Genomic DNA, 273,753 nt, shown 5'->3' with positions numbered 1-273,753 from the left:
TGCAAAACATTGCCTGATCTACTGCAGACGTTTCGTCTGTACCTCATATTGATGAAACCATTGACAAACTAACCCGGCTAATTCAACGAGTTTACAAACAGGCATCACTCACCACCTCCTAACTTATGGCTTATCATGAAGATCTCTTTCAACTCATCCAAGATTTGAAAACTTTCAAGGATAGGGTCAGGTGTTGCTGGCAGTAGTATCACAGCCCAGGAGATCAGAGAGAGATGAAGTGCCTCTCACGTGAACTTCACTGCTGAGCCTTAGCACACCTTACTGAGATGTAGAAAGATAAAATGTCCACCTTCTTGCTCAAATTTGAGTCTTCTGCACACCATACAGTATCCATAAACACTGAGCCAACGAAAGAGTTGGATGAGCAACGCCGAAACTACCAACTTGGTTCAAAAGATCAGTAAATTCACTAGACATTTTCATTATAATATTTATACCAAGTGCGACTGGTTATCCCGTAAAGGTGACTTAAATGCGGTGTTTTGCTGGCACTGTCTGTTGTTTCTAAAGGATAGAAATAATGGATGGACCAAAACTGGGTACATAAATTTGGGAAATTTAATGAAATCGATAACCGAGCACCTACTGTCTGTTAACTATCTCTGGTCGCCTGTAGCTACAGCTGCTTTTGGGGAAAGCAGAACAGAAACTGCTTTTAACAACCAACTTAAAAATGAAATAACTCTACACAATAAAAAGGTAAGACTGAACAGGAACATCCTTAAGAGGCATATTAATGCAGTGTGTTTTCTAGAACAATTCCATTAATCGGGGAAGTTATGTGGAATTGTTGAAGTACAAATGGTTCAAATGGCTCTGAGCACTATGGGACTCAACTGCTGAGGTCATTAGTCCCCTAGAACTTAGAACTAGTTAAACCTAACTAACCTAAGGACATCACAAACATCCATGCCCGAGGCAGGATTCGAACCTGCGACCGTAGCGGTCTTGCGGTTCCAGACTGCAGCGCCTTTAACCGCACGGCCACTTCGGCCGGCTTGTTGAAGTACACTGCAGGGTATGATCCCCTTTTGACCAAAACACACAGAAACCTTTACTGTGTTTAAAGGAATTTCTAATCAAATCCAAAATGATCTAGTACAAGCCGCTGTTTCAACCGCTTTAGGAGGTTTAAAACGGAAAATTGTGCATGCCCCTTTTGTAGCCATGCCACATCTGAAGTTCCGTCAACCATGACGTGGCAAATAAAGCTCAGCTCTCTGTTGTCCTCAGTTACGTATACGAAGGAGTTCTGTGCCATTATAGAACTTATCTGTCGTGTCTTATCGAAATTCGAATGAAATGAAACATTGATTGCACAAACGTTTGATGGTGCGGTGACTACGGAGGGAAATATGAATGGGATTCAAAGCATTAATAAAAGTCACATATACTGAAGCCATATTTTTTAGGTGTTATGTGCATGTACCAAACTTCACTTTGTCTCAAAGCCCCAGCCAAAAAACGAAGCGTAAAATATTTTTTAAATTTTTTGATACTTTTTGCAACGTCCTCTTCCGCACGTCTGTCCAACGCGATGGAATTAATCATCAAGATTGGTGAATACTGTGTCCATGGACAGAAATAAACTTTGTGATGTGTTTAGCGCCACGCTAGAACATCCTCAATGAATTGATTCAGATATTTTAGCACCAATTAATGACTTTTTGGCAGTTTTAGAAGGCTCAAAATTTTTTTTTCTTGAGCATTTTTCGACAAAATGTTTACTTCAACGATGTGTTGTAAAACGTCCTGCAGAACCCAAATGTGATATTTTGTACTATGAACAGAAGATCCAAGAAACTCGCCGCTCCATAGTTCTGCTACGTGACGACAGGGAACAAGTTTTTCAAGAATGGTGTCTCAAGTAGTAAACGTTCGAAGAGGAAAAATATCAACTATAAACGCATAAACGCATATATTGCTAAGTGTTCGATAACACTTATAGCCACTTGAATTTAAGATTTGAAAATTATTCTAAATTGAATTTTTTTAAATTTGTCACATGAGATCTATGGACAAAACACTAACCAGGCCCCCGTAAGCAGCTTCCGAAGTCCCTTAGATGTGTATGGAAAGTTTTTTGGCTCCATTCGACTGAAAAATGAGCTGAGTGTAGTGTACAGTACTGAAAACGCTAAAAATAAAACCACGAATTAACCTGCAAAAGTACTGAGAACTGATCAATGCTAAACAGAAGTTTTCAGCAATTTAATATGTTGGTATCATTACTGTATACAATTCCTGTGAGTATGTCTTCAACAGAAAGGTCGTTTTCAGCGGTGGAGAGAATCAAAAGCTACTCTCGAAATTCTACTGGAGAAGAGCGTCTGTCTCATCTTGGAATTATTTCAATTAAAGTTCGCCTGTTGGGAGAACTCAGAAATAAGGAACAAACCTTTGAGGAAGTTGTTATTAAATTTGCTTAAAAGGAGAGCAAAATGGGATTTCAATACTGTTGATCTTGCAGAAGTGATCTACCGAAGTGTCAGCGGCGAGTTTAAAGCCAGAAACTACTGTATTTATTTCCTATAAAAGATGCTGACTCACTGAGTGCTGGGCAACTAAAGAAACATGGACTCTACACAACTTCGTCACAACGTTGCGACACTAATGGGAGTGGCAAGCGTTCGAATACATTTATAATTAGAATTTCCTTTTAGCTGTCGATTTTCCCCGTTTTCTATGAAGAAGTGTGCGCGGTTTACCTAAGAGTCATCAAGTGTCACCACAGTGGCTGAATGTGATCATGTATAACGAAAATTAAAGTGATAATCAAATACCGAATGTTATTGAAGGTCATTGTTTTAGCTATGGAACGGTAAATTTGCGTGAAAGAACAGCTGATGAAATAATGCTCACATTCAATCTGCTGCTAAAACCGCACTGACGGTGAGACAGGATTATTTTAGACAGAAGAGATTAAAAAGATTCATGTGGAGGAGCGTGATAGACTATAATTGTCAATTTTGTTTGTAATTAACAAAAAAAAACTTCAATACAGTTACACTATATGATTTCGCGAGTAAATCGAGAAAATGAACCAATAGCATTCATTACAGTTGATAATGTGAACTGCAATGAACGGAAGGTGAAAGGAAGCGTAAGTTGTAGAGGTGAGCAGTAGTGGGATTATTCGAATAAATAAATAATTCAAACAAATTTATTCACGAATTAATTATTTGTAACCCGATTTCTAACAACCTGGAATACCACTGCATTTTTTTACTTCTTGCAATGAGTTTTTTGTTCCCTTGTCTCGCAACAGTCAGATTTTTGCTTTTTTTTTCTTGTATTTATGATACGTGAAGCTCAGAACTGAAATGTACTTCTCCCAAAGCATTTTGATGCTACTCTAAAAAATTTTCGAGAAAACTGAATTTGGAGCTTTCCGACCATGTTTAATATGCTAAAATAAGGTGGATTTATTTCGACAAGTCTGACAAGCAGTGCGTCACTGTGATAGAGTGTGTGAGAGGAGTGGGTTCAGTTTGAAATGGCTGGCTGGCTCTGAGCACTATGGGACTTAACATCTATGGTCATCAGTCCCCTGTTTGAAATGGATTCAAGTGTTTAAACAAGAGTAGAATACATAAAGTGCACGAGACTGGTGATTGATAGATCAAGTCTCGTTTCGGTCATTATTTTTTTTTTTCGTTTCTTTCGTTCAGTTCGAATACCTACATCATTAATTAATTATAAAATTCATGAAATATATGATAATTAACACACTGCAAACAAAAATTCTTACCGAGGTGGCGCAATGGTTAGCACACTGGACTCGCATTCGTGAGGACGACGGTTCAATTCCGCGTCAGGCCATCCTGATTTGGGTTTTCCATGATTTCCCTAAATCGCTGTAGGCAAATGCCGGAATGGTTGCTTTGAAAGGGCACGGCCGACTTCCTTCCCCGTCCTTCCCTAATCCGATTAGACCGGAAACCTAGCAGTTTGGTCTCTTCCCCTAAACAACCCAACACTGTATAATTTAAGAAAACTACAAATTATTTTTTTCTGTCCTTTTGTATTTTAAACTTCATGTAAATGTTAATAGACATCCACTTTTTCTTTTTTTAAACTGTGGATCCACATGGAATCGAACCTAGCGAACACACACCTACCAAGCACTCTGCCACAGAATCACGTTGCTTGTATATATATAAAAAAAACTTCCTTATTTTAGAATATATTGAAAACTTCGAAGTAGATTTTCTTGTGAACTTCTTAGAGTTGCATCGAACTGCTTTGGGAGAAGTATATTTAAGTTTTGAACTTCACATGCCATAAATACAAAAAATTACAAAAATTCGATAGCCGTCTGGTCCCCTTGTCAGTGCAGTTTTTCACATGCCATAAATACAAAAAATTACAAAAATTCGATAGCCGTCTGGTCCCCTTGTCAGTGCAGTTTTTATCTGATAAATAACTTATCAATGGATTATACGTAAATGTGCCTCAGTCGGTTAATCCGCACAGGAATTATGACGAAAAATGACGAAGAAACAGACAGACAAAATGACGAAAAGAAAGTGTGATAAGTTCCATTCTAGACCACACATTGGTCCTACGATGTTTTCTGTTACTTATCACTGCTTTCATCTCTGACAATGAGAAAACCGTCAAATTAAGTTGCACCACATTTCGGAGTAAATGTTGAACTGTAGACACCTTTCTAACTGGTTGTATAAGTCGGTTCAGAGATGGGAGAAAGTCAAGGGCACATCACCTACGACTAATAAAGCACTGCAGAGTTCAAACCAACTTTCGGATTGAGCACAGCTTTATTTGCATTGCAGTGAAACAAATGTTACACAAAAATACTTCATCGGCGGACAGCCTTAGCAGTTACACTACCGACGGGACTCAATTCAACTGACTGTGCACTTGTCTGTACTTCTCCCCTCCCTCTGCTAACATGCGTAAGTACTCTACATAAGTAGCCAAAGTTTATAATGTAACCAACAAAAAGCCTGCAACACCATTCTACATTGTACAACGATTGCTAACACTATCAGATGTCTTTAATGTTTGAAAAATGAATTGTTCTTAAAACTAATTTAAAAGAAACAAAAAGTACATTCATTTAATAAATGACAAAAATGGCTCTGAGCACTATGGGACTTAACATCTGTGGTCATCAGTCCCCTAGAACTTAGAACTACTTAAACCTAACTAACCTAAGGACAGCACACACATCCATGTCCGAGGCAGGATTCGAACCTGCGACCGTAGCAGTCGCGCGGTTCCGGACTGAGCGCCTAGAACCGCTAGACCACCGCGGCCGGCAAATGACAAAAAATTGGAACAATAAATAGTATTGGATTTCATATTTATCTATTATTCATAACACTTTTTATTCACAGGTGGCGAATAATTGTTTTTATTCGAGTATGTGAATAACGTTTCGAATAATATTTGTTGTTCTCGAATAATAATTTATATTTTTATTCTTAATCGTCATTCTCATAAATTTTGCACAACTCTGGTGATTAGCGAAGCACATCGCACATGTGCACACCGTAAATTCGCAGCCTGTGTGCAAGTGAATCCAGGCACTTGAAATCCGCATGGCTCTGAACAAGCACTGATTTACCAGCGCTCACGCAGCTGTCATTAGCATCGGTAATCTTCGGTAACTTGGGCCAAAGTTTACGATTTGTATTCGTGCTCCCTCTCCCATGCAGCAGGCGCGTGCGGGCAATACGGGTAGGCCAACCGTTTGCAGGGCTCCAATGGTCATCATATGCCAATGCAGGATACAGCTTCTTTTCAAAACTTACTGCAAGAACTGAGTTGTGATCAGGGACCAAATGATCCCAATCAAAGAAGGGAAGAAGTTGTGCGTTCTTGGAATGAAGAGCAAGATCAGAGAGATAGGAAGCCGAGCTTTGCACTGAATCAAAATTTTAATCATTGATGTAGGAGTAGAGATCACAGACCGTGGGGACACCATCCTCCTGACTATTATAGGTGAGGTTTTTATGGAAACAGACTATGGACGGACAATCGCTCTCTGCCGCACGTAGCTTTCTAAGGTCAGCTGACCCACACCACAATATTAGAAGTCAAGAGGAAATGGTGGGGAGGAGATGACTAAGTGAAGTGAACACTGAATCTAAGTATAGTGGAGACAAAAGAAAGATGTGGTCCACGGGTTATGGAGCAATGAGAGAGATATTACTCGAAAAAACTGAAGAGGTGGAATCCCTAAGGTATCAATTAACAATGTAACTGTTCCTTATGTTTTGGACTGTGGAGAGTCAGGCATCTGTGATAAGGGAAAATGTTTTTATTTGTTGCACTTCATTAAATAATTGGCCAATGTTGTCTTTAGAAAATACAGAAGTCAGATAAGCTGTTCGGGGAATGAGCATTGACGTTGTACAGCAAAGTCAGGTCAATTTCATGTGTCAATGACGTTATTCATTGTAGTTTTCTTGATTGTTTCCAAATTAACCACGGAGACTACCCTTAGGCTTGACTTTCTGCTTCAGTATCAGGCTAATTTCAATTTTCAGAATGGATTTGCGCCTTAATTATCAATGAAGGGGAGGTAACTTTAACTTTTGATGAGTCAGTGAGTGGAGTAAGTCCAGTGATTGAATCACTTGCGTTGACAGTAGACTCAGGAGAGTGTTTTGATGAGGATTACGAAGTAAACATCGAATAATGAAGGAAGATTAAGGAGATGAGAGCGCATGCAAAGGAGTTCATCGATCAGAAGTTTGAGCATACAGGACAGATGAAGTATGCGAAGAGTTAAGGTGAAAATTGCAGAGGAGTAGGAGAGTATTTTCCAGTTGCATTGGAACCGTACGTAATTTTACTTATAAGTTTCAGGTCAAACCACATAAACCCTTTTTGTGTGACCATTGGTAGTATCACTCGTTAACAGAGAGAAGGTGTTGAAGGAAATAGAGTTAATTTTAGAGCAAGTTGTTATCGAAGTAGGAGTAAGTTCTTATAGTGAGAGCCAGGAAGAAAATGTTAGGTGAATTAGTACAGAAATTACATGGTATTAAAGCTTATTAGATACGAGGATGAGCTACTGGCACGTGGAGCTGGAGCCGTCTTGTAGCAACTGCATCGCTTTTCTGTGGAGTGGAAGCTGTTATGTATTTAAAAACTCAGTGTTTCGTATGCAGTATTCATTCAAACCATAATACCAGAATCCTTACGAAACAGTACCATTCTTTATGCTAATGACATTTTAATAGCCAAAAAATCTTGGGCAAACTTAATGACATATGAAATCGGGTATAGCAATCATTTGACAGCCATGATGCAACTATTAACCTTGGCAAATCCGAACTCGGGAGAAGTGCAATTTTAAGTCATACTGTGAGTCCAAGGGGAATTCGGCCTGATCCTGAAAAACTAGAGGCAGTCAGAGAGTATCCCAAACCTAAGACAAAAACACATTTACTTGCATATCTAGGATTAGTAAATTTCTACAAAAGGTTCAGCAGGATGGAAGGCCTAACTACCCCCCAATTTTGAGTATGATAAAGTCCAGATTACAAAATGTGAAGGAAGTGCAATTAGAGAATTTCTATTCAGTAAGGGGTAGTGTTCTGTTCTATAGGCAACACCTGGATAAGTCTAGCTGGGTAGTATGCATTCTGAAGAAAACAGTTAATGAATTGATTTGGTATTATTATCTTAGTAATGGAAATTTTTGAGATAGAAAGTGCTACCAGAAGTAATCCGATGTCTGTGTATTTCAACGGCGCGGAGAGGTGAGTGAAGCAAGTGCTTCATACTTGCGTAGTTTGTCAGATGGCTAAGTCCTCTTCCACCTCTCGTAAGGCCAATTTATACCCACTCGTTCCGGCTCGTTTGAAAGAATTCGCGGTAACTGACCTGCTTGGCCCCTGTGCAGAATGATGAGTGCTTATAAGTATGTGTTTATCGTTGTAGAATAGATGTCAAAGTAAGTGACTTTTGTACTCCTGCAGAAAGCAACCACGAGAAATGTGTCCGCAGCTTTTGTGAAGCATTTCCTTAAAGAAGTAGGTCATGTTGAAAGAATTATTACTGATAATGGATCGCAATGCAAACCGAAGCTGTGGCAAGCCATTCGGGGTGAAATAGGTTTAAAGCTGCACTCGAAATTTCACCTGGCCTCAAACCTGGGGCCTAACGAGTAATTAAAGAACTGGGTAGGTAAGCTATGTCTCATTTACTGTAGCTGCTATCATTGAAGTTGGAATTTGTTCAAGATTTTCAAGGTGAGATCAACGAAAAGCCACATGGAGCTACCGGTATATGTCTGATAGCAGTGTTTAATTACCAGGCACCTCCTTATAAAGTAAGGGAGTTAGTAGACTTTCTACTGAGTGAAAACAACGGCATTCAGAGAAAATCAGCATGGCATTCAGTCAAATGAAGAAGGAATCATAAAGTACGCAACAGAGACAGAGCGGTCGTGTATGTCAACTGGTCTTGAAGGAGAGTGACGAAATTCTTTTCAAGAGGCATTGGTTATCGAAGGAGTATTGATTTTTGACTAGAAAATTTTTCATTGTGTATGTAGAGAGATACACTCGAACACAGTAAAGTCGAAATGACTAGAGGAAAGATATTCAGAGAGTGAAGAATAACAGAACAAGGGAGAGTCTTTTTTTTAATGTTTTAGTAGGAATTATGTGCGCAGGTCCAGTAGAATTAGTTGGTGTTCGGTGGCAAGAGATAGAGAAGGATGCGTTGATTGATCTTTAGGAAATACCGACACTGAGAAGTTGTGCACTTGAGAATACTTGATGAGTAGTTTAAAGAGAAGTCTGTTGAACTGTTGAAGGAATTTATGATTTAACTGCGCCATTGGAGCACAGTGATGTTTTACATGGTTTTCTTCACTTATAGTTATACCCATGGAAGAATGATGCCCATAGAGATCGTTTTGTTGTGCAGTGGGAGCGCTGGATGGAGGATGAGTCGGTTCAAGAGAACCATGAGAGCAGAGGATGCTTTAGCGTGTTATGTTTCGGAAAAGGTAGTGTGTATCACAGCCATTGTAAAGAAAAGGAATGAATGATAACGAAATGAAGAAAATATGACGATTAAACAGCGTTTTAGTGGAGCTAGAAGTAGTGTGAAGACCAAACAGTGAATGGAAGGAAACATAAATATGTGACGTCACCTGAAGTATGATAGTTGCTAAGGACGTCCTAAGGTTGCATTTAATTTTAGATCTGGAGATAGTGATTATTTTATCTTGTTGTGGTGAAAGGACGTGTTGCAATTAATGATGCGTGTGTCAGTTCACAGTCGGCAGTCCAATGCAGGTGCTACGTATCAGATATTAAGTTGGAATAAATGTTACACAGCTGCACATGCGAGGTGTGACCCACTAGTAAATTTTTAAAAAGGAGGATGTATGAATTGAGAGCTCCAATGCTCACCCTTGCCGGCCATGGTGGCCGAGCGGTTCTAGGCGCTTCAGTCCGGAACCGCGTGACTGCTACGGTCGCAGGTTCGAATCCTGCCTCGGGCATGGATGTGTGTGATATCCTTAGGTTATTTAGGTTTAAGTAGTTCTAAATGCTAGGGGACTGATGACCTCAGATGTTAAGTCCCATAGTGCTCAGAGCCATTTGAACCATTTTTTGCTCACCCTTAAGCACACAATAATAGAGGAGCAGTGTATCTTCTGGCCATAATCGCTGACAGCATCGGTATTCCTGGAATTGCTGTCGTCAGCTTCAGCTTTTCCCGGCATCACTGACACCAACATCCGGTTTTTGGGCAAAGAAATTATTCCTGGAAACGCCCCTCAACCTCTCCCCCTGTAGCCAACGGCGTTATGCGCTCTTGCAAAAACCTGGGGTGGCCAATGGCACACAAGCTCAGTCGTCCATCCTTCGAGCAAATTTAGTTTTTATAGTTCAACTGCGTGAGCACTGTCATTTACCATCGGTATATTCACCCAGCATAAAGCACCGCCAGCAGCAGCAGCGGTAAGCTGGGGAGAAGAATACAATCAGTAAGTATATGTGAATTTTCTTTTTTGCTCTAATAATGTGGTTACTTTGTGTGCGCTTATGACAGCACTTCAACATTATACTGCTTCCATGCACAGACGTCTTGACCTATTGTAATAAATTAATAACTTTATGGTTTTTGTTGTTATTATTAGAAATGAGGACACACAGAAGATCCTGTCTAATCGAAAAGTATTTGAACTATCTGATCGAACCACGGTGACGTCATGTTGACTTCACGATGGTGTCACACTGGCGTTGCATCGGCGTCTGGCGTCTCGTTGGCGTCGTGATGGCGTCGCATAGGATCACGCCAGTGTCACACTGACACCGCATCGGAGTCTGGTGTTATGTGGACGTTGCAGTCGCATCACCTTGGCGTTACACTGATGCAACATTGCATCAATGCCCATAATTAATTTAGTGCTCAGAAGGACATGGATTATTTATCGGTCACGCACTGTTGCTCGCCATTCGAGACCTGTGCTCTGTGTTGAGGGGATCGGGTGCTGAGAAATGTGCTTACAGCTTTCTGCATCAAGAATGGGAAAGGCATGATAATGGAGGAGCATATGGCTGTAGGCAAGGGGAATATTGTTCCCACAACCAGTCTTCTGTGGTGGTGGTAAGTGTCAACATGGATTTCTCCAAAGTTCTAAACATCCCTCAGCTATTAGAGAGGAAGATGAGGCCAACCAAAAGTTTTAGATAGGTATTTTTGCAAGCCCCCAGCTTGTCAGAATAAACATTCTGTCTGCTTGTCGAATTGGATGTTGTGTATGAAACATCTACGTATATGACGATGCTACGCCACTGTATACACCGCATTCACACTACATACAGCTGTACCTCACGATGTCGGGTCATTGCTCCCTACTTTGCCTTTGAGACGTCCTGCTAAGCGACGAACTTCTCCACTGCTATGCTTCTTACAGATAAGGGCATGGATGTCTCTGTCTTGACCTGCTGTCGTTCGACTGTGTCATAGCACAGTCACAGCCGCAACCGCCTGCAACCTAAAGAGCCACTAATTTAGTGCTGGATTGGCACTTAGAGGTGTTCCACGAGCCACAGTAGCAGCCTCCTACATCAAAATGGTTCAAATGGCTCTGAGCACTATGGGACTCAACTGCTGAGGTCATTAGTCCCCTAGAACTTAGAACTAGTTAAACCTAACTAACCTAAGGACATCACACACATCCATGCCCGAGGCAGGATTCGAACCTGCGACTGTAGCGGTCTCGCGGTTCGAGACTGCAGCGCCAGAACCGCGCGGCCACTTCGTCCGGCTTCTCCTACATCGAGTTTGTTTGGACTGACAAGTAAACGGGAGGAATATATCATAACAATGAGTGACTGTGACTGTCAGTTGTAAATTGATAATGTATGAGAGGGAGCCAAATTAAATCCTTAAATATTATTTAAACTTTTTTTAAATTAAACAAAAGTGAAACACAAGTGTATCATTTTTTGACATAGTTCCCCTATAGATCGACACACTACCTACAGCACAAAGCAATGCACACAGAAAAAAATGTTCTGGTCGTGTGCACAACCACTCGTGCACCCCCGTGCTTCACCTCTTCGTTGGAACGAAATTTCTTTCCTCCCACTGCCTCTTTGAGTCATCCAAGCATGTAGTAATCACTCGGTGCGACATCTGGTGAGTATGGCAGATGTGGCGCAGTACCAAAGTGCATGTCATCAATGGTTGCAAGTGTTGCACAGGCAATATGACATCGGGCAGTGTCATGTTGCAAAATGACACATGTAGTCACATGTGTCGCTTCGATCTTATTGCGGGTCGAAGCATACCTTTCCTGCAGTCAGCTGTGTCCGGAACTTCTAAGGTTTTGGTGATGAGGAATGCTTTCTCTCTTCGTTTGCGGTTGGTGACCAGGTTTCGTCTGCTGTAACGATTCGCATGAAAAAGCCATCACCTTCTGCTTCAAAGAGCCGCAATAGTTGTTCACAAACGGCAATGCGTCGCTCTTTCAGTTCTGGAGTGAACTGCCGGGGGCACCCACCTTGCAGACACTTTGCGAAACTTAGGCATTTCATAAACGATGTGAGGTGCTGGGTCATGATTAATGTTCATATTTACTGCTATTTAATACAGCATCACATGGCGGTTTTCCTTCAAAATGGGTTCAGCTGCGGCAGTAGACTCTGGTGTCACAATGCGGTGTGCCTGACCCGGATGCTGAGAGTCTGTCACAGAGGACACGCAATTTCCTTACTTTCTACGCAATTCATACAGTTCCTGCAGTGATAGAGATGCATCATCATTCTGGAACTTCATTTGCCGATGGATTTCAGCAGGTTTCGAACCTTTAATGCTCAGAAAATGTGCGACAGAACGCTGTTCTTCATTAGTGTGTGCCGCAAGTGGGGCAGCCATTTTGAGCTGATACTGTGGCCGTGTTTTCCTTGTGTGTAATATGCTGCTGCCTGTAGGATATTCACTAGTTCACTGGTAAAATAATTGCCAACTTACAGAAGAATGAAGCGAAATATCGATTTTTAATTATACTTTAAGGTTTTTGTTTGACTCCTCCTAAATAAAAATTCCCTAGAATTTCTTTTTATTTTTTCAACCCTATCAACCATTAACAGTCCACATACAATGCTGGCACATACACCTCAATAAAGCGATACCTACTTTACAATATAAAATAATAATGACGTCCTAGCATAGTCTGCAAAATGATAGTCAAGTGGTGCAAATCCCGAAATTGGCGTGATTCGCCTAAATGCAGCTGTACCGATCTACCTACTGTGTAAATATAGAAAAAGAAGTGTACAATGTAAATAATTAGCTGCTTGACGTTAAGTGTTAGGTCTTCATCCAAAACAACACTCGATCAAGAGGTAATCACAGTGTCATAAAATAGCATGTACTCAAAAATATCTGAATATCAATCACGTGCTGTTGCTCCATAGCTCTATAGCAATTTGCGCTCCATTCTAGGTCTGTGTTCTGTGGAAAGAGGATTAGAGTGTAGGCATCGAGGGAACACGTCTTGCAGTGTCCTCTGTGCACATTAAATATTCGACTTAACTCGCGTTTCTACAGATCTCAGCCTGTACTTAAATACATAAATTTTTCTACTGAGTCAGTGATTGCTAAAAAGGTGTTGTGTCGAGATGACGAAATTACGTATGTAGGAAAGGCAGTACCGTCGGAATAACACTGCTTATAGATATTGTGGTAAAAAGAATATGTTACTCCTGCTTTAGCCCTTAACTCACGAGGTGACTTTTCTGTAACGTATATTAAGGGGTGTGGTCTCCGGGATCCCTAACTTTAAACCAAGATTTAAGCTGTAAATCATTTGAAAATTTAATCTATGTTATATAACATATATGGTTACAACTATATAAGTGTTGTTTAAATATTCTTTGTTGGTTTTATTGCACTAAATGAAACCAAGATCACATACTTTGGTGAAGCTTTTTCAATACTACACAAAACGAACTGTTACACAACTGAATTTTACGTTCTGAAAAATTACGGTATCTCTGTAGAAAACAAATTTTCTCATAAAACTAATTTCCAGGGTTTATACTTGCATATATGGTTCAAATGGCTCTGAGCACTATGGGACTTAACTTCTGAGGTCATCAGTCCCCTAGAACTTAGAACTACTTAAACCTAACTAACCTAAGGACATCATCCACATCCATGCCCGAGGCAGGATTCGAACCTGCGACCGTAGCGGTCGCGCGGTTCCAGACTGTAGCGCCTAGAACCGCTCGGCCACTTCGGCCGGCGCTTGCATATAAAAACTGAACTCGATAGCCAGAAAAAGAAAGGCTGCAAAATTAATATTCCATACTGACATCTACATCTTTCTTTCCACCACTCAGAACACATTTAACTTTAACTAACACTAAGTATTTTGTTGGAGAAACAGGAAGGTTCTTATCACCATTGTCCTGAAGTTCCTCCTATGAATGGTCATGTTGTTCGCTAGCAGAATTGTGACCACTGGCTATTGAAAAATCATTATCTACTTCGTCTACTTCTTGTTCTATATCATTGACATCATTCTCCATCCACTGACTAAATTTCATCGTGCGTAAAATTGTTATATTCCTGCTAACACATTTTGTAATGAACTGACGAAAGTAGGTGCGTAGTTCACGAGGTGCGGTCTAGGAGACCCCATCACATGTCAACAACGTATGACAACAAAAATCAGATAAGGCGATAACGCAACTGACAATAATAATTTGTAGGGTTGGTGATTAGAAGAGGGCAGGTGGTGTATAAAAACGTGCCGCCATAATTGACCTACGCGTGCGACTCGGAAAATTCTGGCGCGGTCTGAGAGACCACACATCGTGAGTTAATGGTTAATATAGCGCTTCTGTGCCGTATTTGTTGGAGTCTGTGTAGTTTCTAAGGCTGTATGCAGAAAGAATATAGTTAATAATAAAATGACGTTAGCATGACCACAAGCCATTCTTGTTAAATGTAACCAGCAGTAAAAAAGGGACGGAATACAAGTAAATTGTTAGAATTAGGTGCCTGATATAAAGGTAAAGCGATTAGGGGCACTGACTCCACTAGAAAGAAAGACGAATGTTTACAACCCACCAAAGAGTCGATGCTTAAAGAGTTTAAAAAAATTGTGTGGTGAGATGCTTTGACGCTGTTGTGTTTTTGACGTCATAGCATATTCCGCAAAAATGATGGCAAATATTAACGTAAGATACATTGACATTACAGTGTGCGTTAATTCTACAAGACACGTCAATCCTCTAGGCGAATTGTGTGTGTGACTGAAACTAAAAATGTAGCTAATATTAGCACAAATAACGCCTTTTGTGTCAAGCAGCAAAGCACTGGAGATTTTCTGTAAGCACTTCACAAATATCGAGACCATGTAATGCATTTACATGAAGTATTCGGATGCTGTGAATATGGGTTAGCGATAGCGTATGTTAGAGTGTTTGTTCGAAACACATGTTGATTAGGCAGGCAGCTTGTATTTCAATTCAAGTCCCAGCTTGTCGGGTCGAGCATTCCGTCTACTACAGTGTGTATACCGGCGCCATTACGCTCCTAGCCTCACACCCCTGCAAGTATAATTTACCACAGCTAGTTCGCCCACTCCTCTAGGCGAATTGTGTGCGACTGCTTAAAAATAGTCGACGTTATTTATTTATTAACATTAAAGACTGATCCACGACCATGGTTACTATAGTGGGGCTTAGCTGCTACAGACTAGGCAATTTTCAGAATTACAGTACTTTTCCTGGTTTTTGTATAGTTAAATCGTTAATTAAAAAAGAAAAACAAAGCAAAAAACAAAAGTTATAAAGTACAATTGCGAAAAAATATTACTGTATTCTTAAGAAGAAAATGATAAACGAAATGAAAGATTTAGATAGGAAAATAGGTCCCTTTAAGTAGCTATTTCAAGTGGGAGGGATTTAGTAAACACTTCGAGGCTATCTCACCTGAATTAGCATATTCTATTCTGCTATAGCTACTCCTATATGTGTGTATATTGTGATACTAACTCTACGTGATCGTGATTTGTTTGTAAGGTAAGAGAGAGAGAGAGGGGGGGGGGGGGAGGAAACTGTGTTGCCTAATACAAATTCAGCATGCAGCCAAGTTTCAGAATCGATTTGCAGTGATATTCCATACTACTCAGCATCTAGCACGGACATGTTCGTATCACTGAGTGCACAGACAGCTGTATTTTCCTCAGCTCCCTTTGCAAGTGGAATACGAAATTGAATTACTATCAAATAAAGAACTCATTATTTCTATAAGTGCACAAACACATCACCCACTGCTTAGCACACAAAACAAGCAGTCTACATGCCAATGCATGTCCTCTATCATCATACATTGGATCTAGCATGACGATTAATCATCGGTATTTTTTATGGAAATTCCACAAGAATTTGCAGCAGAAGGGCTGGCAGCATACTCCCAGACAGATGTGGAGTGTTACAACAAGTATTATGCTTGGAAATAAGAGGTAAAATTAAACTCTCCAAATGCTCTCGACCAGATTTACAAGAAGAAACGGAACTAATTATTAAAGCCATAAAAGAGGTAGTTTGCAAGGAAAAATGATATACTTTGTAATTTGAGCAAAGAAAACTACTGAATTGGTAGTACTTTTTGCCAGCCATAGTAACTGCAAAGAGCCATATGTCAGAGTAGATAGTCCCCTGATGTTAAGACAACATTATTAGGGGCACAGATTCCACTATATCTTGAGCAGATGCACTGATTTTTATAACACAGGCAGGCACACAGCGAACTTTGTACATGTGTCAAGAAGTCTTTATGTTAGCAAGGTATGCACCTATGAGCAATATCACAATTTAATCTTAGTTTAATTCAACAATGATAAAATAAATTTGTATGATACAAGTTACATCACTGTTTAACTGAACAATAACAACATAAAGTTTCATTATATAATTCTGTCGCCACATACAGGTGTCACCCCACACTAATGAATCACTTGAACCATTAAACTGTACAGTTGCGTGCTGAAGTTCAGTATTCATGGTACAAGTGTAACTATATTTGTGGTACAATGGAATACACAGAGAGGAATATGGCGACAAGTACGATGCATCTCTTACTCTGACTGACATTCACATGCTTGATTGTAAGGTGTCTACAAAAGAAGTGTATGGTGAGGCAATGCTGGAATTAAATTCATTGGACATGACATATAACTAAAAAATTCAGCTTTTGTTAAACTTAAAGACCTGTGTAGTTCATTGTCAGCTGCAATGGTTAGATTGTGCCATTTGCAGTCATACGTGAGTTGGGAGCACTATGAATTTGTTGAGTATTTGCACAACAACAATGTAAATATGGACCAACTGGAGCAATGCATCAGTACCTGTATCCCCCTCCCCCCAGTACCAAAGTGTACACAAAGTACGGAACCCTTCAAGTCCATAGGGCTTAAGTTCACAAATGGTATTCCAATGTATGTAGCAAGGCACAAAGGAATCAGTGACATTCGCTCAAAGGGTGATGGTCCGAACTTGCATGCCATTGGCCATCCTATGTTTTCACAAAAATGCATAGCATTATTGGCTGTAGGGCGAGAGGGGAAGAGGGAATTCTGGGAATAATGTCATTGGTCTGGATGCTGGAATCAGCAAGTCTAGGAAGAAGCTGATGCTGATTTCAGCAATTTAAGGAATGCTGATGCTAATGTCAGCGAAATTCGTGCCCCTATGCCCCCTGATCCTCTACTCACAATCACATGGAAAATAAGTGAAGAGTAGTGGTAAAGAAGCTAAAGGATTTAAGTGGAGTATGGTGAGTGTTTCTATGGTAAACATTGGTTGGAATGTTTCCAATGAATCTTGTATAAGGTTACTGATGCAGCGTATTTTGTCTTGCTGATTTGTCAATGGCCCTCATGTGGAATCCAAAGTGGATATACCCACATGGGTCAATCGGCCTAGTTCATTCACACTTGTGGATTATTTTTTCATTTGTTTGATTCAAATGGCTCTGAGCACTATGCGACTTAACTTCTGAGGTCATCAGTCGCCTAGAACTTAGAACTAATTAAACATAACTAACCTAAGGACATCACACACATCCATGCCCGAGGCACAATTCGAACCTGCGACCATAGCGGTCTCTCGGTTCCAGACCATAGCGCCTAGAACGGCACAGCCACTCCAGTCGGCCTTTCATTTGTTTATTAGGCTTCATGGCACTTGTGGGGATGATTTGGTAACTTGTCATTGTGTGAACTGTTTGCAAGTTGTCTGCCTGATTTTTGCATGCTATTCCGATGCAAAAGAAAAGTAAAGGATAATTGCTAATGTTTGAGCCATACTAACTAAGGGATAAGTAGGTTGATTGGAAGAGGAGGTTTGGTAGAAGGAAAACAGTAACTCCAACATAAGCCATTACTAGCGAGTTGGTGTTGGGTAATCCCTTTGATAGTGACTGAGTATTCCCAGTTCTTATATCCAAAGAAAAAAGAAATGGTGACCTGTAGTGATTCACTCCTTTTTCTCTACTGCACATAATCATGCTGGAATGTGTGTCATAATCATGATATGTTTGTAAATAAGTCTATTTCAAACAAGACAGGCAGTGCATACTTGCTGCAGGTGTCACTCTCAGGCTTAAGCAGATTATGAGCGATTGAGCAATGGACCTCCTTTCGCAAATGTTTTGATTTTTGGATGATGTATATGTTTGTGCCAATATGGTGCTTTTAGGATACTTATTATGCTCACTGTATGTAATTAAAGGGACCCCCATTTGTAAAGTTAACTATGAGGGAGACTTTATAGATATTTTGCACTTAGTTTAATGTCTTTTTTTTTGTTGAAATGAGGAACACCAAGTGTAAATAAATATGGATAAGAGGTTGTTAGTTACTGCCGTTAAAGATTTCACTTTACATGTTGTTGAAGTCTTTTAACATATAGATAAACACTGATCCAACTTGTCTGAAATGAGGTATGATTAAATAACCATTTGTAAATCATTGTCGACAATGTAGGACGTATTAGAAGCGTTAAAGACACAGAGTGTAACATTAATTTCCCTGTATATGGATGCTGCAAGTACATTTGAAAAAGTAATGTATTCATGAGTAGCCTACACTTAAGTGAAAACAATTTACAATTTGGATTACAGAAAGGTTGCTCAACTGTGAAAGTTATTTATACATTCACTTCAAATAGTAAAAACCTTAAATAATAATATATCGCCAGTTGGTAAGTTTTGTGATCTCTTCAAAGCCTACTGTCTTAGAAAAACTCATGTTTTATGTAATTGATAGGTTTACATATAGCTGATTTGGATCATACTTGACAAACAGAATACAAAAGGTTGTGCTGAATAATTCAGACAATGGCGGAAAGGTACAATCACCAAGCGAGTCCAACAGTGTTCAATTTTGGGTCCATTTCTATTCCTTACATGTGTGGATGTGTGGGGCAGCAGGAAACAATCAAATGGTTGTTACTTTGTTATGTAGTTATGAAAAAACTCTTAAATGGTCTATGTGTGCTTTTCACCTCCCTTCACCATCTAGAAGAACGTGATAACTATTTTTGTGGGTAGCCAGAAAGCGATGGAGAAGATACTGACCGTAATTTCCGGTCTGCAGCTCCACATTACTCTTTGTGCTCACTGACAGAAAATGTTCCTACTTGTTGTTTACTCAGTGGGATAGGAACTATGACTGTAAATAAAAGTTTTGAGTTTTAAGTAAGTGATATATTCTGTAAAAGTTCACACACACAAAATATATGTCTTAGTATTATAACTAATATCCCTATCGGAAACAGCACTATTACCAGTTTAGAGGCGGCCTCTATGGTGAGTTCCAAGTAAAATGGTCTATCGCCCTGACTTCTAATCACCAAAAGTTGATTACTCACCTTAAAAGCGGAAAATAATCCCGCCACTTGCCACGCGGCTTTGTCGACATTACAGGTAGCACATAAACAGTTACTTCCATGAAATATACGGAACGTTCAAAAAGAAACTAGCTGGAGGCATAATTACAGAAACAAGTACCTGTATGTTAGAGACATTTGTCCCACTGTGACACAAGGCGGTGAATGGCTGTATCATAAAATTCCCAGGGCTGTGATGTTAACCAGCACCACATGTACAGCTGGACGTCATCATCCAAGGTGAATCATTTGCCCCTCAGATCCTTTTTAAGGGGACCGAAAATGGAGTACTCACATGGAGAGAGGTCTTTACTGTATGGACGGTGGCCGAGAACCTCCCATTTGAATTTCCGCAGGAGTGCCGCAACTGTGTTGGCTGTATGAGGCTTTGCCTTGTCATGGAACAGAATGACCCCACAGATGAGATTGCCTGGTCGTTTTCATTTGATCGCTTAATGAAGGGTGGTCAAGGTTTGCGATTAATGCTGGGCATTCACTGTTGTCCCGTGCTGCAGGAAGTGAATCCGAAGGGGGCCATCTTGGCCAAAGAAGAACGTCAGTATAACCTTTCTTGCACTCGTGTGGATGATTAATGCATGCTGTGAACTTCCATGCTCTGGTCGGAACCACACCTCGTTACACACACCACAATATTACCCCCTGTCACCGGTTTGTGCATTCCAGACTCTGGCTTGTTTCTTTTTGAACACCCCTTATATAAGCGATCCAGGATGGTGTACAGTCATCTTGAGTTTACTTCCTACCTTTACCGAAAACACATTCAAGTCTGCCCAGCTCTGGCGTGAATTGAGGCACAACACATGGGTGAGTTTTACTGATGTGGACCGTTTGATATTTCAGTGAGGAGTGTGTGCTCCCTGTTTTTTTTCTTTATTGTAATTTTATTCCCCTGCCCCTATGGGGCAGGGGAGGGTTGGCAGTGGCACAGTCCACCGCTCTTCAGCCAAAAGGCTTTAACACAACTACAAGGGGAACTCTTGCATAAAAGAGGGGGCAAAAAAGGGGGGGCATAAAAATACAGTAAATGGAGATGATGGGAGTTAAAATATACACTAAAACGGGGATATGGGGGGACAATTAAAAAGTCGACATAAAGTTAAAAGAAAACAGCTGGCAATTCATTGCGTACTTAAAATCACTGGTGTCAAACTCAAGTTAAAAGTCGACCACAGTATAAAGATCACACAGAGCGATACACTTACAAAACAACACCACTGGAAATGATAGAAAACTCACAAAGAATAAAAACCGTTGGTAGGGACCTGCTGAAGGACTGGAGGTCGAAGAGGAGGATAAAAGAGGGGAGGAGGAATGGGGGGCGGGAGGAAGAGGAAAAGGGGGGACAGGGGGCGCACCAAGAGGTAGGAGATGACAGGGCAGGAGATGAAGAGGGAAGACGAGGCAGGAGGGAGTGCAGAGACACTGAAGGGCAGCACAAGAGAGGGAGGGGGCGTAGGAGGGGGAAAGCCGCTCAGGAGGAGGGAGGGGGAGGAGAGGGAGCCCTGAGGAGGAGGCAGGAGGAAGGTGAGGTTAGAGTTGGTAGGAAGGGTAGACGTCAGGGCGAAGCTCATCATCTGGGAGGGGTAGGTGCTGGAAGTTGCGTTGGGAAAGGAGGTGGAGGGTGTGGAGATGGAGAGAGGGTGGGACACAATGGTAAAGGCAAGGCAACTGGCTGGGGTGCTCCCTGCCTCTCTGGCTGTATTTATATAGGGGTAGCATTCATCTCACGCTAGGTGAGGAGAGCCCTACGTCATAGTGACGTAACGCTAGGTCATCGTGACGTAAATAAACCTAAATCGAATTCACAAGTACGTATATCGATCTTTGCAGTTGTACCACAGAGGTTTCACGCTAACATGAAAGCTAAATGTAAATACATGTGTAGAAACGAAGTTACAGCAGTTGTGTGGTATGTTCTGCCCAGTTGAATAACTTATTAAGCTGTAATCTCAACAATTTAGGATGTTATTGTGTGTTTCTTGATGTAATGAATATCTGAACGTTATGGTTATGGTTCATAACAATAACGAAAGTGAAAAAAAGCGAATAGTCATTTTTTAAAAATCCGATTAATTGTGCATAAATCATGTGGACACAAACATGAAATAGGGAGAAATTAAAATGTTTGCAATTTTATAAAATCCAATGGATTGTACATAATTTTTCTTGGCAGAAACGTTGTACCGAGAAATTACTGCGGTTCCAAAGATAATTCCGTATGTTGCTGGAATTATAATTTTGCCTTCATGTTGCAGATCAAACCAGAAAATTTTGCTCTTCAGAAATAAATTATTGCTGATGATTATAATGCATAATGTAACCTGTTTATAACATGTCATTATTTTTCTTTATACGCTGTATACTGTGAAAAAACAATGATATTTCGCCTATAATTGTTACTCACATTTTAATATTTAAGCAGTATCAACTATAAAAAAAAGTAAGTTTGCTAGTAGTTGACCAAATGATGTTAACACTGACTGTCACAATGGGTGAGCTACTTGACAAAATAACCTCAACAGCTGACAGTTTTTTAGCAGCACGAAGTGATGTTTCATATACGAAGGTGGAATGCTGTGTTTGTTTATTCTCTCAATAGACATGGTATAAATTTTGGGGGTGTTTGGTATGGTTACTATAGCTATTTCTATATTGCCTAAGAGTCATACAAAAAGTAGCTGAAAATTGCAACAGCACTCATTGCTTTCACTCGCTTAAAATGCTGGTAAATGTGACTTGCATGTCATTGTTTTTTCACAGTATACAATGTATGAAGAAAAATAATGACATGTGTTATAACAGGTCAGTAGATTATAATAATCAGCAATAATTTATTTCTGAAGAGCAAAAGTTTCTGTCCTGATCTACAGCATGAAAACAAAATTACAATTCCAGCAACATTCGGAATTATCTTGGGAACCACATTAATTTCTCAGTTTAACGGTTCTGCCTCGAAGAATTATGTACAATCCATTGGCTTTTATAAAAATACGAAACACTTTAATTTCTCCCTATTTCACGTTTGTGTCCACATCATTTATGCACAATTAATAGGATTTAAAAAAAAAAGACTACTCGCTTTTTTTCACTTTCGTTATTGTTATGAACCATAACCATAACGTTCAGACATTCATTACATCAAGAAACACACAATAACATCCTAAAAGGTTGAGATTACAGTTTAATAAGTAATTCAACTGGGCAGAACATACCACACAACTGCTGTAACTTCGTTTCTACGCATGTATTTACATTTAGCTTTCATGTTACCGTGAAACCTCTGTGGTACAACTGCAAAGATCGATATACGTACTCATGAATTCGATTTAGGTTTATTTACATCACGATGACGTAGTGTTGCGTCACTATGACATAGGGCTCTCCTCACCTAGCGTGAGATGTATGCTACGCTTTATATAGGGGCGCAACGGACTGCCAAACAGAACGTCTGCTATCAGCCGCCCTAGGCACAAGTAGCAGTTTCTAAATGGCCCCTTTCTCGCACACATATTAATTAATACCTTTGTCGTTTAACAGTTTACAATCTTCTTAATTTTTATTTAAATAGAGTTAAGTTTGCTTTAGTTACTGAAAAAGTTTTTGCTCGATTGCATTTACATTTTGTCAACTAGAATTTTTAGAACGGAACTGACAGAAGAACATGACCTCTGAACTGCCTCTTTAAGATTCCTTGTAACCGTTGTAATTTAAAACATAGTCTTGAAATTTGGTGTAGTCGTATTATTTTATGATCGTAATCGAGTACTGCAATTAAGACTTTCTATTACAAATACAAATACTGCTTGATCTACCATGAAGAAGCACATTTTCATTCCAAATTTGGTTTTTAGTAAATAACATGAAAACTAATAGAGGTAGCATAACGGTGTCACATATTTAATGTTTTTACATGAAACAAGGCTACATATGAATTTTCAGTCTTCTTAGTCTGATATTTAGTGGCTTCAACTTTTCGTAAAAACGTCGATTTTAACCAGAATATTGCTCTTATGAAACTGACACTTGTAACTTCTAATTGTGACTCTTCTTTTCATATGCTGACCACTTTTCAGCTTTCTAGTTTTATTATTAAGCACCAGTTATTTTTCTCTTACGATCGTATATTTTGCCTAGCATATTAATTTGATTATACTGAGATTTAACAGTGTTAACATTAATATACTTAAGCATACACTAATGAAGTTTGGAAAAGTTATTTTAATTTTTAATTTCAGTCTTAAATTACGGTGCAATCCTTTGTATGTTACGCACAGGGGCGTTATGGTGATGTAGCGCGGTAAGCCCCGCCACACTCTATCGCCTCAGTACCTCGTACAGTGATACAGCATTTGTTTCGTCAGTGGTCTATGGTCTAGCATTTGTTTCGTCTCACAACCCCCTCTTTATTTTCTCGAAAAAATTTATTTTTGAACAAAATTAAATATTACAAACAAGTGATGTTACTATAACTGATCTCCTTTCAATGTAATTGATTTTAGCTAAATTTTCCTTACTACTATACCTACAAAATTAACCATATGTAGCAAAACATTATAAAGGGCGTGTCACGTAAGACGTAACACCCCTTTTATTTCGTGAGCAGTTACACATATCGAAACGCGGTTTTCGGAAAATGTTAAAGCGTCGAGGGGCAGGTATTTTCTTGTTTGGTTAATGTTTTTAGCGCTGGTATCAACGGAGATACTGAAGCAAGTACACACTTTTTTTAACTGCATTCGACAGCTCTTGAAAAGACAATTACAGTTAAACAGCGTTTGTTAATGTTGACGTTGAGACCCTTAAATAGTAAAAAATTCGAGAAATGTATTACAGTGTACAGTCCTCTCGAGTTCACTTCCTACTTTTACCGAAAACGAGAGCACGGTGGCCAGAATCGGCATTAGCGGTGCAAACACCGCCAAGCAAAACTCTCCTGTTATGCTGTACCAGAATGTCAACATATTTGCCTGTTTACTTGTCCGCAATGCAGGCCGCTCATTTTTACTTCAACACTCATTGCTTGCACACATGTAAACCAATGAGGAGAAGTTGGATACACTACTTTTATATGATGAATATAAAAGAAACGCCGTAGAAACAGTGCATCGGATCGCCAGTGCCCGATGCGCTAGGCAATTGCACGAATTATTAAGACGCTAGTTCGGACAGGCAGCTTGAACGTCAAAAAAAGAACAAGAAACAAGACTACAACTAACACAGAACACGAGGAAGCTGTTCTGGTTACGACGCTAATGAATCCACACAGTAGAACGAGACACATTGTTAAGAATGTGGAATCAGCTAAACGAGTGTTATTCGCATCCTGCAGCGACAGAATTTCCATCCCTATCATCTGTTACTACTGCAGGCACTCGATGACCGTAATTTCTAACGTCGTACAGAATTTTGTAGGTTTGCCCTTCAGCAACTGAGATTTATAGTTTTTTAGTACTCACACATTTAATCACAACTGTAGGCACTGTGGTGTGTCCTTAAAACACTTTCACTAAAACATTTAGGTTAGGGGGTGGGAAGTCATTATGGTTGGTGTCCTTCTCAACACTCTAGTACAAAAAGGGAAAGGTGAGGTGGCTCTGTGGTTGCTGTCCTTCTCACATCATTCTCAGTGTGGCTTGTAGGCTGACTTTCATAAAGCCTCCATATCCCTGAGGAACAGGTAACATAACCTAAGCTTCTGCTCTCAACTTATATCTAAGGGAGGACAAAACACATTCTTTAATTTTCCTTTATAATTTAAGTACTTAATTGAGAAGTTATCAGAAAGAATTTTTATTTTTAAAATGTACTATTTAGAAAACTGTTATTAACCTTCTCAAAGTGATTACTGGAAATACCCCACTTTATAAAATCGTGATGTTACTCTAGCTAACTTTTACCACTTACTTCGTTCTTAAGCTTGAATCACGAATTTTGCAGTTTATTTTATAAACCATAGCTATTATGTTCTGAGAGTTAACATAGGTTTTTAAAATAGCCACATTTTGGGCTAGTCTGCAATTTACTTCATTACCTTAGATGTTGCTTTACGTAGAAAATCGCCTCACCTTTGTAAGTTCTATCTTCATATGGCTCAATTGTCATGTGGATTAGTATACTAAGGAAGTTATTTGTCTGACACCAGTTACTTTGCTTTGTTACACACATAATTGAAAAGCTGTTTTTATTATGACATATCAGTACTCTGCTATCTGCAGTTCTTGACATATTCGTTTATCTGTATTGTTGTCTGTATGTGTCAATATTTATCTGTTAACTGACCATCTGGCTTAAGCAAGATTACGCGTTTCTCAACCCTTTTTAAGAGACATGAGGGAATTACACACCAATTGTCCACCATTTTACCTTATATGTCAGTCTACTGACTTTATTACTCCAATTTCTCCCTATTTTCATTTAGCCACATATTTCAGTTTCCTACTTATTTCGATGCTTCTTTCTACGTTTATCTTCGTCAGGCTACTGACCTCATTATTTACACATATATTTGGTGTGATCCTCACACTAATTTCACACATCTCCCTTAATTAAAAGCAAAACGCTTTGGCTTTTCTCTATTAGCATCATATTATTACTCTCTCTTGTCTACAGACAAACTTACTTCCAACAAGAAAATTATTAATCTATTTAGAGTTTATTTTTCAAGATTTCCGGAATTTTCAGCTTCAGTTACTTCTCCTAACGCAAAGTATCTGTATTTTGTTGTTACTAATCGTTTTTCTGGATGCTATTTATTATTTGTTTACTTTAGCCATTAATTTTTTTTAATCATTGGTGCTCCTAAGTCAGCCATTGTGATTTTAAATATTTGGAATTTACTATTGTAAACTACCTCTCATATTCTCTTGTAAGTGACCATTTGGGTATAGTCATTTTCAGGAATCATTCTTACTTGCTAAGGAGATATTACAAACTAACAGCATATGTGCAACATAAAGGCTCACTATAGAGAGAACAGAAGAAGAGAATGAAACTTGTAAAAAAAATGGAGATAAAGTTACATGTAGCTGGAACTGCACAGTGCGTCAAACTGAGTAGGCACAAAATAGTGGCAGACTCCCTACATAATACAATTACTGTCAATTTTGAAAGGCTTCAGATCTACCAAGTTTTGTAGACCTAGTTCTCTTTTACTTTTGGGGTATTCGAATAGGTACGCGTTTTCATAAGGCTTACTTCTTATCCTGAATGGTAATTGATAAATATGCATGAACTTCTGCGTTTTCACTTAAGTTTTCTTGGATTTTTCTTTTAACTAACACTAGAACACCAATGTTAAAACTGGTGCGGACAGATTTTGCATCATGCAGCCTTTTTCTGTCCAAGGCTTATTTACGTATGTTTCTCCTAGCCTGTACTTCCTTTTCACCTATTGCGCTCTGCGATAAGACTGGAAAATCCACCATGTTTTTAACGGATGTTCTGGGGTTCCTCGTTGAACGTTATCTCACCAAGAGCAAAACCTCTTGTACCATGTTTAAGGTTGTTGATGATTTCTCGAAGTTTTTAATATGATCGGTCGAAGTTGAATGCTTCCTGGCACAATAAGTTCTACACGATCTATTTAACTCACGCATAACCCTCTCGTTCATATTTGCCTGAGCAAAATACCCCGAGATCCTTATATGGCTACTTCCGATATCCGATAAAAGACTCTTAGATTGCCAATATTAACAAAATAGTCCTCTTACAGCTAGTCTACCAGCATTTTGGCATTAGCTCTATTGGATATAGTTTGACATAGTTGCTAAAACCGTCAGTCACCACAAAACATGGGTACATCCTCCTCTAGATGTCGGGAGGGGGGGTGAAAAGATCGGTTGCACATAATTCCAGGGATTCACTTGATTCTATATTGTGCATATTTCCCTGCACTATACTACACTCCTGGAAATTGAAATAAGAACACCGTGAATTCATTGTCCCAGGAAGGGGAAACTTTATTGACACATTCCTGGGGTCAGATACATCACATGATCACACTGACAGAACCACAGGCACATAGACACAGGCAACAGAGCATGCACAATGTCGGCACTAGTACAGTGTATATCCACCTTTCGCAGCAATGCAGGCTGCTATTCTCCCATGGAGACGATCGTAGAGATGCTGGATGTAGTCCTGCGGAACGGTTTGCCATGCCATTTCCACCTGGCGCCTCAGTTGGACCAGCGTTCGTGCTGGACGTGCAGACCGCGTGAGACGACGCTTCATCCAGTCCCAAACATGCTCAATAGGGGACAGATCCGGAGATCTTGCTGGCCAGGGTAGTTGACTTACACCTTCTAGAGCACGTTGGGTGGCAAAGGATACATGCGGACGTGCATTGTCCTGTTGGAACAGCAAGTTCCCTTGCCGGTCTAGGAATGGTAGAACGATGGGTTCGATGACGGTTTGGATGTACCGTGCACTATTCAGTGTCCCCTCGACGATCACCAGTGGTGTACGGCCAGTGTAGGAGATCGCTCCCCACACCATGATGCCGGGTGTTGGCCCTGTGTGCCTCGGTCGTATGCAGTCCTGATTGTGGCGCTCACCTGCACGGCGCCAAACACGCATACGACCATCATTGGCACCAAGGCAGAAGCGACTCTCATCGCTGAAGACGACACGTCTCCATTCGTCCCTCCATTCACGCCTGTCGCGACACCACTGGAGGCGGGCTGCACGATGTTGGGGCGTGAGCGGAAGACGGCCTAACGGTGTGCGGGACCGTAGCCCAGCTTCATGGAGACGGTTGCGAATGGTCCTCGCCGATACCCGAGGAGCAACAGTGTCCCTAATTTGCTGGGAAGTGGCGGTGCGGTCCCCTACGGCACTGCGTAGGATCCTACGGTCTTGGCGTGCATCCGTGCGTCGCTGCGGTCCGGTCCCAGGTCGACGGGCACGTGCACCTTCCGCCGACCACTGGCGACAACATCGATGTACTGTGGAGACCTCACGCCCCACGTGTTGAGCAATTCGGCGGTACGTCCACCCGGCCTCCCGCATGCCCACTATACGCCCTCGCTCAAAGTCCGTCAACTGCACATACGGTTCACGTCCATGCTGTCGCGGCATGCTACCAGTGTTAAAGACTGCGATGGAGCTCCGTATGCCACGGCAAACTGGCTGACACTGACGGCGGCGGTGTACAAATGCTGCGCAGCTAGCGCCATTCGACGGCCAACACCGCGGTTCCTGGTGTGTCCGCTGTGCCGTGCGTGTGATCATTGCTTGTACAGCCCTCTCGCAGTGTCCGGAGCAAGTATGGTGGGTCTGACACACCGGTGTCAATGTGTTCTTTTTTCCATTTCCAGGAGTGTATTTACTGCATGTACCTTCTGACATACAGCAGAGGATGCTAGCCTGTAACTTTACCAGGCACATTTGAGAATACATTGTGATTGGTGCAAAGTTGTTTTAATCCCACTAAAATGTGATTACTATTTTTCACGTTATAGTCAAAGATTCCACATTTAGAAGGCAGAGTGCGGATTGTATGCAACTAAATAGGTGCAAATATGGATGAGATATCCAAAGAAGTACGCCACAAGGCGCATTTATTAAAATATTTTTGTACTTAAATTTACTTTGTAATTTTAGGAAACAAAGACCCAGATTCAAATCGAACATTTACTTGTTTTTGCATAGTCATTCACATATGAAAGTTACAGGAGAAGAAGGTGCTCCTCACCTCCTTGTCGCTTCCACTTGTAACTGCTTGGGCCGTATGGCCTTGTGAACTAAGGGCGAGCACTATTTTCTGCTGAGCTCCATCCATTACTGACCGTTGACGCACTGCCGGATTTAAATTCAGCCTTTCTCGTTGTTCATTTTTTCCTTCGTTTGTTTCTGCTTTCATTTAAAATAAAATTCATTCATCCGTTATGAAACGTACTTCATAAATTTCTTAATGTATCTAAGACAATGTTAAAATATATGTGAATTGTTAAGTTCGTGTAGTTTTGCTGTTTTCGTTTCTTTCGTTAACTCTTTATCTGAAGTATCTACTTCGAATCTTGAAGTCCAAATGCTAGCTTTATCCATTGTATAACTGATACTCAGAACCTGTTACTATTTTTATTAACAATTAAATAGCTTTTAGGGTATCTTTTCCAATTTTTCGGACAACAGAAGAGCTCTTAACGTTACAAGAGTTATCTCACTGACACGACCTGAGTTCGAATCCCCACCACAAAAGTTCGTTAACGTTACAAGTACATCTAGGGTGAAGCGCTCAAGCGAAACGCCAAGCTCGGGGGCGCACCATCCAACGGACTGCTCTGCCGCCACCTGTGCTTTGTCATGTCAGTTGCGCACTGTGTTTTGGTGCGCCTTGGCGTTCTTCAGTTGCAAGTGTATTTTTACTCGAACGTGGTGTGATTATCTTTGTTGGAATTAACAATGTCTGGTGTGCGATCAAAGATAGTGACTAAGAGTTAGATAAGTGAAGAGAACAGAAATTACTGATAAATATGGGGAGGTGAATGTAAATGGACGAAAAGAAAGTGCTGCTATTCGCGTAATATGCTGGGAAATCGGTTGAGGAATGAAGAGATACATTTTATTTCACCTAGTCTAGGTGCTAAGTACAAACAGCAGCTATGAGGTCACTGTTAAAAACACAATAAATAAAAAAATAAATATGTAAGTGGCACATTAGAACCATTAGATGTTAATTAAATCATAAACACCCTTTGACACAGGCGTTTCCCTTAATAGTACAGAGACCGCTTACACTACGCTTGTCCGCTCTCTTCTCAAGTATTACTATGCGAAGTGGGATTCACATCAGATGGAACTGGTGGAGGATATCGAAAAAGTTCAAAGAAGGGCAGCTCGTTTTATGTTATCGCGAAATAGGGGAGAGAGTGCTACGTATATGATACGCGAATTGAGGTGGCAGTCATTAAAACGAAGGCGTTTTTCGTAGTGGCAGGATCCTCTCATGAAATTTCAGTCACCACCTTCCTCCTCATTGTGTGAAAATATCATATTGGTGCCTACCTACATACAATGGTTTCTAATTTGTGAAGAATGAAACCACTTTTAACAACTTCCTACATACCTAGTGTGTGTGTGTTTACCATGTCAAATTGAGATCTAGGTAATGACTAGCCATCTGACTGAGCATATTTACTAACCCCGTGACTGCGTTTTCAATGTAAAGCGTAAATAGCACAAACTTCAATGTTATGTAAAAGATGGATTTCACGTGAAAAAACAATTAAGAGTGCCTGTTATGGCTACGTTCTCACTCATCTTAAATATGGGGTCATATTCTGCGGTAATTTGGCAACAGCTAAGCGAGTCTTTAGATTACAAAAAAGGAAATTAGAATCATAAAATCATCATAAATTAGAATCATAAAACCTAGAAACTCCTGTAAGGCCCAGTTTAAGAGTTTAGGTATTCTACCTTTACCATATATTTCGTTACGGAGACTCTCATTTCTTAAAAGTAATGTAATGGACAATGAGTAGCAGACTATTCAAACAGTGACAATCATCACCATAACAACGTTGTTGTTGTGATATTCAATCCAAAGACTGGTCTGATGCAGCTCTCCACGCTACTCTATCCTGTGAAAGCCTCATCACCTCCGAATAGTTACTGCAAGCTAAAGCCTTTTGAATGTGGTTATTGTTTTCATCTTTTAACAGCATTAACTATGTAAGAAATAAGAAAATCCCAGCAACAAATACGAACCAACAGGAACAAAAACAAAAATAACAAAGAAAGCAAGTGAAATGAGAATGAGCAACTGAAGTACACATCTTAACGGTTAGCCAGTCACCTTCAGAATGATAGAACATACACAATCATGTATTCTGTGAAGCTAGATGTGTATGGTCACGTGATGTCAATTTCTGGTCCGAAATATCTGTGCATCAGAAACATGGTTCAAAATGGCTCTGAGCACTATGGGACTTAACATCTGAGGTCATCAGTCCCCTAGAACTTAGAACTACTTAAACCTGACTAACCTAAGGACTCACAACATCCATGCCCGAGGCAGGATTCGAACCTGCGACCGTAGCATTCCCGCGGTTCCGGACTGAAGCGGCTAGAACCGCTCGGCCACCGCGGCCGGCACTCCATCAGACACATGACTGCAGCGCTTTCGATGAGACAAGTGGAAACAAACGTGATTGCAAGAGAGAGGCATCTACAAACAAGGACAGATAGATATTGCCCTGCAGTACGAAATATTCTCCACCTTTGGTGAACAACACTGGCGACCCGTCTGCAGTACGTCGGCAACTACCTACATAACCTGCAACATCAGCAATACTGTCCATCCATACCGCAAAATTACCACCTATTGCAGTCACAGTGCAGCAATGTTGATGGAAATGCTATTGTGGTTAAATATCGGCATAAGATATGGCCCATCTAAACGCACCTTTATTGTTTACTCCGAGGAAGCAGATACTGAAATTCCGTTGAATTAAGCGATTGTGTGATAACATTACAGACGATTTTGTGCCTCGTACTTTTAAAGGCCGGTTCACAGTAGATGTCAATGGAACATCACGTCACGTGACCATCCCCTCAGCGGTGGGGCGTCATGTCACGTCTCATCTATTTGCTTAAGCCCAGTACCAAACTGTGTATCTGCGATTAAAAAAGTTAATGTATTTAATGAACATTTCTTCATCAGCTTATGTGCTTATTTATACACAGTATGCATGGTGTTTCCGTAAGAGAGCGCAAAAATGTAATAGGACATAGAGGATGTGGTGTCACCGCCAGACACCACACTTGCTAGGTGGTAGCTTAAATCGGCCGCGGTCCATTTAGTACATGTCGGACCCGCGTGTCGCCACTGTGTAATCGCAGACCTAGCGCCACCACCAAGGCAGGTCTCGTGATACGAGAGAGCACTCGCCCCAGTTGTACGAGAACCTAGCTACCGCCCAGTTGTACGAGAACCTAGCTACCGCCCAGTTGTACGAAGCCTTTCTCTCTCATTAGCCGAGAGACAGAATAGCCATCAGCTAAGCTAATGGCGCCTGGCTAGTTCGTAGCCATTAACTTAGCTGATGGCTATTCTGTCTCTCGGCTAATGAGAGAGAAAGGCTTCGTACAACTGGGCGGTAGCTAGGTTCTCGTACAACTGGGCGGTAGCTAGGTTCTCGTACAACTGGGGCGAGTGCTCTCTCGTATCACGAGACCTGCCTTGGTGGTGGCGCTAGGTCTGCGATTACACAGTGGCGACACGCGGGTCCGACATGTACTAAATGGACCGCGGCCGATTTAAGCTACCACCTAGCAAGTGTGGTGTCTGGCGGTGACACCACAGAGGATATCCCACTGAACAATTTCAGGTAGGGAACCTGGGGTCGGAGAAGCCAGCTTAAGGAGATAATAGGAATAAAATCACATTACTGTGTACTTTTTGTTTACATTAGTTAATTGCAAATACCATCATTGACACACTAAACGTACCATCTGTAGTGTATCTTACGAAATGCGCTGGAACTGACGGCCATCAACCTCAATGCAAGCATGACATTGGCGAACAAGATTCTGACGCACCCTGATAAATATCCCTAGTGTACTTCGAATCACATCACAGGCAGGTACAGTTATGGCAACTAATTCCATCTCCTTATCCAGTGGGATCACACAAACAAGTGACTTCAGATATCCCCATAGGAAATAACCAATTGGATTCAGGTAAGGTCACCTTGCAGGCCCTGGGATAGGACCTCACCTTCCAGTCCAGCGACCAGGAAATACTGTACCAGTACAGTTCCATCGTACTGTGATGCACGTCTCTGAATAGTACTGAGTAATAAATGGTTCTGTCGTCGATTAATAGCACATTCTGTTATGGGACAATGTAAATGAATTGTACAATACAACAGAGCCACCTTGTGGACAAGTAAAGTAAACAAAAGCTGCATCGTGACGTCCTGGTAATCAGGCTCGTCCTCCTTGTTTCCTTGCAGGAAATAAAGAAAGTACATGTAAATTAACAGGGCAGTACGAGTAAACTTGTATGCATATTAGTTGTAAATAAGCTGGAAAACATTAACGCTAGACAAATCGATCAACAAGTTTACTTCCACATCTCCTTAACCTGGCTTCTCAGACCCCAGGTTCCCTACCTCGAATTGTTCAGTGGAGCATTCTCCCTACCTCAAATTGTTCAGTGGAGCATTCTCTATGAGCTCTTACATTTTTGCACGCTCTTACAGAAACGTGGCAACGGCCTTGCCGCAGTGGCTACACCGGTTCCCGTGAGATCACCGAAGTTACGCGCTGTCGGGCGTGGTCGGCACTTGGATGGGTGACTATCCGGTCCGCCATGCGCTGTTGCCATTTTTCGGGGTGCACTCAGCCTCGTGATGCCAATTGAGGAGCTACTCGACCGATTAGTAGCGGCTTCGGTCAAGAATACCACCATAACGACCGGGAGAGCGGTGTGCTGACCCGACACCCCCGGGATAACAAGGCCGCCCAGCAGTGTTAGTGACGTCACACTAAGCGGCCCATAAGCGACGCAGCAGTCCACGGACACCTCCGTAAAGACGCGCATGATGCTAACGATCTTCTGTCCGTCATACAGAAAGGAGCGAACTATAATTCGAACCAAAGACCAAATTATATATATTCTAGTAAACAGCATAAAGTTTCATAACGAAATACCGATTACATATACGGGCAGGAATAAGTTTAATCGATTGAGGAACTTTGCCACTATTTTATAATTGTCAGAACACTATTTAGCTTTAAAACTTGCATACAGGTGGTGACAAATGCCAACTGACAGCAGGACTTAACATTTTCACGCTACTACACTGAAAGTAAATTATCTTAAACACTGTCATACATAGCAAAACCCTCACAACTTTCGTTTACAATAAGGTAACAAGAGTTCGCTTTATCTCATAAAGCACATGACTATTGTGAATTTACTCATATGTTCATGGTGACAGCTCTTTTCAAGAATTTTTACAAGTGTATCCCCAGTAATAAAGAATGGAAACAAAAGATAGATATCAAATATTCTCGTTTTAACATAGACATCACTGAACACAAGATTCTGTCTTCCACTGTGATACTAAGGGACTGCTCTTTCCTTTAAAAAAAGCCTGACAATTTGAAGTTCACTCTGCTATTGAAGATACACTTCTTGAAACAATATTAAAAATGTTATGAAAGGTAAGGAAATGAAAAACAACCAAGTGCATTACATGTAAGAATGTGAGCAAAAGGCTGAGGCTCTCTTTACTTACCGTTTTCAATCTCTCTACAGCTTATTTCCTTTTCCACGTAGAAATCACCAACTGCAAGTCTCATTATTGCTGTCTGTTACTAACAAAGTGCTTTCCTATTTAGAAAACCTGACAATTTGATGTTCATTCTGGTACTGAAGATACACACTTTTCAGAGGAGTTCTAGAACCTATTCCTGCCCGTATATGTAATCGGTATTTCGTTATGAACCTTTATGCTGTTTACAAGAATATACATAATTTGGTCTTTGGTTCGAATTATAGTTCGCTCCTTTCTGTATGACGGACAGAAGATCGTTAGCATCAGGCGCGTCTGTACGGAGGTGTCCGCGGACTGCTGCGTCGGCTATGGGCCGCTTAGTGTGACGTCACTAACACTGCTGGGCGGCCTTGTTATCCCGGGGGTGTCGGCTGACCCCACACCCCTCCTATCCGCATCCTCAATTGAGGATGACACGGCGGTCGGATGGTCCCGGTAGGATACTCGTGGCCTGAAGACGGAGTGCTTACAGAAACATCCTGTAGGTCGCAGCTCTGTTCTGTTTTTGTAACACCTAAACAATTTTTCGCTTTCAGATAGCTGACAACGCTTGTGGAAGAACACATAAAGAAAAAAATATTAACTTCCGATCTTAATAGCACCGTCAGAACTTCCTTCCCGAAAAATCTTGACTTGACGTGAAGTGACGTGACAGCCCGTTGACGGACTGAATTAATGTCGTCAGTTAAAATGCTTTGTACAATGCTTTGATGTGATGTAACATGACGACCAGTGCGTATTGGCTTTAATACATGGTAGCAGTTTGTCATTGTCTTTTATGGAAAATTCACATTGGTCGTCATATCACGTCAAAACATTTCACAAAGCATTTCAAATGATGGCATCCACACAGGCCGTCAATGTCGCGTCATTTCACGTCAGTTCAAAGTTTCTGGGGAAGAAAGATACTAAAATTAGTATCGCTTATCGAAGGTTATAATTCCCAGATAGTACTGCGGACAGGAAGTTGGTTGAAACCGGAAGTGAATAACAACGAAATCTTAGTTCAGATTGGAATATTCATCGTAAAGGTAGGTTAGCCCCGAATAGTGGTGACATATGGATTGCAGTAAGAAACTCGACAGTACCAAGCCAGGTTATCACTGATTAATCTGGGTAAAATTAAGCACAAAGGCTCGGTGAAAAATGATAATCGGATGTTTTTATAGACCTCCAGGGTTAGAAGCTGTTTTGGCAGACCGCTTCAGAGATAACTCTCAAAATATCATTACTAATTTTCCTCTCAACCATGTTGTTGTAATGGGGGATGACTTCAACTTATTAGCTATATATATTGGGAGAGTTATGCTATCAAAACTGGTTCCATAGACAGGAATTCGTGTGACCTTGTTCTGAATGTATTGTCTGAAAATTACTTCGAGCAGTGGCCCTTAATGGAACATAAGCAACAGATGTAAAGGTCTTTCCGGAGTATCCCAAGAAAATTTGATGGGACCATTACTGTTTACGATGTATATAAATGATCTAGTAGAAAGCGTCAGAAGCCCTTTAAGACTGTTCACAGACGATGCGGTTTTCTATAGAAAAGTAGCAACGCCAGAAGACAGTATCGATTCGCATAGTGACTTGCAAAAGATTGATGAGTGATGCAAGCCGCGCCAGTTGACGCTGAACGTGAATAAGTGTAACATATTGCGCGTACATAGGAAAAGAAATCCACCACTGTACAACTACGCTATTCATGAAAGACTACTGCAAACAGTATCTAACATAAAACATCTAGGAGTAACTATCCAGAGCGACCTTAAGCGGAATGACCACATAAACAATAGTATGAGAAGGAGATGCCAGACTGAGATTCATAGGATGAAGCTTAAGGAATGTAGCTCATTCACGAAGGAAGTGGCTTATATGACACTTATTCGACCATTCTTGAATACTGTTCATCAGTCCTGGATACTTACCACTTAGGTCTGATAGAAGAGATAGAGAAAACACAATGAAGAGCGGCCCATTTTGTCACCGATTTGTTCAGTTGGCGCTAGAGATGCTCAACAAATTTTAATGGCAGACGTTACAAGAGCGGCAGTGTGTGTCACAAAGAGGTTTACTATTCAAAATTTCAAGAGAACACTTTCCGGTAAGAGTCGGAAAACATATTACTTCGCCCCACATACATTTCGCAAAATGATTACGAAGAGAATATTTTAGAAATTAGAGCTGATACAAGGGCTTGCTGGCAATCATTCTTCCGACACACTACTCGCGAGTGGAACAGGGAAGGGGGGATCAGTTAGTGGTACTGGAAGCCCCCTCCACTACACATCATTATGTGGCTTGCGGAGTATGATGCAGATGCAGATTAAATTTTGACACTATCGTCCTCTGCGAACACTGGAAGTTAACCTATTTTCGGCACATTCGATTAATTGTGGTGGATTTCTTTCTTTGGTGTTTCCTTAATCTTTATTTTATTAGTATACTTTGCTTTCGTGGAAAACTGCAAATGTTCCATGATGACTTGGATATTTTTCCCATTAAGTGTTCTTTCACAAGTGAGGTCAGGTATCTGAAAGGGAAAAATTATTTAGTTTTTGCACTAACACAACAGAAGTAACATACTGTGTATAAATGAGAACATAAGTTAATGAAGAAATGTTCATTAAATAACATTTTGTCGTCGGCGTCTCACAGTTGGCAACAGCAACGCACCTTTCCGTGGCAGTCCCCAGATTTTTTTTTTTTTTTTCCTTTAATGTATTTCAATGCCCAATACGGGGCGGACTGGCAGCACCATAGGCGCCGCTCTAAAGTTTTGTTGACTTCTTACTTTACTGTCGTCTTTTTGGTTGCTTTTATAGGTTGTGGGCACGTATTGTATGTACGATATGTTTGTTTTGCTTGTGCTGTTTATTTTCTTGGTTCTGAGGTTGCTACTTTCGCACCCCCTTCCTTTCTGTGCTGTTTTGTGTTGCTGTTGGTGTGTTTGTGCATTGCTTAGTTCAAACTGACTACCATGCTCCAATCGCCTGCTGCGCCACCTGTCGTTGATCTAACTCAGGATATTCAGTTTCAGAGTCAAAAAATGGCGCAACTGCTTGTAAGTGATGAATCGCTTCATGACGGCGCAGATGATTTCGAAAACGACGCCGGAACCATTGGCCGTGCCAACGTCCACACGCGAGTATGACGAGGCGAAGGAAGACTGGAATGAATACCTCGTATAGTTCAACGCGGACATCACAGCGAATCATATATGTGGTACTGCCAAACATTTTTGTCCCCCCCCCCCTCCTGCCATAATGTTTTTTCTCCACCTACCCACTCCTTGACTCCATTCTCTCCCCCCCCCCCCCCCCGAGTCCTTTTTTCTTTCGCCTCCACTGTCTTCCCCACTCCTTTCTCGCGTCCGCCCTGCTCTCCCCCTCCCCCTTTTCTATGCTCTCTCCATCCATCGGTTCCCACCCTTTTTCCCCACCATTATCTGTCCGGGTCCTCCACCCCCCCCCCCTCGCCCCTCCGCCATACTCATATGCCATCGTACTCTATAGTGCAGTGTTTTCCGTGTGTATTCAATGTTGTGCGTCCTCTTTTTAAAGTGCTGCGAACAGAAACCAGACTGTCGCTGTGTTTTTCTTAATTGTGCCTGTCTATTTTTTTTGGTGTTTTCTTCACATCTTTTTTGCCATATCCCAATTTGAAATAGTCACCGTTTTATCACTTCTTTTTATTGTTATGACTCCTCATTATGTTTTTTTTTTAAACTTTATCTGTAGGCTGTAGAGCGACATATTACACTGCTGCCAGCCCGCCGCCCCCGAAATACAATAAAGAAAAAAAAACTTATTTTTGTTTCTTGGCCAGGCAGGTATGACTGTTTATAGATTATGCGCCAAACTTTTTCACTTTTCTCGCCCAGAACATTTGAAATATGAGGAACTGTTACCGGCGCTTACAAAGTACACTCCTGGAAATGGAAAAAAGAACACATTGACACCGGTGTGTCAGACCCACCATAATTGCTCTGGACACTGCGAGAGGGCTGTACAAGCAATGATCACACGCACGGCACAGCGGACACACCAGGAACCGCAGTGTTGGCCGTCGAATGGCGCTAGCTGCGCAGCATTTGTGCACCGCCGCCGTCAGTGTCAGCCAGTTTGCCGTGGCATACGGAGCTCCATCGCAGTCTTTAACACTGGTAGCATGCCGCGACAGCGTGGACGTGAACCGTATGTGCAGTTGACGGACTTTGAGCGAGGGCGTATAGTGGGCATGCGGGAGGCCGGGTGGACGTACCGCCGAATTGCTCAACACGTGGGGCGTGAGGTCTCCACAGTACATCGATGTTGTCGCCAGTGGTCGGCGGAAGGTGCACGTGCCCGTCGACCTGGGACCGGACCGCAGCGACGCACGGATGCACGCCAAGGCCGTAGGATCCTATGCAGTGCCGTAGGGGACCGCACCGCCACTTCCCAGCAAATTAGGGACACTGTTGCTCCTGGGGTATCGGCGAGGACCATTCGCAACCGTCTCCATGAAGCTGGGTTACGGTCCCGCACACCGTTAGGCCGTCTTCCGCTCACGCCCCAACATCGTGCAGCCCGCCTCCAGTGGTGTCGCGACAGGCGTGAATGGAGGGACGAATGGAGACGTGTCGTCTTCAGCGATGAGAGTCGCTTCTGCCTTGGTGCCAATGATGGTCGTATGCGTGTTTGGCGCCGTGCAGGTGAGGACCGAGGCACACAGGGCCAACACCCGGCATCATGGTGTGGGGAGCGATCTCCTACACTGGCCGTACACCACTGGTGATCGTCGAGGGGACACTGAATAGTGCACGGTACATCCAAACCGTCATCGAACCCATCGTTCTACCATTCCTAGACCGGCAAGGGAACTTGCTGTTCCAACAGGACAATGCACGTCCGCATGTATCCCGTGCCACCCAACGTGCTCTAGAAGGTTAAGTCAACTACCCTGGCCGGCAAGATCTCCGGATCTGTCCCCCATTGAGCATGTTTGGGACTGGATGAAGCGTCGTCTCACGCGGTCTGCACGTCCAGCACGAACGCTGGTCCAACTGAGGCGCCAGGTGGAAATGGCATGGCAAGCCGTTCCACAGGACTACATCCAGCATCTCTACGATCGTCTCCATGGGAGAATAGCAGCCTGCATTGCTGCGAAAGGTGGATATACACTGTACTAGTGCCGACATTGTGCATGCTCTGTTGCCTGTGTGTATGTGCCTGTGGTTCTGTCAGTGTGATCATGTGATGTATCTGACCCCAGGAATGTGTCAACAAAGTTTCCCCTTCCTGGGACAATGAATTCACGGTGTTCTTATTTCAATTTCCAGGAGTGTATTATGATGATGGCTGCTGTTTACAAATCCTTAGGTATGCATAAGCAACAAAGCCAGACATACTGTCAGTACGTTACTGATTTGCAAGGCCTTACTAGACTGTAGATTCAAATGTGACTCTAAGAAATACTAGAGTGATGTAATGATTCGTGGTGCCATCATGCACAGTGTCACTGATTCTCGAATTCGGAAACAGATTGTTAAATACCCAGGCCTTTACTTGCAACAGGTTCTGCATATTCTTAACTATTGAGATTTTCGTGAAAGTACAAAAGAGTTTTTGGGTAATGCCTGCTTATGCTATAGATAGCCGTGACAAACAGGCCCCACAGCCGGCTCACAAACAGCGCGCCCGGCCGGCAACAGCCACAACGCTCCACAAACACGTGTCGCGTTCGGCACAAGGTGTGAGGTCATGCTAGCCGATCTTACTCCTCGAGTGAAGCGACTTGCTTTTTTGCGGCAAACGGGGTCATGTACAATCTGCGGACTCGCGGAAGTCAGGACTACAAACTTTTTATGTATATCACTATTGCTGGACGATCAGTCCACTTGCAACTTGACACTGCCCCTTCAATGACTGCTCAACCATAGCCCATACAAATCGGTTGGCAAATCTAAGTTGTGCACAGCGCGCCATATGCTGACGGTGTATAGCGGCCAAGACATTCCTGTCTTAGGCTCTTGTAGCCTTCCTGCAACTTTCCACAATTTGACAAAGACAGTGATATTTACCGTGCCTACCTTCCGTGACAGTGATAACACTTTTGGTCTAGACTCTTTTGATTTGTTTGGGTGAAGCTTTCAGGAGAATGCACTTTCTGTTTCTTCCTTTGATTCTAGGGACAGTGTTACTATATTATGAGCAGAATTTCGGGATTTGTTTTCTGAGGGTTTAGGCAAAGCCAATAATTTTGTTGCCCGACTACCAAATCCACTGGTTAGTCCCTCAACCGTTAGGGGTAAAACTCAATGGGACCCGGGGCAAGTAAGGCTAGCAACCTGCTTCCCTGGTACTATAAATATGATGCTGGCAACAATCAGAGCAAAATGCCTCGGACCTTTGGAGGTGACGGAGTCCCACCTCTAATTGACAAACCAGGGACTCCTAAGATACGACTCGGCAAAAGAATGGTAACGAGATGGGGGGCTATTAATATCAATGGGGGCTACTCTGGGAAGAAGGTAGAGCTGGGAGAGGCTGCAAGTAAGATGGGGCTGGACGTTTTAGCTGTTAGTGACATTCTGGTAAGGGGTGAGAAAGAAGAGGAAGTGGGAGAATACAACGTCTACCCGTCAGGAGTCAAAGCAGGAATAGCACAATGGGGTGTAGGGCTTTTCATCAGGAAAGAAATGGAACCCAGCGTAGTTGCAAGAAGGTATGTAAACGAACGACTGATGTGGATAAATTTGACAGTGTCTAGCAAGAAAATTACGATTGTGTCAGTATATTCGCATTGTGAAGGGACAGATCAAGATAAGATGGATAGTTTTTATGACGCACTCAGTGACGTAGTTGTTAGAGTAAAGGACATGGACAGTGTTCTGCTCATGGGTGATTTTAATGCCAGGATTGGAAATCGAACAGAAGGGTATGAAAAGGTTATGGGTAAATTTGGAGAGGATATGGAGGCCAACAGGAATGGGAAACAACTCTTGGATTTCTATACCAGTATGGGCTTAGCAATCACAAACTCCTTTTTTAAACATAAGAACATTCAGTTGGGAAGGCAGGGGAACCAGATCTGTCATTGATTATATAATAACAGATCAGGAATTCAGGAAGGCTGTGAGGGACACACGGGTATTCAGGGGATTCTTTGATGATACTGATCACTATTTAATCTGCAGTGAAATTGGTATTGTGAGGCGGAAAGTGCAGGAGGTCAGGTCCATGTGTAGGTGGATAAGAGTGGAGAAACTTCAGGATAAGGAAATCAGACACAAGTACATAACAGTGATCACAGAAAGGTACCAGTTAGTTGAATGTAGTCAATTGCAGTCACTGGAAAAGAATGGACAAGGTACAGGGACACAGTACTAGAAGTGGCCAAAGAATGTCTTGGAACAGTAGTGTGTAAAAGTAGGATGAAGCAAACAGCTTGGCGGAATGACACAGTCAAGGCAGCCTGTAAAAGGAAAAAGAAGGCATACCAAAAATTGCTACATACTAGAACTCAGGCAGACAGAGAAAGTTATGTTGAAGAAAGAAACAAAGCCAAACAGATAATTGCAGCGTCCAAGAAGAAATCTTGGGAAGACTTTGGAAACAGGTTGGAGGCTATGGGTCAAGCTGCTGGAAAACCATTCTGGAGTGTAATTAGCAGTCTTCGAAAGGGAGGTAAGAAGGAAATGACAAGTATTTTGGACAGGTCAGGAAAACTGCTGGTGAATCCTGTTGATGCCTTGGGCAGATGGAGGGAGTATTTTGAAGAGTTGCTCAATGTAGGTGAAAATACAATCAGTAATGGTTCAGATTTCGATGTACAATGGGACAGGAATGATGATGGAAATAGGATCACATTTGAGGAAGTGGAGAAAATGGTCAATAGATTGCAGCGCAATAAAGCAGCTGGGGTGGATGAAATTAAGTCGGAACTCATCAAATACAGTGGAATGTCAGGTCTTAAATGGCTATATAGGATAATTGAAATGGCGTGGGAGTCGGGACAGGTTCCATCAGACTGGACGAAAGCAGTAATCACACCAATCTTTAAACATGGAAACAGAAAAGATTGTAACAACTACAGAGGTATCTCTTTGATCAGCGTTGTGGGTAAAATCTTCTCAGGTATTGTTGAAAGGAAAGTGCGAGTATTAGTTGAGGACAAATTGGATGAAAATCAGTGTGGGTTTAGGCCTCTTAGAGGTTATGGATCATATGTTGAAAACAATAGACTGGCTGGGTGAGATTAAGATAGGTGAACACAAAATAAGCAGTCTTGCATATGCGGATGACTTAGTTGTGATGGCAGATTCTATTGAAAGTTTGCAAAGTAATATTTCAGAGCTAGATCAGAAATGTAAGGACTACGGTATGAAGATTAGCATCTCCAAAACAAAAGTAATGTCAGTGGGAAAGAGATATAAACGGATTGAGTGCCAAATAGGAGGAACAAAGATTAGATTAGATTAGATTAGATTAGATTAGATTAATACTAGTTCCATGGATCATGAATACAATATTTCGTAATGATGTGGAATGAGTCGAATTTTCTAATACATGACATTTAACAACATACTTAAGTTAATATAACAACTTTATTTTTTTGTGTTTATTGTTTTTCTTTATTTTTATTTTTTTATTTTTTAAATATTTTTTTTCTTTTTTTCTTAATTTATATCTAAAAATTCCTCTATGGAGTAGAAGGAGTTGTCATTCAGAAATTCTTTTAATTTCTTCTTAAATACTTGTTGGTTATCTGTCAGACTTTTGATACTATTTGGTAAGCGACCAAAGACTTTAGTGCCAGTATAATTCACCCCTTTCTGTGCCAAAGTTAGATTTAATCTTGAATAGTGAAGATCATCCTTTCTCCTAGTATTGTAGTTATGCACACTGCTATTACTTTTGAATTGGGTTTGGTTGTTAATAACAAATTTCATAAGAGAGTATATATACTGAGAAGCTACTGTGAATATCCCTAGATCCTTAAATAAATGTCTGCAGGATGATCTTGGGTGGACTCCAGCTATTATTCTGATTACACGCTTTTGTGCAATAAATACTTTATTCCTCAGTGATGAATTACACCAAAATATGATGCCATATGAAAGCAATGAGTGAAAATAGGCGTAGTAAGCTAATTTACTAAGATGTTTATCACCAAAATTTGCAATGACCCTTATTGCATAGGTAGCTGAACTCAAACGTTTCAGCAGATCATCAATGTGTTTCTTCCAATTTAATCTCTCATCAATGGACACACCGAAAAATTTGGAATATTCTACCTTAGCTATATGCTTCTGATTAAGGTCTATATTTATTAATGGTGTCATACCATTCCCTGTACGGAACTGTATGTACTGTGTCTTATCAAAATTCAGTGAGAGCCCGTTTACAGGGAACCACTTAGTAATTTTCTGAAAGACAGCATTGACAATTTCATCAGTTAATTCTTGTTTGTCAGGTGTGATTACTATACTTGTATCATCAGCAAAGAGAACTAACTTTGCCTCTTCATGAATATAGAATGGCAAGTCATTAATATATAATAAGAACAACAAAGGACCCAAGACTGACCCTTGTGGAATCCCATTCTTGATAGTTCCCCAGTTTGAGGAATGTGCTGATCTTTGCATGTTACGAGAACTACTTATTTCAACTTTCTGCACTCTTCCAGTTAGGTACGAATTAAACCATTTGTGCACTGTCCCACTCATGCCACAATACTTGAGCTTGTCTAGCAGAATTTCATGATTTACACAATCAAAAGCCTTTGAGAGATCACAAAAAATCCCAATGGGTGGTGTTCGGTTATTCAGATCATTCAAAATTTGACTGGTGAAAGCATATATGGCATTTTCTGTTGAAAAACCTTTCTGGAAACCAAACTGACATTTTGTTAGTACTTCATTTTTACAGATACGTGAAGCTACTCTTGAATACATTACTTTCTCAAAAATTTTGGATAAAGCTGTTAGAAGGGAGATTGGATGGTAATTGTTGACATCAGATCTATCCCCCTTTTTATGCAAAGGTATAACAATAGCATATTTCAGTCTATCAGGGAAAATGCCCTGTTCCAGAGAGCTATTACACAGGTGGCTGAGAATCTTACTTATCTGTTGAGAACAAGCTTTTAGTATTTTGCTGGAAATGCCATCAATTCCATGTGAGTTTTTGCTTTTAAGCAAGTTTATTATTTTCCTAATTTCAGAGGGAGAAGTGGGTGAGATTTCAATTGTATCAAATTGCATAGATATGGCCTCTTCCATTAACAGCCTAGCATCTTCTAATGAACACCTGGATCCTACTATATCCACAACATTTAGAAAATGATTATTAAAAATATTTTCAACTTCTGACTTTTTGTTCGTAAAGTTTTCATTCAATTTGATGGTAATACTGTCTTCCTCTGCTCTTGGTTGACCTGTTTCTCTTTTAATAATATTCCAAATTGTTTTAATTTTATTATCAGAGTTGCTGATTTCAGACATGATACACATACTCCTGGATTTTTTAATAACTTTTCTTAATATAACACAGTAGTTTTTATAATTTTTGATAGTTTCTGGGTCACTACTCTTTCTTTCTGTCAGATACATTTCCCTTTTCCAGTTACAAGATATTTTTATACCCTTAGTAAGCCGTGGTTTGTTACAAGGTTTCTTACGAGTATATTTAACTATTTTCTTGGGGAAGCAGTTTTCAAATGCATTTACAAAAATGTCATGAAATAAATTATATTTTAAATTGGCATCAGGTTCATGGTACACCTCATCCCAGTCTAACTGCTGTAGGCTTTCCCTGAAATTTGCAATTGTTAAATCGTTGACTGAACGTGCTACTTTGGAGGACTGTTTAGTATTGCTGAATGGAGCTATGTCATATATTCTCAACAGGCTGAGCATTTATCTGGTTAAACTTATCTTGGTCTATAAAGAAGTTATCTATCAGTGAGCTGCTATCCTTTACCACCAGAGTAGGAAAATCAATAACGGGTGTCAAATTGAAAGAACCGAGTAATACTTCAAGGTCATTTTTCCTATTACCCTCTTTCAGAGAATCTACATTGAAGTCCCCACAAATAATAATTTGCTTCCCCCTGTCTGACAGATAGCACAACAAGGAGTCCAAATTTTTCAGAAATAGATGAAAATTTCCTGATGGGGACCTATATACAGTTACAATTATAAATGTGCCTTTATTTAATTTAAGCTCACAGGCACATGCTTCTATATGTTTCTCTACACAAAACTTTTTTGTTTCTATACTTTTTGCACAATGATAACTTTTGACATAGATGGCAACTCCTCCTTTCTCCATATTTTCTCTCATTACATGTGCAGAGAGCTTATATCCACTTACATTTACCTTATCCATATCAGTAAGAATGTGATGCTCAGACAGGCATAGTATATCTATTTCATTCTCAGCTTCTAAATCTTCTAAACAAACCAGAAGCTCATCTACTTTATTCTTTAAACTCCCAATATTTTGATGAAATATACTTACATTATTTTTAATTATACTTTTATGAGAACGTTTCCTTATTCTAACATTTGCAGTACTCTCCTGTCTGAGTTTCTCATTGTGCTTAGGCCTAGTTCCTATACCAGTGGTCACATGGTGTTCAAAGAGGCAGATTATGTCAACTGGGTTGGGTGACTTTAATTCGTCAATGCAATTACCTAGGACTGAGATACAACTTGGTGGAGATAAAATTTCTGGTGACTGGTGAAAATTTATAATTGATAGCTGTGATTGGTGATCAAATGTACTAGAATTGTGCTGTTTAATTTCTTTCCTAAACTGAAGATTTGTTTCAATCCTGACCTCTCGTAGAACTTGACATCTTTCTGTCTTACCTATCCTAAAAAAGTTGCTGCTCCAACACCTGTAACCACTGGTATTTTACCATTCATGGCAGTGCCTCCCCTCCTTAAATTTCCTGCTATTACCCCAGCCAGTTTCCCCTTCCCTTTCCTGTTGAGATGTAGGCCGTGCCTGGTATAGTCCCACCTACTGAGATAATCAACAGGAACCACACCAATATGAGCCCCCGCGCCCGACCCAAGCAGCTGTTCCAACTCCAAATTAACTCTCCCAACAGAAGAGTTCAAATGAGGCCGGTCATTGCGTCTCAGGACAGATACAAATTCAACATTGGTGTGTCTCGATGCCGACGCAATCTTTACCAGGTCACACTCTATACTGTACCCAGGATCTCTGTCGATGCTGTTCCCTGGCCCTCCCACAATTTAGAACAAGTTAGAACAGGTGGACGGTTTCAGGTACTTCTCACAGGATGGCAACATAGTGAAAGAACTGGAAGCGAGGTGAAACAAAGCTAATGCAGTGAGTGCTCAGCTACGATCTACTCTCTTCTGCAAGAAGGAAGTCAGTGCCAAGACTAAGTTATCTGTGCACTGTTCAGTCTTTCGACCAACTTTGTTGTATGGGAGCAAAAGCTGGGTGGATTCAGATTACCTTATCAATAAGGTTGAGGTTACGGATATGAAAGTAGCTAGGATGATTGCAGGTACTAGTAGATGGGAACAATGGCAGGAGGGTGTGCACAATGAGGAAATCAAAGAAAAACTGGGAATGAACTCTATAAATGTAGCAGTCAGGGCGAACAGGCTTAGATGGTGGGGTCATGTTACACGCATGGGAGAAGCAAGGTTACCGAAGAGACTCATGGGTTCAGCAGTAGAGGGTAGGAGGAGTCGAGGCAGACCAAGGAGAAGGTACCTGGATTCAGTTAAGAATGATTTTGAAGTAATAGGCTTAACATCAGAAGAGGCACCAATGTTAGCACTGAATAGGGCATCATGGAGGAATTTTATAAGGGGGACTATGCTCCAGACTGAACGCTGAAAGGTATAATCAGTCTTAAATGATGATGATGATGATGTCACAATGAAGGACAATGCACAGCAACTTTTTGATAGAACTCGTCCTGTTCCTCGCGCTCTTCGAGAACAAATTGCTCAGGAAATTACTGCCATGTGGGACACTGCGCCATAGCACGCATTACAGCCAGTCATTGGGCGTCCCCTCTTACTATTCTAAAAAACCATCCGGCACACTCTGGTTGTGCGCTGATTTTGAGAAAACTGTGAATCCTCAAATGGGCAAATGCCATGCCTGGAAGAATTGATGGACAAATCGGATGCCAGGCGTTAGTTTTCTGAAATTGACTTGAGCGGCGCTTACTAGATAATACCTCTGGATAAGCAGTCTCAATAGGTCTTTGCCATTAATGCTCATCTGGGACTCTTTAGATTTTTGAGATTGCCGTTTGGCAGTGCCCCTGCACCAGCCATATTGCAGCGCTTTCTGGAGCAGGTGACTGCAAAAGTTCGTTTTTGCTCGAATTATTTAGATGACATTGTCGTCTCAGGTCATCTTCGCAAAATTTGACAAACATTTCCAAAATACACATATTTAAAAAGGCAGCTAAAAATTATCTGTTATGCAATACATTTTATACATTGAAGGATTCCTTAGCTAAAACAGGTTAAGGGGTTTGATAAAAAATGTTATACAAATAAATAATAATAATAATGATTATAAAATATCCAACATTCCACATAACACCTTCACTTTATGTTTTTTCTTTCTTTCTTTCCTTTCTAGAAATACTTACCCCCAAGCTATGCGTAGCACAATACTAACACCCTAACACCTCTTCCTCTTTCTGAGCTCAACATCTCACTCATTATGGAGGGATGCTGACTCAGTTTTTCAGGATAGCAAATGGGAAGTTGCGGTATAGAAAATGGCCCAGAGATCACCAGTGTGTGTGTGTGTGTGTGTGTGTGTGTGTGTAGTAAGTGGTTATGAAACAATGTGTGTATAGTGTGTGCAGTGACTGATAGTGAGATATGAGTGAACAATGTGGCATTATATTATTTAATAAGTTATTTGTAAAAAAAGGTTTTGTGTACCAGGAGTAAATCTAATGTTTGTCTCTTTCTAGAAGTCTGTAAATATATGTGTATACGAATTAGCTTATTTTAATTTGATCTAAATTTGTAAATACTTTGACATGTCCTATATCCTTGTAAAAAGAGATCTACAGATGAATAAACCTAGCTACTACTACTACTACTACTACTACTACTACTCTGTTCCAAGTGTTATTTGCATCTGTTCTCAACCGTAACAGAGACAAATGTGTGTTTTTTCAAACCGAACTTGAGTACTTAGAACATGTCATTTATAGCCAGGCTGTTCACACATTGCACTTTCATTTGCTTGCTATCTGTGATCTTCCACCCCCACGTAATGTGCGGGAATTGCATTCTGTGTTAGGGAAGCTCACGTACAACATCAGGGTTTATTCCGAACACCACACAGATCGCGGGTCCCTTGCACAGCTTACACAAGAATAGTGTGCCTTTTGTTTGGTTGCAAGAGTGTCAATTTTTTTCCAGAAGTTAAAAGATGTTTAGCTGAGTGGTCGGTGACTTGTTCATTTTGATCCACCCAAATCTGTGGTGTTGGCTGTGAATGTTTCCTCTTACAGCATTGGTGTAGTATCGTTACGTAAACTTGGTTTTGCTGACAGGTCGATTATCTTTGCTTCGAAGTTGTTGAACGAAGCTCAATGTAATTATTCGCAAATCGAAAGGGAAGCTCTCGCCATTGTCTATGGAGTCACTAAATTTTCACCAGTACCTTCCCAGCAGAAAATTTTGCTTGGTGACTGACCATAAACTTCTGCAATTTTTGTTTAGCCCTTCAGTCCCAACTCCCACAGCACAGAAGCTGCAACGGTGGTCCCTTCTTTTGTCAGCTTACCACTATGAGATTCTGTATCGGCCCATTTCAAAGTGTGTGAAGGCAGATGCTCTTTTTCACCTCCCTGTTCGTCCAGGTCCTGCATTCGACGAGTCCTCTGCTTCTTGTACCTACAATGATGCACCAGAGATTATATGATTTGTGCAGCTTTCCCCTTAATCACCGGAAAGTTGCCAAGGCCACAGCAGTGGATCCTGATTTGCAGATTCTGTTGCACTACATCCGCACCTGCTGGCTATGTTCAGCGAAACGGATTCATAGCTCTATGGTTCGCCGATATTTTGCCCATTGGTGCGCCCTTGTAGTTCACTAAGGTGAAGGCACTGATAATGACTAGTCACATGTAGTGGTTACCCAGGCCCTCTAGCCTGGGGTGCTTTGTGCTCCACACAAAGGTCATTGGGACATCATTTGCACCAAGCAGTTGCCGTGAAGTCATTGCACTTGGCACGGTGTGGATCCTATTCTGAACATCAGTCAGCCAAACCTCAGCAGTTCTTTGAATGGCCCAAACCTCAAGCAACTTGGCTAAGTTTACACTTGGATTTTGCGATCCTTGCTGGAGTACATGTTGGCTCAACATCATTGACACTTTCAGCAAACTCCCCGTCATGGTTCCTGGGCACTCTACTACGGCCTGTTCCACAATCCATGTACTGTCGTAGATCTTTTTCCTCGAGTGTTTGCCTGAAGTGATTGTCACTGACAACAGATCTCAGTTTGCGGCCGTCGAGTTTGAAGTTTTGCACTGTCTCCAGCATCAAGCACACCGTGAGTGCACCATTTCACCTGCAATCCAATGGCGAAGCTGAACACTTCGTATGAACATTTTAGCAAGAGATGGACAAAATTCCTGCACATGGGATCGAGTTCTGTTGCTCTTCTTGTATTCCTACCACTCCTAGCGACACAACGGACCATCGCCGGAGGAGTTGTTACATGGATGGCACCATTGGACGTTGCTTCAGTTGCTGCACCTGCCACAGTGGGCAGCGCCCAGTCCAGCCACACAGGCAAAATGTCGCACTAACGTTTCTGTCTTTTACAGATTATTTGGCGGACAGGGGCACTGGGAGCAAGGCGCCATTGTTCGATGTGTTGGATTTTCTACGTTTCTCCTACAGGGACCAAAAGGGTTGCTGAGACGCCACCAGTTTCAAATTTGTCCATACGAATTGCGTGATCCTGCTACAGGCTCTGTGCTTTCAGATTCTATACGTCTCTGACAGCAGGAGCCCTCACTGCATCTGGCTCTCACGGGCCCCGCGCCATCGCTTCTGGTCCCGGAGCCGATGGTACTTCATGCACTATCATGGTCGACGCTGTCTCGACAGCCACTGTCATCTGGGGTTGGATCCCACCTCCTGACAGCTGTCCCACATGCCGCCACAGATACATTGTCGTATGCTGCTCCATCTCTGGATGTGGGAGTGCGCTCACTGCCCCAATTTTTCGGCTAGTGGAGCCATGCGGCCTCACGGTGTATGCTGAGGCGTGGGCGGGAACTTGGCACTGATCTCAGTTCCAGCTTCTGTCTCCTCTTTACCACCTGCATCTAGCCTTCCTCCCTTTCATCGTTTGCTCGTCTACACTCCATGAATCTGGTGAGAAGGTTTGAGGGGGAGGAATGTGGTATAACATACCGATACCACCCCACTGGCATGTCACATTTCGTAATAAAATGGCAAGTTCCCTTTTGACACCGATAGCAGTCGGGAATGATATGGCGTACCCAATGGTGCGTGCCTGCTGAGCTACGCCCCCGAGTGGCTCTTTGCTACGAGCGTCCTCTGCTGCTGCAATATAGGATGGCCAGTGGCAGCCTCTCAATCAACCTGTGCTCAGAGCCACTTCACCACATGACGCTACGTAGATGCCATCTAGCTGTGGCTACAACACCATAGTTCGTGCTTAGTACAACAAGACCCTTCCCTGTTGACTCTTTTGAGCTGCCCTGTAATTCTTGCATTTTGTAATGTGTCTTCTTTTGCTTGGAGAAATACAACTTAACTGAATCTTCTCTGTGTCAACCTATTCGCTGATCATTTCTGCCCCTGTCCAGTTTTACTACGACAGTTGCTGCACCACTTTGTAGCTAACGTTCCCTTTATCACTGTGTACGAAGCCTTACACAACAATTTCAGTTCGAGACAGGTAAGAGACGACGATCTACCACGGATTGTACTGGTCTAGCGCGACGGTCATCTGGCGCCAGGGCAGGTGGCACTAGAGAATTAACGCATTATCCTCCTACATCTACATCTACATTTATACTCCGCAAGTCACCCAACGGTGTGTGGCGGAGGGCACTTTACGTGCCACTGATCCGCAGCTCGTGGTCGTGCGGTAGCGTTCTTGCTTCCCGCGCCCGGGTTCGATTCCCGGCGGGGTCAGGGATTTTCTCTGCCTCGTGATGACTGAGTGTTGTGTGCTGTCCTTAGATTAGTTAGGTTTACGTAGTTCTAAGTTCTAGGGGACTGATGACCATAGATGTTAAGTCCCATAGTGCTCAGAGCCATTTGAACCATTTTTTGAACGTGCCACTGTCATTACCTCCCTTTCCTGTTCCAGTCGCGTCTGGTTCGCATTTCATTGCGCGGAAATACACCAATTCTAAACTCCTGTGCATCCATGCATGCGCACTAGATGTCAATAATGCATGCAGGTGCAGAAGGGATATTCTGCATATGCTTTCTGTTTGTTATTGTTTATGGTGTTCTGTTAAGACTCCCATAAACGAGCGAACTTGTTTATCAAATGCACCCTTGTCTAGCAGCGGATTTGTCAGTCAAGACTCTACACGTACAAAGTTTGTCTGTTTAACCTCACTTCTTCTAAGCAGACGCTGTTCGTGTTTGGTTTGGTTTGGTTGTTTGGGGAAGGAGACCAGACAGCAAGGTCATCGGTCTCATAGGATTAGGGAAGGATGGGGAAGGAAGTCGGCCGTGCCCTTTGAAAGGAACCATCCCGGCATTTGCCTGGAGCGATTTAGGGAAATTACGGAAAACCTAAATCAGGATGGCCGCACGCGGGATTGAACCATCGCCCTCCCGAATGCGAGTTCAGTGTTTAACCACTGCGCCACCTCGCTCGGTTGTTCGTGTTCGTGAGTGTTTTGACTGTAGTGGGAATGACCACAAATGCAGACAAAGCAGCCCTGGCATTGATTTTGGCGATGTGTTTTATGGTGCAAGCAATGCTTAAAATGAGAGGTTTACCCATGGAAATCTTCTAAAGGAAATATTACTCTCAGAATCCGATGATTAAATCAATTTTCTGCGGATGGACAGTGAAGTGTTTAATAATTTGTTTAGAGTTATTCCTCCTCACAATGAGAAAGAAGACAAGTATACGAAAATTTACTATCTTCTACTTGGCCATTTAACGACAGTTCATTAAAATATAGCGCACATCGTCCATGGAAGAACCGGGGAACTTCGATTTCTTTTATTTTATTGCACTCCCGCTTGTATGTTATGCGCAAAATGTTTATATTTCTTGACCTCTTCCTCCGTAATATAAGACTGAGAAATGTCATACCTCCACCATTTTGGTATTAATCAGTGCTGTTTTGTTTCTGTTTTTCTCCTTGATAGTAATTTCCATAGTTAAGGAAACTCACGATAAAGTGAGATAAATTGTGTAAAAATGATTTTCGCGAAACATTTGTGGCGAAACGTCGACAGAAACAAGGTCCGCCATCTTGTCAAATGTTCGGGGAATCAAAATTTTTCGCAAACACGATCTATGCTTGACAAACACGTCAAACAGCGCCGTACACAGTCAAATGCTTGGTCAGTATAGTACACTTTGACAAATTGTTTGATCGTTTAGTGGTGCCTTTATAGCTGACATCTGTGACTAGCTGCGAACTTCAGATTTTTCAGTGAGTGAATTTTAATAAATACATTAATTAAACAAAACCAATATTTTTTGTCAGCAGACTTTCTTATTAATACAAGTTAACTGCGCAACGCGTTCATTGTCCTGACTGGAATGGACCAAGCAATCATTAAGAGTCCTAATGCAGGTGTGTAGTGAGTAAAGCCGTCCTGTATGTACCGCTGTAGCATATTAAGGTACCTTAGCAATCTTTTATTTCTCACTAAATTGCATATAGTTTCGCGTGTGTGATTTTCGATTTGTATACGTAACTCCTTAATTGGCGAAAGTTCCCATTTGATTTTATTGCATTCTTGGCTATATTTCAGCACGCTAGGAAGGAGAAACTGTTGATAGTCGGCGAAATTCCGCTTATGCAGGATGACAATTATTGAACTATATGAAATAAAATCGTAATAACTTCTGAACGGTTTGCGTTAGGACGTTCAAAATGCACGGTTGACCGCGGAGCATGATAGGAATTAGTGTGCGCATTATGGTTTGGTTTAACAACGAAGCCCACTTTCATATGGATGGGTTCGTCAATAAGCAAAATTGGCGCATTTGGGGGAGTGAGAATTCGCATTTCGCGATCGAGAAGTCTCTCCACCCTCGACAGATGACTGACTGTGTGGTGTGTAATGTCCAGTCACGAAATAATCGGTGCGATATTCCTTGATGGCACGTTGACTACCGAACGATCTTGAAGGTTTTGGAAGATGACCACATCCCCATTGTCCAAAGTGACACTGATTTCGACCAGATGTGGTTCATGCAAGACGAAGGTCGACCCTATCGAAGCAGAAGAGTGTCTGATGTCCTGGAGGAGCACTTGAGGATCGCATTTTGACTCTTTGGTACCCAGAGACCACTGACATGGGCCTCGATTGGCCGCCATATTCTCCGGATCTGAACACATGCGACTCCTTTTTGTGGTGCAGTATTAAAGACAAGGCATACGGCAATAACCCCAAACCATTGCTTAGCTCAAAACAGCCATTCAGGAAGTCATCGACAGCGTCGATGTTCCGACACTTCAGCGTGTCAAGCAGAATTTCGCTATTCGTCTGCGCCATATCGTCCAAACAACGATGGAATATTTATGGATGACCCTGCGTCATGTCACTGGGCCACAGCTGGTTGCAATTGGTTTAAAGAACAATGCGGACAATTCGAGCGAATGGTTTGGCCACCCAGATCACCCAACATGAATCCCATTGAACATTTATAGGACATTATCCAGAGGTCAGTTCGTACACAAAATCCTGCACCAGCAACACTTTCGCAGTTGTGAACAGCTAGACATGCAGCATGGCTCAATATCTCTGCAGGGGACTTCCATCGACTTGATGAGTCCATGCCATGTCGAATTGCTGCACTACGCTGGGCAAAAGGAGGTCTGACACAATAGAGGTATCCGGTGTTCAAATGGTTCAAATGGCTCTAAGCACTATGAGACTTAACATCTGAGGTCATCAGTCCCCTAGAACTTAGAACTACTTAAACCTAACTAACCTAAGGACATCACACACATTCATGCCCGAGGCAGGATTCAAACCTGCGACTGTAGCAGCAGCGCAGTTCCGGACTGAAACGCTTAGAACCGCTAGACCACAGCGGCCGGCCGATGACTTTTGTCACCTCAGTGTACGTCTCCCTGCCACTGTCGCTTCCTCCTAGCCAGGATCGGAACCAACAATGTCTGGCTTTTCGTTGTCATCGGTCTGTCAAAATCTCAGGGATTACAGATACTGCCAGACCAATAGCTCCAAAGACAACTGCTTTCTCCATATGCAAAACAATGAACAAAACCTAAGTTTAGATAAAATTTCCATGCTGAAACAAATGTCATAATACAAAACGAACAGTTGAGCCTGTAATTCAATTCAGTAATAATATAATTCTATGATAACTACGTAAGACAATAATTACTTGATAAATAGGAACCTAGAGCTCTCAAAAGGTTTAATTCTAGTGAAGGAGTTCACAAGAAATCAAATTTTCTGCTTCCAGTTGCTCGCATTATTGCCGTCTATTGCGCAAGCGCGGATCCAGGCCGTGAAACCAGTTTGAAAACGGTTCCATCGGTTGTGATACCTTTGTTCGAACGAATCTAATATCCCGTGTGTATCGCGTAATCGGTCGACGTGAACGTCGCAGTTCCAACGTGTACATTTGGGCACTGCTGCAGAGGTGTACAACTCAGGTGCATCGTGTATTTTTTTATTGATAGAAACTTACTTATAGGGCAGGAAATTCTACTGTGGTCTGTGTTCGGAACTATATAGTGTTAAAAAAATATTAATACAGCACTGATAAAATAAATGTCGTGTGACTAGGGCCCCACATCGGGTAGACCGTTCGCCGGGTGCAAGTCTTTCGATTTGACGCCACTTCGGCGACTTGCGCGTCGATGAGGATGAGATGATGATGATTAGGACAACACAACACGCAGTCCCTGAGCGGAGAAAAGCTCCGACCCTGGGCCCTTAGGAATGACATTCTGTCGCGCTGACCACTCAGCTACTGGGGGCGGACACAGAGCTAAGGATGGTAAGAACGCTCTAAATGGCTTAGACAGCAGCTCCTTAAGCGACGGCAGTTTCCTCACATTATTATTTAGCGTATAGCTAATACAGACATATCATGAAATTACATATAGATATGTACATATTGACACACAAGAAACTTAAGTTTGTCTTTACAACTGAATATCCAGTCCTTCAATCCAGCGCACTGCATCTGGAGTTGCTAGCAGGGAGTCCTCTTTGGCGCCGTGATAGGCTCGAATCCTACATTCACTGACAATGTGGTGAACAGTCTGGTATGGAGCCCCGCAGTCACAAGCTGGATCAGGCGGCTTCTTCTACTTAAAGAGAGTATCCCTACATCGTCCATGGCTGGTACGGATTCTGTTGAGAGTAGACCAGGTCTTGCGTGGTAAGTCGAATCCACTTGGAAGTTTAGCACCTGAGAAGATGTTATGCTGGTGCACATCTGTCACTACTTCCCACCGACCTTTCCATTCTTCAAGAGGTTTGAAATTCTTAGCAACCATGTCAGCAGCATTGCACAGAGTTGGATGACGTGATTTCAGTCTCTTGCGATTTAAAAGTGGCAGGTCGCTATGCACGGGTAGGTTAGAATCCCTGGAGATCTTGTGGAATTCTATCATAAGGGCAGTACATCTGCGTAGATCAGGAGGCATTATACCGGTTAACAGTGGAAGCCAATAAACTGGAGTAGATCTGATTGTGCCAGATATTATGCGCATTGTCGTATTCAGCTGGGTATCAACAAGCCTTGTATGATGACTATTCATCCAAACAGGTGCACAATACTCAGCACTTGAGTATACCAAGCCCAGAGCTGAAGTTCGCAGGGTGGTTGCTGAAGATCCCCAGGTAGTTCCGCATAGCTTATGGAGGATGTTGTTTCGAGTCCTCAGCTTTTGAGCTAAGTTAAGAAGGTGTTGTTTGAAGCATAGTGTTCGATCCAGGATGACACCAAGATATTTTGGGTTACAATTGTGACGAAGAATTCTGCCTCTGAAACTTACTTCCAGTTTTACGTTCGCCAACTGGTTATTTAGATGGAAGCAACACACTTCTGTTTTACTCACACTAGGTTGGAGTCTCCAGATTTTGAAGTAATTGTCTATTGCAGACAGGTCATTGGCTAAAATCTATTCTGTTGTCTTCATTTCCTGGTGTTTGACGGCTAGAGCCAGGTCATCAGCATAGCAGTATTTTCTGGACAAAGTGTCAGGTAGATCAGATAGATATAGGTTGAACAGTAAGGGTGAGAGAACTGATCCTTGAGGCAATCCGTTGTTCAGCTTCCTCTCCTTACTTATGTTGCTTCCAGTGATTACCTGGAACTTCCGATCACTTAGCATGCTGTTAATCAGTCGAGCCATTGTTCTGCAGGGTATGCCTTCCCTCCACACAGTGTCGAAGGCGGCAGTTACATCAACAAATGCCACAGATGTTTTCTGCTTCATTTGGTATCCTGACTCTATGAAGGATGTGAGAGACAATACTTGGTCACAGCAGCTACGCCCTGGTCTGAAGGCTGCCTGGTCAACTGGAACGTTCTCTAAGATAGCGCTACTTATTTTGTTATATATTAGCCTTTCAATAAGCCTGTAGCAGCAGCTGAGTAGGGAAATGGGGCGATAGTTTTCTACCTTGTTGCTGGGTTTGCTAGGTTTCAGAACAGATATTATCTTCACCTTTTTAAACTCAAATGGAAGTTGACCAGTCAGCAGGATGCCAGCGATTTCTTAGCTTTTCCTCCCATATGGATCAGGAATTCTGGATGGATACCATCGAATCCAGGTGCTTTAAGGGGTTTGAGGTCTTTCAGTCCAGAGTCAATGTCTGAAACTGTGAAGGGATGGGTATACTCAGATGAGGGAGATGCCTTCTTTTTCAGGTCACGAAGCTGTTGTCTGATATGTCTTGTATGTTTCTTGTCAGGAGGTACTCTTGAGGTAGTAATGATGTGGGAAGCAATTTGGTCGGGTGTTACTTCGGAATTTTTTCTGCATGCTGGTGCACTTCCTCCCAGTTTTCTCAGAAGACTCCATGCTTTCCTGCTCGACTGGGTAAAGTCCATAGTTTTGACTGTTTCTACCGATTTCTGCCTCCGAGACATGTCCAAGCAGGACAATAGTTCCATAGCTATCTCTGGGTCACCACTTTGCTGGAAGTATTGGTACAGTGTTTCACTTTCCTCATTCCATCCTGGAATATATTCTTTTCGGTATCCTCTTGGCATACACTTTTTAGCTGTTGTTGTTACTGCACCAATGAAGTGTTGATAGTTATTATGTGATGGAGGTATCCATCGAATGGTCTTATCCAGTTTCGTTGAAAACTTCATCCAGTCGGCTTTCTGGAAATTCCATCGAGCATGTGGAGTTGATCGTATGACAGGAACAGTGCAGCGAATTTGTATTATTACAGGTCTGTGTTGGCTGTGAGGAAAGGCATCTATCACTTTCCTTGTGGTGTTGATGGGAAAGCCAGTTTCGCTGCAGCTAACAAAGCATAAGTCAGGATTTGAATCCTTGTCCCAAGCAGCTGACCTGAAAGTGCCTTGATCTTTGGCATCAAACACTAGATGAATATTATTCTCTTCGATCCATTCTGCAAGCATGTTCCCATTTTCATCATTTTGAGAGTACTTCCAAAGTTCATGGTGACTATTGAGGTCTCCTATGTAAATTGCAGGATGTTCTGCTGTGTGTAGGACAAAATCGGGCCATGTTGTTTTGGGTGGTTTGTAAACATTTGTAATAGTAATGCCGTGCAATTGTACGACAACTGTATGTATATCTGTCTCCACACTTACAGAAATCAGTGAAGCTTCGTTTATGTTGTTACGGACATACGTAGCAATTCCATACACCTCGTGGTAAGTTACACCAAGTGCAGAATATCCAGGAATTCGACCTCGGCTTCGGAATATTTCTTCAAAAATTTTGACAGGTAGTCACACTTTGCCCTGCTAATGCTTTCGATATTCAGTTGAAGGAGTCTGATAGTTGGTCCACTGTTTCTGGTTAATGAGCTCTGAAAATAGCTGTTTCTGCTATTTAGTTGATATGTCATTGCCAGGAGATCCTATGAATAGTCTGGCTGCCTGTAATCACTGTTGCTCAATTAGCACCACCCAGGAGGCACGTGTAGGGTATTTTAAGGTTAAACCTACAGATGTGAGCAACGCTACCTCCTCATATTAACTTCACACATTACACGGCAAACCTGATGACTGACGAAATTATTTCGGAATTCACATGGAGACGTAAAAATGTCCATAAACGATCGCAGCTCCTTATGTAACACTGCAAAATAATGGCACGAGGAGGGTAAGTTCACCACAAGAACGACTGACAGCGACATTGCGATTCCTGGTAACAGGCAGAAATTAAAAAGACACGGTTTTCTACAGGAATGTCCAAACAAGCATTGAGCGAAATAACACCTGACGCATGCGAAGTTATACATGTTGTTATGAAGAAGAATTTAATGACAATAAGTGAAGTATCTCAGTTATTTAAACTATCAATTGCGACAAGTTACAGCTATTTTCTATATTTTTATACGTCCATATAGGATGTTAGGAAATTCCCGTTAAAAACTTCTAGGCCTTGTAGACGGCAGTGAGTACATAATATTTTGAATTACAACCCATGTTCGGAAAGTACCATTTAGTTCTACGACGGTTTCAATTCAGATATTTAACTCATCCAATTCTGCTTGAAGAATTGAATTAGACGTGGTGCAGTACAATTATTAGGTAACAATTCGAAACCAAACATAACGAAACATCCATTTATCACTTAAGCACACTTTGTTGTATTAACACTTAAACATTACGTGTTTACATTATTCCAAAACAAAAAAGAACCCATCATACAGTACGTACATAACGTATAATGTTTAAGTGTTACTACAAACAAATATGCTTAAGTGATAAATGGATGTCACGTTGTATTTCCTTTCGAATTGTTACCTAATAACTGTACGGCGTCGCGCCCAATTCACTTCCTCACGCAGAAGTTGATGAGTTAAACATCTGAATCGAAACCGTCGTAGAAAGGAAGCGGTACGTCTCCGGACATGTTATTCAAAAATATTGTGTCTGCGCTCCCCTCTACAAGTCCTAAAAGTTTGTAACGGGAATTTCCGAACACCCTGTATATTCGAATAAATCATAGGATTGACCAATGAAGTATCTTTACTTTGTTTTGGAGTATATAGGATTTTCAGTTCCCTACAAGAAGTCTACAAGCAACCTGTTATGGGTTTCGACCAAAATATAAAATTCCATTCAGAATTCGTAGTCTACCGTACTGAAATGTTTGACTTACGATATTGTGGTAGTGAACTGTACAATATATCTTTAATTCATAGTTGTTATCAACCACATAGTCCATTAAGGACTAAATGTATGACACACAAGTGTAAGAACCCCGATGTCTCTGAAGAGACAGCTGCAAGATGTTCCTTTTTAAACTTAACACAATATTCTGATCTCATACCTCTGCAAATTTCTTTTTTTAAATTATGTTATCTACGCTGCACGATAGATTATGGACCAGGCAGTATTGAATGAATAATAATTTTGGTTGTTTTTCCAACGACTTAAAAAAAATACCAATTTTCGATTTGCGAAAGGGTTAATTGCTCTTCTTTTCTCTGTTAAAGAACAATAAACAGCTGCTTTCTTGATCGATGTAATCCGTGATCTTACCTATCTACAGACTTGTGTGACTCTAATGTATTCCAATAAATGCACCAATGAACTCCCTAAAGGACTGATCCATAGCAACGAATTTAGTTTTTACTGTGTATGCAAAGAAGAGAAGCACTAGACTGAACAAACAGATGCCTGAAACATGTTTCGCACCCCTATACACACGCTACGATTTGTCTGGACTGATGTGATTTGGGCGCACAAATATGAGCAGTTCTGCTCAAACCTTCATCGTCCAGGCTTGCGCACATATCATACCTGTAAAAATCTCCTGTCGACCCCCTACGATCTGTCTGCGCAGATAGAGCGTTGTGTGTGGGTCCACCGTCTTTTAAGTCAGCAGGCCAGTTGAGTGGCGGTGTGTTGGTTTGCGACTGCATGCGCAAGTTTTCGTTGCCTGCGAAAACACGGCGTTCCGAAGAAGCTTGATGCATGTTTCCTATGGTAATGGTTGGTGATGATGTAGGCAGCAGTAAAGGTTAAGTAACGGGTGCACAGTGTTTACTGTATTTGATGTGCCACGCCTGTCCTTTTTATAACAGTACTTAGTGTGAAATTAAGTATGGATCGAATAGAAGACACAATTTCGGCTATATTAAACGGCCTCGCGGCGGATGAAACGCAAGATTATTGCGATTTTACATTGGAGGAACAAAACGAAGCAAGTGGTAGGTGTGCCTGTCATGTTTTGTGATTTTACAAATTTCATGAGCTAGCGTAATAAAATGCCAGGAAATGTTAAGAATGGTAGAGAACCGAATAGCCATTACTTCCTTGATGTGAAACAGATGTAGGATTATTATGTTTAGATGACTGTGTGTATTTACCGAATGTTTTTGTGGTTCGAGTGAGGTGAATGGTGACGATATTAACATTGTCTGGGAAAAAAGTAACATTCACTGTGCAGTTGTGGTCTGATTTTCGAGCAATAGTGTAATGCCTCTAAGCTTCGGAGAACTTAGTTCGTATGGCTTTGCAGTACGAAATATGGTAGCATCACTCAGCCTGAACCAGGAAAGCCAATTACACACACACACACACACACACACACACACTCTCTCTCTCTCTCTCTCTCTCTCTCTCTCTCTCTCTCTCTCTCTCTCTCTCTATGGATGGAGACCATGGTTTCCATTACATTGTTTCACGCAACACGCTGTCAACCATTTTTAATGTTATCATTGTTATTTGCCGTTTCTTTTTAAGGCTAAGATTAAAGATGGGTCAACAGAAGCGTCCGATCCCACGCGTCGGCTTTGACCCGTGACGTAAGGGTGTTGTCGTGTGGGACGTCATGACGACGCGGAGTTTAGTTTGAGTGTGGCTGTCTCCAGTTCTGTTTTATCTTATTTTATTTACTTTTCTGATCTGTTCGTTCTATCTCGTGAGTTTTTTTTAAATTTAAAAACACTTATTACTTATTTTAATTATCTGTTTCCTCCAATTTCTGTTTTAGTTTATTATATTTATCTTTCTGATCAGTTCGATCTATCCCGTGAGTTTTTTTTTTTTTAAAGACAAAAAACACTAATCAGCTACTGAAGCATCTTTATCTTCTATAGGTTGAAGGGGTTACGACCCCTGGGGAGGTGGGTGGGTATTCATGCATGGCTGTCTTCACTTTCACGTTGTAGCTACGCAAGGCGTCTAAATTTGTTTATATTTAGTTTGCCCCCACCCAAAACACCCCATTTCCCGCGCTTGTCCCGTTAGTGTCATTAGGCGTCTTGTGGAAAGTGTGTGTGTTTGTTTTTGTTTCCGCCATATTTGTGACGTCATGAGTCAAAGCAGACGGGCGGGATCGGACGCTTCCGTATTTCCTTAAAGCTCTTTTTAAGAATAAGAATCTTTATCAGCCGTTCAGTATTTTCTTATACAATGGGCTTCGTCAGTAAGTTCAATTACAATATAAAGATGGTTATATTCTCATAACAATGTATATATAAATCATATGAAATTTAGTGTAGTACAATAGCACACATTTGGAATTTTATTTATTATTAATTTTACAGTAAAAAGGAAAACATTATACAGATTTATATTAAGCAGGGAGTATTCATGTTGATGACACTATGTCATTATCATATACATGTTGATAACACTATGTCATTATCCTAAGCTATTGATACAAATTTAGGTCCTACTACAGGCAGAGGTACCTTTCTCTATATTAAAACAGCATATCTGCCATATTACAATCTTTAAATTCATCAACTGAGTAAAATGCTTTACCTTTGAGCCATTGACCCAATGTTGTCTTAAATTTACTTTTAGATACTGTTTGTACAATTTTAGGGAGCATATTAAACAGTTCGAGGCCTACATATTTATAACTATTATGTATCGTAGACAGTCTAGAGTATGGCAAATCAATTGTGTGATTTCGTCTTGTTTTGTGGGTGTGGACAGATGACCTAAGGGGATACTGAGCTTTGTTTTCTTTTACGTGTAGTAAGCAATAATATATGTACAAACAAGGAACTGTCATCATGATAAGTTTTTTGAAATGTTCCCTGCATGTATCCCTAGGAGATAAACCCACTATACATTGAAGAGCTTTTTTTTTTGCCATCTGAAAATTGATATTGAATTGGGAGAATTTCCCCAGAGCAGAATACCATATGCAAGATGGGGGTGTATATAAGAAAAATATGAATGTATCAGTAAGTTTTGGCTGACATTACTCATAAGCTTACAAAGTAGGAACATAGCACGTGCAAGTTTAGAACAGACGTATGTGATATGTTTATCCCAGCTAAGTTTCTAGCCAATCGTCATTCCTAGCAGTTTAACGGACTTATTTTCTTTGTTTGATACCTTAAAATTAAAGAATATTTCCTCAGTTTTTGTTTCATTTATGAATACAGTGTTTGCACTAAATCAATGAACCGGTTTTTCAAATACTATATTATTCTTTTTCTCATATAGATTCAAGAGTCTGTCCTGAATTGATAAAAGTTGTATCGTCTACGTAGAGGACTGTTTTACAGGGTAAATACTGTGGCATATTGTTAACATACACTACAAACAGGAAGGGCCCAAGTATGGAGCCCTGTGGCACACTTCTTTTTATTGTTTGTGGGTTTGACAGCTGCCCATTTACACTAACAAATTGTACACTGTTGCTTAAGTAGGATTCTAATAATTTCAGGGTGTCCTCTTCCATGCCGTAGTGTCTTAATTTCATGATCAAAGTACTATGAGATACAGTGTCAAATGTTTTACTCAGGTCTAGGAGAGTAGCACAGGAGATTAATTTATTTTCAAAGCCATCATATATATCACTAACAATATTTTCAACTGCTTTAACTGTGGATAGTTTAGACCTGAATCCATCTTGTGAGTTACTTAACAAATTATTCCTCTCAAAATAGTGATTAATTTGTTGGTGAACACAGTCTTCGATTATTTTAGATATTATTGGGATTAATGAGATAGGGCGATAGTTACTTGGATTTGATTTATCTCCTTTCTTAAATATGGGAATAGTTACTGCTATTTTCAAACAGTCGGGGAAAATCCCTTGCTGTAATATACGGTTAATGAGAGTGGTTAGAGGGGGCAGAAGATCACTTGATATCTTCTTTATGACAAAGTTTGACAGACCATAGAAGTCCTTTGCTTTGGAACTACTTAGTTTGCCTACTGCTTTGCTAACATCATGTTTAGTTACTGTTGCCCAGCAGAATTTATGGACTACATACTTATTTGAACCTAAGAGTTTTAGCATCAAGCATGGCGTTGAGGGGAGACAAATCTTGCTGTAAACTGAAATTAACAAAGTGTGAGTTTAAGATATCTGGGGCTGTGGGTATAGCTAGTTGAGTTGTTGGTCTATTTATTTCACTTTTAATTACTTCCCAGGCAGCTTTACAGCTGTTTCTGGATTTAAGAATATAGTTATCATTCGCCCTACGTTTTGCCAAACTTATTTCAGATCTATAAATTTTTCTTATTCTAATGTACATCTCTTTGTACTCGTTGTTGTTATGAGATCTGTCCTTAAACATAAGAAGCATAATCCTGATGCTGTTGAGGTATGGTGTAAACCAATTATTTAGTCTCTGTGGTTTATGAGCTTGGTTATTATTCTGTCTTTTTACCAATCTGGGACAACACTCGTCAAATATTCTTGCAATTTCCTCTAAAAATAATTTGCTTGTGTTATTCACAAACATATCTTTGTATAAGATGTCATTCCAGTTAACTGACATTAATCTAGTTCTAAACTCTCTTATGTTGCATTCATTCATAGGTCTAGCAGTTTTGTGTTGTTCATCTGGAATGCTGACTGGAACTGTAATCCATAGGCCATCATGGTCAGCTAGGCCTAACTTGACTACTCCAATTTCAACATTATTTTCATGGATATTACTTATTATATTGTCTAAGCATGCATTATATCTTGTAGGCTTATCATTTAAACAATAGCAATCAAAAGCTTTTAGGCTATCCAAGAATTCCAATATGACATGACTCTGTACCTTGATATCCATATTAATATCACCAAAAATTAAGACTCTTTGGTTTTTATATTTAGGCTTAGTTAGTAAGACTAACAGTGTTTTTAAATTTACCATAAATTCATATTCACTAGAAGATGATGTGCGATATACAGATGCAACAATAATATTATGTTTAGGTATATGTACAACTGCAGCCTCAAAGATGGTGTCTATACACAGGTCTGTGACATCAGTAATAAAGTATTGTAGATTTAGTCCATTCTTAATATATATTGCAACACCCCCATGTCCAATTGTTGATCTGCAGTAACTACTAGCTAAGGAGTAACCAAATGGAATATTGAGGTCAATTTCTGATGAATATAGCCAGTGCTCATTTACACTAAGTATACCACAGTTGGAAGTTTCTAACCAGTACTGCAATTCTTCCAACTTCTTTCTTAAAGACTGTATATTAATATGTAAGAACAGAAGACTATTTTTGCTAACCGTGGGCAGTAAAGATGAGGGTTCAGATTGTCTTCTTAAGGGCACTTCTATACAGCTGTATCTCGTTTAGAACTTTTCTCCACAATACTGCAATGAATAGTGTAGGAGTGATATATCACAAATTTTAAAATGCTCAGAACCATGTACGCTAAGTTCTTTTTATGTTCATCATTGTATCTGTCACTGTTACAATATTATCTGGTCATTAGAGGACAATATGAAAGTGAATCTGGTGTTAGAACTACATGCTAAAGCATTTAATACTATTTCTTTTTATTTTATTTAAAACCTAGCCTCTTAGATGTTTAAGCTCTGTAGATTAAGACTACTCTGAGAGGGAGGTGAAAATGTAGTGCGTTGTCTTACCTTTTTTCCCCCTCACATGTCTATATGGAGTCATATTCTGGGATAACCCATCAGTGAAGAAGACTGTTTGTTGTACAGAAGCATGTAATAATGAGAATAAATGGTGTCACCTTTAGAATCACTGGGTAAATGACTCTGTAAATAATTGGAAACACTGAAAATAAGTCTTGCAGTGTATTTATGGTATTGCAAAGTTTATTGTCAATCAGTCACAGTTGCAAAATGACAGCAACATTCATAAACAAGAGAAATACCTTGCCCTTCACTCAGCATTAGTATGTGACACAAAGGAGTAAGGTGAGAGAGAGAGAGAGAGATTGGGGGGGGGGGGGGGCACATGTGTTTGTAGATGATCTGGACCTTTTAATGTTTTGTCTCAGATCAGTGCCAACTTTGTCATTCATATAGTTAAGCAGTAGTACTTTAGTAGTACTAGCTGTTGACCAATTCTGTTTTGTTATGCTATGCTGTATTTGGATTGCTTCTGCTAAAGTATGCAAAATAGTTCCTGGTTCATTGTGGATTCTACCTACAGCAATTAGAAAATAAAGCTCATTGCTCACATAGTTTCATTGCCCAATATGGAGCACAAAGCATAGGTATGACGACTGCATTGTTTCAGAAAGTTGCACAATATCCCCCTACAACAGTCTACACAGAGCAGGAATTGTTCCTCTGCTGCCCCCATGCATTGCAAAAATTTGAAAAAAAAAAAAAAAAAGTTTATACATAGTTTGCAACTCAGAAGTGTGTCACCCAATTGAAACAAAAGAGAAAATTTGCATTTTGAGTTGTTGTTGTTGTTGTTGTTGTGGTCTTCAGTCCTGAGACTGGTTTGATGCAGCTCTCCATGCTACTCTATCCTGTGCAAGCTTTTTCATCTCCCAGTACCTACTGCAACCTACATCCTTCTGAATCTGCTTAGTGTATTCATCTCTTGGTCTCCCTCTACGATTTTTACCCTCCACGCTGCCCTCCAATACTAAATTGGTGATCCCTTGATGCCTCAGAACATGTCCTACCAACCGATCCCTTCTTCTGGTCAAGTTGTGCCACAAACTTCTCTTCTCCCCAATCCTATTCAATACTTCCTCATTAGTTATGTGATCTACCCATCTAATCTTCAGCATTCTTCTGTAGCACCACATTTTGAAAGCTTCTATTCTCTTCTTGTCCAAACTATTTATCGTCCATGTTTCACTTCCATACATGGCTACACTCCATACAAATACTTTCAGAAATGACTTCCTGACACTTAAATCTATACTGGATGTTAACAAATTTCTCTTCTTCAGAAACGCTTTCCTTGCCATTGCCAGCCTACATTTTATATCCTCTCTACTTCGACCATCATCAGTTATTTTGCTCCCCAAATAGCAAAACTACTTTACTACTTTAAGTGCCTCATTTCCTAATCTAATTCCCTCAGCATCACCCGACTTAATTAGACTACATTCCATTATCCTTGTTTTGCTTTTGTTGATGTTCATCTTATGTCCTCCTTTCAAGACACTGTCCATTCCGTTCAACTGCTCTTCCAAGTCCTTTGCTGTCTCTGACAGAATTACAATGTCATCGGCGAACCTCAAAGTTTTTATTTCCTCTCCATGAATTTTAATACCTACTCCGAATTTTTCTTTTGTTTCCTTTACTGCTTGCTCAATATACAGATTGAACAACATCGGGGAGAGGCTACAACCCTGTCTTACTCCCTTCTCAACCACTGCTTCCCTTTCATGTCCCTCGACTCTTATAACTGCCATCTGGTTTCTGTACAAATTGTAAATAGCCTTTCGCTCCCTGTATTTTACCCCTGCCACCTTTAGAATTTGAAAGAGAGTATTCCAGTCAACATTGTCAAAAGCTTTCTCTAAGTCTACAAATGCTAGAAACGTAGGTTTGCCTTTCCTTAATCTTTCTTCTAAGATAAGTCGTAAGGTGAGTATTGCCTCGCGTGTTCCAGTGTTTCTACGGAATCCAAACTGATCTTCCCCGAGGTTGGCTTCTACTAGTTTTTCCATTCGTCTGTAAAGAATTCGTGTTAGTATTTTGCAGCTGTGACTTATTAAGCTGATAGTTCGGTAATTTTCACATCTGTCAACACCTGCTTTCTTTGGGATTGGAATTATTATATTCTTCATGAAGTCTGAGGGTATTTCGCCTGTTTCATACATCTTGCTCACCAGATGGTAGAGTTTTGTCAGGACTGGCTCTCCCACGGCCGTCAGTAGTTCCAATGGAATATTGTCTACTCCGGGGGCCTTGTTTCGACTCAGGTCTTTCAGTGCTCTGTCAAACTCTTCACGCAGCATCATATCTCCCATTTCATCTTCATCTACATCCTCTTCCATTTCCATAATATTGTCCTCAAGTACATCGCCCTTGTATAGACCCTCTATATACTCCTTCCACCTTTCTGCTTTCCCTTCTTTGCTTAGAACTGGGTTTCCATCTGAGCTCTTGATATTCATACAAGTCGTTCTCTTATCTCCAAAGGTCTCTTTAATTTTCCTGTAGGCGGTATCTATCTTACCCTAGTGAGATAGGCCTCTACATCCTTACATTTGTCCTCTAGCCATCCCTGCTTAGCCATTTTGCACTTCCTGTCGATCTCATTTTTGAGACGTTTGTATTCCTTTTTGCCTGTTTCACTTACTGCATTTTTATATTTTCTCCTTTCATCAATTAAATTCAATATTTCTTCTTTTTACCTACTTGATCCTCTGCTGCCTTCACTACTTCATCCCTCAAAGCTACCCATTCTTCTTCTACTGTATTTATTTCCCCCATTCCTGTCAATTGCTCCCTTATGCTCTCCCTGAATCTCTGTACAACCTCTGGTTCTTTTAGTTTATCCAGGTCCCATCTCCTTAAATTCCCACCTTTTTGCAGTTTCTTCAGTTTTAATCTACAGGTCATAACCAATAGATTGTGGTCAGAGTCCACATCTGCCCCTGGAAATGTTTTACAATTTAAAACCTGGTTCCTAACTCTCTGTCTTACCATTATATAATCTATCTGATACCTTTTAGTATCTCCAGGGTTCTTCCATGTATACAACCTTCTTTCATGATTCTTAAACCAAGTGTTAGTTATGATTATGTTGTGCTCTGTGCAAAATTCGACCAGGCGGCTTCCTCTTTCATTTCTGTCCCCCAATCCATATTCACCTACTATGTTTCCTTCTCTCCCTTTTCTTACACTCGAATTCCAGTCACCCATGACTATTAAATTTTCGTCTCCCTTCACAATCTGAATAATTTCTTTTATTTCATCATACATTTCTTCAATTTCTTCGTCATCTGCAGAGCTAGTTGGCATATAAACTTGTACTACTGTAGTAGGCGTGGGCTTCGTATCTATCTTGGCCACAATAATGCGTTCACTATGCTGTTTGTAGTAGCTTACCCGCACTCCTATTTTTCCTATTCATTAATAAACCTACTCCTGCATTACCCCTATTTGATTTTGTGTTTATAACCCTGTAGTCACCTGACCAGAAGTCTTGTTCCTCCTGCCACCGAACTTCACTAATTCCCACTATATCTAACTTCAACCTATCCATTTCCCTTTTTAAATTTTCTAACCTACCTGCCCGATTAAGGGATCTGACATTCCACGCTCCGATCCGTAGAACGCCAGTTTTCTTTCTCCTGATAACGACATCCTCTTGAGTAGTCCCCGCCCGGAGATCCGAATGGGGGACTATTTTACCTCCGGAATATTTTACCCAAGAGGACGCCATCATCATGTAATCATACAGTAAAGCTGCATGCCCTCGGGAAAAATTACGGCTGTAGTTTCCACTTGCTTTCGGCCGTTCGCAGTACCAGCACAGCAAGGCCGTTTTGGTTATTGTTACAAGGCCAGATCAGTCAATCATCCAGACTGTTGCCCTTGCAACTACTGAAAAGGCTGCTGCCCCTCTTCAGGAACCACTTGTTTGTCTGGCCTCTCAACAGATACCCCTCCGTTGTGGTTGCACCTACGGTACGGCTATCTGTATCGCTGAGGCACGCAAGCCTCCCCACCAACGGCAAGGTCCATGGTTCATGGGGGGGCATTTTGAGTTAAGAATTGGAAAAAGAGATACAACGTACAGAAAGGCAGATTTATCACATATTGTTGTTGCTGTTGTCATCATTGTTGGTTGTGGGAGGGGGGAGGGATTTGACATTTAGTATCTCGATCAGAAGCTGGCAGTAACTTATGTTGTTTGCTGCTTATTGTAGCTCCATCAGTATTAAGAATTTTTAGTCTTCCAGCTTTTTTTTCCATTTCAGAGGTCAAACAGTTATCCTCTGTTTATAATTTTGCATGCACACTAAAAATTAAACACCACTTCCTATGAATATATTGTAAACTGATCTGTGTATTTAGTATAAAAATTTCATTTAATGTTACGGTACATGGAATTATATTTAGACAGTTACAATGTGAAAGTTGAGATTTTCATTGCAGTAAGTTCATTTACTTCTATAGTGTTCCAATTTCAACATCCAAAGTTCTCTTTAAACTTAAACATATTAGAGCGTTACCTGCACTACTACACTTTTTGTATTCAAATTAAGAGAAATGTGTATCAAACAAGAATATAAAACATTATAGCTTGGTAGCAACAAAAGAGAGGAGAAATGTAACATAGAGTGGCAAATGACAGTAACTGATGATGTGTAGGACACAATTGTGGGCGTTTTAATTCTCAGCCTTGAATTGTACCATTACTCTCCAGGCGGCAAATGATGTCTAACGCAGTGACAACAAAGTTTGCCTTATAAGTATTGTATAGTAGAAATGATTATGTTGGAGTTAAGTAAAGATTGTCCTATGTTATACACCAGACCTTCCTCAGTGTAGAAAGCAGGGCAAAACCGAAGATTGCAGTACTACCTATTGGTTTTGACCTGCGACGCCATCAAGATGGTTGACACATGCGTTTAAAGTTCTTGATTTACTTGTTGTGGCAAATTCTGATAAAATACCAAGCTTCAATGGTTGCCTCCATTGTCAGCTGTGACTAAGTCTGACTATTGAGTAACTGGCGAGGCTCTCTCTGTTATACCCAGAGGATGGCATCTGATTTGCTGGGTTACATCATGATGGCCTTATAAGTGGCATGTACTGAGGTGGCACCCTCTATGTCCATAATTTGTGTTGCACTCCTATCCAGCTGCTCTTGCTGCACCATCACTCGTATTGAGCAGTAAAGTGTGAGACGTCTTCTTTCGACTCTTTCTTTATCAAGTGCAAGCTTCCATACATTGCTAAGCAGATAGCTGGTGTGTCTATTAAAATTGTTTTCACATAGTCTAATTTCGACTGCTTCCCTGCTCACAGAATGCAAATTGTGTGATGGGTGAGCAAGTATCCTCATTTAACAGGCTGGGCTCAGCCACTGCTGATTTTTTGAAGTTTATGTGTTTAAGATGATGCTGATTTTCAGCATAGTGATTTGCTATAGTCTGTATAGGCTGGTCTACACAACTTTTGCCACACTCACAAGGAATATTGTAAATTCTAGATACGCTCGGGCCAAGATCATCTGTAATGGGTCACAACATTTCTTTAATTTTTGTAAATGACCAGAAGACTGATTATTCCATGCTTGCTTAGGGCTCTTACCTTGTTAGTTGTTGCACCACAGAATGGAATCCCTGCTATGTGTTGGTCCTCCTCACTTCCTTGAAGTTAATATAAATTTGAGATAATCTTGGCCTGAGAGTACAAGGAATTTATGATGTTTCTTTTGAATCTGGCAAAAGTTAAGTGGAGCAGTCTATACGGACTGTTGCTGGTCACTGTGCTGAGGATCAAAGTCACTTTAAATATAGGAATTAAAAGAATTAAAAAACAGCCATGGCTGAGCACAACCCATTAGAAAAGCACAGATTTAGTTTGATCAAATGAGAATACTTACTCGTGCATCATACTATTGAGACTAGCAGTTGAAATTAGGCTATGTGAAAACAGCTTTAATGGAGACATCAGCTATGCACTTAGCAGTGCATGGAAGTGTGCACTTTGTAAAGAAGGAGCACAGAGGAAGACTTCTTGCAATTTACCATCCGATGCGAGTAATGGCACTGCAAGTGAGCCTCGATTGGGAGCACTGACATAATCTGTGGTCGTAGCGTGCTGTTTCCTTGGGGTCACCAGGGCATAGTCCGACCAAACAGATGCCACCCTATAGGTATAAAAGTGAGAGCCTTGCCAGTTTCACGAGTCAGATGTAGCCTCCGAAAGGTTTGGAGGCAATCATTGAGAGCTTGAAATTTTATCTGACTTTGATGCTGCAAGTGAGCTGAGCTTTTTATGCAAGGACTCCATTGTGAAAGGTTTCGTAGCCATACCCCTATTGCAAGCTTATGCAGTAAAGCGACCATGACATCACTCATTAACTACACATGTGAACAGACACAAATAATGTGAAAAACATTTAATTGTAGAAATAATGTGATACTAATGGGGCAACATAGGAATTCGGGGCTGTAGGTGGGGATAAACTAAATGTACGGCAGTCTGTAATGAAAACATACCAAAACAAAGACAAATAGGTAAATCAAAGCAAAGCAAGTCCTCCGTAAGTAGCAAAATCACAATGAAAAAGCCCAAAAAACTGATATCAGAAATTTCAGTCAACCTGAATAGCTCAAACGAAGTCCACAATGCCACAAACACTCACACATAACTCCATAACCCGGTACTGGAAATTTCACTCATCTATATAGCTAAAATGAAATCTGCAGTACCATAAAACAAAACTGACCCGTATAACTAATATCAAAAACATAACCTCACTATTGTTGGTAAAACAACCTCCTTAATACGCATTGGTCACAATCCAGTATAACTGCCAACAGCTGTCAACACAACACAAAAAAGAAAAAACGATCGTAAAAATTGCATTAACACCCACTTGTGCACATAAACTCACTTGCCATACATACTTCAACAAAAAAGCATACTTACCAACAAAAGTCAGCTGACACACAAATCTGGCAATTGAGTGATAGCAAAAATAATGTCATCAGCACCTTCTCTCGACTGGCCAAACCTAGATTTCTCAATCCAGGAACCCATCCAGATAGAAAGAGGTACATTCTCGCACTGACAGTGCCACATACTCTACATCTACATGCATACTTTACAAACCTCCACACGATGCATGGCACAGGGTACTTTGTATCACTACTAAACATCTTCTCTCCTGTTCCACATGCAAATAGAAAAAATGACTGTATGAGCCCTAATTTCTTGCATCTTATCTTCATGGTCCTTACATAAAATGGATGTTGACAGCAATAGAAACATTCTGCAGTCGGCATCAAATGCTTGTTCTCAAAATTTGCATGGTAGTGTTTTGCAGAAAGAGCATAGTCTTCCCTCCAGTGATTCCTATATTCACAAAACATCTCCATAGTACTTGTGTGCTGATTGAACCTACTTTTTTTAATCTGACCTGTTGGGGATCCCAAACACTTGAACAGTGCTCAAGAATGTGGTGCACTAACATTCTGTATGCTGTCTCCTTTCTAGATGAGCTACACTTTCCCAAAATTCTCCCAATAAACTGAAGTTAAACATTTGCATTCCCTACTACCAACCTGACATACTCATTCCATTTCGTACTACTTTGCAACGTTACACCTAGATATTTAATCAAAGTAACTGTGGCAAGCTGCACGCTACTAATGCTGTATTTGAGTGTTACAGGGCTCTTTCTCCTACTTGTCTGTATTAACTTACATTTTTCCACATTTATAGAAACCTCTCATTCATCAGACCAAGTAGAAATGTTCTTTAAGTCATCTTGTTTATTCCTGCAGTCACTCAATGACAACACCTTCATGTGTGTAGTCTGGGATGTAGCAACTTTGTTCAGTCTCATACCTTTTCAACAAACATAACACTTCTCACACTTGACAGTGAAACCAAACAACTGTCGAAATTTACTCGTGGACAACATGTTGTCCCCCATTGTGTTATGAGGAGACCTACTCATGAACTACATTGTCACATATGTAACTAACAAAAAATGAAACCAAATTAAATCTTCAACCATAAACAACACATTGCACTAATAATTCCAAACCCTAAAATGAATCTATTGCCCATAACTGCCAGCTTCACAATAACCCACTAATGAACCACCACAAACTCTTGCAGTGTTGTTCTCACAAACAGAACCCAGGAAGTCCAGTGAATCACTAACAGCACTCACAAATAATTTAGAAACATAGACATCTCAAATTAGAGTGTGCCGTCTGCAAATGCAATCCATTTCAAATATGCTGTGCTACCATGAAATCATACACCACAATACAGTTGCATCATGGTTCAAAGCAGATGTCTAGTATCGTGACCTGCAAGCAGAACAGGCTTTTGTATATTTCAGTACAGAACGGACCCAAGTAGTTTCTAATATATTGTCGTATGCGAGCTGTAAATCATCGGAAGTTGTAGGAGGACCACTACTCCATTTGAAGTAGAATTTGATGTTCACCTAAGTTATGGGAGGAAATAATTACAATTCCTGTTCTTATACTTGTGAAGGATTTCATAAACCTGTGGCTGTCTAAGTTTAATCCATATTAAAAGTGCAGGAAGTAAGGAAGACATTTATTACCCCCAGGGGACTCGCATTTCTTTTGCGAGTACCCACTTGGCTACCACGAGGCCCCAGCCTATGCAGCATTACTTCCTTTCTGTGTTGCAACTATATACTTCCATTATCCCTTTCCCCTCTGCCTCTCCATTAGATGGTTTTTTTGGTGCAGACCCTGCTTGATTTGGGAATTGAGTTTACGCTTCTGACATTGTCTACAACTTTTCATTAAATAAATACATGGTCCCCACTGTTGGGTTTGACCTGCCACCAATTTTCAGAACTCTCCACAAGTGTAGAGCGTGAAGGGAAGGTCGCACAGTGCAGTATATGCATTTCCATCTTTGCACCCTTCCCTTTAATAAGGCAGTACACCCAAAACCTAGCGTGGTAGCCATCCCATTGGGGGGGGGGGGGGGGGGGGAGGGGGAGGGAGGGGTGTCAAGTTCCTGCATGGTGGTAGCCCCCTGACCATGCAGGGATTGCACTGTTGGTGCCTCAGGTGAAAACTCCCATGTCTTCCAAGCAGTGTTTGTCCATCGTGACTGGGGCACAGGGACTCCAAACAACAGATTACTGGCCAGGTAGCCGTTGTTGAAGCTGGGTGGCATCCATTAGGAGAGCCCCCATGGGTGACAACATGGCGGATGAGCCGCAAATGAAGCGGATGAAGTTACCTTGTGCTGATGGACATATGGTCCCAGAAGTATCTGTGGATGGAAAGTACTCATTTAGTGCAGAGAGAGATGATCCTAAATTGTTCCCTTCCCTGTGTATGCCGTGTGTGGAATATAGGGCTAAGCAGCAAGCAGAGAAATACTACCCCAATAAGCAGTTTGCACAAGGACTGACGGGAATCCCTTCTTGGCCAAAAAGCCCTTATTCTTTGTGGAGAACATAGAAGACATGTGGTGACACACATCCTCACTACCTTACACAAGTGGGGTCTCAGAGGACCGCTCCCGATTTTTATCCAGAACTTCTTGTCTCATCATATTTTCTGAGTTCAACTTGGTGGTATGTCCTGTCATTGCACTCTGCTTTCAGGGGGCTTTCGGTTGCTCCCCAAATGGGGCACCTTGCCTGCCTTTCTTCCTACGTCTCCTGTTTCCTTCTTTTTTTTTTTTCTTTCTTATGTAGCCTGCATTGACCTTTTGATCGCAGGGTTTTCTTATCCTAGGTTTTGCATGGTAGGCCACCTCTGATGTACAGTAATGTAGACTACTGTTGGACGAAAGAGTGTCTGCTAAGGTAGTAGTTTGGTCCCTTTAAGCTTCCAACCAGCCAAGACATTTATTTGTGATTGGCCGGAGAATGTTGATGTGCACAATAATGTAATACAGTGTTTTGTGATGATCATTAAAATAACTGTTTCTGCCTTTAAAATAATACCAAATTTGTGACATTCTCTTAAACAGTGAGGTCAGATATGTAAAAAATGTATAGTTCATTGGCTTAGTGGTCAGACTACAAATCTGAAGGCTGGGGTTTCAATGTCTAGTCAGTTCAGATACTCTTTCTGTCATTTAGAGCCTCTTTTACCTCTAGCAATGATTTGTAAATGCAAAAATTCTGTGTTACATTATGGTTTTTTGTTTACATTAAACTGTAGGTTCCTCTATAATTTGGGGTTTGTTAGCTCATTGGTCAGAGGATAATGTCTGGTGAAGCAGCACTGTTGTGGTAAAGCCAAGCTAGGCATTGAGGACAACTTTACATCCTTATCTTAACAACCAAACTAAATGTGTCCATGTAATGTAATTTGACCGTTTCTTTTCTAAAGCTTTGTAAGTAAAAGATACGAGCACATGATTTCCTGTAGCTATGGTATGACTGTTGCATTGTGAAACAGGAGCATTCACAGGAAGCAGAAGTAATGTGCAGTGAGCAAAAGTAGGAAAAATATGCAGGAGAATAGAACTATGTTTCTTGACCTAGCCAAACTTCCAATTTCTCCCTAAGTCTTCTGCGCCCAAAATGCTTTCAATGCTTTTACAAGAAACCTCCAAATTGTGAGTAGTAAGGCCTGAGCTGAAAGCTGTGAAGCCACAATAAGACTGATATTTAAATCTTGCTTGGGATGTTTGCTTACTGTATTTATGGGTCTTAGTGTTAACAATCATCATCCTGCACAACATAATGTTTTCTTATGCCTGAATGGTAAGGGTATGTCACCCGACAGTGCCACCTGAAGGTTATCTTTTCTTTATAATGACAGAACACCAAATTATATTAAAATGATAAACAAATTTTCACTTCAGGACAGTTGCGACCACCTTCATTACAGTAAATAGCAGAATGTTACTATACTCTTGCAATTACGTCAGTGTTACCTGAGATCTTTTACAAAACTGCCTGTGTAATACTTGAAACAACATTAGGAGTCCAATATCCTTATTTATAAAACTAAATTTTCTATCCTTGTTTGTAAAACTAAATTTTCTGTAATTTACTATTATTTGAATTCTTTGTTCTTCAGAAGTGTTAGTATCGCAGGTGTGTGGCCACTTAAACAGCCAGTACATCCATTCACAGTGAATGAATTTAATTTTTAAAGTGTTATTTCATCAACACTCAACTTACCTATATATGGGTATATTGTCTGTGACTGATAATGGTTATAAAACAGTTCCAGATTTGTTACAATTTTAGCCTGTTAAACTATTGCAAGCCTTTGGCACTGTGATTTTCTGCCATTGTAAAGTATACAGTTACATTGTAAAGTATACAGTTCCCTGCCATATGTAGCTATTGTGAACATGTCTCTAATCTATCTCTCACATTACATTTAACATCAATTATTTGTGTAAAGCCTTTGTAAAATATTGGGTGTTAGTGCATTAGTCGAAACAAACAATTAGGAAATGGGATGTTGAAAAAATTAGCTCATGAATTCACTTTGATGCCATATATGGGAATGTGTTAAAAGTACACTGCATTCTTTGTGTAATAGCAACAAAATAGGAAAGGGCAATTTTTGTACCAATTGAAAAGCTCAGAAGTAGGCCAAACAACTATAATTACTAGCCATAAGTAGGTTAATACTGACTTTTGTGACTTAGCAAAAGCCTTATTAAGACTAAATGCATTTAGATTTGTTTTAAAGCATCTCCAGTGGTCAAATGTTTTTGTTACTTATATCATTCTTCATAGTCTTCTACATATATGTGGTAGATTTTAGGACACAGCACCATCAGTAATGCTAAACGTATTCGTGTTTTTTTATGTTGTGAAGGTCCACTGCCATCTTGCCATTTCATGTACTTCAATAAGGCATTTAGCAGTCGTAGAAGATGGTATTAAAGTATGTAACTCATACAACTACAGCTGGGGAAAAATGGGGCCATAAAACAAAGAAGACAACTTCTATAATTACTGTTTTCCCACTGTGAATGGCGTAGGCTTGATAAGGCTGATAATTAGTACCTGAGAGAATTTTTGGCACCCTACTTCCTTTCACTCGATGAAACACTGTGTGGATGTTCAGAATTTTCCTGTTGTTGTGGTCTTCAGTCCTGAGACTGGTTTGATGCAGATCTCCATGCTTCCTTTTCTTCTCACGATGGCACTTATTCACTGGAATATTCGCAGCATTCGCTCCAACCGAGAGGACTTGAAGTTGCTGCTCCGCTTGCACCGTCCGCTCATCGTAGCCCTCCAGGAAACGAAGCTCCGCCCATGCGATCACATTGCCTTGGCACACTACACCTCTGTGCGTTTTGACCTACCCCCTGTGGTAGGTATTCCAGCTCATGGAGGGGTTATGTTGCTGGTCCGGGATGATATTTACTACGATCCCATCACATTGCACACCGGCCTGCAGGCAGTTGCCGTCAGAATTACTCTCCCCACTTTTACATATTCTATTTGTACCGTTTACACTCCATTGTCGTCTGCCGTTACCAGGGCAGACATGATTCAACTTATTGCTCAGCTACCTGCACCATTTTTGTTAACAGGAGACTTCAGTGCCCACCATCCCCTTTGGGGCTCTTCAGCATCCTGCCCGAGGGGCTCCCTGTTAGCAGACCTTTTCAACCAGCTCAATCTTGTCTGCCTCAATACTGGCGCCCCTACTTTTCTTTCGAACACATCTCACACCTATTCCCATTTAGACCTCTCTATATGTACTACCCAACTTGCATGCCGGTTTGAGTGGTATGCCCTTTCTGATACATATTCGAGCGACCACTTCCCGTGTGTCATCCATCTCCTGCATCATACCCCCTCTCCGTGCTCAGCTAGTTGGAACATCTCCAAAGCCGACTGGGGGCTCTTCTCTTCCGGGGCGACCTTTCAGGATCAAACCTTCACAAGCTACGATAGTCAGGTCGCACACCTCACGGAAGTCATTCTCACTGCTGCTGAATATTCCATCCCTCACACCACTTCTTCTCCACGTCGCGTACCGGTCCCCTGGTGGACCGCAGCTTGTAGAGACGCTTTACGTGCTCGTCGACGTGCTTTACGCACCTTTAAACGCCACCCTACAGTGGCGAATTGTATCACTTATAAACGATTATGTGCGCAGTGCCGTCGTATTATTAAAGAAAGCAAGAAAGCAAGGAAGCCAGCTGGGCTGCTTTCACAAGCACCTTCAACAGTTTTACTCCTTCTTCTGTTATCTGGGGTAGCCTGCGCCGTCTATCTGGCACTAAGGTCCACTCACCAGTTTCTGGCTTGACGGTCGCGAATGACGTTCTTGTGGCCCCTGAGGATATCTCCAATGCCTTCGGCTGCTTTTTCGCAGAGGTTTCGAGCTCCGCTCATTACCACCCTGCCTTCCTCCCCCGAAAACAGGCAGAGGAGGCTAGGCCACCTAACTTCCGCTCCTCGAATCGTGAAAGTTATAATGCCCTTTTCACCATGCGGGAACTCGAAAATGCACTTGCCCGGTCACGGTCCTCCGCTCCAGGGCCTGATTCTATTCATATTCAGATGCTGAAGAACCTTTCTCCTGCAGGTAAAGGTTTCCTTCTTCGCACTTATAATCGCATCTGGATTGAGGTACATGTTCCCGCATGCTGGCGCGAGTCTATTGTTGTACCGATTCCTAAGCCGGGGAAGGACAAGCACTTGCCTTTCAGTTATCGACCCATCTCGCTTAACAGCTGTGTCTGTAAGGTGATGGAGCGAATGGTTAACTCTCGTTTGGTTTGGCTGCTCGAATCTCGGCGCCTACTTACCAATGTACAATGTGGATTTCGTAGGCGCCGCTCTGCTGTTGACCATCTGGTTACCTTGTCAACCTTCATTATGAATAACTTCTTGCGGAAGCGCCCGACCACAGCTGTGTTCTTTGATTTGGAGAAGGCTTAAGACACCTGTTGGAGGGCGGGCATTCTCCGCACCATGCATACATGGGGCCTTCGCGGTCGCGTCCCTCTTTTTATTTGTTCCTTTTTAATGGATCGACAGTTCAGGGTATGTGTGGGTTCTGTCCTGTCGGACACCTTTCGCCAGGAGAATGGGGTGCCACAGGTCTCAGTTTTGAGCGTCGCTCTCTTCGCCATAGCGATCAATCCAGTAATGGATTGCCTCCCAGCTGATGTATCAGGCTCCCTTTTCGTGGACGATTTTACCATCTATTGCAGCGCGCAGCGTACGTGTTTCCTGAAGCGCTGTCTTCAGCGTTCTCTTGACCATCTTTACTCCTGGAGTGTCGCCAATGGCTTCCGTTTTTCTGCCGAGAAGACGGTCTGTGTTAACTTCTGGCGCTACAAAGAGTTTCTCCCACCGTCCTTACGACTCGGTCCCGTTGCTCTCCCATTCGTGGAGACAACAAAATTTTTAGGTCTTACATTTGACAGGAAACTTAGCTGGTCTCCACATGTGTCATATTTGGCTGCCCGTTGTACCCGTTCTCTAAATGTCCTCCGTGTTCTCAGTGGTATGTCGTGGGGAGCGGATCGAACCGTCCTACTTCGCCTATATCGGTCGATCGTCTGCTCAAAGCTGGATTATGGGAGCTTCGTATACTCCTCTGCACGGCCGTCCACCTTATGCCGCCTCAACTCTATACAACATAGGGGTTTACGTCTTGCGATCGGAGCATTTTATACTAGTCCCGTCGAGAGTCTTCATGCTGAAGCCGGTGAATTGCCACTGCCCTACCGGCGCGATATACTGCTTTGTCGGAATGCCTGTCGGCTACTGTCAATGCCCGACCACCCGTCTTATCGTTCTTTTTTTGACGACTCTCTCGATCGTCAATACGGGTTGTATGTCTCTGCCCTGCTACCCCCTGGAGTTCGCTTTCGTCGCCTCCTTCAACACCTTGAATTTTCACTCCCTGCAACCTTTAGAGTTGGCGAGAGCCACACGCCACCTTGGCTCCAGGCTCAGGTTCGCGTTCACCTTGACCTCAGCTCGCTCCCAAAGGAGGTTACCCCCGGTTCGGTATACCGCTCCCGTTTTGTCGAACTTCGTTCGAAGTTCATTAATATGACCTTCATTTTTACAGATGGCTCTAAGGCCAATGACGGGGTCGGTTGTTCTTCTATTGTCGGGGCTCAAAGTTTCAAATACCCGCTCCATGGCCATTGTTCGGTCTTCACAGCTGAGCTCTTTGCCCTCTACCAGGCTGTTCTTTACATCTGCCGCCACCGACATTCTGCTTATGTCATCTGCTCTGATTCCCTGAGCGCCATCCAGAGCCTCAGTGATCCGTATCCGGTTCACCCTTTCGTGCACCGGATCCAACGCTCTCTTCAGCAGCTGGTGGACGACGGTTCTCCGGTTAGCTTTATGTGGGTTCCTGGCCATGTCGGTATCCCTGGGAACGAAGCTGCAGATGCCGCGGCCAAGGCTGCGGTTCTCCAGCCTCGGACAGCTTCTTGTTGTGTCCCTTCATCAGATTGTAGCAGGGTCATTTGTCGGCGCATTGTATCGCTGTGGCATACCGATTGGGCTGCACTTACGGACAACAAGCTTCGGGCCTTGAAACCTCTTCCCGCGGCTTGGACGTCCTCCTCACGCCCCTCTCGGCGGGAGGAGGTAGTTTTGTCCCGGTTACGAATTGGACACTGCCGGTTCAGCCATCGCCATCTGCTGACGGCTGCGCCGGCGCCGTTCTGCCCATGTGGGCACTTGCTGACGGTCCGCCATATTTTAACGTCCTGTCCGGATTTTACTCCACTGCGTCTTGATCTTGGACTGCCATGTACTCTCGATGCCATTTCAGCGGATGACCCAGGAGCAGCTGCTCGCGTTCTTCGTTTTATCAAATTGACCAACCTGTCTAAGGACATTTAATTATGCTGTTTTTTTTTTTTTTTTTTTTTTTTTAATCCTATGCCTGTCGATCTTTTATCGTGTTTTCTCTTTTAATTGCTGTTTTAAACTTGTGCCTCGCGGTGCATTCCTAACGTAGTCTGGGCGCTAATGACCGTTGAAGTTGTGCGCCCTAAAACCACAAAAAAAAAAAAAAAAAAAACCTGATGTCTGTCTCGTTCTGTACTCAGTGATATTATCCTTTTCCTAAGGGGGTTAATGAAGAGTTTTGTGATTTGGCACTTTTGCTGCCACTTCTCCCTTGTTGGCCAGATACTAGTAATGACAATTTCTTTCACAACCTGCTGTTTCAGAGTGGAAGCCACTACATAAATGTGCTAGAAACTTCAGCTACAAAAATGGGTATTCTGTGTATTCCATAGACAACTGGTACAAATACAACATGTGAAATAGTGTGAACACATGGCCTTAACAGAACAGTTATCTGCTAGTTTAACAGTGGTGCACTCAAGAATCTGTATAATGAAGCTTATCCAAATAGAGAATTGGGTGAACACTTACAACCAACAGTGTTTACTAATAGGGTCTTTTGAAGTCAATGTAGTTGAGGTCCCAAGGCTATGTTGTAATGGGCCTTGGGTAAAGAACTATTGAGGTGTGCTCTGATGTACCTCATATGTTTGCATTCCTGTACTATCTACTCTGTGTCATAGTTAGTGTGCAGCAATCATCCCTTCACAGACTTGGTGTAGCAACTGGAAGGTGCTGGAATGTAGGACATGTGGAATGACAACCTGGTGTCTCTCTCTTTCTGTACTCAGTGATATTATGCCTTTATTTAAGAAGATGCAGTGACATAAAAAGCTCTGTTGTTGACTGGCAGTTTAATGTTAGTAGGCCAACAATTTAGTAGGTATAGTAGCATTGCCCATAGTGGAGCATCCTGCCTCATGTCTTATGCCTCTTTGGAATGCATTCATTGCAAAATTTTCCATCTAATTTAAGACTGCTGCATTGATTTGGAAGCAAAACTCATTTGCTTGACCAAATTTGGTGCTTAAACTTAGTGGTATTAGAGACAGGGCATCTGAATTGGCATGCTATCTAGCAGTATGAAAATGAAGTATTGTAATTATGAAATCAAGAGCTGTCAATCGCTGAACTGGTATGCTATTTTGTGCAGCTTATTGAAGATCAGTATCAGGTCTTAATATATCTCCATGCAGAATGACTTTCTTAGAAATAGGCGTAGAAATTTGAATAGGATATAAAATAGCCATGCCTGTTTTCCAATTTAGCATTAGTTTCTTTGACCTATGGAATGAATATTTTATGTGAAAGTTACAGAGTCTTCACTGTTATAGGAGTTTCAGTGTTCTAAAGTGTTAAAGATGTCAGACTGTGAAGTGTTGGCTTCTAGGACCAATGGTTTCCCAGTCGGAGTTTAGCTCAGAAGTGGACCCAACATTGCTGTTCATTAGTGCAGCATAATGTTGTTTGTAGGCAGGCAACTATTTAAAAGGAACTCCTTTTATGCTAAACTGCAAAAGTTGGTTGCACGATTGTGGCTGACCTTGGAATGAACTTTGCATAATAGTTTAGCACTCACTGAAACTGTTAACTCTGTAAATTTTTGATAGAAAAGGAAAAAGGAAGGAACATTAGGATTTAGTGTTCCGTTTACCTAGATGTGGAAAGTTGGATAAATATAGAAGATTGTACAATTACCGATTACTATGATGCTGTGTTTATATTGCTGCTGAGAATATAGCCCAAGTTTTTGATTCCTTCTCTGAATGATTTACATTTGTGCAAATTGGAGTGCAAGCCACAGTATTGTAAAATCTGGCAGAAGAGAGACATTATTTAAGTGGTGACATTTTGTATATGAGTTTATCTAAAAACTTGGCACCTGCCAGAATACCTTTATACTTGCTCAAGGTAGTGCTTAAACAGGCATGATTGTAACTTAGATAAAAATTTTCCTCCATAATGGCTGAATGGACTGAATTTGTTAGTCTGCTGGTTGAGTAGTTTCAAATTAGTGGACTGTAGCTAACCATTAAAGCCCCACCCCGAAGTCTTTAAGGAATCTAACTCACGTCTGTAAGATGCCGCATCACCTGAATTGTGTGTCATACAATGATATGCCTTTGTGGATACTGTCTGAAAAATATTGTGAATAGGGTTAGCTGTAAAGAAGTAATAAATTAAAGTGTCTTGCATGGTACTGCAGTTGTATTGCACAAACAGTTAAAATATAATAATCATTTTGTGAAAGGTGCCAGTGATAAAAATTTTGCTAGTTGTAATACTTTCAACTTATTGAGTTAACGGTCAATAACTATATAGAATATTGAAAATCAAACTGTTCTTGCCCCTGGAAGCCGTTAGATGGGCAACCAAAAACTGGGACTGTGCCCTTGATTAGCCATTTAGTAATACAGATAAGTCTTCCAAACTGGGTCTGCAAGATTTGAAGTTCCCATACAGACTTGATCATCTGTGGCAAATGTAACCACAAAGTCATGAATGAGAGAAATGTTTACACATGAGACTTGGGAGAAGTCACACTTGACACAAAGCCAAAGTATTGGTGTATCATAGAAAATATGATTGTCCTTGCTTTTTGCAGTGGTGACTTGTAGCGTTTTTCTCATAAGTGACCAAATTTACAGAGTTGTAAATGTTGGCAGCTTAAGTCTTGGAGTATTACAGGGCCCATCCAGGAAAAAAAATGCCTAATGGAGTTAGGGGTCTGTTATTTTACTAGCTGTGCAGCAAATAAAAATCCAATGTCTTACCACTGTTCTACTTCACATGAGGAAGAATCAGAAGATTTGGAGGCACTGGCATGGAAAACTTTCTTCAAATTGTAATGGAAAGGGATAGATGGTGAATTAGTAAAAATGGCTTCATTTATTTTGACATTTAATGGAAAATGTATCCTAGGGAACACATGGCTTACGTTTTCACTGCACCACTTTGGCTTGTAAAGGAGAAGCAACATGGAGCATATGTGGTTAGGCTGCACAGTGTGGAATCGTTTGTTCTCTTCTCTAGCATGTGATAATTGCTCTCAACTGATGTCGAGATTACACTGGGTACCCTGAAGAAAGAAAAATACAGGAGCTGAGATAGTGAAGCTGATTGCTACTATTTTTCTTTTGGTCATCAGTCTGCTGGCTGGTTTGATGAGGCCCACCAAAGCTTCCTCTCTTTGCCATCGTCTTCATCTCAGAGTAGAATTTGCATCCTATGTTGGGGATGTATTCCAGTCTGTCTTCCCCTGCAATTTTTACCTTCGACAGCTCCGTGTAGAACCATGGCAGTTATTACCCAATATCTGAAGATATGTGCTATTATCCTGTTCCGTTTTTTGTCATTGTTTTCTATATGTTTCTTTGTTCGCCGATACTGCAGAGAACCTCCTCATTTCTTACCTTATTAGCCCATCTGATTTTCAACATCCTTCTGTAGCACCACATCACAAATGCTTTCTCTTCTTTTCCAGTGTTTCCACAGTATATGATTCTCTATCCTACAATGCTGTGCTCCAGTGTATGTCCTCAGAAATTTGTTCCTCAGATTACTTCCTAAAATTACTTTAGATGAAAAAAAGTCTGCAGAGCTATGTAAGCCTATATTCACTACCGCATTGATCTCAGCTCTTTAAATGCCAATCTGAAAGTCAACACTTCAACATAAGTGCCAGCTCAAACATGTGCCTTTGTAAATAGGAACACAAGAGTGCATTAGCTCAAAACCTGCTGCTCCTTCCACACAGGAAGAAAAGTATGTATATACCAGCACAGTAAAGCTTCTAGGCCCAACAGACAGACTCAAGAAAAAAGACAAGCAGTGCCACTTTCAGGAAAGTACCACAGTCTCCACTGAAAGAAAAAAATAGCATGAAGGGGATATTCAGGTGCAGAGAAATACAGTTTGCAAACTGTTGGGCCACGCGAATCTCTTTGTGTCTGATGGATCTATTAATTTCAGTACAGAGACGTGATAAAGTGGCATCCATATACTAGCGGAACATTGGTGGGTACAGAATGCATGTGGAGGAACTTAAACTTGCAGCACAGCAAAGGCAATTGTGCTAATTTTTACAGCACAATTTTTATGGATTTTGACTTTTCTATGCAAAGTGGATATAGCATCCACAGTAAGGGTGACCTCAGTGTAGAGAGAACTAATAGTGAGTGACTATCATTGCAGCTGATGCATATCACATCTTGTCTTTCCACGTACTTACAAACAAAAAACCAACTTAACAAATCATTTAAATGAACAGCATGTTGCCATATTTTCCACTGAGGTGATGTACCACAGTTTTAAATCTGAATCATTCTGTATCATAGCAAGATGTTGCAATTGTGATACAGAGCATGCAAATAACTAACTGTAAATGTGCATCATAAGGTCACTAGAATTTACTCTGTATCTGCCCCCTCAGAAACCAGTATATCAGAAGATACTCAATAACCACATGACACAGTTACCTTCCCCATTCCTCTTATCTGCAGATAATATGGGACATAGAGTGCGGGACATCACCACCATCTGACCCTGTGGTAGAGCTGGTGAGACCCCTTTGTTGACAGGACATGAGGCAGAGACCCCATTTCAGCACTCCTGTGGGATCGTTCTCCTCAGTCAATTTATTTTTCAATAAGATTTACTATCCTCTTACATGTTGCCCAGTGGGAGATTGCAGACAGTCTACGCTCCAGTGACCACGTGCTCATCTGGAAACTCCTGTCATGCAGAGCAGCAAATGGGCGCTAAACAGGGCAAAGTGGATACTCAACAGCCACTTTGTTGTGCTTGAATGTTGAGTGGGTCTAGAAACAGTGTCAGCTGCACCACTGAAGCATCCATTGTACATTCTTCTGCTTAATTGTGTGTGTTGGTACATATGATTAGCTACTGAGGATTTGTCAAAGTGGCTGTGGCTTCATTGCATGATGGGAAGTTCTTCCTATTTTACCTATGAAGAAGGCAGGACAACTGTTAAACTGTAATTTATATATTCTACTGTGAGGTTTTTATGTTTACTACATGAGGCAAGTGGTGTCGTAAGTTTGTTGTTTGTGAAAAAAGATACTTTATCTCAGTGTTTCTAAATAAGTAGCAATTTTTTGTGATGTGCCTCAGTAGGAAATGCTTGTGTAGATTTGTTGTCAGTCTTTTTTTCCTGCAGTGCTTCTGTTACTAACATTTGCCTTTATTTTGTTGTATAGTTTGCCAACTGATTTTACTGAGTGCCAGTTATTCAGTGAAAGCCACCAATCTCTTGAAAACTGGACTCATTTCATATGATAACAGTGATAAGATGTCTTGCGACTTGCCTCATGACTGGTGCTGCATTCTGTTGTCAATTTCTAGAATTATTTTGAAAGAAACATTAGCAAACGTAACAGCTACTGTCATTAATGACTGTGCCTGTATGATCACATTGACGTCATTTCATGCATGTACTTGATGTGTTTCACAGTTTGCTGTAACTCTGCTACAAATATGTCACATTTGTTGAGTGAACAAGAAATTTTGGAAGCTTAGGAGGAAAAAATTGCTTAATAATTCACCTTACACTTTTTCCTTGGGCGAATAGTTACACTTTCTGTCACCATGATTTTAAAATTTGTAATTTGTCAAAGAACTAAAGTAAACATAAACATAAATATAAATATTGTGAAGCTTGGTCCTTTTTTGATATGTATTACTGTAGAAGGTTCATCAATTACTTATGTGCTAGTAACACTTTCAATAACAGCACATATGGCCTGTTTCAGAGGCCCAGTAGTCTCCTAAGTGTTCGGTTTCCGTAGTGTCAACAGTTGTATGTGCACATTAGAATTTTTGCAGAAAATATTTCATTTTTTGGAATAAGGTTTTTAAATTTTTGTGATATTTTTGTTTTACATGCTCATCATAATTTAGTAGTGGCTGTAAAGACCTCTGTGTCCTGTACCTCACAGTCCAATCACTGCTGAATTCAGATCAAGCCAACACAAATTGGGATCCCCAAGGCCTAAGCAGTGCTAGGTGGCAGTCTTTCATATACAGTTGACTATATCATGATTGCATTAAGAAGAGAGCGGTTTAATATTATCTCAAGATAATTGCAGGGACTTGAACTGTAATCTTTGTTCATGAGTATTTCTGTGGGCCATGCCATGTCATTGGATTTTTCTGATCACTGAGTTATTTTGTTCATCTTTATGCAGTTGCTTATGTTAAATTGGAACAGTGTCTCTATGTACTCAAAGACAAGCAGGTATTTTTTGAAAATTTTGGCTTTACAGAAGCACAAAAAGTTTTTGTTTTGCTTAATTTATACCATGGCTGTGGCAAATGGTTGCACATTTTGTGCAAAATACTTTTAACATGAGACAAGCACCATATTTCCTGTCCTTTTGCTATATCACATTGTTCAGCGGTGCTCTCTACAAATTTGTTCATGTGACTAGAAGACCAATGCAAAAGCTGCCATTTTTTTTATTTGGGAGTCATTGTATTATTTTTTAGTATTGTGATTATCTTCTAGTGTGTAATAATCATGAACTTTTTCTTCCTGCTCCTTTCCCTCCTGAAGGAATTTTGTTATTTCTTACAGCTGCCAAGGGAATAACACCATGTGTATCATCGGACTATGTACCTCTAGTGAAATCTACAGTAACGTACATTGTTATTGGAGTGCTCATGAATGAAGAGGGAGAGATCCTGATGATGCAGGAAGCCAAGAGTTCATGTTATGGCCAGTGGTACCTACCTGCAGGACGGGTTGAACCTGGGGAAGAAATAGAGGTATGTTAAGTGGAATTTGTATGTAATTTTGTGTAAGTGTTATTCAGAGTAGAATTTTCACTTAAAGTACACTGATTATGGGAAACTGTTCTAGCAGATAACGTCTGTAGTTACAGGAAATGTAGAACCCCTTCAAACCGCATGTCTGGAGGAAAGGGTAGATGGGGGGTGGGAGGGGGGGAGAGGGAGAGAGAGAGAGAGAAAGAGAGAGAGAGAGAGAGAGAGAGAAGAAGAAGAAATTACCAATTGCAGATGATCATCTATGACATTAAATTTTACTACTGTTTTTGTAGTACACATTTAGAATTTTTGAAAGTTTTTTTATTACTACTTATTGAAATTACTCAAACATTTTTGGACAACACCCGTGTTTGTATACCACAGATATACCAGTAACAGGTTTATTACAAGAGTGGCTGCTTAGGACAATTTCATTGTGATCAGTCACAAGCCCAGTTGATGCAGTGTTCTCAAGGGTGATTAGGAGTACCATAACATATGAAATCCAACTCGGAGCCAATAACTGAAGCTAGAGCAGTCATAAACAAAGGTAAACACTCGAGTCAGTAGGCAAGTGAAATTGGAAGTCCAGAACAAAATGGTTGTAGGCAAACTGCCTGTGGCGCTTAACAAATGGCTCCTTATAACAGAGCAGTGGCGTGCACCGTATCCATTTAGCCCTTCAACACAGTTATAATTTCAATGTAGTGCTTTTTGATGTATTGAGCCATTGGGGCAAAATGTCTGCATTTTCATTGCTGGTGGGCAGGGACTGACTTTACCTCCCCCTTTAACTAGCATGTAGGGCCATAAATAGCCTGGGCAGTTGGAATCCAGACATAGGAGTCTGTGTGATGGTGTGTTGAGGGCCATGGGCCCTGTGCTCACTTGGCAGAGCCCAGTAGGTCCAAAAGCAAACAGTGCCTGTGCCTGTCCGACAGCTGTGCCTTACCAGGATCATTGATGGCGCAGATAGGTAACTTGCAGTGTGCTTGTTGTACAGGGCTATTGCAAATGATTGAAGCGATTTCATAAATTCACTGTAGCTCCATTCATTGACATATGGTCACGACACACTACAGATACGTAGAAAAACTCGTAAAGTTTTGTTCGGCTGAAGCTGCACTTCAGGTTTCTGCCACCAGAGCGCTCGAGAGCGCAGTGAGACAAAATGGCGACAGGAGCCGAGAAAGCGTATGTCGTGCTTGGAATGCACTCACATCAGTCAGTCATAACAGTGCAACGACACTTCAGGACGAAGTTCAACAAAGATCCACCAACTGCTAACTCCATTTGGCTATGGTATGCGCAGTTTAAAGCTTCTGGATGCCTCTGTAAGGGGAAATCAACGGGTCGGCCTGCAGTGAGCGAAGAATTGGTTGAACGCGTGCGGGCAAGTTTCACGCGTAGCCCGCGGAAGTCGACGAATAAAGCAAGCAGGGAGCTAAACGTACCACAGCCGATGGTTTGGAAAATCTTACAGAAAAGGCTAAAGCAGAAGCCTTACTGTTTACAATTGCTACAAGCCCTGACACCCGATGACAAAGTCAAACGCTTTTAATTTTCAGCGCGGTTGCAACAGCTCATGGAAGAGGATGCGTTCAGTGCGAAACTTGTTTTCAGTGATGAAGCAACATTTTTTCTTAATGGTGAAGTGAACAGATAAAATGTTCAAATCTGGGCGGTAGAGAATCCTCACGCATTCGTGCAGCAAATTCGCAATTCACCAAAAGTTAACGTGTTTTGTGCAATCTCACGGTTTAAAGTTTACGGCCCCTTTTTCTTCTGCGAAAAAAATGTTACAGGACACATGTATCTGGACATGCTGGAAAATTGGCTCATGCCACAAATGGAGACCGACAGCGCCGACTTCATCTTTCAACAGGATGGTGCTCCACCACACTTCCATCATGATGTTCGACATTTCTTAAACAGGAGATTGGAAAACTGATGGATCGGTCGTGGTGGAGATCATGATCAGCAATTCATGTCATGGCCTCCACGCTCTCCCGACTTAACGCCATGTGATTTCTTTCTGTGGGGTTATGTGAAAGATTCAGTGTTTAAACCTCCTCTACCAAGAAACGTGCCAGAACTGTGAGCATGCATCAACGATGCTTTCGAACTCATTGATGGGGACATGCTGCGCCGAGTGTGGGAGGAACTTGATTATCGGCTTGATGTCTGCCGAATCACTAAAGGGGCACATATCGAACATTTGTGAATGCCTAAAAAAACTTTTTGAGTTTTTGTATGTGTGTGCAAAGCATTGTGAATTATCTCAAATAATAAAGTTATTGTAGAGCTGTGAAATCACTTCAATCATTTGTAATAACCCTGTACTGTCATCTGATGACGTAGGGAGTGTTTCTGTCATACGAGTTTTGAATGTCCTAAATTTCTGCTCAGCCTTTGCATTGGATGTAGGCTTAGGATGGAATGGAGGGGAGGTCAGGTGTTGCATGCTATTATACTGACAAAATATCATAAATGCTTTAATAAGAGAGTGGTTTAATGATCAGAAACTTGAGCTAAAATTTTCTAACTTAGGTGACACAAACTATGGGGCATTGTGTGCTACTATGGAGTAGTTTGCCCCCTCTATGGCAAATGTGTTTGCTAGGGTCTGGATTGTTGCCTGGGTATCTGTCCAAGTTAAGGCCATATAGGGAGAGCATCCACCACCAACAGCCACATTGTACCTCTGAATGGTCCAACATCATCTGTGAGAACCAGAGCCCAATAGTGCTCTGGTTTTGGCCACAATGAAAAACTTGTGGTGTGACGTGGGACTGCCTAATTTTGGGTGCGTGCAACAAAGGTGCCGACTGTTCTTTTGATCTCTCTCTCTCTCTCTCTCTCTCTCTCTCTCTCTCTCTCTCTCTAAAACCAGTATATGTAGCAAAACACTTCCTTCATGCAGGCCATCCCCCACATCAGCTGGTGTAAAAACTGGAGAATTTATGTCCCGAGTGTGGGTGGTATTATGATCTGATAAGCTACTTTCATTGCCAGCATGAAAACACCATTCCTGAAGATTGTGATGGAGATAGTAGTAGTTCTGGTTGGTCACATCTGCCCCTTTCAGTAAATTCTCTAACCGTGCATGTTGAACTGAAACTACCACCCTGTGAAGCAACGTGTGGGTTCAAGCTACTTTGCATGATGAATTAGTCCAGCAGTAGTCACATGTTATCTTAGTGTTGAATTCAAAGTGCCTTTTGGGTGTCGAATTCTTTGTCTGACCCTGTGGCTGTGGGTGACAGTGCGTACACGATAGTATGCAGGAAATTGTCCTAAATGGTTAATTATATCATTTTATACTCATAACATGCTTTCTTTTCTCATGGATTACAGTATTTTAAAAAAATGGAAATGAAATTCTAATAATTCGAATGCCCATTGAAATGCTCCATTTGAATCATATGATGCCTGTGATGTCACTGGTTAGAATGGTGTTCTCGCTTTCATAAAGCTCATTCACAGTGATTTCTTGTTTTGGAATTTACATTTTGGAAAGTGAGTTACAAATGGTACTTAGTTCCACATTGTCCAAATATATCTATAAAAACCCCTGAAAATTGTTTTTTAGTGTTCCAAAGAACGGGAAGATGCATAAAATGTGGTAGCAACTCGCTCGTAGAGATCCAAATGACATAGTGGTCACTAAGTGTGTGTGTGTGTGTGTGTGTGTGTGTGTGTGTGTGTGTGTGTGTGTGTGAGAGGATAGTTTTGATGTAAGTAAATACTCCATATGAACACTTTGTTGCTTGTAGCATAATCAGTGGCACGCTGGACTTCTGCGCCAATGTTCTCAAGATCGGTCCTCATTCAGAGAGAGTTTTTTCCTTTTGTTTCTTTTTCCTTCTTGTTCTCTTTGCTTAATACTACTGTCTTCTTAAGCGCACTTTAAAGTTCTTGCAGAACTTTATTACAAATAAAGTATGGACCACAGCAATCAGCTGTCCTTTCATTTCAGGTTTTATTAATCAGATCTAGATTTTGCTTAGTGCATAGCCATTATTGATGCACGATTTCATAGTATCAATGCATGTCAGTCCCCTGTTGTTTATGATGAGGTATGTAGTTCCTCTTATTTACTGAATAGTTCATAGATGGTGCCAAATGTCAGCAAGATGGATAGTTGGTGTGGCTTGCCATTCCATTACAGATGTAGATAGTACTAATCTCTGTGCCACTTCAAACAGACTTTAATTATAAGTAGAATAAAACCAATATACTGAATTGCTGTTATTAACACTGTACATGCATCTAAACAAATGTACCACAGAAAAAGTTATGTAGGTTCAGTGTTATAACCATTGTACTCATACAGTGTTATGTTAATGGCTGCTACTTATTGGCAAGACGGCACGACCTAGTTTGTACCTCCTGGGTCAAACCCCTCACTGCTTCCTAGCAAGCGATTCTCAAATAATTCCCAAAACTGGGCATTTTTCACAGTGCATAGTTCATATAGAGGGTGCCATGCAGCCAGCCGATGTGTTCACTTGCAAAGCCTACCTTCATTGTGCAGTAGTCTTGAACGAACTGTTACAGAAGCCTGAACAACAGGGGACCGACATACTAGGACATGCATTGATACTATCAAATAGTGTATTGGTAATGGCTATGCACTAACCGAAATCTAGATTTGATTAATAAAACCTGAAATGAAAGGATAACTGATTGCTGTGCTCTATCATTTTCAAAGTCATATCACAGTCGTTGAGTGCGTCCACATTCCTAACGGGAGGTAACTTGACTTTAAATTCTGTGTCACATTACATTTCAATATCTATTTTCCTTTGTTAGCTTCATTTTGCACCATATCAATTTTAGGTGAATTTCAAGGATGATTTTTATAGCAACAACAAACACGATTTATGGAACATAGTACTTATAGAGCAACATGTAAGATATAGGTTGTGCATAGCACTGAACGCATTGACTGGATGACAGTAATACAGGTAAAGAATAGGCTGAGAACTTGTTTGCGATTGCTTAAATAATACCGTTTCCTTGACAGTTTACTAGAATGCGCCACAAGGCCGATGAATTTGGCCCCCATAAGTGGACCTGTGAACTGTATGTATGCACACCCTCTGAAATTGCGCATGTCACTAGTGAAGGTACATCACTCTTCCAGTCTAGAAGGTGGGAAAGCCACATACATATGACTAGGCTCATAAAAAATGCAGGGTACGTAAAAAAAAGCACTGGTACAGAAAAAAAGAACTGCTCTCAGAAGGCACTTGAGATTAGAGTCATGAAAAACTCCAGTGACAATGCTGGCGTCCATTTCATCACCTTACGATGGTGGCTGCACAGCATGTGGCGTGTCGGCACTGGCGAGTAGGGGTGGAAGTGATGAGGGGTGGTTTGGCACACTATGACCACTCTCGTGGTAGGCTGCAGGGCAGGACCAAGGACAACATCTCCATGACACTCTTCATCGAGGCCAGTGGTCGGCGCCATGGGTATCGGTGGGAGCAGGAAGTGTCGAAGATGACGGCCACACAGAACCAGCCACGAAGCTCCGACATGTGCACCCAGCTGGAACTAACGCAGAGCTGGCGATATTAAATGTCTGAATCATGCGTTTGGCATCACCATTATATTGAGGATGAGATGGATCAACTGTGAGATGGCGAACACCACTAGCCTGAAAAAAATGATGCAAATTCTCAAGAAAGATACTGGGGCTGTTATTGGAAACCACAGTATATGGAGCTACCTCAATTGCAAAAATCTTTGACACGGCCAAAATGGTGGTCCTTGCGGATGTGGACAGACAACGTGCCATGTAGAGAAACTTGGAATAGGCATCCAATGAGCCAATACTGATTTAGGAAGGGCCCAGCAAAATCAACATTTAGATGGTCCCATGAGTGCTGCGACATCAGCCAGGGGGAAAACGGTGCTCATGGGGCCACCTGTTGCTGAATGCAGTGAGTGCAAGTGGCAATAAGCCATGTAATGTCGTCATCTATGTCTGGCCAATACACATGCTGGTGCGTCAAAGTTTTGGTGCGAGAGGGCCGCCAATGACAGACATGTAGAAGCCACAGTACGTTATGGTGTAAGGAAGTGACGTCAGACAGTCTAATTCGGCCTTGACAGCATCGCGCAATGTGACAGGCACCTGCTGCGCCCAGAAAAAAACCAAGGGCGGTCGGACTCTTTCGTGGTGATGTGGGCCTGAAAACCGGTAGCACAACCAAGCCCAGGGAAAACAGAGATGAAAACTCAGAGCAGGGGGACTCTAGTTGCTGCTAAAGAACTTGATCAGACGCTAAATTTACCTCATACGTGATGGAGAAACTGCAATAGTTACACACATCTAACCCGAACAGGTCTGCAATATGGGAATGATCCACAACAGGAAGGTGAAAGGGTGAACAACAGATTTGTAAGAGACAGGTGCAGAGAACTGATTTAGGATCAGAATCTGCTGTTTATTGTAGCTAACCAACTTCTGTGTGAGTAGGGGGGAGCTCAAGTCACTGCAGTTCCTGTGTCCACTTGTATTTTTAGCAATTTATTAGCCACACACAAGTGAATAAATGATTTCTTTGGAGAGACAGTCATTGTAGAGTCACAGTAATCACTATAGAGTTACAGTTTATGTCCATTGGTACTATTGTATGTGCCTCGCTTTCTTTCAACACTTATTGCAAACAGCCCAATGCTTAGGGCACGCAGCATGCTCGTGTAAAGGCGGAAGGGGGACATGCAGCTACTGTTGTGATGCGGCCTGTTACTGCTGTGGCTGTAACCAACGCTGCCACATGCAACACGGAGTCGAATGTTGTACTTATCAAATGGCTTGCCCGTTATTCTGAACACTTGCAGCGTGCCTAACAGGGGTTTGTTTAGGAACTTCTGATACCTCCCCCCACGCAGCAATCTGATTGCCTATGGCCTGTGACACTTCAAAGAACTGTGCTATATTGAGCACATCCATAAGCATTGGATTCTCACACTGAAGTGCTTTTTCATGGACTTCCCTATCCAGGGCCAGATGAATAATAATATCACACACCATGTGAGTGGCGTAGGATTCGTGATGGGTGCTAGTGACAAATTTAAAATGACATCTCAACTCATGTAATTCGGCAACCCTGGTTTTGTAAAATTGGTTTGAGCATTTCTGACATTGATAGAATTTGACATGCACTGCAGTGACGTGTTTTGTCACAATAACAGTCTGAGAGAAACTTGCACATTTCATCAGATGATAAGCTGACCAGTTCTTGCAAAGGTTCAAGTTGGTACAACAACTGATAAATGCATGACGAAAGCTAGGAAATAAAGAAAGCCCTACAAAGTTTTGCATCGCCCATGTGAAAAACCTGAAAATGTCAGCATAACGATGTCTTGTAAGTGTCTCAATCTTCAGCAGATTCATCATATGCCAGAAAGGGCGATGGTTGCACTGACGGGAGAGTAACCTGCCGCAATCACTCAGAGGGCACCTGACTGAGAGTGGTGGCAAGAGTCAAGTGGTGTTCTGTGAAAGTTTGCTGCTGGACAGTGATACGTTGGAGTATTTCTTCCATTGGGAAGTTCGTCAGGTGACTTAGTACGGGCACGAACATGCAGAGAAAATGTAACTCTCACATCTCTAAGTTTGCTATAGCAAGAACAAACATGATTTATAGAACATAGTACTTTATAAAGCAACATGCAAGATACAGTTTGTGCATAGCACTGAATACATTGACTGGACAACAGATGTACAGGGTTAAAAATAGGCAGAGCCCTTGTTTGAGATAGCTTAAATAATACTGTTTCATTGGCAGCTCACCAGAGTGCACCACTGGCTTGACCCAGGTGGGCTCTATAGGTGGGCCTGTGAATGGTCCCGGACGCTCAATCCCTGAAATCGCGTGCTTCATGTGTGAAGGTACATCAATGATGCCAAGGAAAGGTATTTTGTGCCTGATTTACCTGTTATTCTGAAGAATCTTAGAAACCATTTAACAATTTTTGACCACATTATTCTTTCCAGACAAATTATTGAAAGAAATAATTTGACAAAGAAAAAAATTATAGATTGCTATGAGGAAATGTAATAAGACCAGGGTGTTATGATATAATGAGAGTTGGTCCTGCTTTTAAATCATAGTATTTCAGCAGCAGTTAAGTATGCACTAAAACAACAGATATCTTAAGGTTCTGCTGCATCAACTGCATATTTTATAGACATAATTTTCCAGTCGCTGAAATTAATGACATGGAGGAACAGAAAAAATACACTTTGTAAAGCTGCTGAAGACACATGATGATGATCTACAGTTTCACACAAGTGTTGTTACACTGTCTGATAATTTGAAAATTGAGAAAAGAGGTTCCTGGAAAACAGTAGTAATTCTGGCTACAACGACAGCAACAATCAGAATTATCTTCTGAATGAAAAAAGTTTCTGCTGTGTTTTATTGTACAGGCTTTCGCTAGTAACCCTGGAAAACCGTTTCATCATGGTCCAAGCAAATAACCCAGTTCCAGATTCCCTTAGACAATTCTGCAACTTATTACTGTGTCACATTAATTCTGTCCCTGGCACTATGCAATTCATTTTTCTTATTTCCGCAACAAAAATCTTTTGAAGAACAAAGAGACCATAAAGGCATCAGTTTTTGCAAAGTTTCCACTATCAGCCTTCACCAAATTCGTTTCCATTGTTACTTAAAAGTTGTAAAGGTCTTTGCCATCTCTAAATAACTGTTTTTGAAAAAGCACAGAAAAACACTTGTAACTTTGACTAACACTCCTATAACACACAGCTTCATCTTAATCCTAGCCTGTGATGTCACCAGAGCTTCAGACAGTAACAGAGTGTTTTCAGTCACTTGGCCAAATCTTGAAAATAATGATTTTTAAGCTTTAATTACATAAAAATAAGTTATTTCGTGAGAATATTGATTGAAAATACAAGAAGTTCACCTCAAGACATTCACATCTAACTAAATTATTTAACATATGAATATAATAGATGGAAACATTCCACATTGGAAAAATATATCTAAAAACAAAGATGATGAGACTTACCAAACAAAAGCGCTGGCAGGTCGATAGACACACAAACATACAAACAAAATTCTAGCTTTCGCAACCAACAGTTGCTTCGTCAGGAAAGAGGGAAGGAGAGGGAAAGACGAAAGGATGTGGGTTTTAAGGGAGAGGGTAAGGAGTCATTTCAATCCCGGGAGCGGAAAGACTTACCTTATGGGGAAAAAACGACGGGTATACACTCGCGCACACACACACATGCATATCCATCTGCACATACACAGACAAAAGCAGACGTCTGCTTGTGTCTGTGTATGTGCGGATGGATACGCGTGTGTGTGTGCGAGTGTATACCCGTCGTTTTTTCCCCCTAAGGTAAGTCTTTCCGCTCCCGGGATTGAAATGACTCCTTACCCTCTCCCTTAAAACCCACATCCTTTCGTCTTTCCCTCTCCTTCCCTCTTTCCTGACGAAGCAACCGTTGGTTGTGAAAGCTAGAATTTTGTGTGTATGTTTTTGTTTGTGTGTCTATCGACCTGCCAGCGCTTTTCTTTGGTAAGTCTCATCATCTTTGTTTTTAGATAAATTATTTAACAGTTACATTGCAGACCCATACACATTCCCTGATACACTTACACATGGAATAACTTATCTGAAACCTAAAGATCAAGCAGACACAGCAAACCCAGCAAAATATCGCCCCGTAACATGCCTACCAACAATACACAAAATATTAACTTCAGTCATTACACAGAAAGTAATGGCACATACAACACGGAACAAAATTATAAATGAAGTCCAAAAAGGCTGTTGTAAAGGAGCACGAGGATGTAAAGAGCAACTGATAATAGATGCAGAGGTGACATATCAAGCTAAAACTAAACAAAGGTCACTACACTACGCATACATTGATTACCAAAAAGCTTTTGATAGTGTACCCCACTCATGGTTACTACAAATATTGGAAATATACAAAGTAGATCCTAAATTGATACAGTTCCTAAACATAGTAATGAAAAATTGGAAAACCACACTTAATATCCAAACAAATTCAAATAATATCACAACACAGCCAATACAGATTAAGCGTGGAATATACCCAGGAGACTCATTAAGTCCTTTCTGGTTCTGCCTTGCTCTGAACCCACTATCCAACATGCTAAATAATACAAATTATGGATACAATATTACTGGAACATACCCACACAAAATCACACATCTGCTATACATGGATGATCCAAAACTACTAGCAGCAACAAATCAACAACTCAACCAATTACTAAAGATGACAGAAGTATTCAGCAATGATATAAATATGGCTTTTGGAACAGACAGATATAAGAAAAATAGCATAGTCAAGGGAAAACACACTAAACAAGAAGATTACATATTGGATAACCACAGTGACTGAATAGAAGCAATGGAAAAAACAGATGCCTATAAATATCTAGGATACAGACAAAAAATAGGAATAGATAATACAAATATTAAAGAAGAACTAAAAGAAAAATATAGACAAAGACTAACAAAAATACTGAAAACAGAATTGACAGCAAGAAACAAGACAAAAGCTATAAATACTTATGTTATACCAATATTGACCTACTCATCTGGAGTAGTGAAATGGAGTAACACAGACCTAGAAGCACTCAATACACTTACACGATCACAATGCCACAAATATAGAATACATCACATACATTCAGCAACTGAAAGATTCACATTAAGCGGAAAGGAAGGAGGAAGGGGATTTATCGACATAAAAAACCTACATTATGGACAGGTAGACAATTTAAGAAAATTCTTTATAGAACGAGAAGAAACTAGCAAAATACACAAAGCAATCACTCATATAAATACATCGGCTACACCACTACAATTTCATAACCACCTCTATAACCCTTTAGATCACGTAACATCAACAGATACGAAGAAAGTAAATTGGAAAAAGAAAACACTACATGGCAAGCACCCGTATCATCTAACACAGCCACACATTGATCAAGACGCATTCAACACATGGCTAAGAAAAGGCAATATATACAGTGAGACGGAAGGATTCATGATTGCAATACAGGATCAAACAATAAACACCAGATATTACAGCAAGCATATTATTAAAGATCCCAATACCACAACAGATAAATGCAGACTTTGCAAACAACAAATAGAAACAGTAGATCACATCGCAAACGGATGTACAATACTAGCAAATACAGAATACCCCAGAAGACATGACAATGTAGCAAAAATAATACATCAACAGCTTGCCTTACAACATAAACTTATAAAACAACACATTCCCACATACAAGTATGCACCACAAAATGTACTGGAGAACGATGAATACAAATTATACTGGAACAGAACCATTATAACAGATAAAAGAACACCACATAACAAAGCTGACATCATTCTCACCAATAAAAAGAAGAAATTAACACAACTAATCGAAATATCCATACCCAATGCAACAAATATACAAAAGAAAACAGGAGAAAAAATTGAAAAATACATCCAACTGGCTGAGGAAGTCAGGGACATGTGGCATCAGGATAAAGTTGACATTATTCCAATTATACTATAAACTACAGGAGTCATACCACGCAATATCCACCGGTACATCAATGCAATACAGCTACATCCAAATTTTTATACAACTACAGAAATCTGTAATTATTGATACATGTTCAATAATCCGAAAGTTCCTAAATGCAATATAACATATACCGTACAGTTAAAAGGAAGTCACGCTTGATCAAGGTCCGCGTCACTTTCCATTTTTGACCAGACATAACGTCTGAGAAAAGAAAGAAAAAATAAGAATAATAATAATCCCAACTCACTCATTGGTGAATTCCAAATTGACTATGTAGCAATTTCCTATCCAAACCACAGAGAAATCATGCGTATCCAAGTAAGAAAGGGTGCAAATGTAGACTCAGACCATTACTTAGTGAGAATCAAACTACAGTTAAAACTTCAGAGGTTCACAAAAAGGAAGCCACTAATCCCAAAATTTGACACTAACCAGATCCAATCATCTTTCACAGAAGAATTAAAAAAAAAAAAAACCCTCCAACAATTGGAAGCAACTCAGAAGCAAACTAATCAAAACCACACATAAACTGATACCTCTGCAAAAAAGAAAAAGAAAAAGTACCCTTGGTGGAACGAAGAATGTGAACATGCAATCCAATCTTGACAGAAAGCATACAGTAATTGGAACAGCAGAAATACTGAGAAGAATTACAAAACATTCTTGGCAATGAGGAAAGCGACAGCCCAATCAATCAGAAAGACCAAAAGGAAATTTGAAAAGGACCAGCTATGTGAAATCGAGAAAGACTTTGAAAGAAACAACCAGCGAAATTTCTACAAGAATTTCAAAACAAAACTCACAGGATATCAGCCGCAGAATCTTTGCTTCAAGAAAGGAAATAGGCAATTTGCACTGAACAATCAAGACAATTGTGAAGAACTTGCAAGATATTTTGAAAAACTGTTGAACTGCCCAGAACCAACACAAAGAATTCCACCTCAGGAACCTGAATCCACAACCCAAACTCATTATCACTGGATGTAGAGGAAATCACCAAACAGTTCAAACGTCTTAAAAACAATAAAGCTGCAGGTGAAGATGGAATCATAGTGGAAATCTTCAAATCAGCAGGCCCAAATACTATAAAAGAAATCACCGAAATAATAAGGCATTTGGCAAACAGTACGAATTCCAGACGACTGGAAAAATGCATTAATTCATCCTCTACACAAGAAAGGAGATAGATCATATGTAAACAATTATAGGGGAATCTCATTGATATCAGTAGCTTACAAAATTCTATCCCAGTGCCTTCTCGATAGAGCACGACAACAACTAGAACCAAAAATTGGAGAATATCAGGCAGGATTCAGACCAGGCCGTTCATGTCCAGAGCAAATTCTGAACTTAAAACTAATCTTAAGACATCAGAGAATAAGATGTAGTTTGCACATTTGTTGACTTTAAAAAGGCCTACGATTCAGTTGATCATCAATCATTATTCCAAATATTAAAAGAACATGGTTTAGATCTGAAAACACTTACAATCGTACAACAGACATTGATAGACACAAAAATCTCAAGTCAAAATTATGAGGGGAAATCTCTGAACCTTCTCTGATCAAAACAGGAGTAAGACAAGGAGATGAACTCTCTCCACTACTGTTCAACCGCGTCCTTGAAAAGGTGATACAAGAATGGCGCAAACTGAAATCGGTCCTCAAAATTGACCAACCAATTACTCTCAGCAGAGGAAAATTAACAGTAGATAGCTTAGCATTTGCAGACGATCTAGCCATCTTAACTTGTGGTGTTTCGTCAGCCAAAAGAATATTGAACTCCTGAAAGAAACTGCAGAAAAAGTCGGCATGCAAGTATCTTTTGAAAAGATAGAATATATGACTTACAACAAACAAGCAACAAAATTTGTGGAGACAAAATATGGCAAAATTAAACAAGTACCGCAATTTAATTATCTCAGTGAAATGATTCAGGAAAATGGAATAGAAACGAAAGCCAACGAAGTCAGATGCCAAAAGATGGACACTGGTTATTAACTCACTCAAAATATTTACAGTAAAAAATGTGTCTCCAAGCACATAAAACCACGACATTACAATACCGTCATAAAACCAGAATGCCTATATGGATCAGAGACACTAAGTTTAAACAGGAAAACAGACATAGAAAACATTCAGAAAAAGGAACGGAAGATCATAAGAAAAATTTTAGGCTCAAAACTTGTAGATGAACAGTATCAGCTCAGAGGCAAACAGGAAATTAAACAACACTCTAATATTCAGTGATATTAGAAAATGCAGATTAAGATTCTATGGACACATCAAAAGGATGAGTCCGGACAGACTTACAAACCAAATAGTTGAATTCTATGAAAACAGGAGTAAATCTAAAACAGACCCAATGAAATGAATTGGCGAAATCAAAACAGATCTGAAACTAGCAGGAATTACACCAGAGGATATCCAAAACAGGGAAATCTTCAGATCCAAAATTCACAAGTGGCAAGTTAACCAAGAGGAGAAACCAAAGAAGAAGACTGGAACAACATGGTCTCAAGAAAGAAAAGAAGCCCACAGCAAAAGAATGAAAGAAGTTTGGGCACAAAGAAAGGCAAATGCACACTACTAAGTACTGTGCGTAGTCCTAATGGGCTATGAACTATCCTCATATTTTAACACTAGACAAAAAGAGGATACCTTCTCCACACTGCTTTCCACTCAAACTTCAGAACCAGCAATCTAAGCCTCAGGATATGTGGGTGTATAGATGTAAAGTCAACACATACCTCTGCATACTGATGTTACCATTTGTCATAAGAAGGAACTTGAAAGTTCGTGGCGCCCTCCATCGTTAATGGTGGAATTCAATATTGTGTTGGCCCACCGTTAGCCTTGATGACAGTTTCCAGTCTTGCAGGCATACATTCAGTCAGGTGCTGGAAGGTTGCTGGGGGAATGGCAGCCCATTCTTCATGGAATGCTGCACTGAGGAGAGGTACCAATGTCAGTCAGTGAGGCGTGGCATTTCAAAACATCCCAAAGGTGTTCTATAGGATTTAGGTCTGGACTTCGTGTAGACCAGTCCATTTCAGGGATGTTATTGTCATGTGACCACTCCGCCACAGGCCGTGCATTATGAGCAGAAGCTCGATCGTGTTAAAAATTGCAATCACCATCCCCAAATTGCTCTTCAACAGTGGGAAGCAAGAAGGTGCTTAAAACATCAGTGTAGGCCTGTGCTCTGATACTGCCACGCAAAACAACAAGGGGTGCAAGCCTCCTCCATGAAAAACGCAACCACACCATAACATCACCGCCTCTGAATTTTACTGTTGGCACTACACATGCTGGCAGATGACGTTCACTGGGCATTCGCCATACCCACAGCCTGCCATCGGATCGCCAAATTGTGTACCGTGAATAGTCACTCCACACAACATTTTTCCAGTGTTCAATTGTCCAATGTTTACTCTCCTTACACCAAGCGAGGTGTTGTTTGGCATTTACCAGCATGATGTGTGGCTTATGAGCAGCTGCTCTACCATGAAATCCATGTTTTCTCACCTCCCGTCTAACTATCATAGTACTTGCAGTGGATCCTGATGCAGTTTGGAATTCCTGTGTTATGGTCTGGATAGATGTCTGCCTATTACACACTACGATCCCTTCAACTGTCGGCGGTCTCTGTCAGTCAACAGACTAAGTCGTCCTGTACACTTTTGTGCTGTACGTGTCCCTTCACGTTTCCACTTCACTATCACATCGGAAACAGTGGACCTAGGGATGTTTAGGAGTGTGGAAATCTCGTGTACAGACATATGAAACAAGTGACACCCAATCACCTGATCATATTTGAAGTCCGTGAGTTCTGTGGAGTGCCCCATTCTGCTCTCTCACGAAGTGTAATGACTACTGAGGTCGTTGATATGAAGTACCTTTTTTTGGGGATGTCCGGATGCTTTTGGTCACACAGTGTACATTCAGCCTCACAGTGGCAGTTGAGGAGATAATTGACCAATTAGTAGTGGCACCAGGCCTGATAACCCATCAGTGGCTAGGAGTACAGCATGCTGTCCCCTGCCCTCTGTACTGCTTCTCAGCGACTCCATTGGCTGAGGACGAGAAGGCAGTTGGTCAACCCTGATTGGCCCATTTGTGGCCAGAATGGTGGTGCTTATCATCTTATTGTTTACATCACAAAACCTGACATACTGGGTATCACAGCCTTCCCCAAGCAATTAACATATCTACAGCAGGAGCTAAAGAGCTCAGTGAAAATAAGCCAAGCCAAGCCAAGAAAGCAAGTATTAAAACAAGCTGGAGAATACCAGCATTACTAGAAAAGGACAATTTTTGTCACTGGACTTAATAACCATGTAGGTGAACTGGCAAGCACATCTATATCGACATACACTATCTAAAATACACCATTGAAGAAGGGGCCCTTCTGGTTATTTTTCTGTTTCATTGTAATATTTCCTGTTGGAGACATTTCTGAATTGAGATGGTAATGTATTTTTTGATCAGTACTCCAAAGCTATTGTCATCCCTCATAATATATGAAGTGTTGCTATTGTTTGTCGTAGAAATTGCACCTAAATTCCATAGTGAGCACTCTTATCCAGTTTTGTTTATTGTTTATTCATGGATAACTTAAGTTTTCTGTTGTTGCTGCAGCTTCTTTGTGTTGCTCTTCAGCTGCAAATTGTATTGAAGGAGGTTGATTAGAAGACTGATTAGAAACAACTGGTTTCAAGTTTTCTCCAGAGAAATGTTTGTGTTTAGTTTCTGGCAGTGCATCTTCTTAAGCTTGTTGTTATTAGGGGGTAGTTAATTAGGAACCCCAATCATACTTGATTCTCTGATTTAATGAGAAACATACATGAATGACTCATCTCTCAAGGATCGAAACATTTTTAAGTACATAAATGAGATTGCTTGGAATACAAACAGGTCTTCCTTCATTCTGTTGTATGAAGTCCATGTTCAGTCCTAGTTGTGGTAAAGCTGTACAATATATGAATTAAGGTTATCACCATATTTAAGGATGTTAGTCAGCGATGATGATGATTGTGGTTATAATTGGTTTGGCCGTATAGAGTTGTCTTCAGAAAAAGCCACATACCTAATACATGCAACAAAGTTGGTAAGCCACCTCTCACAAAGTGGCAAAATTTCACATTGTGTGATAAGTTTTCACAGTCAAGTCAGTTCCCTAATTTTGATCTTTAACATTTTTGCATGACAGTCAAATTACTGTTCATTGTTAAATCAGAGAAGATCAGTTAAACAAAATGGGATTTGAGCAGTGGAGTCCAGTAGATTTTAATATATGAAAATAGGGTTGGAATAAGTATTGGCCCTGGTCACTAATGACTCAGTTTGAATTTCGGTTGAGCACAAGAAATTCAGTAACCTGGATCATGTTTTTGTAAATAATTTTATGCATTTTTTACTTGAAGACTTTATACTATTAAGGTCAACCAAGGAGACACTGTAAGCTGTTCTTGTGTTTCCTGTCACTGATTCAGGAAATTTCTTAAAATTGACTCAAATCTCTATGAGTGTGAAATAGATTTATTAAGGAAGTGTCAATCAAACTATCCCCCAGTGAACAGAGCAATGAACATGTAAGATATACTTTCCTTGTACAGAACAAAGGAAGAAAATGTTCAACAGGGAATTACCTCATAATGTTATATTTTCTGATCAAATTAGTGAGAATTGGAAATGTAATTGAATTTTCTCACTATATAATCAAGTGAAAATTTCTTGGGTAGCCAGCCATATACTTCACAATTGTGAATATATCAGAAATGTTCTATTATGACAAGTTTCGTTGCATCTGTAATGCTGCTGCCATTCCTAATTGACAGTTTAAACTCGTGCTCTTTTAAGCAGCAGCTATCAAAACATCAAACTGATCAACGCAACCACCACTCATGCTAAATGCTGCCATTGTCTGCTACCTTCATTGGGTATTGTATTCTGCTTCACTTTATCTGGCACCTAGTGAAAGCCACTTGGATTAAACCAGTTGCATGAGGTAATGCCACTTCTGATTGATCATTTAAATTGGTTATGGTAGTGGAAACAAACTGCAGTTGATACAAGTGGTGACATGGTTAGTCAGTTGGTTTTCATTGTTGCCACCAACTAGAAATTCCACTGCTTCTGATGAAATTTGTATATTATGAAGCAGAATTTCACTAGAAGATTGAAAATGAGTTACTTCACAAAATTTCATGTTACTAAATGTATATATGTAACTTCAAATCATAGACGGTATTTTTTAAAATGCTATGTTGTCTGAGTTATGAATAGTTCTATTTTCAGTTTTCTGTTCACCTGTGAATATTGTTGAAGTAAAAAAGTATGACCGTTTTGATTGTACAAGACACCTCACTCTTGAGTTAGTCATTCAGTTGAGTGCATATTTAAATGGTTGAAGGAGAGAAAAACTATATCCCACAATAAACTTTTTGAGTGTGTGCACTGTTTTGAAGAGTGACATGTATTGCAACAGTCTGGTTACTCAGTAAGGTGCTGTGCAAGTACTTAGACACTATGGAATTGTTGACAGTTGCATTAATTATTCTTGATAAATATGAGGATGAGTAAATACCAGATTTTGTTTTTCACTATAAAATCAAAGATGAAATACAGGGCATGCAAAGAACAGATGCTTAATGTTTTGGAATTTGGGTTGCTTGCATTATTGGGAATAGTGTTATGCCAAACAATTAGAGATTTTAAATCACAGTGGAGACGCCCTGAACATTTTCATACAAGTGTTTAGCAGAGGCATATCCACTGTCATAAATATTTTATACCATATTTTTTTCTAAAATTAATGTTTCAGAAATGTACGTGTTACATCTGTGTGATAATCTTGAGAATTGTGTGGTACTTTGCAAATCTAACAATTTAGACTAGTTTAAGGCATGTCTTAGTACATTGGGTATTCATTGAAGTATTTAAGACATTATTGCCATAGCTAGAAGACTAAACTGTGTACCGTGTGTAAATGACTTATAAGGCGTAATTGCTCAGTTATGTGTCATTGGGACAGATGCTGTTTGTAAGAAGTTAGAGCTTATCCTTTGCTTGCTGCTTTTGCTGTACTTTAGTGCATTTTAATGAGTAATTTTGAAACTATTTTCTGATATGCTTAACAAAGGTAAGTGCATAACCATTGCTATACAAGGTCTGCCTAAAAAATAATTTTGCTGAATTTTGAGAGGATGAATGGGTGTGTACCGTTGATAATCACCTCACTTTAGCCCGTATTAGTTGTAAACTTGGTATGATTCCTGGAGTGGGATAAAGGGGAGGATCTGTTCTGGAACAGAGTCCAGAACCCTTGTTTAAACATTCTTAATATTACTGTCAAGTTCCAAACTGATATCCTTTCAGTATTCATTTATTTATGGGAACAAAGAGAATCTGACAGAAGACAGGCAGCGGGTTACAGGGGTTGTGGCTTCATTGCAGTATTGTATTTGGTAAAATACTCATGAAATACTCATGAAGTAGCAGGCGTGTGGCTGGATATGCTGTCATCTTTACTGATGAGTGACTAATTGCTTCAATTTTTTGAATATTTACACCTGGAAAGCACCATTAAGAGGCGCCCTCAAGTAAAAACTTCAGGTGGACCACTCTTTTGCTGACAAAGAACACGTTGAGTATGACCTTTTTTTTTTTCCAACTTTCTCATGCATACCTTTTTGCTACGTGGAGAAGCCAAAGTACACGAGCTTTAACTTGAATGATTTGTCTCTGGAACTTCTTGAAAAATTTGGGTCCTATTCCCCGAATCACACTGCCCAAAAAATCCGTGTAACTTTGCATGTACTTCAGAATTTCATGATACAGAAACCCATGATTTTCCTTATACTGGCTTGGAACAAGCTTTCCTCATCTGCAGATCTCGGGTAACAATTTTATGCATAGAAGTTTTGTCCATCAGAACACTTAATGGATGATTGGTATTCAGAAGTTCACAATGTGAGTCATATTGACTTGGGGTTTTTCTCATTGACAAGCATTCGAAATAACTTCAGTTCTCCACCTTCTTCTAAACCTCCTTTAATATTAATTTAATTTAGTATTTGAAAACTTGCATTTTCAAGGAGAATATTTCCCCAAAGTCTTGCTTCAACATTGGGAATGTGTCAGTGCCAGATCAGTTGAACCACACAGAAAATTAGGTGATGTATCATTGCTCAACAGAATGCTAAATCCTTTGCTTATGCAAACACCGTAAAAGGTTTCCAGTAAGTTCGCGATTTTTGACTGAGTGTGTGTGTGTGTGTGTGTGTGTGTGTGTGTGTGTGTGTGTGTGTGTGTGTGGAGGCAACTTACTGTGGACACATTTTGAAACTTACAACACTTAACCACTAACTCTAAGCGAGCACACTCTGGGTAATAGGTGTGCAATTAAAAATTGTGGTATTATTTTTTGAACTGGTAAATGTTAAATTTACTGCCTGATTTGGGGAGTAAATTCCTTGTATGTTGTACAGTAATTTAAGAGATGGCGTCTTGCCTGATAAAGACAGTTTTGAGCAAAGTTGAAATACTTGTCAGCATTCTTGTAGACCTTTACAATTAACCCATCGACAGATTTAGCTTAAAATTTTGGCACTACCTGATGATGTGAGCTTGGGAACAGCTGTTTTTCATAGCAGAAGTTGTGCCATGTTTGTTATCTATGAGGTGATGCGACTTGTCCTGGATGTATGGTAACGAGATGTACTTTCTTTACAGTAAAAATAAATGTTGCTCATACATTTTTAAGGTTTCTGAGATGGCACACCTTAATTTTTGGCAGTTATAGCTTCTTTTAATGTTGTTATGTGTAAGCAATTGGAACCTATTTTTGTTATCTTCAGATTTTGTCTTTGATTTTCTGGTTATATTGTGGTTTAATTGACAAACACTTTTGTGTTGTTAAATGTATGTGTAAATATCTAATGTTAATACCAGTAAATTGAAAGCAGTACCTTGCTGATAATTAAATTGAATATTGGGATCATTTTTGAATCTATGGGGACTGTTGTTTGGCAGAGGAATTGTCATGTAACTTGAGCAGCAGAGCAGTTTCAGCTCATCAGATAAATAGACTACATTGTCACAAGTTACTGAAAGGCACAAATTATTGAAGTGTCATTTTGCTATAAGACATGATGTTTCGGCACATTGAGATGAAGGCAGTCATGGGTTGTGAAAAGAGTGCCTTCATAATAAGGGACAAGACATACTGCAGTGGCACCATCTTCCTTCAGGTAAGACAATTGAATTTTGCATGACAGCAATGTGAAGTTTGGTGCTGGCTGCATGAATAAACATAAACCTGGGTTCATGAAAAATAGTTTTTCAAATGTGTCAGTCATAGAGGGACTACTGTAATGATTGAAATCTCTGCTCATGTTCAGTTAATGAAAAAGAGCATGTGATCTTAACAACTTAAAACTGAAAGACCATACATTCAAATTTTCTTTCTTCCCTGCACCTTCCAACTAGAAAGACTAATAATGAGATCCTCAATGCCGGACTGATTGTGAATTCATACTCACAGATTGCATTTTAGTCACATTCAGTAGTTTGTATGTTGTACTCTCTTAAAATGACTTTTACGCCTTCCTGAAACAGCTGTTATTTAGATACAGTGGTTGAAACAGTCAGAAAATCAGTTAAGATATAAAACAACATGGGAAGGGGATTTATCTGAGATAGCACATAGTACAACTGCTTACTATTACTAGGGAAAAATAATAAATGCTATTTGCTCACCTAAACAAGTCAACTCGAAATGATTTCATAAGTGAGATATTGCTCAGACAGTAGAATTCCAGAGGCAATTGTTCCTGGGCACTGGTGTTCTTTTGAGTATCAGCATTGTTAAATAATATGAGGGTGAGGCTTGGGGGGGGGGGGGGGGGTCGGATGATGACACAACTGCTCTATATTTGTGTATGAAACATTCCAATATTGTGATGGCTGACTGTATGGGCATTGGTGTACAGAGACACCTCAGTGTCAACTGTTTGGGTTTCTTGGTGGCTCAGACAAGTGAGGACTGTATCCTTTGACATTTTTATTCTTCAGAATGCATGGTGCTGTTCGCATTTCCTTTTTACTGTTGATAATGTCTATCTCCCTGGAGCTCAATGACATGCTGCAAATATACTTCCTACAACTGAATTGTACTGACCATGACTGGGATTTTTGTGAAAAACATATTGCATTTAGACCCTTACTTCATATGTATATTACATAATTGCAAAATATTCCTCCATAGTTTTGGACAGTAAATCCTGTTACTTCACTTTGTATGTGTTAGTGAGTGGCGTATTCCACATGCACAAAAACAGTCATGGTATAGATGGACTGCAGAGCATATGCAACAGTGTATTGTACTATATTACAAGTTCACACGTACACACATTAATAGGTGACTGGTATAAGGGGTTGTGTTGGGTGGAGGGGGTGAGAGGAGCAAGGAGACAGGGAGTTAAGGTGAGGGCTGGAGTGAATGGAGTGGGGTTTGACTGCTGTGAGGGACAGGTAGCAAGGGACTGGGCTATGAATGTTTCACAGGTGAATGTGAGAGTGTAGATCAATGGAGTGAAGTGGGCGGAATGGCATCAGATCTCCAATGCTATAATCAAACATACACCTCTCTCTCCTATCACCCCCCTGAACCAGCTGCCAAGGAGCAACACAGTTATTACCATATATCTCCCAAAACTGGAACCATTTAACTACATCCTCTGCTAGGGCTTCATTTACATTTTCTTGTGCCTTGAAAAATAATGTTCATCCTGCCACACCTTGCAAAATAGTACACCACTGCCTTCACAAAGTACAGAATATCCTCGTCTACTCTTTGCCACACCTGGCCCAACCTCTTGTCACATGGTTTGCATCCCTGTGGAATACCTGGGCGCAAGGTTGGTTCTATAAACCCGTCCTGCCCATCTCATTCCATTACTGCCATAGACGTATCCTATCCCATCATAAACTGAGGTGACAAAAGTCGTGGGATACCTCTTAATATCATGTTAGACAACCTTTTGCCTGGCATAGTGCAGCAACTCGACATTGCATGGACTCAACAAGTGGTTAGAAGTCCCCTACAGAAATATTGAGCCATGCTGCCTCTCTAGCCGTCCATAATTGTGAAAGTGTTGCTGGTGCAGGATTTTGTGCATGAAATGACCTCTTGATTATGTCCCATAAATGTTGGATGGGATTCATGTTGGGCAATGTGGGTAGTCAGATTATTTGCTTGAATTGTGCGAAATGTTTTTCAAACCAGTCACAAACAGTTGTGGCATGGTGACTTGTTTTTGGGAACATGAAGTCCATGAATGGTTGCAAATGGTTTCCAAGTAGCCGAACATAACCATTTCTGGTCAATGATTGGTTCTGTTGGACCAGAGTACCCAGTCCATTCCATGTAAACACAGCCCACACTATTAGGGGCCACTACCAGCCTAAACAGTGCCTTGTTGACAACTTGGGTCCATGGTTTTGTGAGGTCTGTGCCACACTTGAACCATACCATCAGCACTTACCAACTGAAATTGGGACTCCTCTGACCAGGCCATGGTTTTTCAGTCGTCTAGGATCCAACTGATATGGTCACGAGCCCAGGAGCGATGCTGCAGGCGACATTGTGCTGTTAGCAGAGGCACTCACATCAGTCTTCTGCTGCTGGAGCGTATTAATGCTGGATTTCACTGCATTGTCCTAATGGATGAATTCGTCATATGCCCCACATTAATTTCTGCAGCTATTTCACACAGTTTTGATTGTCTGTTAGCACTAACAACTCTGTGCACCCGATGCTGCTCTCATTTGGTAAGTGAAGGCTGTTGCCCACTGTGTTGTGCACAGTGAGAGGCAATGCCAGAAATTTGGTGTTCTTATCACACTCTTGACACTGTTGATGTTGGAATATTTAATTTCCTAACGATTTCTCAAACACTGTGCAAAACTGCAATGGCTGCTCCACAATCCATCACATCATCAGTGTCCTTCTCTGCACCTCCCCTCCCCCTCTGCCCCCCCTTGCTCCCCCCTCCATCCCCAGTACTATCTTCTCTGAATTATGTACGTGAAAATCAATACTGTAGTCCTCCTGGTTTCAGTCTCCACTAAACCCCTTTTCCACACCTATCTCCACTCCATTTCCCATGCCTACATGTTACTCCAGCAATTTACACTCATACTTTTCTCACCACAGGCTTCCCTTCCTCTGCTCTGCCATCTCCCACCCCCTCCCACCCTCCTACTAGCCCTCTCTCACTTTTTCATAACGCCCACACAACTTCTCTGGTCTGCACCAGGGTGGGCTCCCTGCTGCCACATTCCCAGTCGTCAGCCTCCTTTCCTCCACCCATTCCTTTTTCTCTTCTCCCCCTTGCTTTTCTCACTCCATCTAACACAATTCGTAATCCCAAACCTGCTGCAGCAGTTGGACAATGTAGTCAGCCAGGACAAGATTGCTGTGCATGCACATTACTGGTGTAATAAGGCCTAGACAACCAAGACAATCGTATGGGGTCACTAAGGACAGTGGGTATCCAGGCACTAGAAAAAAGAGGAATGGTAGTTGGAGCTAGATGAGTGAGACATTCCACTTCAGAATTTGTTACGGAATTCAATATTCCGACATCCACAGAGTCAAGAGTGTGCCGAGAATACGATATTTCAGGCATTACCTCTCATCATGGACAACACAGTGGCCAACAGCCTTCACTTAATGACAGAGAGCAACAGTGTTTGCATAGAGTTGTCAGTGTTAGCAGATACCCAACACTGCATGAAATTATTGCAGAAATCACTGTTGTCACGAGGTGGCACGATGTAGCTGGTGGTGTGGAAACTGTATTGATGGTATGCCTCTTCAGGAGCCATCTAATCTGCCCTTCTGCTCAACTGCAGAAGGCTAAAAATGCAAGCTTTTTACTCACCACCTTGATTGTGTTGGACTTCACAGATACCTCTTGAAACTGCTTGTGTTATTTGTTTGTCATTGTAGCTATTCTCTCAAGAATTCATAGGTGTTTCAATTCTTGTCACATGCTTTTGGTATCAGATACAATTTTCACTTGAAAGACCAAGGTCCTTAGAACATTGCACTTTTGGACTGGATGGTGATAGCTGAAAGTATGCAGGTATCAGTCTGCGAGTTCACTTCCTGAATATACTGTGGCTGACACACACATTTTGTTTTTGTGTGGGCAAGGATGGCAATCAAGGGCAAGGCGACCATCCTTATCCTCCACTGTGAGCTTTATACAGTCATGGATGTTATTGACATATTACAAGAACTCTCCCAGTTGTTCGTGCTTGTGTGACCCAATAACAGATGTTTTGTCAAAATAATTTTTTGCAGTAAAAACAACTCGGCATTGCAGTTTGTACTGACAGTATGACATCAGGCAGACTGTGCACACGATCAGCTGTAAATGGACATGCATTAGAAATACACACACAAATGCATTCAACACCACCTCTGTCATCATGAAGGCTGAAAGTTGCTGGAATAGCATAATTAAAGAAGCTATAGAGACCAGAATATCTTAGAATACCATTAATAAAAATGCCAATTTGCAGCTGAACACAGCATGGAAACTGGCTATCGGGAGGTTAAAGTGGGCACAGCAGATGTAGTGTGGGAGTGCTGCTATACACAACAATAGACAGAACATTAGTGACTTCACAACCAGTACAACAACTATACAAGGATGAGGGAAGCAACCAAAAGCAGTCAGTTAACGCTTCACAATATCCGAGGGAGCACTAGGTCAAAAACTTATGGGTATATAACCACTTAACATGGGTAGAACCCCGAGAAGATTTTATGTGGGAATATTGCCTCAAAAAGATGCATTCAGTGCTGAAACATCTTTGTTCAAAGAAACTGTCAAAAAATTGATTGTTAATAGCAGTTCAGACCCATTCCAATAAATCTCTCTGCAAACAAGACTATTTTATCCAATAACGAATCAACAGACGCTCAGTAATTCATTAACTGTAAATGCATACAATACCTGAAAACACTCAACTGGATCTTTGTTTAGCAAAAGAGAATAAATGTGTGGCAAACATTTTTCCTAAAGGATTCAAATGCATGAACATTCACATTGTTTTGTGAATTCCTGCATTCACTATGAGCGATGGAAAGGATGTGGAGCAGTTTGTGGAATTTTACAAAGAAATCTAAAAAGACACAACATAAAATAATACCATTCATGGAAAAATCGGCAATATCACATACAGGAGCAAGAATAATTTTCCTTTCACCGTTAAATTATTTGAAATTATGATTCGGTACTGTAAAGATTACATATGCTCTGTTCAGTAGCATAGTCATTTAAATTGTCTTTTGTGGCAAGAGAAGTAAAACATGCAAAAAATCAAAAACATTTATAGTGCACAGAGTTCCTTTCTGTCATACATAATGCTGTGCAAGACATTTGTAAAATTAATATATTAATGGGAGTGTTTGACTGTGGCAAAATAATCAGAGGTATTTCTGAAAATTCTTCAGTGAAAAATTGGCAAATCATGTAAATCATTTACCCAGGTTAAAAATAAAAAATAACCATCATTAGACTCCATTACTTGATGATTGAGTCCTAAAGAATTAAGAAAGCCATTTAATCCATAGCACATGTAACAGTCTAAATTTGTTGAAGATCGAGGACCAGGCTTTTTTTAAACATCATGGTACAGTGGCAGGATTTAAAAAAAGCTCTGTGGGTACCTCCAAGGCTTAGCCCAAGTCATTAAACCTAGTGTGTTAGGCTGTGAAGCATGATACCATCTTGCACTTAAGAAAAACAGGTTTGTTAACATTTTTAAGGCTGTGCAGTACTTTAAGTGTAGGAAATGTTGTTGTTGTAGTCTTCAGTCCAAAGACTGGTTTGACGCAACTCACCATGCTACTTGTTCCTGTGCAAGCCTCTTCATCTCCGAATAACTACTGCAACTTAGATCCTTCTGAATCCTGAATCTGCTTATTGTATTCATCTCTTGTTCTCCCTTTACAATTTTTACCCCCCCCCCCCCCCCCACACACACACACACACACACACACACACACACACACACACACCTACAAATCCTTTCCAGTACTAAATTGATAATCACTTGATGCCTAAGAATTTGTTCTCTCAACCAATCCCTCCTCCTCCTCCTCCTCAGATTGTGCCACAAATTTTTTCTCTGTTTCATTGTATTGAGTACCTCCTCACTGGTTATGTGATCTACCCATGTAATCTTCAACATTCCTCTGTAGCACCACAATTTAAAAGCTTCTATTCTCTTCCTTTCTAAACTGTTCATCATCCACATTTCACTTCCTTACATAGCTACACTCCTTACAAATACTTTCAGAAAAGACTTCCTTACACTTAAATCTATATTCAATGTAAGCAAATGTCTCTTCTTCAGAAACACATTCAGCTGCTCTTCGTAGTCCTTTGCTGTCTCTGACAGAATTGTGATATTGTTGGCGAACCTCAAAGTTTTTATTTCTTCTCCCTGGACTATAATTCATATCCCAAATTTTTCTCTGGTTTCCTTTGCTGCTTATTCTATGTATAGATTGAATAGTGTTGAAGATAGGCTACAACCTTATCTCACTCCATTCTCAACCATTGCTTCCCTTTCATGCCCCTAAACTCTTATAACTGCTGTCTGTTTTCTTTACAAGTTGTAAATAGCCTTTCACTCCCTGTATTCTACCTCTGCTATCGTGAGAATTTAAAAGAGAGTTTTCCAAGCAACATTATCAAAATCCTTCTCTAAGTCTACAAATGCTATATTTATAAGTTTGCCTTTCCTGAACCTATCTTATAAGGTAAGTTGTAGGGTCAATATTGGCCTGCATGTTATTACATTTCTTCAGAATCCAAACTGATCTTCCCCGAGGTTGGCTTCTATCAGTTTTCTGACTCTTTTTCTATAAAGAATTAATTTAGTATTTGGCAACCATGACTCATTAAACTGATAGTGCAGTAATATTCATACCTGTCAGCACCTGCTTTCTTTGAAGTCTGAGTGTATTTCGCATGTTTCATACATTGTGTACATGAGGTGGAAGAATTTTGTCATGGCTGGCTCTTCCAAGGCTATCACTAGTTCTAACAGAATGTCATCTACTCATGGAGCCTCGTTTCAACTTAGGTCTATCAGTGCTCTATCAAGTTCTTCTTGCATATCATATCCTCCTTTTTCATCTTCACCTACATCCTCTTTCGTTTCCATAATATTGCCTTCATCTCCCTTATATAGACCCTCTATATACTCCTTCCACCTTTCAGCTTCCTCTTCTTTGGAATAAGAAATATAAAGGAAAAATTGCAGACATAGGCCTTAAAAACAAAATCGAATCTACAGTTTTGTTACTTACTTAGTGATTAAGTGCAAAACACTGAAAAAAATCAGTATTTTATGTAAGACTTTGCAGTCTGAGAATATGGACCTGTATGTGATCTTGTAGGAATAAAACTCTCAGAAATAAAATCATTAACAAACTGTTTCATGAAGGTATCAACATCAGTGAACAATGAATTATTAAGTGAAAATTCAGTAACAGACCAATAAAGACAATAAAGAAGCATTTAAACGGAGTTTATGAGGGTGAGAGACAGTCATAACTGGTAACTAGATTTGGAGTGACACTTTTCTTATGATCTTATTGGCACCATTTATTTGGAACTAAATATGAGGTTTCAAAGAATGGAGAAAGTTACAGATGCATACAAATCTCTGTGGTTAAATGCCAAACTAAACTTCCAAAGGTCGAGGGATAAATCCCCAGTTGGTCACATTTGTGTGTGCGAAAAACATTGATTTGCGCAATGGTTTGGAGCTCACGTTAAATCGGTTAGGTAAGACGGTTTGAGCATTAGAGGGAGGCAAGGGCATAGTATTTGCAGCAGGACTATACCAAGTAAAGCAGTGCAATGTTCAAACCAAATTCTGGATTGTAGATGGCTTAACCATTTTTAAAGAGCAATACATCTACTGCATGTGATGAAGGTCTCAAAAATCAAACATTTAATTTTACAATGAAGTATAGTCATTGGTACCAAGTCATCCTAACGTATGAACAATAGTCCTCATGTACATAACAGTACTTGTGTTTGTTGCAAAAGCTGAGTGTTCTTCTTCAAAGCTGAAAATGATAGCAAAAACCTTCTTACTTTCAACAATGCTTCATTAACAGTTAGTGTAACATTTTTATTTTTCTAAACTAATATATTTTTTAATTTTCCTCATTTTATTTTGTGTATCTACAAAAATATGTTAGTTTAGAAAAATCAAAATTTTATGCTACCTGTTAATGAAGCAGTGTTGAAAGTCCATTGTGCTACTTACATGCTCAAATAGCCATGCACATTAAAGCACCACTTCTGGGATGAGAGGAGTTCCGGCTCCTGGTCGAATCTTCCCAGCAGATTAGCAATGAGGGTTGTTGTCAGTCATCTTGAATGTGTTTTGTAGGCAGATTCCGACACCCCACTGGATGAAAACAGGGCTGATATCCAATTCCCACCTTAGTTACATGATTTGCAAACATTAAGAAAACTTTTGCTCACACCCACATGAATAACACTATGTGCAGACAATTAGGGTATGCACATTCTGTACTGGGGGGTAAAGTGATTATGACAAGTAGGACAACCGGCCATACCTTACGCTAACAGTCCAGCTAACCAAATCTGTTGCTAACCATGCTGACCCTTTGCTGATGCAGGACAAAGACTCAAGAAACAGGAGAGGAAGACTCTCTTACTACTTGTATGCAGAGTTTCATTAAAAATTCAACTTGGATATTGTGCGGTATTCATTTTTTTACAACAACTAGAATCACAAATATAGTATATCAAAATATAGTGTATCAGAGCTAAAGGTGTCAAAGATTATACTTTCTTTTACATCAAACTATAAAAGATAAAAATAAATATTATTTGAAAAAGTTTTACTTATTAGTTTTTACTTTTTTAATCTGTGTGGGAGGAGTGCAGCAAGGGTGACAGCAAAGACTGATATTTGCAATTTCTTCCATATGTATTTTACAGATAAGGTGGACTATAAGGCCCATTTTAATTTTTAAGCATTTTTTTTTAAAGCAACATTTTTATGATTTTTTTTATTATTAGATTGCAAAGCCAGACTAAATAAAAAGTTCTTAGTTTCTAAAACTGAACTGACCTGTAAAATCTCTGAAAATAATCATCTGAACGAAAATAATCATCTGAACTTTCATTGTCTTTTTCTTCTCCTCTCTCCTCCTCCTCCTCCCCCCTCTTCTTCTTCTTCTTCTTCTTCTTCATCATCATCGTCCTCTTCATGTATAAGATAGTCTTCACTACCATCAAGAGTGTTACTTATGCCACACATCTTGAAAGATTTAACAATAATGTCTTCTCTCACTCTAGGACATCGTCTACTTACCCTCTGACACACTTACTTGATCTTAGGTCGGTTTAAAGCTCCCTTTGGTGTGAATTCATGTTGAGTTTCATCCATCATCCATTTGTTCCCTTCCTCTCTCGCATACACTTTAAATGGTTTATTTATCGAGACATCAGGAGGTTGCGATTGTAAAGTAGGTCCCTCCTTGAATAACAGCAAGCTATGTATTTCCCTGTCTCAGTTCCTTTTTCACATAATTTTTCAAATGACTACTAAACTGATCCGGCACAAGAAGAGAACTCTGCAATTAAGCTCATTTCCATCTCTTCCACACTTGTTAATCTATAATTTCATACCAGTCTCGTCCAGCCAACCCTTGTCATGTATATGAACGCCACCACCTGATGGTACTTCACAAGGTTTTGGCCTTGTTTTGCACTTGGAAATGATCATTGGATTAAGTTTAGCACCGAAAGCACAAACATGAAAGGACAGCAGTGTAGTCCATTTTCTCATGTCCTCTTGTTTTTACAGTTACAGTTTTAGCACCTTTCATGGCAACAGTTCTGTTACTTAAAAACATCAAATGTCAGATAAGTTTTGGTCTGTATTTGCTATTTGGCTTAGTACCACATTGGTTTTTCTTTCGATGTTGAATGATAATGTGATGGAAAGGTAATATTTTCTCTTCATACTTTTGTGGCATTTTCTGAGATATTTCTGTTTTGGATCGAATGCTAAGTCCATGATGATTCATAAACCTGTAGCACCAACCAGCTCCACCCTTAAAGTCTGTTAAGTTCCACTATAGCGTTATGTTACAAGTGTGTATTTCAGTCATTTTTATATTATTTTCCATTGTCATTTTGACAGTGTTCTTTAATCCATTTCAATACATCGTCTTGTAATTTTGGCCATTTTTGCATTCAGTTCTCTATTTGCACATTTAGTTTCCCCTCATTTTTCATTTCTTCTTTACTAGCCTGCCAATCACAAATGGTTTTTTCTGTTGGTGTAGAGCCAAAATGGTGCTCAGCTGCTCTGTTTCCATATTCTTCTGCAAATGCTACTACTTTCAATTTATAGCCCACATTGTGTGAATACTTTTTTTTTTTTCCCAAAACTAGCTACTTACAAAAATATTACACTTTTACCCATAACGGAAATAATTTTCAATTTAAGTTCACTGGCACCATAGACTGCAATGGACACATCATAGGCTAGACAGTGTTCTGGTTTTCATGATGGCGGGACGACTGGAAGACATTGTTATCAAGCTTGTGGGTCCCTGCAACTCGTGTTTGTTGCATCACTGCATGGGTGCTGCCAGTTGAATCCAGTGTTGCCAGATATGACAGTTTCCCACTAGATTGAATATGTGGCCATTTTTATGACTGGTGAGAATTTTAGATCAAAACACTGGACTTTTTATGTTAGTTTTGAGTATAAGAAGCATCTGTATTTCGGAGCCAATTTTTTGAAGAAAAAAGTGCATGTTATAGTCCGTAAAATGTGGTATATAATGTTATAAATTGAAGTCCCTCACCAAGTTTTTCTGTCTGTATGTGAAGTCCTACTCTCTGGATCTACTGTAGGGATTTTTGATATGATTTTCACTAATAAACTGATTCACAGGGAAAGCTTATGTACATCACTACATATTGCAAACAAGTCACCTGACAGTAGATACAGGGATGGACCAAAGTATGGGAAAACAACACATTACCATGCCTAATACGATGTAGGAAAACTGTTGGAATTCAAAACAGCTTTCAGGTGTCTCAGAATGGTTAAATACAGGTCCTGTATGGTCCTCAAGGAATTTTGTACCATTCTGCCTGCAAAATGGTGGCAAGTTCAGGTAGGGATGATGGAAATGGATAGTAATCACACACCCTTTCCTCCAGAGAAGACCACAAAGGCTTAATAATGTTGATATCTGATGACTGATGGCCAGGGGAAATGTGACAACGCGTCTTGATGCTTACAAAAGCAGTACTGGACAATGAAAGCTGGATGACCAATAGTTCTGCTGTCATGGAACATAGCATCACCATTTGGCAACAAACTTTATACCATGGGGTGGACTTGATCAGTCGAAATGGTCACACAGTACTTGGCAGTAATGCAACCCTGCAGAGCAACCGCAGGGCCAGTGGAATACCTTGATATGGTCAGCTATATCACCACCAAATGCTCACCATGTTTCAGTCGTGGTATGTTCACTCAGCCAGAAGTTGGAAACAGTTTGAAACAAGAGTCATGTGACCAAATTACTTTCTTCCATTGCTCCATAGACCAGGTTTTATGGCTTCGGCACCATGTTTTCCTGTTATGGGCATTACCATCACTGATGTGTGGTTTTGAAATTCCAGCTCACCATACACTTTCCACTTTACGGAGCTCCCTTAATGTTGTTTTGGTGCCAACATGGTTCACTAGTGTGATATTTAGTTCTGAGGTGACTTTTGTAGCTGTTGTCTTCCTTATTTTTCATCACAATCGTCTTCAATGACACTCCATCATGATCACTCAACACACGCTTTCGTCCGCGTTGTGACTTTGCGGTTAATGTTTTTTCTACTTTCCCTTTGTATTTTCAGTATGGTGCCTCCTGAAGCACCAAACACATGGGCTACCTTGGTTATGGAAGCACCAACGATTTACCCAGATTCAAATTCACTTTGCTCTGGCATAATGCACTCACAACTAAATTAAAAACTTTTCTGACCCTGCCCGATACCTGCAATATATTGAGGATATTGCACAGGTGCTGTGTGAAATACAAAAGCACAACCTGCAGGCTTGGCTAGCATCTAAATGTATGTTCAAACATACATTTCTTGCTGTGTTTCCATATTTTTGTCCAATCCCTGTACTTAGTGCTACTTATGCAAAGCCAGTGCAGGTGAATAGTTATTTATGAAATGATGTGCAGTTTAAAGTTATGAATTGAGATAAGCGTTTAGAAATCCTCCCTAACTGATGTCATCATAGACTGTTTTCTGGACATACTTTTCCATTATTCCTCACCACTTACCTTTGTTTCTTGTGTGGGGCCGGATTGCAGCAAGTACACAGCAATTTCAGGATAGCTGTATTCTCGTACATGTACTGACCTTTGGGAGAGGATGTGTGTTACTTGTCTTGTGTCTGTCTTTTCATATAAAGCCTAGCATGGGCCTTCCACTGCTCACTGCCATTTTCTTTAGTGAATTCATTCTCTGCACTTATCTTTCCTTCATTAAATGTGTTACATTTTGTTTGTTTTGTAATAATTTTATTTAATTTTCCTTCACAACAAACCATTAATATTATCTTGGGAATAACTAAGTGTTTATAAGAGAAAGTGAAGTCTAATTTCAGATAAGTAGGTCTTAAGAGGAAAAGAAAGATCTTTTGTATGTTCACAACATTTTTTTAAACAGAAATATTACCTTTAATCTGGATTTTTTAATAAATTTGTCAGCTTTCATTTCAGAAATAATATTTTGATGTTTATTATTAGATACTTTATATTAAGATTCTCCTTCCTTCATTTCTTTTAATCAGCTTAAATGTTCTGAAACTAATGTAGGTTACGTTCTTAAGAAACACAAGTGCTTCCAAACGTATCAGTATTTCTGTCTGTAATGAGTGCATTAGTATATTGAAACATTAGAATGGCCAAAATTAATGCTGCCAGCAGGAATGATCATTACCTGTGGAAGACAGATAAAAAGTAAATATTTTACAGGTAATTATGAACTGGAAATTTGTGAATTTGCACTCTTAATACTGAATGACAATCAGCATGTGGATGATGATACATAAGTAGCAAATTCTGTATCACTTCTGGGCTTAAAGAAAGAAAGGGTGTGACCATACTATTTGTTTTATTGAAAGATATAGTTAAGAAATGTGTAGAGGACTAGTATAGCACTCTCCTATTCGGGAAATGTTACAGTGCTGTTATGCTTTAGAGGCTGTGCAATTGATATGTATTTACTGTAGGTGATAGGTTTGTTTCCTGTGTGAAAGCAGTCAGAACATATTTTCTCAGGAGAAAACTTCCTTCCTTTGTGTTCGTTGCTTAAATTTTTTTTTTGTACACAATAACTGTTTGGTTTCAGTAGTAACTTTGTGTCGTGCTATGCCCATATTCAATTATGTATGAACAAGCTTTGCATTTAAATTGTTGCATAATCTGCTAATAATTGTAAATTAATGTCAGGAAGTATGACAGTTCTGTAATTACTAGTTTCTTCATGTTCAGAGACTGCTGTTTATTCAAATAATGAACAGCTGCTCCAGTTGCTGATGTAGACTGTAAGTGCACAACTGTTTCAGCCTTCACATTTCGACCATTTTCTAGTGTATCTGAAAACTTTACTACTGTGAAGCAACATCAGATGGAAAAATTTTTCATTTGACATTGCTTCCCAACACAGAATTTGCAGACCCTCTTTAAAATGGCCTTGATGTGAAGACCAAAATTGGTTGTGGACTTAAATAAAGTATATAACAGCAGCTGGAGTGGCCTTCCATTAATAATTGTGTAACTGTTTGGAATAAAACAAAGATCACATATGAAGTCACAGTAAGGATTGGCTTGTTGACAGTTACGTATGGTCAGTCTCGTGTTTCTTTTAAAATTGCGTCAGTGCTGTTGTAGTGTTCAAAAGTTTAATTGAGAATCACATTTCCTGAATCTGATGTCTGGTTGATGCAGAAGGGAAGGTTAAACACATGACATTGACATACAACAGCATCTAAAACATGTAAGTAGACAAGTTTTGGAACTTCAGAGAAAACTTGGGAAGTTTCTGCCATAAAAACAAAATAGTGGTGGGGCAAAATGCTTACCCCTAGCTGCCAAAAATGATTGGTGACAATGTTTTAAAGCTCTCTCTTGGGAATCACTTCCATTACTGAAAAAGAATTGTGTGGGAAAGCCCTAAGTGCCACCTGATAATGATACATTGCAGTTCATCTCCCAGAGGGATCCCATGTTTGACCTGTAGGGTTCAGAGCTGGAGACTTCACTGAACACTCAGTGCAGGGGATATTTTTCACCTCGGAGAAGTTCATCCACCATAGCAGCTCAGTATGAATGACCATTATTGTCCATGAAGGTGAATTCTCTATCAGTTTCCTCAGTCCCCACGTGGTTTTCAGTATCTCATTTCTTTACATTGATTCAGTCTAAATGTTGCTACCTTCACAGTAAGTGGACCCATCTCTGCCCCTTTGTTTGTGGGACGCCCATTATCAGATGGCTGGATTACTTAGTAACTGCTCTGAGTATCAAATTTGTGAGTCTGTTGGGAAACTGAAACACTTCAGGCAATTGTAAACTCAGCAAATGTCATTGCCAGGGCCAGGTCTTGTAGTGTGGTTATTCTCAGTTGATCATGTTACTGTTGTACCATGACCATCTGGCATCTGGTTCCTTGGAAGTTCAATGCCCAATGAAGGCACTTGACCTAGATGGACATTAGAGGGCATATTATCACTACAACACTGTGCTCATGTAGTGAGTGCACCACCCATCTTGCCATGTGAATATGCCGGCCAATAGTGTTCCTTGCAGCTGGTATAAATATGGCTGCCAAGCAGTCAGTCAGTTCTGTACTTGGCCTGATATTATTGGTTACCATCACTGTTGTACTGTGGACTATTCGAAAACAACATTGCGTCTCTCTCTCTCTCTCTCTCTCTCTCTCTCTCTCTCTCTCTCTCTCTCTCTCTCTCCCCCCCCCCCTCCGCCCCCCCTCTCCCCCTCCTGCTTTTGGCCTGTTGACATTGCTGTGGTGAAGGTTTCCACTTTGCACCTCTTTATTGCATAGGTTGCTTTGGACTTGTCCTAGTCTGTGTCTTGTCCACCGTCTGTCAACTGTGTTTAGCTCAACTACCACTTGGGGTCGTGTTCTCTTTTGCAGGTGGACCTTCCACCTTGTGGTTTAACTTTTTTCCTCTCCTGGGTTCTGACGTGTGCACTGATATTGGGCTACCTGCAGACATAGCATTGGCAACAACGGACAAGGAAGTTGTTCAGTTGTATGGATGCAAAGTTGGTTTGTCTGCTGAAGCCACAGCAACATCTAATGCAACAGCAGCAGCAGCAGCAGCTTTAGGTTGACTTGTTACAAAAGTCACCTCAGCTTCAGCTTCAGGCAGACAAACTCTGAGTGCACAAGGCCACTTTTCTCCAACCCTCAGCATCCCCCACAGTTGAGGGCTCCCATTTGTCTCCCATTGTTTCCACCTTTCTGTTATGTTACAATGGACTGGGACATACATTTGCATCAAATGAAGCAACATTTCAAAGTGTTTCATTGCAGCAATTATTATTTCTCTCTTGGGCGTTGCCAGACACATTTTTTTATGCTTAGAAAATTAACACCTCTGTCTATTCAGGAAATACACACTCTTATTATTCCCAAAAATATGTGGTAGTGTCCAGACTCAAGTTTCACTAGTACTGTAAACAACCTGAACAATCGTAGTGCTCCTGGTTCACTGAGGTGCAAGATCTCAGCTGCAAATGTGGTACCACTTTTGCCAATCAAGGCTGTGAGGCTTTGTACATGGACTCCTGGATTGGTGATGTTGTGGTTCCACTGGCAGCTGATCCTAAGGTCCACACAGTGGCATTGAAACTAGATAACCTATCATTGGAGGACATCTTGTGCATCGCACACTCATTCAAAATTGTGCGGGCTGCTAACAAACAACTCGGGCAAGGCCACAAGTTGCAGCGGCTAATGTGCCACCATGTGTTTCATCCCTATGTCACAGGCGTAGAGTAATCCTCCAGGTTGGGTGTCATCGGCCGTCTCTATGGTGTCCATGCCTCAAGTTGCCCCTTGTCGATGGCTGTAGGTGCCACTCCCTTCGTGCCTGCAGTGTTTATCTGCTCACTCCTAAGCACACCATCCAGGTCGCTGGGAGTTCTACACACACTGTAGCAAAGAGAGGCATCTCTGCTCAGCACTTCAAAGCCATGCAACCCGCTCCCATCCTGCCCCATAAGTGCATGGGACACTGTACATGTACTGCAATCAGTAGCCCCTCTGGGTGACCCCTTCATTCAGAAATTGTTTCTCATGCTTTGAATTCCTCACCAGGACATCTCTTTCTAGGTGGACTCAGTGGCCACCATTTCTTAAACAAGTCAGGTGACGTATGCACAACTGGGATCACCTGAGTTTTCCCTCCCGTATGACATTTGGTGGCCTATAGATATGGTTCTTTTCCTCTTCGTCCACGGTTCTCGATCTATGCTGCCTACAAGAGAGTTACATGACTCATTACATTACTTGTCATTGACCCCTCCCCCTCCCAGATGCTACCAACATTTTTTGCCTTGACGCCTTTATGTTGTTTGTTTTCTCTATTTCTGATGAAGTGAGTGTCATATCAACTGCAGTCCTTTTCCAGTCATTTGCAGCTATATTTCTATGGGTAACTCCCCTAGTCATCATCAGAAAGCCTAATCATTGTCCTGATTGTATGGAGATTTCAAGGCTACAATAAGTGCTCAATCGCAGGTGGAAATTTATCCCATCCCCTGGTCGGAAGAGGTCTTCATCAAACTTGCTGGAGGTAGATCAATCTCACTGATGACTACCTCCATTTAACCTTATATGAGGGATCACAAAATATAGTTTCATTAATACACCTTTTGGATTATATATGTACGAAAAGCTCCCATTTAGCATTGCCTGAGTCCCCACAGTTTCCAAATGTTTATGGAAAAGCTGATGCAGCATATTACGGTTTGTGAATTACTTGTGTGATGTCATTGTTATGGGACCCTCCCTCCTTTGCACTCTTCATACGACCCTGCATGGAATGGGCATGCATTGTCATTTGGAGGAGTGCAGTTTTGTTTTTTCAGCTGGCAAGTATTTGGGGGATTAGCTCACCAAAGAGGGAATGGGCCCAATGATTGAAATGTCACCGCAATAGACTCCTTACCCCACCCAGCAAACTTACCTGTATTGGAGATTCTTTTTGGGCTCAATCAAATATTATTGAAAATGTTTATCCTATGTGGCCCACATTGTGCAACCCCTCAATCAGTTGCATAAAAAGGATGTGCTTTACAACTGGACCCCTGCCTATGATCGGGCTTTTACCAAATTGAAAATCAAGCTGAAATCCACCACTTGCCCCATGATATTCTCTCCCAGTTACCCATTGGTTGTGGCAGCCGATGCTTCTTCTCATGGTATGAGGACAATCTTCGTGCAGAGGAATGGAGATGACTCTGAACAGCCTGTATCATATGCATCCAGGACATTGATTCCTGCCCAGTGACACTATTCCCAGATGGAAAATGAGTCATGGGTGATTGTGTTTGCTGTTAAAAAATTTCGTGGCTACCTTTTTGGAGTGTAATCCTTTCTAATTACAGAACACAAATTTTTGGTGGAATTATTTGGGCCGCACTGCACCATTCTGGAGTAGACAGGCCAATGCCTTCGGTGCTGGTTATTGTTCCTGAGTGCATACATTTATACCCTCTGCATAACTGCTGCCATATGCTGGGACCCCTTGTGGTATGTCCTCCGATATGTGACCCATGGCTCGTCAACCTACCTCACCCAATAATTGGCAAATGCATTCAACTCCTGGAAACATATTTCTCACAGGCTCTCAGTTGTCGATGATGTCATTCTTTTGGGCACAGAGACGGATGGTCATTGGGTGGTCATCCCAGCAGAACTGCACCAACGGGTGTTGAAGATTGCTGCACTGTGGTCATGGCAGGATTTCCCCCACATGAAGGCTCGCCGACATGTGTACTGGCCGGGGATCATCATCAACATCAACACAGAAAGAGTGGTCTGTGGCTGCATGGCATGCACCCAACACCAGGCAACACCCCCACACCAGGCAACACCCCCCACACTCTTTCGTCCCCAGCCATACCCCATGCCTCTCCTGGGATTGCATCCCTTTTGATTTTGCAGGCCCGTTTTTGGGATCACTGTGGTTGCTTACTTGGAGTATTTATGTGTTGTACACATGGCACCCACCACAGCAGATGACACCCTCACAGCCTTGGCACTGGTTTTGGCCATCGGAGGGGCCTTCAGAGCCCCACTCCCAGCCCTCTCTGCTTTATGCTGCTGTGTCGGCCCACTCCTACAGGAGTATTGATGCTTGGACACTGGTGACTGTGGTGGAGACCCATGGGTGGTGGGCTACATAGGTCCAAATGCAAAAGGGGCTCTAGTGCTACCACCACAACTGGCTCTGGCTTCAAGCACAGGTGTTGCATCCACTGCCACCTCCTCTACCACCTTCTGGGGACACCATGATTCCATGGCCAGTGCCCATGGTGGGTGCCTACAAACACCCCATTCTTGTATTGGTGATCCCCTCCACATCCATGTGAATCAGTGGAACCCTCTGGTGAGCCCATTGCCAGCTCTTTGAATGTAACATTGAAGGTGACCTGGAGGAAATAGGGGCAGCAAGAGCATGCACTAGTGTGGGGTTTGAGCTGAGTGAATTTACTTTGAAACAGTCTCATATCTGTGCTGTGTCTGTTGCTGCGATTGGGAGATGGGGATACACTGCTCATGGCCTGCACCTGCTATGAGGGGGAAGGAAAGATTAGCTGAGCACCTTGCAGAAAGTGTAAGGAGGGCCACTAGAACACAAGACAAAGTCTCTCTGATTAGTGGAATAATAGGGGCACATTTTTTAGGTTAGAGTTGCGTTACAGTCAGAGTATTGGAAGAAGCTAGAGCAGTACAGGACCCCAATACGTGTAACAGTTCCCAGAAAAATAAAATTAATTTGTTTCGTCAGAACATTAGAGGGTTGAAAAACAAGATAGATTAGCTTATGGTGTGCCTGGATGCTGCTTAAAATTCTGAAGTGATAGATGTTTCTCTCCGAAAACTGTGTAACCACAGGGATGGAGAAGTTAAATATCAGGGATTGTAGACTTGGCAATTTTCATGTAGGGTTAACATGGGAAAAGGAGGAGCATCTGGTATTGGGCTCCACAAAAGTTAAATGCCCTCTGGAGGAAATGGAGCTAGATGACTGTTAGAGGTCATAATATTACGGCAGAACTGCACTTACACAACGAGTGCACTACCCATCTCTCCACGTGAATGAACTGACCAGTAGTGTTCCTCGCGGCTGGTATAAATATGGCTGTCCAGCGAATGGTCAGTTAGTTTTGTACTCGCATCTGATATTGTCAGGTGCTATTGTCGTTGTACGTGGACTAGTTTATGATAACCTTCCTTGACACTTCCTCTCTGGTTGTGATTTGGATTCTCTCTCTATCTTTGCTCTTGGCCTGCTGACATCGTTGTGGCGAAGTTTTCCGATATGCTCTTTATTGTTGCATAGGCTACTTTGGGTGTGTCCTAGTAAACATCTCATCAGCCATTAGTCATTAGTCATCAGTCTTTGGCTTGACAACTTGGTGTCATGTTCTCTTCCAGATGCAGCCCTTCCACCTTGCATCTTCTCTCCCGGGTTCCAACGCGCGCGCTGATATCCAGCTACTTTTGGATATAGCTATTTCATATACATTACAAGTGTAACTAAATTTTGGCTGGGTGCTTTGCAGCACATTCAGCATTGTTGAACTGGAGTTTGTTTGGTCTGCTTCATAGAATAAGAGAATTCTTTTCTGGAAATCAGTTCTCAAATAACTTTCAATGAATTTGGCTGTAAACTTCACTAACAATAAACACTCTCCTGGCAACAAAAGCACAAAGATGACTGAGATGTTATCTGTGTAATTGATTGTTTTTGTTACCTTCAAATCACATCTCTATCGAGAGCAAGGAGTAGACCTACAACTAATTTCAATTCATGGTGAAATCCTTTTCTATTTTGATTATGTGTAATTTATGGAAACTCGTGTTGCTTGAGATTTCCTGTTGCCATAATAAATAGTACATGTGTGTTTGCTAGATCCTTCCAGGCTTAGTGTAAGAGCAGAATAAGTTTCCCTTCTACCCCCTTAAAACACCTGGCCATATCGTTTCTTCCCGCATGTTTTCTAACGGAAACTTAGACCCCAAAGATTTATTGTATATGAACACTTTGTCTGCTTTATTATTGATTTTTTAGATGAGACACTTCTTAATTCACTGTAATAATGCATAAAGCAGTGTACTTTTTATCAGGTCTTGTTCACCCTAAATACTGTTCAGCTTTAGCTTGTAAATATTGTGAGACAATGATGATTAGTGTTCCGTTGTTCCAGTAGTCTCAACTTGGATCAGTTTTATAATTTTTATATAGATGCAGAAGTGAAGAAATTTGTCAATTAATTTATCAGTATCTACAGGTGTTGTTCCTCGTTCCCTAGAAAATGTAAACTGGTATTGGAAAAACCTAGATAAATTGAAGGTTGCAATTAAAAACATTGACTGCAATGCATTTTCAGTGTGAAGTCAGAGATAATTAACAAATGTAAGAGATAATGGACAGCCACTTCAGCATTTTCACTAATTCATTATAAAAAGCTGAGATAGTGACTTCACTATTGTACTTTTGTGGTGTTATTGCAGAACAGTTTGTAGGAACATGTGTGTGATTGTGTGGTGTACATTTTTCTCTGTTTCTAAAAGCAAATTGTTTGTCAATAACTGCTCAAATCATTCTGTATTCTGCATACCACTACAGCAACTCATAATAATATACTTTGTGACTAAACATCATCAAAAAAAGTTACATTTAATACTATGCTAGTGGGTTGAGCTGCAGTACTTTGAATCTTCATTTAAAAATCCAAAGTATCTACGTCAATACTCCGAAATCTGTTTTATGGCACGTGGTGGAGGTACCCCATACCACTACTAGTCATTTCCTTTCCTGTTCCACTCACAAATAGAACAAGGGAAAAACAACTGTCTATATGCCTCTGTATGAGCCCTAATTTCTCATATCTTATCTTTGTGATATGCACATTGTATGATCAAGGTACCAGAACAGTTCTGCAGTTAGTTTCAAATGCCAGTTCTCTAAATTTTCTCAATAATGTTCCTCAGATAAAATGTTACCTTCCCTCCAGGGATTCCCATTTGAGTTTCTAAAGCATCTCCGTAACACTTGCGTGTCATTCGAACAACTCGGTAATCACAAATGTGTTTAAAAAAAGTTGTTTCCTGGTGAATCTATCCAGACTCACATACGAATTTAGAGAAACAACTAACAATAACGGAAATTCAGAATTTTTATTTGTGTGTATTTGTATGATTTGAGTGTTACAGCCATTGCCAATTAACTCTTTTTACAAAGGAAGTGTAAAATATTGTAATAATAATAATAATACAGTCACTTGCTACTTTGTTAATTTATGGTGTGGCTTCTTACTTAACATAACTAATGAAGAATTTATTTCTGTTAATGTGTATAAAGCTTGCCTAAATGAAACTAAGGAAAAAGAAAATCTGCATGCAGTCTTTGTCAATTAGTTGTTTATTCCTTCTTTGAACTAAACATTTTGTTGTGACTCACTAGTTGCTGTTTACATTAAGTTCAAATTTTGAGATCATACCAAAGATTAATTCTAACTGGAAAAATACTTAAAATTTCTCTCTTTTGTATAGGATGGCTGATGTATACCTATTGGAGACCTTTTCCTGTTAAATTCTGGCCAAGTTAGTGAATGGAATTTTACCAACACAACACCAAGCAGTTTATGAAGAAAAGAAGGCTGAATGAAATCTCTGCTCAGAATATTACACTCATCTTATTAGTAGATCTCCTGATATTACAACATCTGTCCAGGATTTGTGTATCATTAAGATATATCGGAGATCAGGAATGTGAAGTACCTGAAAATGTTTGAAAAGCATGTTGGAACTTTCCTCCTCCTCCTCCACCTCCTCCTCCTCCCCCCCTGCATCATGAGACTGCTTGTTAGAAAAACTGTTTTGGCAGTAATGATACTGTTGTATATGACTGTACCTCCTTGTGAATAAAATAGCCTGTATCATTATTTACACATTTTGGAATGTTACTTGTTTGTTCATAATGAAAAATTTTCATAGGTAAAAATCTTACAAAACACAAATATTTCCAGAATAACACTTCAGTAGATGTGTTTGTTGTAAAAACAGCTATTGTAGTTTTTATTGATACTGTTATTCCCAATACAGTCATTGCCACGTGTTACCATTATATTTTTCTACATCTAATTTGATAAAAAGTCACTGGCTGACAGAGATAAAGCTTCACTTCTATTATATATTTAAAGAAAGAGTAGTTAAATAGCGTGACTTGGCGTTGAGCACTTGAAATGCCAGATACATATCTCAAGCTTGTCCTCCTGATTCTCCTCCTCCACCTTTGCTCCCATCTCCCCGTCCCTATTTTGTTTTAATAACTGTACTTCCGGTGATTGTCAGCACACATCCTTCAACTCAGGCTTGATGAATTTCCCCAGTCGTTACACATGTATAGTAATATTAATCAATAACATGACCTAAAGTGCAGAAATACTTTAGAGAAGTCAGCTATGCTAAAGAGATAGAAAAGAATGGAAAAATAAATTGCTTTATTTAAATGCTGAATGTGAAGGACATCTGCATCAGACTGGAATTTCTTTGGTGAAATTCAAAAATTGCAGATAAACCCTGATGGTGGTTTACTTGTGCACTGGAGGAGACCTAAAAGTGTTAAAGATGCTATTGGTAGCCTAAGAAAAAAAAGCCTGAATAAATTTGGGAGTTAAGTTTTATAAGATAAGAAAAAATTTAGATTTGTGTATGAGAAAAAACTCATAATAACCTTTCTGATGCATGATGAGCCAGTCGTGAAACTTAAATGTAGCTTTGTCACTTTCATGAACTAAAAAGTTTTGGAAAACTGAACAACATATTGTAATATGCTAATTGTTTTGCTTGATTGCAGTTTTATTACCTAATAGTCTAACAAGTATTAATTGGTTGTAAAATACAAATGTTGATGTTAGAACTGGAATAAAAATAAACGACTTTCAGTACTGAAAATTTGTAACTTTCTTGACAGTACTCCACTTGTTGTATTATTTAAATGAACCTTCATGAAAAATAATGACTACCAGTCTGGGACTTGGGAATGCAAATATTTGGCTTGCACATTGTTGGCGGGATATTGCCCTTGGCAGAAAAAAATGCCAACTCAAATTATGGACCAGCACACAGTGTTATTCTGTCATGGAGGTTCTTGTAAGTGCTATTGAAAGTAAGCTCCGTTCTGGTTCATCTGTTGCTTCATGGGCTCGACGTGAGAATATGGTTATCATTGAGTACCCATTCTGTTTCATTGTACATAATGGTGAATGTTCAACATTCCCAGCATTTTTCCTTTCCAAATCTTTCCTTTCGTGTCATATCATTGCAGTTATAGTTATTTTTTGCTGAACTTTATATAGGTGTGTGTGTGTGGGGGGGGGGGGGGGGGGGGTTGTGTGGTTATTTGGCACCTTAATGACAACATATTATTATTGTTGTTGTTGTTGTAGTAGTCTTCAGTCCAAAGACTGGTTTGATGCACCTCTCCATGCTTCTGTATCCAGTGCAAGCATCTTCATCTCTGAATAGCTACTGCAGCTTATATCCTCCAGAATCTGCTTACTGTATTCATCTCTTGGTGTCGCTCTACAATTTTTATTCTGCACACCTCCCTCCAGTACAAAATTGATGGTCCCTTGATGTCTCAGAATGTTTCCTATCAACCGATCCCTTCTTCTAGTGGGGTTGTGCCACAAATTTATTTTCTCTCTAATTCTATTCAGTACCTCCTCATTAGTCATGTGATCTACCCACGTAATCATCAGCATTCTTCTGTAGCACCACATTTCAGAAGCTTCTATTCTCTTTGTGTGTAAACTGTTTATCATCTAATGTTTCACTTCCATTCATGGCTACACGTCATACAAATACTTTCAGAAAAGACTTCCTAATGCTTAAATCTAAGTCTGATGTTAACAAATTTCTCTTCTCCAGAAACACTTTCCTTGCCATTGCCAGTCTACATTTTATATCCTATCTGCTTCAGCCGTCATAAGTTATTTTACTGCCCAAGTAACGAAACTTGTCTACTGGTTTAAGTGTGTCATTTCCTAATCTAATTACCTCAGCATCACCTGATTTAATTTAACAACATTCCATTATCCTTGTTTTGTATTTGTTGATGTTCACCTTATATCTGTTACTGTTGTTATTATTATTGTTATTATTCTTTCATTACAGGCCACTAAGGACCATGTAGAGATAACTATTTATTTCTCTTTTCATGCATCTCCTCCAAAATGTTTTCATTTTGTTGGAATGAGCTCTTTTCCTCTTGTCTGACCATTTGACACCCTGCATTTATCTGATTGTTTTATCTTCATGAAAACCCTGAATTTCATGAGTTCTAAACTGAATGTGTCTGTGTTGAGTAGGGTCTCCCATTCAATCCCTGTATCTTGTAAGTCCTTTCTTTGTTCCCAACCCATTTTCTTTGTCTTTTTTCCAAAATTAATCTGTCTTCATTCCCTCCAGATGTCCATAGTGTGTAACACGTGTTTCCCTGAGCAGGTATGTTATTTTAAGGCAGAATGATTAGATTTCATTATTTGGTCCTAAAATGCAATTGCCATACTTTTTCTTGATTGGACCTAATATTTCTTTTGAAACAATATTTGTAGACCCATCTTCTCAGCCATTGTTTTGAGTAGTTCTAGTCTTTTCTTTGCATTGTCTGAGGTTCAGTCTATTATTTCAAGATGATCTGCAAAGGCCAGACAGTTTTATTGCCTCTTTTGATTTACCCAACTTCATGTGGTTATTAACTTTTTTTTCTTCCTCTGTTTTTCATTCTCTTATAACTTTTGCCATCACACAGTTGATAAAAATGGTGACAAGCTGTATCCTTGTCAGTCTCCTGATAAGATTTGGAAGGGTCTGGAAGTTGTTCAAAGAAATTTAACTTTAGATACTATATTTGTAAGAACTTTTTAGTTATTTCTGGAGTTTTCATATCTATAGAAAATTCGGGGTTTTGAGGAGGGAATCTGTACATTGAATCATATGCTCTTTTAAAATCAACAGATATTAGCACTATTTGTTTAAGATTTAGAATTTATTGTGATTTTTATTGTTTTTAGTGGACACACAATACCATTCAACACAGAGATAATGAAAGTGAATGATAAGCTTTCTGTAAATAATAAATGCAAATGCTCTGAAAGCATGTTTATAAGCATTAACTACAAACTTACTTGACATACAGATATGCCACTACAGAAGTTTAAAACTATAATTTAAATTATGTGATTTGTTGAGAGTAATTTTCCATACTGATCCATGCTTAAGTTTTTGTTGTAGTTGTTTGGCTTATCTTACAGTATAGAATTTGAAACATACGAGTTAGTGGCTAGTTCTATATAAAGATTGTTAAAATGCATGTTAATGTCTTTTGCAGCACGTTTATTGTGACATTTGCTTCACGAGCTTTAGTACGCCTGTATGAGCACTTGTAGTACTGTTTAATGTAGAGCTTGTTCTAATTATAGATTACTTACATAATCAGTGTCTAAGTTAATAAAGTGTAATAAATATGTTTCTGAGATAGCAAGTATTAGGAACTGTACTTTCATTTCCATGTGAGTCGAAAGAGTAAAAAGGAAAGGTTCATACATGCTTTCAAGGAAATTTGTCTTTTGGTGATAAAGAGGAAAATCAATACAGCATTTAAATATTTATAGGAAAGATAAGCAAGTTCTGGCTCCAGTGGTACGAACTCTGTTAAAAGTACTGGAACTTCCCCTTGTTTGAATGAATAGGTGATACATGGAGCTCTCCAGTATGGCAAATGATAGAGAAAATACAGTTCACAATTATGATCTAAGTGTGTTATGTGGCTGATAGACTCAAGATTGAAGCATTGAATTTTAGCTTTTTGAACCAGACTTTTTTATTGTCTTGAAGCTAAAAACACATCAGAATTGTGGACGAGGTGAGGAGGAGAGGAATTAGTCAGCCAACACTCCAACTCAAATGATTTAATGAATGCAAGTGCAAACATATAAAATGGTAGAGGATATGAGTCAAATAGTGGGTAAATTACCTAATGAGAGAACAGTGAAGTCTAGCAAAGGTGTAGGAGATGGAATGGTTTTCAGGAAACTTGATGTCACTACATCAGAGAATGAAAACATGATTTTGAAATTTAAATTTATAACTTATAACAATAAAACTTATGATGAAAATAATTTGTCAAGCACAATTACACTGATTTCAAATGAAATTTTATGGTTTGAGGATGGCCAATGCCAACCAGAATGGTTATTTCATTTTAAATTAGTGTGGTTGTTTTGAAAATAATTTATTATCCGGCACAATCAAGACTGTGGTCTCCACAGAAACATTGTCCTTTCCAAAACTTATCATGTTAGACGTGTGAGTGGAGTAAGGAATGAACAAGACCAACACAGACTAGACATACTGCGTAATGGAAACACAGTAATTATCTTGCAAACAAGTTGTTTTATTGTACTTTTCAAGCTTGGATTACATCAATAGTTCCATTATCGGTTTCAGCTAATTATGAAGTCGTCATTGGGTGATTTTAATACATTATATAGTAACTTGTCAATTGAAGTGAGCTTATCACCTAGCCTCTTACGTTGGCAAGGAATGTTTTGGATTCATTTAATAATGAAATGAAAAGAACTTTAAACTGGTAATGAAACTATTCCTGTGATCCAAGAATGAAAAATGCTCTTTGGACCATTAAAATCGGAACACCAGAAATGATAGGTAATAATGAAATTTTACTTATTACACATTTAAAGAATAGTAGGAAAGATGATTAAATTTATAGGTGATATGCGGTATACAAGCAGCAAGCTTTAATTAACAGAACTGTCACCTCTGGCAGCAACAGTTGCCCTAACTCAGCTGGCCATGGAATCAAACCGAGATTTAATGACAGCTATGGTAATATGATTTATGCTGCTTCAGCTGTGTCAGAGGTTGTCAGTTATGTTGGCTACCGTGTGCTGGTCTCTCGGATATGTGTCCAGATGTTTTCAGTGGGTGAAGTTTGAAGACAGATGAGATTGGAGAGTTGTTTACTTAATGAAAATGCAGGTCAAGGATGTTAGATTGCTGCAGAAGCAAGTTCAGAACAGGTAGCAAAGATATGAGAGCAGTAGCAATTGTGATGGGCCCTTGGAGTGAAAAAGATGAGGTCTGTAACATGAATAAGTCATGGAGATGTAGGTGGGAGAGAAGTGTGAAACAACCAAAATTTCCATCAGTTATGTAAAGTAATGCTATGTATTGTCGGTGTTCTGTGACATATTACTAGAAACTGCCATTATAAAACAGTGATTTAAGTATTTTCAGGAAACTGTGCCCCTTTTAATTTTAAGGGACATATTTAGATATATACGTAGATGAGACTTTTAACTGGAAGACGACAATGTAGAGCTTTTAAAAACATCAAAGTCTGGTACTTTTTAAAATTTTATCTCATTGACAGTCAATGAGGGAAACAATACATAAATGCATTTTGCTTACTTTTATCCACTGAAGTTTTGTTTGTTGTTGTTGTTGTTGTTGTTTACAGTCCAGAGGCTGGTTTGCAGCCGCTCTACCTGTTAGTTTATTCTGTGAAAGCCTCTGGATTGATCCCTTATTTTAATCAAGTTGTGCTATAAATTTCTTTTTTTTTCCACAATTCAATTCAGTATGTCTTCATTAGTTATTTGACCTGCCCATCAGATTTACAGCATGCTTCTGTAGCTCAACATTTCAAAGACTTCTATTCTCCTCTTGTCTGAAGTGTTTATCATCCTCATTTCACTTCTGTATAAGACTACAATACAAACAAATACCTTCAGAAAACACTTCTCCATATTTAAATTTATATTTGATGCTCAAAACTTCCTCTTTTTCCAGAAACGCTTTTCCTGCTGTTGCCAGTCTGCATTTTATATTGTCTCAGTTTAACCATCATCAGATGTTTGGCTGCCCAAATAGCTAACTCATCTACTACTTTTAGTGTCTCATTTCTAATCCAATTCTTGGTATCACCTGATTTAATTTGACTACATTCCATGACCTTAGTGTTGCTTTTGTTGTTCATTTTGTAACTTCTATTCTAGACACTACCCATTCCATTCAACTGCTTTTCATTTTTCCTCTAGCCATTCTTTCTTAATGGTTTTGCACTCTCTGTCATTCCCATTTTTTGTATGTGTGTATATCTTTTTGCCTGCTTAATTTATTTACTGCATTTTTATATTGTCTTCTTTTGTCAGTTAAATTAAGTATCTCCTGTGTTATCCAAGGGTTCCGTTTGGGACTTGTATTCACCTGTTTGATACTGTGCTGTGTTTAGTATTTCATTTCATGATTCTTAAACCAAATGTTTGCAATGATTAAATTATGGTCTGTGCAGAATTCCATGAGGTGCGTTCCTCATTCATTTTTTTTCCCCATAGTCCACATTATCATACTATTTTTCATTCTCTTCCTTTTTGTACTATTGAATTGCAGTCTCCCATGACAATTCGACAGTTTGCCTCACTTAACTATAATATTTACTTCCATATCATTGTACATCAATTAAATGTGTTCACTTTGCCGTTCCTAGGAGCTTACCTCCATTCCTATTTTCTTATTCATTATTAGACCTACTACTGCATTGGCTGTATTTGATTTTGTATTTATAATTTGGTAATCACCTGACCAAGGGTCCTTTTCTCCCTGTTACCACTCTTAACTAATTTCCACTATATTTAGCTACAACTTATCCATCTCCCTTTTCCAGTTCTCTTACATACATACCTGGTTTAGGGGTCTAACTTCCCATACACTGACCCATAGAATGAAAGTTTTGTTTATTGTGATGATGAGGATATCCTACTGAGTAGTCACTGATTGGAGATCTGAATGGGGGATTATTTTACCTTCAAAATATTTTACCCAACAGGATGTCATCACTAAACCATATGGTAGAGCTGGATTTCCTCGGGGAAATATAGTAGATATAATTTCCCTTTGCTTTCAGCCATTTGCAGTACCAACAAAACGTGTCACTGTTGGCTAATGTTAAAAGGACAGTTCTGTCAATCATCCAGAATTTTGCTTCTGCAACTGCTGAAAAGGTGCTGTTTCTCTTCAGGAACGATATGTTAGCCTGGCATCCCCACAGAAACCCCCAAATGTGGTTTGTTCCTACAGTATGGACATTCGTATTATTGAGACTTGCAAGCCACACCTCAGCAAGATCCATGTTTCATAGAGGTTCACTAAAGTATTATGGTATAATGACACAGGGCATTTACATTTTCAGAAAGCAACTGTTCAATGGTCAAAATCTTGCTTTGAGAATAATATGTGATGCTCATCTGCAGTCATCTTTTGTTCACTGCTTAAAAGTAATAGGCATTCTAATTAAAGCCCCATGGCACACACATTGTTTGATGACTGTTGTGAAACATCTGTTTTGGTTTACAAAAAATGATAATTACCTCCATTGAAGTTCAAAAAGGAAGAAATTTAACTGTTTTTCTTTGTGTGCCCAGTGATGTAAAATGACTGACAGAAACCAAAGTTACTTTTAAAAGGAAACTGGAATTGTGTAATCTAGACAGCTTCTTTTGTTCAATAAATAAATTTTAATTAAGAAACTTGTAGAATATATAGAGGGGCTTATTTGCCTATTTCATCCCAGTTTTATGCAATCTGCTGTTCATGTACATAACACAATCATCATCACCTCTTCACGCAGCAAGGTATAAAACAGGATGAGTGAGTTTGTGTGCTGCAAGACAGCAGCTGTTAGTCATTCTTAATTCAAAATGGAATAGAGAATGAACTCGCGAAATGACAATGATGACAAAGATTCAGTACAACAGATATTGTATGCACAGAATTAACTAGGAAAAAATTGCATTATTGGGATCTGTCCACTGGAAGCCAGTATCTGTAGTAAGTCCTGTGGCAGGGACTCAGTTAAAGATAGTGTAGCGAATAGGACTTGAGCATAAGGAAGTTAGTCCCATGTTGGAGCCTTATTATTGTTATTATTATTATTATTATTATTATTATTATTATTATTATATTGTCTCGATCATCCCCACCTACTATCTTGAATGCAACAAATTACCTACTCATTTCCAAAGGCTATTTTTATTTGGTGCAGAAAATGACCAATCATGTTGTGTAATAGGCTGGACTAATATGAGACTAAGAAACAGTAAATAGCGTTGCATTTGATTCATTGGTTCAAGTGGAACACCAGCTCAAAATCATACCTTCCATGGTTCATACAGACTGCATATGGCACTGGGAGGACAACCCGCCACATACACTGATTTTCATAGAAAGAGCTGCACCCAGAATGACAAGGCATATTGTGACCATTGTTGGCAGGCAGGTAGATGGTACCACACATACAAAATGATTACACTTTCAGCTTCGAAGGACCAACATTTATTACACTACACAGCCATGAAATGGACATACTAGCATGGCATCAGGCCCCTATGGTTGTGAATTCAAGCATTAGAGACATCACGGCATGGACCTGTATGGGTCTTGGATGTAGTTCTGTGATACTCTATCCCATGCCACTTGCACCTGAGTGTGCAGTTACCACCGACCTGTGGGCAGAGGTAGAGTCCTGATGACATGCTCCATGGCACCACACACACTCTCGATCGAGGAGAGATTGGGTGATGTGGCTGGCCATGTCAGAGTATGCACAGCTCCAAGGCACACTCGTGATGTGGCACTTTATGAGCACAGCGATTGTCCTGTTGAAATAAAGTATGAACGTAGGCATTCACTAATGGCAGAGCCACTGGTTGCAAGACCATCCCCCCATACTGTACAGCTGGTTTAGAGCCCATTAGGAATTCCAATGGTGACAGCCACCATAGGATCTCTCTCCCTACACCACTGTGCCCAGCTGGTGCGACATCTGATGGGAGACAACAAACTGCTCTTCATGATTCTCTCTCCCTCTCTCCCTCCCTCTCTCCCTCTCTCTCCCTCTCTCTCTCTCTCTCTCTCTCTCTCTCTCTCTCTCCCCCTCTCCCTCTCCCCGCCCTCCTTCTCTCTCCCCTCTGCCTACAGGTGTTAAAGACCTTGCTGTTGTGTGCCCTCCAAACTTAATCATCATCATCATCATCATCATCATCATGGCACTCTTCTCTGTGCATCCAGACATTGACCGATAATATATGTTGTGCATGTGAGCCTTCCTACACACATCGTTGTTGACAATGGGCAATGGTGGTGTCCATGCGACTGGTGTGGCATGGAATACAATAGGACCACCAGCCTTTTGCAACCCCATGATGCGGCCCCACTTGAACTCGTCTATCTGGGTGATGGTGATGAGGTTGGATTGGTGGGGCGCTAAACTGCTTGGTCATCGGTGCCCGTACAAAGTCCCAATTTTTACACAGTCCAATCTAGCCATTGCCACAGATGATGATGATGATGATGATGATGGTGATGATAACGACAACAACACCAAAATCCAGTCCCCGGACAGAGAAACTCCCCAACCCGGCCAGGAATCAAACTCGGGTCCCCATAATCCAGAGGCAGCAACACTAGCCACTAGACCATGAGCTGCAGACTCGTGTATCTGGGCAGCCACTATCTAATGTGTAGTCTGGGCAAAATACACGTTCAGGTGACTCTCTCGTGACACTACTCGCTGTCATAGCCAGTGCGACCATTTGGGACCATCTTATATCAACTAATGTGTGTGATGCCACAACCCCATCCCCACTGCTACAGTGCACAGCCAATGGTGCAAAAAATCATTGGCAAAGCTGATGGTACTCAAAATATCCATCACATTTGCAGTAGATTGGTTAGGTACTTCTGGGTGCAACTCTTCTTATGATGATGATGAGTGAATATTTCCTATTAATATACTGACAGACCTCGGTGATCAACTGTCAAAAGTGGTCGAGATTTGCTGGTTCCTCTACACACCCAGTTTGTTATAGAAAACAAATAAGTAAGTCTGCTGGATGAGGGGACCTTTTTATCCTTCCTTTCTATTTATCAGCATAAATAACAGAAGTGATGCTGTGAACAGTCGTTGATGAGTGTGGTGGAGACCCTTTGTATTGAAACCATGTTCTGCAGTGGTCCAGCAGTGGCACATGTTCCAGCAACAGTAGAGTTCATCGTGGAGAAACTGCTAGTAGTATGTCGCAGTTACATGGCTGTGAAAGAAATGTGGGACCAGTGAGATGTCCACAAGTGATTTCACACCATATGCTTACACCCTGCTATCTCTGAAAAGCCATCTTGACTTAACAAATTAGGATTGTTCCCACTCCAGTAGTCCACATTGTAGCTGTAAGTTTCTCCATTGTTGGGGAAGGGTGGTAAGAGTGAAACTGTTGGGGTGTGTAAAATGTGCATAACAAATGCTATGTGATCTACATCTACATCAATACTCCGCAAGCCACCTGAAGGTATGTTGGTATCTCGTGGAAGTGTAGGGCCAACAAAACCTGTTGATCATGATCAAACTTCACTGAATGATCTCTAGCGATCCATGTTCTTTCCAGTGACCCACTTCCTTTTATCACTATTCAATATTACTAAACATAATAGCTGTTAGTTGTCATCTATCTGGATAACATATGCAGTGCGAACGTGCTTCTGAGGTGTTGTGTGTAGCCTTGCAGATCCATTTGCTTGTTGCTGGAATGCATCAAAAGGGGATGAATAAGCACGAGTTTTGTGACTTAATGAAGGGAAGAAACTCACACATTGATCTATGTGCATACAGTCGTAATACAGGGTGCAGCAGCGTTCATAGTGGGATATTAAAAACACACAGTCAGGCAGTAACTGTAATTTATTCATTACCTCTTATGTCAATTATTAGTTAAAGGCATGCCATTTACTAATGTGTAAATCATTGACCATTGCGAGGATTACTCCTGTCCTCTGCACAACACATTCATCTGGGCAGCATTGGAAGCTTTCCATAACTCGGCATAACATATTCGTTGGGACATTGCCGACGACAGTTCTGATGCAATCCTTCAACTCAGAAATGGTGGCACAACGTTTTCGGAACACTTCTTGCTTCAGGTAGCCCCAAAGGGAAACTTCTGCACATGAAAGATCAGGTGATCAAGGCAGCCAGGAAATGTCACCAAAATGGGAAATTATTCTGCCGGGAAATGTCTATTGGAAGAAATCCATGCAAATTCTGGCCGCCATTCCTGAGCTGAAGAATCACATCAGAACTGCCGTCAGTAATGTCCCAGGGAATACGTTACGCCGAGTTATGGAAAGTTTCCAACGCTGCCTAGATGAAAGTGTTGTGCAGAGGGGGCATCATTTGACAGGAGTCATATTCGGAAAGTAATCCACACAATGGACAATGACTTACACATTAGTAAATGGCATACCTTTAACTATTAATTGACATAAGAAGTAATAAATAAATTACAGTTACTGCCTGATGGTGTGTTTTTAATATCCTACTGTGAACTCTGCCACACCCTGTAGTTGACATTCCAGTGAAGTCTATTTTACCTCTCTCTTGTGATGATATAAAAACAAAATGGTATGAACACATGATAACCTTGCTTACAAATATCTTGCCCAGTCTCTTCACACCGCATACCCTCAATCCAACAGTTTAACTGAGCCAATAGAGGCTTTACACATGATTGAATGCTTGTAGCATATGCTCATTGGGACTCATCTTTGTATTCACCATCTACTGTAATGTTTGATATCTGTGATTGTGTTATGGGGTCAAATAAGTTTCCATTATATATGTTTTACACAGGTCACATTTTCAGTGTTCTACAGAAGTTAAAACTGACTGGAACTAAAAAAATTGCGTCTGTTGTACTTGACTGGTTGAATGAGTGGAATTTTTCTATCTACCTCGGTGATGTTTCAATCAACACCACCTGTCATTTCTCTTGGTAAAATGCTAGAACTAACAAATAAGTATAAGTAGCTTACTTTGTATAAAACTGTGATGGAAACTAGGTCAAGAAAATAGATAAATGTACTGTTCAAGTGAAAATACAGTGTCAGCAAAAGATAATGGACTTTTCTAATTTGTCTCTGAAAAAATCTTTAGAGCATTTGTGTGTGTTCAAGGGTTGACAAAAGAATGAAACATGTTGAACTATGTGTGAATAATTGGAAAATCTTTACTTTAATTACAAAGTGATACATTTGTAAAATATTAGGAAATATTACCTCTGACAATATTGTCTGACTGACAAAGGCACCAGAGCAGGAAACTGGCAGCTTTGTGATTGTGATATTAGCTTGAATCCAGCTCTGATGGTGATGTCTGTGTCTCTTAAGATAAAGGAAAGCAAGCTTGCTTCAACAAGGTCTCCCTTTCCAATTGGCTTGTTTAGAACTTTATATGAGGATATCTTTCATTGTTTTCTGACAATGTAGTTTAAAATTTTTTTTTTTTCTATCAGACATTGGAATCTCCAGGTTGGAATATTAACGATATAAGGAAAAAAAGTAGATCGCTACTCACTGTAAAGAAGACACCAGTTACAGACAGGCACAATGAAAAGACCTTATCATTGTGTCTGCAACTCAACATGTCTCCCGTACAGTGAGTAGCAATCTGTCTTTTTCCATGTATTGTTGTTTTTCTCTCTATGCATTTCCTGTGTGAATAATATGAAATACATATTGTGCTCTCCACACAAAGTGAAAGTTGTTATGTGGCTTATATTTTGGTTCAGGGATGAATAGTATGTAAACCTTGACCTTTCAGGAGCCATACAATTTTTTAATGTCTAAAGGAAGTGTTCACACAATTCAGTTTTATTGTCAGATTTTTACACCTATTTACTTTCAATTTTCTCTCTAAGGGCATTGCGGTTTTTAAGGTAGAATTATTTTTCATAGCATTTTTGAAAATATTTTTTGTTTTTCTGGCAATGACCTGCACTGGAATTGCAATTGACAAATGGCTTAATTTTGTCCATAGCTAGATGGACATAAGGTCACAATTGTAACTTAACAATCCAAGAGAACATCTCAGTTAAACCACAAGTACAATGGTAATCGCTTAAAACTTATACAGTTTGGAAGAGTGTATTGGATAAGGAATGAATAAATGTGTTGTTAAAGTAACAGAATCCCATCGTTCACCTGTGGATGTATTTAGAAATCTATAGAAATCCTAAGAGGAATTGACATTACCAGGACTTGAAACTTAATTTCCCTGTGGATTACAGACTTCTCTTCAGTATGTTTAGTGTGCTTAATTGAAGCTGAGATTGTGTCCAACCTATGGAACATTGTTCAGAGAAACTTAAGTTGCTGTTATTGTAGTATTTTTTGGTATAAAAGTAAAAGTTTTCCAGTGTTTCATTAAGGGTGTCAAAATGACACAAAATGTGGACTTCACTCCCAAATGCAATTACTTGTCAAACTTGTGGACTAAGGTGCTGGCATTCTCTCTCTCTCTCTCTCTCTCTCTCTCTCTCTCTCTCTCTCACACACACACACACACACACACACACACACACACTCTTCTCCCCCCTTCTCCCTCCCCCTCCCTCCCCCTCCCTCTCCCTCTCCCCTCAGCTGTTGTAGCCGCCATGCCGTGTTGAGAAATTTGACACAGTCTTAGTGGTGGATCCTATACTACACTGATGTTGTTTCTGTTATCCCAAGTCCCGAGAGTGTGGGAAAGAGACATTTCTACTGCTTCATGAACTATACTGCCACATGGGTTATTTGATAGCGTGTTTATTCACGAGTGTCACAGAGTCACACAACAGCTGATACCTTGGTTTGGCATACAAAATAATCTTCCATTCCCTCCAGCATCATTTGTATCATTTGTCTGTTGTACTGCTCATTTCTGAATTCACACAGAAAGCTATTTATCCTGGCTTTTAGAGCTTTGATTAATCTTCAACAATAACAATAAAATATTTTTGTATATATTCAGAATACAAATTTGATGCTATGTTTATGTAAAATATAACAATTTTCAGACAGTAGTAATGACACGGAAGAGGGCGGAACAACATATGCCATTCTAAAATTCTTCTACACAACAAATTAGCTGCTGTGGAACACTATCCACGTTTTGGGACAGCATAATTGTGTAGGCAGCAGTTGCAGTGTAGCTGTCCACAATCTTATCAACTAAAAACAATGTCGTGTGACTAGGGCCTCCTGTCAGGTAGACTGTTTGCTGGGTGCAAGTCTTTCGATTTGATGCCACTTTGGCGACTTGCGCATTGATGGAGATGAAATGATGATGATTAGGACAACACAACACCCAGTCCCTGAGCGGAGAAAATCTCCGACCCAACCGGGAATCGAACCCGGGCCCTTAGGACTGACATTCTGTCGCGCTGATCACTCAGCTACCGGGGGCCGGACATCTTACCAACTGTGACAAATGATGTATCATCAGCTATGTGAAGAACCCAGCATAAACATTTTTAAAAATTTCTTTTAGCACCATCAATAGAAAGAACTTACATTCTCCATGGTAAGTATAGTCTATAAATGCTACCCCAAAAATATAACCCTAGAAGCTGACCCAGTCTTCTGTAGACATGACTGTGGTCAGAAAACTTACAAAAAAGAGAGAAAAAAGTACAATTGTAGCACACAATATGACAACAGTTACCTGCTATGGTGTTTCTGTATTTCAAGTTTTCTCTTTCCAGTATATTGGAATTTTGTGGAGACATTTGGAATAAAGGAGACCACTTGTCAAAAAGCAGAAACATTGAATCGTTAACAGCCACAAGCAAAAAGAAAGAAAAGTTGCTAACTTTTGGAGTAATACTTTTTTGAGCTAGAGCGCAAGGTCACACCCCACTCCCTCCCCCTTCCAACACACACACACACACACACACACACACACACACACACACACCTACCTATGCTCCTACATGGCATGACTGGATGCGCAATGCTGCATTCTGGCACGTGGACTAGATTGTAGTGGAGGTTGTGTCAGGTAGAGTGGGTAGAGGGACAGAGAGGTGGAGAGCAGGGAGAGTGGTTGGGGTAGGTGGCTAGCAACTTGGAGAGAGGCAGCCGGTTTGCCAGCTACAATTGTGGGGGAGAGAGGCGGCAGCTGCATGGGCTAGGCATGTGATGCAGGGTGGTTGGTGCTGGTGCAGAGTGGGGAACACTGAAGTTGAGATGTCGGGGTGGTGAATTTGGAAGGGTGTGACAGGACAGAGGAAGGGGAAACTGTTGGGTGGAGGGTGTGGAGACAGTGGATTATCAGAGACTGAGGCCAAGATGATTACAGGAGCAAAGGCTGTGTTGCAAGGATAATTGTCATCTGCATAGTTCAGAGAAGCTGGTGGTAGAGGGAAGGATCAAGATGATTCAGGCTGTGAAGCACCCACTGAACTTGAGCATGTTATACTCAACTGCATATCATGCCATCCAGTTGTGAACTTTGTTTTAGGCAACAGTTTGGCCATGGCCATTCTTTCGTTGGACAGCTGGTTGGTAATCATACCGACATAAAAAGCTGTGCAGTGTTTGCAGAGTTGAACTGGTATACAACATGGCTGATTTCAAAGGTGGCCTTGATTCTTATCTGGTAGGAGAAGCCTGTAAAAAGACTTGTGTAGGAAATGCAGGGTGGGTGGGGTTGATTGGGTAGGTGTTGTATCTTGGTCTACTACAGTGATATGGTTGTTGTAGCAAGGGGTTGGGAGTGAGAGTGGCATAGAGATGGACTTGTAGGACGTTGTGTAGACTGGGTGAGCAACAAAACTATATTTTTGAGGTGGTGGGAAGGATATTGGGTACCATGTCCCTCATTTCGGGGTATGATGAGAGATAATTAAAGCAGTGATAAAGGGTATGGCTCAGTTGGTCTAGTCCAGGCTGATATTGGGTGGTGACGGTTGCTCCTTTGTGGTGATTCTTGGGGGCGGTGGAAGAATGGGGAATGTGAGGATATGGCACAGGAAATCTGTTTGCAGACTAGGTTTGAGGGCTAGTGCCTGTCTGTGATGGCCTTCATGAGACCCTTACCATACTGGGCATGGGAGTTCTTGCCACTGCAGCTATGTCATCCATGGGTGGCTAGGTTGTTTGGAAAGGATAGCAGCTGTTGAAATGCTGCCAGTTTTAGGGGTTGTTGGCTGTAAAGTGGGCGGAGGTGTGGATGGAGCCATCAGAGAGGTAAAGATAAATGACCGTGGAGGTGGCACATTGGTTTGAAGAGGACCGGCCGAAGTGGGTGGCAGAGAAGGTGTTGAGCTTGTGAAGGAATGAGGATAGGGTGTCTTGCTCCAAGTCCAGATCATGAAGGAAACGTAGTTGAGAGTCAGGATAGAGATGGTGAGTTTGAAGTCTGAAGCATGTTGGGAGAGGTAGTGTTAGATAGTGGCAAGGGCAATGGACATGAGGGATGTTAATGTTTAGTCAGGTGACATCGACAGTGACGAGTAAGGACACAGGAGGTAAAGGGATGGGGATGGTGGAGAGTAGGTGATGTGGGAGGCTAGGTTTCTGGCAATTGGTTGGAGGTGTTGTTAACACGAGTGGAAATCCTTTCAGTGGGAGCGCAGTAGCCAGCTAGAATGGAACATCCATCGTTGTTGAGTTTGTGGATTTGGGGAGCATGTATAAGGTGCTGTATGGGGTGTTGTTGGGGTGAAAAAAGAGATGGACTTGGGGGAGATGCTCTGGGAAGGGCCTATGGATTTCAGTAGGGATTGGAGGTTATGTTGGACTTCTAGGATGGGATCTCTGTGGAAGAGTTGGACAGTTGGCGGAGGTATCTGTCAGGTAATCATTGCTACTCATCAGAACAACGGCAGAGCCTTTGTTGCAGGATGGATGATAAGTTCCGGATTTGTTTTCAGGTTGTCTATGGCTGTCGTTTCTTATGCTGAAAGGTTGGTGTTCATAGGAAGTGACCTGGAGAAGGATGGTGAGGCCAAGCTGGGGCTAAGGAATTCCTGGAAGGTGACCAGGGGGTGGTTAGGTAGGACGGGGGGTGGCCAGATCATGTTGGACTGCTGGTATGAACTTATGAACTAGGAGAGGCAAGATTCACTGTTGGGATTAGGTTGGCTTTTGTTGGAGGGATTGGTGGCAAAGAAGTGTTTCCAACGTAGGGATCGGGAAAAGGAGAGTAGAACTTTGACAAGTCCAACCTCATTAAACATCAAACCCACCACCTCATTCCGTATTCACCTTACCAACTATATTCTGACTTGCAACTACTTTTCCTCTGAAGAGAAAGTATACAAACAAGTCTGTGGCACAGTTACGGGCACCCATATAGCACCTTCCTATTCCAACCTGTTTATGGGCCTTCCTATCCTCCCAAAACCTCCGACACCTAGTCTGGTTCACGTTCATTGATGATATCTTCTTGATCTGGACACTGGTCAAAACACTTTATCCTCACTCCTTCACATCCTCAATATGTTCTCTCCCATCCACTTTACCTGTCCTCCTCAACACAACGTGCCACTGTCCTGGGCATTGACTTCCACCTCTCTTATGGTTCCATTCACTCATCTGTCCACATTAAGCCCAATAATCACCACCCTGCCTGCATTTTGACAGCTGATATCCCTTCTACACCAAAAAATTCCCCCCATACAACCTAGCCACCCATGCACGACATATCTGTGACAAGAACTCCCTTGCTTGGTATGTTGGAGTCTCACAAGGCCTTCACAGACAAGCACTAGCCCCCAAACCTAGTCCGCAAACAGATTTCCTGTGCCATATCCTAACATACCCCCTGTCCTTCCACCATACCCAAGAATCAGCTACAGAGGAGCGCCCCTTCGTCACCCAGTGTCACCTTCGACTAGAACAATAGAACCATACCCTTCATCATTGCTTTGATTATTTCTCACCATAGCCTGAAATGAGGGACATCCTACCCAATATCTTTCCCACCACTACAAAAATATAGTTTTGTTGCCCATCCAATCTATGCAATATGCTGCTAGTCCATCTCTATGCCTCTCCCACTCTCAGCCCCTTGCTACTACAATTCTATCCTTGTGGTAGACCAAGGTGTAGCACATACCCAGTCCACCCACCCACCCACCCACCCAGCACTTCCTACCTGAGTCTTTATACAGACTTATCCTACGCCATCAGAGTCCAGACCACCTTTGAAATCAGCCTTGTTGTATACCAATTCAGCTGCAAACACTGCACAGCTGTTTATGTAAGTATGACTATCAACCGGCTGCTGTCCACCAGCGTGAATGGCCATTGCCAAAATTTTGCCAACAACAAAGTTGACCACTGGATGGTACAATATGCCAGTTGAGTATAACATGATGGAGTTCAATGGCTGCGTCACAAACAGAACCATGTGGCCCTTCCGTCCACCACCAGCTTCTGTGATCTATACAGATGGGCGTAATACTTGCAACACATCCTTTGCCCATGTAATCGTCCTGGTCTCAATCTCTGATAATCCATTGCTTCCCCAGTTTCCCCTTCCTGTGTCCTGTCACGCCCTTCCAAATTCAACGTCCTGACATGTTGACTTCAGTTTGCCCTGCTCTGCACCAACTCCACAGTCCGTGCACCACATGCCTAGCCCATACAGCTGCCTGCCCTCCCTATCACCAGCAAACCAGCTGCCTCCCTCTGAGCCACTAGACACCCACTGTCAAACCCTCTTCCTGCCTCCCACCTCTCTGTTCCTCTACCCAAGGCACCCAACACAACCTGCATCACAACATAGTTCATCTGCCAAAATGCAGCACTGTGCATCCAGCCAGCACCATGTGAGACCATAGGTGTATGTGTGATTTGTGGGGGGTGGGGGTGCGTGCGTATAGCTCAAAAAAGGATTACTCCATAAGCTATCAAATTTTCTTTACTTTTGTGTGTGACTTTCGATGATTCAGCAGTTCTAGTTTTCGGTGAGTGGTCTTCTTTTAATTGAAAATTATTTATTGTATATTGGACTCTCTCAGAATGAGAGCACAAGCGTTCTGAAATTTTAAACAAACTTTCACATAGACATATATACTTTAAAGTGTTGTTTCTCTTTGTATTTGGATGATGATTTTGTTTCAGTAGAAAACGGAATATCATTAAACAATTTTTTGAACTCATTATAGCCATGCTACTTCTGACTTTCATTGCTTTGTAGTAAGGTGTCGTCAGTGAAGATTTTTATTACCACAATTGCTTATGTTTTAAATGTCAGTGCATGTGCTCTCATTATTTACAATGTGTGTTTATTTTAGGAAGCAGTGAAACGTGAAGTTTTAGAGGAAACTGGAATTATAATGGAGCCTAAATCATTGCTGCTTGTTGAAACTGCAAGTGGATCGTGGTTTCGATTTGTTATTGTGGGTGACAGCATTGGTAAGTACTGTTCAGTTTCATTATATAATTTCCTAATTAACTGAATCTTCCCCCCATGAACCATAGGCCTTGCCGTTGGTGGGGAGCCTTGCGTGCCTCAGCGATACAGATAGCCGTACCGTAGATGCAACCAAAACGGAGGGGTATCTGTTTAGAGGCCAGACAAACACGTATGGTTCCTGAAGAGGGGCAGCAGCCTTTTCAGTAGTTACAGGGACAACAGTCGGGATGATTGACTGATCTGGCCTTGTAACACTAACCAAACCGGCCTCACTGTGCTGGTACTGCGAACGGCTGAAAGCAAGGGGAAACTACGGTCGTAATTTTTCCTGAGGGCATGCAGCTTTACTGTATAGATAAATGATGATGGCGTCCTCTTGGGTAAAATATTCCGGAGGTAAAATAGTCCCCCATTCGGATCTCTGGGCAGGGACTACTCAAGAGGACGTCGTTATCAGGAGAAAGAAAACTGGCGTTCTACGGATCGGAGCATGGAATGTCAGATCCCTTAATCGGGCAGGTAGGTCAGAAAATTTAAAAAGGGAAATGGATAGGTTAAAGTTAGATATAGTGGGAATTAGTGAAGTTTGGTGGCAGGAGGAACAAGACTTTTGGTCAGGTGAATACAGGGTTATAAATACAAAATCAAATAGGGGTAATGCAGGAGTAGGTTTAATAATGAATAAAAAAATAGGAGTTCGGGTAAGCTACTACAAACAACATAGTGAACGCATTATTGTGGCCAAGATAGACACGAAGCCCACGCCTACGACAGTAGTACAAGTCTATACGACAACAAGCTCTGCAGATGATGAAGAAATTGAAGAAATGTGTGATGAGATAAAAGAAATTATTCAGGTAGTGAAGGGAGATGAAAATTTAATAGTCATGGGTGACTGGAATTCGACTGTAGGAAAAGGAAGAGAATGAAACATAGTAGGTGAATATGGATTGGGGGTAAGAAATGAAAGAGGAAGCCGTCTGGTAGAATTTTGCACAGAGAACAACTTAATCATAGCTAACAGTTGGTTCAAGAATCACAAAAGAAGGTTGTATACATGGAAGAAGCCTGGAGATACTGACAGGTTTCAGCTAGATTACATAATGGTAAGACAGAGATTTAGGAACCGGGTTTTAAATTGTAAGACATTTCCAGGGGCAGATGTGGACTCTGACCACAATCTGTTGGTTATGAACTGTAGCTTAAAACTGAAGAAACTGCAGAAAGGTGGGAATTTAGGGAGATGGGGCCTGGATAAACTGAAATAACCAGAGGTTGTATAGAGTTTCAGAGAGAGCACAAGGGAACAATTGACAAGAATGGGGGAAGTAAATACAGTAGAAGAAGAATGGGTAGCTTTGAGGGAAGAAGTAATGAAGGCAACAGAGGATCAAGTAGGTAAAAATACAAGGGCTAGTAGAAATCCTTGGGTGACAGAAGAAATATTGAATTTAATTGATGAAAGGAGAAAATATAAAAATGCAGTTAATGAAGCAGGCAAAAAGGAATACAAACATCTCAAAAATGAGATTGACAGGAAGTGCAAAATAGCTAAGAAGGCATGGTTAGAGGACAAATATAAGGATGTAGAGCCTTATCTCACTAGGGGTAAGATAGATACTGTCTACAGGAAAATTAAAGAGACCTTCGGAGAAAAGAGAACCACTTGTATGAATATCAAGAGCTCAGATGGAAACCCAGTTTTAAGCAATGAAGGGAAAGCAGAAATGTGGAAGGAGTATATAGAGGGTCTATACAAGGTCAATGTACTTGAGGGCAATGTTATAGAAAGGGAAGAGGATGTAGATGAAGATGAAATGGGAGAGATGATACTGCGTGAAGAGTTTGACGGAGCACTGAAAGACCTAAGTCGAAACAAGGCACCGGGAGTTGACAACATTCCATTAGAACTACTGACAGCCTTGGGAGAGCCAGTCCTACCATCTGGTGAGCAAGATGTATGAGACAGGCGAAATACCCTCAGACTTCAAGAAGAGTATAATAATTCCAATCCCAAAGAAAGCAGGCATTGACAGATGTGAAAATTACCGAACTATCAGTTAAATAAGTCACGGCTGCAAAATACTAACGCAAATTCTTTACAGACGAATGGAAAAACTGGTAGAAGTCAACCTCGGGGAAGATCAGTTTGGATTCCGTAGAAATGTTGGAATACGTGAGGCAATACTGACCCTACGACTTCTCTTAGAAGCTAGATTAAGAAAAGGCAAACCTACATTTCTAGCATTTGTAGACTTGGAGAGAGCTTTTGATAATGTTGACTGGAATACTCTCTTTCGAATTCTGAAGGTCGCAGGGGTAAAATACAGGGAGCGAAAGGCTATTTACAATTTGTACAGAAACCAGATGGCAGTTATAAGAGTCAAGGGACATGAAAGGAAAGCAGTGGGTGAGAAGGGAGTGAGACAGGGTTGTAGCCTCTCCCCGATGTTGTTCAATCTGTATATTGAGCATGCAGTAAAGGAAACAAAAGAAAAATTCAGAGTAGGTATTAAAATCCATGGAGAAGAAATAAAAACTTTGAGGTTCGCCGATGACATTGTAATTCTGTCAGAGACAGCAAAGGACTTGGAAGAGCAGTTGAACGGAATGGACAGTGTCTTGAAAGGAGGATATAAGATGAACATCAACAGAAAGAAAACGAGGATAATGGAATGTAGTCGAATTAAGTTGGGTGATGCTGAGGGTATTAGATTAAGAAATGAGACACTTAAAGTAGTAAAGGAGTTTTGCTATTTGGGGAGCAAAATAACTGATGATGGTCGAAGTAGAGAGGACATAAAATGTAGACTGGCAATGGCAAGTAAAGTGCTTCTGAAGAAGCGAAATTTGTTAACATCGAGTATAGTTTTAAGTGTCAGGAAGTCGTTTCTGGAAGTATTTGTATGGAGTGTAGCCATGTATGGAAGTGAAACGTGGACGATAAATAGTTTGGACAAGAAGAGAATAGAGGCTTTCGAAATGTGGTGCTACAGAAGAATGCTGAAGATTAGATGGGTCGATCACATAACTAATGAGGAGGTATTGAATAGGATTGGGGAGGAGAGGAGTTTGTGGTACAACTTGACTAGAAAACGGGATCGGGTGGTAGGACATGTTCTGAGGCATCAAGGGATCACCAATGTAGTATTGGAGGGCAGCGTGGAGGGTAAAAATCGTAGAGGGAGATCAAGAGATGAATACACGAAGCAGATTCAGAAAGATGTAGGTTGCGGTAGGTACTGGGAGATGAAGAAGCTTGCACAGGATAGAGTAGCATGGAGAGCTGCATCAAACCAGTCTCAGGACTGAAGACCACAACAACAACAACAACAATTAACTAAATATTAACTGTATGGATTTTCTGTGACTGGTTTGTACGATTTGTGACCCTTTCAGCATAGGTTCTTTCAGGGGGGGGGGCAGGGGGGAGGGAGAGAGAGAGAGAGAGAGAGAGAGAGAGAGAGAGAGAGAGAGAGAAGAAAACTTCTCCTTCTGTACATGAAAGTGAGGTAGCTCTGATGCCAAGTTGCTTACTGTAAAAGCTTCGTAGTCATATCACACTTTTCAGATAAAACTTTTTCGTGATGTAATCTAACTTGGAAATGGGTAACTTTTTTTTAACATTCATTAGAAAATGTGTACATAATTTTTCCCTTGAGAAAGTTGAAAGGTTAGCATAAATCCTGATGTACTTGGACCTAAATCTCATATGTTAAGTATTTGGAAGTACATTATGTACACTCCTAATCATATTAAAACACCACAAGATATCACTATTTATGCAAAGTGTTTTAAGATGGTAAGATGTATTGTTTTGTTGATTGTGCTTCTCTGATGATAAATCAAAGTGAGAGAGAAATTGAAGGTTTCAATATTTCATTTGATGATAGTGGATAGTACTGTAATGTACCTCTTCATGGGAAGATTTGACATCGAGAACTTTTCAGAATAATCATTTTGGAACACTTGCTGTTTACAGTTTGGATTGCCAGCCATATGTGCAGGAGATGAAATTCAAGGAACTTTCGATAGAAACATTTAAGAGTAGAAGAAACTATTTAAAGCTTATGGAACTTGTATATTCCTTTTATGGATTTCCATCATGCTGGATTAATTACAGGACAGGAACTAGTGTTAATTAGTTCAGTACAGAAATAGTCAAAGTTGCATGATTAACTTTTTATGTAACTGATGACTAGTTTCAGGTTGCCAGATCCCACTTTCAAATCATCCAGGCAGACAAAACAGTATTTTCTCAAATAGCATATAAACCATGTCAATATTATACGTATTCATGTAACAAAGTCAATTTTAACCATGAACAGTGACAGAACAGACGCATAACTCATATATGTTTGTTTTGTCACCCTTCATGGTTGCACTTGACTTTGTGGCATGCATATGTATAATCTTGACTTGGTTTATATGCTGTTTTGGAAAATACTGTTTAGTCGGTCTGGTTAATTTGAAAGTGGGTTCTGGTAACACAAAACTAGTCAGTAACAAAATAAAAAGTGACTCTTGCAACTTTGGCTGATTCTATATCAAATTGTACATTCCTTACTCAAGGAGGAAAGGTGGATTTGTTGGAGAAGGTCACTAAGCTCCCAGGTTGACAATTCTGAAAGCTAGAATTCTTCCTTCTCATTCATTTACTCTTTACAAGGGAGTAAATAACAAAATTTGTTTTCAGGGTGTAGGTACTATTTAAAAATAGTTTATTCAACTGTGGACTCTTGTAATGAAAGGCTTAGAAATGTTACTTCTGTATAGTTTTGTGCGATTATTTTGATTCATATTTTTTTCTTTGTGTATCATTGTAAAACAAACAAATCAAAAGTTCTCAAAAAGTCAGTATTATTATTAAACATTTGTGAATTTTTTGGTGCTACCCTGAAACATGTTGTTACCTATCTTACATGTTTTATTACAGAAATCTAGGTTATTTACTTTTCCTCAAGTGACTATGCTGTTGACCCAGAATTATGAGAAAAAACATTTGATTCTTGTCACTTAGCATCCAGTATACTCAAGTGTTTTCTGCTCCTATCAAATATGTATCTGTCAGTAGCTGTGATAACTGATATGTTTGACTCATATTGATAATATAGTGCTTGTAAATATAACATCTCAAATTATGGAAATGAGAAAAGAAAATATGAAGAAAACCAGATAATTTCAGCAGTAAGCTTCATTGTTGGAGTAAAGCTACTTACTTTAGATATTGGAAAACAAATTAACTGCTGACTTAATGCTGATACCATAAATGTGTTTGCTCATCTCATCTCTTTTCATAAACGAATTACAGATTTAAAGCAAGATAAATTTCCCATATCTTTAGAGATGCAAATAGATAGAAGATCTGTTGAGGCTAATGTGAAAACCTGTGTTTGTGTGCCAAAATATTATGTCAATTTGATTTTAGGATGTGGCTGCAAACCAACAAACATACCACAAATTATGAGAAATCTTGCCAAATCAGCTGATTCTGTTTGAATATCAAAAAGTTACTGATATTAGTAGTTACAGTTCAATTGTTGAAGATAATGCCTACCCCTTGACAAATAGTTTTTAATACACTAACTTCCTTAGTTGTACTCGTGTAAGAAATTAGAAAAATATGAAATGTTCTCTCCATTTCTAAATTTAAATAATTAGAATGTGATTGAAGAATACCCATAAAACCTGGAAGAGTTTTTTATGTTGACCAGTAATGTTTTCACTTGTCAGCGAATGTCTGAATGGAGTACATCTTAGCCATTCTCTTCAGTCCACTACCATACACAACTAACTCCGCCCCCCCCCTCCCCCCCTCAGTTTCTACAGTAACCTGGGTAGTAACTTTGCCCAGGCATGTCATTATGATGTAACATTTTTTCTTCTGTAAAATATAATTTGCTGTATTTTCAGGTGGTGAACTGAAGACACCAGATAAGTCTGATGATGAATCATTACAGGCCCAGTGGGTGAAAGATGTAGAGAAGCTCTGTCTTCGATCTAGTGACATTGTGCCTATAATTGAGCGAGCAAGAGCATACAACAAAAGTCCACCTGAGCCATGGCATGGTAAAATATTACCAGTCATAAAAGGTCATCAGAAATTGTTATTACGTCTCCTGGTCTGCATTAAAAAAAGGAGCAAGTATGCAGGATTTAAGAATTTTTCTTATGAATTTAGCTTATAAAACCTGAATGGAAATGAGTAACTTATTCAACCAGTAGTGTCATTGTTACTTATTATTCTTTAATTAAATGATTTCTTTATCTGGTATTTGACTGTCTAATATCTTTTTGATATCACAGTCCTTTGTGTGTGCCTTCCGATAACTTATTCTCAACTATGGAAACTATATCACCACTTGACAGTAGACTGTGTGAAGATATCATGATTATCATGTTTTGAAAGGCGTCTATTTTTGCATGAAATTAAAACAGTGCACCCAAAATCTGTATTGTCATTAACTTTGCTCATGTGCCACCCCAGACTTATGGAGACACACACAGAGCAGCAGCAAAATTGTCTTTGTGGCAAATACTTTCGCTTTCATTGGATTTAACTGTAGGTGTCACAATAAACATGTCATATGGGGATCTCCATTGACCCATTACTGGAAATAAATATTTGGCCTAATGGCTGAATTGGCAGTTGATATCTTGTTGGAGCCTCTGTACACTGATCCTCAAACAGGGCCACCCGTAGATTTTGTGGGCCCCTAGACAAACTTTTGTGAGTATCCCCAAGCATTCTCAGCCCATGAGAATTCATTATCACAAATACTGATTCTTCTGTACTATGTGAGCAGTAAATAATTACTACCTGCACAGTGCACTGTCAACAGTTCATTTAATAATTGAATCTATACAAACATTAGTACACACATTAATAATGTGCAGTGTACTTTGTTAGCTTGATTTAAAATGTCTGGTTGATACTATCAGGGTCAGCTAAACAGTTTCGGGCAAGTGTAGATGGAACATTGAATCTTCTATTCTTGCAGCTGATAAAGTTATCCACTACATCACTGAAGCTCATGTCAGAACGAAGTTTGTGCCTTATTGATATCACAGCCAGATGATTAAATTTCTCTTGGTCTAAAGTGGATCTCAAATGACTTTTTATTAATTCTAATGTACTAAATCATCTCTCACCTGAAGCAACAGTCACTTTTGGCATAATGAAAATTCTGAGTGCAGTCCTCAACTTACAGATTACATCTAGCAAAGGAAATAGAAGACGTTTGTGTTCTGTTGTTTTTGTCAAATCTGGAGAAGCAGCTGCACTCACTTACTGGAACATTTGTATTTCTTTAATAAGATTATCACTCATATCATCAGGAGAAGTTCTAATTAATTTTTTAAGTGTGTTTATCCTGAGAATGGCTTCAAAAGTTGCACAAATATTTCTCATTTCTTCATACTGAGAATCAATCTGAGAAACAATCTTGTATGTGATTACGTCAGAATCCCCTTTTTGAAATTGTTCTTCAGTTTCATCTTGGAGTGTGTCAGGCACTCCATTACTACCCAAGCAGATTCATAAAAGAAAAGCTTCCTTCTCCTGTCTCTCATTTTTGAAAAAAACTGCCTTGGTCCCAGTTTTAGTAGCCATTTGTTTTAGTTCTGCTTAAGGATTCAGGTCAGAGAGCTCTTACATCCTTATCTGTGGAAACCATAAGACATTTAAGATTTTTCATTTCAGTATCAAGGAATATATCTTTTAACTGTGGAATCAAACTTCTTACATTCAATGGTCTAAAGTCGCCCCCCAAACATTCAAGAGAATCAGTGTTCCTGATAAATAATTGATCAGTCTGCATGCTTCTGCTGTCCCATCGTGAGACAAACTGCACTGTCTCTTTGTGTATTTAAAGCTTCCATTAATTTTGGTAATTTTTCTGCTGTAGGTTTCACTGCCTTAATTCTTGAGCTCCATCTTGTTTCAGAGAGCTGATGAAGAGATTGACAGCCAGTGTATTTTAATTGCCTGAAGAAATTCTACAACTGGTTGAGACACATGAAGAATGTGCCTACTATTAAATTACTTCTCCTTGCATGTAATCCTACCAAGTTCAGATTATGAGTCACACAAGGAGAAAAGGTTGCCAGTGGATAAATGTCTTCAATCTTTGCTTGCACATCTTTTATTTGCCCAGCCATACATGATCCATAATCAAAGCACTGACCATGACTGCATGAATGTCACCAACTCTAAATTATTGGGGAGGGCAAATCAGTAGATAGGGTTTTGATCACAAGGGTCTAAACAGGAGATCCCTTGAAAAGAGTTGCAAAAAATAACGACTGAAAACCACCTTCTGGAGCATTCTGAATGCCTCGTGTGATATATTTCGGTGGCACTTAAAATGCCTAGAGCATGCAAATTTCAGCCTGGATTAAAATGTATTTTACCAAGTATAAAAAAAGTTGTATAATATGATGTTAGGAACATAAGGCGAAATAATCTTGCAAAGTTCACCTTATTGTAATCCACTACATTTCTCCTGTTGCCAAAATTGGATATGAATATTTTAGCAACATTCTTAAGTCTATTTGATCCAACAGCAGCTTGTGCACACTGCAAACTACTACATGGTTGAGCCTCTGCTGCATCATTATTGAAGACAGATGTTGTAGAGCAGTAAAACTGCAAGTGGTTGTCATATGGGGTTCGATTGTAAGCCATCTGCCTCTGGCCACTCCTCCTACATTCCTACAGCAAAACCAAGCATATTCATGCTTATCTACCCCATTCCTTCATCACTTGTAGTCGCATGAATACAACTCACTAGACTTGGAATACTGTCTTTTTAGTGAATAATATAAGGAGATTTGGTTTACTGACACATTAGCAAATCCTACAAACCATTAATTCCTTCTACAGAAGAGCTTTTAATATGTGTAATTGTTTAGCTTGGATATGTTCATTCAATTGTATCGCTTTTTGTTAACTAAGACTCAAAAAATTGAAATTACTTTTCAAACAATAGTGGGCGCGTGGGGGGGGGGGGGGCGGGGGGAGGGGAGGAGAGGGGAGGGGAGGGGAGGGGAGGGGAGGATACCTTCCCCATCCCTCCCTGGCCATGATGGTCATGGATGACAGTACTGTAAATCAACTCAATGCTTGTGAAATATATCTATGATAGCGTTACTATCTGCATCACCTGGCTTTTTCTGCAAATCAGAATATTCCAGAAACCTCTCATGAATTTCCCATTTATTTTCCTCTTTGTTAAAAAGGTGTCTTAAAATCAGAATATTCTGTTTGGTCTGAGACACATCTGGAAGAACAACACAAATTAATGAAAAATACAGATCTTCCTGCCTTAAAGATTTTCTTTAATATATTATACCTTTACAATGATAAAAGTGCGTTCTGTGCTCTCTGAGATAAATAGTGTTTCTTTGTACAACTTTTAACATAAATGGTATATTCTCTTAAAAAGTGGGTCAAATTTAGCCAATAACTCAATTAACCCAAGAAGTTACCATTATCTGGCTCGGAATTGGTGGCAACTTCCCCTAAAAGGCAAATTTTGTGAGGCCAAAAATATAGTAACATGTAAAATTCTTTCAGCAATAGTTTCTGGAAAATGCAATGCACACTGCTATGTACTGCACTTTGTTCACAACATCTATATGCTAAATAATTATTTTTATGCATCGAACTATTCTCATGATCAGGAATAATAGTGTATAGCTTTTTCCAAGTTATTTTTGTGTAGTCAAATCCTTCATGTAGGTCAGCTAACCTAGATGTAACAGGCTTTTTGGGATCATTCTGAAATAATGAGCATGGTCAACATAAGAGTTTTTTATGGTGGTGACTCCTCACAAGCCAATCTTTGTTTTACTTCAAATTCATTGATAGAGAATTGAGAATACAAGTGATGTTTGGTAAGTTTTGTACTCTGTATGACAAAAAACCATTGAACTGTTCAAAGGTCAGTGCTTGAAATGCCCTTTCTAACAATTCTATATTCATCCCAGTTATTAAATGGGTATGACCATTGCCAAGGATCACTTGGATTCCAGTCACAGTCACTACATCCATCAGACTCTGACTTCTGTTTGCTTACATCTCCTGCATCAGGGGGCAAAATGCCTACACCAGATGCAGTTAACTTAGGTTTTTACATTCAACATGTTTCTGCTTCTGCCCCCAGGGGCTCAGCATTCATTTGCTGGGTACGGGCTTGGCGACCCCGGGGTTCCTGAGCTGGGGACTGGTAAGCGCCGCCAGTCCCCTGTCACCGTAACATCTGAGCATACTTCAGCGACCACTGTGCGGCGCGGCGGTGGAACGTTGTGTGTCTCAGGGAATGGGGATCTTGGCTTGACCGCCCGGATCGCGAGGATGGAATAAACCTCTATAAAAAACCCCTCAATCTCAAGGTGTGCTGCGCGCTGATGAGATGCATGGCTGTTGAGGTGGAACAGTCGATAGCGGGCAACCTCTGGGGAACCTGCTGCACCTCAGTTGTATAAGGCTTACCTAGGCACGTGGGGCTCTGTCTAGGTGGACTTCTAGTTCCCTAGCTGCTCGTGGGACCGCGATGGATCCTTCGAAATCCTCTTTTCTTCCTCCCAGTGGAAAGGGTGGGCCGCTGGAAGGTTCTAACACCCAGTCTCTTAAGAGGGCCCGTGCAGTCAGTCCCCCTGACTCCGGCGCTTCTTTAAAAAGTCCAGTCTTAGGTAACAGAATGCATTCTGGTAATCCGAATGTGTTTCTCATTGTGAAATGGAAGGAGGGTAGTTTTGAGAAGGTTTCGCCCTTCTATATACAAAAGGGATTGGAGGGCATCTGTGGCATCCTTAAAATTGGTGAAGCGCTTACGTAATGGGACCTTGCTAGTGGAAACTTCCACTTCCCAGCAAGCAACTAACCTCCAATCTGCTAAATGCCTTGGAGAGTACGCCATAGACACTGAACTGCACAGCACCTTGAACTACAGCAAAGGTGTTGTGACATGCCGGGATCTAGTTGATATTCCCAAGGAAGAACTGCAACGTGAGTGGGCTCCAGAAGGTATCGTTGATGTCCAACACATCATGAAGAGGGTTGATGGCACTCTTGTCAAATCCGACTCCTTTATTCTGACCTTCAGTAGCACAAAACTTTCTGAACATGTAAAAGCTGGCGTCCTTCGCCTTAGTGTGAGGCCTTATTTCCCGACCCCAATGCGCTGTTTTAAATGCCAGCGTTTTGGGCATACCACCTTAGGCTGTAAAGGCGAAGCGACTTGTGAAACTGTGGTCAGGCTGCTCATAAAGGAGTTGGTTGCTCGTCTCCGGCTAAATGTATTAATTGCTCTGGGAAGCACCCTGTTTGGAGTAGGGTCTGCCGCATATTTTTAGAGGAATGCAAGGTCCAGGAAATAAAAACAACCAAGCGTATCCCCTATGGTGAGGCCAAGAAGATTTATAAGTCGATGCAACCTCCCACATTTGCTACATCTTTTGCATCCCTGGTACAGAAGCCTACTCCAAAAGTCGATGGCTCAACGCAGACTGAGGTGGTGAGTGTTGGCACTAACACCTGCAGCTGTCAGTGCTCTTGCAACGCAGCCAGTATTTCAGAGCCAGTATCCCCTACTCGAACGGCAGACAAAGGTACAGTGGCGAACTTGGTCCAGCCCCTAGCGCCTCCAACAGCTGAGGTTGTTCCCAAGCCCAGTGCGCCAATTACCACTCCCACATCAGCTCCCCCAAAGTCCACCAAACCACAGAAAGCTACTGTACAGCAGCAACAGTGGGTCAAATCCCATGGTAAACCATCTGACCATGCAGATGTTGTTTTACGTGAGGCTTCATCTGACTCTTCCCCAGAGTTGATGGAGTACGATGTATGTGTGGGGCAATCATCTCGTCCCATGCCTGCCCCTCCACCTGCTGCGGTCTCCCTGCCCCGCCGGAGAGACAGGATGAAGGTGCTACCCCCAACATAGATGGCTCCCATACTCCAGTGGAACTTGCAAGGGTTCAGGACGCATGTGGAGGAACTTCGTCTACTGTCTCAGGGTAGACCACTGTGTCTCTGTCTCCAGGAGATGTATTTCCATCTATCATACTCCCCTGAGATACGAGGCTATACACTCCAGAAAAAGGATGACCTGCGTGGAGAGAGAGCTAGAGGAGGCGTAGGTATTTTCATCAGGACGGACTACCACTCCTCGCCTCTCTCACTTACGATGACTTTACAGGCCGTCGCTGTATCCGTGCACGTGCGTCATCCATTGACTGTATGTTCACTTTACTTGCTCCCACATGATGCTCTTGATGAAGCGGCCCTCACCGACCTCCTTACACAGCTCCCCCAGCCATTCACTATTTGTGGTGATTTTAATGCCCACAATGTGCTTTGGGGCTCTGCAATTACCCGCCCCAGGGGTAGAGCGATTGAGAGGCTTCTCCTGTCATCCTGTGCCTACTTGCTCAATGGAGGACAGAGTACTCATTTCTGCACGGCGACTGGGTCGTTCTCTGCCATTGATCTCTTGCTTTGCTCTCCAGCTCTTGCCGCCAGTGCTCACTGGGAAGTGGTTGCTGACTTGCATGGCAGTGATCATTTCCCAATCTGAATTCACCTGCCAGATGGCGTGGGGCCCGAAAGGAGACCACCACGATGGGTGCTCAGTGGAGCTGACTGGACACTTTGTAGCCAGTTGGCCCAATTCGAACACTGTGCGAATGTTGAGGTGTGGGTGGATCACATTACCAAAACGGTCCACCACGCCGCTGCAGCATCCATTCCACAGTCCACAGGCCACCGGAAGAGGCCACCTGTGCCTTGGTGGAGTGCCGAATGCCGCTCTGCAATCAGGACCAGGCGTGTGGCTCTGCGTCGGTTCAAGTGTCGGCTGACTGCTGAGAATCTTGCAACCTTTCGGGTGGCGAGGGCAAGATGTCGCCACGTTATTCGTGAGAGCAAGAAGAGGTCATGGAAAACGTTCCTGAACACCATTAATCGTTCCACCAAAAGTTCCATTGTGTGGGAGACCATCAGGAGAATTTCTGGCAGAGGAGGGAGGTGCCCCATAGCTGCTGTAATGACTAACGCCACTCTCCACACAGATCCGCGAGACAATGCCCAGACTATGGCAGCGTATTTTGCCACAGTTACTGCAACAACCAGTCAGGATCCAGGTTTCCAGCGCCATAGAGCGGTTGCTGAGAGCTGTAGTCTGAACTTCCAGTCCACCTCTCATGAAGTTTAAAACTGCCCATTTTCTATGTGGGAGCTGGATTCTGCACTGTCTGGAGCTTGTGACACATCCCCTGGTCACGACAGGATCCATTACAGTATGCTATGGCACCTCACAATGCGCAACAGATAACTCCTCCTCGCACTTTTTAATGACATTTGGGTGTTGGGTCACTTTCCTGATGCGTGGCGTGAGGCAATTTTAATCCCTTTTTTAAAACCTGGGAAAGACCGCACGAGCCCAAGTAGCTACCGTAGTATTGCCCTCACTAGTTGCATAGGGAAGACCTTGGAGCGGATGGTCAACCGCCGCCTTGTCTGGATGTTAGAATCCCGGCAACTCCTTAGTCGATTTCAGTGTGGGTTCAAAAGGTTTTGTTCCACCTTCAATAACCTTGCCCTCCTGGAGGCGGCTATACAACAAGCTTTCCTCCGCCGTCATCACCTTCTAGGTGTATTTTTCGACATCGAGGAGGCCTACGATACCACTTGGAGGCGTCTCGTCCTGGAGCAGCTTCACGAATGGGATTTTCGTGGTTGTCTTCCTCTTTTTATTCAGTCTTTCCTCTCGCCACGATATTTTAGATACTGAATTGGTGACGTCCTGTCTGATCGCTTTGAGCAGGAGAATGGTGTCCCTCAGGGTAGCGTTTTAAGTGTGACTCTCTTTGCCATCGCTATTAATAGCATTACGTCCATAGTGAAAAGTCCTGTCCAGTGTTCTTTGTTTGTGGATGATTTCTCTTTGTTCTGCTCTTCTTCAAGCCTTGCAACGACAACTCGTCAGTTGCAACTTATGATTAGGCGTTTGGATGACTGGGCGCAGACGAGTGGCTTTAAGTTTTCCACCGAGAAGTCTGTATGTGTTCTTTTTAACCGTTCTCGTTCGATTTTTAACCTTTCCTGAGTTGCGGTTGAGGGACACTATTCTTACTTTTAAAGACACGGTGAGATTTCTGGGTCTCATTTTTGACTCGAGGCTCACGTGGTTACCTCATCTTAAAGACCTGAAACGGCGGTTGCTTCAGGCTTTAAGTATTTTAAAATGTCTTAGCCACAGTACATGGGGAGCTGACAGGACTTGTCTGCTCCAGTTTTACAGGGCGTTTGTGCGATCTCGGCTCGATTATGGGTGCACGGTGTATGGGTCTGTGAGGCCTTCTTACTTAAAGATTTTGGACGTTGTCCACCATGAAGGGCTTCGGTTGGCCACTGGGGCATTCCGAACTAGCTCCATACCAAGCCTCTGTGCAGAGGCAGGTGAACCGCCACTTCATATGCGGCAACGGCTACTTACGGTACACCAGGCGTATAAAACTTTGTCCACACCATACACACCTGCATACCATACTGTTGCTTAGCCTCCTCTGGCATGGTTATTTCATAACCGGCAACGTGCGACGCAGCCCTATGGGATCCACGCACAGGATTGCCTCGCTGCAATGTCTATGGCTGGTCTTCATGTTTTACGTCACGGGTAGAGCAGATCTCCACCTTGGCTCCTCCAAAGACCCAAACTTATTTTAGATTTGACTCGTTTTAAGAAGGATGGCACACCAGATTTTACATTACAGTCACTGTTTTTTAACATTTTAGATGTGCATCACAGTTTCACTGTCGTTTACACTGATGGCTCCAAACAGGAGAATTTCCTTGGGTGTTCTGTGGTGTTCCCTGATCATGTTACCCGGATTCACCTCCCTGCTGAATATACCGTTTTCGCAGCGGAGCTCCACGCGATCCTGAAGGCACTGGAGCTGATGCATCGTGTTCGGGGTGATCGATTTCTTCTCTGCTCCGATTCTCTTAGTGCCTTACAATCACAGCAGAACCTATACCCGACCGAGGAGATGGTCCAACTGATACATGACCAACTGTACTTGCTCCAACGGCGGGGTAAAGATGTATCCTTCTGCTGGGTGCCTGGTCATGTCGGCATATGGGGCAATGAACAGGCCGATCGGGTTGCCAAGGAGGCCTGCAGAGAGCAGGATGTGGTCCAGTGTCCTATCCCCTTGCAGTCGGTCATTGCTGCACTCCACAGGAAGTGCATGGAGTTGTGGGAGGTCGAATGGCTGGCGGTGATGGCCAATAAACTACGGTTGGTAAAGTCAACCACTCAGCCGTGGCGTTCCTCCTGCCGGTTGCTCAGGCGGGAAGAGGTGGCCCTCACACGTCTTCGGATCGGGCACTGTCCTCTCACACATAGCTTTTTATTACGGCAGGAGGATCCTCCGTTTTGTGATGCTTGTGGTGTGCACATCTCTGTCCGGCAGATTTTAAACGACTGCATTTTATACCGTGATGCACGGGCAGAAGCACAAGTTGATGGGGATCTGCCTTCTGTTTTAGCTAATGATGAGACGTGTGTGTCTAGGGTTTTTAAGTTTTGTGACGTGTCTGGACTCTGGCCTAAACTTTTAGGCTGGAGGTTTTAGTGTATTGCAGAGTGGCTGACTCCTCCCCTTTCTTCCTTGTGGTCAGCCAGCCACTTCCATCTGCTACATTGTTTTAGCTCCCTCTATCATTTTCTTCCTGTGTTGTCCATGTTCTACTGTTGACACCCTGCTTCATCCCACGCTTCGGTGTGGATGAGCACATATTTTTCAACGATTGTTACCCGTGTTTTATGTTCCGTATTATATTCCTGTTCTGGGATTTTTCTTGACACCCGTCTCCCTATGTTACTGAACGGGCGCTGAAGACCTTGCTGTCGTGCGTCCAAAAACCCCTCTACTACTACTACTACTACTACTACTACTGTTTCTGCTTCTGCTGATGTTTAAGGGTTACTTATATTCAACACTGGATATCTTCTGGCAAAAAGTAGCTACTGATTTTTTTTTTTTTTCTGTAGCCTTTTCACAAATTTTTCATTGAGTTCACATTTTTCTGACCACTTGTGCGCACCAGATTTGTGTGCATAACATAACATAATGTGACATTATCTTGGAAGGAAATACCTACTAAAATATGTTTACACAGACAAGGAAAGCTATAAATAACAGTGAAAGCAGTAGTACTAAATGATTTTTAAAGTGTTATAACTTGCCTCAGCTTTAAAATAATTTTGAAAGAATTGCCTGATAGATTCACGGATACCTGTAGTACCTACACAAGCAAAGAAGTACACAGGGGCCAAGTAGACACACCTCTGCATGAAGTTATGATAGCTGTTGGGAACCTGGGAAGCATATTTGACACTAGTAAAACATTATTAGAGTTCAATCATTTATTCACAATGTTTACAAGTCATCATTTTTCTGCACCAGCCTCAGCTGATGCTTCATTCAGCTGTGTGTAGGATTCTAGCTGATGTCTGTTGTTATAACCTTTAATCACTAATAAATTGCATGGATATACAAACGTAACAACAATAGCTGGTTACATGCTACCAATTCCGTATCGGTCATTCGACTGCCGTGCCGTGACATGCGGTCGGCGACGTTCGTAGCTAGGTGGCGCTCCCGCGCTCAGCAGAGTTGCGGAGCACCTCTATCGCCGTTTGCGCGTACTGACGTGGCGGCACTCTTAAATGTCGTGGCACTGTCACAACACTTTTCCCCCCTTGAAAAAGACACTCACTTGCTGGGAGACACGGACAGCGCGGAGACATCCATGGCCTCTTGGGAGGCCCCGAGAAGATCCCGTGGAGAAACACGAGAGTACGGTCGAAAATGTCCAGGACGGAAGCCTGTGCGTGGAACGTGCCTCCTGGACGAGATGATGGGTGAAAACTCCGGAGCAACATGCATAGGTGTCGTGGACCTGAGGGTGTGCTCCAGCGAGATGGGTCCCGGAGAAGGCGGCGTCGCGACTGGGGCCGGTTCCGGCGTACTCGGAAGCGGTAACGACGTCGGCTGCAGCAACATGCACGGGAGATCGGCAGCAGCGACAGGACTGGCTTCTTGGGCTGGTGGAGGCAAAGGAAGGGGCGGTGGCACCGGCGTGGCCACCACTCGTGGGCGCATCTGGTTGTAATGGCGAACAACCATGCTGTCGTCCGTACGTATTTCACAAAGCCGGTGGCCGCGAAGAGCCTTGACCACCCCTGGAATCCATTTAGGGTGAGATCCATACCCTCGTGCCCACACGTCGGCGCCCACCGAGTATTTTCCCGCACGAGGGGACACAGTACAAAGCCTGACAGGGTGAAGCAGGTGCAGTAGAGTGCGCGGTTGGCGGCCATGCAAGAGTGCAGCAGGGCTGCGATCACCCAGAGGCGTGAAGCGATAAGAACTCAGAAAATGCAACAGAGCGTCATCTGTGGAAAAATCACTAAGGAATTTTTTCATCTGGCTTTTGAAAGTGCGGACAAGGCGCTCGACCTCCCATTCGATTGCGGATGGAAGGGCGGTGCTGTAACATGATGAATCCTGTGTCCAGTTCAAAAATCACGGAAGGCCTGCGAAGAGAACTGAGGGCCATTGTCCGTGACGATCGTGGATGGAAGAACTTGTAGCACAAAGAATTTGGACAAAGCCAGCGTCGTCGCTGCAGTGGTGGATGACGGACATCGAACAACAAACGGAAACTTCGAGAATGCGTCAATCAACAGCAGCCAATAAGTGCCGAGGAAGGGGCTGGCAAAGTCAGCGTGCACCCGTTCCCATGGCTGCGCCGGGTCAGGCCACGGAGAGGGCATTGTACGGGGTGCAGCCAGTTGTTGAGCACACTGACCACACACAGCGACCATGTGGGCGATGTCCGAATCAATACCGGGCCAATAAACGTGCCTGCGGGCCAGGGACTTAGTCCGAGAAATCCCCCCATGGCCCTCATGCAACAGTTTGAGAACATCTTTGCGAAGAGAGGCTGGCACCCCGACCTGTGGAGATGCGCCATCTGTGGCCAGAAGAACAACACCATCACGAACAGACAGACGAAGGCGCAAGGCATGGTAGTTGCGAAGGGGATCCGATGCCCGGCCCTTGGTCCTGTCCGGCCAACCCCGTTGAATAAAACCGATCACCTGACGCAGGACTGGGTCCCGCGCAGTAGCTGAAGCGGCCTGCGAACCTGTAAGCGGACGCCGATGGACTGAACAGAGAGACCAGCGGCTTGTGGTCGGTGATGAGGTGAAACTTAGAACCATACAAAAAAATGCTGAACTTTTTTAGAGCATAAATGATAGCGAGCACCTCCTTTTCGATTTGAGAATAATGCCGTTGCGCATCGTTGAGGGTCTTGGAAGCATAGGCGATGGGTTGTTCTGACCCATCGTCATACCGATGGGCGAGAACAGCCCCTAGGCCATACTGGGATGCGTCAGTCGCCAGAACCAAGTGCTGACACAGACGGAATGTGGCAAGACAAGGCGCCGACTGCAAATGAGCCTTCAGGCGGACAAAAGCCTGCTCACACTCGTTGGACCAAGAGAAAGGAACGTTTTTGCGTAACATATGATGTAGAGGATGAGCTACCGCCACCGCGGATGGAATGAATTTGTGATAATAAGCAATCTTGCCTAGAAACACCTGAAGTTCTTTTACTGTAGACGGCCGGGGTAGAGCGGTAATGGCCACAACATGCTGACGTAGAGGACGTATACCCTCACGGGACAAGTGGAAACCAAGATACACGATGGAGGGCTGGAAGAACTGTGACTTGTCCAGATTGCACTTCAACCCAGCCAAATGCAGAACCCGAAACAGTGAACGCAAATTGCAAAGGTGCTCCTCAGTGGAGGCCCCCGTGACAACAATGTCATCCAGATAGTTTATGCAGACGGGAACAGAAGCTGTTCCAAAAACTGCTGAAAAATGGCCGGCGCGCTAGCGACGCCAAACGGTAACCGCTGGTACTGATACAACCCACAATGAGTGTTGATGATGAGAAATTCTTTGGAAGACGCATCCAATGGCAACTGATGGTACGCCTCCGATAAGTCAAGTTTGGAAAAGAACTGGCCCCCAGCGAGCTTGGTAAATAACTCCTCAGGACGGGGAAGAGGATAAGTGTCAATGAGGCTCTGAGCGTTGACAGTGGCTTTAAAATCACCACACAATCGCAGACTCCCGTTTGGTTTAGAAACCACCACAATTGGCGATGCCCATTCACTGGAGGTAACAGGAAGGAGAATCCCTGAAGGTGTTAACCTGTCTATCTCAGCCTTGACAGGTGCACGCAACGCCACCGGAATAGGGCGTGCCCGGAAAAACTTAGGGCGAGCTGTAGGTTTAAGAGTAATGTGGGCTTCAAAATCCTTGGCACAACCCAGACCAGCAGAGAACACGGACGAGAATTCAGAACACAATCCATCCAGCTGTTGATACGGAATATCCTCAGATATGAGGTGCACATCATCATCAATGGAGAACCCGAACAACTGGAAAGCATCATAACCGAACAGGTTTTCAGTGCCCGCATGATCCACCACATAAAACGTGAGGGGCCGAACAACAGACTTGTAGGCAGTGGAAGCATCAAACTGGCCAACGATAGGAATTTTCTGTTTATTATAAGTTCTCAGATTTCGCGTAACTGGAGACAAGGGAGGGGAGCCCAACTCCAAATACGTGCGAGAATTAATGAGAGATACTGCAGAGCCAGTGTCCACTTGCATGCGAATGTCTTTATCCAGAACACGAACAGTAACAAACAACTTATTTGTTTGAGAAAGCACACAGTTAACGTCCATGTCCGATGCCTCGTCCTTGTCAACAGGAACTGTAGGGGACTGACACACAGAAGCAATGTGGCCTTTTTTCCTACATGAATTACACATGGCCCAACGTTTTGGACACGCGACCCTGTCCTGCCGTACGAAACAATGTGGACAAGAAGGAAGTGTGGAACGAACCTGCTTTTGTGGTTGCTGTTTTCGCTGCGAGCGTGGCGGCCCAACGCGACGTTGTTGACGCGAGTGAACTGCCGCCACATCGTCGGTCCCCTGGGAAACAGGCAAATTGTCAGTGTCGAAAGTGGTCTGTATAGCACCTACATCACACCACGCGTCTATTTACGCACCAGCAGCGTGGACACTTCAAAAGATTGAGCGATTCTTAGAACTTCTGACAACGACGGGTTTGGCAGTTGTAAGGCATGTAGCCGAACTTCTTTATCAGGAGCAAGCCGTAGAATAGCATCCCTAACCATTGAATCAGCATAAGACTCATGATGAGTGTCCGTGACAAACTGACATTTCCTTCTCAGACCGTGTAGTTCTGCCGCCCAAGCCCGGTAAGATTGATGGGGCTGTTTACGACACCGGTAGAACGCCAGGCAGGTGGCAACGACGTGGGTGTTTTTTCGGTAATAGTTAGACAATAAGTCACACATTTCTTGGAAGGACAGAGAGGCAGGTTCCTGCAGCGGGGCTAACTGAGATAGCAGCTGATAGATCCGTGGGGAAATCCAAGATAGAAATAATGACTTACACATAGGAGCGTCGACAATGCCGAAAGCCAAGAAGTGTTGCCGCAAACGCTTCTCATAATCCTCCCAGTCTTCAGCGGCCTCGTCATAAGGAGGGAACGGAGGCGGAGAAGAGGAAGACAGACGATGAATAAGCGATGTCGACAGCGCCTGAATAGCAGCTGTCAGCTGTGTTTGTTGTTCAATGAGCGCTTGCATAAGCTGTTCAATGAGCGCTTGCATAAGCTGTTCCATGTCTGCCCCGACACGAATGCACAAATCCACAATGCAGGAACAAAAATATCCCATCCTTGTTGCCAAAAAGTGTTATAACCTTTAATCACTAATTAATTGCGTGGATATACAAACGTAGCAACAGTAGCTGGTTACATGCTACCAATTCCGTATCGGTCATTCGACTGCCGTGCTGTGACATGCGGTCTGCGTCGTTCGTAGCTAGGTGGTGCTCCCACACTCAGCCGAGTTGCGGAGCGCCTCTATCGTTGTTTGCGCGTACTGACGTGGCAGCACTCTTAAATGTCGTGGCACTGTCACAACATCTGTCGAGTCAGATGAGCATGTGCATGCACAGGTGAGGTGTTACCAACCTTAGCGCCACGTTGAGTTGCTGGCGAGCAGGCATGGGCGTTGCCCAGGACAAAGTGGTCTCGTGCTGGCTGCTGAAGTGTTCTCAGTCCCACTCAGAGTGCTGTGATGACCCTTGACTCATCAGCAGTGTACCTGTTGTCGGTAGTTGTGTGGTTGGTTGACCTCCTCCCTACTGATCTGATAGGTTTCAGCACCCAGAGGTGCCTGGATGTAGAACAGGAATATGGGCCCCAAGATGTCCTGTTGGTGGCCTCCACGTTGAAGTTCAGTACTGGCAGCACTCTCTGATGTGGTGTTGACAGTAGACAGCTAGTTTCTCTGTCAGTAGATGGTAGGTGGCGAGCAGCAGGAAGTTCATCAGGTGAAGTGCATCATCTTGAGTACATCTGTGGCTATTTAATAGACTGTGCTGGAGCTAATGAATGTGCATGTCTCACTTCCTTTGGTTTTCTGTCACAGTCTTCTTTGTGTTGAGTGCGTATAATCACTAGGCACATGGTGTTGTAATGTGTCAAGGGCTTCACCCACTTGTGACATACTGGCTCACCTCCTGCTTCCACCTCGGTCTCTGGGATGACTTGATTTTTGCCTGTGGCAGTGTTAGAGTTTGAATAAAAATTTCTAATTCCATAACCTTTACTATTCTGTGCCATAACAGAAGCATAATTTTCATGAAAACAACAACTTGTATGCTGCTGTCACTTCTAACATTTAATGAATAAATGAAAGTAAACACAACACTTAAATTTGAAACACACCATATGTAAAACATTAGGATACTGAAAATAGAGTCATATGTGAAAATTATGGTCTTCAGTATTGCCGCCAACACCATTGTTATGAAAATGGGAAATTAGCAATGCTAGAGTCCCCAAATTCCTATATAAATGCTACTCTTCTCACAAAAGGGCTTTTAGAAATTTGCTCAATCTGTATTTAAACATATTTAATCTCTAGGAAAGTTATGATTTTGTCACTAACAAATGTGCCAAACACTGGATGTTGGGATTTATCATGTGATTTGGCGATAGTGGTGTTCAGTCATTGCTGCAGTCGATTATCAATGTGTGTTGTAAAATTGAATTTGATAGTTACAAGGTTATATAGCTTGTCCAACTTTTCTTGATTCATGTTGGAAGCTAGTTCAGGGAATAAAAGGATATGCACTATGGTGGCTGAAGCATGAGGAATGTTGTGGTGAGAATGTCTCTGGCAGTGCTGACAATATTTGCAGCTTGCACTACATTCTGAACACTCGCCGTAAAGGAAATGACTTGTGGAAGTAACAAGCTTTTATGAAAGCACATTTCATGTTCACATGTGGTGCCTATTTGTAGCAATGAAAGTGATTTGAAATTAAATTAAGGTCATAGCTGAAGGCCAAACAATAAGCAGAGTATTCCATAATAGCTACTGCAGTGGTACTCAGTGTCAGTTTGCATAGATTGGCAGCACTGAAAAGCACAGTGGGAAGTGTTACAAAAACTTGCGGATTTTGTTGATGAGTGCCAAGCAGTACCAGGTGGCATTGCCTAAAGAAAAGTTTGACAAACTAGAAAATCTTCTTGTGGCATAAATTTACTTTGTAATTTGTTAACTAACAAAAGCATCACTAGCAACATTGACCACATGTGCTTGTACAATCACCTAGCACAGACAGTTCAGCAAAAATTTCCATCCTGAAAAAGTTCACAATTAAATAAAGAACAGAAATATGCATAGAGACATGATTTCTTGCCATGGGCCCTTGAAAAGCCCAGGCCCCCAACATTTTTCAGGGTTGGCCCCTCATGGGCTGCCCTGCCTCAAATACAATAATTACCTCACGTTCTGCATCTGGACTTCGAATTGGAACTCTGTGTGTCTTGTGTTAATATAATTTTGGCTTTGTTTGTGGTGCTGATTTGTGCTTGCATCTGTTACCCTTCAACATTTTTGGCCAATGACTTTGCACACATCTTGGTTTCCACAGCCTACATGGTTCATGGCTGTGGTGTGCCTAGTTTGTGTCAAGCTGTGAAACTGTATTATCTGTGTCAACTCTATTCTGTGTGTTTAATGCATTGTCCATTGTTAGAGAAAGTGAAGTAATTGCTTCTGAGAGGAAAAAAGGAGTTACCATTTTTCACCCTAATGCAGTAAAAATGAAATAAACGTACAGTCTTTGTGAATTACCATGAAGGTGTAGTCTATACCTATGTAGTATCTTGCAGTGAGCAGTAAGCAAGTAATAAATCAGTGACATCTTACAACAGAAAACATAAGGAAAGAGGAGGTATTCATGTCTTCGTTTCAAACTATGTCACATGCAATGCAGTTGATGTACAGAATTTTGTTCAATGCAGTTGATGTACAGAATTTTGTTTGGAGCAACATTCTGAAACATGTCATTGAATTGTCCATAATTAATTATATCCACATGGGAGGCACCTTCAGGGAATTTACGTCTCTTGTAAAGCAGTTTGACCTTCTTTAACTGCACCTGTTTAAATATAAGTAAGATGTCATAGCGTTTGGGAATCCAGTGCAAATCCAAACCCCCTCCCCCTTCCAACCTCTCTCTCTCTCTCTCTCTCTCTCTCTCTCTCTCTCTCTCTCTCTGTCTCTCCGTCTCTCTGCCCCTCCCCCCCTCTCTATCTCTCCCCCCCTTCTCTCCCTCTTCTCTCTTTCTGCTTCCAACACATTTCCAATGTGTTAGCAGATGCTTACTGCTAAAAGTCAGAATTATTAAATTTCTTTTAAAATCTGCATAGTATCTTCTTACTGTAGTCAATTTTGTCAAAATCTGCATATTATCTTCTTACTGTAGTCAATTTTGTCACTATGTTGAGTTCACTGTCAAGCTCACTAATTGGTGAAACTTTTGTAAGCCAAGTGGAAGTAAAATATATCCCTATTAGTAAAGTTCTGAACGATCCCTCTGGTTGTGATTGGCAGAGCCCTACTGCTTCATAGAAGTCCCTCAAAACTCTGTCTTTCATCAGCTCCTAGTCCTCATATATGGGACATTAATTACGTTTGTCCTGCAAAATTCAAGTTCATTGTTTTTTTTATGATACTAGTATTCTGATAATAGCAGCTGCTCTACTGGCACACATTGAAGGAATAGGGAGCAACAAGTTGCAGATTGTGGCCCGAGCTGAGCTATTTTTCTCAATTGAGGATTCATGGGGCGAACTGCCTGATTGAAGTGGTCCCAGAAATTCTCAATTGGTTTTAAATCCAGGGGGTTTGGTGGTCAGGGGAGTATGGCAAACTCATCCTGGTGCTTTTTACGCCATGCATGTATCCTGCAGGCTGTGTGGTATGTTGAATTCTGCTTCTGGTAGATACCATCATGCGAGAAAAAACAAACTGGATGTAGGGGCGGACATGGTCCCCAAGGATAGATGCATACTTATTGTGCCAATGTGCCTTCCAGAATGATGAGATCACCCAGGGAATGCCACAAAAATATTCACCAGACCATACTGTTTCCTCCTTGTCTGCTTTCAGACATTTCATGCCAATGGCCATGGAGCATAAAATGTGATTCATCTGTAAGGTCACCTGTTGCCACTCAGAGGATGTCCAATTGCGGTATTGTTATGGAAATTCCAGCCTTCATCACCGATGAACAGCAGTCAGCTTAGGTGCATGAACCAGGCGCCTGCTGCTTAGGCACATACACAGCAACATTCACTGAACTATCATTGAGGAGACACTGTTGGTAGCCCCTTGGTTCATCTGGGTGATCAGTTGCACAGCAGTTGCGTGTCTGTTGTCCGTACAAGCCTACATAGCTGTCATTCATCCCAGTCATCTATGGCCCGTGGTGTACCACAGTTCCCTCAGCACCGGTTTTGGATTGTGCCTTTTGCCATGCGTGGTACACTTTAACCATAGCGGCATGCAAACAGTGTTTACAAACTTAGCTGTTTCGAAAATGTTTTGACCCTTGGCCCAAAAGCCAATTACCATGCCCTTTTGGACGTAAGATAAATCACTCAGTTTCCACATTATGACGGTGATTGCACTGGTTTATGCATCACCCCAACATGCTTTATAAACCCTCCACTGCTAGTGCAGCCACCTACAGTCTATGGATGGTTATTGCACACTGATTTCAAACATAAGTGTTGGTCACATTAATGTGACTGGACCATGTATGCGCATAATGCTGGTTCAAATCCGAAAATAATAGTAATGACATTTTTAGGGAAAATTTAAGTGTCTGTTGAAATGATATTCTAATGGAAAATGGAGGTAGTTTATTTGTCACAATAGACAAGAAATTTGAATCCAATGAGATGGAAATTGAAATAGTATTTGGATTGTTTGGGCAGGACTTAGTATCAAAGGTGGGCATGAACTTATAATTGGGTCCTTCTTTCGACCAAAGAATTCATCTCCAGATGTAACCAAGAATTTTAGAGAAAAACCTCGGTTAACTAGTATGTGACTTCCTCAATCCTACTGTAATCATCAGAGGAGACTTCAGTCATCCAACAATCAGTTGGGAAAATTACACTTTTGTAAGTGTTGGGAATTACAGGACATCCTGTGAAACATTACTAAATGCCTTTTCAGAAAACTCCATGGAACAGATAGTTCAGAAATGCACTCATGATGGAAATGTGTTAGATGTAAGGGCAACAAAGAGACCTGACCCTCTGTGAGGATGTCCACATTGAAACTGATGTCAGTGATCATGAGGCAGTTGTAGCTACAAAGACTGTAAAAGTATAAAAGGCAACTAAAACAAACAGAAGGAATTAGACTTTCAGCAAACTAGATATGTAGGCATAATCTTGTATCTTAATAAGGAACTTGAAACATTTAGCTACAGTGAGGAGTGGACAGAAGAACTGTGACTCAAGTTCAAAAGATTAGTTGACTGTGCACTTGACTGATACATACCTAGTAGAACAGGTCATGATGGGTGGGACAGCAACTCCATAAGAGGTGTGAAACAAAAGAAACAGTATTTAAGGTTATAGGCAGAAAGATGCTGAATGACACATATTTGGCTGTCAAGAGGGCAGTGCATGAAGCCCTCAATCACTACTGCAGTAGAAGATTATTGAAAGATCTGTCACGAAACCCAAAAGAATTCTGGTCATGTATGAAGGCTGCCAGTGTTAGTGTTCATATACTCGTAGATAACACAGATACAGAAATCAAGGGTAGCAAAGAAGAAGTGCTTAACTCCATTTTCAAATGTTCTCCTATAAAATAACATCCATACATATTGCCCCTATTCAATGCCTGCACCATTGGAAAGATGAGTGATCTTGATATTAGTGTCAGTGTTGTTGAAAAACAGTTGAAATTGCTAAAATTGAATGAAGCTTTAGGGCCCAGTGGGATCACTATTAGATTTCACGCAGAATTAGCAGCTGAGTTAGCCCCTCTATTAACCATAATATACCATGGATTGCTCAAATAAGAAATTGTGCCCACTAGTTGGAAGAAAGCACAGGTCACACCAGTCTACAAGAAAGATATAGAGGTGATCCTTGAACTACTGTCCAATATCCTTAACATCCATCTGTCCTAGACATTTCGGAAGTATTCTAAGCTCAAGTGTAATGAGATATCTTGAACAGAATGACACCCTACATGCTAATCACCATGGGTTCTGAAAATATCAATAATGCAAAACCCAGCTTGCGCTTTCCTCATGTAACATCCTGAAAGTCATGAATCAAGACATTCAGGAATTCTCTGATTTCTGAAAAATATTTTACTCAATACCATGCCTACACTTACTGTCGAAAGTATAACTGTATGGGGATATCAAGCAAAATTCGTGACTGAATTAAGGATTTCTCACTATGGAGGGCATGGATCAAGACATTCAGGAATTCTCTGATTTCTGAAAAATATTTCACTCAATACCACGCCTACGCTTACTGTCAAAAGTATAACTGTTTGGGGATATCAAGCGAAATTTGTGACTGAATTAAGGATTTCTCACTATGGAGGGCACAATATGTTACCTTACATAGCGAGTCATCAGCAGACGCACAGGAGTAACTTCAGAAGTACTCCAGGGAAGTTTGTATGGTCCCTTGCTGTTCATTTTGTATATTAATAACCTTGCAGACATTATTAATTGTAACTTCACACTTTTTGCAGATGACACAGTTCTCTGTAATGAGGTACTATCTAAAGAAGGCTGCACAAATATTCGTTAGGACCTGGATGAGATTTCAAAATTGTGCACACATCAGCATCTTGCTTTAAATGTTCAGGAATGTAAAACTGTGCACTTCAGAAAATTAAAAGAATGTATTATCCCTGACTAAAATATCAGAGAGTCACAGTTGGAATTGTTCAACTCGTACAAATACCTGGGTGTAAGAATTTGTAGGGATATGAAATGAATTGATCACATTGGCTCAATCATAGATAAAGCAATGGGCAAACTTCAGTTCAATGGCAGAGTACTTGGAAATGCAATCAGTCCACAGAAGGGATTACTTAGAAAACACTCGTGTGACCAATCCTAGAATATTGCGTAAGTGCATGGGACCCATACCGTATACGACTAACGGGGGATATTAAACATATACATAGAAGGACAGCACAAATGGTCACAGATGTGTTCAACTCATGGCAGTGTGTCATGGAAATGCTGAAGAACCTGAACTGGCACACACTTGAAGATAGCTGCAAACTATCATGAGAAAGCCTACTTACCAAGTTTCAGGAACCAACTTTAAATGACTAATAAAGAAATATACTACAACCCTATATGTATGGCTCCAATAGGGAACATGAGGATGGAATTAGTCTAATTGCTGTGTATACAGAGGTGTTTAAACAATCATTCTTCCCACACTCCGTATGTAAATGTGACGGGAAGAAGCTCTAATAACTGACACAATGGAAAGTACCCTCTGCCAGGCACTTCATAGTGTATGTGGATGTAGAGGCTGATGCCAGAAGATTCCTGGCAAATCTCTTGACCTTAAAAATAAATCCACTGTCAATAAATCTAAAAATAACTAACTAACTCTAGTTCCACTCTGATCACTGAATGCAGATACTTACTGTACAAGAAATTCAGCAGATACAAATGGCATACTGTTTTAGTCTCATATATCAATATATATTGCAGGCTTATCTTTGAACACTGTGCCCTCTTGAGCCTGAAGAGCTTATTTTGCTGCATTTACCTTTGGGAATGTTTCAAATGTTGGCGACATTTCTGCCACACTTTTGCAGGGAATTCAGAAAGTAAGTTACACATGTCATTTCATTCTGAGACTATTGCTCAACAAGAGTGGCGCATTGTCAGAAGAGAATACATTTTCAGGTTTCCCGGAGAGACAGTTCTACTGTGGTACAGATAACAGATGCATCATAGTGTGCAAGTGGAATAGTGCAACAGCTGGAAATGTGCTCTAAAGTTTAAGTATGCGGTGGGAGAGCATGATTCCTGTGGGCGAAATATCTAAATTGGATACAGATTCACTGTGGAAGTCTGGTGGTACATGGACTAAATGCAGTAGCAAATCTGACTGTTGTGAAATGGTGCCAACAAGCTGACCAAGGCCGCACAGATGTGAGTGATGCTGATTGGCAAGAAAGACTGTTGATCTGGACCACAGATGACAATGTCCAGGCAACCGAGGAACTGATTCACAGCAATCGCAGAGTGACTATTGCAGATGTTGCTCAGCAGATGTTCATTTCTATAGGTAATACTCATTCATCATCTGAGATCCCTGGCAGTATCATAAATTGTGCTCGTGCTGGATTCTGTGATCACTGCTCCTCCCACAAAGGTGCAAGGTTTAGGGCATCTCTGGATTTCCTTGAGCATTACCCCATGACTTTCTGAGGTTTGTCATTACGGGGGATGAGACATGGGTCCATCGTTTCACACCTGCAACAGAGAGAGTGACTGTGGAATGGAATCGCACTCCCTTGCCTCCATGTCATGAACAGGGAAGGTCGTGGCCACCATTTTCTGTAACTATGGAGGGGCTCTGTACACAAGAGTTTATGGCAAAAACAGAAGCATTAATGCTGATTCATACTGTGAAGCACTGACATTGCTGTACAAGGTCATAAAAAACATGAGGTGTGGAAAATTTAGTAAATGTGTTATTCTCCAGCATGACAATGCAAAATCCTACAAGAAGTGCACACAACATTTTTGGGAGTTTGGATCCAAGATGACCTAAGATGGCAGAAACACACACAACACCTATGTAGTAAATTAAATACCATCTGTGATAGTATAAAAATTCTTGCTGGATGCACATCAATGCAAGCCATAAAAAATGTGTACTTTGCCCAAGCAGAATCACTACTAAGATATGGTTTAATTTGCTGGGGAAATTCACCACCCAGCAAAAGCTGTTTAATTGCACAAAAAAGAATTATAAGAGCAATGGAAGGCTCAGCACCTCGATCTTCATGCAAACCCTTATTTAAAAAGCTTCATATTCTTCCATTACCATGCCTATATATCCTAGAAACAATAATATTTATAAGGAAAATCGTAGATGAAAATAGCAAGATTGCTCCAAAAAACCAAAATATCCATTCATACAACACAAGGAATAATAAAGATTTACATATGCAGTTTTCACATACAACACTAAAACAAAAAGGACCATTGCAAGCAGGAAAAAACTGTATAACAAACTACCTAAAAAAATTAAGGCAATAACTGCCATGCATAAATTCAAAACTGCAGTGAGTGACTACTTGCTGCAGAATTGCTACTATACTGTTGATGAATTTTTATCTACAATGTAAATATGTGAAAAATTTAAATAGTTTATACAATTAAGGCCAAAATAAGAAATGTGTACATGTAGATTTATCTGTGTATTATATGTGGTCTATTACATACATGTGTGTGTCTTTATAATCAAGGCCGAGAGTATAAAATGTGTGCATGTAAAATTTATTTATACAATACAATTTACTTCATTGTTTTTGATGGGAGGTTTTGAAGCATCCACCATACTGCTGAGTTCTTGCACCATGCAATTTTCATTTTTCTGCAAGTCAAAAGAATGTCTGAGGGCTTTCCCAATGATGAGAACATTAACACAGTGGGTTTTGAATGGCTCTGTGATCAAGAAGTCGGTTTCTATTGTTAAGGAATTGAATGATTGGTAGAACTTTCCAACGTTGTTTACAGAGTCTTGGTGGCTATGTTGGAAAATGGTTTTATGTATTTATGTCACTTTTAAGTGTAGTGCAGTGTTCAGTAAAAGTTACTCAGTCTGTCATAATAATGTGTAACTAACTTTTCGAAGTTCCTTCCTCTATCAGGTACTTCTACTATTTATGTGGTAAATTTTTGAATCCATTTGCCCATATCAAAGAAAATCCCCTTCGTGAAAAATATGATTTGAATTATGTGCATTGTATCTTCAACATCATATTTTTCTCTTTTTATGAAAGACAGTATACTTACCACCACTTCCAAATATATTTACTCCACTGTCAGATAATAGATTTTCAGTCTAGTGCACTGCAAAACTAACCCATTCCAGTTCACTGTGAAACTAATGAGACCTACCATGATTCCATCACAAAGAGGATGAATGACCTACATGAAGACCTGTAGAATTTAACCAATGTTCAGAAAGCTGTTCTATAGCCTCACTACTGATCAACATTAAACTCTTATTTTAAAGTAAAGATGAATTTTCTTAGTCCTTACATGTACACTGCTAACCTTGAAAACTGCAACATGAGGAAAGATAGCAAATAGCAAATGTTTACATTTTGTCCATGTACAGTAGAGTAGGAAGAATATATGGTTTAAATTTGTAAGTGACTTGGAGGTATACTTGGTCTAGAATTTAGTACACAGAGTTTCCACCTTTGGCAGCAGCAACAGCTCTGCCCTGTCTGGACACTGAGTTGAAATTAGCTTGGATGAGAGAGACGGGTATGTTGTTCCATGCTACTTCAACTCTGTGTCAGAGTGGTTGGCTAATAGTGGTGAGCCACACTTTAGGCAACCCATCACCAGATGTTACCAATGGGTGAGGAATCTAGATTATGTGCTGGCCAGGACAACAACAGGAGCAACATGCATTTTTGCGTTAGCTTGTTGAAATATAATATCACAGCACCCACAAAGATAAGTCACAGCCACTGATGATAAACTGCAGTGTCAACAGACCACAATCCTACTGCTGTCAAACACTGACATGTCTTGATATTTCTCATTATGGACCACCTGAAGGTGACAATGGGTCTCTTTATTGAAATTTCGTAGAGTAATTGCGACCTGAGTGGGATTAACACCCAAGAATTCTACATTTATTCTTCTTGCAGGAGGCATAAATAATCTTCTCACAACCAACCAACATTCTTCTTCTTCTGTTTTCTTTTTCTTGCACCTTTGTCCCACATCAGCACAAGATTGACATGTTTGTTTACGGATTTGGATGGTTAGTTTTAATGGGTGGCTAGACATTCTTCCTGTCTCTACCCTGTTACCTCTTGGGATGGAATATGTATACCACAGGTGTCTGCATGTAGTGTTACTCATGGAAGAATGGGCACAAATTTTCAAAATATTTGTGAATTGTGTAACTTGAGGTGGGACTTGGATGCCAGCCTGTAATGACTGAGCGGGATGTGGAAAACCATCTAAAAACATATCCTGTGTGTGTGTGTGTGTGTGTGTGTGTGTGTGTGTAAGTGCTCTTGCTTGAAAAAATATTCATCTGAAAACTAGCAGATTTTTAGGTATGTTTATGTGCCTTTCGATGACTCAGCACCTCAATATTTGAATATGATTTGTGAATGAGAAACCTATTGCATAATCTTTCCATACATGTAGACCATAAATGGTATTATTCCTATTTAATCTGTGCAGCTGTGTTGAAATGGTAATCACTTGCATAGTCAAGCTTGTAGTAATCTTCATGCCAATTTGATGTTTGTTGCATGCCTGCTTTGTGGCACTGCAGTTTTAATGCCCAGCAGAGTATTTTAAGAGATTATTGTTATTCACTTTTATGGCTTCATTGGACCACTTCAGTCAATCATTGGCTGGTTATCTTCATTCCTAAGTGCATATTTTATTCCTTCCAAATTGCCCAATATCTCTTCATTCGCTGTGATCTATTCTATCTTTCCTCATCTGTAAATTTCCTTTTCACTGCGTGTTGTTTGTCTGTTTTTGGTTTAAATCTTATATTCCTGTTTTTCAGTTTCTTGAGATTTTTGTTTTGTTTTGCAGATCATCTGGACTTACTTCTAGTTGTTCCATACCTTCTCTGATTTTGTTAATACACCCTACTTGTTGTTTCAGATTCCAGAGTTTCTATATCATTCTTTTTGTGTTTATCTTGATTCTGGTGTCCTTGTGATATGACCAAAGAAAGAAACCCTGTTCTTATGTGTAGCATCTGTAATAGGCCTCAGTTCCTTGTACACCAATTCATGTGGGACTACCCTCCGTTGTCCTTCTTTCTGATATATATTTTATTTGTACATGTTCTCCTCCCTACAGTTGGGATTTTTTTTGATTCTGTTTCTCTGAGTGACTTCAAAAAGAGTTTCACTTGCATATGTGATCCCTGCTGAACCACCATCTTGTAGCGTTTTCATTTTGTTTTTATTGATAGATGTTTTTTATTGTATGTAGACCATGTTAGTTTTTGAACTTTTATGGTTTTATTAGTTCTTTGTTGTGCTGCAGGTTTTCCATTCAAGTTGTATGTCATAATTTCTTCTAGGTATTTAAATTGTTTCAATATTTTTATTTTTCTGTCATTTACTGTTATGTGGTTTATTACCAATTAGTCTGTTACCTTCATATCAGTCTTTTTGAATGATACCTGATGTCCTATTTTTTATGCTATGTTTTGCAGGCTTATTAATTCATTTCTGGCTTCTTGTATTTTTATAGCTAGTAACACTAAGTTGTTTGTGGATTATAAGCAATTTAAATTTATTTGACCATTCTTGGGTCCAGTTTCGTATTTTCTTAGGATTTTCCTTGTACTATTTATTTGAAGAGTAGTGACGATAGACCATCACCCTTTCTTAGCCCTGTTGTAATTATTTCCAGCTTAGATAGTTATCCTCTGAATATTATCTTGAATTTGGTGCTTGTTGAGAGTTAATTTCATCATTTTTATTAATTTGGGATGAAGTTCAGAGTACCTTAATATGTCCAACATTGAAGATCTGTGGATACAATCATAAGCTTTTTTGAAGTTTACAAAGGTTATGATTTGCTTTTTTTTTTGTATTTTTTAGACATCCATTACCAATTTTAAAGTGATTATCTGTTCCAAGCAGCTTCTCCAGGATCTAAATCTCCCTTGGTAATCTCCTAGGTGCTGTCCACGTGGACACTTTGCAAAAATTGAAGTGTACCATCAAGTCTAAACGCCCAGGGATGTTGATGGTCAGCATTATTCTGTTGGAGGATAATGCCTGCCCACATATTGCCAAGGCTGTTTTTATTATGCTGGTGAAGTTTTGCTGGGAAGCTCTTACACATCCTCCATACAATCCTGATCTCTCCCCATGTGCTTTCCATATTTTTGGAGCCCTTAAGAAAGACATTTGTGGCCATCGATATGCTTTGGACAAAAAGGTACATGCCTGGGTACAGTCATGGTTCAGTAGTCAACTGCAAACATTTTTCAATGAAGGCACTGATCATCCTTTCACGCAGTGAGATAACGTATTAACAGTTATTGTGATTCCTTTTGAAATAACAAAAGGTTTATGTACTTTTTTCTGTCTGTCTCATTTTCATTTGACTGCCCCTTATAAATTATTACATGACAGTCAAAGTCTCCCACATCATTTCAGTGATACTAACCTCCCAGACTCTTTCTTAAATTCTCCACTAACTGTAAAGTTTATTTGCCTGTCAGGACTTTTTACTTCTTTGCTTTGAGACGGTACTCATCACAGCAAGCAACATGACATTTGATCATCATAAATTCATTATCCCACGTGCTTGTAATAATTATTAAGTGGACAATTTAAACCAAGCATTGCTACTCATGAGCATCACCAAGGCAACCAATGCACAGACATCATATTACATTTCATCTTGTTAATGACCAAACTTGTGATTATTCTCCTAAATTACTTCCACCTTTTGAAACCTTTCATGTGACTCAGTATTTTCATGATAAGTAATCTATAATCATAATTTCATAATCATATTCCTCACAGTACTTCAGTAATACAGATAATACTTCATAATCTTCCATAATACAACATAATAATAATAATAATACCCTGTGGAGGCCCGGGAAAAGAATAGGCCTCCGGTATGTTCTGCCACTCGTAAAAGGCGATGAAAAGAACAAACCACTAATAGGGCTAACCCCCCCCCCCCTTTTAATGTGATTACTTGGTTCAGGACACAACTAAAGAAGCCTCGGACAAGCGCCGTCATGGTCGGGGACGACGTTTGAACCCTATGCCCGCCCACAATGGTAATGACACTGCTAGCCAACTGGAAAATGATTTAAATCCAAATAGAGGTGTTTTGCAGGATATGCTTCCTGCAACCACCCTAGAAGGAAAACAAAGACAGAGGATGAGATGGTCAGATGAAGTTAATCGACACCTCATGTTCTGTTATTACCAAGCAACAAACCTAGGAACCAACACAACTGGATACAGATCACTAAGTATACACAACATTTATTACCAGATACCCAGAATTAAAATTTTTAACAGAACAACGACTAGCTGATCAGATCCGTGTAATAATCAAAAATAACAGGATACCCCAGTCAGAATTAGAAAACATCAAACAACAAGTACAACAAATACTGGAACAAAATAATGTGAAATCAGAAGAAGAAGAAAATACAGTAATGGACTCAAACATCCCAGAGCAAACAAAAAAGAACAACAAGCATCAATTAAACAGTCAGAGGAAAACGAAATCTTAAGACAGCCACCAGAACAAGCACAAATAGAACACGAAGTGACACACATGTTAGATATAGAAGAAAAATTTCAGCTGACATATATAGAACACAAAGACACAAATACAGACATTAGACCATTCTTGCATAGACCGCCAAATAAGCCACAAGTCGAAACAACAATAAAAACTACCAACACAATCATACACAACAAAATAAATGAAAACACAACTATGGAAGAGTTACAACTACTGGTTTATATAGGAGCACTCACTACACTAAATATACACACTAGGCAGAGATCAGAACCAACCAACACACAGAAGAAACCCACAAAACCAGCATGGCAACACAGGCTACAGATCAGAATAGAAAATCTGAGAAAAGACATCGGACAGCTAACACAATTTATAAGAAATGAAATATCAGAAAAAAAACGAAAAAGGTTAGGTAAAATCTCACAACAAGAAGCGAGAGAGCAATTAGATGAAAAGAAGCAGAAATTACAAGCATTGGCCAAACGAGTTAAAAAAAAAAAAGAAAATAGAAGGAAACAAAACCAAACATTCAACACAAACCAAAACAAATTTTACCAGACAATAGATAACACACACATTAAAATAGACAATCCACCAAACATAACAGACATGGATCACTTCTGGAGCAACGTATGGTCAAACCCGGTACAACATAACAGGCATGCACGGTGGATACAAGCAGAAACAGATACATACAAGATGATACCACAAATGCCTGAAGGGCTAATTTTGCAACATGAAGTCACCCAAGCAATTAATTCTACTCACAATTGGAAAGCCCCTGGAAAAGATAAAATAGCAAATTTCTGGCTAAAGAAATTCACCTCAACACATTAACATCTAACTAAACTATTTAACGCCAACCTATTCATGGGTCGCTTAGAGGAAGCCTTCTTGGTTACCCAGGCCTGCCAACCCAAAGTTTGGTACAGATTTATTGATGACATCTTCATGATCTGGACTCACAGTGAAGAAGAACTCCAGAATTTCCTCTCCAACCTCAACTCCTTTGGTTCCATCAGATTCACCTGGTTCTACTCCAGATCCCATGCCACTTTCCTTGACGTTGACCTCCACCTGTCCAATGGCCAGCTTCACACGTCCGTCCACATCAAACCCACCAACAAGCAACAGTACCTCCATTATGACAGCTGCCACCCATTCCACATCAAACGGTCCCTTCCCTACAGCCTAGGTCTTCGTGGCAAACGAATCTGCTCCAGTCCGGAATCCCTGAACCATTACACCAACAACCTAAAAACAGCTTTCGCATCCCGCAACTACCCTCCCGACCTCGTACAGAAGCAAATAACCAGAGCCACTTCCTCATCTCCTCAAACCCAGAACCTCCCACAGAAGAACCCCAAAAGTGTCCCACTTGTGACAGGATACTTTCCGGGCTGGATCAAACTCTGAATGTGGCTCTCCAGCAGGGATACAACTTCCTCAAATCCTGCTCTGAAATGAGATCCATCCTTCATGAAATCCTCCTCACTCCACCAAGAGTGTCTTTCCGCCGTCCACCTAACCTTTGTAACCTCTTGGTTCATCCCTATGAAATCCCCAAACCACCTTCCCTACCCTCTGGCTCCTACCCTTGTAACCGCCCCCGGTGTAAAACCTCTCCCATGCACCCTCCCACCACCACCTACTCCAGTCCTGTAACCCGGAAGGTGTACACGATCAAAGGCAGAGCCGCGTGTGAAAGCACCCACGTGATTTACCAACTGACCTGCCTACACTGTGAAGCTTTCTATGTGGGAATGACCAGCAACAAACTGTCCATTCGCATGAATGGACACAGGCAGACAGTGTTTGTTGGTAATGAGGATCACCCTGTGCCTAAACATGCCTTGGTGCACGGCCAGCACATCTTGGCACAGTGTTACACCGTCCGGGTTATCTGGATACTTCCCACTAACACCAACCTGTCAGAACTCCGGAGATGGGAACTTACCCTTCAGTATATCCTCTCTTCTCGTTATCCGCCAGGCCTCAATCTCCGCTAATTTCAATTTGCCGCCGCTCATACCTCACCTGTCTTTCAACAACATCTTTGCCTTTGTACTTCCGCCTCGACTGACATCTCTGCACAAACTCTTTGCCTTTACAAATGTCTGCTTGTGTCTGTGTATGTGCGGATGGATATGTGTGTGTGTGTGCGAGTGTATACCTGTCCTTTTTTCCCCCTAAGGTAAGTCTTTCCGCTCCCGGGATTGGAATGACTCCTTACCCTCTCCCTTAAAACCCACATCCTTTCGTCTTTCCCTCTCCTTCCCTCTTTCCTGATGAGGCAACAGTTTGTTGCGAAAGCTTGAATTTCATGTGTATGTTTGTGTTTGTTTGTGTGTCTATCGACCTGCCAGCACTTCCGTTCGGTAAGTCACATCATCTGTGTTTTTAGATAAACTATTTAACAGTTACATTGCAGACCCACACACATTCCCTTATACACTTACACATGGAATAACTTATCTGAAACCTAAAGATCAAGCAGACACAGCAAACCCAGCTAAATATCGCCCCATAACATGCCTACCAACAATATACAAAATATTAACTTCAGTCATTACACAGAAATTAATGACACATACAACACAGAACAAAATTATAAATGAAGAACAAAAAGGCTGTTGCAAAGGAGGACGAGGATGTAAAGAGCAACTGATAATAGATGCAGAGGTGACATATCAAGCTAAAACTAAACAAAGGTCACTACACTACGCATACATTGATTACCAAAAAGCTTTTGATAGTGTACCCCACTCATGGTTACTACAAATATTGGAAATATACAAAGTAGATCCTAAATTGATACAGTTCCTAAACATAGTAATGAAAAATTGGAAAACCACACTTAATATCCAAACAAATTCAAATAATATCACATCACAGCCAATACAGATTAAGCGTGGAATATACCAAGGAGACTCATTAAGTCCTTTCTGGTTCTGCCTTGCTCTGAACCCACTATCCAAAAGCTAAATAATACAAATTATGGATACAATATTACTGGAACATACCCACACAAAATCACACATCTGCTATACATGGATGATCCAAAACTACTAGCAGCAACAAATCAACAACTCAACCAATTACTAAAGATGACAGAAGTATTCAGCAATGATATAAATATGGCTTTTGGAACAGACAAATGTAAGAAAAATAGCATAGTCAAGGGAAAACACACTAAACAAGAAGATTACATATTGGATAACCACAGTGACTGCATAGAAGCGATGGAAAAAACAGATGCCTATAAATATCTAGGATACAGACAAAAAATAGGAATAGATAATACAAATATTAAAGAAGAACTAAAAGAAAAATATAGACAAAGACTAACAAAAATACTGAAAACAGAATTGACAGCAAGAAACAAGACAAAAGTTATAAATACAAAAGAAAACAGGAGAAAAAGTTGAAAAATACATCCAACTGGCTGAGGAAGTCAAGGGCATGTGGCATCAGGATCAAGTTGACATTATACCAATTATACTGTCAACTACAGGAGTCATACCACACAATATCCACCAGTACATCAATGCAATACAGCTACATCCAAACTTATATATACAACTACAGAAATCCGTAATTATTGATACATGTTCAATTACCCGAAAGTTCCTAAATGCAATATAACATATACTGTACAGTTAAAAGGGAGTCACAATTGATCAAGGTCCGCGTTACTTTCCATTTTTGACCAGACATAACGTCTGAGAAAAGAAAGAAAGAATAATAATAATAATAATAATAATGATTAATTATTCAGGAAGAACTGTAACACATCATCACAATCATATCCCATAATAAATCCTCAATACTTCGTAATAGTCTTAAACACATCAGCTCAAAGATATCTCTCACTGATTGCAACATCATGAAAATAGTACACTACAATACAGACAAAACATTCTCAGTGTCATCAACAGTGCTTATTCAACATTACTTTATCCTAATCATAACAAGATTCTTCATTACTTTACACAGTCTCACTTTGCCCAAAACTTTTGTTCTTTTCCAATACATCATAAACACATCAGTGTATGAGTGCAGTAGTTAGTGGAAGCTCCCATTGAGACTGACATCAAATCTGCTCTACCATAGGAGTGACTTCATAACTGTATCATTACTGTAGAAAAAAAAAGACAGACTGACAGGTCTTCCCATTAAGTGGCTTTATCATAACTATAATTTTATAAGATGTAGCATAATAATTATTTAAATGAAAATCAAATAAGTAGCAAATTATGCTGACAGACCACACAAAACATGATCACAGTGAAAAAGTATTTATCGCCTCAATTGGTACCTTTTCCATCGTGATCTCATAACTATACACAATCCCACTTTTACATATTACAGCTTCTCTCCATTAAATCAGCCATCAAACCACAAATGTGTGCCTTTTGAACAGAAACAAAAATAACTCTACTTCCACATACTCAGTTACTCAATTACTTATTACCTTAAAGTAATTGACAAGTCAAAATTATGAATTTTCCCACCAGAAAATTTTGTAGAAATTTACATCAGCTACTAAATTGCACAAAGTACTTTCAGATTACTTTTAAACTGTTTACAAAGTCTGTTCTGATACTTCTCCCACAAGTCAAGTTGCAATTTTCTACATGCAATAGATTTTGAGTATTTTTCTGCAGTTAATGCTGAAAATTCATGTGCTTTTAATAACTCGAACAGAACACTTTCACTTTCCTTTGACAAAAACTCGTCTTTTAAAATGAGAAAACATTTTATTTCTTCATCTGCTTCACTCAAATCATTATGTGAATTCACACCATCAATCCTAACTACATCAAGTACATCAATGTTTTCAGCAATACTGCCACCCGGAGTGGCCAAGCGGTTCTAGGTGCTACAGTCTGAAACCGCGCGACCGCTACAGTCGCAGGTTCGAATCCTGCCTCGGGCATGGATGTGTGTGATGTCCTTAGGTTAGTTAGGTTTAAGTAGTTCTAAGTTCTAGGGGCTGATGACCTCAGAAGTTAAGTCCCATAGTGCTCAGAGCCATTTGAACCATTTTTTCAGCATGACCTACAGTAATTTTCTCAAGTTCCAAACCAATGTCCTGCAGTCGCAGGTTCGAATCCTGCCTCGGGCATGGATGTGTGTGATGTCCTTGGCTTAGTTAGGTTTAAGTAGTTCTAAGTTCTAGGGGACTGATGACCTCAGAAGTTAAGTCCCATAGTGCTCAGAGCCATTTGAACCATTTTTTCAGCATTACCTACAGTAATTTTCTCAAGTTCCAAACCAAATACCACATGAGCATTTGACTGTTTCTGCCCTGATTCAATAGTAAGTTTTAATTCTAGTATTTCTGGTTTCATTTTTGCAAGCTGAATGTTACTGTTCTGAAATTCAAATTTTAGTTTCTTTCTTGGTTCTACAATATTGACACATATTTCATGTTTTAATTCATAATTTGCCGGCCGAAGTGGCCGCGCGGTTCTGGCGCTGCAGTCTGGAACCGCGAGACCGCTACGGTCGCAGGTTCGAATCCTGCCTCGGGCATGGATGTGTGTGATGTCCTTAGGTTAGTTAGGTTTAACTAGTTCTAAGTTCTAGGGGACTAATGACCTCAGCAGTTGAGTCCCATAGTGCTCAGAGCCATTTGAACCATTTAATTCATAATTTAATGGTAAAATTTTGTCATTTGTTTCCATTGATTGACAACCAAGTTCACATTCATTTCTTTTGTGTTGTTATACCTTTCTTTAATTTGACTATCCAGTCCATTACACATTTCTTCTAAGTTATTATCCAAATTTTTAACTATCTGAATGATTATAATATTTGTCTACAAAAATCATCTTTTAATTTCTTCAGTTCTCAAATCATCTTTTAATTTTCTCAGTTCTCTCTCAAGTATTTCCACTTCTTACTGAAATGATCCCTCACCACTGCTTTTAGTACAAGTTCAGTATTTGTTTTCATCACATCTGAGTGCATTAACAGGTCAAAATTAAGAAAGAAAAAATACATCACATGCAGTGTTTCCCCAAAAGTCTCTGCTTCACTGAAGACAAAATGATGATAAAAATTAAGTTTGAATGCTTATCTTTTTAATTTTTCCATAAGACAGAAAACAGTGCAGTCTACAACACTAAGTCCAATTTTCACATCATCGATATTTTTTGGCTTTATTTCCAATATGTAATTGAGCATATTGTATTTACTCAAATCTAAGCTGCACTCGAATCTAATCCGCACCTGAAAAATGAGACTCGAAATCAAGGAAAAAAAATTTTCCCAAATCTAAGCCGCACCTGAAATTTGAGACTCGAAATTCAAGGGGAGAGAAAAGTTTTAGGCCGCACCTCCAGATCGAAACAAAGTTGGTCCATTGTAATATGAGACACAATTTAGGTCGAATGAATGACGACACAGCTGCAGTAGTTTGGTTCGAGTCGTAAGCTTAGCAGTTAAGCTTTACCAGGTAGTCATTGCTATGCGTCAGGCGTCCGTATTTATACAGGTGCCCTTCCTTTTTCACGTGCTTCGTCTGGTTTGATTTGATTGCTTATTTTTCTTTGATCTGATAAGTGCCGTTCTCTGTGTTATAGGTGTTTACGTCACTCTAGGCTGAAAATGCATTACTGTACTGTGTCATGCATTGTTTGTCGCATTCTGATAATGAGTGTTTACGGCCTGTCACCGCTCGTGGCATGGCTTGCTTTTGTGCGTGCTACTGCCGCTTACAATTTAAAAAAAAAAAAAAAAAAAAAAGAGAGAGAGAGAGAGAGAGAGAGAGAGAGAGAGGAGGAGGAGGAGGAGGAGGAGTAGGAGTAGTAGTAGTAGTAGTAGTAGTCTTATTAGCGAAACAATGGCAAGAGACTGCTATTTGTTGTTACACTGCTGCTTTCTTTGATAATGATCAACAAGAACCCAGTAATAGACTGTGTATGATAGCAGGTGGTCTGAACAAGAGTTTAGGGAAAATATTTCTCCATTTGAAAATCTTTGCAGACACCTCTTCAGTACATTACATTCTGCACAGAAATTAGAGTCATCTTACATTTAAAAATCTAGTCAATTGCCGTGCTTCATTTCTGACTTTAGGCATAAGAATAATACGAATATAAACATGACATTATATGCATATTCTTCCACGTTTGCTGTTGTCTCACTCTAGTTTCGTAGTTTATTAGGCAGACGGGACTTAAATGAGATAGCAGCAAACATTAAACAATACATGGCAAAATGTTTATATTCATATTATTCTTATGGTGAAGAGAATACTGCATGTGATTGACAATTCATAAAAGTTCCTATTAGCAACCATCTCTTCTCACAGGTAGGAAAAAATTCAGAACGTAGAGTTGGCCATATTGACAAACATCCCGAATAATCTTGCCAGTCGGATTTTCGTAGTAAATTGAAATCTGCTACATTCGAAGATGAACAATACGGAATTTGTATTTACTTCGTAGGATAATGTATGAAAATGCGGTGGTCGAAACTTGAGGCGCAGAAAAATGCTCGTCTTCCACCTTTTTTTTTTAAATTTATTTACTGACACAGAGGTTTTGACACCAGTATTTATCTTTGTGCCTGCAAAGCATGCCTATGTGGCGCTACATATATTCGACGGCAGAAGTTAGTTGTGGCGGCACCTACCAACATTTTTCAGAACTTCTGCTTACTTTGCACTCGATTCTAAGCCGCAGGCAGTTTTTTGGATTACAAAAACCGGAAAAAAGTGCGGCTTAGATTCGAGTAAATACGGTATTTCTACAGTTAATTCATTTAAGTATTTTGGATTACTTGAAAAACTCAAAAATCCCATATACGAATATGAGATCTGAGAGGTAATTTCAGCTTAACTGTACCACTTATGACACACTTGCTCACATTATAGGTGAAAAATCTAGTCAAAATTTTAGTTAAAAAATATTTATCATTTGTAGTATTCACATTATGATATCATGGTTCTTGCAAAATAGTAAATAATAGTTTTGGAGCAGGAAAACATTACATAAAAAATTTGTTATTTACAATACTGACTTGGAAGTGAGTACAGTTGTTGGTCATATATCAATATTATTCATTTTTGCTGCAGAAGTCCCAAGGAGATTTTTTTGGATAATTTCATATCCTTATGTAATTGCAAGGATTTTGCTAAATAAAAGTCTGGTGAAAACTCAGTTACTTTAAAAAAATTTGTTTATTCATAACAACTCTTTGTAACAAACAAACCAAACTTACACTCCCTGACTCTCACTGAAAGACAAACTGAATTGAACTCAACTCCTTGACAGAAAGTCCCACATCTATGGCTGCAGCTGCGATCCCCTGTATAATATCTTACCAATCCAGAAAGTTTACTTCTTTGTTATGACTTGCCAGCTGTGGTGGCCGTGCGGTTCTAGGCGCTACAGTCTGGAGCTGCGCTGCTGCTACGGTTGCAGGTTCGAATCCTGCCTCGGGCATGGATGTGTGTGATGTCCTTAGGTTAGTTAGGTTTAAGTAGTTCTAAGTTCTAGGGGACTGATGACCACAGCAGTTGGGTCCCATAGTGCTCAGAGCCATTTGAACCATTTTATTATGACTTACAATACAGAGTGTTTGGAAATTTCCATTACAAACTTCTAGGAGTTGTTGAGGGGAGTGAGTACATAATATTTTGAATAGGAACCCATGTCCAGAAATGCACCATTTCCATTCTACGATGGTTTCAATTCAGGTGTGTAATGCATCTGCATCTGCTGAGGGAAAGAGAAAAGTCTCAGAGTTGCTTCTCCTGATATGCAATAGGGTAGACAGGACAACGTGTACTATGTCAGACGGTCATCTGATGGCACTTAACATCTGACTTGCTGCGGGACCTATTTAATGCCTGTAGAGACAGAGGAAGATCTGCTGGCATGAGTTCTAGCCACTGCATTAGAAATTGAAGAGACACCAGTTGGGATGGAGAGTGCGTACCAGCACGTGCCTTGTAGGTACAATGTCTGTAACGACATTGGTGGTCGCCACATCGAGCCGCTGTTGTAATGCATCAGTACAATTCTGTACTGGCGGTATACTGGGTTCTTTTTTGTTTTGGAATAATTTAAACATGTAATGCTGAAGTGTTAATACAAACAAATGTACTTAAATGGAAGTGGATGAGTTCAACATTTGAGCTGAAACTGTCATAGAATGGAACAGTACGTTTCTGAACATGGGTTCCTATTCAAAATGTTATGTAATCACTCTCCCCTACAAGTCCTAGAAGTTTCTAATGGGAATTTCTGAACACACTGTGTAATTACAATTTCATAAGCCAAAAGATTTTCCTACACAGTTAATGTTAAATTTACTTGACATTTAAAAAATATGATTACAAGGGAGATTCCTATCAACACTTTCTCTTTTTTATGGAATTACCAGGTTTTTCGCCTATAAGGTACTTTAATATTTTTTTCTTTATTTACTTTGGGTTTTGACATTTGCCCACAAGAATTAGAATAATAATTAGTGTTAGCATTCTCCAATAACTGTAAGTTTTTCAAAATGGTTGTATTTTAAAGAAAATTTCATGTATTATGAAACATTAAAAATTCTATAACACTCCCTGGTGCAGGGTGTGGTGGCTGTGAGCCGGGATGGTGCGAACAGATAGTTGAGGTGAGGTGGGAGCTCAGGCAGCTGCAGATGTAACAAGTTCTGTTATTCATGCACCTGTGCTGCTTGATACACCCAGTCAGTGGCTGGCTGGTAGCTGAATTCTGTCGGGCTGGTTGCCTACACACCCCATGATGCCGATGTGGCTACATCACTGTGCCAGCAGCCTCATTATGTAAGCCAGTCGCATGACTTTTACACCAATAACATGTTCTCTACGATGATGTATTTGCTATGGCTCCTGGTGACATCCAGCTGTGTAACAGCAAGGGATGTCCACTGCATTGAGATGTGCATCCCATAATGGCAGTAGATAGCTTGTGTGCACAGGGAGCAGCCCACTTCCCCCTGGGCAGGAGTCAGCAATGCTGCTGGAGACGACTAGGTGTGGCCCACTGCACCATGGCACTAAATCCAGGGAGGGACTTAGTGTGTAAAGCTGTTACCCTGCTGTGGTTTTGAACCAGTGTCTTCTGCTGGCAGGTTCATGTGGTTTCTTCATCTAGTGCAGCCTCGCCGTCCTTGTAGGGCTGCAAGAATGATCCTATTACAAAAGTGATCAGTACTTATAGTTGGCAGTGCCGCACTTGTTGTGCTCATGTGCCATTACCAGTCTTGTAAAGGCTGCTGCCACTGTCATTGTGGAAATTTGCCTTGCCTCTTGCTGCTTTAGTTGGTGGAGTACTGCTGAGTTTGCTGTTTCGGCAAGCTAATCTGCCTTGCAAAACTGTGTTGGCCTTGTTAAATTACTACAGTGACTACATCATGCATTTGCCTGCATTCAGCGCTGCAATACACCACTGAGGATCACACTATTATGCCCATATATGGTCATTACGCTGCATTACCCCCTCTGTGATCAAGACCCAGTTCTTAAAGTTACCTTAAAAACAAGTTTCACCTCATGCTGTATGTTTGCACAAAATATGGAGAAATTTTATAACTAACACAATTGATGACTTGTTCACATGTCTTAGGTATTGCATCCAATCTTTCTTATTATGCTGTTTTCTTATGAGTGTAGAAATCACACTTGTTTTCACTTCTGGCAATTGAAACCTTCACTGCCTGCCCCATTGCTTCTTTTCTCTTAAACATAAATTTACATCTCTCCTGCATTCACACTACAAGGTTATACTCTCAGTCTCTCTTATTCTCTAGGTATTCAGTCTACTGGAATCTGTTCTGTTAGTGGTTTATGCTGACAATTGGCTCTCCACCTCAAATAATAAAAGTTATTCAGAGAAGAGCTAGAGCCACTGTGGTGCTTAGTATTGCAGCATTCAAAATCATCATCACAAGTTATTGTCGTTCTCAGAACTACTTTATGTATTGCATTAACTGCTCAGTTGAAATGCATCCATTGGCACAGCAACGAATTGATCCACGGAATGAATTAGGTCAGGTTCTAAAATTTGATTCAAAAATGTTATCGTCAGTGCTAGTAACAACTCCTTTGGTACAACTGGCCAATACAACTGTGGTTGTGAGATGCTTAACTCAGGCAGTAGCTTGCTCCTTGCTTTCTGTAACCTGGACAAGTACTGTTCTGGCGGCAAAAGATTAGCACTCGGTTGCCCATGCAAGTTTGTCACTACCCCTTGTGTGTCTCGCTAATGCTTGTAACAACCTTGCCACTACAGTTCATGATAACATTTAAAATACGTGACACCATCAATGAGGCTCAACATCTCCTCCTCTGTTGTTCTTCTCTGGTGCATTTTGCTCTCTTGACATGCAGACTACAAGATGCTCTTCACCGCTAAAATCTCCTGGCTCAAAACGCATCCTAAAACATGATTAGATGTGTTACCTGAAAGGATAAACTCCATCTGAAAATCTGGAAATATTAGAACTGAGTAGTACGTCAAAACACTCTTGATTTCTTCAAACCTGTCCTGACATGCTTCTGTCCATATGAATCGCACACCTCTTCTTAACAACTGGATGTGTGATAATGCCATTTCACGAATTTGCTGTAGTAATTTGAGATCCGCAAAGAAGATTGCTGTTCCTTAATTGCCTTAGACACTGAGATCTCTTGTTACTGCTTGCACTTGCCTCGGATATATCCTTACACCATCTTTACTTATCACATGCGCAAAACCTCTTCTAATGCAGAATGGCACCTCTCTGCTCAATTTCAGACATGCAACCCTCAATCTCTTAAAGACTTCCTTCAGAAGCTGTCTATGCTGAACCATTTCTTTTGAGACTACGGTGATAATATTGTCTACATAAGCAATAAACTGATGCCATTTCAAATGACATAACATGTTGTCCAATAATCTCTGAAATATTTCAGGCACATTTTTCAATCCAAACTGCATTTTCTTCAACTGATAGTGCACCCATAGTACCAAAAATGCTATCTGTGGTCAGTCTTCATGAAAAACCTCCAGTTGATGGTAACCACTCCTCAAACCCATGGTCAAAAAGTACTGACATAGTCTCAAGTTATCGACAGTCTCAGTAATGTTGGGGATGGGATATGCATCTGTTACAGTCTTGCTCTTCGCGTGATGGTAATCACAGCAGAACCTGTGTTGTCTAGAACCACCCATTGACTTTTTTTGCATGACCATTTCACTAACTGCTGGTTAATAAAATCATCCACAATTGGGTGTAAATACCTAGGAATGAGATCTGGTTTCTGGTGTACCGGTGCTTTGTTGCCTATTGGTATTTGGTGCTGAGACACTGGTGTTGCTGGCGACAGACCCCGTCAAAAATTAAATCTTCAAACTCTTCTATCCACTCTTTCTTTATTCCCTTTAGATGCTCCACTTTTGTATATAACACTGTCTTAACAGCAGCTCATGGCTGCTTTAGGTTCACACTCCTTGTGCACCACTCCTCCTACGGAATGTCTAAACTCACTATTAACACCCCCTCCATAATTTCACTTCCTTGGTGCCAAAATTATCTATATTTATGGATACCACTCTCCCACCGTACTGCTCATGTACATGGGCAACACTCCTCTTGATAAAACAATAAACTGGATCCAGTATATCATTCTCCTCCAGAGGCTCTACAATACATTACAAACTCAAAGGTAGATCTGGCTTGACCTTCACCCAAAGCAACTTCCCCATACCACTTGGCACACAGTCATGTGAATCAAGCCTTAGTGCAGTTTTACGCATTTCAACTGGTTTGTCCAATATGCTAGATGTCCCTTGCGACAGTTCTACGCTGGTAACAGATTCCCTAACTAGAATTTCATCGCACTAAGAACGAAATGGTCCAGTCCAACATGTTGAAACCTAGTGTGAAATTTTTCACACAGGAAGAATACATCAAAATAAATGCACTGTCAGATTTGTAGCTGCTATGTTGTATTATAAGTATTTTTCTTTTTAATGTTAAAATTACTTATTTTTGTCGCACAAAGAGTCGCTTATAACAGTTGTTTGTACTTCCCATGTAGCACGTGCAATGGCGAATAAGCAGTTGCAGTTAGGATGAGAGAAGGTAGTGCTGCACAGCATGAAGTCCAGAATGCACACATGCAAATTTTAAGCACTTAAACAATACCAAAAATCCCCCAAATAATTGACTTTTTGAGTAACTTAAAGTTCATATTGGCAGCTAAACTTTTGCAGATGTAATTGTTACACAAGTGAGTAATAGAGGAAAGAAAATCAAGGCAGTGTATGATGTTACATTACAGACAACTTCCTCCTAATCAGCACTTTAATTTGTTGACATGAAATATAACGATTCCTCATAGCACAATTATTATGATATTTTTCAGTTATGTGTATTTCAGTAACAATGAAACAGTCCCTTGTTTATTCCCTGTCATCACAAAAGTGAAACATGTCTATTGAATGACAAAAACAAACATTATCCTTACATCAGGCACACCTGAGTAAAGAAAAGTTAATGCATTCTGGCACTTCTCAGTAACTAGTAGTTTTATTTAGACAGAATAGGGATGGAGGAAGATTCATAAAACATGGTGATGCAAACTGACACTGCTCAGTTGTCTGAAGTTTAACAATACTGTTGCACTGATAAACCTAAAATGACATAGAGTGCAGTTGTACTGATTGACAATTTTCTGAAAAATGCTTCACACTGTTGAAAAATTTCTTTATCGGGAGACTAAATCATGGAATTAGTTCCAGGTGGAATATGAATTATATTAAGTGTGGTGTCACCGCCAGACACCACACTTGCTAGGTGGTAGCCTTTAAATCGGCCGCGGTCTGTTAGTATATGTCGGACCCGCGTGTCGCCACTGTCAGTGATTGCAGATCGAGCGCCGCCATACGGCAGGTCTAGAGAGACTTCCTAGCACTTGCCTCAGTTGTACAACTGACTTTGCTAGCGATGGTTCACTGACAAAATACGCTCTCATTTGCCGAGATGATAGTTAGCATAGCCTTCAGTTACGTCATTTGCTACGACCTAGCAAGGCGCCATTACCAGTTACTATTGATACTGAGTCATGTACCGTCAAGAGCGACGCTCATCATTAATGGATTAAAGTTAAGTATTCCACCAGCTACGTCCGTTTTTCTAAAGTCTAAATTCCTTGTCCTGTTCCAGACCTCATGCCAGCCTGCGTGAGCTAAAACGCGTGCCTTTCGGCTTCCTCTAGTACCCGGTGTTGGCTCTCCTGCCAACCCACAACATTACGTCTTTTCATTGCCCTCCTAAAGACAAAGGTGTTGTTATGCCTAGGTGAAGAGTCCAATAAGAACAATGAATTATTTTCTGTGACTAGTATGAAGATGTTTTGGATGTAATATTGAAACTGTCTCTCACCCATTCTTCCAGTTTTTGCCATGTTGATTACAAGATTTTTTGCAACTAAATGGTTATTTTTTTAAATTTTTGTTCCTAATTTGCCTCAAGGTCCCTAAAGAAAGATATAAAGTTGTGGAAACAGTAGTCCACTGCTACTTATCAGTGGATTACTGATTCTTGTATACAAATGTGTCACAGCATTCACTGAGTGCAAAGCGACTCATTTTTTTGCTCAGATTATATATTGTGATTTGCACCCTGATCTTGCACGAAACCTGACTGACTGGCTGGCTTTATACACAGCATTTTAGGGGATAACAAAAAGCTTCAGTTTACATCAGCTATGAATTTCCCTGTAGTAGGACTTATTAATGACATCTCCTCTACATGTTTACTTGAAGTAAAAGTCATAATTTTGTGACTTCCTTATCCATATAATTTCCCAAATCTGTGTAACTAGGTCAAAGAAGCCAGGAAATCATAATGTTCATCCCATGTGCAATTCAGTATTGTATTGTTGCAGTATTGTAGATCTCCCTCACTAACATTCCACTATCACAAGCAGTTCTATATCTTTGGAATAGTTTTTCTTTGAAACTTTTGTGATTTTAATTTGGGCACATACATAATAGTTTCTATAAATCTTTCTTCCTTTAATACAGTTCATGTTCAGCTTTTACAAAATGGGACCGGTTTTGTACACTGTTTAACTATAAGATTTTCTCCCTCCTTCATTTAACCAAAAAATTTGCAGACTTTTTCTTTTATCACTGAAAGCTATGCATATGTTTTATTTGGGCTTGGAAGGTAGTTTGTTTTTGTTCTGGACTTAACTATCATTCAAACTATGTTTCACAGAATTGTCCAAGTTATTTCCTGTTTCTTCTAAAACTTGCAATTCCACAATTTCTAATGGATGTCCTAGAAATGAACTAATAAATAATACATATGTAGGTCTTCAGGAAAAGTAGGTGATTGTGACTGTAAACCATGTCCTTCAATTTTCATGTTTGCAAGATTGAAAACATTAATTTGATTTCACATTATGACAGATGCTATTAGCAAGCAAAGAATATTAATTCAGTTTTATTTCCATTGTTAACACTTAAGTGATATTGAAAAGGCAACTGCTAATTACACTACTGGCCATTAAAATTGCTGCACCACGAAGATGACGTGCTACAGACGCAAAATTTAACCGACAGGAAGAAGATGCTGTGATATGCAAATGATTAGCTTTTCAGTTGACCGGCGTAATGTTGTTGTGATGTCTCATGTAAGGGGGAGAAATGCGTACGTTTCTGACTTTGATAAAGATCGGATTGTAGCCTATCACGATTGCAGTTTATCGCATCACGACATTGCTGCTCGCGTTGGTCGAGATCCAATGACTGTTAGCAGAATATGGAATTGGTGGGTTCAGGAGGGTAATACGGAACGCTGTGCTGGATCCCAACGGCCTCGTATCACTAACAGTCGAGATGACAGGCATCTTATCTGCATGGCTGTAATGGATCGTGCAGCCACGTCTCGATCCCTGAGTCAACAGATGGGGACATTTGCAAGACAACAACCATCTGCAAGAAAAGTTTGACGACGTTTGCGCAGCATGGACTATCAGCTCGGAGACCATGGCTGCGGTTACCCTTAACGCTGCATCACAGACAGGAGCACCTGCGATGATGTACTCAATGACGAACCTGGGTGCACGAATGGCAAAACATCATTTTTTCGGATGAATCCAGGTTCTGTTTACAGCATCATGATGGTCGCATCCGTGTTTGGCGACATCGCGGTGTACGCATATTGGAAGTGTGTATTCGTCATCGCCATACTGGCATATCACCCAGCGTTATGGTATGGGGTGCCATTGGTTACACGCCTCGGCCACCTCTTGTTCCCATTGACGGCACTTTGAACAGTGGTCGTTACATTTCAGATGTGTTATGACCTGTGGCTCTACCATTCATTCGATCCCTGCGAAACCCTACATTTCAGCAGGATAATGCACGACCGCATGTTGCAGGACCTGTACGGGCCTTTCTGGATACAGAAAATGTTTGACTGCTGCCCTGGCCAGCACATTCTCCAGATCTCTCACCAATTGGAAATGTCTGGTCAATGGTGGCCGAGCAACTGGCTCGTCACAATACGCCAGTCACTACTCTTGATGAACTGTGGTATCGTGTTGAAGCTGCATGGACAGCTGTACCTGTACACACCATCCAAGCTCTGTTTGACTCAATGCCCAGGCGTATCAAGGCCGTTATTACGGCCAGAGGTGGTTGTTCTGGATACTGATTTCTCAGGATCTATGCACCCAAATTGCGTAAAAACGTAATCACATGTCAGTTCTAGTATAATATATTTGTCTAATGAATTGTGTGAGAGAAATTATCAATGGAAACTCAAATTTGCCTTACAAATAATGATTGCATTGTGCTATGTTATCTGTTTACCATTGAGCCATCAACCAAGGCCGTGCACCTGCTGTGCTGCACGCACTCACTGTATACTACAGCTGTGGTAGGGGTGTGCATTTTTCCAGCCACGTGGCGAGCTACGAATTTGGCAGTTTTTGACATTTTTTTAAAGAACACTTGCTAGTGTTTTAACAGCTAAAATTTTGACATTGTGATGTTGCTTTTTTATGCATATTCTTCATGTATAAAAAATTTCAGGGCATGTTTCGAGAAGTCATATTGGACTATTCCCTTGTAAGTTCTACTGTACATTTCTGAAGATAGTTTTAGCACAATGTTGATGCAAAAATTCTAACCCCAGGATTATGCTGTAGGTCTCACTTAGATGCTGTACTGCCTATACCCACTGTTCAAATCAAACAGCCCCTATGTATAAATCTATGTCCGCCAACCTCAACAGTCTCACATAATTATCACTGACCCTACATAACCTATAACATGGCAGGTTCCACTGTCTTTGACCCACTAAGTCTCTACTGGCAACTGATACTTGCACTGCTGTGTCATCCTTAAATCCATTACCAAAATTCTGTTGATGACACGTTCAATTTCCTCTGTTTCCCTTAGGCTGTTGACACTGCCTATGTGAATGTCCATTCTGTCCAAACCTATAACACTTATTGTTCACAGAAAATACCCCACATCTATCTCATACCCCTCATGATATGTCAGTTTCTTCACATTCCATCGCTAACCTAATAACAGACTGCAGATGCACTGCTGCACCTGTCTGCACCTTTATTGATATGTATCACAGCAATTCCCTCAGAAAAGCATTGATTGTCCTGTGATCAGCTTCTTGCAACAAAACTGTGTTTACTGCATCACTCTGCCGTGACTCATACCCATGTTCATTACATTTCCTTATCCTGTTCATGGAATCTGCCACTGTTTCTCCGTGCCTCTTCACAGTAGTGCTCAACTGCTCCCGAAAATACCTCCATGGTAATGTTTCTTGATACCTTTTCAAAGGCCCCTTCTCCAACTGTTCAAAGGTTGCTGTGTTCTTGCTGCATTCTATAGCAATTCTATACACCTCATGTATGTTATTGCTTCTCCAATTGGTCACAATTTTGCTACCAACAGTAATTGTCTGCCGGCTGGGGTGGCCAAGTGGTTCTAGGCGCTACAATCTGGAACCGCGCGACCGGCATGGATGTGTGTGATGTCCTTAGGTTAGTAAGGTTTAAGTAATTCTAAGTTCTAGAGGACTGATGACCTCAGAAGTTAAGTCCCAAAGTCCTCAGAGACATTTGAACCATTTTTTTAAGTAATTGACTATCATTCTAGCCACCTATCTCCGCTGACATATTAAGGTCCTCTAAGAATGACTGTACATCCTGAGATGATTTTTCACAAAGGGAAAACAGTTAATCCTGAAGTAGCTGGATCCTTCTCATACTGAGGTACCTGAAGCGCTGCTAACTATTCATCCTTAACTGTCAACTGCCCATGTAACTGCATATTATCTGTTGTTAGCTGTGCTGTCTTTTCTAACAATATCCATACTGCTTCCGGCTTCAGCAAACTTTTCATCTATGACTCTGCCATTAGAACACTTACTCTCCATTACATACAGTAATACAAAAATTAATTACAATGCCAAAAGATCACTAGACGTTAGTCTTTACATTTTGTCGTCAGTCACCTAGACACTCTACACTGCCTAGCATTATGACCATACTGATGACATGTATAAAAGGTTAGAGGCACTGCCTCCATGCATGGCACAGTACGCCCAGCTAAGTTACATTGCATACACCCTACAGACACCAAATACTGCTCTCTACCATTACCCTTAAACTCAGATAAATCAGTCTGCTCTGTCGGCCTAAAGAAGGTAACCTTTCAGTTATGATGACAGTCATGCCTTCCTTCCGTGTCTGTACACCCTCCGTAACATAACCAAATGATTCATCACTCACTGCACGATATTGACACCAGCCATGATCCAGACTCTGTCCTGATTGAAGACGATGCTGCAAATTCTGACACCAAACTATAGTGCCCCTGATGCAATGTGGAGCAGCTATGAGCCAGGATGGTGGAGTGAGGTGGGGATGCAGGAGGCTCCAGAGAAAGGCAGCTACAAATGTAACAAGTGCTTTTATTCATGCATCTGTGCTGCTCGATATACTGGGTCAGTTGCTGGCAAGCGGGTGAATTCTGCTGGACTGGCTGCCTGCACACCCTGCGATGCTGACTTGGCTACTTCACCACACCAGCAGCCACATTACATAAGCCAGCCTTGTGGTTCACATACCATGTGGTGTGTTCTTGATGATGGCGTATCTGCTGCGGGCCCTGGCAACACCTGGCCACATCGTGGTAGAGGATGCCCCATGCTGAGACGCCCATCCTCTTATGGCAGTAGATGGCTCGTGTGCACGGGGAGCAACCTGCTGCCTCCCCCCCCCCCCCCCCCCAAGCAAGAGTCAGCTGTACTGCTGAATATGACCTTGTGTGGCCTGCTGTACCATGGCACTAAGTCTGGGGTGGGCTTAGCGCATAGAATGATCGCCCTGCTGTGGTCTCGAACTGCCGACTCCTAGTGGCAGGCCCATGCCAACTCCTCGTCTGGCAGAGTCCTATCATCCTGGCAGGGCTGTGAGACTTGGAAAAATTCTATTACAAAAATGACCAGTGCTTATAATTAGCAGCAGTGTGCTTGCTGTGCATGTTTGCTACAACCAGTCACGTATATTAAAATAGTACTGCTACTGTCAGTGTGGAAATCTGCTTTGCCCCTTGCTGCACTAGACTATGCAATACCATTGAGTTGACTGTTTCAGCAAGGTGGCCTGGCTCACAACATTACTTTGGCCTTATTGAGTTATTACAGTGACAACATCCTGAACTCGCAAAGCCATCAGTGTTTCTGCAATACACTGCTCATGCTCTCAGTAATATGCCCATATATGGTCATTAAGGTACAATTCAGTGTCTTGCATATCCCTGTTTTTGATTCATTTGGTCAATTATTTCATTTATAGAATAAGAACTGTAAATAAAAGAAAAAATATGGAGAAGTGAACACAATTAAATAACACTAATGTAGTACTTTGAAGAAATAGAATAATTAAAAGATCAGCAATGAAAAATGAAATTTAGAATTGTATTTTGTATTGAACATGTGTATTGTACTGCTCATTAGGTAAATCTTGATGTGTTACATTAACCACACACTCTCCATATCACATTACAACTGTCTCAGACTGGCTCTGGGCCAGCTTATATGCCAGATTCTGGTGTGGTCTTGTCAGAGGGTGCTCCTGACGACAGCTGCCCTGTGGATATTTGCACCACAGTGGCCAACAGCTGTTTGGTTTCCATAGTGACATAGGGTGACTTCACTATATATCCCTCCCTCCCCCCAAATCGCTCCTGGATGATGCCACTACAACCTGTCCGCCTAAGCAGTGATTGCCAAGGGAAAAGACATAGGGGGTGTGGTTCAAAGCAGGTGGGTGTTTGGTATGGCTGTGTCTAAACACATTTTCTAGACTACGTCTAACCAGTTTGCATTTTCATAGATCAGTCACTCACTCGGTTCACTTCCACAGCAAGAGAATAGCTAAAACAGACATCTTGTAGGTGTTTTTTGCCCACTGCTGCAGAAACATCTTGGTGACGGTGTTGCTGCTGACGTGACATGTCCTTGCTAGTATAGTTGTTTATGGAGGTATTCAAATCGTGAAGCAGGTGTGAGTCCTGCTGGAGATAATGTCCTGATCTTCAGCCCTCCAGCTGAAACACGTGCACTGCTTGGTAGTGTCAAAGACGATCTCAGCCTGAGAAAATTTAGGCTGTGACTACCTTTTTTGCATAAGATGTTTACTGTGTTAAAATTACTATTAATGCTCTTGCATGTGACAAACTTAAGCTCAGTTATCAATGAATTTGACAAAACATTAGCAAATTTCTATCAAGGAGCTTGCAAAATTTGCAACATCTATTGTACTGAAAAGGCAGTTAGGAAGTTATATTTAATGGATTGCGTATGTACATATGTTTCATAAAACTAACTTTTCAAATTTAAACAGATGAAAAATCATGATAAGCATGTTCTTGCAAGCTGATTGACCAGAAATTAATAAGTATATGTTAAATAGCGTTTTAGAAATGTAAAGTAATATAAAAAATATGGACTTTCATAATTATTTTATAATTTCCAGTAATCGTGTTCACATATTGCTGTCAGAGAAAAATGATATACATTTACCACTCTGTGAAATAAATCCAAGGAAGAGCTTACACTCAATACTGAAGACATTTATGACAGTAAGTATAAGGTTTTACCTTGTATAGAAATAACAGCTGAAAGTTACAAATACAGGTACAGTTAACGCTATATAAAGCCTTTAATCAGTAGTGGTGAAAATAACTATGCAAAGAACATCTATATGCCTAAAAAATTCAGGTCATTGTACTTTCTGGAGCAAAGGCCATTTTTGAGATGATGCTGATAAAAATTAGGTTCTGAGACAGTGATGAAGAAGGGAAAAAACCACACTCTCAGTAACTAAACAGAAGGCAGATGAGGAAGTGAGAACAATTCCCAAAAGGTGTTAAGCAGGCACCCTTGCAGAGTGCTTCAAGAATTTGCAGACACATATATAGAAATGCAGGGAAAGAGTAAATAAAAATGTTCAGATATGACAAATAGATGATGTTAAAGAAAAGAGTAAAAAATTGCAAAAGACATGGGTAGGGAAAAAAGAAAGGAATAATGGACACATGAAGAACAAAAACATTTGCACACATACCAAATAAAGCAGAATGTGAACTGGATCAAGCCAGTGACAGGCCTACAGGAGAGAGAGTGCAAGTTGGTTGAAGAAGTATAGTCACATCTCATTGTTAGAAGTTCATGTGAACTGTGTGCAGAAATCAAATGTGATCAAGTAAGAGTTCATGCAAGTAAATGAGACTGCAAATAAATTAGACTTCAAGGTATTTGTAGAGCATTTCTTGTAATTGAGTTACTTCGAATTGCTAGTGTAGGTTAATTATGTCATTTAATTGTGGTGCTAGGTTTAAGTGGACTGAATTATGCAAGATTCATATAATACTAATGATAACACTGGGCAACAAAAAAAGATTTTTTTGAAAAAGTCAAGGGTTTTCCCGCTGAATTAGACTAATTTTGATGCCCTGAGTCCGAAAATGACCTTGGTTTTGTTCTATCAGGTCAGGATTTTTTGCTACAGAAATTTTTAAAAATCGATTTTTCGTAAAAAAACAAATTTCTTTGTATCATCTGCTGAGAAACCCCGGAAGATTTTTTCCGTTTTCCTCAAGAAATAAAAGTCAACGTATGCAAATTCATTAAGTTTTTATTTACTCCATCAAAGTAAATAAGCATATTTATCATAATATTAGTATAACAATGAGCGTTACGTGACACAAAAGTTCAGAGTTCACGGCATGAATTGGTGTTTCTTCGATTCCCGTTTGTGAGCAGCTGCTGGGTTGTCTCTCTTCAGCATCCAGCAGTAGTCCGCCATCATGACTGCGTCCCACCTCCCCTGGTACCTATCCTCCATTTGGCGCATGTCCTGATGGAACCTTTCTCCCTGCTCGTCGCTCATCGCCCCAAGGTTTTCAGGAAACTTCTCCATGTGTGAGTACAGGAAGTGCATCTTTATACTCATCAAACACCCGAGCTTTTGAAAGGCCTCTATCATGCTGCTGATGAGTCTGGCGTGGTTTGCTGCCTTCGTGTTCCCCAGGAAGTTGTTCACCACCTGCACAAACGATTTACACGCGGCGCACTCTAATGTGTTCATGGAGTTTTCGAACTCTGTGTCCTTTATGAGCTGCCGTATCTGTGGCCCATCGAAAATGCCGGCCTTCAGCTTCTCAATGGTCAGTCGCGGAAAGGCTCGGCACAGGTAGTGGAAGCACCTCCCATCCTTGTCCAGAGCACGCGTGAACTGTTTCATTAACCCAAGCTTCATGTGTAGCGGTGGGATCAATATCTTCTCCCGGTCAACAAGAGGTTCGTTTATGATGTTTCTCGCACCAGGTACTAACTGCTCTCGTGGCGGCCACACTTTCTTTACATAGTGCTGGGCTCTGTCTCGACTGTCCCACATACATATAAAGCATGGGTATTTCGTGAACCCGGACTGCTGACCAAGTAGAAAGTTCACCATCTTGAAGTCGACGCAGATGATCCATTGGTGCTGCTTATATTGGATTTTGTCGAGCACGTACTTCACTGCTTCATATTTCTCTACGAGAGTTGTGGAGTGAGCAAGAGGGATTGAGGCGAACTTGTTCCCGTTGTGGAGGAGCACACACTTCAAAGAGCACTTGCAGCTGTCAATAAAGAGTCGCCAATCTCTCGGATCGTATGTAGGAGCCCCGAGTTTAACAAGAAGACCGGCGACATCTCGGCAGTACACTAGGTCTTCCTCCTGGCAGAAGTAGCCCATGTAGTCCTCATGCCTTCTACGAAAGAAAGTGATACGCGCGTCATCGCCAAGTAGATTTTTCTCTTTGAGTCTGGAGGCCAACAGCTCGGATGAAGTCTTCGACAAGCTGAGATCCCGAACAAGATCATTAAGCTCACATTGTGAAAAGAGCTGCCGACCATCTTGTGCTTCATACTCCTCGTCTGCTATATATCCTCCCTCGTCTGCAGTGGTGGCCTCGTCGTCGATGTTAGGAAGCTCTGTGAACGCTGGTACAGGAATTTCTTCGCAGTGAGCAACTGGACGGCGGGCAGATGGAAGGTCGGGGTACTGGAGGCTGTGCCGATTCTTCCGGTTAATGCCAGTAGTATTGATGGCGCAGAAGTAACAATCCGATGCATGGTCAAAAGGCTCCCTCCAAACCATCGGAATCCCAAACTTCAGTGAAGTTTTCGTGCCCTTCGTCCACCGCCGGAGGTATTCCACGCACTTCTTGCAGGCCATGTGCGGTGCCCAGGGCTTATCTTGGTCACCCAGCTTGACTTGAAAGTAAGCCTGGTAGGCCTTCCTCACAAATCCAGTGATGTTCTTCCTGTCCACTGAAAGCGTGTATTCTCCGCAGATGTAGCAGAAAACGTCTGGATTATTCATGCATGAACGTCGCGCAGAAGCCATATCAATCTGAAATAGTAATAGAAATATGCAGTTGACTGTCAGACAATAAAAATTACAATAAATTTTATACTATAGTAAGAAAAAAAGGCATCTATTGGAATGATTAACTGTTACAATCTTAAAGGCTTCTTTTGTTTTCAGATGTCCTGAATAATCCCCTTAAAACCCCTAATATTAGCATATTGAAGCCTATAAAAAGGCTTACATTTCAGGGAAAAATGGTCATGTAGGCCTATGGCTGTATCTCAAAAAGTTGACCTGATAGAACAAAATCAATGTGTTATTCGGACTCAGAACACCAAAATTAGTCTAAATCAGCTGAGAAACCCATGAGGTTTTTTTGGTTGTTGCCCAGTGTAATAAGTATAGCAAGTACTATTGGCATATTGTTACATATAATCTTATTTCAATAACAGCTGCAGTTGAATGCCTAAATCATGTTTCATACCACAATCAGTTGCCTATTTCTGGTAAGATGTTTAAGGATATTAAATAAGTAAAATGGGAAATGTGTGAATTTTCTGGCTAGCATATGTGTAGATTTGGCTCAACATAATAACTTCCCCCTATTTAAATGTATTAAATTCGGTAACGGAAGTAAATATTTCAGGCTTTCATGACACAACCAAACTTTGATAAATTCTGATTTGACAGCCCTTCTGTGTCTTGTAACGAGATTCTGTGCCAAAACTATGTTGGCTTTATCTTCTGCGGAAATATTTTATGTATAATGATAACAAATAGACATGACCTGTTTAAGGATGTCCATGTGTTTAAGGATGTCCACATTGAAACTGGTATTAGTGACAATCAGTCAGCTTTAGCAACAATGGTTACAAAAGTACAAAGAACAACCAAAAGAAGTACAAAGATTTATGCGCTTAATAAAATAGATAAACAAGACAGTTCATGGTGGGAGGGACCTCAATAGTGTTGGTATCAGTAGTTAAACTTCTGAAGAAATAGTGACTACTGCACAATAAAAGTAAAGCAAAGCACAGGGCTTTAGATGTAGAAATGCTAAATCAAACATGTTTGGCTGTCAGAAGAACAATGACTGAAAGCTTCAGCAATCTACCTTAACAGAAAGAGTTTTTGCAAAACTCAGATAAATTGTCATATTTGAAGGCTGTCAGTGGCACCATAGTTAATGTAAAGACACTCATTGATGGCAGCAAAAGGAAAGTAGAAATGCTGAACTTAATTTTGAAATGTTCCTTAGTGGGGAAAGATGTGGGAGTACTGCCCCTGTTTAATTCTTGCACCATTCCATAAACGAGTGATAAAGATGTTAATGTCAGCCGTATTAAGAAACTTAAGATATACCAGGGAAATGTGTTGAGAGCTTTGCTGTGCATGTTGTACATTAATGACCTGGCAGACAGTATTAATGGTAATCTCAGACATTTTGCAAATGCTGCACTATCTGAAAAAATCTGGCAGATATTCAGTTGGATCTTGATAAGAGTTCAATATGGTGCAAGTATTGACAATTTGTTCTTAATTTTAAAAAATCTAAAGTTGTGCCCTTGACAGAATGCAAATGATTAGTTTTCTCAGGGCAGCTGTTGTGAGGCACAAATTGAATCAGTCAACTCATACAAATACCTGGATGTAATAATTTGTGGGGATAAGAAATGGAATGATCACACAGGTTCAGTTGTAGGTAAAGCAAATGACAGACTTGAATTTTATAAGAACCATGTCTGCTACATGTCTCAGAATACTGTCAGTATTGAATGTATATGCCAAAGGGTGGGCAGTAAAAATGGTCACAGGTTTGTTTGACTTCATATCTTTTTCAATATATTTCTTTATTAACTGTCTGAGGGTTCTCTTAGAAGAATTTACATTCTAAGTTACTACTGGAAATAATAATCTTATTTAATATAACAATAGAAGAATCCGAAGCCCATGGAAAACATATGAATAAAATGCATTGGAATATTATGTTCACCGTTGAACACCAGACAGTCAAACTTTTAAATTTCCTGGATATCATTTTAAACAGCTGTTAACTGCAAACATAAATTTCAAGTATACATGAGACCAACACAACCAGATGTCACAATGAAATAAACCTTGTGCCACCTAGGTAAGTTCAAAATGGCATAACATAGAGCAATGCTCAACAGAATATATGAAATCGTCTTAAGAGTCCAAAATTAATACCTGAGTTAAACAGTAAAATAAATTCCCACATACCCAATGACAAAGACAAGCCAACACCAAATAAGGCTACATCACAACTAACAGATAAGTCAGATAAGTATGTGAGCATGCCATAGGTAGGGAAAATTACATGTAAAGTAGCAAACCTTTTCTGAGGTGGTTCAAATAACAGAATTAGCTTCTGCACAAATAACAACGTAAAGGGTAAAGTCACCCATAGTATTAAGAACAATGGCAAGCCATACAATTGGTTTTGGATTACAAGCTTAGCTGCATTTTATGCCCAAAGATGACATAGGCCAAACAGAAAGAAACTTCAATATATGATTCCACAAACATAAGGATGCTCTACATTTAAAAATAATCCAAGAAATCCATGCTACATTACATGTTGCTGGAGATGGCTGTCAAGTGACAGACATAATACATAATCCACAAATACTGCACCTGGCCACCAAAGGCAAAAAAAAAAAAAAAAAATGGACCTACTTGAAGAAACATAAATTTATTCATACAAGTACACATCCCCAAATGACATAAATGATCAAACAGTGTTACTAAACATTTTTTCTGAGAAATTTCCATAAACTGTGTGTACAGCTTAAACATAAAGTGCAGTCATAGCAGCAACATAATAAATAAATAAAGACTATAATTTTCTGTCCTCTGTCCCAAAGTGAAAGTTTAATAACAGTATACTATAGAAGTTATTTACTTATTGCTTTATTCATTGTAAAATATTAGTCCAGTGTGCAAAGCTATTAGCTATCCGTATAATATGTGATATCACTAGTTATGGGGATAAAATCATCCCATATCACTTTAATAATATTCAGTATAATTTAGCTATCATTCGGCAATACTAAGTTGATAGCCTTTCATGTTAATTGCTAAAAGTCATTTTACATCAGAAAAGAATGTGTGATTCTTTACAGTACATATATTGTATACTGAGCAGTTCTTTAATCATACTGAGATGTTTATTTAGTTTTAGAGGCAGCAATATTAGGTCTATGAACATAGCTGACCACTCGCTCAAATCGCTCGGTGCATGTAGTTCCACGAAAGTTTGGCAGATGTCAGTGGAAGTATTTTGGATCTGTGGAGCAACTGCACTTGAATCCCTTCATGCTTGTTTGAACATGCTATGTTTAAATGACCTGACTGTCAAGCTGATCAATTGTTGATCAGTTTCCAGCTGCAAGAACATGGTGTGTGAATGTGAGGCATAGAAAACTGTGAAAATGCAACTAGATTAAAAAAAAAAGTCCTGAGTGTAAAAGATGGTGGTCGTAGTAGTGTTGGAAGTGATTTTTATTAGTGGCTGGTAAGGCTACATGTACTCATACTGTGGCAGGTGCTCTGCTTCTCTGCCTTACAGATCTACCACCACACATCTGAAGACACATGTTTGAAGAATGCAACAAAGTGTAAGTTCTGAATCATTACCACTTTAAGTCAAAGCCATGGCAACTAAAAAATGTCTGAAGAAATATGTGTCAGAGCTCTTCATTCATTTATATTAGAATCAGACGGAGGATTTCATGCCTTATGTCGGGAGGTTGTAAATGTTGATTCAGAATCAGGACATGTGGACTCTACAACATTTTATCTTATCCTAAGACAGAAGAAACTGATGAAAAACAATTGAGTATGATGTCCAGCATTGTCCAAGTTGTCCAGGATGTAGGTGTGCATGCATGGGCATGTACAGCAAATATGTGGAAAGATACGTATTGGGAAAGGTGATACCTTTCTATATCAGTATTGGGTACTGCTCAGTATGTTATTGGTGAAAACTTACTTTTCTAAGGGGGGAAAAAAATCTGGTGAATTTATGGAAAACTACATTATGGAAACATCATTTAACTTAGGAGTAAATCCATGGCATGTTAATAAGATTTCCAGTGTCGTAGACTGAGGCACAAATAGATGCAAGATATTCCAATCCATTCAGCATTATACATGTTTTGAACACAGACCTGAAATACATTTTAATTCATGAGTATTTAAAAAATGAAGTTGCAGTAGTTTATTCCATGACATATGGTGCCAGATATGCTGTTTCATGAAGAAAACTGGTGACACATAAATTCAGTACAGACAAGTCAGAAACAAGAAATGGAGACTAGGCGGAACAGCTTGTTTAAAATGGTACTGTTTGCAAGTAGGCAGCACTATGAAATTCCGAATGTACTTGCCAAGGAGGGTGTCTTTGTAAAATGTACAAAATGTACTGGTTATATCAATGACATTGAAAAAGAACTCATGACTTTTTGGAAATATTCTAAGATTCCCCAGAAGTGCTCAAAGGTGAGAAGTATCCTACAATTCAGTTTGTTTTGGAGTGGATGTGTAAATTGAAAAGTCGTTGTAACACAGGGCTTGAAGATACAGAGATATATATTTACATTACTGTAGATCTAGTTTTCTTGTTTAGTATGTGCTTTGTGTCTAGCAAATGAAAATTATACTTCTTAACTGCAAAACGCCAGTGGCAGTGTCACTAGTAGTTTGGTAGTATACTAGAACTGTAATATTATCATGTATTAACTGTAGATTCTAAGAGTGCTGAAAGTCCGCTGTCCCTGTCTCACAGAGAAGGAAGTGGAATTTCAGACATTGTACACAATAGTAACATCTTTGTGGCTGATTGCCTAATTATTAAAAACTTACTCCGTTTTTGTGATATCTGTAACTGTTTATTTAGGGCCACTGAGAGAATGTCAGCCACACTCAACAGCAAAAAAATAAAGTCTATGTTTTTGCAGTGAGTAGACTGTGGGCCACATCATACTCAATCTTATGCAACAGTTATCCACTTGGGAGTTGGAAGCATAGCTGTTCTCAAGCTATCTAATTTAGCAAGAAGAATGTTTTGTGTTCCAACCTCAAATGTGACTAGCAAGAGAAATTTCAGTAAGCATGGAAGAATATCTTGGACTAACAAAGCAGACATGATCCAAAAGGGAAGATGAAATTCTGACAGTTCACTGTAATCACAACACTAGCAGATAATAATTTGGAGACAGTTTTATTCCTGTTACATTTCTAATTTGTTATGTGATAAAACTGATAAACATAAATTTGAATTGATAAAGCAGATATGGTTAGAAAAAACAGCAATGTAATTTTTCATTCAGATACCTACCATCATTACAAAATTTGGTAGTTACATAGTTTTCTTGTGAAACTCTACACTGTTTCCAAATTGTCATAATTGCCTAAAGCTAGCTGTTTTCTCTAATGGATCATAATGATGTCATGATTAGATTCTACCATGCCAGGAATACACATCTATTAGGATAACTAAATTGATATGAGTGTAGTTCCATCAGCTGTGGGAATATGACAGAAGCAACACCGGCCTGCACTCTCTCTCTCTCTCTCTCTCTCATGCACTCGAGTGAGTACGAATGAACAGAATGCCCAGCTCGCAGATCTCTGGCTGCGACATTCAAAATACAGTTGATAAAAAGCCTGTGCTGAAGAAAGTATACATAATGTAACGTAACAGTTGGAAATGGGTGAAAACTTGAAATACATCCTGACATAAAGCTTTACAAAAGAGTGGCAGATCACTGTATTCCTTCAAGTAATGTTAGTATACATATGATGTAGCAATTTCTGAGAAACGTTTTCATATTTACACATAGAAGTTAGCAGAAAATTAAATAAATTTTAGTCTGTGCAATTAATCCACAGTATTTTGCTGTAAAAAAAAACTCAAAACCATTGAAGAATAGCAAGATAAAACTTTTGATATCACATCTAACGGAAGGAACACCTTGAAGTACATAAATTCATTTTTCATCGTTACTCTCTTGGCAGCTGTAGGTATGATATTTAAGTAGATGGAACTCTGCTACAAAATAACGTTAATTATGGGGGCAATCCGAAAAGTAAGACTTCATGTTATTTTAGATATACAAACAACTGTTTATTTTCCATAATATTTACATCATTTTATAAGTTGAAGAATCTAAACTTGCCATTTTGGTCAATGCATTTTTGTAGATGCTGAGACATTTTTGCATTTTTCAGTTCATATCAGCTCACTGCCAAGACCTTCAGCAAGAGTTGAATCATCTTCCAAACCATCATCAGAGCAGAACCAGATTAGATTAGATTGGATTAGTACTTGTTCCATAGATCATAAATACGACACTTCGTAATGATGTGGAACTTGTCAGATTAATAAAAGGTGTCTATACAAGATATTACATTACACAAAATATTACATGACACTTAATATTTTTATTTTATTTTATTTTATTTTTTTGTGGGGGTTGGGGAAATTACCCTTTTACTATATCCAAAAAGAAAACTGGTGTTCTACGGATTGGAGCGTGGAATATCAGATCCCTTAATCAGGCAGGTAGGATAGAAAATTTAAAAAGGGAAATGGATAGGTTAATGTTAGATATAGTGGGAATTAGTGAAATTTGGTGGCAGGAGGAACAAGACTTTTGGTCAGGTGAATACAGGGTTATAAATACAAAATCAAATAGGGGTAATGCAGGAGTAGGTTTAATAATGAATAAAAAAATAGGAGTTCAGGTAAGCTACAGCAAACAACATAGTGAACACAGTATTGTGGCCAAGATAGACACGAAGCCCACGCCTACGACAGTAGTACAAGTCTATACGACAACAAGCTCTGCAGATGATGAAGAAATTGATGAAATGTATGACAAGATAAAAAAAATTATTCAGGTAGTGAAGGGAGACCAAAATTTAATAGTCATGGGTGACTGGAATTCAAGAGTAGGAAAAGGGAGAGAAGGAAACATAGTAGGTGAATATGGATTGGGGGTAAGAAATGAAAGAGGAAGCCGTCTGGTAGAATTTTGCACAGAGCATAACTTAATCATAGCTAACTCTTGGTTCAAGAATCATAAAAGAAGGTTGTATACATGGAAGAATCCTGGAGATACTAGAAGGTATCAGATAGATTATATAATGGTAAGACAGAGATTTAGGAACCAGGTTTTAAATTGTAAGACATTTCCAGGGGCAAATGTGGGCTCTGACCACAATCTATTGGTTATGAATTATAGATTAAAACTGAATAAACTGCAAAAAGGTGGGCATTTAAGGAGATGGGACCTGGATAAACTGACTAAACCAGAGGTTGTACAGAGTTTCAGGGAGAGCATAAGGGAACAATTGACAGGAATGGGGGAAAGAAATACAGTAGAAGAAGAATGGGTAGCTCTGAGGGATGAAGTAGTGAAAGCAGCAGAGGATCAAGTAGGTAAAAAGACGAGGACTAGTAGAAATCCTTGGGTAACAGAAGAAATATTGAATTTAATTGATGAAAGGAGAAAATATAAAAATGCAGTAAATGAAGCAGGAAAACGGAATATAAACGTCTCAAAAATGAGACCGACAGGAAGTGCAAAATGGCTAAGCAGGGATAGCTAGAGGACAAATGTAAGGATGTAGAGGCTTATATCACTTCGTGTAAGATAGATACTGCCTACAGAGAAATTAAAGAGGCCTTTGAAGAAAAGAGAACCACTTGTATGAATATCAAGAGCTCAGATGGAAACCTAGTTCTAAGCAAAGAAGGGAAAACAGAAAGGTGGAAGGAGTATATAGAGGGTCTATACAAGGGTGATGTACTTGAGGACAATATTATGGAAATGGAAGAGGAAGTAGATGAAGATGAAATGAGAGATACAATACTGCGTGAAGTGTTTGACAGAGCACTGAAAGACCTGAGTCGAAACAAGGCCCCGGGAGTAGATAACATTCCACTAGAACTACTGACAGCCTTGGGAGAGCCAGTCCTAACAAAACTCTACCATCTGGTGAGCAAGATGTATGAGACAGGCGAAATACCCTCAGACTTCAAGAAGAATATAATAATTCCAATCCCAAAGAAAGCAGGCGTTGACAGATGTGAAAATTACTGAACTATCAGTTTAATAAGTTACGGCTGCAGTATATTACCCTGAATTCTTTATAGACAAATAGAAAAACTGGTAGAAGCTGACCTCGGGGAAGATCAGTTTGGATTCCGTAGAAATGTTGGAACATGTGAGACAATACTGACCCTATGACTTATCTTAGAAGCTAGATTAAGAAAAGGCAAACCTACATTTCTAGCATTTGTAGACTTAGAGAAAGCTTTTGATAATGTTGACTGGAATACTCTCTTTCGAATTCTGAAGGTGGCAGGGGTAAAATACAGGGAGCGAAAGGCTATTTACGATTTGTACAGAAACCAGATGGCAGTTATAAGAGTCAAGGGACATGAAAGGAAAGCAGTGGGTGAGAAGGGAGTGAGACAGGGTTGTAGCCTCTCCCTGATGTTATTCAATCTGTATATTGAGCATGCAGTAAAGGAAAGAAAAGAAAAATTTGGAGTAGGTATTAAAATCCATGTAGAAGAAATAAAAACTTTAAGGTTCGCCGATGACATTGTAATTCTGTCAGAGACAGCAAAGGGCTTGGAAGAGCGGTGGAACGGAATGGACAGTGTCTTGAAAGGAGGCTATAAGATGAACATCAACAGAAGCAAAATGAGGATAATGGAATGTAGTCGAATTAAGTTGGGTGATGCTGAGGGAATTAGATTAGGAAATGAGATACTTAAAGCAGTAAAGGAGTTTTGCTATTTGGGGAGCAAAATAACTGATGATGGTCAAAGTAGAGAGGACATAAAATGTAGACTGACAATGGCAAGGAAACCGTTTCTGAAGAAGCGAAATTTGTTAACATCGAGTCTAGATTTAAGTGTCAGGAAGTCATTTCTAAAAGTATTTGTATGGAGTGTAGCCATGTATGGAAGTGGAACATGGACGATAAATAGTTTGACAAGAAGAGAATAGAAGCTTTTGAAATGTGCTACAGAAGAACGCTGCAGATTAGATGGGTAGATCACATAACTAATGAGGAGGTATTGAATAGAATTGGGGAGAAGAGAAGTTTGTGGCACAACTTGACAAGAAGAAGGGACCAGTTAGTAGGACATGTTCTGAGGCACCAAGGGCTCACAAACTTAGCATTTGAGGGTAGTGTGGGGGGTAAAAAAGTAGAGGGAGACCAAGAGATGAATACACTAAGCAGATACAGAAGGATGTAGGTTGCAGTAGGTACTGGGAGATGAAAAAGCTTGCACAGGATAGAGTAGCATGGAGAGCTGCATCAAACCAGTCTCAGGACTGAAGACCACAACAACAACAACAACAACAACAACAACAGTGAAGATCATCCTTTCTCCTAGTATTGTAGCCATATACATTGCTATTACTTTTGAATTAGTTCGGATTGTTAATAACAAATTTCATAAGTGAATGTATATAGTGTGATGCTACAGTGAAGATCTCTAGCTCTTTAAATAAGTGTCTGCAGGATGATCTTGGATGAGCTCCAGCAGTTATTCTGATTACATGCTTTTGTGCAATGAACACTCATTTACTCAATGATGAGTTACCCCAGAAAATGATGCCATATGAAAGCAGAGAATGAAAATAGGCATGGTAAACTAATTTACTGAGATGTATATCGCCAAAATTTGCAATGACCCTAATAGCATAAGTAGCTGAACTCAAACGTTTCAGCAGATCTTCAGTGTCTTTTTTCCAGTTCAACCGCTCATCAATGCATACACATAGAAATTTTGAATATTCTACCTTAGTGACCGATTTCTGATTGAAGACTATATTTATTAATGGTGTCATTCCATTTACTGTGTGGAACTGTATTTACTGTGTTTTGTCAAAGTTTAATGAGAGCCCATTTGCAGAGAACCACTTAATGATTTTCTGAAAAACATCATTTACAATTTCACCAGTTCCCAGAATGAGATTTTCACTCTGCAGCGGAGTGTGCGCTGATATGAAACTTCCTGACAGATTAAAACTGTGTTCCTGACCGAGACTCGAACTTGGGACCGAGTTCGAGTCTCGGTCGGGCATACAGTTTTAATCTGTCAGGAAGTTTCAATTTCACCAGTTAATTCTTGTCTGTTGAGTATGATAGCTGTACTTGTATCATCGGCAGAAAGTACCAGCTTTGCACTGTCCAGACAAACGTTCTTTCAACTAAGAGAATAGGTGGTGTCATGTCTGGACTGTATGGTGTGTGGGTGATAACATTCAAACCAATTTTTTACAGGAGATTGACAGTTTGATGGGTGACATGTTTGCAGGTGTTGTCATGAGGAATGCTTTCATCTTTGCTCAACATTCATCTTCTCCAGTTCTGAATTGTTATTTTAAGTTTGTTCATTTTTTCACAATACCTGTCAGCATTTATCATTGTCCCAGCAAGCAGAAAGTTGAACAACAGTGCATCCTCCTGTGGTCCCAAAACACAGTTGCTGTAACTTTACTGGCAGACTGTGTTTGCTTGAATTTCTACTGCTTTGGTGAGGAGGGATGCCGCCCCTGTTTTGACTTGTTTTGTCACAGGTGTAAAGTTGATTGTCCTGGTTTTGTCACCTTTAACAATCGAGTCCACAAAGTTGTCCTTTTCATCTGCATAGTGGTGAAGAAATTCAAGAGAAGAATCATCTTGCACATGCCATCTGATATCACAACTTTTCCATTAAAACCCTGTGGATGATGCTTCAGGAAACCTAAGGTACCAAAATACAGAGAGCATTCAGAGTGATCCTCCCATCTTTATGCATGATTTCCTCAATCTTTTCAACTGTCACATTGGAAATTGATGGCCTACTGTTCATTTGTTTGAATTTCAGTACAACAAGCTGTAAACTATCTACACCAGTTGCAAACATTTTTGACATGCATTCACAACTATCCATACACTTCTGTCAGTTGATGATGTATTTCAAGCAGTTTAAAACATTTTGCATTCGTAAATCAAATAACTGCATGAACTATGCAGTTGTTGGTAGCATTCAACAAAAGCTCCAATCTGAATGAATGCTAAGCCAAGACAGTGCATCCAGCCAACATGCATGTGTGCATGCTAATTTGGGCGAGGGATAGCACCAATCACAACAGTGTAGTCAACAGCCACACACTTTCTGTGCATCCCCAATGTTTTGGAAACCTTTCTTTTGAGATTGCCCTCATAGTACAACCAGAAATTAATTGTCCTAGACAAGGATTTTAATTTCCTTGCAAGTCTCTTGCTGTTGATTTCAAGATGGAGGGAAACATAAGATGAAATTAATAGCCACCAAATGAGATAACACGGAAGACTAGACTTACTACTTTTCAAGGAGAGTCAGTTTCATATCCAAATACAAGAACAACTATTTAGGTTTCCCATGGTGATGTTTCAGATGAGTGCTGAGAGAATTATGTTACAAGTGTAAAACAGCTTTGTGCTATCCATATTTTTCCCTACATTAATTTGTAATTAGCTGTTAGTAACATGGTAGAGGTGTCAATCCCCTCCCACCAGCCAACAAATTTCCCCTTTCCCAAACAAGCTAATAAGTAACACCCATTGAATGTTTGTTATCTTCATCACACAGGAATATAACAAGATTATGTGGTCAGGTAATTTCAAAGTGAAAAGGTTGTTCAGTGTAAGTAGTTTAGTATATGTGATTATGGTGATATCAATAATAATAATGAGTTTAATAAAAATTATGTTGCTTTCAGGAAATATTTGGTGCAGATGTGGCACCACACAAGCCACATGGAGTGTTAAGTGTTGAATTTTCGGGCAGACCTGAAGGTATAAATGACGGAGTTTGCCTTACCATTCTTGTTTCATTTCGCAAACCTCTTGAAGAAGTTGGTATAATAGACAAATACACATGGCTTGAAGTTTCAGAAACATTGGGCAATGAAATCCTTAATAAGCTTCCTAAGAATATGGTTACTCCATTAAATGTAATTCGATGAACTTGTGTTAAAATAATTATTTAAGACCTATTTATCATGTATGTGTGTCTTTTCATTAATAATCATTACTGTTTCATTAACAATTTTATCAGGTTACATTGGTAAAATATGATATGTATTGTTCAGTTTCTTTAAATTTTGAACAGCAGACACAATTTAACACGAATGTTAGTACCTGCATAAAATGAAGAAAAGCATCCAGAGGAGATTTTATGGGTGAAAAGAAAAGAAAGATAGAAGTTCCATTAAAAGAAATATGGAAATTAAAGTAATTGGATAAGTGCATTGAGGTTTATTGGACAAAAATGAAATGTGACAAATGGTGAGAGAAGAAGATAAGTCACGGCAGGATTTGCTGTAGATTAAAATAATGTATACAGCTATGATGATTCAAGTTCCTAGAATAGGTGCTGTAAGGCAGAGAGTTATATGTAATGAAAATCAGCGTGGCCTGTGGAAAATAACCACATGAAATGTATTTAGTGTGTGTGTGTGTGTGTGTGTGTGTGTGTGTGTGTGTGTGTGTTTTCAGCATTTCACATAATGTGTAACTCATTCTATGACTCTAATCAATCCCACTGTGAAGTTTTCATTTTGGCATCAGGATCTCTGTTTTGGTGGATACCGTTGCTTCTATTTCATTGAAGCTTGCTAATATTGCAGACACTATGATTCCAAAAGCTGGTTAATTCCGTATGTGGTCTCTCACATTGATGTTCATAACTCACAAAACTGGGTAATATTTTACGTGGTAGCCTTGTATTTCAATGTTTCACATAGTCTTATATATGCTACATTCTTTTATAGAAAACTTTCCCATAATGGACATACAGTATTCACATTATAACTGAGCATTTGTAAGTCACCCCTCCCCCTTTTACTCATTCTTCCCTATCTCCAGCCATCTGCAGTTAGTTATATTTGCAGTTCAAAGTTCCCCGTATACACAGCATTTTACTATTAGCGTCACTTTTTCACTAAATCAGTCACCGCTGTGCACACTTTCATGTAATGGAATTCTTATTAAATTGATTTTGTATATTTTTATATTTATTGTGTAGTTTGTGAGGTGAGCATATTTCCTGCAAAACACAGTGCCACTGCACATTGTCTTTCACTTTGTGGAGTCCCTATGCAAGACAAACCCCATCATGACACATTCCAAGTATTAAGTTATATTTATTTGAAAGCATATTAACTATTTTATTAGTTTGTATTTTCTGTAATGAGATTAATGCATTGTCTATTGAAAATTTGTATATTTGTTAATTTTTTTGAGAATAATGTTTGATTTTTTATTCATTGTTAATTGTTTGATTGTGATTGTGATTTTTATGTCATCACCATTTTGTAATTACAACATAACATGAAAAACTAAGCTGTTGCTGTACTCACTGTACATACTGTGTAAATCTTCTTTGGCTTATAACTTATTGGTAACATGCCAATTAATTGTGGTTGTCGGGACATTAATAAACATTATATGCTGTTCACAGAGTGTGACTACTGGGTTCTTAAATCAGTAAATGTGATTGTTTTGTAATCATTATAAAGTCTGATATTCAAATAATACTGTGAATCTCTATTAAATAAAATTGCATGTAGAACACAATGTTGTGAAGCATTGGTGTGAATATAGTGAATAAAGAAAACTATATGTTTAAGAAAGAACTGAACATTGTTGTTTTCTAGAGACACGCTTCACATAAAACTGTAACAGTTGTGACTGTGGAATTTTCTGACTGAGCTAATGGCAAAGGTTAAGAAGATGCATAGATATGCTGAAAAGTGATGGTGTTGGGGTGTGGCTAACAAAACAGATATTAACAAAAAAACACCAGATGTATAGGAGGGCTTGAGTTCTTTTACCATCTACTTCTACTTTCCGTCTCATCACTAGTTCCAGAAGGAAAGATTTGCAGACCCTGTTTTCAGTTACTTGACACTCATCGTTTGAAATGTGGTAATCAATGTCCAATGTCTTGGTTGTTACTTGCAGATGTTGCCAGTTATGTGAATGGCAGTTTTATTGGTATAAGTGGTGAGAGATACTTATTTTTCTTCAGTAATGTCTTGCTTGTAGTGATGGACATTTATTTTCTTCTTCATAGTGAGCAAAACATCCATAATTTGTTGAATGATGGCGACATTATTCCACTTAGCCTGAATATTTGTAAGGCCTCTTCATAGTTAGACACCTGAGCTAGTTTTTTAACTAAGAAGTGGTCTCAATAAATGTACAGCCTAAGTGGGAAAATCTCACATTCATCTGATGAATTAATTTATTTACTCTTCATGAAAAATGATTAACAGAATGTCTGATTATATGGCTTTCCCTAATTCATACTGGGTGACCCTCCTACGAGTTTCCAGGTGTATTTTCTCTAATGTTTCAGCAGATATTTGCAATTTCATTTTTGGAATATGTAGTGGGAATCAACCCAAACAAATACTGCTAATCACATCCTTCCTGCAACGGCCACTGTCGATGGAAAGCATTAGTTTGTTTTCCATTGGAAGCAAAATTATTTTTACGGTGGAATTTTACATGTCCATTTGATAGAGTGGTCCCAGATAAGTGCAATGCAATTTTTTTGTTATTGATATGTATTCAGAGAGACATAAAAACATGAAGAATATCCAGTACTCTGACAGCAACTGAGCAACACCGCTGCATGGCAGTAGCAGTCAGTCCAAGCCAAAGCATTCCTGTTGCTGCTGAGTGCTAGTTATTCTTCACAGATTGCTGTCACTGCTAATACGTGTTGATAAAATGAATATTGCACTAGACTAATTTGGAACCACTCTATTGAATGGCCATGTAACATTCTGCTTTAAAAATCATTTCCTTCATAAAGGGAACAAACTGATGCATTCTCTCATCATTGTGCATCACATGAAAGGTGTGATGAGGAGTATTTGTTCGGGCAGACTCTAGCTACACATAGCAAAAAGAAAAATTACAGATATCTGCAGAAACACCAGAAAAAATGCACTGGCGATGCTCAGACACAAACAATAGAGTGGTTTTTTCCAAATGGTGACAAACTGCAGGAAAAGGAGAAAGGAGGTCTTTTGTATGTATGTTTAGAAATAAGTTCCATAGAAGGTACACCCACTTGAAGCTGGAGATAAAAGGTCTGCGACATTGTAGGTTTCAATGATTCAAATTCACATGAGAACACACCAGGCAAGTCTGAATGTTCTGTCTGTTCTTGTGTTTTTAGCTCCACATTCATGAAGACAACAGACTCACACATCAGCTGTAGCGGACATCCACTTCACCACTGTTGCCAAATCACTTTGGTGTGGACGTATGTTGTGCAGAGAAACAATGGCCTGGTATACAAATGAGGAACAGGATGACATGGCCTTTACACATGGACAGGCAAGTGGCAAAGTTTGGGTGAAAGCGTTACTATTGGAAAAAGTGTCCCTGCTTTACAGCATGTGCACCATAAACTGTTTGCAGCACTTTTTCATTACTTGTGTGAGACAGTCTCTTTTACCAGACTGGGTAATCCTGAAAGCAGGTGCATCTGGTATGTACACGGGCCATAGAGGAAGAGATGTGGAACGCTATGGAATATTATCCCAGTATCGGCACTAGGCATGTGGCCCACCAGCATGGGATAACCAGACGACAGTGTTGCCTCTGCAGTGTCTGTGTTGTCACCGCTTTGTTGTACAGGCCACTGTGGTGCTGAGTGTCTGTTATCTATCCTTTTCACAGATAAAGCTACCTTTATGAGGGATGGTATCGTCACCCTTCACAGCACCCATCTTTGGACTACGGAGAATTCCCGTTGTATGGTGGAAGTGAACTGTCGGCAATGGTTCACCCTCAATAGGTGGGCAGAAATGATTGGTGACCGCCTCATGGGACCAGTCATTCTTCCACAGTGCCTCACAGGTGACACAATATCTACACTTCCTGCAGGTGGCCCTGCCTCTTATGCAAGAAGACGTGTCTTTCATAGTGAAGGGTAATGTGGCTACTACATGATCGTGCTCCTGCTCACTTCCACATTTCTGTGCAGAGGCATTTCAACATAATCTACCCTACAAACAAATCAGACAAGTGGGTCCAATAGCATGGCCTGCGCAGTCCTCGTACCTCAACCCTTTAGATTTTTACCTGTTGGGGCACTTGAAAGAAGTCGTATATTTGGAGCCCATCCTGAACATGCAGACACTGAAACAACATGTTCATGCTGTGTGTGATGCCATTCAGTTGCAGGATGGCACATTTGAATGTGTATGTTGATCGCTGCAGCACAGTGTTCGCATATGCTTAGAGGCCCGAGTGGGCCACTTCGAACACCTTGTCTAACGGGGTCTCATCACAAATGTCATGAATAGAATTGTACTGTACTGGCACAATGAATTAATAAATACTGTGTTGCATAGAACCCATGGATTTCTGACCATGTGACCTTTCTTGCTCCTTATCCTTATCAGAGATCATTTCCTGCAGTTCTCCTTTTAGCAAAAACTCACTCTCTCTCTGTCTCTGTCTTTCTAGGTGCCCATTAAATTCTAGGTGCCCATTAGATAGATAGAGCAATCCCACATTAGTCTAATATGATACTCATTTCATCAATACATATTAACAGGGACATGAAAACCCAAAGAATAACCAGTACTTCAGCAATGACTGAGCAGCACCCTGCCCTGGGCTGACTGCTGCCAACGTGCAACAGCACTGCTCAGTTGCTGCTAGAGTGCTACTTATTCTTCATGTTTTAATGTCTCTGTTAACACAGATGGATAAAAAGTATATTGCACTAGAGTGATTTGCGACCACACTATTAAATGAGCATATAAAATTTCCGTTTAAAAATAATTTTGTTTGCAATGGAAAACAAACCAATGCTTTCTGTTAACACTGGCAATTGCATGAAAGACTTGATGAGCAGTATTTGGTTGGGATGACTACACACTGCAAAAACATAATTGCAAGTATCTGCTGAAACACCACAGAAAAGCTGCCTGACAGCCATTAGGAGGGACACCCAGAATAAAACAAGTTAAATACTTGACTCCTTGAAGAGGTACTACAAGATGACTGCAGGTGAACACCACTTATTATTCTTACAGCACACTTTTGTGCAATTGCCATTTTCTTTCTAAGTAATGGGTTACCACAGAAAATTATTCCATGAGACATTGTTTAGTGGAGATATGCAGAATATGTTAGGAGGTCAGTTCATTTGTTTTCAAGACTAGCAGTTATATTAAGAGGGAAAGGAATTTAATTTAACTGCTTGAGCAGCTCAGTAACGTTTTTCTTCCAGGTCAAGTTTGAATCTTTATATGCACAAAAAAAAAAAAAAAAAAAAAAAAAAAAAAAAAAACCTGGAAAATTCTACTCTGCTTACTGACTTCTACCTCTATCATTGATATGACTCTGTTTGTTGTGCTGACTGAATATAGTCTGTTTTCTCATAATTAAGGGATATATGATTTACAGAGAACTATTTAATAATTATTTGGATATCATCATTAACAGTATCTTCTATTGTTTTTCTCTGTAATGGGATTTATTTTTACAACAGTGTAGTCTGTAAAAGTACCAATTCTGGTTGATAAGTGTTAAGTGGAAAGTGTTTTACATTTGTACAGTGAGGTTACAAAAGTCATGGGATAACAATATGCAAATATACAGATGGCAGAGGTATCATGTACACAAGGTACTGGCAGAGCTGTCATTTGTATTCAGATGATTCATGTGAAAAGGTTTCAGACATGGTTATGGCCGCACATAACAGACTTTGAATGCAGAATGGTGGTTGGAGCTATATATGGAGGACATTCCATTTTGGAAATTGTTAGGGACATCAAAATTCTGAGATGCACAGTATCAAGAGTGTGACGACAATACCCAGTTTCAGGTATTACCTCTCACCACAGACAATGCAGTGGTCGAAGGCCTTCACTTAACGACTGAGACCAGCAACATTTGTGTAGAATTGTCGTTGCTAACAGACAAGCCACACTGCATGAAATAACCACATAAATCAATGTCAGATGTACAACAAATGTATCCATTAGGACAATGCAGTGAAATTTGGCGTTAAGACAACCGATGTGAGTGCCTTTACTAGCAGTACAATACTGTCTGCAGTGCCTCTCCTGGGTCCATGACCACATTAGTTGGACCCTATGTGACTCGAAAACTGTGGCCTGGTCGGATGAGTCCCATTTTCAGTCAGTAAGAGCTGATAGGATTCAAATGTGACACAGTCCCTACAAAGCCATGGACACTGGTTGTCAAGAAGACACAGTGCAAGCTGGTGGTGGCTCCATAATGTTGTGGATTGTGTTTACATGAAATGGATTGGGTCCTCTGGTCCAACTGAACCGATCATTGACTGGAAACAGTTATGTTTACTTGGAGACCATTTGCAACCATTCAGGGATTTCATGTTCCCAAAAAATGATGGAATTGTCACAGGGCGACAGTTATTTGCGACTGGTGTTAAGAACATTCTGAGCAATTCAAGGGAATAACTTGGTCACCCAGATTGCCCAACATGAAGCACACTGAACATTTGTGGGACATAACTGAGAGGTCAGTTTGTGCACAAAATCCTGGATTGGCAACACTCGTAATTATAATGACTATGAAGGCAGCATGGCTCAATATTTCTGCAGGGGCCTTCCAACAACTTGTTGAGTTATGTCAGATAAAGTTCCTGCACTACATTGGACAAAAGGTGGTCTGACATGATACTGGGACGTATCCCATGACTTTTACCACCCGAGTGTGTAACAGTTAGAGTGGACCCAAAAATGAACCTTCTAGCACTCCTTTTGTGTGATTTCTCCCCAATCACTACTATTTTCTCTGACTCTGATATAGTTTGAATTACTCAGCACAACTCTTTGCATTCTGTTTGAAAAGTATGTTTCAAGTAATTGTTTTTAAACTCATCAGTGCCATCAAAATTAATTTTTTTCTAAATGGCTAACAAGATCTACAGAGTGAAACATCTTGGACAGATCACAAAATATATAAAACTGACAATGTTTTACTATGCTTCTGAAAACCATACTGCAAAGGGCAAAACAAATTGTTTTTAGTAGACTGTGAGACTCTTCTTGTGTATATTAGTTTTTTGAATATTTTGGGAAAATATACCAGGAAAAACTGGATGATAATTTTTTTTTACTTCTTTGCTGGGATCTTTCTTATGTTGAGGTTAACAATAGCATTTTTAATGCATCTGGAAAAATTCTTTACCAGTGAGGCATTACATATATCACTAAGGACAGTATTTATCAAGTTAGAACAACTCTTCAGATTTCTGTTTCAAATTCTATCAACACTTTATGAGCTTTTGTTTCACACAGAAAAACACACGACAGCAATAAATAATTATATGTCTACCAATTAGAGTGCAGAAACATGCAACAGAGATCACGCAAATGCAGTGAGCGATGCAACACATTCACCTCAGTGGATGCTGACTAGTATCAAATGGTCAGCGGTTGGTCGTTGTTGCCCACTGCACCAAGAGACCCTTGAGCAGAAGTTGTTCTGATATTAACAGACAGCCAAAAGTTCTTCAGAATTTTTTTGTAAGGTTTTGCTATTACTGATTGGTTAGGAAGTGAAGTAAATTAACTCTAAGCTCCCATCATAGCTTTGGGCAGACAGATTAAATTTGGTTTAAAACATAAAGGAAAGAGTATACTCAAAACCTCAACTTTGCATTTACATAGTGCAACATGTACCACTGGATCCTGAGCAGATGCAGCAGAACAATCACTCAAGCAGAAGACATCTCTTCCAGGAACTTCAACAGACAGTGTTACCAGTAAATGCATTCTGAAGAGGAGCCAGTTTTTCAGGTGCCTGAAGTTAATGGCTCAGACTTTGTCCTGGCAGTCATCTGGCGGTGAAGTTTTATGTCAAACACTGTACATGCCACAAGGATAGAGGTCTCTGTGGATGCAGACATCCATGGATAGAGGTCCGCGCGGATGCGGATATCCGCGGTATTTGTTACTTGGCGGATAAAATCGCGACAGGTGCGGATATCTGCGTGTCATCTGCGGATAATGAGCAAGGCGTCTGCCCAGTACGTATGTTGCAATGTTAGTTGAAAACTTCAAGTCTGTTGACATTCTTGGAATCTTGCAGGGCCCGGGTGGAGCGGATGTCTGTTGTCCTCAGCCCCTGACTACGATTGAGGTAGCTGTACCCAAGAGACCTGCGCCTAATCCGTTTCCGTGACCGTGTCTTTTGTGTGGCCCGTGAAGTGCTCTCTGGGTGGCAAACCTGCCCACTGTCTACCAGACAGGTGCCCGTTGCAATTTTCCGCTGCCTTCAGTTAGCGCTTTGTAGTGACCGAGTGACAACGTGCATCGTAGCAAATATCAGTGAGAGTTCTTTCTTCAAATGAACACCATATCGATGGATACAATTTCGTGTAAGGTGAAAAAAGGTGATTTTACATTACTGAAGGAAAACAACTTGAAATCGCCAATTTGGAAAAAATTCGGATACGTATTTGATGGCAACGAAAAGATAAAAGATATAGTGGCTTGTTTTGCATGTAAAGAAGTATATTCCTACACTGGACACAAAAGTGGAACTTCAAATTTGCTGAAACATTCGTGTGAGGCTGGACAAAGTAGCATAATTACTTATTTAAATACCAAGAGGGACGTGAAAGTTCCTGAAGTTCCGCCAAATTTGAAGACAGCCGCGACAGCAAAACTTATCAGTCTTGTCAGCAAAGACATTTTACCACTCGAAGTTGCGTGTGGATCTGGGTTTCTCGAGACGGCATAGTTTCTTATTGATTTGGGGGCCAAGTACGGTGCAGTGAGTGCTAAGGAACTGCTACCTCATCCAACCACCATATCCAGAAATTTGAAGGAAACGGCCGATCGTCTGCGTGAAACTGTCTCCGCAGAAGTGAAGAATATATTCAGAGATATAGGTGAAGCACTAACTGTCGATTTATGGACTGATTCGTACCGTAAAATAAACTATATGGGAGTGACTGCACATTATGTTAATTATGAAGAAGTGAAACTTGAGGATCGAATGTTGTGCACCAGAATTTTTGAGAGAGAGATTAAAAAAACAGGAGAAAACATTAAACTTGAATTAATAAATATACTACGGTCGTTCGATTTATTCAGTGCTGTGAATAACATCGTGTTCGTTACGGATAGAGGTTCAAATATTGTGGCAGCACTTCGCCAATACAAGAGGCTCTCATGCTCAGCACATATTCTTAATACTGTGCTGGAGCACACGACTCGAGGAGACGCGAATGATGAGAAGAGTGACGTGTAGCGACTAATAAATTCCTGTCGAGCTATCACAACTTTCTTTAAAAGATCTGGTCTTCAGAATCGCCTTCAGAAGGCATTGAAAGGAGATATAGACACACGATGGAACAGTAAATTGGATATGTTTGAGTCTATTAATTCACAATGGTTTGAAGTTCTGTCAATTTTGTCAGAGAAAAATCAAGATAATTTGATTGATTCTATAGACAAGATGATGTTGGAAGATATAATAACCTTTCTGACACCATTTAAAATAGCTTCTTGTGATCTCGAAGCCTCCAAAACCCCTACGCTTTATTTATGTGTGTTGTGGAAGTTAAAACTTCTCTCCTTCCTTGAAAAAAATGATGACGACAGCCCATTTCTGATAGATTTAAAGAGTACATCCAAATCTATTTTAATCAGCAAATGGGACATAACAGTAACCCATAAACATGTAACGTTTTTGAATCCAAAATATGAAAACCTAAAATTTCTTAGCAGTGCCGAAAAAGATGAAGTTGTAAAGGAAGCGAAAAATTATGTTGCGAGAAATTGTCCACAGTTAAAAGATAAGGAGGAAACAACATTTGGAATTCCTGCAAAAAAACAGAAGTCTGACGTACTTTTTAATGAATTCGAAGATTCCTCAGAAGATGAATCGACGAGAGATATTGACTTTGCGTCAGATGAAATTCTCAGATATACGAATGATAAAGTCCAATTTTCGGAAGGCATCGACCTGATAGCTTGGTGGCATGGACGTGAAAACGTCTATCCGCGTCTTTCCAAACTCGCATACTTCGTGCACTGCGTTCCAGCGTCCAGCGCGCCATCTGAGAGAAGCTTCTCTACTGCGGGACAAATCATCCAGGACCAACGCACGTCTTTGAAGCCACAGACGATTGATGATCTCATGTTCCTGCATAGTAATCTTCCAAAGTAAAAAGGTAATTGTACAGCTTCTCTTACTTCACTGTATTTTTTGGGCTTATCTGAATTAGTTACAATTTTTTCATCTGTTTCTTTCTTTTACAGAATTTGAATCGGAAGCAAGCAGAAGATGAAAATATTTAATCTGAAGCCTGTGAGTTTTTATTGTAATATTTATAGTAAAGAATTTCCTCGACATATTGTTAGTATTTTTACTATTGCCAACAAGAACATTTAAGTAGTATTAGGTAAAAGAAGGAAATATTTAACAAGCAATTTGTTTTGTTGTATTTTTCATATTAAAGAGCTCAATTTTAAGTTTTTACTCTTCGCAACAAGAACATTCAACAGCTAACACGTCAATATTATTAAACTAGGTAATGATGATCTCATAAGTGCCTACCTAAATTTTAGCGTGCACTGCAGTAACATTTGTAGCCGCCGAGCATTGTCGCTCTTTGTGAACAGTGAAACAGCCCGGCCGGAGCGGTGGCACGGCGGGCCTCGTAATTAATTACAAGTGGGACTTCAAACTACGGCTCACGACCACCAACAAACTGTGACTGCGATAGCCCGTGCAAAATTATTCTGATCATATCGAAAACTTAGAAAATATTCAAATCATCCATAATAATAATGTGTCTTTTAATTTACCAGCCAATTAGTAAAGATAAGGGCTGAAATTCGTAACAAAATTAAACATTTTAACTGTAACTCGGTATTGCTTAACAGGGAACAGTTCCATTAAACCCTGAAAAAAAAATATTTTTTAACATTCAAAGTATTAACTGCGAAATCTACTGCAAATTTTGTCTTAGTAATGTAGACCAATGTTGAGGATGTTTTAAAGTGTGAAAAACTTTGTTTAGTTGAGAATGAAACAGACATTTCATTTATCGCTATGCCTTAATTCGATAAATCAGCCAAAAGGTGAAGTTCGAGATTTCAATCATATTTTTAGCTAAGGCTAAATGGACTCCTAATTTCTATAACCACTGATTTTGTTGTCACTCTTCGGAAGACGAGTTATTTCTTCCAGACAACGTCAATTATTGCTGGCAGTTTAACTTTTTCACAGGTGCACCAGCGTTTTGTAGTGTAGGCCTAATACTGTAAATATTTTCACCTGGAAATGGCGAGGACTGAACGCGTAAGCTATAATATAATCATCAGCTGACATGAATGGCTTCAAAATTTGACACATCCAAGCAGTGAGTACAAAAAAACTGTCGGTAAATGATGCAATATGCTAGTAACAGTTTAAAACCATCGTCATTTTCAGCTGCCTTGGCACAAGAGCAGCGAAATATAATTGTTTCTATACACGTATTTTCATCGTTTAATGCTATTACAATGAATTTTATTTTTTTAAATAGCGTTTCCAATCTCACGAGATCCGAGCCGCCACTGTGTGTGCTCCGGAACGCCAATGCTTTCCTGTTTGGAATTGTCTGCTTTAGAGTAGGTATAGAGCATTTCCTGTGATTTAAGAAGGCAAAAGTAGTTAAGTCGTCGCAGAAATGGCACTCAAACAATAACTATGTCATTACATACCATAATTCTAAGTACTACTGTCTATTACTATTAATTACTCATCCAAAACTTAAATATATGCGGATGCGGATAAGGAACTTGCGGATGCGGATTAATTACTGCGGATGCGGTTGCGGGTTAGGACCTTGCGGATGCGGTGCGGATGCGGATTGCACTTTTCTTATCCGCGCAGACCTCTATCCATGGATATCTGCAGTAATTGTTACTTTGCCAGTAAAAATGTAAGCTGTTGAGGAGATCTGTAGGTTATCTGTGGATATCTGAAATAATGATTGCTTTGTAGTCAGAATTAAAGGACGATGAACCTCTTATTATATGCTTTTCATGAAATTGTGGTCAGTGAAGGAGATTGCATGAATCAGTACCGTACATCTGTTGTAATGTTAGCTGTATATTTGAAATCTCTAGCTGCTTCAAAGTGGCCTGCACCTAGTGACTATGTGGTGCTGCTACCTTATCTTTCGTGCAGTCTGTAAAGCACATTCTGGAAGATAAAAATGAGAAGTGCAAGTTGCCAACATTCTGCTGCCTTCAATTAATGCTTTGTTGTGACTGAGCGACTGTGTAACAAATGCATGATAGTAAACATTATGGAGAGTGCTTTAATAAAATCCACACCACGGACATAATTTCATTTAAGGTGAAACAATGTGATTTCACATCACTGCAAAAAGTCGTGTTGAAATCATCGATTTGGTAGAAATTTGATGTATGCATTTGATGGCAATGATAAAATCACAGGCTTTGTGGCTTGTTTTGTAGGTAAATATGTGTGGTCTTACACTGGACAGAAATCTGGGTCTTCAGATTTGTTAAAACATGGATGTGAGGCTGGACAAAATAGTACAATTCCTTTCTTAAATGCTATCGCAGACATAAAAGCTCCTCAAGTCCCACCAAATTTGAAGGTAGCTGCAACAAAAATTAAAAAAAAAAATCAATCTTGTCAACAAAGACATGTTACGTTTTGAAGTTGCTTGTGGAAATGGATTTCTCAAGAGGCACATTTCGTTATTGATCTGGAGGCAAGCATGGTGCAGTGGGTGCCAAGGAATTGCTACTCAACCAATGACCTTTTCAAGAAATTTGAGGAAAACCACTGATTGTCTGTGGGAAGCTGTTTCTAGACCGGCGAGGAATGTTTTTAGGTTTATAGGAAGCTCAATAACAGTCGATTTGTAGTGTGATTCATTCTGTAAAATAAACTACCCGTGAATGACTGAACATTAAATTAAAAGTGATGGCGGAAAACTTGAGAATTGAGTGTTGTGCACAAGTGATATCGAGAGTGAGATTAAGGACGTTAGAGACAATATTAAAGGTGAACTTATAAAGATATTATGGTCATCCAATTTATTTAGCACTGCGCACAATGTAGTGTTTGTTGCTGACAGAGATAGAAACACTCTAACAGCATTTCGTCAATATAAGGAATTCTCATGCTCAGCACACATCCTCAGTACCGTGCTGGAGCACACAACTCGAGGAGAAGTCAATAGTTATAATGAGAGTGACATGCAGCGATTAATACATGTCCAGTCACATTAATGTGACCACCTGTCAAAAGCCTGAATAACCACCTTATGCAGAGTGAAAATGCAGTAAGAGAGTCAACAAGGTTCTGGAAGGTACGAACAGGGATGTGGAGACATGCTAACACCATTGCTCTCGCCAACTGTGCTAGGTTTCTTGGTTGAGGATCCATGATGCAAACATTGTGATCGAGGTAGTCCCACAGATTCTTGATTGGGTTTTAATCCAGGGGGTTTTGTGGACAGGGAGTATGGTAAACTCATCCTAAGGCTCTTTGAACCATGCATGTACACTGCGAGCTGTGTGACATGTTGCAAGTCCTACTGGTAGATGCTTTCATGCCAAGGAAAAACAAATTGCATATAGGGGTGTGAGCTGTGCTGGGGCTTGCTTTGGTGCCCTTGGTAGGTTGGCATCATGTAATAGTGATAGTGGCACCTCATTTGCTTGTTGTTTTTACTGGCGCCACTAAGTTTGCTAGAATTGTCTGTCTGTGAATGGCAGCAGCAGCGGTTATCGATACCTAGTACCGTGGTACTATCTTTGGAAGGACATAAAGTGTTTTCCGGGTGTAAGTATGTTGGGGAGTTCGGTTGGGACAGAGCAACAGTGAGGTCTGGTAGTGTGTCAACATGCCGGGACTGCTGGTGGCGCACAGGCACTGCTGGACCGAGGGGCTGTAGTTGCGAGGGCCACAACCTCGTTGTCCACCAGGCCCAGGATGTTTGAGTTGAGTGAACATTAACCTAATAGTGAAACCTCCACCATCTTGAGATCACGCCGTTTCTTCGCGTGTTGTTGCTCGCAGGGTCGCTGAGACGAAAAGCAAGAGTGGAGTGTTTGGAGTTGGTGAAATTAGTTAGCCATCCTCTGCTTCTTATTATTAATCATTGAATTCCTTGTGTTTGTTGGTGAAGTTCAACCAGCGGTATTTTTCTGCCTAGTGGCCGCTAAGGCCCCAGTTACCTGCCCTGGAGGTTAGCATATTTTCACGGCAGTGTACCTTTCCTCACCTTGCCGCTGCTGTCTGGTAAGGCATGTAGTTAGACAGCCTCCTTAATTGTGGTTCGGATATGTTTTTCTGTTGGACTGCTTTGGTCGTAGTGGTTCCTTCTGCTTCTGGATGTTCTAAATGCCAGATTCTGAAGACGCAGTGCTGTCTGCCAGTTCCGCCTTGCCTGGGTTATTCCATCATTGTTTTGGTTAGCAGACGTTATGTAGATTTTGCAAGAGTGTTGGTCTGCATTAAACTGTCACTAGTTTGAGTTGCCATCCGGTTAAGTGAATACAACTCTTGGCTGCCTGTCTCACCGGTTAAGAAGTTCAGCGACTTTCCCAGGCCAATCCTTGGAGCACTGTCTGAGGCCCATTTCTCTCTTGGTTGATTAGATTGTGATGATTGTTTAAAAAAAATATTTTAATTTTGAGTTATTACTATTGGGACCTTCAGCCGACAAATAATTTGAATTTCTGGTCAATAAGGCCCGAAGCCATGAGTTCAACTTGCTTAAGAATTTTTTTATTTAGACATTGTGTCATAACATCCAATTTCATAATTGTTCCTTATTGTCAACCTCATTTCAATTGGTTCCAAATAAAGTGTACGCGATTAAAAAAAGAAAAAAAAACTGAGCCACCAATGGTAACTGGGTAAGGCCCCGGCCACACCAAATCCTCCGTTTCCCAAGTACCATGTTTCAGGGTGCACATGATCCCCAAGGACAGATGCATACTTCCACCTTCCAGAATGATGAGATCGCCTAGGAAATGTCACTAAAAGATTCCTCCAGCCTGGATCTTTCTGGTGATTGTTACGGGGTGTTTTCTTCAGACATTTCATGCTGTACATGCCAACGGCCATCTGTCCATTGGAGCACAAAAAGTAATTGATCTGAAAAGACCCTCTGTCGCCACCCAGTGAGTGTCTACTTGTGGTACTGGCATGCAAATTCCAGCTTTTGTCACTGATGAGCAGCAGTCAGCATGGGTGCATGAACAAGGGACCTGTTGCAGAGGCCCATATGCAGCAACATTTGGGAACAGTCATTGAGAGGAGACTGCTGGTGGCCCCTTGGTTCATCTTGGTGGTCAGCTGCTCAGTAGTTCCAGTATATTCACCAGTACACATCTCTGCAGGCATTATTCATCCCCGTCATCTGTGGCCCCTGATGCGCCACAGCTGCCTCGGTGTCAGTTTTGGATAGCACCATTTTGCCATGTACTTTAACTACAATGGCACACAAACAGCTTACAGACTTATCCATGCCAGATAAATCACTCTGGTTCTGCATTACAACAATGGCTGCCCGCACTGTTTTCTGCATATCTGTGACATGACATATACCTTCCATTGCTAACACTGACACCTGGAAGAAAAGAGTTACTGAAAAAGAGGAATTTGCCAACATGTAACATCAATTTAAATGTTAGGAAGTGTAGTCTGAAGATATTTGTCTTGAGTGTATCCCTGCATGGGAGTGAATCATAGATGATGAATGGTTCAGACAAGAAGAAAACAGAAGCTTTTGGAATGTTATGCTATAGAAAATGCTGAATATTAGATAGGTAGATTGAATAACAAATAAGAAGGTACTGAATCACATTTGAGAAAAGAAAAATTTATGGCACAAATTGGCAAAAAGGAGAGATTGGTTGATAAGACACATCTGAAGGCATGGAAGGATGTGTGAAGTTTTAAAACTGTAGAGGTATAACAATGTTTGAATACAGTAAGCAGGTTCAAATGGATGCAAATATGGTAGTTACACAGAGATGAAAAAGCTTACACAGTATAACCAATATTGAGAACTGCATCAGATCAGTCTGTGGACTGGGCCACAACTACTGCATATCTATAAATGATTATATGAGGTGTGTCCAAGAAAGAGCTGGCATCTGGGGAGTATCAGTTTAATTCTGTCCACTCCTTCTATCATTTAAATCTCTTTAATCCACGTCGTTTTTGGAAAGATGTTTCTTTAAAGATTTTTAATAATTAATATAAAATTTTGTTTTAAAGCCGTTAATGACGATTAGAGTAAAATAAATTGCTCACTATCCAAAGAATTTCCCGCGCTATATTAGTACATGGTAGTTTGTAGTTGTATATGCTTATCTGTGTTTTTATAAGTTCGATTTCTTCCTGCTATGTGAGATTTTAGCGTTTTACACAATACAAATAGCCTAATAATATTAATTAACTGTGAGTGAAATGAATGCTATAAATAGTCCAGTTCATAAGCATTATCTGTAGGTAGCTGGAAGTGAAAATCGAGATTGAAAGGCCTGTAAGACCAACACCTGGCTTCATGCTTATACAAACAATTTCACTGAAAGGTAGCATCTTCAATAGAATTGTCAAAACTAGTATGTTTGAGAAACATGACTGGTTGTGCAGTTTTGATGTAAAAAATGCTCTGTTTTGTTTTCCGTGTGTCCTATTTTGAAGATTTATAGAGTTAGTTCAGTACCCACATAAGTAAAATCAATACAAATACTATTCATGACGTATGTCATCTTTGACAAGCGGAAAAAAGTCAGAAATTTGCTTGAGCCTTAAAAAAGTACGAAAAAATGACAGACAGTTTTTCCCTGGGAACCTGCGTCAAAATATACAATGAATCCTTGCGATCCGAACCTGATAATGTCAACTATTATATGGTCGAGACCACATGCATTGTGCTTTTGGTAATAGCCCGTGCTCACGGGAAATATCTGTCTCGATAATGATGGTACTCCGGCTTTTATCAAACGAATAATATTAGAAGTGTTTCAGCAACGACATACAGATAAATGAAATAAAACGAAATAAGAATGTAATGTATATGAAATTCATAATTAACTATGAAAACTTTCATTGTTGTAAAAAGTATTTGCCACTCCGGGTTTCCACTAAACACTGTCGGTGAGGAAATATTTTTTGATATCAACATGAGGAATAAAATAGATAGTGTAATCACAAGAGCTAGAATTTTAGGTGCTATACCCTATTACTTTCTCTTCCTGGACGAATAAGTGCCGTAGGTGGACGTGTTGCATTCGATCAAAAATTCGATTTAGATATTTTAGTGAATATTAATATGTTGCTCTGGACCCATAAAACCATTTACAGAAAAGTTCCGTGTAAATGAGTGTGTGAGTGAACACCTTAGTTCAAAGACGAGAAGTCACAGAAATCCGAAATCTCGTACTTAACAACATATTAAGAATGCAACATGAAGAGAGCGATAAAATTCTTTCCTCTCAAAACTAAGCATCAGAATGTTGTGTATGATGGATGGTAATCTTGAGACAATACTTGCTAAAAATGTTCATAGACTGAATGCAGACTTTAATGGTCAGGATTTGTGTTTTTGCTGATGTTTGTGTTATGAGCATAAGTCCTTGGTCCAAGTGCTGGAAATATCATCAGAGGTTTTAACAACTCAGAAAGCAGTTACAGGCTTAAACGAGCTCAGCAAGCTGAACTATTTATCCGCTGATGAGCCGAAACATTATGACAACCTGCTTGATAGCTTGTTTGTCCGTCTCTGGAACGAAACAGATCACTGATTCTGAGTATCGAGGATCTCACAGTTTCTTGATAGGTTTGCGGAGGTATGTGGCATTAGATGTGTATGCACATGTCATGCAATTCGCGTAAATAACAGGCCACTGATTTATGTATGTGATGATGGCGCCCGATAGCGGCCCAGAGGGGTTCTACGGGATTTACGTCAGGCGAATTTGGTCTCGAGACATCAATGTGAGTTCGCTATAATGCACCTCAAATTACCGTAGCAAGGTTCTGTCACCGTGACACGGACAGTTATACTGCTGAAGGATGACATCGACTTCGGAGAAGACATCAAGTGTGAAGGGATGCAAGTGGTATGCAGCTGTCAGTGTGTCTTTGATTACTATCACAGGTCCTATGCAAGTGCAGGAGATTGTCTCCCATAGCATAATACTGTTCCCGCCAGTCGCATCTGCAGCACACTACACATTTCTAGCCACGTTGATGATGGTGTGTGTCAAGACAACCATCGATCTAGTGTAACAAAAATGTGAATCATCCTAAGAGCCAACCCATTTCCATTGATCAACGTCGAATCCCAATGCTCCAGTGCCCACTGCAGTCGTAATTGAAGATGTTGTTGGGTCAACATATAAACATGTAGGGACGGTCTGCAGTGGAGTTCCATGTTTAACAGCGTATGATGAATGATGTGCTCTGAAACACTTGTGCATGCACCAGCATTGTGCCCGTTCCATGGATAGTACCTCTTTCTGTAGATCCTCATGACAGTAGCATATGAACATTCGACCAGCTTCGCCGTTTCCGAGATACTCGTTGAAAGGTTCTGCATAATAATAATCTTCCCTTTGTCAAAGTCGCTTATCTCAATGAATTTCCCCATTTGCAGCCCATATCTTCGCTAGACTGATCCCCCATCCATGTCTGCTCCACTTGCATACTTTTGTTACCACGACACATGCCCACAACCCCACCAGGCGGCATCCAAAGTCGCAGTGGACAATGGCCAAAATGTTTTGGCTTATCAGTGTGTGTATCCATGCAATAGTTGGTTCATCATATTGTCAGAACACTGCCTAAGATCGCAGTCACACAGACGTATGTTATTGAGCTTGTAGTGGGGAAGAGTTGGCGCACTTTATTTTATTTAGCACAGAGACCCACAACTTATCTACACTGACAGAAAAAAAGTCACAACACCAAAAAATAATTAAGGTAGGGGGTAATGAAATTTCGGGGATGCATTTGTCTAGGTAACATATTTAAGTGATTAACACTGCGAGGTCACAGGTTAATGTAAGCACGAGATAAACAATTACAAACGTGAAATGCTGGAACGTTAATAACCGTTGTACCTACCAGAATGCTGAATGCAAGCGTGCAAACGTTCATGCATAGTGTTTTATAGGTGCCAGATGTCAGTTTGTGTGATGGTTCAAATAGCTCTGAGCTCTATGGGACTTAGCATCTGAGGTCATCAGTCCCCTTGACTTAGAACTGCTTAAACCTAACTAACCTAAGGACATCACACACCTCCATGCCCGAGGCAGGACAGGATTCGAACCTGCGACCGTAGCAGTCGCGCGATTCCGGACATGAAGTGCCTAGAACCGCTCGGCCACCGCGGCCGGCGTTTGTGGGACGGCTTTCCATGCCTGTTGCACTTGGTCAGTCAGTACAGAGACGGTTAATGCTGTTTTTGGATGATGTTGGAGCTGTCATCTGATGATGTCCCATATGTGCTCGATTGGAGACAGATCTGGTGATTGAGCAGGCCAAAGTAACAAATGGCTCTGAGCACTATGGGACTTAACTTCTGAGGTCATCAGTCCCCTACAACTTAGAACTACTTAAACCTAACTAACCTAAGGACATCACACACATCCATGCCTGAAGCAGGATTCGAACCTGCGATCGTAGCGGTCGCACGGTTCCAGACTGTAGCGCCTAGAACCGCTCGGGCACCCCGGCCGGCTGCCAAGGTAACATGTTGACACACTGTACAGCATGGTGGGTTACAACAGCGGTATGTCGACGAGCATTATCTGTTGGAAAACACCCCCTGGAATGTTGTTGAATGGCAGCACAACAGGCCGACTCAACAGATTGACGTGCAATTTTGCAATCAGGGTGTGTGTGATAACCACGCGAGTGCTCCTGCTGTCAATGGAATGCACGCTACAGGTCATCCAGCTCTGAGCTGTCCTTGAAGTAACCAATTTGTAACAGTTTGTTGTGTCACTGTGGTGCCAACTGCTGCTCAAACTGCTGCTGCAGATGCAGTATGGCGTGCCAGAGCCATACACCGAACATGATGGTCTTTCCTCTCTGTGTTGTCACTTGGCCGCCTGGAGCCCAGTCTTCTTGCTACATCTACATCTACATGGTTACTCTGCAATTCACTCTTATGTGCCTGACAGAGGGTTCATCGAACCATTTTCATACTACTTCTCTACCATTCCACTCTCGAATGGCGCGTGGGAAAAAGGAACACCTAAATCTTTTCTTTCGAGCTGTGATTTTTCTTATTTTATTATTATGATCATTTCTCCCTACGTAGATGGGTGTCAACAAAATATTTTCGCATTTGGAAGAGAAAGTTGGTGATTGAACTTTCGTAAATAGATCACGCAGCAATGAAAACCGTCTTTGTTTCAGTGACTGCCACCCCAACTCGCGTATCATGTCAGTGACACTCTCACCTCTATTACGCGATAACACGAAACGAGCTGCCCTTCTTTGCACTTTTTCGATGTGCTGTACATTCTCGTGACCACAACTGCCAGCAGTTGCGTACAATAGCTACATTCCTGCCAAGTTTTTCTGCAATGTCGCAGAAGAAACATTCAGATTCTCGTAGCCCTATTATATGACCTCGTTCAGACTCAGTGAGGTGTTGATAATGGCGTCTTTTTTGCCTTAAAGGCAGTCTTGACTGGAATCAGTTCACCACGTACGGTGTAACCGAACCTGATTTGCATCTTCATAGTGGCGCTACTAGCGCCACTCTTATGAGACTGCCGCCAAATTTGAACAGACACAATCTTTCAGAGGCAGAAAAACACCTACCAAATTTCGTTTACGTCGCACAACTTCTTCTTCGTTTTGTAATTTTTTTCCATCAGTGTAATTTCAGTCCTCCTCTATTCTGTTAAAGATATTTTAGTGCTTTTGAATTTCTGTAGTCCCCCTGTACATCCTAGCAAAGTAATGATTAGATCTTGCTAAATAAAACAAACAGCTCCAACTCTTCCGCCCTACAAGTTCTGCACTACTCTGCTGTCGTAGGCAGTGGTCTGATGATGCTACGAACTGACTGTTGCATGGATACATATAAATACCTTGGTTTGCTGAGCTTGTTTGAAACTGTAACTGCTTTCTAAGTTATCACAGCCTCTGATGATGTCTCCAGCATTGGAAGATGCAATGTTAGGCAGAGAATTATGCCGTGGACAACAGTCTTATACCCATAAAACGAATATCACCAATAATCTTCGTCCACCCAGACATAGGGCTTTATGACATTTTGGTGTTCACTGATAGACTAAATCCTGTAAAAACAGTGTAAATAGCAAACAAAATATGATTTATTAATTTATTTCAGGGAAAGGTTTACCTCTCTCAATTAAAACGGAATTTGTGTTTATGTTCATTGTTCCATGGTACGTGGTGAAGGGTTGAACCTCAGCCCCCTCCTCCCTCCCCTCACCTAATCACACAATGATCGGCTATATGCAGTGTAATTAATAGGTCTCTATGTACATATTCTTTTACAATTTTATTTTAATTTCAGATACTAAAAACTGCAGTGGATGATTCACAAATTTTTCGGCTGCCTTGGAAGCACAGTTTCAATGACAACCAGCTACAACATAATGACCCAAAAAACTGGAAATTGTGGCTTTGACCAATAGAAAGCAATAAGTTTAAAGCAATGTGTATTTTCTGCAAATGTGACTTTGACATTTGTGCCAGTTAGTTGGTCCGTTAGTTAGTTTCTATAGATCATTTGTATGATAAATCTTAATGATGAATTATGTGACTTGAGCCATTTTATATTCACATCACAAATCATTTTACAAATATGGCTGGATACATGTTGATCGTTTACAGTGGTGTTCTTTTTTTAAACATGTAGATGTGGTAGTAATTCCTGCACACTGCATCTTACACATGACAACAATAGTTCTCAGGTTATTTTCAAATTTTACTTGGCTGTCTATCAGACATTTTATATCACTTGGAAAGTAATCAAAAATTTTGGTTGCAACGCTGTGCATCCCTTTTGTGCGGAAGACAACCTTAATGTGGCACAAATTTCGCAAGAGAATAAAAATACTGTGAAGCAGTAGTCAAAATGCCTGACTCTGTAAATGAATGTCTACAAGATTCTTATGGGCGAGCACCATACATTATCCTTGGAGCACATTTTTGAGCAATAAACATTTTCTTTCTTATAGTTGATTTACCCATGAACATTATATCCTTATGATATTACAGAATGAAAATACGCAAAGCATGTCAACTGTATCGGTCACCCCTCGGGCCAGGAGTTCACTGGATGTCGAGGTTGAACAGGTGAGGTCGTGATAACACAAGTGTTGGAGGCTGAGCTCTGAGAACTGGTGTGTGTTGCGGTCTTACACCCAAAGGCATTAGTGAAACAATGGTATCTGTAATAACATTTTATCAACATGATTTCTATAATGAAATTGTCTTCCATGGCAAGCACGAAATGGTCCGGGCTGCTCGCTTAGGCATCGGCGATGAATGCTAGACACAGACTCCAGCAGCTCACATAGCGTGTCGCAAGTCAGGCGCACTGCCTGACAGTAAGGTGGCGTAGGGTGCGGTAGCAGGTGGTAGCAAGGTAGCCCACGGACGTGCCTCTGTGGAATAACGGGCCTCAGTGTTCTCGAAGATGGACGTGCAGCTAGACCTGTTCCTACAACATCTTCTGGATGGCAATTGTCGTTAAGGTGGAAACCCACGGGGGCTCCTCAGCACATGCAGCATGCAACCAGGAAGTAAACGCACAGCCTGGGAGGCAGCACGCAGGTGCCCACCCAGCTAATGGAAGATGGCAGCGCCGAGTCACTCAGTTCGGCCTTTCACAAGAGGCAGGCCTGTAGATCCGCATCTTCTATGTCACGGCTGGTAGCGACGAAGTCTCCAATCAGGCAGCAAGCACTACATCATGTTTCGCCAGCATGGTTAACTTGTAACTAGTGATACTGTCATTTCGTCATGATCGGTGATGCAGAGACTGAGGATAAGATGTCTGAAACAGGAGTATTTAATGCCAGACATCACGTCACTGGAGCAAGTTAGGCTGCCATTTGTCCTCGTTGAACCAGAGGTGTCAGCGGTACTGTCTCAATTCAGTGGTGTCTCAATTATGGGCGGTTTTCTCTGCCTCTGCGCCGGCCGGAGTGGCCGTGCGGTTCTAGGCGCTACAGTCTGGAGCCGAGCGACCGCTCTGGTCGCAGGTTCGAATCCTGCCTCGGGCATAGATGTGTGCGATGTCCTTAGGTTAGTTAGGTTTAATTAGTTCTAAGTTCTAGGCGACTGATGACCTCAGAAGTTAAGTCGCATAGTGCTCAGAGCCATTTGAACCATTTTCTCTGCCTCTGCATTTGTCATTAGTACTAAAACATCTTGGATCGGTGGAGCTCGGATGTTCCATGTTGTTGTAGAGTTCACTGAAAGATGTTTTGAGAGCTGTCATAGTGCACTGTTTGCCCTTCTTTCTATGTCTGTCCTCGCCGTGTGGCAACGAATTAGCGGCGTTGCTCTGCTTTTACAATATTGGCATCCTCTGCGTGCTCTAGATTACGATTGTGACACGTGGTCTGAGCCGGACTTAGTTCTTCTACTGTCTGTATCGAGAAACAGCTTCGAAAATCTATTAGTGCAACATGGAACAGGGTTGCTGTGCAACACTCCTCTCTTCTCAAAAACATTCACCCTGAATTTTGGGTTGGTGTTACCCTAGAACAACTCCATATACGTAGGTAATATTTACAAAGGTTTTAATTTAGCATTTATTGGCTGGCTCTGAGCACTATGGGACGCAACTGCTGAGGTCATTAGTCCCCTAGAACTTAGAACTAGTTAAACCTAACTAACCTAAGGACATCACAAACATCCATGCCCGAGGCAGGATTCGAACCTGCGACCGTAGCGGTCCTGCGGTTCCAGACTGCAGCGCCTTTAACCGCACGGCCACTTCAGCCGGCAGCATTTATTGTTTAACAACTCAAGAGAGTGGTTTTTACTGCTCATTACCATTCCATTCCTTAAAATCTAGTTTTAATCTTTAATTACTATAATCTGATATCAAGTATTACGAGAAGTATAAATTTAGTTCTTGTTGTTTACACACAGCATCAACCCATTCTACAGGGGTCTGAGGCGATGATAGGTCTGAAGGACTGGTAACTTTCGCCTCAGGTGTAAGTAGTGCATACAAGTTTCTACGTATAAGGAAAACGATTATGCTAGTAGTAGAAACACTTATAGTAATAACATTCTGATCCTGAACATGTGTTCTGTAACATTACGTCCCTATTCTTCTGTGATTAGCTTATCGATCGAGTATAGAAATTCTGGATACAAAGTGTCGTTAAGAGAGGTTAGATTCTGGGTAGGTATGATACTCACAGGTTTGTCTGGCCAGTACAGCATTGGTGTTGACAACTTAATTCTGCTGGTACCAGTAATGATTGCAGGTAAATTATAGTTACCTCCTCCTATACCACAAGTCTTGCTATTGATCAGGACTGTCTTGTAATTCCATCTAGCGGTCTGCATACGACGTTAATACTTGCTCGAATTGCTCCGCGAATGTAATTCCGCGTATCTCTGGCAGATGTCGATGTTGTGGATTGGCAAGAGAGCCAACCCACTATGAGAGGAAGCCGAAAGGCACGCGTTTTAGCTCACGCAGGCTGGCGTTATGTCTGGAACAGGACAAGGAAGTTAGACTTTAGCAAAAAGGACGTAGCTGTTGGAATACTTAACTTTAATCCGTAAATGGTGAACATCGCTCTTGACGGTACATGTTTTACAGCATCAATAGTACCTGGTAATGGCGCTTTGCTAGGTCGTAGCAAATGACGTAGCTGAAGGCTATGCTAACTATCGTCTCGGCAAATTTGTCAGTGAACCATCGCTAGCAAAGTCGGCTGTACAACTGGGGCGAGTGCTAGGAAGTCTCTCTAGATCTGCCGTGTGGCGGCGCTCGGTCTGCAATCACTGATAGTGGCGACACGCGGGTCCGACGTATACTAACGGACCGCGGCCGATTTAAAGGCTACCACCTAGCAAGTGTGGTGTCTGGCGGTGACACCACATTCCTCCTCCGCAAATCGGCGGACGGTTGTGGCATAAGGCTTCCGCCCGCCGGGGGAAGGACCCCATGTAGACGTATGCGACGAGGTGGGGAGCCAAACAACAGGCGAGGCTGTGCCACCCGCACCCTGCCATTCGGACCGAGGGGAGCTAGGAAACGCCTGAAAACCTGCTCCAGGGTGCACGCCAACATACGGTGTATGCGCCCGTAGAGAGACAGGAGGGGCCGAAGGGTCGACCTCCATCGGGCCGGGGCACCCGACGGGCGAAGACGACATATGGTCCGGAGCGGGCAAGAGTTCCATGTCGGAGGACAACTGGTCACGGGAAGCGATCGGCGGCGCGTGACCCAGGGAGGCGCCCGGCGGTTGCAGCGACGCGTCCACTGCGAGCGTCGCCGGCGGGAGAACAGGCGGCGGCGGCGGCGGCGGCGGCGCGTCGCCATGGGGCAAAATGGTAGGCAGCGTCGGTAACACCTGGGGCTGAAGCGAGCCAGTAGATGGGTCCCCAGGGCGCTGACCGGACGGCACCGTCGCTGAAAGCAGACGGGGAGCGGCAGATCCCGTGCGACGACAGAGGCGCAGCTGATTGAGATGCCGACGCACCTCACCAGAGGCCCCCAAAACCAGATACATAGCGCGGCCGAGGCAGCGAAGAATGCGCCCTGCGAGCCAACGCCGTGAACCTCGATAGTTGCGATAGTAGACAACGTCGCCTGGAGCAAAAGCAGGTGTCTGCCGCTGCACAGGAACCTGATGCGGCGGATGTAGCAAAGACATCAAGGTGCGATGAGGGCGACCGTGCAGCAACTCAGCCGGCGAGCGACCATCTCGGGGCTGAGAGCGATACGAGGACAAAAAGAGCAATAACGCGTCCTCCCGAGAATGCGACGCTTTCAACTTCAACATCTGTGACTTGAAAGTCCTGACCAAACGTTCAGCGGCACAGTTTGACTGTGGCGAAAACGGCGCGGACGTCAGATGTTGAATACCATTGGCCTTGACTGAAATTCTGCGGACATGAATTGTGGGCCATTGTCGGAAACAATAGTCTGTGGAAGACCTTCAATGCAAAAGATAGCGGATAACACTTGGATGGTGGCAGATGACGTCGTGGAAGACATCCGGACAACAAAAGGAAAATTACTGAATGAATCTACCACAACCAACCATCGAGCATTCCAGAATGGACCAGCAAAATCGATGTGTAAGCGTTGCCAAGGGGAAGTGGCTTTTGGCCATGCAAAGAATTTCCGCGGTGGTGCGGATTGTTGTTCGGCACACGCCATGCAAGAAGAGCACATATGCGTAATCGCAGCATCGATTCCGAACCAAGTACAGTGCTGACGAGCAAGTTGTTTCGTTCTCTCTATACCCCAATGTCCTTGGTGGAGAAGCCCTAAGACAGAGGACTGTAACGAACGTGGGACCATGACCCTGGACTGATCATTATCAGAACGCAACAGCAAAATACCACGTCGTACAAGAAGTCTCTCCTTGTGAGCAAAAATTCGGCGAACCAACGGATCCCCGATCCGTGACTTTGACAAGGGCCATTGAGTAGCAACGAAACGCAGAACGGTAGCAAGGACAGGGTCGGGAGCTGTGGCTGTAGCTACACGACGAAAATCAATCGGAAACGATTCGACCACGTCATCGGTTTCCGAATCAATGAACATGCAAGCAAGTTCGGAGGAATCGAATGCTCTATCCTCAGCAACAGGCAAACGGGACAACGCATCGGCGTTTCCGTGCTTAGCAGTGGACCGATACAAGATATCGAAGCGGTACTGCGAGAGGAAAATAGACCAGCGAACGAATTTCTGCGCTGTACGTGGAGGTACAGGCTTGGTCGGACGAAAAAGCGATGTCAAAGGTTTGTGGTCTGTGATGATGGTAAAGTGACGACCATACAAGAAATCATGAAACTTTGTAACACCGAATACGAGAGCCAATGCTTCTTTCTCGATCTGTGAATAATTTCTTTGTGCAGACGAGAGCAATTTGGACGCAAAGGCAATAGGGCGATCGTGCGAACCATCTTTGTGCGCCAGCACAGCACCGATCCCGAAATCCGATGCATCCACCATCAACAAAAGGGGCTTCCGGGGATCGAATGGCGTAAGGCAAGTATTGGAAAGCAACGCCGATTTCATCTGGCGAAAGGCGCGTTCGCATTCTGTCGTCCAGACGAACGGAACACCCTTACGGCGTAAGCGATGAAGCGGAGCTGAAATGGAAGAGGCATGTGGCACATATCTGTTACAGTAATTTATTTTTCCCAGCACACTCTGTAGCTGCTTCAAATTCTGCGGCGAAGGCAAGTCTTGTATGGCACGGAGGTGCTCTGGACTGGGATGTATGCCTTGGGCATTGAGTACATGTCCCAGGTAGGGTAAGTCACGAGCAAAAAAACACACATTTGTCCTTGTGCAAGCGAAGACCATTGTGTCGCAAGACCTGAAATAATGTTCTGAGATTGGCTAAATGTTCTTCTTCCGTCTTTCCCGAGATCACAGTATCGTCCAGATAGTTTGCTGCAGTAGGGACCGACGCACAAACAGTTTGTAGATATTGCTGAAACAATGCAGGGGCAGATGCACACCCGAATGGCAGTCGTTTGAAGCGATACAAACCAAGATGGGTGTTAACCACCAAAACGCGCTGGAATTCTTCGTCCACCGGTATTTGCAAGTACGCATCTGCTAGGTCCAACTTCGAAAAATATTTACCCGAGCACAGTTTGTCAAAAAGATCTTCCGGGCGGGGTAAAGGAAAAGTTGCAATCACTAGTTGTGGATTCATTGTTGCCTTGAAGTCCACACAAAGTCTCAATTTTCCGGAAGGTTTTGCAAAATTACTAAGGGTGATGCCCAGAGAGAAGCCTGCACACGTTCAATTACACCTTGTGATTCCAAATCGTGTAATGTTTTGGCGACCTCATCACGCAATGCGTGGTGAACATTGCGCGCTCTGAAAAATTTCGGTTGCGCATTTACTTTCAGTTCCAAATGTGCTTTATAGTTCTTAGCGCAACCGAGGCCCGGTGCAAAAATGTCTGCGAATTCTTCACATAGACGACAAACACTGTCTGAAGGCACAGTCTGGTTCAATGATAGGACCTGATTTACTATAGACAAGTTAAACAACTGAAATAAATCGAAACCAAACAAGTTCACTGCAGCAGAAGAACGAAGGATGTAAAATGACACAAGTTTTGTTTGTCCCTTGTATGTTGCAAGAAGGCTGCACTGTCCTAACACAGGGATATGCTGACTGGAATAGCTAGTAAGCTTAACATTTGCGGCACGCAACGGAGGTGTGCCCAGCAGTTTGTAAGTGCCTTGATTGATCAATGAAACTGCAGCTCCGGTATCGAGCGGGAACAGTATCACTTTGCCGTTAATGTCCAAGTCTACAAAAAGTTTATTGTCCTGCTGACAACAAGAGCGACTGTCTCGTGCAGCGTGAACTGACACTGGTACAAAATCACTTGCGACTTGACGGGAGTTCCTGCGATGTCGACGCACACTATTTGTGGGACGAACACAGTCACTGTTAGAGAGAGTGGCACTGGGCGGAGTGGCATGAACGATATGAATTTCCATGGGCGAAGTGTCGTGAGCCTTAGTATCCTTGGTTCCATTCCGATTCCGGCGTGAAGCAAAGGGCCTGGAATGGTTGTGAGTGTCCGATCTGAGCTTTTTCTGGCAAACACTCTGAACATGTCCTTTTTTATTACAGAAAAAGCAAATAGTCTGGCGTGACGGGCAATTCTCACGTGAATGTCTAGTAGCACACCACGGGCATGATTTTAGCACTGCATTAGCTTGCCTGCGCAGCACACGTGGTTGAGAGCCTGGGGGCAGCTGCGCGGATGGGCGCGAGGGCTGTTGACTGCTCCGTGCAGCTCGCCCGGCGGGCCGGTTAATGTGACACACGGCTGGTGAAGTTTCAAATGATTCCTGAGCAAAGTCAAGTGTGTCCTGCCGATCCAATATGCCCATCACTTGTTGAAGGGAGGGATTGACTAGTTTCAAAATCTGTTCCCTTATACGAACATCAGAAACATTCTGTGCAATTGCATCACGTACCATAGTATCTGAATAAGGGAGTCCACATTGACCTGCCGTACGTTTTGTACGAAATAAGGTATACCTTTTCGCAACTACATTGACTGATTCTTTGAAATATGCATCTAATGCAGACAAAATTTCTTCGTAGGACAGAGTTGCTACGTCGCGTCGGGGAAATAATTTGACTATCACACGGTACGTGGTCACTCCGTCGGAAGATAATAAGAAAGGCTGCCGCTCGTTACTTTGAATTCTATAGGCGGCGAGATGGAATCCAAATTGGCGTGACCAGTCCGTCCAGCTTTCCAGTGCAGCATCAACAGGACGAAAAGTTGGTGGAACTGCTTGTGGTGGCTGCGTGAGCGGTGGAGCGGCGGCTGCCGCATCGTTTTGCATTGCATGTTGACCCTGGACGAGCTGTCCAAGGGCATCCAGTAATGCCTGCGTCTGCTGATTCTGTAAGCGATAAAATTCGGACAGTACATCTGGAGATGGTGGCGAAGCCATGACACATGTGAATCAGGGCAATATTGATAAGAACGCGGAAAACCTCGTCGCCAAAATGTTGTGGATTGGCAAGAGAGCCTACCCACTATGAGAGGAAGCCGAAAGGCATGCGTTTTAGCTCACGCAGGCTGGCGTGAGGTCTGGAACAGGGCAAGGAAGTTAGGCTTTAGCAAAAAGGATGTAGCTGTTGGAATACTTAACTTTAATCCGTAAATGGTGAACATCGCTCTTGACGGTACATATTTTACAGCATCAATAGTAACTGGTAATGGCGTTTTGCTAGGTCGTAGCAAATGACGTAGCTGAAGGCTATGCTAACTATCGTCTCGGCAAATGAGAGCGTAATTTGTCAGTGAACCATCGCTAGCAAAGTCGGCTGTACAACTGGAGCGTGTGCTAGGAAGTCTCTCTAGACCTGCCGTGTGGCGGAGCTTGGTCTGCAATCACTGATAGTGGCAACACGCGGGTCCGACGTATACTAACGGACCGCGGCCGATTTAAAGGCTACCACCTAGCAAGTGTGGTGTCTGGCGGTGACACCGCAGTCGATACAGCCGCTTTGGATTCAGGGAAGCAACTGCATATGACTTCATTGAAGCTCGTTCAAGTGTCCCACGCTCGAACTGCCTGGTTGTTAATGAGAAAGAATAAGTTACAAATACTGGAGAAATATCTAGTTGCAGCAGCGTGAGAGGGTTGCAAATAGCGGTTTCGTACCACGTTCCTTAGCTGAATCACTTTCAAAATTCAGCGATTTTATGACGAGGTTGTATCGTGGGCTACGTGTAACCAGACTGCTGGTGTTATAATATACACTCCTACGATCACCTTCTCGGTATTTGCCTGTAAAAACCACGTGATTCGTAGGTGATGCCGTATGTGGATTTAAAAAGCCAGTACATGGGTGCTTGTGTGCACATGTAGAACGAAGGCCACTTGTGACTGTAACATACAATAGTTGTTGAGACCGGGTTTTTTAATATCTGGTGGTGTGTAAGACGATTAAACCTCTCTTTCTAAGACACGGAGGTAGTACTCGCAAGAAAAACTTATGAGACATGTCCATCTTCCCATAGTCGATTTTCAGTTGGTATTATTTCGTATTGCCAGCGATCAGTTATTGATGAAGTAATATACTGAGTAGTAGGGGTTGTGTGATAGGTTCTCCATGAGCATCAGGCTTATAAAGTAAGTGTTTGTCTTCCAACATATGCAAAGGAAATGAGTATGTCAAGTTGTAAGGAAGGAATGGATTTGATGTCGAGTACTGTGATAGCAAAGGGAAGAGTATGTCAAGTCATAAGAATGGTACTGATATTTCCAGAGCCACAGCCGTCAACAGGGTGTATTTCCCAATGCGTTGCTCATTTTCGAATGTCGTTCAACTGGGACCTCGATCGTAACATTTAGTTGTAAGTACAGGGATGAAATATATATGTGACCGATTTCTTAGGATGATGATTCTACCTGTGAGTGCTTGGCCTGCAGCACCGGTGACCTGTGTGGGGGTAATTCACGTACCCATTAATGGTAGGAGCTGTCAGAATGGAGAGGCAGGTTGGAGTGTAGGAATGTAGATGAATTAACCGTGTTGTCCTCTAGACGACCGAATAGCGAACTAATACTTAGTATGTGTTGGCTAGCTTTCGTGATTGTGTGGAAATGTGAGAAGACTGAATATAGACAAGTGTTTGCACTGGACCGTTATTCCCTCCCATGTGTATTGTTTGGTTGATTGCTTCTGCACATTTCGTGGCTTTATTTAGTTGAAAGAAGATCGATTGTGGTGTATGCATCTAGCAGGTGGAAGACACTTTTGCTGGTTCTCTAGCCATGAGAAACACCTTAGTTGACCTTGTAAATTATAGGGATGATTGGAAATATGTTACATCACCGACATCACTAATTGCAAGTGGAAATATCAGTTTTCTCTAATTTTTTTTTTCAAGTTTCCGAGAGAAAATCTTCGCAGACATGACATTTCTAACCAGTCAGTGGTTTACAGCACGCCCCACCTAGCTGAAGTTTTGGGTTTCTACAGATAAATAATTTCCAGTCTATATCTTCGGAATTATATTGCGCGAGCGATCAGTAGGATACTACTGTGTGTTTGATATCGGAAAGTACCACGAAAATGGTATAATATTATGGCAAACTATGTGAAAATTCATGTGTTCTTGTAATCCCAGATTCTGGAGATGGGTGTAGAAAAGCAAGCAAGCACACAGGTCTGGACCAGAAACAGTAATATGTTTGTGCCAAGGGGGAACGAGCCTGAATTTTAGAACAGCTCTGAGAGTTACTTCGATCCACTGAGGGCGTTCTGGTAACACATTGGGCATGGATGCCCGCCCAACCTCACAGTAAATATCTAGTGCCGCGAGTATACGTACTGTCCTGTCTGTCTTTGCTACATATGTACAAATGATGTAAAAGGGCTGACTTTGTTTGGCTCAGGATACAAATTGTATGTTTATTACATCGACACAGTACGTGGTGATATATTGCTGGGTTGGAGATCGGTTTCACGTTCTAATATTCAAGTTCCTGTCCTCGGTGGGAGAGCAGTGTAATTGAGTAGGATTCTTTCCGTATTTTACGATGTGTAGGGTATGCGGTTATATATTGATGGGTTGCAGGTTGGTTTCACATTCTAATATTCAAGCTTCTGTCCTTGGTGGGACAGCAGTGTATTTGAGTAAGAGTCTTTCTGTATTTGACGATATGTAGGGTGGTTTTTTTTTTTTTTGCAACTGTAAGTCTTGTCCGCAGAAAGACAGAAAAGGTGGATGGTGCTTCTACACGAGATCCTTTGTGCTGGGATATAGGAGTCTCTACATAGCGGTGAGAACGTTTTAGTATATTGAAAGCAGTAAGGATAAAACATAATGGACGGGGTGCCATGTTAGGACCATGAGGAAGCATGCATTCAGCGTTATTCCGTGCTATTTTCGTAAAGAGGTTCTGTTCGACAAGAATTTCCGTGCATACAAGCTTAGACATCAAGAAAGCGAGTGTTAACTGTTTCTGGGACACTATACAATTTCCGAGAGGTCGACATGGCTCTTATTTTACATAGCCATGTGACATCAGAAAAACACTAAGAACCTTTTAAATGGTGAGTGTCCATGCAGACGTTTCACGGCAAGGTGTCAGTCATGCTGGGGCACATAAGTATGGCTGGACACAGCTCGTATGTTCCAGTAGGATCGCTATGGAGAAAGCAGCCTGTGCTATTCTAGAACAGATTTCTATAGCGCGATCTGTGACATCGGTATCCATAGGTATAGCGTCAGCAACGGTAAACACACATGCTGCCCAGAGGCGTTTTGCATATGGGATCGGTGTGAGCGCGCCTTGGAGTTGTGTGGTGAGGTGGACAGGGCTTTGTACTGTACCTCACATGATCAGTGAGGATGTGACCGTGGAGGACGAGACACTGCGGAATCAGGCCACTGTGACCAGCCTGGTTGCTGCAGCCCTAACCCATTAGGCTGAGGGAGGGCAGCCCATGGACACCAGAGCAATGCTGTGGAAGCTGCAGCCAGGGTGTACTCGGGGCCAAGGGCAGTGGCGGCGTCGGCATCAGGCGTTAAGTGGCGGGATGTGTTTTTTTATTAGCTATCTTTTGTTCAAACTGTATACTATCGATTATACCGACCAACAGGATGCTGTGAATTAAAAAAACTATCCCATACATGTGAAAAATATCGAGTTAATTAATTTGCATAAATTTTGTATATCAACATGGTGTTAGTGGTACAATAATTAAGGGGAGGGTGTGCATGAGCGGGTGACATGGAGCAGAACAGCAGGTTAAGTGCAGAACAGGTTAATTTGCATAATTTTCATGCAAAACACAGTACAATAGTTTAAGGGGGTGGGTGACAAAGAAGAATGCCCCAGAAATGACGTTCAAAAGCATGTGAAATTCGAAAAGTGCACCAGGAAATGGTGAGAGGACATAACTGATTACTTAATTTGGTATCAAAGGTGGTAGAATAGTTTAAGGAAATGGGGCTGACATGGAAAACCACTTAACAGAACCATAGGTTAAGTGCCGACAATGGGCCAATCATTAGGTTAAGACACCCAGAGTACAATGCCGAACATTGGGTTATGCATGTTTGCTCCATTAATTACTTCTTACAAGACCTACATGTTTCCAAATAGCAGAGAATGATGAGCAAGAGAAATTCAACCACCCAAAACTAATTTTTTTAATAAATAAACAGTATACCCTTAAATTTCCTGTTATGAGGCCCTTCCTCTCTCCAGCAGATAAGCGCAGGTTGAGTCATTTTCCCCTCCAGACAGTTATCTTGGGATATGTCATGGAACAGACGACAGCACCCTCTGGTGACAGTACTGTGTACTAGGTCCAGACCTCGTGGCAACTACACTGTTTCCAGTGATTTCCTCCCCACCATCTTGGGTTATGTAATGGAACAGACGACAGTGCCCTCTGGTGGCAGTAGCGTGTACTAGGTCAGTTGGACACATGTGCGACTTCCTTCCCTGTTTTCACTTTCATGCGTAATGCCCGTGCATATTTAGCATAAGTATCAATGAGCATTGAAATATTTGAATCCATAATCCACACGTGAATATTCCCTCATGTCTACACAATCCACCTGCCACAAGTCGTCCAAACCTTTAATCATAACGTATCTTCGAGGGTATGTTTCGCATGCTGGTTTGTGCAGTTCTCGAACTACAGTCTCCGTACTTACTCGATGATGCCTCTCTCTCTAAGCTCAGAAATTATTGAAACAACTGGTGGCACAGTGGCTAGCACACTGGACTCGCATTCGGGAGAACGACGGTTCAATCACACATCTGGCCAACCTGATTTATGTTTTCTGTGATTTCTCTAAATCGCTCCTGGCAAATGCCGGGATGGTTCCTTTGAAAGTGCATGGCCGACTTCCTTCACTAATCCAATGAGACTGATGACCTTGCTGGCTGGTCTCCTCCCCCAAACAACACAACCCCTATTATCTCATTCGGGTTATCATAATATATATACTGTGGGAGTCGATTGCTCACTCTTTGATGCTGAATGTCAATACCATCACTACTGCTATTTTTTTCACCATCCAAAATAGGTCTTATAATGGATTTGTATTTCACATTGCTTCGACTTTTTGTATTCTTATGCAGATCAATTAAAAGCGATATTTCACGATGCATTTACAGATCTTTAGGCGAATAATTTCAGAGTTTTTGTGGGTTTTAGGAAAATCAGGTTCATTAGATGGGCATTCTTTGAATTTTTTTATCGCCGTTCTGTATCGTTTTTTATTTAAAGTTATAGGCTGTGTGCCCAACATATATGGTTTCTCACCACTAACAGCGAATGTTTTGTCTATCCTAGTGTCGCTGAGACAGTTAATGAAATCGGCAATAGTGTCATCGTCGTAGTTGTGGAATTTCGCTGAGAGTTCATCGAGAGATTCAATAACTGGTTTAAAGGTTTCTTGCAGTGTCTGTTCCCGCTTCAAATGCACTGACCTCAGCAGCCCTAACTTTTCGCGAACGGCCTTCTGTGCCTCAATTACTTTATGCTTAGTTGACATCTCAGTGAATACCAATCGGACTTCTTTGCAGCATGAGGTTTTATGTATCTGCTCTTCTTCTTCTTATGCTGCTCCCCCTTCTCGATAACAGCAATTTCCCCTTCAGTTAAGTCGCCTATTTTCTTTTCAGTTGCATTAACCTGTTCATACAATGTCCCGTTCTCAATAACAGCTATTCCCCCTTCAGTTAAGCCGTTTACTTTCTTCTCAGTTGCGTTAACCTGATCATTCAGTGTATTGATCACTCTCAGAAGGCGTCCACGTCCCTAGTTCCTTGCATACACCTCCAACTTGACGTTCGAGAGTTTGAATTTTCGCGTCCACATACAAGCGAATGTTTTGTCTATGCACACCCATCCTATCAAACTCAGCTCCTGGCAATCGTGCAAATTTATCCATAGTGATGCGTATGCTGATGTACTCACCTCTTTGCATGGCTACATATATAGGTACTCCTGGAAGTTGCGTCTGTACCTGCCATCATTCAGTTTTCTTGTTTTATCAATAACGAGAAACCCATACTGTGATTGATTCCAGCAATCTGCACATATCTTTACAAAATCATTGAACGACATGCCGGTTCCTTCATGAGCCTGGTAAATGTGTTTTAAATTCAGATTTTCCTGTTTGAATGCTGTAATTGGGTCTGAATTATCCCTCACCAGCTGTTTTGGGATTCTGGAACATGTCTGACTCAGGTAAAATGCATCAACAGCCATATGGCGACCGAAACAGAAATATCCCCTAATTTGATCTTGGTTTTCCACAGTAACATCATCAAATATGAACACCGTGTTTGGCTTTACTTTCTCCGGTGGAGGGATATCACTGCTCTCACTGAATTTCGTGTATGTTACACCATCTACATCCTGCAGAATATCCTGTAATAGTTGATATTTGGGCTGTAACAGTGTTTTTGAAAATATACGTACATGCTCTTAACGGACTCTATCCAGATCTGTTAGCAGTGACATGAGAACATCTGTCTTGCCGCAGTTGAATTGGCCTACAATTATTGCACTTATGTTGTTGGAAAGGAGGGCGCCATTCTTCTTCTTCCAGTCTTCTTGCGCACAGTCACAACTCCAGTCGCTTACAACAAAGTCTTGATGCTTCACCCAGCCTGCCATGATACCTACTAGGTCAGGTCAGCATGCATTGGGCTTTGTAGAAAATAATGAACACTATGCCCTTTCCATGATACCAACCATCTCAGATACTGGTGTGCAATGGGCTTTTACGGAGAATTTAGTTAAATGAAATAATTTTCTGTTGTAGCATGTTTCCAGTGAAAATACTTGGCAATAGATTTAGTACTTGCAGTATAACAAGAGATAAAAAATAAAAAAAAACACATACATGGTTATATACATTTTTTATACAGTAATCATTCGCAGGATGCACTACATCAACTGGTTATTTCTTTATCTTAACGCCAGTACAGAATATAGAAAATAAAACCTTCTTGTAACTTTGTTCATACTTTTTTAGATACTCTGCAATGTATCTATATACAGCTTTAACACAAGGCAGCCATCTGTTAAGTCTTTCCAACGCAATGGCTAATACCATCTGTAGATAGAAAAAGTTTTGAACAGTGGAGTGCTGTAGATAAATTGATGTGTTACCTGATTTCACACGGATTGCAGAGTCATTGTACACTGTTGTAATGGATAGAGTTGGAGCAGCATAGTAAATGTCTGGAGGAGGACAGCTCGGATGATACTCGGTGGTTAACTGCTGCATGATATACGCTTTTGCACGTCAGAGTCCATCCTGTTCCACCTCCGTAAATCGCACTTTAGTACTTTTAGCTGCATTCTCGAGCTCTATCACAATACGCCACTCTGTGGTTGCTTCTATACCACTATGTAAACGTTTCAGACCACTAGTGGTTAAATTATACGCTGAACAGAATATTAATGGTGCACAATGCTTAATTGGTATCTTCTCATCCGCTACATCCTCACTTTGTCTATGCAGTATCACTAGAATATTCTATGATGACGCATATGATGGAGGCCAGTACCGACCTGCGTCATGCTGATTAGGACCCCCGGTGCACTTCAGCGAGTCAGGCGCTGGCTGGGTGTCTTCGACCGACATTGACAGCTGATTGCTCTGCTCCATCAAGTTGACCAGGTGCGCGACATGATCCCAGGATGCTGCCACTGTTGCAGGTTCCGACAGTCTGGAACACGTTGCTGTTGCAGACCCCGACAGGCTGGAGGACGTCGCATCTGCTGATGAGTAAAAAAGAAAAACCATTACAAACGATGATAGAAGCACTAAGACCCCCACACGGCAGTAAACACAGACATTAAGGAGGGGGTACTTACTCTTCCGGGGCTTCTTCGTATTCTGTTGCTGTGGCTGAACGGCACTGGACGATCCCGACTGGCGCTTCATTCTGGGTGACTGACTGCAACTGAGGCTGCAGAGCCGCTCGGCCCACCTTATATCCTTGTGATCGGATGCTGCGTTCCTGTTGGCTACCACCAATTTCAAGCGCCTCTGGTGATGTATGAATATCAGGTCCAAACAAAGTGCTTGCAATTTTCAGGGTGTTCTCGAGGTTTTCATTTGAGGGTTTGGTTCTATTATCATTCTTTGTGTACTCTACTCTTGAAAATAACTGTTGACAAACGTACGTGCTTCCAGACAAAGATGACTTACAGTATATAGCATATGACTGCTCAGCAAGGGATGTTTGTCACTGAACAGGTATGATTTGGAAAAGTCCAACAAAGATACATGATCAAATTTTACTTTTAGTTGAGTGTCACACTGCAACTCTATGCTTTCCATCTGAAAATCTTCTGGCAAAGAATCTACATTGTTTGTAATCGGTGTCGCATAGATACAAAAATTTTGATTATTGTTTCGAAAATCCTGAAATCAATTTTCAAATTCTTGCATCAGATCGGAAAGTATGGCTGCATATTTTAACCTGAATTTAGGATTATGTTAGGCCAAAGTGTTGAAATGAAAAAAATTGTTTGTGTTATTCGTGCTTACCATAATTTCAGTTTCATTAGGAACTGGTTTATTGTTTGAAACACTGAATTGGTACGTAGATTTCTACCTTGGAGATACCTGTTTAAGTCATCTAAATGAGCAGCCACACCTATCAAAAATATTAAATCTGCCACCTGGTTGTCATCGTCAAACTGTAGCACAGATTTTGCTTTTGATACAACGAACGATTTGATTTCATTAATCATGCTATACCATCTTCGTAACATCTGTCATCGACTGAGCCACCTTACTTCTGTAAAATATGCGATATCAGCATGCCACGCATTCACTCGGGATTCAAGAATAGCAGGGGCGGCAATGTTAAGATTGGAACGGGATGGGCAAGTGAGAGAATAGCATCGTATAGCAGAAGTTTGAAATTGAAAATTTTCAGTTTATCACAACTTCAATGGACGAATTTATTAATTTTTTTATTTATATTTTTATTTATTTTTGTCGACTGTGTGATAGATGCTCACTTACTTCTTGGGCCACATTGATACTTGTTTTGGACTGAAAGCTGCCAGCAGGTTGGACACCCATGACGTAAGACTAGTTGCCGACCGACCTCGCCCCCACTCACCCCCGCCCCCGCCTCATCCCTACTGCGACACCCGCCAAGCAGACACGCGAATCCAAATCGCGTGGACACCTGGCACACAGTCTTATTAACAAAAACGTATTATTTTGTAGCAAAAACGCATTACAATAATATCATGAGGCGTGAAGAGATCGAATTTAAGATTTTGCATCGAATCAAACTTTCCCATGGTTCACATATATCGTTAGAGCTCCAACAACATTCCATCTACGACATAGTCATTGATGATGAAGTGCAAATAAGCTAATACCGGAGTCAAGTTCAGAGCCTGATGCTTCTGAGGGGAGGAGTCTATAGGAAAGATATTACTCAATCTTTTTATCGTTCTCTTCTAAGGTGGTAAATGCAACAACACGTTTTTAAAAAAAAATGCCCTTAAGCCTTGCACGTGATATTTTTTCTTATTGGACTCTTCTGCGCGATAATTATATTCCACATCTATTAACCCAACCGGATATGGGTCTCAGACAGACAAGCCAATACCATAATGTGGTTCTCTAGCGGGATTGCTCGTAATTCCACTTACGATTATTTGTGCGATGAGCCAACCCTATAGTCGCGCCACACACACTGCTCAGAGGCCAAGATGACTGAATACAAATGAAACGCCGGCGTGAGGCAAACACATTTATTACAGTGACTGAGACGCATACAGTCGAGCTTGATATAGTCCATCGCAGACTGCGTGACCGCTGTTGACGGCTTGAAGTGGAGCGAGTGCCGAAGGGTTGAGCCTGCTCCCCCTCGACGCAAAGCCGCGCATCCAGTCGCGGACTGCCGCGAAAGAGCTCCGGCTCACAGCTCCCGGTAGCCTCCGGTTACCCAACGCCCCCAACGTGATTCTCACGTTCTTTTAGGGACTCTGAGGCAATACCAGGGCTCCTTCACGGGACCAAGCCCGCGTGCTGCAGGCCATTCTTCTTCCGCACCTCCTTTAGGTGCCGCGCTTGCACGAACAGCGCGTGTTAGCGTAAAGTAGGGACCACCCACTTCAATAGGGAACAAGTAACACTTCTCTCGCCTATCGAGAAAAGTAAAATTGTCGTTTCCCCCTTCCCACCCAATAAATAATCCTAAGTGCGAGATGGCGGACGCTACTAGCACTTCCCCTGCTATCACCCGCAGCAAGACTGCAACACAAGAGGCGCGAGGATCGACTGCACCCGCCGAAACTCGCGCCCCGCCCGCTACCGAAGGCAAGGGAGCGGCTGGCGACGCTCGACAGCTTGGCGCGAAAGCGCAAAAGCAGCTCGAGTCGCGCCGGCTAATCACCGAACTTTTCGGGGCGGACGTCTCTCCCACCAAAACAACTACATTCAACATCACTTTACACTCACCTGTCACTGGACAGTCATGTACCATTCTCCCACCGGCGCCGCAGCCTCAAGAGACCGAGGCAGCGGCGGCGGATGTGGATACAGAAAACCACTACACAGAGCCCTGGCAGGTGGAGGGCCCAAAACGCAGACCCAAAAAAAAACACCAGCACAAACAAGCGAGCAACCAAACTCGCTAGGCAACCGAAAGGCGCTGTTGCCTACACCCACTAGCTTATCTCAGGCTAGCAACATTAACACAAAACAAAACGCAAACAGTTGTGGCGAGCAACAACAAAGCACACAAAGCCACAGCAGTGCCCACACAACACAAGACTGGTTTCCCCCCAGTTGTTATACAAAACTATGGGAACCTTAGTGCCCTTAACACTGCATTCGCGGCAAGGCACATAAACAGCACATTACATGCAAAGTACTCGGGGGATAGGGCCTCACTGTACGTTGCCACAGACAACGAATATAAAGATCTTCTGACCTTCCTCAAAGATCGGAAGATCGAACATTACACGTACAGAACGCTGGACGAGAGAACCCAGCAGTACGTGATCAAGGGAGTGGATCCCAGTACCCCCAACGAGACAGTACATGCGGCCCTTTGTTATCTGGGATTCGACTGTAAAAGTGCCTCCCGGATGACAGGGTTCCGTACACGCGCACCATTACCACACTACATGGTTAAGTTAGCCGACTCGGCTGATTCCCGCGCCATCCTGCAGATAAAGAGCTTTCTGCGGATGGACGTACGTGTAGAACTTTACGAACCACCCAACGTCCCCCAACAATGCAACAACTGCCAGCGGTTCGGCCACTCGGCCCTCCGCTGCGGCCTGGCATCTCGCTGCCGCGGATGCGCTGGCAACCACAGATCCAACACTTGCACACAAACACAACCAAACCAGCGACGCTGTGCTAACTGCGGTGGGCCCCATGCGGCAAACTTCAGACAGTGCAACTCATACAAACAGGCGCTGAAGCGAAAACAAGACAAAAGTAGGGTACTGTACGACATACCACGTCCAAGGCCAGCGCCGAACCCAGTAAGGAACGGCGTAACGTTTGCCACGGTTGCACGCCCTGGCGGAACGGCACAGGCTGCGGAACCTCAGCGCCCTACACACACACGTGAAACAACCGCTGCAACAGCCACAGAACAGCCACAGGCAACACCTGAAACCCAACAAGCATCGGTACCAACACCTATGCCCCAAAACAACACGACCCCACTCCCGGAAATCACGTGCTGCGAAGAAACGCACCATATACAGGAAAACACACCCACACAAGAACCCCCCGAACCCCAAGCCTAGAGGAGGAATAGACGTACACGCAAACACAGGGCGGGGAACACGAAATCACCACAACAGGCCACACAGCAACAACAGAACAGCAACACACAGGAAAACAGTCAACAAGACACCAAGACTGTAACTCACACTACCATCCCCCTCACCGCAGAAGTAACACAGGCGCGACAACCTCTGTCACAAATCACAAATGCCGCTCCTAACAACACACCAATTCCCGCACAAGCGGCCGCTAACTCCACAACAGCACCTCAGGCTGCCACACCCAACACCAACACACCACCTGGGGGAATACTGGAAACACTATTCCCCGACACACGACCGTTCAAATCCTTACCAAGGTGCTGACGGCCGTCACTACACTCATCACCCAGCTCATGAGCGCCGAACCCGGGCAATACTGGGCTGTCATACACACTGCCATCACAACACTCTTTCACACTGTTACATGAATAATATACCACACCTGGCCCATAATGCAAACCCGCATACACTGTCACAGATCCTGTTCTGGAATGCAGACTCGATCCACAACAAAAGGGCAGAATTTGCCGCGATCATGGAGCGCAAGGGAATCCTTGTCGCGCTACTGAGCGAGACTAAACTTAAACCGCACAAACAATTAAACTTTCCTGGCTATTGTGTCTATCGTACCGACCGACCGGGCGACGCCGTGGCAGGTGGAACTGCAATCGTCATACACAAAGACATTGAGCACACAAACATAGAGCTCCCTGAACTGGAAAAAATCGACGCTACGGCCATCAGAGTCAAGTTCAACGGAGCCTACACCACACTGATATCGGTATACAACAGCCCTGTAGGCATCTCAACACGCGATATCAGCACATTACTCAACATTTCACCGCGAGTAATAGTCGCTGGAGATCTGGACGCAAAACACCCAGAATGGAATTCACGCATACGAAGTCCCAACGGCAAAAAACTGTACGAACATTCGCTAGGCAGAAACTACATTATACTAGCGCCGACTGAACCGACGCACATTCCCTATCAGAGGGGACACAGGCCAGACGTGATAGACATGGCCCTCATCAAGGGCATTACAGCGACACTCAACGTTGCCGTTGAAAACGATCTGCCCTCAAACCACCAACCTGTAATACTATACATTGAGGAAACACTGCAGCACACGAAACAACGCAAGATGTTGGACTACGAGCGTGCGAATTGGACATTGTTCAAGCAAACGCTTGATAGCCACATCCCACCTATACACGAAATTAACGAAACAGGACAAATTGACGAGGCAGTAGAAACCCTCACTAACGCCGTCCGGGACGCAATGGCAGGCACCATACCTGATCGCACCTCACAACAGCGCAGTGCGGCCCTGCCCCAGGAAATCCTGGGCCTAATCTCAATGAGGAATCGCCTCAGGAGACAATGGCAGCGCACCAGGCGTCCGTACTTCAAACGGCACATTAACAGACTACAGGGCATCATACACGATAAAATACAAACACATAGAACACAACAGTGGAATCAGAAACTCGAAGGGCTGGACACCGCACGACCTGGCGTGTGGCAGCTAGCCCGACACTTCACCAGGGAGAAAATATACACCCCAACGCTTCAAGGGCCTGACGGACCTGCATACTCAGCGGAAGAGAAAGCAGAACTAATGGCTCGAACACTCGCAGCGTCATTCACACCGAACCTGGTACCATCAGATCCAGTGTTCACACTTGCTACTGACCAAGAGGTTACACGCATTGTAACCCAACCATCGCGCGAAGACATTCGACATGCTAGCACAGCCGAAGTCTCCTGGGCTATAATGCATTCCGCTGCTAGGAAAGCCCCTGGTCATGATGGCATTCAAAACTGTGTCCTCCAGGAGTTCACGGATAAAGCAACTGAGTACCTAACACACATAACGAATGCCATACTAAAACACCAACACTTCCCCGCCTTTTGGAAGACGGCCAAGGTCCTGATGTTCAGGAAGCCGGGGAAAGACCACAGCCTCCCACAAAATTACCGACTCATCAGCCTTCTGAGCTCGCTCAGTAAGATTGTTGAGAAGGTGATTCTCAAACGCATCACTAGGCACTGCATAACAAATGACATCCTGAGACCGGAGCAATTCGGCTTCAGGAATCACCACTCCACAACACAACAACTCCTACGGGTCGTTGAACATATAACACATGGCTTCAACATAAACAAAGCTATAGGGGCAGTGTTCCTGGACATCGAAAAGGCTTTCGACCGTCTATGGCACAACGGCCTCATCCGCAAACTCAGCGACGCGGGATTCCCTGACGGGCTGCTGCGTCTAATACACTCATACCTCACTGACAGGAGTTTCAACACTGACGTGCAGGGAAAACAATCAACACGACACGGTATACACGCGGGAGTACCGCAGGGAAGCATCCTAGGACCCCTACTGTTTAACCTCTACATAAACGATCTTCCAACCACACACAGCACAATGATGGCAATCTACGCGGATGACACAGCCATCCTTGCGCAAGATTGGAAACCATCAAACATTACGTCACGCCTACAGACTGCACTCAGAGTGGCCGAGCCTTGGTTGGAGAAATGGCGTGTTAGAGTAAACGTCGACAAGTGCGAAGCCGTTCTGTTCACTAGAAGACCGAGGCAACTGCGCAAACACCGTTACTGCAGACCAATAACTTTACATGCACGTCCAATACGTTTCCGCGAGAAAGTCAAATACCTCGGTGTCTGGCTGGACCGGAAATTACTCTGGGGGGACCACATACAACACATGACCAACCGAGCTAGCGCGAGGCTCAAACAGCTCTATCCTATGCTCAACAGGCGTAGCACACTGAACAGAAGGGTGTCGAGGTCCATGTACATGACACTTATCCGACCCCTGATGACGTACGCAGCTCCTGTCTGGGGATACGCTGCGCCTACCCGCCTGCGCCGTCTGCAGCTCATAACAAAACAAAGTACTCAAAGTCATAAGCAATGCTCCACGATACACACGCATCGCGTACCTTTATCGGGAATACCGACTTGAGACTCTCACGGAGGTAATCCACAAACTCACCACAAGACTATACAGAAACTCCAGACATTCGCAGAACCCGTTTATTCTGAATCTGGGGAACTACGACCACAACCATAGATGGAAACATAAAAGACCAAAAGACATACTTGTAAGGACATAACATCTATGGCCAAGCATATGCAAACATAACGGCACAGGCGAGCCCCTGTTAATGAGACGCCATTACTGGATATCCAGCTGGAATACATTGCCGAATAACTGGCACCACACAGGGAAGCTGTACCGTACACTGCATGCAAACAAGCTCCACACATCCCCCACACAGTGAGATGATCTATGGCCGATCTCCCACTACTGTATAACGATCTTGATTGTTCCAGGTATGCAGCAGCAGCAGCAACTGGGACACATCGCCATCGCTTGTCATGGTAATGATGCATGATACCTATACTAACAAATCCAACCTTGCATGAGCTATCGCAGCTAGTAAGCCACTACTGCTCCTACTACCCATCCCACTGTCGCAGAGGTTTTTTTCCCACGGCACGAGCCATGGCACTTTTTTCCCTCTGCTCTTCAAATCGCTACCCTCACTCGCGTTTCGTCCACTATCTATCACCTGATGGACCGTGTTAATGCGTCGCCTTACCCAGACGCACGGACAACATCACAGCCCAGCATCCTGTGATCCACTTACTAGACAACTAACATGTTTACGGAGGTGACAGTAGAACTTTTGGTTTGGTCATCACGTTGGTGCGGGCGTGGAGGGGCCCCATCTCTATTTTTTTTTTTTTTTGTCAAGCCGTGTGCTCGCGGGCAAGTCTCTGTACGGCCGGCTCCCGGAACTATCCGTGGAGTGCGGCGTTTTTCGCGGGCGAGGCGGAAGTAGCTGCATAAACGGTCGGGCCGGCTTCTGCGTGTGCACATGTGGGGAGTCCGCGATCGCTCGACTTACGTGCTTCGCAGCTAGGCAGCATAGCCCTTCGTGCGATGCGTCTGGCGCTTTCTGATGCCTGGCCCGCACTCGTTCTCGCTTTGTCTTCACATGTCCTGTGCGCGCCGCGCCGTTGCCGGGCTTTTGGCTAACGGTAAATCGGCGCGCGCGCGCTGCGAATGCTGTGTCGGCCGCGATAGAAGTTCTAGCGTTCGCACGGCTGCGCGACGGGGCACCACAGTTCTATGAGCTTGCCGGCCATAGTTCGTATCAGTTAATCTTTTATTGCTTGTAACACAGCCATTACTGAATAGGAGACTTTTCCCGGAAAAGAAATCGTAATGCTAGACTTGGTACCAGTAGGTTCAGTCAACACACTGGTATTACGTGAACTCACATTGGACAACGCTCTTTTCGCGAAAACACTACTGTGAGGTTAGATTTGTTGCCAGCGCACATTTTGCGTAACATAAGAGAAATTAGGTATCGATAGACATGTTCCTCTCTAGCATCGTTTTTGTGTGTCGCACAAGGTACCATACTCTGTGTGTGTGTGTGTGTGTGTGTGTGTGTGTGTGTGTGTGTCTTAAGAAGAAAGACGTCATGTTCACGTGATCCTTTTATGAATACTAAACGACCAAGAGTTCGGACAGGCGTTTAAATAACGCAATGAATCTGTGCGTAATATTTGTTCACAAATATACTTGCGTAAGTACTGGGCTGTCAGTAAAATAGGCTTCTATGGAAATAGTTCTCATGATAATTATAGCTCACATCCATTAATCCAACCTGTTAAGTGTTTCAGACTGTCTATCAGATCCCGTATTTTGGCGTAACACACCACGAAAATCCTAAACACGTCATGTATGTGATAAATAACTATAGATTCAATGGATAATCTTAGGTACTTATTTACACCATACTGACGTTAGCACTGCGTGGTGGAACCGAAATACATCTGGGAAGGCTATGTTTCTGTCAGCCATAGCTGCGAGTGAATAATTAAACATGTTTCCCAGTCTTGGTTCTATAGGAAGTAGCGAGGGCAGACGAACTGATTTCAGTCATCTGGTGGAGTAACGTTGAATTCCACGATTAGATTGGCTACAAAATAACTGCCAGTATCACTGTATTTTGCGCAATCGATTCCCACTTTAAAACTATAGGTATACGGCTAATGGTTACATATACCATTGTAGGTCCGGATCCTCTCTCTTTAAGTAGATTACCGATCTGTAGTATTGCATCCTACCACTACCGAACAATCCATGAAAACTACAGTCTCCACAAAATGTACACATACAGCTAAATATAACGTATAGTTATAATTAAAGTGCAGCTACTCACGCCTGTGTGGGCTGTAATTATCGTACGGCAGTGAAACTTGGTAGGTATGCTAATGTGTTAATGCAGAACCCATGTAAGCTGGAAAAAAATTAGTTCGAGTTGTGGCCACCAGAAGCAAATTTGGGGCTGTGAATGCAAGAAAAAGGTACAGAAATCTTTCCATGTGTAATGGATTAGGAACAGGAAGTGTGCTGAAAAGGTTAAGCTAGAGGGAAAGGCATGATGTTGATTTTGTTACTAACCACTGCTTACACGATTTGTTCAGTATGAGCACTGGAGACGTCGTCGTGATGCTGCATCCGTAAAACTATGTGATCAAAGCTGCTTGCAGCATTTATGGTGGAATATGAGCAACGTGTTCCTGTATACTGGCCTGCGGATCAGGTAGAGACTGGAAGTATCCTGATAAACACGTCCTTTTAGATATCCCCCTAGCCAAAAGCCAAATGCATTCAGATCAGGCGATCTTGCAGGCAGTTCATATGGAAAACTTCTGGAGATAATATGTTTGTGGAAGGTTACATCAAGTAGATCTTTCATTGGGCGAGCGACATGTAGTGTTGCTCCATCTTACGTGCAAACGCGGTTTCGCTCTTCCAAAGCAGGAATCACATGCTATACGAGGAGGTGTTGATAACGTGCAGATGTCATGGTACAGTTGACAGGCCCTCTGCCTGTTTTCTCTTCCAAGAAGAACGGATCGAGGAAAAAAGTGCTTGTGAATCTACACCATACAGTCACATACGGCGAGTGCAATGGCTCTTCGTGCATGGCACGCGGTTAATAGTACCCCAAATTCGGCAGTTCTGTGTATTTACTGCACCCTGTAGTGTAAAATGTGCGCCATCGCTCAATGGAATATTGCCCTGGCACATGTCACCAACTTTGACCTGTGCTAGAAACCAAAGAGCAAATTCAGAACATTGCTGCGGATCATGAGGTTTCAGTTGCTGCACTGTCTCGATCTTGTTCGGGTACCAGTGTAGAATAGACCACAAAACTTTCTGTAGTGGTGACCATGGGATGGTCAATTATCATGACACTGCACGAGCACTAGCTCCAATCGATGCACATGCCGCGTAGTCAGTTACAGCAACAGCAACCTTGTCAGTAACTTCCAGTGGGATAGGACACCTTCTTCTTCCAGATGCCACACCAATCTCACTCATGTTTTCGAATTTCATTATCGTCTTCTTTAAACAATATAATGACATTGGGCCTCTCCTCACACCTTTCAGTCAGCAATACTCTGTCAATGCAGCACTGTAATTGCTGCTGTTCACATAAAACAGTTTCACTAACAGTGCACGATCTCTCTCCTCGACAGCCATACTGTTCACTCACGTTATGCCTTGTCAAATTATAGCATGGATTTTATACTATCATACAAACAGTGTACAGAGCCGGATTTTCTCCTGTTGACCAAAATTGGAACTAATTTTTTTTCCAGTGGAAACTGGTTCCGCATTAAGGTATTAGCATATCTACCAAGTTTCGCTGTCATACGATAATTACAGACCGCTCTGGACCTCTGTGAGGAGCTACACTTTATTTATTTATGCGAATAACCATTTTGGAGGGTACGATAAATCAACTTTGGTTTTGCTTGTTTGTGTTTAATTTTCGTTGCTCACAGACTTCCTTAATGCTATAAGAGTGTTACCCCATTTCTTCCTGGGTCCATTTTCTTCCTTTCGCAGACCTCGTTCTTTCCGGAAATACTGTTTTTGAGTTGCTTCTCTGAAAAGTATTCTTTTATCTATTATGTCCATTCTAATTCTAGTGTTTTTCACATCTTTGTCAATTTCGGTGAATCATGCGACTTTGGATTTGTAGCTGTTTAGTTAGTTGAAGATCTGCTTGATTAATTTGTTACTATCCATTTGGTAAGTGTTTCTATAAAACTGTAGTCTTCTTTCCTTCATTATGTCAGTTATCTTCTCCATTTTTCAAATAGAGCTCTCTGTTTGATCGTAATTTGTATTCACTGCTATTATTACTACTAGGCCCCAATATTTACCCTGGAATTCTTCTTCCAACTTTTTCCTGTTTTTAAAGATCCCAAATCTGGTTAGTTTAAGTGTTTCTTGCTGCACAAAGTGTTTCGGGCCTTACCGTTGTTTGATAGTGTATTAGTTTTGTGTTCCAGGACAAAGTTCTTTGTTATATATATGTTTTGACATCTGGAATGTCTTTTACATTTTATGTACTCTATTTTTTACAACTGTCATTTCTTTTGTATTGTTTGTGATCCATTCTCCTAGGTATTTAAAAGAGTTTGTGTTTTTTTTAGATATTGTATTGTTATTAATTGGAAGATCTGGAGGGGCATCAGTGATATTTGTCACGATGTGTGTTTTTTTAAATAATATTTTTAGTCCTGTTTTGTCTGCTTGTTTCTGTAGTTCACTTATTTATTCTTTGGCAATATCCAGTGGGCCAGTAATTAATGCCATGTCATCTGCAAAAGCTAGAAAATCTATAATGCTTTTATATGAGCTTCTTCCTAGTTGAACTCCCTTAGTATTGATGGATTTTCTCCTATCTCTTGCTATCTTCTCTAACGCACAGTCAAAGACTAGGAGTGATAAACCATTTCCCTGTCTTACTCCTGATTCTAGTTCAAAACGTTTTGACACTTCCCCCATAAATTTTACTTTCGATATTGTGCTTGTTAAAGTTCCTTTAATTATTTCTGTTTCTTTATTGTCGAGTCCGAATTCCTTTATAATGTTGATTCGAAAATGTCTATCACCAGAGTCATACGCCTTTTTAAAGTATAAAAAAGTTAACCTGTATTTTAAGTTTCTGATGGTCCTCTTTCTTTATGCTTTAGATTTAGTGTTTGCCCTACACAAGACTTTTACTTCCTAGCTCCTGCTTAATAGTCTCCCAGTTGTGTCTCGAGTTTCGATTTCTTTTTGAGAGGAGTAGTTTCTTCTGTAGTCTGAATAATGTCTTTTTGAAGTTCTTCCCAACATTTAGATGTTCTTTTTTCCAACTGCATTTGGTAATCATTTTTTCTAGATACCGGTAACTTCTGTACATCGAACTTTTTGGGCTGATATTAGTTCTTATTTATAATATTCGTCTAACTTTGAATTTAATCGTACAAAGATAGTGGTATGAATCTAAACCAGCGCTCTTGGAAACTTTCTCTGTGAGTATCTCCATTGCCGAGTATCTGTCTACTTATACCAACGTGATCGAGTTATTTTTTTTACCACAAATCGGATTTGGTGATACCCATGTAGTTTATCTTCCAGGAAGTATTTTGGAGAATGTAGATCTTTGTACTGTATTATGCTGTCTACACAGGCTTCAGAGTCTTTCTCCGTTTGCGTTGGTTCTTTTATGTGCACCAAATTTTCTTATTGATCTGTGCTAACGTTTTTCGGCCATTTGTGCATTAAAGTCTCCAACTAGCAATGCTGCGTTTTTCGATGGAGTCTTGAAAGATCCAAGCTATCTGACTTTCCTCCGTCCATTTATATGCTAAATTCATTTGCTCCTTGTCACGACTGGCTATAAGCAGGGCACTTTAGCTTCATCCTGCTAAAAGTCTCATGACGTTATTCAATGCTGGGGAATGTATTTCACAAAAGTGCAACGGCTGTCGGTGGAGTGTTGTAGTTCTGTTCTAAGAATGCGTGAGAACCTCTCATTTCGCACAGAACTTAGAAAGTGACAGGGGAGACCACACGGCATTCAGAGTCTTTGTTCTGCCTTAAGTGTGTCAAGGACCTACCTGATAGAGCTCACCGAACTCTCTTGTCAATCAAGCTAAGACGGGGTTCACGGTATTCGGCACGGTTCGACTCTGTAGAAGGCTTCGGCTCTGTAGAAGGCTGGGGGCGGCAGTCTCAATTGCTGACTGGCACCTAATAATTTATGATGAGAAATCACAAGTTTTGGAACGCCTGGCCTACCCAGAGGGCGGAGGAGCTTCACGGAGCTCCCGTCACATTGGTTAAGCTTCTGGAAATTCGGAAGTGTATAAACAATGCTCTGATTCGCCCATCGCCTACTGACGTCAGACGGGAATTTCTAGAGCAAACTGGCGAACTTGCCTACGACTGAAGACATTCTGTGGTGAGAATTTATTAAACGTGCCACTTTTCACGCTACTGGCAGAAAACAGCAACATTTTTCCTGATTGGCAGTTGCGGCCGGCAGGGAGCAAGCAGCGGAGTCGGGAGCAGCGACACGTGAATATAGATACACTTGATTTGGATGTGGAAGATGAAACGTCACCGGTTGGAGACATTGAGGACGCCGAGCTGAGACGGTGGATGGGATTTCACGGTGTCCGAAGCCTGACGAGCGAGGTACTGGTTCCTTTCGTGCTACTACATACGGCCGACTAACCGCCACAGCAGATCGATGAGAATATGCATCAGCACTGGTGATATTTGAACGTTGATATCTGCAAATGCGACGAACCGTTGCACAATACCGTTAATCCCGGTTCCAGTGATAGTATGGTTTTCATTTATTATTCAGTCATCCACTGGAGTAACCAAAACATTTGGTGGGTCGCATTCGTATTAGTGACTGAATGTGCAGCTAGGATACGGTAATTTTCCACTCAGTCGTTTCACACCTTTTTATAATCACTTTTTCTAATAGTTACGTCACTGAGTCTTATGCTATGTCATTGCTTTTAAACCTTTCGGTCATGGTGTCCTCATATAAGGACATACTAAATAAATTATTAAGATATTAAAATTCGTTAAATTTTACGATTTCTGATTTTT

The 273,753-nt window shown here is 41.1% G+C and overlaps 1 protein-coding gene across 1 annotated transcript; it reads left to right on the top strand.

Moving 5' to 3' along the window:
* Positions 1-60,937: 60,937 nt before the first annotated feature.
* On the top strand, positions 60,938-223,731 carry LOC124721439 (8-oxo-dGDP phosphatase NUDT18). Its single transcript, XM_047246417.1, has 6 exons — positions 60,938-61,352; positions 88,466-88,656; positions 150,908-151,028; positions 156,943-157,174; positions 207,169-207,274; positions 221,850-223,731. Exons 1-6 carry the CDS (start codon positions 61,247-61,249, stop codon positions 222,093-222,095), a joined length of 1,002 nt encoding a protein of 333 aa, XP_047102373.1. The 5' UTR covers positions 60,938-61,246; the 3' UTR covers positions 222,096-223,731.
* Positions 223,732-273,753: the final 50,022 nt, after the last annotated feature.

The sequence above is a fragment of the Schistocerca piceifrons genome, chromosome X (genome assembly GCF_021461385.2).
Source record: "Schistocerca piceifrons isolate TAMUIC-IGC-003096 chromosome X, iqSchPice1.1, whole genome shotgun sequence".
Taxonomy (NCBI): domain Eukaryota; kingdom Metazoa; phylum Arthropoda; class Insecta; order Orthoptera; family Acrididae; genus Schistocerca; species Schistocerca piceifrons.
The sequence above is the reverse complement of the archived record's forward strand: the minus strand, read 5'-3'. Positions and strand labels throughout refer to the sequence as shown.

Bases quoted from the DNA above. Each gene is read 5' to 3' on its own strand.
- LOC124721439 (XM_047246417.1), top strand. From the start codon at position 61,247: ATGGATCGAATAGAAGACACAATTTCGGCTATATTAAACGGCCTCGCG. The intron at 157,175-207,168 runs GTATGCAGGATT...TATAATTTCCAG, and splicing joins TGCATTAAAAAAAGGAGCAA to TAATCGTGTTCACATATTGC. The intron at 207,275-221,849 runs GTAAGTATAAGG...TGTTGCTTTCAG, and splicing joins TACTGAAGACATTTATGACA to GAAATATTTGGTGCAGATGT.